At 43.1% G+C, this 288,358-nt stretch overlaps 3 protein-coding genes across 4 annotated transcripts in view; all 3 read left to right on the top strand.

The window, feature by feature from the left end:
* Positions 1-73,555: 73,555 nt before the first annotated feature.
* LOC117513790 (semaphorin-5B-like) lies at positions 73,556-218,683 on the top strand. The gene is given in 23 exon segments (XM_034174021.1): positions 73,556-73,777; positions 123,962-124,150; positions 128,747-128,846; positions 131,770-131,815; positions 132,503-132,565; positions 135,926-136,024; positions 168,767-168,980; positions 169,113-169,398; positions 172,385-172,520; positions 180,761-180,968; positions 181,152-181,196; positions 181,199-181,358; positions 183,424-183,541; positions 184,720-184,904; positions 193,922-194,065; positions 194,215-194,362; positions 197,653-197,878; positions 204,052-204,267; positions 205,144-205,314; positions 206,975-207,118; positions 208,506-208,541; positions 218,134-218,345; positions 218,496-218,683. Coding segments are annotated over 23 exon segments (3,330 nt in total). The 5' UTR covers positions 73,556-73,755; the 3' UTR covers positions 218,658-218,683.
* On the top strand, positions 151,308-155,559 carry LOC117513798 (semaphorin-5B-like). The gene is made up of 4 exons (XM_034174029.1): positions 151,308-151,691; positions 151,874-152,081; positions 154,143-154,259; positions 155,436-155,559. The coding sequence occupies exons 1-4, from the start codon at positions 151,562-151,564 to the stop codon at positions 155,437-155,439; spliced, it is 459 nt and encodes a 152-aa protein (XP_034029920.1). The 5' UTR covers positions 151,308-151,561; the 3' UTR covers positions 155,440-155,559.
* A 61,667-nt stretch (positions 218,684-280,350) lies between the features above and the next one.
* The window catches only part of LOC117513757 (voltage-dependent L-type calcium channel subunit beta-4-like), a 240,032-nt gene continuing 232,024 nt past the window's right edge, over positions 280,351-288,358 (top strand). The window contains exon 1 of one of the 2 annotated variants that reach the window (XM_034173992.1): positions 280,351-280,486. In XM_034173992.1, coding sequence (XP_034029883.1) covers positions 280,424-280,486 — 63 coding nt within the window. In that variant the 5' untranslated portion in view covers positions 280,351-280,423. The remainder of the gene's footprint in view (positions 280,487-288,358) is intronic. The other variant, XM_034174000.1, reaches the window with a different exon arrangement.

Below are 288,358 nucleotides of genomic sequence, written 5' to 3'. Positions count from 1 at the left end.
ACAGAGAGCTGGGCATGTCCCAACTTGTCCCCTGGCACTCTGAAACGGAGGTGTTCCTTTGTCTCGCTCGATCAGCGAATCGGTCCTGACTCGCGAAGCCTCCGCGCGGCTTTGACAAAATCTCTTGTTAAAAGTGAAATCTGCCAGAAAATGGCTGATGTCCAGCTCTTGTGATAACCAGAGAAATTGCTCACGACGGTCCCAGCTCCACATAGCCATCCGTTTAGAAATGATGTGGTGTTTTCTGCCTCTCGATGACGGCTCGGTGCGCGGCGTGCCATGCGCCATTGTGGGGCGTCCTTAAAGCGGTAGTAACAGTCCTTATTCTCTGTGAAGCCCGTAAAATTTTCACCGAAAGCCAGATAAATTTTTCGAATGGTTTCCAGCTGCTTGTCTCTAACAGTTTCTGAAAAAATTCTGATGGAAAAAAAGCCCAAATTATTCCGCCATTTCCTCGCAATGAATCAACGACGAGAGGGGTGGAGCAGTGCTCACTCAAAGCCTGCCCACAGGCAAATGACGCAACTGACAGGCGTGGAAAAACTCACGCATGCGCACGAAGGTTCAACGTCGCTTCAAATCGCAGAAGCTTCCTCAGCTAAAATTCTTGCTCTGGTAGTCTGACTTCTGTCTTGACTCTTGTAGAGAAGAACAAACAGAAGCCACAAAAGCTGGAGTTTTAAACCTAACCAGACCCCTCCTACAGACTGCTATTGGCGAGTGACTACAAATTGCTTTAATTAGCACCTATTGTGCTCTAGTTAGCACCCTTCTAATGACAGGGAAGCAGTCCCTCCTAACGATGGGACTGACAGCTCTCCTGACGGCTCTCCTAACGCGTCTCCTGATGACGTGAATGACTCATTACCATGAACAAAAGACTGAAACTGCTTGACCTGAGTACCCCATTGTAAACAGGGTGCAAAGCGTGTCTCAGACCCCCTCCCTGGTTAAGGCTGGGTTTCAACTGTTTCCCATACAATGCCTCCGTCACCCCTATCTCAAACCATTTCTTCTCTCTGGCTAAGATTTTAACTTCCTTGTCCTTATACGTGTGGTTGGTGTCTTTAAGGTGGAGATGAACTGCAGACTGAGGTCCACTGGCTCCCTCTCTGTGGTGCTGGTATAGCCTTTTGTGTAACGACTGCTTAGTCTCACCTATTTAGTATTCGTTACAGTTTCCCTGACATCTGATAGAATACACTACATTGCTCTGTTTGTAACTAGGGATCCTGTCCTTAGGGTGGACTAATTTCTCCTGTCTGTCTGGTCTCTTTGTTCTCTGGGACTTCTGCACTTTATCCAGGGACCATCGTGGGTACCCACATATTGTGATGGCTTTCCGGACAAGTTGTTGTTCTTTAGCCCGTCCCGCTGTAGTTGTGGGCACCTGTAGGGCTCTGTGTTGAAGAGTCCTGATCACCCCGAGCTTGTGTTCACGGGGGTGGTTTGAGCCAAAGAGCAGATATTGGTCAGTGTGAGTGGGTTTTCTGTAAACCCCTGTCTGGAGCTGCCTGTTCTCTCCAATCACAGTCCAAGAAGGCTAAATGGTTGTTTCTGGCATCCTCACGTGTGAACCTGATATTGGAGTCCACCTAGTTGATGTGCATGGAAAGTCCTCAACCTCCTGTTGCTTGATTTTAACCCCTTTGTCATCGACATATCTGAACCAGTGACTGGGAGAGATGCCTGTGAACGGCGTCAAGGCTCTCTTCTCCACTAGCTCCATGTACAGATAGGCCACAATGGGGGATACCGGAGACCCCATCATACAACCATGGATCTGCCTGTAGTAATTCCCCCTAAACAGGAAATACGTGGTGTTAAGGCAGATCTCCAAGAGTTGGCAGATGTGGTCTGGTGTGAGTTTGGTCCTTTCAAGTAGAGACGCATCCTCCAGCAGTCTCTGCCTCACAACTGAGACGGCCTCAGCGGTGGGGATGCATGTGAACAATGATGTCACATCAAATGACACCATAGTTTCATCTGCCTCCAGCTGAAGGTCCTTGATCTTGTTCACAAAATCTTGTGTGTTCTCCACATGGTAGTCTGAGTTACCCACTTCAGGAGCCAGAATCCACTTGAGGTGCTTTGCCAAATTGTACATGATGGTATCTGTGCTACATACAATAGGCCTGAGCGGCACATCCTGTTTGTGGACTTTGCGCAGTCCATAGATGCATGGAGTGGCATCCCCAGGGTACAGTCTGCAGTATGCCTGCCTGTCGACGAGTCCCTCTTTCTCCAGGGTTTTGGAGGTAGTTAATGATTTTCTTCTTATAGCCACTTGTGGGGTCTCTCTTCAGACGCTTGTATGTATTGGAGTCACTGAGCAAGTTGTTGATCTTGGCCTCGTAGTCTGATGTGTTCAGGATCAACGTCTTTTGTTCGTGGTAATGAGTCATTCACGTCATCAGGAGACGCGTTAGGAGAGTCATCAGGAGAGCCATCAGTCCCATCATTAGGAGGGACTGCTACCCTGTCATTAGGAGGGTGCTAACTAGAGCACAATAGGTGGTAATTAAAGCAATTTTTAGTCACTAGCCAATAGAAGTCTGCCTCTCGGTAGGAGGGGTCTGGTTAGGTTTAAAACTCCAGCTTTTGTGGCTTCTGTTTGTTCTTCTCTACAAGAGTCAAGACAGAAGTCAGACTACCAGAGCAAGAATTTTAGCTGAGGAAGCTTCTGCGATTTGAAGTGAAACGTCCTCGCGTCAAGCAACCCAGTCCAGTCGAAGATTCAAGCTTCTCTACTATGGAAACCATCTGGACAACTGAGAGCCTTCACAGAAACTTTGCTCTCGTGGTGTAGGGGCAGATATAACCCAATGGGTCATACTGACTGGCCAGTACTTTGTAGACATTATGCAGTGTGACAGTGTAGGCTACAGGTCAGTGCTTGTATCCCAGGACGTCAGTAGGGCAGTGCCAGCTGAGACCCAATGTCGACTCCTGTGGATCAAGGCTTTTAAAGTTAAGCCACAGTTCACAGCTGTCTGACCTGGCAGTGCTGGGCAGATGAGAAACCACGTTGGGAAGGTTCCTTGCCCACTGGTGTATCTCAAATCCACCTTGTAGGAGAAGATCTCTCATCCAGTCTATGAGTGACCTGGCCTCTTGTGGGTCACACAGGGACTGCAGGCAGTTGTCCCTATAGAAGGCGGTGTGGACAGAGTTGTAGATGTCCTGGTGGGTGTCTCTGTGCTTCTTCACGTGGCTCTGAAGTGCGAATATAGCACAGCAGGGGCTACATGTGGTCCCGAATGGCAGGACTCTCCACTCATAGACATCTGGGGGTCTCTCTGTTTCACCATCCCTCCATAGGAACCTTAACAGAGGACAGTCTTCAGGGAGCAGGTGAAACATGGCTTTTATGTCTCCGCTCACTCAGCGGAGTAATATGCCCAGCAGCGTAGGTCCCAGTGGAGGTCTTGGCAGGAGGTAGTGGTTGAGGACAGTCCCCTGGAACTCAAAGGAGCAGTTAAAGACCACTCGAGCTTTGTTGTTGTGATGTACAATGTGGTGTGGTACATACCAAGATTCAGTAGAGCTGTGAACCTCTTCTGGAGTCAGTTTCACCACATAACCAGAGTCCACCAACCTTTTAATCTCCTGGTTGTATGTTAGAGCCAGGTCAGGATTCTTCATTAACGTGCGTGCGCTCTGTGGATTGCAGAAGGCCTTTAACTACTCAGGTGAGACATGCATATTAGGAAAGTCCTTCTTCCTCAGTAGGGAAGTGGCATATCTCTTCACACCAACCACAAGAACTCTGAACATGGCTATGGCCTCTTTGTCCTCCTTAGAGCGTGTGACCTCCTTCTCACGTCTGTACAGGGGTGCATCTAATTGCCACAGATGGCGTACATCCTGGTGTAGGGCTTCCGCTGGAGAAAGGCATATGTTCAGACACTGTGCCTCCCCCTGCTGTGTAGGCATACTGCTGCTTGGACCCTGGATGGCCCATCCCAGCTTGGTGCAGACACCAACAGGCCCCTGGGCTGGGCTGCACAGGACGGATGGGAGTTATGAGGTGAGCATTATCAGAGCCAATTAACATTAAGGGCTGTATCTGACGGAATCCCTCAAGCTGGACTTGTTGCAGGTGGTTGTATTTCTCCTTTAAGAATCAGAATCAGAATCAGAAAAGTTTTATTGTCATATGAGTAAACAAGTTCACAACATTAGGAAATTGCTGCGGTACTTGGTGCTAACATAAAAAAATAGAGCAGTAAAACAAGTAATATATAATAAAACTTTACACTATAACAATGTTACAAAATGTACAGAATGTATGAGCTAAGATAAATAAATGGTGATGATAAATGGTGATAAATGGTGGTGATAGCAACAATGTAGAGTTCTAAAGGTTCTTGTTGAGGAGGCTAACAGCAGATGGGAAAAAACTGTTCTTATGGCGGGAGGTGCTGGTCCGAAGGGACCGTAGCCTCCTGCCTGAGGGGAGGAGGTCAAAAAGGTTATATCCACTGGACACAACTGTTCAGCTAGGCTGAGCTGTTGGGCGGTAAAGGCATGTACAATCTTGAAGCATGATTTTGGCCTGGCTTTTGGTGACACCTGAAATGAGACATAGCCCCCTTTTATCTGGATCACGTCCTGACAGATAGTGCGCAGAGATAAGGTTTCTTCTTCCTGTGATAAGCCTAGTGACTTAACTGCCGCTGGAAGTATAATGGTTTTCTCTGAGCTGTCATCAAGGAGCGCAAATGTATCTAGGGATTTCCTCTGGTGGTGTAACTGGATGGGTACAACCTTGAGCATTACACAGCCAGAGTGACTGAGAGAATCCAAGAATACTCTTCCTGTGCTCATCGGATTTTAGGGTTCCGCCTCTTAGCTTCAGCCAGGTCATGCAGCACTAATAAGTGCTGTTCTCCACAGGTGCTGCAAGGTTTCTTGAGAGTGCACTGCTCGGGAGTGTGTTTAAGGCTGCATGGCTTGCCTTGATAACTGCAGGACTTGGGACTTGCGCTCGAGCCATTCAGAGAGGTCATACATGGTGTATGTGTGGCTGTTGCCAGTGCGTATGATGCCACGTGTAATGCAGTGCTCAATAAAACTGTCCCTGTAGCTTGGTGGGAGCTTAGTGAGTAGCCTGTCCACATGGGTGGACTTTGCTGACTTGGTCTTCGGAGTGAGATTGCATCAGAATTTTGGCTCTCTGTTGGGACTGTTTACACAGAGACTGCTACCTGCTGCTTTGGACTTGAACTAACAGTCTTTTTCAAGACTTTTTTACTTTTTTACCTTTTTACTTTTTTTAACTTTTTTACTGTGCTCCAACGCCTAAGGAAGACCTCTAACGGTCGAAACATCGCGACGGAGCACTTTTATCAGCTAACTTTCATTAGCGTTGGCAAGCTAACTAGCTTGCTAACGCTTTCGTTTTTATTTTTTTATTTTTTTATTTTTATTTTATTTTAGCACCGTTGTCGTGCGTTCGCTGTTGTCGTGCGTTGCCTGTGCTGCTTCATGGCCTGTTTGGTGCCTTGATTGGGGCACTCCTTCTGCTGAATCACCTCTGGATTATTTGCACATTATTCACTTTGTGTGTTTTTGGGAATCCGCTAGCTTAACGCAGCTACTAGTTCTTAGCCGGTTTAGCATGGCGGCTTCTCCTGTCTCTCCCGTACTTTTCTGCTCTGGGTGTGAAATGTTTAGTTATTCCTCGGCCTCCTTTAGCAGTAACGGTACTTGTAATAAGTGCAGCTTATTCGTAGCTTTGGAGGCCAGGCTGGGCGAATTGGAGGCTCGGCTCCGCACCGTGGAAAATTCTACAGCTAGCCAGGCCCCTGTAGTCGGTGCGGACCAAGGTAGCTTAGCCGCCGTTAGTTCCCCCCTGGCAGATCCCGTGCAGTCGGGAAAGCAGGCTGACTGGGTGACTGTGAGGAGGAAGCGTAGCCCTAAACAGAAGCCCCGTGTACACCGTCAACCTGTTCACATCTCTAACCGTTTTTCCCCACTCGACGATACACTCGCCGAGGATCAAACTCTGGTTATTGGCGACTCTGTTTTGAGAAATGTGAAGTTAGCGACACCAGCAACCATTGTCAATTGTCTTCCGGGGGCCAGAGCAGGCGACATCGAAGGACATTTGAAATTGCTGGCTAAGGCTAAGCGTAAATTTGGTAAGATTGTAATTCACGTCGGCAGTAATGACACTCGGTTACGCCAATCGGAGGTCACTAAAATTAACATTAAATCGTTGTGTAACTTTGCAAAAACAATGTCGGACTCTGTTGTTTTCTCTGGGCCCCTCCCCAATCAGACCGGGAGTGACATGTTTAGCCGCATGTTCTCCTTGAATTGCTGGCTGTCTGAGTGGTGTCCAAAAAATGAGGTGGGCTTCATTGATAATTGGCAAAGCTTCTGGGGAAAACCTGGTCTTGTTAGGAGAGACGGCATCCATCCCACTTTAGAGGGAGCAGCTCTCATTTCTAGAAATCTGGCCAATTTTTTTGGATCCTCCAAACTGTGACTGTCTAGCGTTGGGACCAGGAGGCAGAGCTGTGGTCTTATACACCTCTCTGCAGCTTCTCTCCCCCTGCCATCCCCTCATTACCCCATCCCCGTAGAGACGGTGCCTGCTCCCAGACCACCAATAACCAGCAAAAATCTATTTAAGCATAAAAATTCAAAAAGAAAAAATAATATAGCACCTTCAATTGCACCACAGACTAAAACAGTTAAATGTGGTCTATTAAACATTAGGTCTCTCTCTTCTAAGTCCCTGTTGGTAAATGATATAATAATTGATCAACGTATTGATTTATTCTGCCTAACAGAAACCTGGTTACAGCAGGATGAATATGTTAGTTTAAATGAGTCAACACCCCCGAGTCACACTAACTGTCAGAATGCTCGTAGCACGGGCCGGGGCGGAGGATTAGCAGCAATCTTCCATTCCAGCTTATTAATTAATCAAAACCTAGACAGAGCTTTAATTCATTTGAAAGCTTGTATCTTAGTCTTGTCCATCCAAATTGGAAGTCCCAAAAACCAGTTTTATTTGTTATTATCTATCGTCCACCTGGTCGTTACTGTGAGTTTCTCTGTGAATTTTCAGACCTTTTGTCTGACTTAGTGCTTAGCTCAGATAAGATAATTATAGTGGGCGATTTTAACATCCACACAGATGCTGAGAATGACAGCCTCAACACTGCATTTAATCTATTATTAGACTCTATCGGCTTTGCTCAAAAAGTAAATGAGTCCACCCACCACTTTAATCATATTTTAGATCTTGTTCTGACTTATGGTATGGAAATAGAAGACTTAACAGTATTCCCTGAAAACTCCCTTCTGTCTGATCATTTTTTAATAACATTTACATTTACTCTGATGGACTACCCTGCAGTGGGGAATAAGTTTCATTACACTAGAAGTCTTTCAGAAAGCGCTGTAACTAGGTTTAAGGATATGATTCCTTCTTTATGTTCTCTAATGTCATATACCAACACAGAGCAGAGTAGCTACCTAAACTCTGTAAGGGAGTTAGAGTATCTCGTCAATAGTTTTACATCCTCATTGAAGACAACTTTGGATGCTGTAGCTCCTCTGAAAAAGAGAGCTTTAAATCAGAAGTGTCTGACTCCGTGGTATAACTCACAAACTCGTAGCTTAAAGCAGATAACCCGTAAGTTGGAGAGGAAATGGCGTCTCACTAATTTAGAAGATCTTCACTTAGCCTGGAAAAAGAGTTTGTTGCTCTATAAAAAAGCCCTCCGTAAAGCTAGGACATCTTTCTACTCATCACTAATTGAAGAAAATAAGAACAACCCCAGGTTTCTTTTCAGCACTGTAGCCAGGCTGACAAAGAGTCAGAGCTCTATTGAGCTGAGTATTCCATTAACTTTAACTAGTAATGACTTCATGACTTTCTTTGCTAACAAAATTTTGACTATTAGAGAAAAAATTACTCATAACCATCCCAAAGATGTATCGTTATCTTTGGCTGCTTTCAGTGATGCCGGTATTTGGTTAGACTCTTTCTCTCCGATTGTTCTGTCTGAGTTATTTTCATTAGTTACTTCATCCAAACCATCAACATGTTTATTAGACCCCATTCCTGCCAGGCTGCTCAAGGAAGTCCTACCATTATTTAATGCTTCAATCTTAAATATGATCAATCTATCTTTGTTAGTTGGTTATGTACCACAGGCCTTTAAGGTGGCAGTAATTAAACCATTACTTAAAAAGCCATCACTTGACCCAGCTATCTTAGCTAATTATAGGCCAATCTCCAACCTTCCTTTTCTCTCAAAAATTCTTGAAAGGGTAGTTGTAAAACAGCTAACTGATCATCTGCAGAGGAATGGTCTATTTGAAGAGTTTCAGTCAGGTTTTAGAATTAGAATTTATCTATCCATGAAGCCAGAGGATACACACCAATTAGCTAAACTGCAGGATTGTCTTACAGACATAAAGACATGGATGACCTCTGATTTCCTGCTTTTAAACTCAGATAAAACTGAAGTTATTGTACTTGGCCCCACAAATCTTAGAAGCATGGTGTCTAACCAGATTGTTACTCTGGATGGCATTTCCCTGATCTCTAGTAATACTGTGAGAAATCTTGGAGTCATTTTTGATCAGGATATGTCATTCAAAGCGCATATTAAACAAATATGTAGGACTGCCTTTTTGCATTTACGCAATATCTCTAAAATCAGAAAGGTCTTGTCTCAGAGTGATGCTGAAAAACTAATTCATGCATTTATTTCCTCTAGGCTGGACTATTGTAATTCATTATTATCAGGTTGTCCTAAAAGTTCCCTAAAAAGCCTTCAGTTGGTTCAGAATGCTGCAGCTAGAGTACTGACGGGGACTAGCAGGAGAGAGCATATCTCACCCGTGTTGGCCTCTCTTCATTGGCTTCCTGTTAATTCTAGAATAGAATTTAAAATTCTTCTTCTTACTTATAAGGTTTTGAATAATCAGGTCCCATCTTATCTTAGGGACCTCGTAGTACCATATTACCCCATTAGAGCGCTTCGCTCTCAGACTGCGGGCTTACTTGTAGTTCCTAGGGTTTGTAAGAGTAGAATGGGAGGCAGAGCCTTCAGCTTTCAGGCTCCTCTCCTGTGGAACCAGCTCCCAATTCAGATCAGGGAGACAGATACCCTCTCTACTTTTAAGATTAGGCTTAAAACTTTCCTTTTCGCTAAGGCTTATAGTTAGGGCTGGATCGGGTGACCCTGAACCATCCCTTGGTTATGTTGCTTTAGACGTAGACTGTGGGGGGGTTCCCATGATGCACTGTTTCTTTCTCTTTTTGCTCCGTATGCATCACTCTGCATTTAATCATTAGTGATCGATCTCTGCCCCCCTTCTCGGCATGTCTTTTTCCTGGTTCTTTCCCTCAGCCCCAACCAGTCTCAGCAGAAGACTGCCCCTCCCTGAGCCTGGTTCTGCTGGAGGTTTCTTCCTGTTAAAAGGGAGTTTTTCCTTCCCACTGTGGCCAAGTGCTTGCTCATAGGGGGTCGTTTTGACCGTTGGGGTTTTTCATAATTGTTGTATGGCCTTGCCTTACAATATGGAGCGCCTTGGGGCAACTGTTTGTTGTGATTTGGCGCTATATAAGAAAGGGGTTGATTGATTGATTGATGGGAACCACAATGGAGCTCACTAGTAGCTACATCATCCATAGTACTGAAGAGGCCTACCAGGCTGGACACGGCCAGGGAGAAATCTTCAAAGGCTTGGGAATTGCTGGCTTTAATGGGAGAGCAGTTAAGTATGGCACTGAGTTCACTCTGGACTAACTGCCGGGGCTGCCCATATCTCTGCTCCAGAGCCCGCATACCACTGGTATATGGAGTGCTGTCATGGATATAGCATCTGGCCACTTGTAAAGCACATGGATGCTCCAAATGATCCAACAGGATGTGATATTTATACTCCTCTGTGAGATGAGTATTGGGTCCGAGCAGGCTGTCTAATCCCTTCTTCAGTATTGCAAAGTCACTCTCTCTGCCTGACTTGAATGTCACCAACCTGGGCTTGGGGATGCTATAAGAGGAAGCCACAATCATCTCCATGAGGTTTGGCTTGGCTGTAGGAGGCATGGGCGCTGGTGCATGGTATGTGGCAGGCGGTGATCTGTAGGCAGCAGAGTGATGGCTAGGAGAATCAGGAGGTGGAGATGCATATGGCTGACTATAGCTCTGCTGGGCTGCTGCTCCCTCTGGTGGCTGATACTGCGATGTAACATATGCTGCAGAGAGCTCTTGAGGTTGTGCAGAGTACACCTGGTTGGAGCTGTTTGGAGGCTGCGGCCATTGGTATCTCTGACTGTGTAGAAACTCAGCCTGGTGTAGGTCAAGGCTCCCATATTGCACTGATTGTAGAGCAGGTTGAATCACATGACTCACTCTCAGGGGAGGAGCTGGTAGTGGCGCTGGCTGAGGCGCCAGCTGAATACCTAGATAAACTGGAAAGACTCCTGGCGGTGGCGCAGCCTGAGGAGTGAGCTGAGGCATTGAATGACCTACAGGCTGGAAGGCAGTACTCATCCTGGGTGGAGATAAAAACGGAGGTGTAGGAGCTGCGCCTGGCTGTAGCAATGACATTACAGCTGGCTGACTGTGAGGTGGAGGCTGGGTTACAGATGTTACTCTGGTTAAAGAGCCAGGCTGTATAGGTGAGAGTAAAGAGCTGGCCGTGGTTCTGATTGGACCATGGGGCTTACACTATGTGGTGATAAGGATGCAGCAGGTTCTAAAGGCCTCAGTAGGTTCACAGGTGTTCTGTTATCCTGTCTCACCCCTGGTGGCAGAGTGCTTAGTTGGTCTGTAGTATGGATGCTGCGCATGCCCACACTGCTAGGCTGTGGCATTTGAAGGAGTGCAGGAAGAGAATCCGCTCTATCATATTGTGCACCCCTGTAGGGTGAGAGTGGGCTACAGGACTTACATGCTCGCTCCAGTTGCTCTACATGCTTGGTTAGTGCACCACTGGTCTCTTTCATAGTGACATTCATCTCATTCATAGCTTTCATTATATCACCCCAAGCTGCTTCCATCTTATCCCTTCTGCCCTTTCCTTTCTTGTCGGATTCGTCTGAACTGCTGCTGGTTGAAGATTCTGACTCCTCTGGATCAGGTAGGTCATGTTCATACTGCGCCAGATGTCCCGGAAGCTTCCTGCTCCTGCATGGACGGGGACTGTGTTCTGGACTCTTCTCCTGAGTAGTTCCACCTTGTAAAGTCGCTATTTTGTCTCAGCCAATAAGCATCCGGCTCGAAGGACCAATTGTAAGAGAGCAATGTGCGTCTAACGTGTGCTGCTTGCTCATCAACTGAGACTTCCTCGGTCAGAAGGAACAGGCCAACTCCAAAGGTGTAGTTCAGAGGGCTTATTGATGGAAATGGAGATGCAGGTACATGGGCATGAGTGGTTTGAGTTTGGGGTATTCGTGTGTGTGTGATTGTGTGTTTGTGTGTGGTTATCTGAAACAGAAAACAATAAACATATGCATTAATAATCATGTAACTGAATCCCACGTAAATACAGTATAATTGCCTGCAGTACTGAGATAATCCCATAGAGGACACTCTAATGCCAGAAATAAGTGGGGAAGCAGCGTTACAATGAATATAAAAGATGAAGAAACACAGTAACAACAAAATATACATGAACTGTGGTATATAAAGATAAATAGGTAAACATTGACAACTTAGAGTGAAGTTTAAGTCTAGGATGGCTATTCTTAGAGCGCATATTCAGCGCAGCCATTATGTGCCCCTGCAGTAGCAGTGAAAAAAAACAACATGAGGTAAACTTAATACACTCAGGCTAACAACAATGAAATGCCCAAATTTTGTTAATGTTAATAACTATACTCATATCATATGGACACACACGGCACTTATACACACAAGATTAGGATTGGATTAATCTGGGATGCCATCATTGCTCTGAGGATGCTGCTCTCACATCGCCAGCCAGACAGGAGTGAAGTGATAAGCAACGGGAGTGAGAGGGACTACAAAGAACAGGTGCATTCTGGGTAACAAAGTTCTAACATTGGGCACGGACTTTTAACACTCTTGTCCCTTTCTGGAATCAGTATGACACCTATGCTCTAGGAGTTTGGTAAAATTAGTACTTACTCATGCAAAGCACCTTCAGGCAGCTTTGTTGTAATTTGGTGTTGTATGAATAAAACAAATTTAATTGAATTGAAACTGATAGACAATCTGGCAACAAAGGTACATTCTGACAGTTGTACTAAATATGGAAGTGCAGGGACACCTGAACCTGAAGGCCAGAAACAGGATGTAAAGTTACAAGGAGCAAACACAGAAGAGATGTCAAAGTAAAAGCACCAGAGACAGTCTGACATGGGAGAGAATCAACCGGATGTGCAGAGAATAATACCACAAACACAATAAAGTGGCGATCATAAATAAACTAAATGCTTAAAAAATGTTTTACTATCTTCTGTCTGTCCTTGGTGTACAACAGTTTAAACCATCCATCCATCCATCCATCCATCCATTTTCTTCCGCTTCATCTGGAATCGGGTCGCGGGGGCAGCAGCTCAAGCAAAGCCGCCCAGACCTCCCGATCCACACACACCTCCCCCAGCTCCTCTGGGGGAACCCCAAGGCGTTCCCAAGCCAGCCAAGAAATGTAGTCCCTCCAGCGTGTCCTGGGTCTTCCCTGGGGCCTCCTCCCAATGAGACGTGCCCGGAACACCTTTCCAGCGAGGCGTCCAGGGGACATCCGGAAAAGATGCCCGAGCCACCTCAAGTGACTCCTTTCGATGTGGAGGAGCAGAGGCTTGACTCCGAGCTCCTCCTGAGTGACCAAGCTCCTCACCCTATCTCTAAGGGAGCGCCCAGCCACCCTGCGGAGGAAACTCATCTCGGCTGCTTGGACTCGCGATCTCGTTCTTTCGGTCATGAGCCAAATCTCATGACCATAGGTGAGGATTGGAACGTAGATCGATCGGTAAATCGAGAGCTTTGCCCCCCTACTCCCTACTCAGCTCTCTCTTCACCACGACGGTCCGATACAGCGACCGCATCACTGCCGATGCTGCACCGATCCGTCTATTGATCTCACGCTCCATCCGTCCCTCACTCGTGAACAAGACCCCGAGATACTTAAACTACTCCACTTAAGGCAAGGACACTCCACCGACCTGAAGAGGGCAAAGCACCTTTTTCCGGTCGTGAACCATGGCCTCAGATTTGGAGGTGCTGATTTTCATCCCGGACGCTTCACAATCGGCTGCAAACCACCCCAGTGCACGCTGAAGGTCCTGATTTGACGAAGCCAACAGAACCACATCGTCCGCAAACAGCAGAGACGAGATTCTGTGGTTCCCAAACCAGACCCCTTCTACACTCTGGCTGTGCCTAGAAATTCTGTCCATAAAAATAATGAACAGAACCGATGACAAAGGGCAGCCCTGGTGGAGGCCAACGTCCACTGGAAACAGGTTTGACTTACTACCAGCAATGCGAACCAAGCTCCTGCTGCAGTCGTACAGGGACCGGATAGCCCTTAGCAAAGGACCCCGGACCCCGTACTCCCAGAGCACTCCCCACAGGGTGCCCCGAGGGACACGGTCGAATGCCTTCTCCAGATCCACAAAACACATGTGGACTGGTTGGGCGAACTCCCATGAACCCTCGAGCACCCGATGGAGCGTGTAGAGCTGGTCCAGTGTGCCGCGACCAGGAGGAAAACCACACTGCTCCTCCTGAATCCGAGGTTCGGCCATCGGTCAAATTCTCCTCTCCAGTACTCTGGAATAGACCTTACCGGGGAGGCTGAGGAGTGTGATCCCCTATAGTTGGAACACATCCTCCAGTCCCCCTTCTTAAACAGAGAGATCACCACCCCGGTCTGCCAATCCAGAGGCACTGTCCCTGATCGCCACGTGATGTTGCAGAGGCTTGTCAGCCAAGACAGTCCCACAACATCCATCCACAACATAGTTTAAAACAGTTCAAAATTAATTTATCTGTAGAATAGAAACAAACTAATTACACTCAACAAAAATATAAACGCAACACTTTTGGTTTTTCTCCCATTTTGTATGAGAGGAACTCAAAGATCTAAAACTTTTTCCACATACACAATATCACCATTTCCCTCAAATATTGTTCACAAACCAGTCTAAATCTGTGATAATGAGCACTTCTCCTTTGCTGAGATAATCCATCCCACCTCACAGGTGTGCCATATCAAGATGCTGATTAGACCCCATGATTGTGCCTTAGACTGCCCACAATAAAAGGCCACTCTGAAAGGTGCAGTTTTATCACACAGCACAATGCCACAGATGTTGCAAGATTTGAGGGAGCATGCAATTGGCATGCTGACAGCAGGAATGTCAACCAGAGCTGTTGCTCGTGTATTAAATGTTCATTTCTCTGCCATAAGCCGTCTCCAAAGGTGTTTCAGAGAATTTGGCAGTACATCCAACCAGCCTCACAACCGCAGACAACATGTAACCACACCAGCCCAGGACCTCCACATCCAGCATGTTCACCTCCAAGATCATCTGAGACCAGCCACTCGGACAGCTGCTGAAACAATCGGTTTGCATAACCAAAGAATTTCTGCACAAACTGTCAGAAACCGTCTCAGGGAAGCTCATCTGCATGCTTGTCGTCCTCATCGGGGTCTCGACCTGACTCCAGTTCGTCGTCGTAACCGACTTGAGTGGGCAAATGCTCACATTCGCTGGCGTTTGGCACGTTGGAGAGGTGTTCTCTTCACGGATGAATCCTGGTTCACACTGTTCAGGGCAGATGGCAGACAGCGTGTGTGGCGTCGTGTGGGTGAGCGGTTTTCTGATGTCAATGTTGTGGATCGAGTGGCCCATGCTGGCGGTGGGGTTATGGTATGGGCAGGCGTCTGTTATGGATGAAGAACACAGGTGCATTTTATTGATGGCATTTTGAATGCACAGAGATACCGTGACGAGATCCTGAGGCCCATTTTTGTGCCATACATCCAAGAACATCACCTCATGTTGCAGCAGGATAATGCACGGTCCCATGTTGCAAGGATCTGTACACAATTCTTGGAAGCTGAAAATGTCCCAGTTCTTGCATGGCCGGCATACTCACCGGACATGTCACCCATTGAGCATGTTTGGGATGCTCTGAACTGGCGTATACGACAGCGTGTACCAGTTCCTGCCAATATCCAGCAACTTCGCACAGCCATTGAAGAGGAGTGGACCAACATTCCACAGGCCACAATTGACAACCTGATCAACTCTATGCGAAGGAGATGTGTTGCACTGCATGAGGCAAATGGTGGTCACACCAGATACTGACTGGTATCCCCCCCAATAAAACAAAACTGCACCTTTCAGAGTTGCCTTTTATTGTGGACAGTCTAAGGCACACCTGTGCACTAATCATGGTGTCTAATCAGCATCTTGATATGGCACACCTGTGAGGTGGGATGGATTATCTCAGCAAAGGAGAAGTGCTCACTATCACAGATTTAGACCTGTTTGTGAACAGTATTTGAGGGAAATGGTGATATTGTGTATGTGGAAAAAGTTTTAGATCTTTGAGTTCATCTCATACAAAATGGGAGCAAAACCAAAAGTGTTGCATTTATATTTTTGTTGAGTGTAACATTTGAGAATCTGCAGAACAATGCTTGCCTCTTTTCTTGATAATTTATGTAAATAATCCAATTAGGCTATAATGGATTTTTTTTATGTTGCTTGATAAGTGATTAATCAGCTATCTGTTTCAGCATGAGTTGTTTTTATTGTATTTAATGGTGACAGACATTCCTGTAACACATTGCCACACTTGATGGAAACACCTCATAGAAAGACTGCAATGTTTTGCTGGTAATTTATATCTTTCCAAACGAAGTGACATTAAACTGTTAATGTAGACGCCTGAATTTGTTACCCCCAGACCACAGTCTCGATTTTCCACCCTCCACAGATTTACATGAGGTCAGACTGAAGTGGAAATAAAGTGAAAGATGGATGAGGAGAGAAAGAGCAAATGTAGTGCTGAGCGGCTGATGGACAGATCCAGACTTCAGGGGACACTTTGAGACTCTGTGAACATTTACCTCTTATTTATTCAAGGAAAGTTTTTAGTAAGCCATGCTACTTCTGGGAAAACCGAACAGAAAGCTACAGTCTCTTCACGCTGGCGCATGAGAGAGTCTAGTGGAGCAGTTTGATATCAAAAACTTTGCACATCTCTTGCAAATATGACTTCTGTAATTTCAGTTCAGGACTTTTCAATTATTGTGTGAGTGCACAGGCACTATTAGCTTTATATTCATGCACAACATTCATTGACTGTTTGTGAAGAAATAACTTTCACTGCCTCCAAAATAAAATAAGAGGCCCTATGTTGTGTGCTGCCTTGGTGTCTGCTGGCTCCTGCCTTTTTCCTCTCTCTCTGTCTCCAGGTGGTGTGCAGCGGAGGTGAGCAGCTCACCACACCTCCATCTCATCTGAACACCTGCATTTAAACCCCGGTTCAGCACTTCCATCTTCGCTGGAAACTTAGTTGTCGTAGCTGGGTAGCTAGCCTCTCTCAAGCTTGAGAGTTTACTCTGCATTCCTACGCAAATCATTTTGAGCTCTGCACGTTCCTACGCTTGAGCATCATGTTTTCGAGCATTTTTACGATCGCTATTCTGTGGGTGCATTTGGGCGTTCCCTTTCCTTCTGCTCCTCCCGAAGTGAAACTGTATCCTGTCAGCTCCATGGGCTTCCACCTGGCACCGGTCATCCATCCACCACATCATCCTCTGGCTACAAACGATTATCATCCTGGTCAGCAACCTCCTCCCTTCTGGCCCTGGTTCCGGTACACTGTAGCTCCCTGTTTCCACCACTGGGTCTCCACACACTAGGCCTTCTAACCATTATCCAAATTCTGTTGCACATTTGCAGTTTACTCAAGTGTTCCAATAAATCTGATTCATTTTTGCTACATTTCTGTTTCCTGCATCTTGTGTCCATCATTCAGTTTGGGTTCAGACTGCAACACCTTATCTCGACAATTTATAGATCATGGTTGAAAGCACAAATGGATTTCCTTGTTTCTTTTTAGATCTGTTATAAATAGGGCACTGGGCACAAAAGGGGTTGGATTTATCCTGTAACATTATTCATGGCCATGTGTTGAGCATAATGTGAAATAATTATTCAGCATGTCACCTGTCAAAGTGTTTGCAGTGTGCTAGGCACACACTGCTGTACTATTGTACTATTGAGAGAGTGAACTCAAGTGAAAGGGTTTCTTGTGGCCACCAAAGCTCCCTGAGATGAAGCAGTCATAAACTAAAGTTTTTTTTTTTTTAATGGTTGTTTTTCCCCGCAAGCCAATCCTGGATAAATAGTTGAAAATGAGTGAGTGTGGTTGTTTTTATTTCTGTTTTATTGTGTATATAAGCAGGGTGTATGTGAATTGTGAACCTGCTTACGTAAGGCACATCTGAGCATTACACCTTTTACATATCACGAATACATTGCGTTTTACTTTTGAGCAGGTTTTTGGTTGTTACTTTCTGCTTCCACATAATACCAACACTGTGCATTACCACAACTTTTAGACCAACATGCCCGGTGACGCACAGATGAGCTCAACTCTATGTCACTTTGAAGGATGTAGGCACTGCGTTGAGAAGAAACTTCAAATGATTTTTGCTTTGTGCTGTCTGCTCCTTTGTGTCAGGATGAAGATAGAGCCTAATATTTCAATTTCATGTTTTTACATTGAAATTACAAAGTGATTTTTATCTGAGGCCAAAATATGGGCATCGGGTATTGCGAACACTTTGCGTCTGTCTGTCTGTGCTTAGCATACGATCAGTCCTATTACTGCCAGGGTCTTCAACTTCACAGGGAACATTCTTGGAACTCAGACCTCGGGCAAGTTCAAAGATGGTTAACCTTGACCTGTTTTAAGGGGTCAAAAGGTCACATTCTTTTTCCTATTTTTATGGTCACGCAGGGGCTGAGGGTATTTTAGTACTGCGGCATATTTTTTTCATGTCAGAAACCACCTTGTTGTGTCCAAATCTGTGCCCATAGTTCTCTCTGTTTCAACAGCAGAGCTCAGCATAATTTTTCACTAGTTTGCCTAAATACTGTGGATGGAACAATAATTAAATGTCTGAAATAGGAGATTGTTTGTTTGTCTGTCATAGTCTCCGATATGTGCACCTATGTGTGGTCCAACTTTTAAGCATGGAGATATTCAAAAATAAATAAATAAATAAATAAAAAAGCATGTAAACCATTAACTCCGTAAATATGCCCAAAGTTTATGATGAATAATTTTTTGTTTTAAAATTGCAGGCAACAACTTCTTGACTACTAGAATGGCAGTTTGTCAAGCACAATAAGAATTCAAATATGCAAAATGCAGACACTATCAGCACCCACTAAATTTCCTTTAGACCTTGAAAAATCGTGTTGCATGTGCAAACCTCACCTATTTGCATGTTCCCTCTCACAGTTTTGTGCACTCAAGTGGACAAACCCCTAATTGCATATTTGTGAAGATAAATGTACTAAATACAGTGGGGAAAATAAGTATTTGATCCCCTGTCAGTTTTGCAGGTTTTCCCACCTACAAAGAATGGAGAGGTCTGTGATTTTTATCGTAGGTACACTTCAACTGTGAGAGACAGAATCTAAAAAAAAAAACAAAACAAAAAACAAAAAACAAATCCAGTAAATCACATTGTGATTTTTTTAAATAATTAATTTGGTTTTTATTGCATAAAATAAGTATTTGATCCCCTAGAAAAACAGAGCTTAACAATTGGTACACAAATATTTGTCTGCCATTACAGAGGTCAGACATTTCCTGTAGTTCTTGACCAAGTATTCACTCACTGCAACAGGGATTTTGGTCCACTCCTCCATACAGATCTTCTCCAAATCTTTCAGGTTTGGAGTTTCAGCTCCCTCCAAAGATTTTCTATTGAGTTCAGGTCTGGAGACTGGCTGTTGTGAAGGTGTAGGAACACGGACCCACAACAGGGGGCGTTAAATGAACGGACAATGGATAAGCCAAACAATTTGATGAACAATTTAATGTTGTGAAGTGCACAACAGAATACAGACAAACACAGTTTTGGTACCACAGACAATTATATGTAGCGTGACATGTGGGCAGGCTTGAGGATAGGAGACGTTCGTCCCGAACCGAGCCGGATCCCACACGGCCAATAGGACCCCCCCTCAACCGACCAGGCTTGTCCGGGTGACGGGTGTAGAAGTCGGCCAGGAGGCCCGGGTCCAGGATGAAGCTCCTCTTCACCAAGGAGCGCCATCAGGAGCTTCGGGAGGGCCATGAAGTGGGCCGCCTTGGAGAACCGGTCCACTATCGTGAGGATGGTAGTCTTGCCCTGGGATGGCGGGAGGCCCGTGACGAAGTCCAGGGCGATGTGAGACCAGGGGTGATGAGGAACGGGCAAAGGCTGGAGGAGGCCCTGGGTCTTTTGATGGTCCGCTTTGCCCCTGGCGCAGGTGGTGCTTCCAGAGACGCCCACCAGAAGCACTGCCGGACAACTGCCACGGTTCTTTGCACCCCTGGGTGGCAGGAGAGCTTGGAACCATGACAGAAGTCCAGGACGGCAGCTCTTGCTTCTGGTGGGATGTACAGTCTGTTCTTTGGGCCGGTCCCCGGGTCCGGGTTCTGTGTCAGGGCCTCCCGGACGGTCTTCTCCACGTCCCAGGTGAGGGTGGCCACGACAGTGGACTCGGGGATGATGATTTCGGTTGGGTCTGAAAGCTCTGTCCTGACCTCCTCTTCGTGCACCCGGGACAGGGCGTCAGATCGTTGGTTCTTCGTCCCGGGGCAGTATGTGATCCGAAAGTCAAAATGCCTGAAGAACAGTGACCAGCGGGCCTGCCTGGGGTTCAGACGCTTGGCAGTCTGAATGTACTCCAGATTCCGATGGTCAGTGAAAACTGTGAACGGTACCGAAGCTCCCTCCAACAGGTGTCTCCACTCTTTCAGAGCCTCCTTCACCACAAGAAGTTCCCGATTGCCGACGTCATAATTCCTTTCAGCCGGGGTCAACCTGCGGAAAAAATAGGCACATGGGTGGAGAACCTTGTCGGACTCCCTGCTCTGGAACAGCACGGCTCCTATCCCTGAGTCAGAGGCTTCCACTTCAACTATAAACTGGCGACTTGGATCGGGCTGCACCAGAACTGGTGCAGTCGAGAACCGGCGTTTCAACTCCCTAAACGCGGCTTCGCCCTGATCCGACCAGGTGAAGGGGCTGTTGTGGAGGTCAGGGCTGTCAGGGGACTAACCACCTGACTACAGCCCTTGATGAACCTCCGGTAAAAATGAGCAAAACCGAGGAACTGTTGTAGTTTCCTACGGTTTGTTGGTTGGGGCCAATCTCTCACCGCCGCTACCTTGGCCGGATCAGGGGCGACGGAGTTGGAGGAGATTATGAACCCCAGGAAGGACAAAGAAGTACGGTGGAAGTCGCACTACTCACCCTTCACAAACAGCTGGTTCTCCAACAACTGCTGCAGGACCTGACGTACATGCGTAACATGAGTCTCAGGATCCGGGGAAAAGATGAGTATATCGTCCAGATATACGAAGACAAACCGATGCAGGAAGTCCCACAAGACATCGTTTACCAAAGTTTGGAACGTCGCGGGGCGTTAGTGAGGCCGAACGGCATGACCAGGTACTCAAAGTGACCTAACGGGGTGTTAAATGCCGTCTTCCATTCGTCTCCCTTCCGGATCCGAACCAGGTGGTACGCATTCCTAAGATCCAGTTTTGTGAATATTTGGGCTCCATGCAGGGGCGTGAACACTGAATCTAACAGGGGCAGAGGGTATCGGTTGCGAACCGTGATTTCGTTCAGTCCCCTGTAATCAATGCATGGACGGAGTCCGCCGTCTTTCTTGCCCACAAAAAAGAAACCAGCACCCATCGGGGAGGTGGAATTCTGGATCAGCCCGGCAGCTAATGAGTCCCGGATGTAGGTCTCCATTGATTCTCGCTCAGGACGTGAGAGGTTGTACAGCCTGCTGGACGGGTACTCAACGCCCGGGATTAAATCAATGGCACAATCGTACGGACGGTGCGGAGGAAGGGTGAGCGCCAGATCTTTGCTGAAAACGTCAGCAAGATCATGGTACTCACTTGGCACCGCCGTCAGATTGGGGGGGACTTTAACCTCCTCACTAGCTGTCACACCAGGCGGAACCGAGGATCTGAGACATTCCCGGTGGCAGGTTTTGCTCCACTGAGCCACAACCCCAGACAGCCAATCAATCCGGGGATTGTGTTTTATCATCCAAGGATAACCCAATATCACACGGGAGGTAGAAGGTGTTACATAAAACACAATCTCCTCCCTGTGATTACCAGACACCACCAACGTCACTGGCTGTGTCTGGTGTGTGATTAATGGAAGAAGGGTGCCATCTAGTGCCCGTACCTTCAAAGAAGGTAGAACCACTAGAGGGAGCCCGACTTCCCTTGCCCATCTGCTGTCCAGCAGATTCCCCATCCGACCCCGTGTCCACCAGTGCTGGGGCGTGAAGGGTTAGATCCCCACTCAGGATCATGACTGGGATGTCTGCAGATTTTCGGGATCTCCCCATGTGGGTATTATGACCCACCCTTAGCCCAGTCTCTAAGGACGAGTGCTGCTGTATTGACCGTTTGGGGCATTTTTTCTGTGTGTGCTCGGTTGAGCTGCAGAGAAAACACTCCCCACGGACCAGCCTCCTTTGTCTCTGATCTGATCGCCTTTTGGTCCTGCTCGTTTCCATAGCAACGTCAGCAGGGGGAGCTGTCGTCACGTGGAGTGCCCTGGCTGTGGAGCGTGGGGAAGACGGCTCCTTTTCAGGAGGAAGAGGGATGGCTTGTGCCTGACCATGTCCTTCGTCTCGCTCCCGTTGGTGTTCTGTTAATCGGTTGTCTAACCGTATAACCAGGTTGATAAGCCCGTCTAAATCCCGCAGCTCGTCCTTCGCCACCAGGTGCTCCTTAAGGACCAGAGACAGTCCGTTTACAAAGGCGGCACGGAGCGCAACAGCATTCCAGCCGGCTCGCGCTGCCGCAATGCGGAAGTCGACTGCATACTTAGCTGCACTCCGACACCCCTGCCTGATTGACAGCAGCAAGTTTGAAGCAGATTCGCCTCTATGGGGGTGATGAAAAACCTGCTTGAACTCCCTCACAAACCCAGTATACGTCATTTGGAGCCGTGAATTCTGCTCCCAGAGCGCTGTAGCCCAGGCGCGTGCCTCTCCTCGAAGCAGATTTATTACGTAAGCCACCCGGCTAGCGTCTGACGCGTACATGACGGGACGCTGTGAAAAGACGAGCGAGCACTGCATTAAGAAGTCCGCGCACGTCTCGACACAACCTCCGTACGGCTCTGGAGGGCTTATGTATGCTTCAGGGGACGGTGGGGGGGTTCGTTGAATGACCAGCAGAATGTCTGTCTCAGGCCTCTGGTCAGCAGGAGGAGGTGCTGCAGCAGCGCCCTGAGCCTGCGCTTCCACCTTGGTGGTGAGAGCCTCCATCCTCCGATTGAGAATCACATTCTGCTTGGTGACTAAGTCCAGCCGAGCAGTGAAAGCGGTTAAGATTTGCTGCAGCTCACCTAACACACCTCCTGCTGACGCCTGTGCACCTCGCTCTTCCATTGGTTGTTCAAGCGATGGTTGACGCCCCTCGGGATCCATGACGCTGGCCGAGACATCCTGTTGTGATGGTGTAGGAACACGGACCCACAACAGGGGGCGTTAAATGAACGGACAATGGATAAGCCAAACAGTAACAATTTAATGTTGTGAAGTGCACAACGGAATACAGACAAACACAGTTTTGGTACCACAGACAATTATATGTAGCGTGACGTGTGGGCAGGCTTGAGGATAGGAGACGTCTGTCCCGAACTGAGCTGGATCCCACACGGCCTTTACCGCCAACGGATCTGAAGAACACCAGAGCCGCCAAGTCCTGGATCCCCAGGTGGCCACCGTCTCCGGCTGTCAGATCTGGTACTGCTGGCCGAGAACAGAAACAGTATTGATGAGTGTGAGTTCGCACACTCAGTAATCCCACAGTCTGTGTTCTTTTGGGAGGGAGCACCTCCACCTCCAATCACACACTCGTGCAGCTCCTGTCTAACCACTTATCTGGTTGGAGTGTGAAGCGAAGCCGTCGCTGATCACACCAAACGCCAATCCCTCAGATAAGGCACACCACAGGAAAACGGCTGCAAAGAAGTTCAGACTCTAAGTCAGAGTTAAGTGTAGCAGAGAAATTACCTCTCTAGTGGCTGATTTCTCGGCAGGGAGGTGGAGTTGTAGTCCGGCCTTTATGGTGGTGGTGATGAACTGTGGATGAGTGACAGCTGGTGCTGATGAGTGACAGCTGTCACTCCCGGTTGCTCCGACGCCCTCTTGTGCTTGAAGCCTGCACTTCAAGCAAGGCGCCACCTGGTGGTGGTGGGCCAGCAGTACCTCCTCTTCAGCGGCCCACACAACACTGGCCAGGCCACTCCAAGACCTTGAAATGCTTCTTACGGAGCCCCTCCTTAGTTGCCCTGGCTGTGTGTTTGGGTCATTGTCATGCTGGAAGACCCAGCCATGACCCATCTTCATTGCTCTTACTGAGTGAAGGAGGTTGTTTGCCAAAATCTCGCAATACATGGCCCCATCCATCCTACCTTCAATACGGTGCAGTCATCCTGTCCCCTTTGCAGAAGAGCACCCCCAGAGTATGTTGTTTCCACCCCCATGCTTCATGGTTGGGATGGTTTTCTTGGGGTTGTTCTCATCCTCTAAACATGGTAAGTGGAGTTGATTCCAAAAGCTCTATTTTGGTCTCATCTGACCACATGACCTTCTCCCATGCCTCCTCTGGATCATCCAGATGGTCACTGGTGAACGTCAAATGGGTCTGGACATGTGCTGGCTTGAGCAGGGGGACCTTGCTGCCCTGCAGGATTTTAAACAATGACAGCATCATATGTTACTAATGTAATCTTTGTGACTGTGGTCCCAGCTCTCTTCAGGTCATTGACCAGGTCCTCCTGTGTACGTAGTTCTGAGCTTTCTCAGAATCATCCTTACCCCACAAAGTGAGATCTTGCATGTAATCCAAGACCGAGGGAGGTTGACAGTCATCTTGTGTTTCTTCCACTTTCTAATAAATAATCATAACAGTTGTCTTCTATCAAGCTGCTTGCCTGTTGTCCTGTAGTCCATCCCAGCCTTGTGCAGGTCTACAGTTTTGTCCCTGGTGTCCTTAGACAGCTCTTTGGTCTTGGCTATGGTGGACAGGTTGTAGTGTGATTGACTGAGTGTGTGAACAGGTGTCTTTTAAACAGGTAACAAGTTCAAACACGTGCAGTTAATACAGGTAAAGAGTGCAGAATAAGAGGGCTTCTTAAAGAAAAATTAACAGGTCTGTGAGAGGCAGAATTCTTGCTGGTTGGTAGGGGGTCAAATACTTATTTTATGCAATAAAATGCAAATTAATTATTTAAAAATCATACAATGCGATTTTCTGGATTTTTCTTTTACTAGATTTTGTTTCTCACAGTTGAGGTGTACCTCCAATAAAAATTACAAACCTCTCCATTCTTTGTAGGTGGAAAAACGGATCAATTACTGCAGGAAATCGCAAAATCACTGCAAAAATTATTTTACTTTTCTTTGTTTTTCGCCGGGGTCACTACAGCCTGAGGATGTGAGCCGAGCAGCTGTTGCTTCTGTTGTCAAGCGTCCGGTCCCGCTGGGTGTGTCCCGCTCCGGGGACAGGGTCAGGTGAGGAGTTTAACTGGGATGGTCCACCTGTCAAACTCAGAGAGGACAGAAAGAGAAACGTTGTAGAAAAACAAACAACAGTAATTTCTAACCTCAGGAAGGTAGACAACGAGCTACAACCTTATTTTTATCCATACAAATGGTAAATGGACTGCATTTATATAATGTTTTTCCATCTGCATCAGACGCTCAAAGCGCTTTACAAATAATGCCTCACATTCATGTGAGAGTGTGAGGGTGACAGCTCATATGGACCCTCATATGTGAGGGTCCATATGAGCCGTTCTCTGAGCTGGAAAAATAATAATGACCTGAACAAGCAGACAGCGGAGAAACGGAAGCATAGGGACCGTCTACAAAGTGCAAAAACAAGACACCAGAAAAATTTCAATAAATTCAGGTGTGGCGTCACCAAGTTCACTGCACACATCAGTTGTCTCCTGCTCGTTATACTACAGCACTCAGTTTGGAAAAATACCATTGTGAAAAACTTTGTAGAATTTTTTTGTTTAAATTTTCAAGAGTGTCCATGTTATATGATGTAGTGACACAAAGTTTTCTGCACACATCAGTGGGGTCCTGCTGGTTATACTACAGCACTCAGTTTGGAAAAATGTGCAAAAATTAAATTTTAGTGAATTGGTGAATTTTATTGCTCATTTTATAACTTATTTTAAAAATACAAAATGATACAATATTATGTAAAAGCAAGTGAGAAATAAACACTTCTAAAACTGAACCCTGCTGTTTTTGTAACATGATAACATCTCTGGTGTCATTTATAAGACATTTTGTGGATGTTAGCTTGCATTTTCGCTAACTCAAAGCTTTCTATAGAGTTAAATTTGTCTTATTAATATTAATACCTGCAAATGCAGAGGGTGATCTACAAATATTCTTTGATTTGCACAATATGAACAAATCATGATTTTATTTGAACATGTACAAATTGTACGTAAGACAATAGGATCGTAATAGGATCGTCTTGCTTGCCTCTACTGGTGGTTGGCTCTCACTGCGGTATTGTATCACTTCCTGTTCCGGAGCACAGCAGTGTTTTTCTGTATCTGTTAGCTGTTTAATCTGCGCAGTTAGATTGATCTAGTTATCTAGATTACGATTTGTTTCCCAGTGTAATCTTTACGTGCCTTAACTAAAGCACTCCTTCTGCTGAATCACCTCTAAATTATTTACACATTATTCACTTTGCGTGTTTTTAGGAATCCGCTAGCTTAGCGTAGCTACTAGCTCTTAGCCGATTTAGCATGGCGGCTTCTCCTGTCTCTCCCACACTTTTCTGCTCTGGGTGTGAAATGTTTAGTTATTCCTCGGCCTCCTTTAGCAGTAACGGTACTTGTAATAAGTGTAGCTTATTCGTAGCTTTGGAGGCCAGGCTGGGCGAATTGGAGACTCGGCTCCGCACCGTGGAAAATTCTACAGCTAGCCAGGCCCCTGTAGTCGGTGCGGACCAAGGTAGCTTAGCCGCCGTTAGTTACCCTCTGGCAGATCCCGAGCAGCCGGGAAAGCAGGCTGACTGGGTGACTGTGAGGAGGAAGCGTAGCCCTAAACAGAAGCCCCGTGTACACTGCCAACCCGTTCACATCTCTGTTTTTCCCCACTCGACGACACACCCGCCGAGGATCAAACTCTGGTTATTGGCGACTCTGTTTTGCGAAATGTGAAGTTAGCGACACCAGCAACCATAGTCAATTGTCTTCCGGGGGCCAGAGCAGGCGACATTGAAGGAAATTTGAAACTGCTGGCTAAGGCTAAGCATAAATTTGGTAAGATTGTAATTCACGTCGGCAGTAATGACACCCGGTTACGCCAATCGGAGGTCACTAAAATTAACATTAAATCGGTGTGTAACTTTGCAAAAACAATGTCGGACTCTGTAGTTGTCTCTGGGCCCCTCCCCAATCGGACCGGGAGTGACATGTTTAGCCGCATGTTCTCCTTGAATTGCTGGCTGTCTGAGTGGTGTCCAAAAAATGAGGTGGGCTTCATAGATAATTGGCAAAGCTTCTGGGGAAAACCTGGTCTTGTTAGGAGAGACGGCATCCATCCCACTTTGGATGGAGCAGCTCTCATTTCTAGAAATCTGGCCAATTTTCTTAAATCCTCCAAACCGTGACTATCCAGGGTTGGGACCAGGAAGCAGAGTTGTAGTCTTACACACCTCTCTGCAGCTTCTCTCCCCCTGCCATCCCCTCATTACCCCATCCCCGTAGAGACGGTGCCTGCTCCCAGACTACCAATAACCAGCAAAAATCTATTTAAACATAAAAATTCAAAAAGAAAAAATAATATAGCACCTTCAACTGCACCACAGACTAAAACAGTTAAATGTGGTCTATTAAACATTAGGTCTCTCTCTTCTAAGTCCCTGTTGGTAAATGATATAATAATTGATCAACATATTGATTTATTCTGCCTTACAGAAACCTGGTTACAGCAGGATGAATATGTTAGTTTAAATGAGTCAACACCCCCGAGTCACACTAACTGTCAGAATGCTCGTAGCATGGGCCGGGGCGGAGGATTTGCAGCAATCTTCCATTCCAGCTTATTAATTAATCAAAACCCCAGACAGAGCTTTAATTCATTTGAAAGCTTGACTCTTAGTCTTGTCCACCCAAATTGGAAGTCCCAAAAACCAGTTTTATTTGTTATTATCTATCGTCCACCTGGTCGTTACTGTGAGTTTCTCTGTGAATTTTCAGACCTTTTGTCTGACTTAGTGCTTAGCTCAGATAAGATAATTATAGTGGGCAATTTTAACATCCACACAGATGCTGAGAATGACAGCCTCAACACTGCATTTAATCTATTATTAGACTCTATTTGCTTTGCTCAAAAAGTAAATGAGTCCACCCACCACTTTAATCATATCTTAGATCTTGTTCTGACTTATGGTATGGAAATAGAAGACTTAACAGTATTCCCTGAAAACTCCCTTCTGTCTGATCATTTCTTAATAACATTTACATTTAGTCTGATGGACTACCCAGCAGTGGGGAATAAGTTTCATTACACTAGAAGTCTTTCAGAAAGCGCTGTAACTAGGTTTAAGGATATGATTCCTTCTTTATGTTCTCTAATGCCATATACCAACACAGTGCAGAGTAGCTACCTAAACTCTGTAAGTGAGATAGAGTATCTCGTCAATAGTTTTACATCCTCATTGAAGACAACTTTGGATGCTGTAGCTCCTCTAAAAAAGAGAGCTTTAAATCAGAAGTGTCTGACTCCGTGGTATAACTCACAAACTCGTAGCTTAAAGCAGATAACCCGTAAGTTGGAGAGGAAATGGCATCTCACTAATTTAGAAGATCTTCACTTAGCCTGGAAAAAGAGTCTGTTGCTCTATAAAAAAGCCCTCCGTAAAGCTAGGACATCTTTCTACTCATCACTAATTGAAGAAAATAAGAACAACCCCAGGTTTCTTTTCAGCACTGTAGCCAGGCTGACAAAGAGTCAGAGCTCTATTGAGCTGAGTATTCCATTAACTTTAACTAGTAACGACTTCATGACTTTCTTTGCTAACAACATTTTAACTATTAGAGAAAAAATTACTCATAACCATCCCAAAGACGTATCGCTATCTTTGGCTGCTTTCAGTGATGCCGGTATTTGGTTAGACTCTTTCTCTCCGATTGTTCTGTCTGAGTTATTTTCATTAGTTACTTCATCCAAACCATCAACATGTTTATTAGACCCCATTCCTACCAGGCTGCTCAAGGAAGCCCTACCATTATTTAATGCTTCGATCTTAAATATGATCAATCTATCTTTGTTAGTTGGCTATGTACCACAGGCTTTTAAGGTGGCAGTAATTAAACCATTACTTAAAAAGCCATCACTTGACCCAGCTATCTTAGCTAATTATAGGCCAATCTCCAACCTTCCTTTTCTCTCAAAAATTCTTGAAAGGGTAGTTGTAAAACAGCTAACTGATCATCTGCAGAGGAATGGTCTATTTGAAGAGTTTCAGTCAGGTTTTAGAATTCATCATAGTACAGAAACAGCATTAGTGAAGGTTACAAATGATCTTCTTATGGCCTCGGACAGTGGACTCATCTCTGTGCTTGTTCTGTTAGACCTCAGTGCTGCTTTTGATACTGTTGACCATAAATTTTATTACAGAGATTAGAGCATGCCATAGGTATTAAAGGCACTGCGCTGCGGTGGTTTGAATCATATTTGTCTAATAGATTACAATTTGTTCATGTAAATGGGGAATCTTCTTCACAGACTAAAGTTAATTATGGAGTTCCACAAGGTTCTGTGCTAGGACCAATTTTATTCACTTTATACATGCTTTCCTTAGGCAGTATTATTAGACAGTATTGCTTAAATTTTCATTGTTACGCAGATGATACCCAGCTTTATCTATCCATGAAGCCAGAGGACACACACCAATTAGCTAAACTGCAGGATTGTCTTACAGACATAAAGACATGGATGACCTCTAATTTCCTGCTTTTAAACTCAGATAAAACTGAAGTTATTGTACTTGGCCCCACAAATCTTAGAAACATGGTGTCTAACCAGATCCTTACTCTGGATGGCATTACCCTGACCTCTAGTAATACTGTGAGAAATCTTGGAGTCATTTTTGATCATGATATGTCATTCAAAGCGCATATTAAACAAATATGTAGGACTGCTTTTTTGCATTTACGCAATATCTCTAAAATCAGAAAGGTCTTGTCTCAGAGTGATGCTGAAAAACTAATTCATGCATTTATTTCCTCTAGGCTGGACTATTGTAATTTATTATTATCAGGTTGTCCTAAAAGTTCCCTAAAAAGCCTTCAGTTAATTCAAAATGCTGCAGCTAGAGTACTGACGGGGACTAGAAGGAGAGAGCATATCTCACCCATATTGGCCTCTCTTCATTGGCTTCCTGTTAATTCTAGAATAGAATTTAAAATTCTTCTTCTTACTTATAAGGTTTTGAATAATCAGGTCCCATCTTATCTTAGGGACCTCGTAGTACCATATCACCCCAATAGAGCGCTTCGCTCTCAGACTGCAGGCTTACTTGTAGTTCCTAGGGTTTGTAAGAGTAGAATAGGAGGCAGAGCCTTCAGCTTTCAGGCTCCTCTCCTGTGGAACCAGCTCCCAATTCAGATCAGGGAGACAGACACCCTCTCTACTTTTAAGATTAGGCTTAAAACTTTCCTTTTTGCTAAAGCTTATAGTTAGGGCTGGATCAGGTGACCCTGAACCATCCCTTAGTTATGTTGCTATAGACGTAGACTGCTGGGGGGTTCCCATGATGCACTGTTTCTTTCTCTTTTTGCTCTGTATGCACCACTCTGCATTTAATCATTAGTGATCGATCTCTGCTCCCCTCCACAACATGTCTTTTTCCTGGTTCTCTCCCTCAGCCCCAACCAGTCCCAGCAGAAGACTGCCCCTCTCTGAGCCTGGTTCTGCTGGAGGTTTCTTCCTGTTAAAAGGGAGTTTTTCCTTCCCACTGTAGCCAAGTGCTTGCTCACAGGGGGTCGTTTTGACCGTTGGGGTTTTACATAATTATTGTATGGCCTTGCCTTACAATATAAAGCGCCTTGGGGCAACTGTTTGTTGTGATTTGGCACTATATAAAAAAATTGATTGATTGAAATTGATTGATTGAAACAACTGCAAATTATAAATAACACAATGCTTATATGGCCAAGGGTATTTTATATGTTATATTTATGTTAATGTTATTTTTTTTTTTATCTCCACAGCAGCAGCATGATGTGGTTCTACGCATTCCAGCTGGTTTTTATTTTTTTGTTTCCACAGCAGTAGCGCATTGTGGTTCCACACGCTCCAGCTGCTTGCACTATGTTCATGCATACGCACGAGCGTGCATGAACCCATCGCAGTAGAATCACTCATGCCTGTGTGTCCCTCCCAAGATTGGCTCGATGTTTTCTGGGTTCGCTCATTTGGACTGTTTCGCTGTGATTCGCCCTGATTCCTGTCATGCAAGACACGGTACGCGGCTAGGCAAAAAACAGGACTGAAAACAAGAGGATGGAATGTGTACAAATGACGACAAACTGGTAGAGGTGTGGTGGTAGGGAGGAGTTTAAATAGACTGGTGTTAACTAGGTCCACCTGCAGGTGAATGATCTAGAAAGGGGGCATGGCTGGAGGACAAAGGTTGTGCACTGTGCAAGATAGTGAGGTGGAGATAACACAGTGTGGAGTGATGAAAAGACAAAGACACATGAACAGGTGCCTAGAGCGTGAGTGAAGAGAAACACAAAGCAGAAAGAATCAGAGTGAGAGACGAGGACACAAGAGCTGGTAAAGAGACATGAAGTGATAACACAATCAGATATGAGTGAGGGACGAAGACACAATGGCAGGTGTAGTGGCGTGGAGTAAGAACAAACTAATGGAATGAAGACTAAAGAGAACACATAAATCAAAACCCGAGGACAGAATATAATACAACCATGAACAGGAATTAACCAGGCATGAATATGAGAACAGAAAGGTGAGCCAAAAGATAATATACATAGAAGATAAACTACATGAGCACTGATCAGAGAATAATAGGAAAATAAAGACTAAGACAAAACTACACTGGAACAGACTAAGAAATAAACTATAAAACAGAGACTAAGTGATAAACAAAACCTGACATTAAAACACTACCAAGAATAACAGAAATGAGAACAGCAAAAATAAGCAGATGATAAATGAGAAGACCTAAATAAACAAGTGATAAACTAATGATCAATAATGAAAATCCAAACTGATAGAACAAAACCAGAATGGAACTGAACAATGGCTAAAGAATAAAAGTAACAACGAAACAAAGTGACAAAGCAAGACAGAACAGAGAATAAACAAGTGACAAAAACAGCTAATAAATCAAAGCTGAGGCAAAGATGGATAAAAGAAAGGAGACATAATAAAACCAAAACCCCGATCAGGGCTGAGCATGACAGATTCCTACTTTTTCGTGCTATGTGTGAAGGGGCCCTAAAGTTTGTAAAGTCAGAATTTGTACACAAATCAGACGGAGAGTTGGGATTTATTTATTTATTTTTAGATAGGCATGATTTTCATTTTTCATTGCAGATTCGATTAAATGAGCCATGTGAGCTTTGTAGGTAGTTTTAGGCTTTTTTGCCCCATACCAGATTATGACTAATAACATCGAGTATTTTTCTTCAAGACCACAGAGCCTTTGGCAAAACAAACAAACAAACAAACAAACATACAAACAAACAAACAAAAACAGTATTTATCAGATGATGAACACACTGAGATGGCTTTCAATAATGTCATAGTAATATGATAGTGTCACAATAATGTACCATTAATATACATTCCTTTGTACTTCACAGGTGGCCTGAAGTACAGAATGATCATGAACAGCCATTGGTTTGTTGTTTCCCTGAAGGGCTATGTTGAAGAAAAAAAAAAATCAGTTCATCCCAACTTTTGTTTTAACCATCTAAAATAAAAACAAACAACAACGAAAACAGTCTGCTATTTTAGCAAAGGTTCTATGCAATACCTCCTCTAGTCAGCAGCCGGCTCTTACTTCATGTAGAGTGAAGTAAATGTTGTTTTGGTCTAAATATGAGCCAAGTGGCCCCTGTACATCAAACACTGGGCATAAAAAACAACCCAGCATATGCAGAATTGGTCAAATAAAGATAGTTTGTTAACTGTGCAGCACAGAGGCAACATTTTAGTGAATGTGCCCAGAGCTACATTCACCACACCAACGTCATTGTTCACAACAAAGTGTTGGAAAAACAATATGAATCCCAGTCACAGAGAATCACTCCAAGAAATGTTAATGCTGTGGTCACTGAGTCACATCACTCAGAATGACACAACCATTAAACTGAGCTAATGTGAGCTTTATGGAAAAAAAACAAACAAAACCCAAAAACAAAACAATAACAAAAAAAAGACAAGAAAGCAAATTATTAAATGGTATTAAATCCTTTACTGTATCATAAAACAGACTAAAAGAAAGTTTTCGAAACTACTATACTGCTATCTAATTGTAATCATTTAGAATAGAATAGAATAGAATAGAATAGAATAGAATAGGCTGAATCAGGCCTGCCTGAATTGTTTAGCTTTTTTTTTAATTGAATCATGAGATGAGAGGTGATATCTGTGCTGGATTTAAACTCTGTCTCCTTCACAGTAAGCACAAGATGAGTCTCATTAAATGTTGCACAAATCTCTTTATTTCAGAATGATAACCTCATCAACTGTTATCTTTTCAAAACAGACCATGAAACACCCGAAAACTTCACACAGTTAATGTCCACAGGTAGTTGTTGCAGTCATTGACTATCTATGAGTTAATTTCCCCAAACAATCAAACTGCACATTGAACTTAGTACAACTGATGAATAAATCACCATGACTTTGCCAAGTGGGTGAATCATTTAAAACTGCCACTGGCCCCCTGGATTTGTACTTACATACGGGTGTGTTTGAGACTCCTGTAAGCATAGTTTTACATGTTCTTGCAGAATGTAAACTTCAGTGACTCTGGAGCTTTAAAAAAAAAAAAAAAAAAATCAACACAGCCAAGCTTGTTGAAAAAGGAGGAAAGCTGAATGTTTGAAGTACTGAAAGTCAATATGTCTTTGTGGCTCACAGAGCTGTTCCACAGTGCAGTCCTATGTGCTGGACAGGGCACCGACTGAAGGCCACGGTGTGTAAGGTGGAGGGCTGGTTTTGGGAATCAAAATTTGTTGTGTTGGGTAACCAGTGTAATCCTGTGGATTTATAAACATTACGGATTAACTAGATGGGTATTCATTCAAGTGGATGCATCTGTTTATGCTAAAAGTATCCTGGTAACAACAGCTGGATTTATTCCAAACAAAATGATGAAAAGTGCAGGTCTTTATGTTTTGCTTTTAAGTTAATCTTATGGCCCGGTCACATGGCACTTAACAAAGAGCAACAAAACCCAAAAGAAACAGGAAATCTGGACTTTCCTTGACTTTTGTTGGCATTGTTTAACCTTCGCTCAGCTTCTTTCCTGCAGCTGGCGCTTCATCAGGATTTTAAACTGTGGAAAAATTTGAACAAATACCACCGAAAACCTCAATTTGTCCATATTTCGTTTTGCTGTCATTCTTGACTGTTTCTTACCATTAGTGTTTCGTTAGTGTTTCCTGTGCATTCATGTCACACATGCAGGTAAAAGGATCATTTCCTTCTCTGTTGCAGCAGCAACAGCGGTGCGATGAAACATGACCCCTTTTTCATTGGTGGAAAATGCACAAGCTAACCAATCACAAGTCACTAACTCCACATGTGTTTGATCACAGCCCATCCACCCCATGTGGTTTTGTGGGTGTGCACTTGACACATGGAGTTTCTTTCCTTTCTTCTTCCCCTTCTGCCTGAAGCAACACAAGTAAAAAACAAAACATGAATTCGTCTTTATCACTGGTGGAACATCCAATAACAATGATCCCCAAGCCACGTAATTTGGTAGCTGAGTGAAGAGATATTGTGGGTGATTTGGTGAGGAGAGAGAAAGATAGCGATTACAGTTTTGGGATTTGAGATATATTTGGCGTGTTTGGAGTGTGTATTATTTTTATGGAGTATTTAGTGTGTGTGGTTAGTGTGGTGGTGTTTTTTTGTTTGCTTTATTTTGTAGAAAAAAAATGAGGCATCTTATGAATGTTAAGTGCCTCAGTTTTTTTAATTGGAGCAAGACGGAGCGCACAGCACGTCATCAGTCTGAACCAGACAGTGAGGATTCTGATGATTGAGATGATCCCTCTTTTGTTCTGGACAAGGAACCAGAGCAGGTGAATCCACCGATGTGTGCACAGATCTCAGTGGATTGGATCGCGTGCTTCTGTTTACAGCTTCTCCAGCACTCATGCGCTACAGTCCTGGAATGCAGAGCAGGATTCAGCAGGCTGTGTACAGCTTTTATTGCTGCTCTGCAATAATATCTGCTCTATTGTCAGTCATGTGATCTTGAACGTTTTGTTTAAAGCATTGAGGTCAACGTTAGCTTCGGTTTTGTTTTTTCTTTCCTTTTGCGCTCTTGATTCACAGGCTGTTTGGTGATGGGAAAAGTGAAAGCTCAAAGACAAAAAAACTGAGATAAAGTGTGAAAAATAGGAACATAAGACAAAACCAAACAAGACAGGACCCTGACTTGACAGGACCACAACAGTACCCCCCCACATGGCTGGCCCCTGACAGCCCCAAAACAACCCACCCCACAAGAAAGACAGATCAACACAGAAAAAGCCAGGGACATGGAACAAACACAGGAAGACCACCCCCCAGAACCCAAAAAACATTGGGCGGGAGATGGACCCATGGAGGTAAGCCTGCACAGCCGGGAAAAACTGCCCAAACGGCTGGGGGATGGCAACCCAGCATTATCTTCAGGCAGGAAAGGCCCATCAAACAAACTTGACTGGGCCTGAAAACTGCGGAGTGGCCTGTTGCCAAGGCAGGAAAGGCCTACCTAACAGGGGCGACCCAGAATGAAAACTAGGAAACAAAGTGCTAGATTGCTGTCCAGGCAGGATAGGCCCACCTAACAGGGATGACCTGGGCTGAAAACTAGAACACACAAGACCAAATGACACCCTGGTAGGAGAGGCCCGCCAGACTAGCCTGTACTCCAGGGGGCAAACCAATTTTAACATGGCTTGGCTGGAAAGGCCCACACCAATTTGAAAACTAGGAGATGAACCAAATGAGTCACACCCCAGCCAAAAAGGCCAGCCAAATGGGGGCATACCAGTTTGAAAACCGGGACTGGTAAGGAGACCAGGGGACATAGGACTGGTCTGGAAACCAGGGGATGAAAACCCAGGAAGTGGAAGCACAGGACTGGTTTAGAATCCAGAAGACAAAAAACCAGGGGGCAGGAAATCAGAGAATGGAAAACCACGAGTACACCTGGCAGGAAAGGCCTGCCACATGGAGGTGCATTGGTCTGAAGACTGAGACCAGTCTGGAACCCGGGAGTAGTCTGGAAACCAGGGGGTAATAAACCAGGACTGGTCTGGAAACCAGGAGACAAAAAACTGGGACTGGTCTGAGAACTAGGAAACAAACACCCGGAACTGCTCTGGGAACCAGGGGACGTAAAACCCTTTCCACCTCTGGATCTGAAGGACCCATGAGACAGGGTTGGACTGGTCTGAAAATCTTGAGTTAAATTTACCTCATCATGACAATGGGGAGATAAGCCTGCATTGTTATCAAGACCCCAAGTTAAATTTACATTGTTAAGACAACCCTCAGACAAGTCAACATCATTCCACTGGTACCTAAACAACTGGGGATACTGCCCAGATCAGTGTCAAGTGATGGCTGGAAGCCCAACTGACTGGAGTCTCCAGTGGAGGAAGGAGGGTGAGCATTTGACTCCCCAGAGGTCTCCACTGGGGCTGAGACGGGGACATCCCGCTCCTCTTTACCACAGTCCTCGGAGGTGTTCAGCCCCATTTCACCAACACAGTCTGGTGCAGAGGCTGCCGTCTCCTGGGTCACATCCCTGGGAACTGAACTCTTAGACTCCTCAGGAATGCCTTCAGGACCCAGACAGACTGCCTCCTCAGTCCTACAACGAGAGGCACAGAAATGATCAAGTCCCACCCCACTTTTACCAGCATCATCCTTGTGTGTGGGAACATCTAGCCCCACTTCAGTGATGTTGCAAGGTGCCGCTGTCTCCTGAGCCCTGTTGTCGAGAGCAGAGACACTCGACCCCCTTATAATGTCATCTGGACTCAGCCGGACGGCCGCAGCTTTCTCAGACATGTAAGAAGTGACACAACCATTAAAGCCCTACCCCCAGCCTGCAGTCATACGACGACTCAACTGTAAGGACTGACAGCTCTTCCTGGAAGCTGTCTGGGGCAGGAAATGCCATTTCTTTGGAAATGACCTCTGAAGTTGAGGTAGGTAGCTCCTCTGTGGTGTCATCAGGGGCTGGAAGAGAGTCCTCCTCAGTGACATCAACAGGGCCCAAATTCCCCATGCTGCAGGGATCGTTATGCGACTTGAAAAACTTCTCAAAGTTGGTTAGTCTACCCCCCCACCCTGGAGAAGGAACAGATGAGAGATCAGGCAGTTCCTCCTTGCTGGTCATGGCTCGGCAACTGCTCCTCTTCTTCCTGGTTCCACCCAAGCTGCAGTTGGAGTCTAGGGGGTGAAACCCAGGGTGGATCAGCTGGGTGCATGCACTGTGGTCAGTCGGAGTCCACTGGTGGATGAAGAGGAGTGTAGTTCACCGATTGTGGAGGTGAGTGGTGGTGAATTGACAAGGGGTTTTAGGAGGCTGAACATTGTGCTGACCAAGGTAGATGAAAGCAGAAACAGTGGAAGGAGCTGGAGTCGTGAAGCAATCTGGAGCTGGAGTAATTGCTTCTGTAAAGCTGAGAGGTGGGTTCTCAGAGCAGCCAGATCTACTGACAAAAAGTTCTGGGCTAAAGATATGAAAGGCTGTAATTGGATGAGAGCCATAGGAGTAGGGGTGTCCTCAGGGAGGAGGTGGCTCACTCTCCCATCACCACTTCTGGGACTGGTCCTGGATGTACCCCTGAGATTTCAGTGGAACTGGAGTGAATGTTCCCTACCTCCTCGTTTGAACTATTAAGTTCTCTATCGACAGTCTTGGCACAATTCCTCTTCCCTTTCCGTGGGGCCCTGCTTGTGTCGCCGTTGGTGGCTGGTGCTGTCCACTGGGGACGGAGCTTGGTTGTGGTAAGAGGAGTCAAAGAGGCAATTGGTGTGGCGGGAGGCTCCTGAGGCATGGATGATGCCTGGAAACGTAGTCCAACGAAATACACCAGGGAGTCTTGTGCCCAGACTGGACGTTAATCACTGTGTAAGACCTCCTCTACTGAGGAAAGCTCTGGCAGGAGATCCACAGCCCATGGGTGGGCTTTGACCACATTCCAAGCCTTGACCAACCATTCCTTCTTTGTTCTCTTCTTCCAATATTCATGGAAGGAATTAAAACAAATACTAAATTGTTCACAAAAAGTCCTAAAAACAGTAGGACTGGGAAGGCTGCCTGTGAGGTTCTGCTGTGGCAGGTCCATTCTGTTATGTCGGGAGAAGGTGAACCAAGGGACAAGGGGAACCCCTAGATGCAGGACAGCCAAGGCAATGAGAGTGGCATTAAAGCACAGTTTTATTAGTGATAATGAAACTAGGCAAAGACAAAATGTGGCAACAAAACTCAGAGTTGAGAGTCCTCTTCCAAATCCTTGTGAGTGCCACGGAGGAATGCTACTCCGTAGCTGATGGGAAATGTTCATCAGAACCGGGGACTCTTTCCTAAGCCACAGATGACATTCAACAGAGATTGGGTGAAAGGAAGAATGTCCTTTCTTCCTAGGAGATGAGTCAAAACACAGACAACAGGTGGCAGGGAAAAACTGAAGATTATCTTCTTCTGAAAGTGTGATATCAATAGAGGACTTCTTCCTGTAAAGGGGAGTGCACCGAAACCTCTCTTCATAAAAAGGGTGAGTACCAAACAGATTAGGCAGAGCTAAGGAATGTCTTTGCTGCTTGGAGTGCATTTCCAAAATGAAACGTCTTTGCTGCTTGGAGTGCATTTCCAAAATGAAACACCGGATTCAACCAATAGTATTTTTTGTATACAAAATAAGGTTCAAACAGACAGTGTTCTTATTCAAAAGAGGGTTGAAACAAAAGTCATTCTTCTCATTCAAACAGGATTTTAACAAAAGCCTTTTTCGTTATTGAAACAGGATTCCAACAAAAGTCTTACTTGTTAAAGAGTGAATTAAACTCCAAAATGCAAAACCAACTTTTACTCACGCTCCAAACATGATACCAGGAGCCAGAGGACAGGAGGCACTCAGGCCGCAAAGTGCAAAACCAAACAAAGACAATGGCTCTGAAGATAAACCAGAGTCACTGTAAATAGCCTCTTTCATTAGATACAGGTGCAAACCAACCAAGGTGCAAGTGATAGTCTTATTACGTGTAGTGACAAAAACGAGCACTAGATGGAGGTAAAGCAAAGACAGAGACTAAGACCTGTGAGGACATAAAGAGGGAGGCAGAGAGTGCTTAATACGGAAATATTAAATACGGAAAGACTATTGAGGGCATATTGCTTGCCTCTACTAGTGGTTGGCTCTCACTGCGGTATTGTATCACTTCCTGTTCTGGAGCACAGCGGTGTTTTGCTGTATCTGTTAGCTGTTTAATCTGTGCAGTTAGATTGATCTACTTATCTAGATTCCCAGTGTAATCTTCACGTGCCTTAACTAAAGCACTCCTTCTGCTGAATCACCTCTAAATTATTTACACATTATTCACTTTGCGTGTTTTTAGGAATCCGCTAGCTTGGCCCAGCTACTAGCTCTTAGCCGGTTTAGCATGGCGGCTTCTCCTGTCTCTCCCACACTTTTCTGTTCTGGGTGTGAAATGTTTAGTTATTCCTCGGCCTCCTTTAGCAGTAACGGTACTTGTAATAAGTGTAGCTTATTCATAGCTTTGGAGGCCAGGCTGGGCGAATTGGAGACTTGGCTCCGCACCGTGGAAAATTCTACAGCTAGCCAGGCCCCTGTAGTCGGTGCGGACCAAGGTAGCTTAGCCACCGTTAGTTCCCCTCTGGCAGATCCCGAGCAGCCGGGAAAGCAGGCCGACTGGGTGACTGTGAGGAGGAAGCGTAGTTCTAAACAGAAGCCCCATGTACACCGCCAACCCGTTCACATTTCTAACCGTTTTTCCCCACTCGGCGACACACCCGCTGAGGATCAAACTCTGGTTATTGGCGACTCTGTTTTGAGAAATGTGAAGTTAGCGACACCAGCAACCATAGTCAATTGTCTTCCGGGGGCCAGAGCAGGCGACACTGAAGGAAATTTGAAACTGCTGGCTAAGGCTAAGCGTAAATTTGGTAAGATTGTAATTCACGTCGGCAGTAATGACACCCGGTTACGCCAATCGGAGGTCACTAAAATTAACATTAAATCGGTGTGTAACTTTGCAAAAACAATGTCGGACTCTGTAGTTTTCTCTGGGCCCCTCCCTAATCGGACCAGGAGTGACATGTTTAGCCACATGTTCTCCTTGAATTGCTGGCTGTCTGAGTGGTGTCCAAAAAATGAGGTGGGCTTCATAGATAATTGGCAAAGCTTCTGGGGAAAACTTGGTCTTCTTAGGAGAGACGGCATCCATCCCACTTCGGATGGAGCAGCTCTCATTTCTAGAAATCTGGCCAATTCTCTTAAATCCTCCAAACTGTGACTATCCAGGGTTGGGACCAGAAAGCAGAGTTGTAGTCTTACACACCTCTCTGCAGCTTCTCTCCCCCTGCCATCCCCTCATTACCCCATCCCCGTAGAGACGGTGTCTGCTCCCAGACCACCAATAACCAGCAAAAATCTATTTAAGCATAAAAATTCAAAAAGAAAAAATAATATAGCACCTTCAACTGCACCACAGACTAAAACAGTTAAACGTGGTCTATTAAACATTAGGTCTCTCTCTTCTAAGTCCCTGTTAGTAAATGATATAATAATTGATCAACATATTGATTTATTCTGCCTTACAGAAACCTGGTTACAGCAGGATGAATATGTTAGTTTAAATGAGTCAACACCCCCGAGTCACATTAACTGTCAGAATGCTCGTAGCACGGGCCGAGGTGGAGGATTAGCAGCAATCTTCCATTAAAGCTTATTAATTAATCAAAAACCCAGACAGAGCTTAATTCATAGGAAAGCTTGACTCTTAGTCTTGTCCATCCAAATTGGAAGTCCCAAAAACCAGTTTTATTTGTTATTATCTATCGTCCACCTGGTCGTTACTGTGAGTTTCTCTGTGAATTTTCAGACCTTTTGTCTGACTTAGTGCTTAGCTCAGATAAGATAATTATAGTGGGCGATTTTAACATCCACACAGATGCTGAGAATGACAGCCTCAACAGTGCATTTAATCTATTATTAGACTCTATTTGCTTTGCTCAAAATGTAAATGAGTCCACCCACCACTTTAATCATATCTTAGATCTTGTTCTGACTTATGGTATGGAAATAGAAGACTTAACAGTATTCCCTGAAAACTCCCTTCTGTCTGATCATTTCTTAATAACATTTACATTTACTCTGATGGACTAATTATAGGCCAATCTCCAACCTTCCTTTTCTCTCAAAAATTCTTGAAAGAGTAGTTGTAAAACAGCTAACTGATCATCTGCAGAGGAATGGTCTATTTGAAGAGTTTCAGTCAGGTTTTAGAATTCATCATAGTACAGAAACAGCATTAGTGAAGGTTACAAATGATCTTCTTATGGCCTCGGACAGTGGACTCATCTCTGTGCTTGTTCTGTTAGACCTCAGTGCTGCTTTTGATACTGTTGACCATAAAATTTTATTACAGAGATTAGAGCATGCCATAGGTATTAAAGGCACTGCGCTGCGGTGGTTTGAATCATATTTGTCTAATAGATTACAATTTGTTCATGTAAATGGGGAATCTTCTTCACAGACTAAAGTTAATTATGGAGTTCCACAAGGTTCTGTGCTAGGACCAATTTTATTCACTTTACATGCTTCCCTTAGGCAGTATTATTAGACGGTATTGCTTAAATTTTCATTGTTACGCAGATGATACCCAGCTTTATCTATCCATGAAGCTAGACACACACCAATTAGCTAAACTGCAGGATTGTCTTACAGACATAAAGACATGGATGACCTCTAATTTCCTGCTTTTAAACTCAGATAAAACTGAAGTTATTGTACTTGGCCCCACAAATCTTAGAAACATGGTGTCTAACCAGATCCTTACTCTGGATTGGCATTACCCTGACCTCTGGTAATACTGTGAGAAATCTTGGAGTCATTTTTGATCAGGATATGTCATTCAAAGCGCATATTAAACAAATACGAGGGCTGTCCGTAAAGTATAGGTCCTTTTTATTTTTTTCAAAAACTATATGGATTTCATTCATATGTTTTTACGTCAGACATGCTTGAACCCTCGTGCGCATGCGTGAGTTTTTCCACGCCTGTCGGTGACGTCATTCGCCTGTGAGCACTCCTTGTGGGAGGAGTCGTCCAGCCCCTCGTCTGAATTCCTTTGTCTGAGAAGTTGCTGAGAGACTGGTGCTTTGTTTGATCAAAATTTTTTCTAAACCTGTGAGACACATCGAAGTGGACATGGTTCGAAAAATTAAGCTGGTTTTCAGTGAAAATTTTAACAGCTGATGAGAGATTTTGAGGTGATTCTGTCGCTTTAAGGACTTTTCACGGTGCGAGACATCGCGCAGCGCTCTCAGGCAGCGTCGTCAGCCTGTTTCAAGCTTAAAACCTCCACATTTCAGGCTCTGTTGATCCAGGACGTCGTGAGAGAACAGAGAAGTTTCAGAAGAAGTCGGTTTCAGCATTTTATCCGGATATTCCACTGTTAAAGGAGATTTTTTTAATGAAAGACGTGCGGGCGGATTGCAGCGTCGGCTCGCAGCCGCCGCGACGCTCCGTCACAGGAAAAACACCTCTGCTGGAAGCCTTAAGGACAAGTTGGAACATCTCCAGCTGATAAACAATTTCTCATATACTCACTCCATTGAAAACCATCAAAAGCCAACTGGATTTTAACAAATGGTTATCAACACGGAGGTGTTTTTCCTGTGCCGCCGTGCCGCGTCGGCTGCGTCCCGACGCGCGGAACCGTCCGCACGTCTTTCATTACAAAAATCTCCTTTAACAGTGGAATATCCGGATAAAATGCTGAAACTGACTTCTTCTGAAACGTCTCTGTTCTCTCACGACGTCCTGGATCAATAGAGCCTGAAATGTGGAGGTTTTAAGCTTGAAACAGGCTGATGACGCCGCCTGAGAGCGCTGCGCGACGTCTCGCACCGTGAAAAGTCCTTAAAGCGACAGAATCACCTCAAAATCTCTCATCAGCTGTTAAAATTTTCACTGAAAACCAGCTTAATTTTTCGAACCATGTCCACTTCGATGTGTCTCACAGGTTTAGAAAAAATTTTGATCAAACAAAGCGCCAGTCTCTCAGCAACTTCTCAGACAAAGGAATTCCGATGAGGGGCTGGACGACTCCTCCCACAAGGAGTGCTCACAGGCGAATGACGTCACCGACAGGCGTGGAAAAACTCATGCATGCGCACGAGGGTTCAAGCATGTCTGACGTAAAAACATATGAATGAAATCCATATAGTTTTTGAAAAAAATAAAAAGGACCTATACTTTACGGACAGCCCTCGTATGTAGGACTGCTTTTTTGCATTTACGCAATATCTCTAAAATTAGAAAGGTCTTGTCTCAGAGTGATGCTGAAAAACTAATTCATGCATTTATTTCCTCTAGGCTGGACTATTGTAATTCATTATTATCAGGTTGTCCTAAACGTTCCCTAAAAAGCCTTCAGTTAATTCAAAATGCTGCAGCTAGAGTACTGACGGGGACTAGAAGGAGAGAGCATATCTCATCCATATTGGCCTCTCTTCATTGGCTTCCTGTTAATTCTAGAATAGAATTTAAAATTCTTCTTCTTACTTATAAGGTTTTGAATAATCAGGTCCCATCTTATCTTAGGGACCTCGTAGTACCATATCACCCCAATAGAGCGCTTCGCTCTCAGACTGCAGGCTTACTTGTAGTTCCTAGGGTTTGTAAGAGTAGAATGGGAGGCAGAGCCTTCAGCTTTCAGGCTCCTCTCCTGTGGAACCAGCTCCCAATTCAGATCAGGGAGACAGACACCCTCTCTACTTTTAAGATTAGTCTTAAAACTTTCCTTTTTGCTAAAGCTTATAGTTAGGGCTGGATCAGGTGACCCTGAACCATCCCTTAGTTATGCTGCTATAGACGTAGACTGCTGGGGGGTTCCCATGATGCACTGTTTCTTTCTCTTTTTGCTCTGTATGCACCACTCTGCATTTAATCATTAGTGATCGATCTCTGCTCCCCTCCACAGCATGTCTTTTTCCTGGTTCTCTCCCTCAGCCCCAACCAGTCCCAGCAGAAGACTGCCCCTCCCTGAGCCTGGTTCTGCTGGAGGTTTCTTCCTATTAAAAGGGAGTTTTTCCTTCCCACTGTAGCCAAGTGCTTGCTCACAGGGGGTCGTTTTGACCGTTGGGGTTTTACATAATTATTGTATGGCCTTGCCTTACAATATAAAGCGCCTTGGGGCAACTGTTTGTTGTGATTTGGCGCTATATAAAAAAAAAAAAAAATTGAATTGAAAAATTGAAATTGAATTGAAAGGTGATAAAGGGCAATTGCAGAGAATACTTTACAAGAAAAAGGGTGAAATAGGCAAGATGTGATATCAGAGCACATACCTGGGAGTGACTGTGAGAAAGAAATGACAAAGGACTACTGGGGCAGATAGAAAATAGAGGAATGAGAGAAAGGAAATGACTCAGACCAAAACTGGGGTAAAGTCTGAAAAACAGGAACAGAAGACAAAACCAACCAAGACAGGACCCTAACTCGACAGGACCACAACATAATGAGTTCTTTAATTTGGGATTTTTGTGCATTGTTGTAGCGTATTTTTTATTACTGGCATTTATTCTTTTATTACTGGAGTTAATTTTGTCTGTCCGTCCGTCCATCCGTCCATCCATGTACAGCAAAAGTCCATTTCTGTTCCTGCCACAGTCTTCAAATTCACAGCGAACATTCTTGGGACACAGACCTTGGACAAGTTCAAGATGGCTAACCTTGACATATTTTAAGAGGTTAAAATAGTCACATTCTATGTGAACCTGTTTTGTTTCTTCAAAACCGCTGTGTTTTGTGTGTAAATATATCCTCTTTGTCTCTTGTACTGTTAGTGAGAAATAAACACTTCTAAAACCAAAAACGCCATCTTTGGAACCTAATAACACCTCTGAACGTATTGTGCGGGCGTTAGCATGGTTACGTCACAGGCTGGGAGCTAACTGCAAAACTCTGTTTCGTTTGTGTGTAAATATATCCTCTTTGTCATATATTTATTAGGACTCATAGCGTGGAATGGACTGAATGCTGGACACATTGCAGACTTACAGACTCAGAGGGTGGAGTATAATAAGGCTTTATCTTGGAACACAGGTGAGGATACGGTACACAGGTGGTCAGTCAGCAATGCAGAAGTACAGGAAAGTACAAGGCAAAAAGGTGTGGTCAAACAGGCTGGATTTAGTGGCACGCTGAGACGGTGTAACACAGGTTGAGGCAAAAAGGCGAAGTAAAAAAAAAACAAGCGAGGCTGTAACCAGCAGAAGGCAATGATCAAGGACTACAAAATACACGGGCAGGAACAAAGACAAGAAGTGCGATGAATGAGCAAAGAGGGAGTGAACCAGGTGGCTTTAAATATAAGGTGTGGTGATCAAGGTAAGCGAGAAAAGGTGTATGGGAAAACTCAGGAAGGGGCGTGGAAGACAAAGATGAGTGAGGACAGGTGCAAGAGAGTGCAGCAACACAAAGCAGACAGACTCAGAGGGAAGAAGTGGTGCAAGATACTGCAGAGACAGACACACAAAGCAGAGTGGGGAGTGAAAACAGGATCAAAAAGACCGACAGAAGGCATACAGACATATAACCAAGAAATTAAAGGCTGGGGCAGAAACTAAACTGGAACAAAAGAACAATGACAAAAGAATAATAAACAGATAACAGCTAGTGGCAAAAATAGAAAATGCAAGGAAAACACAAAAATAAATAAAAGGCAGGGACTGAACTGACCAGATAAATACAACCGGTGACTAAAATCATGAAAAACAGAAAATCAAAGACAAATGGCTCACAGATAAAAAAAAAAAAAGGCAAAACAGGACATGAGCCCAGATCTAGGGCAAATCATTCAATTTTGATTCATTTTCAATTTATTTCATTTATATAGTGCCAAATCACAACAAGGTTGCCTCAAGTCCCTTCTCAGGGCCATCCAATCTCTGTACTCACAAAGCGAGAGCTGTGTTCGGGTGCGCGGCAGTAAGTCGGACTTGTTTCCGGTGGAGGTTGGCCTCCACTGCGCCTTGTCACACATCCTGTTTGTGATATTCATGGACAGGATATTGATGCGTAATCAGGGGGAGGAGGATTTCCGGTTTGGTGGGCTCAGGGTCTCATCACTGCTTTTTGCAGATGTGGTCCTGTTGGCTTCATCAGCCGGTGACCTCCAAGACTCACTGGAGCAGTTTGCAGCCGAGTGTGAAGCGGCTGGGATGAGGATCAGCACCTCTAAATCTGAGGCCATGGTTCTCAGCGGGAAACCGATGGATTGCCTACTCCGGGTAGGGAATATGGCCTTGCCCCAAGTGAAGGAGTTCAATTACCTCGGGGTCTTGTTCACGTGTGAGGGGATGATGGAGCATGAGATTGGCCGGAGAATCGGCGCAGCAGGGGTGGTATTGCATTCGCTCTATCGTACTGTTGTGTCGAAAAGGGAGCTGACCCAAAAGGTGAAGCTCTCAATCTACTGGTCAATCTTCGTTCCTACTCTCACCTATGGTCATGAGTGTTGGGTCATGACTGAAAGAACTAGATCACGGGTACAAGCAGCTGAAATGGGTTTTCTCAGGAGGGTGGCTGGTGTTTCCCTTAGAGATAGAGTGTGAAGTTTGGTCATCCGTGGGAGGCTTGGAGTAGAGTCACTGCTCCTTTGCATTGAAAGGAGCCAGCTGAGGTGGTTCGGGCATCTGGTAAGGATGCCTCCTGGCTGCCTCCCAAGGGATTTGTTCCAGGCACATCCATCTGGGAGGAGACCCCCGGGAAGACCCAGGACTAGTTGGAGAGATTATATCTCCACACTGGCCAGGGAACACATCGGGATCCCCCAGTCAGAGGTGGTCAATGTGGCATGGGAAAGGAAAGTCTGGGGTCCCCTGCTGGAGCTGTTGCCTCCGCGACCCGAACCCAGAAAAGCGGTTGAAGATGAGTGAGTATGAGTGATAATTGGCTTCAAAATTCATCACTAAGTTCAAATCAGATTTATTTACTTAATTCCTTAAGCTTTATTCCATTTCTTTCTTTCTACAACCCCAATTCCAATGAAGTTGGGACCCTGTGTGAAATATAAATGAAAACAGAATACAATGATTTGCAAATCCTCTTCAACCTATATTCAATTGAATACACCACAAACACAAAAATATTTCGGCTTTCAGTGGCTTACCAGTCGAGTGAGTATAACAGAAACTGTGGAGAGCTGGGCATGTCCCAACTTGTCCCCTGGCACTCTGAAACGGAGGTGTTCCTTTGTCTCGCTCGATCAGCGAATCGGTCCTGATGCACGAAGCCTCCACGCGGCTGATGTCCAGCTCTTGTGATAACCAGAGAAATTGCACACGATGGTCTCGGATCCATACAGCCATCCGTTTAGAAATGACGTGCGCCATTGTGGGCCGTCCTTAAAGCGGTAGTAACACTCCTTAATCTCTGTGAAGCCCATAAAATTTTCACCGAAAGCCAAATGAATTTTCCGAATGGTTTCCAGCTGCCTCTCTCTAACAGTTTCTGAAAAAATTCTGATGGAACAAAGCCCAAATCATTCCGCCGTTTCCTTGCAATGTAAAAAACGACGAGAGGGGTGGATCAGTGCTTACTCAAAGCCTGCCCACAGGCGAATGACGCAACTGACAGGCGTGAAAAAACTCACGCATGCGCACGAAGGTTCAAGCTTGGCTGACGTAAAAACATATGAATCAAATCTATATATTTTTTGCATAAAATAAAAAGGTCGGATAGTTTTCTCACAGACCTCATACATCAACAACATCCTAAACACCGCCACCTTGTCTGGGCCTGAGCTCATTTGAAATGGACAGACGCAAAGTGGAAAAGTATGCTGTGGTCTGATGAGTCCACATTTCAAATTGTTTTTGGAAATCATGGATGTCGTGTCCTCCGGACAAAAGAGGAAAAAGACCATCCAGATTGTTACCAGTGCAAAGTTCAAAAGCTAGCATCTGTGATGGTATGGGGGTGTGTTAGTGCCCATGGCATGGTCAACTTACACATCTGTGATGGCACCATCAATGCTGAAAAGTACATCCAGGTACCAACACATGCTGCCATCCAAGCAACGTCTTTTTCAGGGACGTCCCTGCTTATTTCAGCAAGACAATGCCAAGCCACATTCTGCACATGTTACAACAGTGTGGCTTCGTAGTAAAAGAGTGCAGGTCCTAGACTGGCCTGCCTGCAGTCCAGACCTGTTGGCAATTGAAAATGTGTGGCGCATTATGAAGCGCAAAATACGACAATGGAGACCCCGGACTGTTGAACAACTGAATTCATACATCAAGCAAGAATGGGAAAGAATTCCACCTACAAAGCTTCAACAATTAGTGTCCTCAGTTCCCAAAAGCTTATTGAGTGTTGTTAGAAGGAAAGGTAATATAACAGAGTGGTAAACATGCCACTGTCCCAGCTTTTTTGAAACATGTTGTGGCCATCCATGTCAAAATGAGCAAATATTTGCACAAAAACAATAAAGTTGATCAGTTTGAACATTAAATATCTTGTCTTTGTGGTGTATTTAATTGAATATAAGTTGAAGAGGATTTGCATATCATTGTATTCTGTTTTTATTTACATTTTACACAACGTCCCAACTTCATTGGAATTGGGGTTGTACGTCTCATGAGAAGCAAAATGTGTCAACAAATGAACTTATTTAATCACTGTCCTGACAAAATGCCAGCAAACTGTTCATTTTCTTGTGTATTTTTAAATAAAATGTAAATATTTCTGCTGTGGTTGATTTTGTGTTCAGATGGACACTCTTGGTCAGTTGTATTGTAGAATTTCTGACTTTCAGATTTGAGATTGATTAATTAATTTGAGACTGGTTAATTAATGTTTAAGTTTCTATATCTTAAATTATTGGTGGTGCTCCAGAGGTAATTAACTATCATTCTAATTAAATTTATTCCTAGTAATTATTAATGAATATTATCAAATGAGGTCCAGTTCAATTTAATGCAATTTAGGATTTTAATAATTCCATTCGCTACATATTATTGGCACCTCCGTGTGAGGAACCATTAATCTCAAATTATTAAATTAAGTGATTTAATTTCACTACATTCTGTGGATGAACAACACAGAGAAGAAGACGAGAAAGAGGAAGGATGACTCTACATCAAGCCCTGGTCACATGGCACTAATGAAGGACAACAAAGCCAAAACAAAACAAGAAATCTGGACTTACACTGAGTTTCAGAAGCATCATTTAACCATCATCCAGCTTCGTTCTCACAGCTGGCGCTTCATCAGAATTTTCAAACTGTTGAAAAATGTGAACGAATCCCATATTTTGTTTTGCTGTCTGTCTTGATGGTTCCTAATAATTTTTTCATAGTTTCCATAACACGAGCCTTCCGTTTGACAGTTGTCCAACTTCATCCAACCTCCCGACGTATTGCAGCTTCCTCCCACTTCCAAAGACAGGTGGGTTAGGTGACTTGGTGACTCTGAATTGACCCTAAGTGTGCATGCGAGTGTGTGTGTGAATGTGTTTCTTGGTTTATATGTGGCACTGCGGCACACTGGCATAATGTCCAGGGTGTACCCTGCCTTGCATCTTGTAGCCTATCCTTGCTGGGATAGGCTACACCCCCATGATCTTTGAGTGGAGTAAGCAGGTGTAGAAAAATGAATAAATTAATTTCACTTATACCTCAAAGCACTGAATTAAAGTGGAAAATTAAGAAGAAAAAAGTATTAGGGTATGAGTTGATGGATCTTGGTTCCAGCATCCAAAGTAGGACCACTGGACATGGTACTCCAATATGAAATAAATGCTTACTGAGGACAAAATAACAATGGTCACCACAATTTTTTTTGCATGGAGTTTTTCCATGGATTTTAGGTAATTTTGGGCCGAATCCTGTTAGTCTGCCAATCACATCACATTTTTTAGATATGAAAACATGTGTCTCGTATCAAGCATTGAAGAAAAAGCTGCAGTCTCACACATCTCTTCGGTGTCATAAACAACATTACGGCTCTGCTTTTCACATTTCTCAAACCTGGTTTAAAAACTGTGCTTTTGAAGCTGCTTTTGTGTGTGATTATGGATGTCAAAGTCAGGAGTGAAAGAGCAACTTTTGCATAATCCTTCAATAAGGAACATGCAGATTGCAAAAAAACATGATGTGACAGAGGAAAATCAGAGCTTAGATTCGGATTCAGGACCCCAAAATTACCCCAAATCAGTTCTCAAAGTCTCAAAGTTTTTTTTTTTTTTGACCAGTGTAATCTACTTCAATTGAAGATTTAAAAAAAGTTTGAAAAAAGTCTTTAAATAATTACGGAGTAGCAACTACATACAACAAACAAAAAACAATGGCCCACCATAATGTGTCATTATTTATACTTGATCATGATCAAATATCCAATTTGTATTTTATGTCAGAGCCTTCCTCAGAACCACTTTAGAATGGAGTTTAGAATAAGATTTACACTGCATGAATGCGGTATAAATCTTTTAATACAAACTTAAAATTAGTATAAAATAATCAGTGTTGCCACAGTTACTTTAAAAAAGTAATCCAATTGCTGATTACTGATTACTCCTTGAAAAAGCAACTTAGTTACTTTACTGACTACTCAGTTTTAAAAGTCACTAAGTTAGATTGCTAGTTACTTTATTATTTTCTTTCAGCAGCTGCTGACAACACCCGCTGCCACGTCAACATGAAAATGATAACCAGTTTGCCAAAACTCACTTTATAGTCACTGTTTCTTGACGTCAATTAACATAAATACTTGTTTTATAAAAAACAAAGGTAAATGGACTGCATTTATATAGCGCTTTTCCATTTGCATCAGACGCTCAAAGAAGTTTACAATAATGCCTCACATTCACCCCGATGTCAGGGTCAGTGATTTTCCAGTCAGGCTGGGATTTGAACAAAGGATCTTCTGGTCTCAAGCCCAACACGTTAACCACTAGACCATCACCTCCCCCAAATAAAATAAAGACATCTTTCTTGACGTCATGTTTAACTGTTGACAGCACTTTATGGGTAAAACTTACAATTCCTAACCTACAGTGTTTATAAATGTCACTATTAAATTCTTTCTAACATTTTTCTAACATTTATATTCTTTCTAAACATTTTAGTTGTTGAAATTATTCTTATTATTATTCTAAGTATTATTATTATTAGAACTATGAAAAATGCCATCAGAAGTGGACCTTTAAGAAAGTTTTATGGATGGATGGATAGCTTTATTATCATTGTCATTACAACAACGAGATTGCCACACTCACATTCCACAGACAAACAGCAATTAATCCACAATTATTACTTGTTTACCGTAATAATGGCACACATCAGAATTAAGACAACACATATACATTTGACATTGTTTATGTGCACTAAACTTGAAACAGTTTTGCAAATTGAGGCGATGTGAGTGTGTGGTAGCCACTGCAACTGGAGTCGCGCGGCCTGCCAGCTTGGGAAGAATGGGGGCCTGCCACAGGGGGTGGGGGGGCAGGAAGGGAGGTAAAAGGAAAAGCTGGAGCATGCTTCAGTCCATGTGTAAGTCAGTTTATTGTCTTTGTGGGTTGAGATAAGAATGGAGCCAAATAGTCTCACCAAGGCCTGAATAAATTCCTCTGGAGGTAAACAGTGGGCAATTTGTCCTTGAGGCTAGATAAGCCTGGAGTGTTGTCACTGAGCAGTGAATAACACTTTTTAACAGTTCTACTTGAACAACCAAATCCCAATTATGAATTAAGAATATTCCCATTTATGAATTAAGAATATTCACCGGCCTCCTAAACCTTCAGCTTCAACTGCAAGGCACGCATCAGCTCCAAGGTGTCATCCCATTTGTGTCTGGGTTCAAGAGTCAATGCAGTCTGAGAATGCACTGCCTTGCCAATCTTGTTAATCATGATGGACAAGCGAGGGCCTGTGGTTCTTGATGCCGCCGTCTTGCCAATTTTCTGGTAGATCAGGGCAGCACATAAGCCAAAAAGTACCAGACCAAAAATGAATAAATCCTTGACGTCCTCAATGGAGAAAGGCACCAAGCATGCAACAAGCCAAGACCCCCAGGAGTTGAGGACATAGCCCGCAGGATACGTTCCATCTGGGTAGGTAGGATCCCCCGGTCCTGATCTTCTTGTAGAAAAAATGATGTCAATAGCGTTCAGAGACCAGCTGATCAATTCCATGGTTAATCCAATAGTAGTCCAATAGATCCAGAGTCCAATATAGTTTTGAGGAATTCACAGTCTGGTGAAGTAGGGACTTGAAGGTTAAAGGCAGAGAGATAAGGGAGAGTGGAGGAGATGCGAACGCCCTCGTCGGAGTCCCAGGCTGTTTTTCAGTGTTTTTTTTTTTACGTCATGTCGCCCTCAGAAACAGACTTTAGCCACATTTGGGTGGAAAAACAAAGCATTAGTATTTGTTGTAAATGCATCTTGGATCAGCTGTTTTTAGTGAGGAGATACAGAGCGGCACAGAGTTTTTTTAAAGGGAAAAAAAACATAAATATCTTTGTAAAGCCACAGCTCTGAGCACTTTGAGAGACAACTGTATTTCAACTCGGAGCTGCTGCACAGCGTGGGAAAAGCTTGCAGCTTGTGTGAAATTACATTTCACACAACGTCCCAACTTCATTGGAATTGGGATTGTAGACCTGTCACATTTTCATCAGTGGTTCTGCTCATACTGGCTGAGCACTCTCGTGTGTCTGTATGTGCCTGTGATATTTCAGTCACTGCAGTGAAAGCAAACCTGAAGGTCATTCTGAAGTTTGCACAGGAATGAGCAAACTTCATCCACTGAAAAATGGTGGTGGTGGTTATGTGTGTTTTTGTGTGTATGTGTGTCGGGGGGTGGGTGGGAGAGTGGTCTTACAAAGTGTTATTTGTGTTATATGTTGCTAAAAGTCTTGTCTTTTTTCAGTGGATATGATTTATTTATACAATGACTTCCACTTTCACAACCACACTGGACCATTTCTGTTCCCTCCTCAGTGATAAGTGGTAGAAAAGTGATGAATGGATGGATTGTCTCCTCATGCAGAGAGCCAGGACCTAAACTTGTTTTATACTTTGTTTTTAAGATTATGGCATTGTTTTAGTTTTTTGCTCCCTGTCTGTATAGTTTACTCTTGAATATGGCTGATTTTTACTTTTGGGAACATTCTGATTGTGTTTTGGGGCCATATAGGGAACCTAAAAAGCTGGTGTTGTTTAAACGTGGTGGTAGTGATGGGGGGAGCGGTGTGTGTGTGTGTGTGTGTGTGTGGGGGGGGGGGGGGGGGTGCAAAGTGGTGGTCCTCGGTACCGTCTAATGTTTCTCAGCCTTGTAAGACTGTTTGTGCATCATATTAAATTGTGTTTTTCATCACCATGCATCTGAATGTCTGCATCTGCTTTCTCCACCTTCGAGAATGCAGCAAATTCAACCATCGCAGTGACGACACGGGAGCCTCAGTTCTTCAACATGTCCATGTTTGTGTTCAATATGCTTAAGTCAATAAGTGACAAACTTCTAACAACAAATACATCAAAATCCAAAAAACCTTTCAGGAAATGAATGTGTATTTGTGACTATATGCAGCAAGAATGGAGTGAGTCCTGAAACCCAGTCAGCATGGCTTTCATTAAACACCAAGCTTTGATTGAAGTATGGTTGAAACAGGAAGTCAAGACAGGTTAAACCCCCGTTCACACATAGGCTGGTTAAGGCCGAATGGCGTAAGGATTACACATCCGGCCACAGTGGGGAAGTGTTGAGGTGCGGTCTGAAGACGGACGGGCGATAGTCTATGAGCAGTCTATATATGTGGTCCCATTTGCTTGGCTGTCCTCCTCTTGGCACCGTCGAGATGGGACGCACATCTGACAGTGGTCTATGTACCATTTGTGTGCCATCTGATTGCAATCTCCATATTCTGATAGTGTCATAACAGCATTTGAAATGATCCGATCGTGATTGATTGAGCTCTGAGATGGATTGGTCACGGTCCTGCTTGTGCCACGTATGTCCACCTCCACTGGACCCTGGCCAGGGAGGGCGAAGGGAATATTGATATGTAATAACATGTATGTGGCATGTATTCATCATGTGCAGTGTATGTGAACAGCGTGCAAACCAAAAGCACCGTGTGCCTCTGTAGCTCAATGCGTCGCACAGCGCACGCCGCCACAGATCTGAACAGGCTGTTAAATCCATAATAGACCTTTACAGTACAGATACATTTCCATTCCTTCCCATGGGTGACAAAATCATGTAAAATATTGTGCCCATCATATCTGTGACACCACGGGCAGGTGCGCTCCACCGCTGTCTCATGTGCATTAATCAGGGTGCAGCTGAACGGATCAGGCTTGCAGCTGAACGGATCTCACTGCTGTTATTTACATATTATTATTTGATCACCATCTAATTCTGTAGGAGATCAGACATGGAGCTGTTTTCACAGCACATGACAACATTATTAAACATAAATCTAACTTCCGGCACGGAACCAGGAGCGTTTCACAGCGCAGGGCGGACAGGAGCCAGGTACCACAGTCTGTGGTGAAAACCCTCTCACCTACCTGTGCTGTGTGCTGGAAACAACCACAGCATTAATAAATTCCATGTGACATGTGGCGCACTGATCCAACTGGACATCGCAGTGTACAGAGTTGCATTTACTGCTCATGCTGAAGTGGGCAAAAAAGAGAAAAGAAATTAAAATTCACTGGAAAGGCTGCATCTGATGAATGCTGTGTACATGGGAAAGCTTCACCCACTGCCAGCAAAGTTTAGCAGCAAAAGGTGTCCAGTGGCTGACAGCAACACCCATGCACGCACATGCACCCCAGGCACATGTGTAGTGGCTTGTTCAGCCATTATGAACACACACACCCCACACACATACAGCTGAGTGATCATTTCAACATTTCATCACCTGATGTACTCACGCACACGCACGTGCAGTCTCCTGCTGTGAGGTCATTGAGCGCTAGGAAAGAGAGAACGAGTGAAGATGCGACTGCATGGGAGTGAGTGAGTGAGTGGCAACACCAAAGCCGGCTTTGACACATATGGTGTGTGTCTGGCCCATACGTTGGTTGTACTCTGATGTCCAGTACTGTCAGGTCCTGTGCAAAGGGAGGACACAGCTCTGGCTCCCACTCTGGTCCCGTGTTTGCCATCCAGACATTTGGACATTGGGCAGTCTTCAGGGCTTTTTATGGTCATCTGACAGCAGTCTGTGTTTGTCTAACTGTTGTCTACATACACTCTGGATGCGATTGTGCAGGTGTGGACGAGGCAGTCTGGATGGGATCCACCCACAGTCTACACTCCTCTTTCCCTCCCAACTACATCCGGATTTTGGCCATTTTTACCGTGTTGGCCTGGTTCCTGTGCATTCTTACGATGTGTGATGGGGGTCTTAGTTTTAAGTAGTGTTCACAGTCACCTGATAGGAGTAAACACACACAGTAGTCAAGTCCAAACAACTCAGTGTTTGTTGCCAGGACCATCTCAAACAAACTCATCCATCTGGAGTGGAAGGAGGAGGACGGATTCCAGGCTGCGGCGACTGCATGACAAATTTGACTTCCATCCATCATCCCCGAATCCGGAGCAGGATCTCAAACTTTGACCTTAGTGGTAAAAGGAGGACTGAGAGTAAAAAGAACACACACGTGTACTGAGAAAGCACAGCCTGTAACGGTTTGTTCTGCCTGCTACACACACACACACACACACACACACACACACACACACACACACACACACACACACACACACACACACACACACACACACTCACACACAAACTCTTCTCCCTGCATGCGCTCTGGTCAAGCTTGTTGACCAGAAACAAATTCTCTCTCTCTCTCTCTCTCTCTCTCTCTCTCTCTCTCTCTCTCTCTCTCTCTCTCTCTCTCTCATACCTTTCTCTCGCACCACGTGAGTCACTGAGCTCTGCACCGCTCTTTTGCCGCCTGAATCACTCTTTGGTCATTTTGAAGAAGTAAGTGTAAATCTTGTGTGTGTGTGTGTGTGTGTTTGTGTGTGCAGATCTTGACATTAGCTGTCTCAGCTGGATTATCATTCTTTTGTCTGTTCTCTCTTTGTGTCTGTTGTGCCTTCTTGTGTGCCTGCCTGCTTCTTTTTGTTAGTTTGTGTGCCAGTTTCCTGTCTGTGTGCTCCTTTCTCCTTCCATGCACTATACGGTGACCTCCACCTCTCCCTCCTCCCTGCTCCCCTACATTTACTTCATCCTATGTGGCGGGATCTTTGACTGTGCAGAGAACAGGGTTTTGTTGGCACTGGAGGGGGGGGGGGGGGGGGGTTGTCTGGTGGATAGTCCCTTTGTTCTGTCTGGGTGCTGAAACTGGCACCAGAACGTGGCAGGAAACAGAAAAGAAAAACCTGACAGGAGCAAGTTTCTGAGTTGTGGATTAGTCGACTCAGTGTGGACTGGCCTGGACTGTGAAATTATTTCTGAAGTGTTTTGCTTGTTTTAAACTCTGGGTTTTAGTTTTGCTCCTTTGTGCGGACAAGAGCCACGTGTTGGTCTTATTGTAAAAAGTGGCTTATTACTTGCAGTTTGATTTCTGGATTTATGAGATAATCTGGGTGAGGAAAGTGAAATACCAACAGGAACAGATCTGACTGTGCTTATACTTCACGTGTAGGTCTGTGTGTGTGTGTGTGTGTGTGTTCCAGGTCAGGTCTGGGAGCACGGTGCCGCCACCCCTCGTTGCATCCAACAAACGCTTACAGGATCCTCTTGGCTCCTGCAGGCAACCACCCAGGCAGACAACCCTCATGACTAATCTCTACTTGTCATTATTAACTGCTTCCAGTTTGCTCAAAGCCGCCACCGCCACATAATGTGGCTCAAGTTTTTTGTTTATTTTTACAGGCATGTGTAGCCATGGACTGAGGAGTTTCTGTTTTATGAGGTAAATGCACTAATTCCCTTAAGTTATGCTCCTTCTTTACTTAAAAGCAAGATTTTTATTTAGATGATTACTTCATAAAGATTTCTCTCTCTCTCTCTCTCTCTCTCTCTCTCTCTCTCTCTCTCTCTCTCTCTCTCTCTCTCTCTCTCTCTCTCTCTCTCTCTATATATATATATATACACACACACACACACACACACACACACACACACACACACACACACACACACACACACACACACACACACACACACACACACACACACACACAGTTGTATGTAAAGGTTTGGGAACCCTTGATGATTTCCATGATTTTCCTTTATAAATCATTGGTTCTTTGGATCAGCAATTTCAGTTAAATATATCACATAGCAGACAAACACAGTGATATTTGAGAAGTGAAATGAAGCTTAAAGGATTTATATAAAGTGTGCAATCATTCTTTAAACAAAATTAGGCAGGTGCATAAATTTGGGCACCCCAACAGAAAAAATACATCAATATTTAGTAGATCCTCCTTTTGCAGAAATAACAGCCTCTAAATGCTCCCTAGAGCTTCTAATAGAGTCTGGATTCTGGCTGAAGGTATTTTGGATCATTCTTCTTTACAAAACACCTCAGGTTTGTTGGTTTCTGAGCATGGACAGCCCGCTTAAAATCACACCACAGATTTTCAATAATATTCAGGTCTGGGGACTGAGATGGCCATTCCAGAATGTTGTACTTATTCCTCTGCATGAATGCCTTAGTAGATTTTGAGCAGTGTTTAGGGTCATTGTCTTGTTAAAAGATCCAGCCCTGGTGCAACTTCAGCTTTGTCACTGATTCATGAACATTGTTCTCAAGAATCTGCTGCTGATATTGACTGGAATCCATGTGACCCTCAAGTTTGACAAGATTCCCAGTACCTGCACTGGCCACACAGCCCCACAGCATGATGGAACCACCTCCAAATTTTACTGTAGGTAGCAAGTGGGTAGGTATTGGCGACTCTGTTTTGAGAAATGTGAAGTTAGCGACACCAGCAACCATTGTCAATTGTCTTCCGGGGGCCAGAGCAGGCGACATCGAAGGACATTTGAAATTGCTGGCTAAGGCTAAGCGTAAATTTGGTAAGATTGTAATTCACGTCGGCAGTAATGACACTCGGTTACGCCAATCGGAGGTCACTAAAATTAACATTAAATCGGTGTGTAACTTTGCAAAAACAATGTCGGACTCTGTTGTTTTCTCTGGGCCCCTCCCCAATCAGACCGGGAGTGACATGTTTAGCCGCATGTTCTCCTTGAATTGCTGGCTGTCTGAGTGGTGTCCAAAAAATGAGGTGGGCTTCATTGATAATTGGCAAAGCTTCTGGGGAAAACCTGGTGTTGTTAGGAGAGACGGCATCCATCCCACTTTAGAGGGAGCAGCTCTCATTTCTAGAAATCTGGCCAATTTTTTGGGATCCTCCAAACTGTGACTGTCTAGCGTTGGGACCAGGAGGCAGAGCTGTGGTCTTATACACCTCTCTGCAGCTTCTCTCCCCCTGCCATCCCCCTATTACCCCATCCCCGTAGAGACGGTGCCTGCTCCCAGACCACCAATAACTAGCAAAAATCTATTTAAGCATAAAAATTCAAAAAGAAAAAATAATATAGCACCTTCAATTGCACCACAGACTAAAACAGTTAAATGTGGTCTATTAAACATTAGGTCTCTTTCTTCTAAGTCCCTGTTGGTAAATGATATAATAATTGATCAACGTATTGATTTATTCTGCCTAACAGAAACTTGGTTACAGCAGGATGAATATGTTAGTTTAAATGAGTCAACACCCCCGAGTCACACTAACTGTCAGAATGCTCGTAGCACGGGCCGGGGCGGAGGATTAGCAGCAATCTTCCATTCCAGCTTATTAATTAATCAAAAACCTAGACAGAGCTTTAATTCATTTGAAAGCTTGTCTCTTAGTCTTGTCCATCCAAATTGGAAGTCCCAAAAACCAGTTTTATTTGTTATTATCTATCGTCCACCTGGTCGTTACTGTGAGTTTCTCTGTGAATTTTCAGACCTTTTGTCTGACTTAGTGCTTAGCTCAGATAAGATAATTATAGTGGGCGATTTTAACATCCACACAGATGCTGAGAATGACAGCCTCAACACTGCATTTAATCTATTATTAGACTCTATCGGCTTTGCTCAAAAAGTAAATGAGTCCACCCACCACTTTAATCATATTTTAGATCTTGTTCTGACTTATGGTATGGAAATAGAAGACTTAACAGTATTCCCTGAAAACTCCCTTTTGTCTGATCATTTTTTAATAACATTTACATTTACCCTGATGGACTACCCTGCAGTGGGGAATAAGTTTCATTACACTAGAAGTCTTTCAGAAAGCGCTGTAACTAGGTTTAAGGATATGATTCCTTCTTTATGTTCTCTAATGTCATATACCAACACAGAGCAGAGTAGCTACCTAAACTCTGTAAGGGAGTTAGAGTATCTTGTCAATAGTTTTACATCCTCATTGAAGACAACTTTGGATGCTGTAGCTCCTCTGAAAAAGAGAGCTTTAAATCAGAAGTGTCTGACTCCGTGGTATAACTCACAAACTCGTAGCTTAAAGCAGATAACCCGTAAGTTGGAGAGGAAATGGCGTCTCACTAATTTAGAAGATCTTCACTTAGCCTGGAAAAAGAGTTTGTTGCTCTATAAGAAAGCCCTTCGTGAAGCTAGGACATCTTTCTACTCATCACTAATTGAAGAAAATAAGAACAACCCCAGGTCTCTTTTCAGCACTGTAGCCAGGCTGACAAAGAGTCAGAGCTCTATTGAGCTGAGTATTCCATTAACTTTAACTAGTAATGACTTCATGACTTTCTTTGCTAACAAAATTTTGACTATTAGAGAAAAAATTACTCATAACCATCCCAAAGATGTATCGTTATCTTTGGCTGCTTTCAGTGATGCCGGTATTTGGTTAGACTCTTTCTCTCCGATTGTTCTGTCTGAGTTATTTTCATTAGTTACTTCATCCAAACCATCAACATGCTTATTAGACCCCATTCCTGCCAGGCTGCTCAAGGAAGTCCTACCATTATTTAATGCTTCAATCTTAAATATGATCAATCTATCTTTGTTAGTTGGTTATGTACCACAGGCCTTTAAGGTGGCAGTAATTAAACCATTACTTAAAAAGCCATCACTTGACCCAGCTATCTTAGCTAATTATAGGCCAATCTCCAACCTTCCTTTTCTCTCAAAGATTCTTGAGAGGGTAGTTGTAAAACAGCTAACTGATCACCTGCAGAGGAGTGGTCTATTTGAAGAGTTTCAGTCAGGTTTTAGAATTCATCATAGTACAGAAACAGCATTAGTGAAGGTTACAAATGATCTTCTTATGGCTTCGGACAGTGGACTTATCTCTGTGCTTGTTCTGTTGGACCTCAGTGCTGCTTTTGATACTGTTGACCATAAAATTTTATTACAGAGATTAGAGCATGTCATAGGTATTAAAGGCATTGCGCTGCGGTGGTTTGAATCATATTTGTCTAATAGATTACAGTTTGTTCATGTAAATGGGGAATCTTCTTCACAGACTAAAGTTAATTATGGAGTTCCACAAGGTTCTGTGCTAGGACCAATTTTATTCACTTTATACATGCTTCCCTTGGGCAGTATTATTAGGCGGTATTGCTTAAATTTTCATTGTTACGCAGATGATACCCAGCTTTATCTATCCATGAAGCCAGAGGATACGCACCAATTAGCTAAACTGCAGGATTGTCTTACAGACATAAAGACATGGATGACCTCTAATTTCCTGCTTTTAAACTCAGATAAAACTGAAGTTATTGTACTTGGCCCCACAAATCTTAGAAGCATGGTGTCTAACCAGATCGTTACTCTGGATGGCATTTCCCTGATCTCTAGTAATACTGTGAGAAATCTTGGAGTTATTTTTGATCAGGATATGTCATTCAAAGCGCATATTAAACAAATATGTAGGACTGCCTTTTTGCATTTACGCAATATCTCTAAAATCAGAAAGGTCTTGTCTCAGAGTGATGCTGAAAAACTAATTCATGCATTTGTTTCCTCTAGGCTGGACTATTGTAATTCATTATTATCAGGTTGTCCTAAAAGTTCCCTAAAAAGCCTTCAGTTGGTTCAGAATGCTGCAGCTAGAGTACTGACGGGGACTAGCAGGAGAGAGCATATCTCACCCGTGTTGGCCTCCCTTCATTGGCTTCCTGTTAATGCTAGAATAGAATTTAAAATTCTTCTTCTTACTTATAAGGTTTTGAATAATCAGGTCCCATCTTATCTTAGGGACCTCGTAGTACCATATTACCCCATTAGAGCGCTTCGCTCTCAGACTGCGGGCTTACTTGTAGTTCCTAGGGTTTGTAAGAGTAGAATGGGAGGCAGAGCCTTCAGCTTTCAGGCTCCTCTCCTGTGGAACCAGCTCCCAATTCAGATCAGGGAGACAGATACCCTCTCTACTTTTAAGATTAGGCTTAAAACTTTCCTTTTTGCTAAGGCTTATAGTTAGGGCTGGATCGGGTGACCCTGGACCATCCCTTGGTTATGTTGTTTTAGACGTAGACTGTGTTTCATAATTATTGTATGGCCTTGCCTTGCAATGTGGAGCGCCTTGGGGCAACTGTTTGTTGTGATTTGGCGCTATACAAGAAAAAAGTTGATTGATTGATTGAAGTGTTTTTCTTGGAATGCTGTGTTCTTTTTCAGCCATGCATACCGCCCCTTGTTATGTCCAAATAAATCAGTTTTAGTTTCATCAGTCCACAGCACCTTATTCCAAAATGAAGCTGGCTCATCCAAATATGCTTTAGCATACCTCAAGCAACTCTGTTTGTAGCGTGTACGCAGAAAAGACTTCCTCTGCATCATTACAGCATCATACGGTATCTCTTTGTGCAAAGTGTGCTGTATAGTTGAATGATGCACAGAGACACTATCTGCAGCAAGATCATGTTGTAGGTCTTTGGAGCAGGTCTGTGGGTTGACTGTGACTGTTCTCACCATCGTTTGCATCATCGTATCTGAGATTTTTCTTGGCCTGCAACTTTGGGCCTTAACTAGTACTGTGCCTGAGGTCTTCCATTTCCTCACTGTTCCTCACAGTGGAAACTGACAGCTGAAATCTCTGAGATAGATTTTGTATCCTTCCCCTAAAACCATGATTTGAGAGTTGTTTAGAGGCTCCCATGTTGCCACTCATTAGAAGAGATGCAAAGAGGGGAAACATTTGCAAATGGCCACCTTAAATACCATTTCTCGTGATTGGATTCACCTGTGTAAGGAGGTCAAGGGTCAATGAGCTTACCAAACTAATTTTGTGTTCCAATAATTAGTGATAAATGTATTCAAATCAATAAAATGACAAGGTGCCTATGTCATATACTGCAAGCAACAGTTGCCTTGGCTGCCAACAAACCTTGGATTATGAAATGGAAGAAACTTACAAGGTAATTTTAAGCTGTATGTAATGTTCAACCACACATATGTTGAGAGCAGAGGTGTCCAAATTCTTTCCTTTGAAGGGTCACATGTCAAAACCAAACACGGATGTTATGTGAATTACATATGATTACATTACAATTAAACATCAAAATAAACTTGGAAAAACCTTTTTTTAAGTAGGTTTGAAGTAGGGGAAAAAGATGCAGATTATATAAGCAGACTTGGCAACTCTGGTGCCGAGCTCTATGTTTGCTTTTCTTTTCTTTTATGGCTAAATTCACAAAAAATCCTTTCTGCTAGCTTGTACAGACGAATGACCATGTTATTTGAGTTTCAGAACGTTATCACTTTGAAACAATCACAAAATAATGGCTTACTTCACTGATTTATCACATTAGTGTGCAGAAACTGTTTCTGACTGAGCAGCACAGCAGCAGCTACCCCAATATCAATCAAACCAATTCACTAACCATCCAGCAGGTGGAGGACACATCTTTGGGATATTACATGGGCAAAAAGAAGTTAGGGTTTTCATTTGTTCTGGCACACTGTCAGGATTGGGTTTTGTTTGCTGTGCTTCTGGTCTTGGTTTGTTGGTTCTGCGATGTTTAGTCTCTTGTTGGGATTTTTCTGTTGGGTCTGTCTGTCTCTTTCTCTCTTGTCTGTCTCTACTGACTCTTGGTGGTGGGTGTTTTTCCCTCTCTCTGGCCACGCCCTCCTTCTGGTTCGTTCCATGCACACCTGTTCCTCATTGCACCTCATCACCGGGGTGTATTTACGCCTGTCTGATCCTCTTGTCATTTGCCAGATTGATGCACCTAGTGCCTTCTCTCCAGCTCTGTTTGTATTCTTGACCTGCTTGTCTCTTGTGTTTTTTCGACTACCTGCCTGTATCCTCGACCACACCTTAGCCTGATGTTCTTGGTTTTGTTATTCTTGTTGGACTGCTTTACTGTGTACCAAACCCATTTACTGTTTCAGTAAACTGCTTTTACTTACAGAGGTCGTTGTCTGAGTCCTGCATTTGTGACCAGCCGTTCCTGCTATCCAGATCTGATACACTCCAAAGTTCGGCAGATTTAAATGGAGTTTTTTCATTATATGTCCTTACAAAGATGGCATGGTGGATAGCACTGTTAACTCACAGCAAGAAGGTTGTGGGATCATTTTTCACCTGGTCCTTTCTAGGTGGAGTTTGTGTGGTTTACCTCTGGGTGCTCCAGCTTCCTTACTCTTCCAAAGACATGCAGGTTAGGTGAATTGATGACTCTAATTTGCCTGTAGGTGTGCGTGATGACTGAATGTGTATGTCCCCACCTTACACCCTATGACTGCTGGGATAGGTTCCAGCCCCTGTGACCCTTGATTGAAGTAACCGGGTATAGAAAATGGATGAAAGTTCTTATAATTTGGTGATTTACAACCCTAATTTCAATGAAGTTGGAACGTTGTGAAAATGTAAATAAAAACAGAATACAATAATTTTCAAATCCTCTTCAACCTATATTCAATGGATTACACCACAAAGACAAGATATTTAATGTTAAAACTGATAATCTTTATTGCTTTTGTGCAAATATTTGCTCATTTTGAAAGAGATGCCTGCAACACGTTTCAAAAAAGCTGGGACAGTGGTATGTTTACCACTGTGTTACATCACCTTTCCTTCTAACAACACTCAATAAGCATTTGGGAACTGAGGACACTAATAGTTGAAGTTTTGTAGGTGGAATTCTTTCCAATTCTTGCTTGATGTACGACTTCAGTTGTTCAACAGTCCGGGGTCTCCGTTGTCATATTTTGCGCTTCATAATGCGCCACACATTTTCAATGGATGACAGGTCTGGATTGCAGACAGGCCAGTTTAGTACCCACACTCATTTACTAAGAAGCCACGCTGGTGTAACATGTGCAGAATGTGGCTTGGCATTGTCTTGCTGAAATAAGCAGGCACGTCCCTGAAAAAGACCTTGCTTGGATGGCAGCATGTGTTGGTCCAAAATCTGGATGTACCTTAAACAATTGTTGGTGCCATCATAGATGTGTAAGTTGTTCATGTTATGGGCACTAACACACCCCCATACCATCTCAGATGCTACCTTTTGAACTTTGCGCTGGTAACAATCTGGACAGTGATTTTCTTCTTTTGTCCGGAGGACATAATGTCCATGATTTCCAAAAACAATTTGAAATGTGGACTCATCAGACCACAGCACACTTTTCCACTTTGTGTCTGTCCATTTCAAATGAGCTTGGGCCCAGAGAAGGCGACAGCGTTTCTGGATGTTGTTGATGTATGCTTTCGCTTTGCATGGTAGAGTTTTAGCTTGCAGTCGTAGATGTAGCGACAAACTGTGTTAACTGACAGTGGTTTTCTGAAGTGTTCCTGAGCCCACGTGGTAAGATCCTTTACACAATGATGTTGGTTTTTAATCCAGTGCCACCTGAGGGATCGAAGGTCATGGTCATTCAGTGTTTGTTTTCGGCCTTGCCGCTTATGCGTAGAAAGTTTTCCAGATTCTTTGAATCTTCTATGGACTGTAGATGATGAAATCCCTAAATTCCTTGCAATTGAACATTGAGAAACATTGTTCTTAAACTGCTGGACTATTTTTTCACACAGTTGTTCACAAAGTGGTGATCCTCACCCCGTATTTGCTTGTGAACAGCTGAGCCTTTTGAGGATGCTCCTTTTATACCCAATCATGACACTCACCTGTTTCCAATTAGGTGTTCTTTGAGCATTCATCAACTTTCCCAGTCTTTTGTTGCCCCATCCCAACTTTTTTGAAATGTGTTGCAGGCATACATTTCAAAATGAGCAAATATTTGCACAAAACAACAAAGTTTATCAGTTTGAACATTAAATATCTTGTCTTTGTGGTGTATTTGATTGAATATAGGTTGAAGAGGATTTGCAAATCATTGTATCCTGTTTTGATTTACATTTTACACAACGTCCCAACTTCATTGGAATTGGGGTTGTACTTGTACTTTAGGCTGAAAGTATCTGGAGATAAGCACCAGCACCAATAGGCCTCAGGATCCAAGGAGGATTAACTTATGCACCTTTTCTTCTTCTATAAATACCAACCATATAAATGATTATATGGTTGTAAGACTTGGACACCAGTGACCTAAGTCTTTGGTATTAGGTCTCGGTATTGGATGATTCTTGGGTACTATTGGAGTGGCTTTGGGTCAAACAAGTAATTTCTTTGGGAGATTCAGATAAGGAATACCAATTGCATTGTGGGGGAGCATCAGCTACTACTTTTTCACCATGTGACACACTTCTCTGGGCATGATCCAGCATGTAGGTGCTTCAATATTGAGAGCTCCAGCAGCTGGAGAAGGCAAGGGGATGCCCACATTTCATTTGACTGTGGCAGATAGATAGTTGGTTAAGGCATGGATGGATTGATTGTCTGAGTGTGTGGTTGCCTTCCATAACCCAGGGTAGTTCTGCGGTGTGGTGGATGTGGCAACACACACCAGTGCATGCTCCTAGATCTGACATGATTTGATAAAAACAGCATATACACCTACTTTTTACTGATTTGATAATATGCTGAGTCAGTTACATGAAAATTTCAAAAACGTTTTATTTTATTATATTTACATAAAACTGGCGATAAGGATGAAAAATTAAAATTTTTATAATGATCCAGATTTAAGGTGCAGGTATACATTTTTAAATATGGTACTTTCAAGTAGGCTTGGGTGATCTCCGCATCACTGGAAATTCTCAATATCTGCAGTAAAAGATTGCTGTGGACATTGAAATCAGGGGCATGGATGTGTGTGTGTGTGTGTGGGGGGGGGGGGGGGGTTTGCTTTAAATTCAATCATTAATAATGTATTTATTTGCTTTTACCTATTTACTACAACGGACTGACTAACATTGTATCTAAGCTGATTTTCCCAAGCAGCTGTCACCTGGTGACAACTGCAGTAACTGAGCCCTCTTCACAATTCAGCAAAATTCAGGAAAAGTATTTTTTTTTTCCAGTGTTGCACTTGAATAGCCACATAATTCCAGGCAGAAGAACTCTTCTTGCTATGTCAGATTATATTATATATATAATCTTATCAGCTATTCCTGCCGTGTGTGGTTTGTTAGAGCGCTCCGATCTGCTCAGAAGAACGTGAGAAGCTAAATGTGACATGCAGCCAATCAGAAAGCGAGGTCTGACCTGGGAATGTTCGTGTGTGAAATCTGTTTGTGTGTGTTGTTTTTACCATGTGGCTGACACCACACACTGTACAACTAAACCTGTCAGATCTATGATTTTTTTTTTTTTATCTCTACGTGTGTGGTATCTCAGGTTTTGGAAACCTACAGATAATTTTAAAATCCTGCGGTCGACAACACTGTGATTTAACTGGGCGCCAGTAGATGGCAGTGTTCTATGCATTTTGACATATCACATGGCCTGAATCACAATTTAACAGACTTTTCAGCTTTAGAGAAGCAACCTGGGCCTCTTCTGGCATTTTTACATAAAACAAACACAATAACAACGTCTATAAACCCAGAGAATATACGAGGTCTGTTAGAAAAGTATCCAACCTTTTTATTTTTTTCAAAAACCATATGGATTTGAATCACGTATGATTGCATCAGCCAAGCTTGAACCTTCGTGCTCATGAGTGAGTTTTTTCACGCCTGTCGGTTGCGTCATTCGCCTGTGAGCAGGATTTGAGTGAGCAGTGGTCCATCCCTCTCGTCTATTTTTTATTGCGAATAAATGTCTGAATGATTTGGAGCTTTGCTGCATCAATTTTTTTCCAGAAACTGTGAGAGACCTCCAGGTGGACACCGTTCGGAAAATTAATATGGCTTTCAGGGACGATTTTATGGGGATTACACAGATTAAGGAGTGATCCAGATGGTTTAAAGACCGCCCACAACTGCTGAGAGCGTGGCGCGCTCCCAGCCCCCATCGACAGGCTGACACCCCACTGGAACAACCAGATCATTTCCAACATGAAGGCTTTGTTGATCCGGGACCTCGTCTGACTTTCACAAAAAGGCTGAAGATGTGGACATCAGCACTTTTTCGGTACATTCCACTGTTACAGGAGTTTTTTTTCATGGAAAGAAAAGCGGAGGGACGCGCCACGGAGCCATACATTACACGGGACAAAACCACCTCGGTGTTGGTCTCACAGGACAGGTTAAAGGTGGATTTCAGACGGCTGTCGGTTGCTTTTCAGTCGTGTGATTATCCAATTGTGATTGTGCATGAGCTGGACCTGCCCCAACATGTCCTGGAAGGCTTCATCACGACGTTGCTTTGCGCCATGCAGCTCCACCGCGACGCGCGGAATTCCTCCGCACGTCTGTCTCAATGTGCCGAAAAAATGCTGATGTCCACTCTTTTCACATTTCCTGTGCTAGTCAGATGACATACCGGATCAAGACAGCGTCCAGTTTAGAAATGAATGGCACATTCCACTGCCGCGCTCTCAGCAGTTGTGGGCGGTCTTTAAACCGTCTGGATCACTCCTTAATCTGTGTAATCCCCATAAAATCGTCCCTGAAAGCCATATTAATTTTCCGAACGGTGTCCACCTGGAGGGCTCTCACAGTTTCTGGAAAGAAATTGATGCAGCAAAGCTCCAAATCGTTCAGACATTTATTCGCAATAAAAAATAGACGAGAGGGGTGGACCGCACCTCACTCAAAGCCTGCTCACAGGCGAATGACGCAACTGCATGTCCACACTAAAACATTCTTAGTGCATTACTTTAAAACTAAAACATATATTTGATATTTTCACTTTATAAAACTTCAGACGTGATGTTAATTTAAATAACATGTCTGAAATTAGTTTGGTTAAAATTTTAACCATAAGTTAAAACTACACTCAACAAAAATATAAACGCAACACTTTTGGTTTTGCTCCCATTTTGTATGAGATGAACTCAAAGATCTTAAACTTTTTCCACATACACAATATCACCATTTCCTTCAAATATTGTTCACAAACCAGTCTAAATCTGTGATAGTGAGCACTTCTCCTTTAATCCATCCCACCTCACAGGTGTGCCATATCAAGATGCTGATTAGACACCATGATTAGTGCACAGGTGTGCCTTAGACTACCCACAATAAAAGGCCACTCTAAAAGGTGCAGTTTTATCACACAGCACAATGCCACAGATGTCGCAAGATTTGAGGGAGCGTGCAATTGGCATGCTGACAGCAGGAATGTCAACCAGAGCTGTTGCTCGTGTATTGAATGTTCATTTCTCTACCATAAGCCGTCTCCAAAGACGTTTCAGAGAATTTGGCAGTACATCCAACCAGCCTCACAACCACAGACCACGTGTAACCACACCAGCCCAGGACCTCCACATCCAGCATGTTCACCTCCAAGATCGTCTGAGACCAGCCACTCGGACAGCTGCTGAAAATCGGTTTGCATAACCAAAGAATTTCTGCACTAACTGTCAGAAACCATCTCAGGGAAGCTCATCTGCATGCTCATCGGGGTCTCGACCTGACTCCAGTTCGTTGTTGTAACCGACTTGAGTGGGCAAATGCTCACATTCGCTGGCGTTTGGCATGTTGGAGAGGTGTTCTCTTCATGGATGAATCCCGGTTCACACTGTTCAGGGCAGATGGCAGACAGCGTGTGTGGCATCGTGTGGGTGAGCGGTTTTCTGATGTCAGTTTTGTGGATCGAGTGGCCCATTGTTGTGCCATACATCCAAGAACATCACCTCATGTTGCAGCAGGATAATGCACGGCCCCATGTTGCAAGGATCTGTACACAATTCTTGGAAGCTGAAAATGTCCCAGTTCTTGCATGGCCGGCATACTCACCGGACATGTCACCCATTGAGCATGTTTGGGATGCTCTGGACCGGCGTATACGACAGCGTGTACCAGTTCATGCCAATATCCAGCAACTTCGCACAGCCATTGAAGAGGAGTGGACCAACATTCCACAGGCCACAATTGACAACCTGATCAACTCTATGCGAAGGAGATGTGTTGCACTGCATGAGGCAAATGGTGGTCACACCAGATACTGACTGGTATCCCCCCCAATAAAACAAAACTGCACCTTTTAGAGTGGCCTTTTATTGTGGGCAGTCTAAGGCACACCTGTGCACTAATCATGGTGTCTAATCAGCATCTTGATATGGCACACCTGTGAGGTGGGATGGATTATCTCAGCAAAGGAGAAGTGCTCACTATCACAGATTTAGACTGGTTTGTGAACAATATTTGAGGGAAATGGTGATATTGTGTATGTGGAAAAAGTTTTAGATCTTTGAGTTCATCTCACACAAAATGGGAGCAAAACCAAAAGTGTTGCATTTATATTTTTGTTGAGTGTATGTGCCTCTGGATGACTTGGGTGCTATTGTCAGCATATTAGTATGGGGTCAAAAGAAATGAGCTTTTTTTCTTTTCTATGACCAGTTCTCCTTTACTTGGAAAGGATAGAGCAGTTTCTTCTGGAGCCAGCTCTTCTCTGTTTGTAGAGGATAAAGCTGCACATCTACTACAAAAAGCTACATCTGCAAAGCATTAGCAGTCTAATAATTATTAGTCCAAAATTTATCAGAAGATAATTTGGTCCAATGATGGTTTTCAAAGTTATTTGAAAAGCTAATCCGATAATGAAAACATTATCTTCGATGATTAGCAGAACTGTGCCCACCACTGTTCATCAGTGGTTATTTTGATCTCTGGGGAAATCTCTGGTGCAAACAAGCAAATATATTGCTATTGTAGCAGAAAGAACGGAAATGGGGTGTGTGCAGCAAGCTAGGGGTGTCGTATCACAGTGGTGGCTCTCCATCGTGAAGTTGCTTCACCATCAGCTATGGATGATGGAACTGATCAGCTACCCAACCTTACTTTCCGCAGTCCACATACTGAATGTGTTTCACAATAAAAGCAGTTTGTTGAAATACTATTAACATGCCTTTATTGTGGAACTGCAACAACTGAGAAGATCTTTTTAAAAATTTTTATCAAATATTTTGCAGATGATTTTTTTCAGGACATCAATCTGCACATCCGTAAATGTGTGAAAAAGCTGGATAAACAGGAGTAGGGTAGAAACATTTAATGGATATTTACCTTGAACAAGTGGCGCTGTGAAGCTTGGAGCCTCTTGGAGTACTTGGAGATACACTTTCAAGGGGTGGCCCAGTACATGTGATGTTGGGGCCACAGGTCTGTAGTTACTGTGTATTTGGGTTCTTCTTCTTCGGCACAGGAACCAGACATGAGGTTTTCCACTGATCCAAAGCAACCATCTGGCTCAGCCTCAAGTTGAAGATGTGCTCGAAAATCCCACACAGCTGGAAAGCACATCCCTTCAGAAATTTTGGGCTGAGGCCATCAGGATCCGCAGCCTTTCCTGGACACAGGCGACTAAATTCTCTTTTCAGGTCCTCAACAGTGATGGTGATGGGGGAGGATGGAGAGAGCCCTGGTTGAGATGGGGCAGGAGGGCTGAGGTTTCTGCGCAGGATCAAGTGGAGGTGTTGAGGAGAATGAGGGTGTAGGGGAGGGAGGGAAGTGGGATGGGTTGGTGGGAGGAGGGGGGTGGTATTGCACAGGGGAGGGGGAGCACTGAGAGAAGTTGGGGGAAAGGTGGGCAGAGTCCATGCATTCAAACCTGTTGAATAACAGGTTTAGCTCATTGGCCTCATGAAGGGCTCCTTTCATCACCTGGTCAACCTTTTTACCATGACCAGTGATGGTTCTCACCCCACTACACACCTCCCTCAAGTTGTTCTGTTGGAGCTTGGTCTCCAGCTTCCTCCTGTAACTGTCCTTCCCCTCTGTGATCTTCTCCCTCAGTTCTTGCTGCACCCTTTTCAGCTCCTCCCTATCTTCTTCCTGTTCAGTGCGGCCTTAATGTCTTTGGTCACCCACGGTTTGTTGTTGGGGTAATGGTGCACAGTCTTGATTGGGATGATATTGTCTGTACAGAAGTTGATATAATCTGTTATATAGTCCGTAATGATTTTGATGTCCTCCCCCTGCGCATCACAGAGCACAGCCCAGTCGGTCACCTCAAAACATCCCCAAAGACTTTCTTCTGCCTCCTGTGACCACCTCCGTACCACTCTGGTGATCACAGGTTGCCACCAAACTGCAGGAATGTACACTGGCTCTAAATAGACCAGGTTATGGCCTGCTTTGCATCCAGAAAGTATTCACAACGCATCGCTTTTCCCACATTTTATGTTACGATGTTATTTCAAAATGGAGTAAATTAATTTTTCCCTCAAAATTCTTTCCAGATCTCATTATTATGAGATCTTTTCTCGTAATTATAAGATAAGGTGTCAGTTTTTTTTCACTCTACACATATCATTTTTGTTTTACTAGGATCATTTCATGAACCAGTCGAATCATTCACAATTATTTTAGTAAAAATCAGATAAAGCACATTGTGTCTGTTATGTGTCGACGCGAGTTGAGGAGCGGACCTGCGTCAGACAGAACCCAGCGCTAAAAATAACCAGAAAGCGGTTCCAACAACAGAAACAATTTATTTTTCACCTGTGCATAATAATGTGTACAAAACTAAACGAACATCCTTCTGGTGGAGTGACTGTTGGCACGCTCTTAAGCACCCAAAAGGATAGAAGCCCGGCGTTCCTGGACCCAGTACCACCAGACAAACACCTCCCAGGTGGACACGACAAACTGACTCTCTGTGAAGCAAAGAAGAGGTGAGGTAAGTCAGCAGTTACAACAATATCTTTCAAAAGACACACGCTATCAGCAACACATTCAGGTCTGTATATTTTAACTTTATGCAAATGAGCAGCTTCTCACAACAAATGGAGGATCACTTATCCTGCACGCCACAGCAGTGAGAAGCAAACTGCACAATTCTCATCACAATTCCAGTATACTGCGTAACAAAACACCAAGTTACTATCAACAATTAGTCGAACACTTAATCACCTTTAATGTGTGCTGACAGCATGTGTCCTCACCCTTCCTTGCTTCACAGGCTCGATGTGTCAAACCCAGGCGCGGTCCTCAGCGTCTCACAAACGGACATCACAAGGTCGAGTTCCCGGCAGTTCTGCTTGAATCACACATGACTTAAATGCAGAACGCCATCCAATTATCTGCTTCAGCTGAAAGTCTTTAAGGTTGCATGTGAGCACCAGTCACAGGTGCTACACATGATGTTGATGAGGGTGAGGATTCTTCAGCCAGCACCTTCTCCACAGACAAATCAGTTCTCATGGCACCTGAAGAGCAAAGAAAAGAAAAGAACACCAAAACATCCAGCCACACCCCCCAACACACAACAGTGTCTATCAATATTAATATGAATCATCTATATTGGAAATTTGTACAAATTGTAATCATGGTAGCCCACCTTTTTTTTTCTGGTTGTGGGGTAACTTGACAGGCTCGTCCGTCCAGGGCGGTCCCAACTGACTCCGAGGGCGGGCAAGGCACCCTAAGGCCCGCCCCTGATGCCGGGTATGATGCTCCCTTGCCTTCTTTTGTGATAAACAATGTGTCTGTTCTTCCATTTCACAAAGATCAGGGTTCTCAAAGTTGTTAGCCTGCACTAGCAACCAGTGGACAGTGTATAGAGGAGCAACTGCTGGTTTCTGTTCTATTTTCTTCAGTCTTGCCGCCACACTGCACAGTGTGAAAGGGGAAGTAAGTATGCCCTTCTTGGGCTACCGTATCATCATGGCGGTGCAACATCATGGCCTCCGTGAGGGGGCCCACTCCCATGTAGATATGAAGGGATGATATTAAGCTCATAAAAACCCATCGATTCACTGTTGCAGGTAATGAACACATGGTTATGACACATTACATTTTTGCAAATAAACATCCCTACATCCACACACTGAAGCTTTCATATTCAAAATGTCACTGAGGGCATCTTGAAGCGATTATAAAATGCAAGAATTTGTTATGAAATATGGAATTTTAGGCTTGAGAAAAACTTGGTTGAGGTTATTCCGAGCTAGACTACAGATGCCCCATTGATACCCGTGTATTTGCTTTCCAGCAGTTTGTGGAAAAAGGAAAATCACTGAGATGTATTTGTGAAAGAAGAGTAGAACATTCAGAGACTTGATTCCTGACCATGTCAAATAATAAATCTAGTTGAGTTTAAGTTCACGGAGAGAGGTTGCAGAGAAAAAGATAGAAAGCAAGGAAGTGGTGCAGCTGTGTGCCTCTTTAGGATTCCTCCTCTCGACCTCCTCTGGCCGGAGCCAAAGCGACATCATTAGGATTGGCAATTTACCGAGCAGCCATTATGGTGCAGCCATGGCACGTTAGTGTTTCTTTTTAACTGTGGTGAAACTCAGTCTATTCACTTGTAAAAGAGAGCAGCTATTGGCAGATAGTTGGCAGGCTGCACAGAGAGGCCATTCTCCCCGGTAGGAAGGAGCTGAGAACACTGCCTCGGAAATGGTCCTCTCTGAATATTTTGATGGAGAGACGCTGGATGCCCTCTCAGTGGTCTTTTTCTCCAGTCAGTAGACTGGACTTATTTTGTAAATAAATGATATTGCTGACGTTAATAGGTAAGTGTTATCAGCAGCCATGACATACTTTAGGAACTGTATTTTGTGTGTTTTAAAAAATGTTTTTTCGATTGAGTCCGTCTTTGGAATCCTGGGTTTGGAAGTAGGTAGTTGTGGAGTCACTGCTTTCTTTAATCATATTTGGATGCTATCCAAGTAATCAGGAGGACAGAGTTGGAACAAGGGGGTGCTACATGAAGGTCACACACTGGACTCCTTCCTTTTATTTTGGGTGCCACTGAGGAATGAATTTGTGAGCTTCTAAATGACGAGATAATTACTTGTAATTATTTTGCGTGTCAGTTCAGTGAAGAGGATTTGGCTGGAGTTTAAAGAAGTTCACTTAGCATGTGTGTAATTCCACTTGAAGTGTTTTGAATAATTTTGAAGTTCTCTGCACGTCTCTGCGAGTCAGATCATGACACATAATTCATTACAATAGCTGTCTTGTCAGAAAATAATTTCACCTATTTCTTACTGCTGCTTTAATTGAGCCATTCATACAGTATCCAAGTGAGACACACACACAAACACACACACACACACACCATGGGAGGGCCGTCCCCTTACCTTCTTCGGCACCTTCAACAACGGCATGTTTGGGCCGGGCAACTGTAGCCATTAGGAGGTAAAAAGACACAGGAGGGCCAATATTTTTTAGAAAAAACTGAGAAATTCAGTTTTTTTTTTCCTCACAACTTTATTTAAAATTTTTTGGCTATTCTTTGAATTTATAAAGTCAGAAATTTGCAAGAAGAATAAACCCACCACAAATTTATGCTAAAAACTCACAGATTCGCTGACATTAAGGTCGATACAAGAAAAACTTGGATATTCTCTGAGATTCATTCATTCATTTTCTTCTGCTATCTTGATCTTTGTGGCAGCAGCTTGAGCACCTCGCGCCACACTTCCCTATCCTCAGCCAAGAAAGTTAAAGAGGGGATCCTGAGGCATTTCTGACCCAGCTAGGAGAGAGCCCTGCCTTCTGTTTCACAGGATCGCGGATGCAACACTGATCCATCTGAGATCTCCTCTTGGGCGTAGTACTCACAACACAGCTTTGATTTTGCATGCATGTGTGATTTAAAAGATTTTTATTTTTAAATCTTTACATTTAACTACAGTGAGCAGGGGTGGTGGCCAAGTGGTTAATGTGCTTGGTTTCAGTTCAGAAGGTTCCGGGTTCAAATCCCACCCCTGCCACATTTCTCCATGTAATGTGGAGTTGCGTCAGGAAGGGCATCCGGCGTAAAACTTGTGCCAATTCAACATGCAGATCCACCTTGGATTTGCTGTGGCGACCCCAAGTGCAAACAAGGGAGCAGCCGAAGGGACTTACTTTACATTTAACTACAGTAATTATGGTAAAACAATTCAGCCATTTTTACATGACAAAAACATGAATTATTTTGACATGTAATGTAAGAAAAATGTTCATACCCTACGGATTTACTCTGCAGGATTAGTGGTTCCACTGTCTCCTTGGAAATGCTGCTTTCCATGTGGAGGTCACTCTTGTTCTTGTGGTTTTCTTCCCGCCCAAAACACATAGGTCACATGACCTGTGGGCTGTGTTCCAAATCTCTTCATACATTGTTAAATCTGAGCTGTAGGAATGAATGAATGAATGGTTCAGCAAAACGCAGCTAAACATGAATGTTAAGCACCTTTTCCATGTGGAGCTAGTTACGTTTGCAGAAACCTCTCCAACATGCAGTGACAGCAGTTTCCCATTTCACTGAGGCTTGGAACTGCTATAATTTTATTTCTTACTATTAATGGTACTTGATCCCTTTCTATTTGTATTACGTATTCATTAAATATAGTACAACCGGCAAGTCATGATTCAGCAGCACGAAATATACATTAATCTGTTGGTTCATGATATTGTGACGAAAAGCGCCTCATTTTCATCACAGCAGCACAAATTGATTCAAATTCATTCCGTGATGGCTGCACGAAATTAAAAGTGAAGCAGGGGGGTGGGGTGGGGGTGGGGGGGTCAGGGTGGTTATGGTTAGGGTGGGGGGAAGGAGTAGGATTAGGTTATGGTTAAGGTTAGGGTTGGGGGTAGGAGTAGAGTTAGTAATCGTGAGTTAAAAAAGCCCAGTCATGAAAATTTGACTCATTTCATCATGGGAGCACGGAAAAAACAAACAAACAAACAAAAAAAAAAACAAAAACAAAAAAAAAAACGTGAGACTGGGCTGCTATTTTCTCCCAGAATGTAAATGTCTGCCAGCATTTCATTCTGAAACCATTTGCTTACTCTTGTACATAGGTGGGAAAAAGTTACACAGAGTACATTCAGTGTCCACAACAAGAACATAAATATAGCGCATGCCATCTGGTGGCAGCAGGCAATGCAGCCACTGTTTTCTTCTGCTTCTGCTTACATCTGTACAAATGCATAATGTAGCTGCCCTTACGTTAATCTGCATTTTGTAATTAAATTTACAATGCAAGCAAATTATGGTCATAGTGACAATGGAGGACCCATTCCATAGGCCATGTCATTTTTCTGAGTGGTTAAATCAATTATGTTTAGCCTGCTGAGAACCAATAAGGTCACTGCCTGTTGTATATTCTAAAACCAAATAAATCAAAGGCCTACATGCCCAGATTCTATTGTGTACTCATGCATTCTTTAGGGCCCCTTCACACATAGAGCGAAGTTTGGAGGAAGTGCATACTTAGTGCACATGACGCAGGAATCGTGTGCAATGTCGTCCCTGCCACCAACGCCTCGTACACCTGTTGCTACAACTATTTGCACTCGCAAAGTGCAAGCGCCTGAAAGACAACGTGTGTGCTGTGTGAACCCATTGCACCCTCTCAGGGCAGGTGCCGGCCAAATTCCCGGTGACATGCACAAACACTTAACACCGCTCACACTCTTGGCACGACAACAGACTGCAGACAATCACTGTCGTACTGCTGTGAAATTTGTCTAAGTTCCCCACGAGTGTGACTTTGCAAACACACACACTGACAGGAGGCGTGGCTTCCGACAGAAGCATCTGTGGTGATCTGTCATTCTGGACCTTCCAGCTACACAACACCTACTGTATTTGAACACTCATGGACTAACAACTGTCCACTGTAAGGTGCGTGTGTCTGATTGGTGTATTTGTGTGGACATACACTCAACAAAAATATAAATGCAACACTTTTGGTTTTGCTCCCATTTTGTATGAGATGAACTCAAAGATCTAAAACTTTTTCCACATACACAATATCACCATTTCCCTCAAATATTGTTCACAAACCAGTCTAAATCTGTGATAGTGAGCACTTCTCCTTTGCTGAGATAATCCATCCCACCTCACAGGTGTGCCATATCAAGATGCTGATTAGACACCATGATTAGTGCACAGGTGTGCCTTAGACTGCCCACAATAAAAGGCCACTCTGAAAGGTGCAGTTTTGTTTTATTGGGGGGGGGGGGGGGGGATACCAGTCAGTATCTGGTGTGACCACCATTTGCCTCATGCAGTGCAACACATCTCCTTCGCATAGAGTTGATCAGGTTGTCAATTGTGGCCTGTGGAATGTTGGTCCACTCCTCTTCAATGGCTGTGCGAAGTTGCTGGATATTGGCAGGAACTGGTACACGCTGTCGTATACGCCGGTCCAGAGCATCCCAAACATGCTCAATGGGTGACATATCCGGTGAGTATGCCGGCCATGCAAGAACTGGGACATTTTCAGCTTCCAAGAATTGTGTACAGATCCTTGCAACATGGGACCGTGCATTATCCTGCTGCAACATGAGGTGATGTTCTTGGATGTATGGCACAACAATGGGCCTCAGGATCTCGTCACGGTATCTCTGTGCATTCAAAATGCCATCAATAAAATGCACCTGTGTTCTTCGTCCATAACAGACGCCTGCCCATACCATAACCCCACCACCGCCATGGGCCACTCGATCCACAACACTGACATCAGAAAACCGCTCACCCACACGACGCCACACACACTGTCTGCCATCTGCCCTGGACAGTGTGAACCGGGATTCATCCGTGAAGAGAACACCTCTCCAACGTGCCAAACTCCAGCGAATGTGAGCATTTGCCCACTCAAGTGGTTTACGACGACGAACTGGAGTCAGGTCGAGACCCTGATGAGGATGACAAGCATGCAGATGAGCTTCCCTGAGATGGTTTCTGACAGTTTGTGCAGAAATTCTTTGGTTATGCAAACCGATTGTTTCAGCAGCTGTCCGAGTGGCTGGTCTCAGACGATCTTGGAGGTGAACATGCTGGATGTGGAGGTCCTGGGCTGGTGTGGTTACACGTAGTCTGTGGTTGTGAGGCTGGTTGGATGTACTGCCAAATTCTCTGAAACGCCTTTGGAGACGGCTTATGGTAGAGAAATGAACATTCAATACACGAGCAACAGCTCTGGTTGACATTCCTGCTGTCAGCATGCCAATTGCACTCTCCCTCAAATCTTGCGACATCTGTGGCATTGTGCTGTGTGATAAAACTGCACCTTTCAGAGTGGCCTTTTATTGTGGGCAGTCTAAGGCACACCTGTGCACTAATCATGGTGTCTAATCAGCATCTTGATATAGCACACCTGTGAGGTGGGATGGATTATCTCAGCAAAAGAGAAGTGCTCACTATCACAGATTTAGACTGGTTTATGAAGAATATTTGAGGGAAATGGTGATATTGTGTATGTGGAAAAAGTTTTAGATCTTTGAGTTCATCTCATACAAAATGGGAGCAAAACCAAAAGTGTTGCATTTATATTTTTGTTGAGTGTAAATAAAAACATATATCGCCGTGGTGGCGACAAGGTGCAGTAAGTGAGCGCGCACACGGAGCGGACACTGACAGCCCCCCAGGTTGAAACGGACCGTCAGATCAGAACACATTATGGGCGATCTGACCATCACATCACCCACGTGAGCTCTGTTCCACATGATGTGGTGTCTGTGCTGTGGTGCGCCATCCACAAGACACGCGTGTTGGGCAGAATACGTGCACGGCCGACTGGATGACCTGACCAGTAGATGTGGACATGATCAGAGCACACTGCTTCTCATTCATGTCATTTCATGACTGTATGTCAGTGACCATGGGTCATCACCAGAGGAACAGACGGATCATATTTGCATTGCTCGAGACATGTGGTGTTTTTATATGTTGTGTGATTTCATTTTTTTGTAATACTTCCATGTCCTTCCTGATATGAGGCAGCTTCCCACAGCTTTCAAAGAACAGCTCCGTAGCTCAGTGGTAGAGTCTCTGACTGGGAATCAGAGATTTTGAAAGGTGCAAGTTCCTTTTTTTAATTATTGCACATAAGCGGCACGATGGGGTTCCACACGTATGAGCTGGTTTTTATTTCTTCCACATAAGCGGTGACATGTGGTGCACCTGGCACTGTTCTGCTCGAAGGGCACCGGTGCATGCACGAACTCTTGCACCGGGTTTGTGCATACCTGCCTGTCGGCGCAGTTTTTTTCTGAGCGATGTTTCATGCGCTAATTTCAAACTGTTTCACACTGTTTTGCCGTTTTGTCCAAACGCTGTCCAAACTTTGTCACTATGTGTGAAGGGACCATTAACAGTGAAGTCTGAATGTTTATGCAGCTTCAGTTCTGTCCTCACCCTTACCAAAAAATAGTACTTATAAATATATAAAAAGTAAACTAGAAGTATACTTGAAACATACTTGCATATACTACTTTTTGGTAAGGGCAGTGCACAATGATGTCCATATTCTCCTCAAAGTGTTACGCAAGTTGGAATCAAATGCCTTCTTCACTTTCTTAACACTTGATCTTGGACTTTTCTGCTTTATTATAGAGCTTTCAGTTGGTCTTTTACAACCATTACCATCCATCTTTCTACTTCTTGTTTGCATGTTTTTGTGCATACACAAGATCATATCTCTGTTCATGTGGTATTGTGGGAAACAGACATATGTGGACTGTGTTTAGTAACACTAAAGCAAACCAATGTGAAGGGTTCAGCTCAAAATGGCAACAGTATATATAAGTCTATTTTAGAATTTCATGATGTTCTGACTGCTGATCAAAGTATTGCTAGGCTATATTTGAATGCCAAACCCACCATACTATTCTGAAAACAGACCATTTTACCCACCCACACTTGCTGCTTTATTAGGGATGACACAGTGGTTAGTGATTAGCCCTGTTGCCTCACAGCAAGAAGGTGCTGGTTCTCTTCCTGTATGATCCTTTTTGTGTGGAGTTTGCATGTTCTCCCATTGTCTTGTTTTCTCTGGGCACTCCAGCCGCCTCCCATAATCAAAAGTATGCTTATTTAGGGTTTGCTCCTGATCAAGGCAGTGGCTCTACATCTGGAGTTGGTCCCCGGCTGCCAGACTGTGGCTGCCCACTACTCCTAGTGATTGGATTGTGTCTAACGAGAGTTACGTATGTAACTACAGTTCTATGAATTCTGGATGACTGCTAGAGGGTGGTGTATAGCACCTGGATTATTCCAAGTGTGCATGCGCAGAGGTCGAGTCTTATACCAACAAAGTCATATTAGTAAGCATGACCTGAGTGATGTCAACCAACAGTATATGAGACCGTGTCACCCAGCATTAATTCCTTTTGGAATCTGCCGCCTAGACTCTGAGTGGCAACCAACTCTGGTGATCATCCGGAATTCATAAAACCATAGTTACATACATAACTCTTGTTCCATTTCATTCCTCCTGCCCACCAGAGGGCAGTGCTTAGCACCTGGATGACCTCATACCAACATGGTCACAAGGAATCTGCACTTACCGAACCTCAGTTGCAGTTCGAAGAGACCAATAATACAGCCATTGTCACAGGGTGAGCAGCAGCCACATTAACTCTGGAGAAGTGGGTGAACGTACAGGAGGAAGCCCACATTGTTGCAGCACAGATGTCGGTCAGTGGAACACCTCTCAGGGTAGCCCAGGAAGTGGCTATGCCCGGGATAAATGACATCTCACTGAAGGAGGTTGATGGTTGCCATTCCTGTAAGATTGCAATATAGCATCATTAATCCACTCTGACAGTCTTTGCTTGGACAATGCACAGCCCTTCCTGTGCCCCTATAGCAGACAAACAGAGCATCAGTTCTGAGAAACTCAACAGTCAATTCAATGTAATGTCTAAGTGCATGAACAGGACACAACAGAGTATAATTAGTCTCTGCACTAGACTGTGGGGCAAAGACAGCCAAGGTTGGTTAGTATGAAAAGCCAAACTCTCTTTGGTATAAAGGAAGGGTTAGGTCAGAGAGTAACCACTGACCCATCAGAATTCCAGTGCACACAGTTCTCAGGAATTGACAAGGCATGGAGCTCGCAACACGTTTTGTGGAGAAAATTGCAAGGAGGAATCCAGTCTTAACAGACAACTATCTGAGGTCACCACTACACTGTGGCTCAAATGGTGAAGAGCAGAAGCCCTCTAGGACCAATGGAAGATCTCAGGATGGTACATGTGCAAACCTCGGAAGCTGAAGCTAGAGAGCACCATTTAAAAAAAACATCATATCAAGGAGTGTGACCCTATTGAGCGATCATCAACCATAATGTGCCGAGCAGAGACAGCAGCAACATAATCCTTAATTGTAGAGACAGAAAGACTATTGTCAAACAATGTTTGAAGATAGATAAGCAGCACTGGCACAGAGCAACTCTCTGGGTCTACACCCTGTGTACTGCACCAGTGGTTAAAAAGCTTCCATCTATTGTCATATAATGTCCCAGTGGAGGACGGTCGGGCATACAGTATGGTCTGCACAACAGCTTGGTCACAAGAGTTCAGCATGGAGTCTGGCCTCTTCAGGGACCACACATACAGCTGAAGACATTCTGGATGACAGTGACAAAAGATCCCTCCTCTGAGGGAGAGGCCGTGACTCTCTGCTGAGGAGCATCAGAATCATGGGGAACCATGTCCTGCTCGGCCACAGTGTGGGGCTACCAGCAACACTGCGTGATTGCTCATGCATATCCTGTGTAGTGTCAGCATTTTCAACAGAAGAGGAGGAAATGCATACAGTAGACGGCCTGGCCAAGAGTGAGCCAGAGCATCTTGGCCCAAGGGGCTATCCGGTTCTGAGAAAGAGAACCACAGGCAACAGTGTATTGTGGTGTTTGAGGTAAACAGATCGACTTTCATCTTCCTATACTTTTCCCAGATCATTTGCACCACTACTAGCCCAGAGGCAGTTTCTGTTGTGAGAGCAAATCTGCAGCATAGTTCTGCATGGCCGGCAGATGCACAACTCTGAGACTCTGCAAGTGAAGCAAAGCCCACTGGAGGAGCTTCTGGGCTTCTCTAAGGAAATAAACAGACCTGGTTTATATGGTAGACCGTTGATGTGTTGTCAGACTGGACAAGCACTTTTCCCCTCTAGGCCAGGTGAGAAATGCCACAGAACTAGGCGGACAGCCTGCAGCTCTAGCACACTGATGTGCTGAGGCCTCTCGTTAGGGCTCCAGACACCCCTGACCATTCTGTGGTTCCACACTGCACCCCAGCCTGAAAGTGAGGCATGTGTTAGAATGACCTCTCGGTGAGAGGGCAGAGAGGCCAGAGGAACACCATGTGTCATGAACTCCCTGTCTCCCCAGGAGTGAAGATATTGAAGGCACTGGCGGGGAAGATGCTCAGTCCTGTTCTGATGCAGCATAGAGTTGAAGCCCAGGCTGTTGAAACAGATTTGTAAGGGGCACAAAGACAGGAGTCCCAGAGGTACAACTGTTTCCCAAACAGCTAGGGGAGCAGACCATAAGTCAGTCTTGCATTCCTGCAAACATGGGAGACCAGAGTGAGAATATAGTCCACTCTTTGAACAGATCGGCAAGCGCTCATCACCAGTGAGTCGAATGCAATGTCAATAAAACCTGTTGCCTTGGAGTAAAGGAGCTCTTTGTGAAATTCACAGACAGCCCGAGCTGCGACACGTGGTTCAGTAGAGTCATTTAGTGCTTTCTCCTATCTTGGAGTACACACAAGCCAGTCATCTAGATACAGAAGAATCTGTGTCCTTTGAAGGCAAACTGCCTGTGGTGAACTGACACCGGGATGTGGAAACAGGCATCCTTCAGGTCCACAGTGGTAAACCAGTCCCCCTGCCAAATTGCCTGGAGAATGTCCAATGTGCAGAGCATGTAAAAGTTGAGCACCTTCATGTACTAATTTAAATTTCTGAGGATGAAAACCGCCACCCTTTTTTGGAACTAGAAAATAAATCAAATAGAACCCCCTTAAGTGATCTGAACTGTTGACCCGTTCGATGGCTCCTTTCTTTAGGAGCTCTATAATTTCCTGCCTGAGAACAAGAGACCTCTCTGGGTCTATAACAACCATGATGTTTACATCATTGAAGTTGGGGAGACGATGACTGAACTGAATATTGTAGCCCCTGACCAGTGTGGAAATCATCCATTGGCCTGAGGTCTGAGACTTCCCCCGGTTGAGCTGTGTCTGGGGAAAAATGACCGGTGGCCTCATACCGGGTGTCAAATCTGACTGCTACAGCCCCTTGATGATTTCGAGGGGCGAGCATGACTGTCCTGTTGGTTTTACCGATCATTTCTGGGAGGTCTACCTATAGGTGGCTGAAAGGTGGACTGCTGGGAGGGCTGACGAGGCAGACCATGATCTGAGGGACCACATCCATTCGCAGGGTGGGAGTCACCTGCATGCATAGGTTGGTGCCTGGGAGTTCGCTGTAATTTAGCAAATTGCTGGCGAGACCTATTTGCTTGAACAGCATGCTCCACAGTCTATTGGGCCCCAGGCCCAAAAACCTGGACTGGAATGACAGGCAGGGTGCATAGTGATACCCTGCATGCCTCAGACAAGGCATGATTGGACCAGCCACGCTTTGCATGGGGCTATGGTCAGGGTGGGCATCAACCTGCCAAGCTCTCGTGACATGTAGGCGAAAGCTAAGAGGGAAGCATCACTCAGGCTCTGTGTGTCACTGTCAGCACCAGCATCTTGGAGAGACTGTGAGAGTGCAAGGGCAAGGTGAGACAGGTAGTTCCCTAGATGACCAATTTGAGCCACTGTGTCATACCTCTTGGTAAGGAGCTCATCAGTGACCCTACACTGAGGCCATGGACAACAAGGCTCTGGATGGGCAGCATTGGTGGGTGTGCCAACGAGGCTACTAAGAACACTGTCAACTGATGGCATGTGGTCTAAGCCAGGAGTGGGCAATCATGTTCCATGAAGGGCCAAGACACTGCAGTTTTTCCTTGCTACCAATCACATCAGCAGGTGATTTCATTGATGATCAGGTGTTTATGTTCAGGGGAGAAGCTCATCAGCAAACCCACCTGCTGAGGTGATTGGTTGTAAGGAAAGCCTGCACTGTCTTGGACCTCATTGCCTACCCCTGGTCTAAGCCATTCTGCATTACATCCGTCATTGCAAACAGTGCCCTGCAATCCTCTGGCAAATGGGAAAAGGACTTAGGATCAGACCAGCACCTCTGTAGCTCTTCAGTATATGGCAAGGAGGATGGGACACTGAACACTGGTTTCTGAGTGACCCTAAAAAGGGCACTAGAAGGAGCAGTCTCCATGGAAGGAGCAGTCTCTGTGGCAGGAGCAGTCTCTGTGGAAGGAGCGTTGATGCCAAGCTGTGACAAGGCCAGCTGAATGGCCTGCTTAACAATGAACAGGCCAGACTCAGACATCTGAGGAGAATCCATGTCTAAGGTGTGGGAGTGCATTACAGAAGGAAGAGGGGAACGGTCCCCCTGTTCTTGGCCTCCAAACTGATCTGCCTGGCCCACACTAAATCATGACTCAGATGCTGCAATAGACATAGCATCCTCATCATGTTGGCTGGTAGTGGGGGGAATGTCAGCTCCTCCTCACTGTATGCAGAAGCTGAAGAAGGGTGCAGACAATGGAGCAATGACTTCATCTGTGCAAATTCAGAGGCTAGCGTGTTGACCTAATCAGACAAGATCAGGTCATGGCTACTATTCCTTGCTGTACCAGTAAGGATTCAAGGATTCAAAGGATTCAAAAGAATTTTATTGTCATATGCACATAGGAACATGTTCCCTGCACAATGAAATGTGTTTACTGCATTTTACCCATCCTAATTGCCAGTTAGGAGCAGAGGTCGCCTTTATGGCGCCCGGGGACCAGCTCCAGATGTACATCCCTGCCTTAGGTCATGAGCAGGGCTGAGCAAACCTTGACCGGCCTCATGACAAACAGACAACACACACACAACACACACAACACATAAGCCGGCCCGGTACATGAACACATATAAAAGCACACACAAGGTAAAAATTGGGAAGAAAAACCTCCAGTGCTGCTGTGTTGGACCACGCAGCAGTCCTGAAGAAAAAAAAAACCCCATCGCACAGATAAACAGTGACAATCACACAAAAACAGATGACAGCCGAGACTTGAATGTGTCCAGTGTTCAGACAGACAGCCTGGAAGGCCGCCCTTGGTGCCATCAACAGCCTTATCTGTCCATCCTGGGGGGGAAGGGGGGCTCCCAGTCCTGAATCAGTCCACCAGAGTCTCAAGGTCCCACAGTCAACGTCTCAGGATTGGGAGGAGACTGAGAGGCAGGGAAGACAGGGAACTGAGGCAACAGAAGTGTTCTTCGGAGGAGGATTTTATCCCAGCAGCCTTGAAGAGCAGCTGGTGTTTGGGAACCAAATAGATATCCAGATTAGCAGACGCCTGAAAGATTCCACAGTCTGTAACACAATGGCTTCCAATACATCTGAATAGAGAAGAGGAGATGTGGTCATTACTGATGATCAAAGCGGTTTTCCAGTGCAGCCATTCTCCCGAGATGGATTCCAACGTGTGGTTAACACCCGCCGACTGAGCTGACACTGCCTTCCAATTCAATCAATCATGTGGGGCAGCCTGGACGGGCCAATTAGTGCTGCTTCCACCTTCTTAATTTTCCGGTAAACCAGTGCTATGGCTGCTCTACACAGTAGAAACCCGATCACCACAGCTCCAAATAAATAGACATCAACAACGTCCTCCACAGACAACGTGTACAGGCACATGACTTGCCACCTCTTCCAACTATCCATCACGTACCCTGCCACATGTGTCCCGGCAGGACAGGTTGGGTCCTCCGCTCCCGAGTATCTTGCAGAAAAAATAGTGTCAATTGCGCTCAGAGACCACTTGATCAGATCCATTTTTGCCGTTTTCCAGAAGAGCAGAGCTGGCAGCCTCACAGACAACACGCTACAGAAGCACGAAAGATAAGGAGGGAGGAGGGAGGAAAAATGCGACCGTCTCGACCGAGAGCAAGAAGGCAAAAAAAAAAAAAAAGGCGAAGCGTCTCCCCGTCGTCAGGATGACAATTTAGGTCATATTATGGAGTTCATTTTGAACAAAAGGAAAACGTGCACACATTTTATTAATTCAAGGGCTTAATTAAAGGAAAACGTGCACACGTTTTATTAGTTCGAGGGCCCAATTAAAGGAAAACGCGCGTGAATTATCACGGCCAGGAAAACGCGCGCTCATTTTATTAATTCAATTGAAGGAAAACATGCGCTCATTTTATTAATTCGAGGGCTCAATTAAAGGAAAACGTGTGCACGAATTATCATGGCCAGAAAAAAATATCACTTTATGTGACCTCTCCCAGGTTCCATAGGAGTCTCTGTTGTCATATTTTGTGCTTCATAATGTGTCACATTTTCAGTGGGCGACAGGTCTGGACTGCAGGCTGGCCAGTCTCGTACCCGCACTCTTTTACCACAAAGCCACGTTGTTGTAACACGTGCAGAATGTGGCTTGGCATAGTCTTGCTGAAATAAGCAGGGACATCCCTCAAAAAAGACATTGCTTGGATGGCAGCATGTGTTGCTCCAAAACCTGGATGTACCTTTTAGCATTGATGGTGCCATCACAGATGTGTAAGTTGCCCACGCCATGGGCACTAACATGACTCCATACCATCACAGATGCTGGCTTTTGAACTTAGCGCTGGTAACATTCTGGATGGTCTTTTTCCTCTTTTGTTCAGAGGACACAACGTCCATGATTTCCAAAAACAATTTGAAATGTGGACTCATCAGACCACAGCACACTTTTCCACTTTGTGTCTGTCTGTTTCAAATGAGCTCAGGCCCAGAGAAGGTGGCAGCGTTGCTGGATGTTGTTGATGTATGGCTTTCGCTTTGCATGGTAGAGTTTTAACTTGCACTTGGAGATGAACTGTGTTAACTGACAATGGTTTTCTGAAGTGCTCCTGAGCCCACACAGTAAGATCTTTTACACAATGATGTCAGTTTTTAATGCAGTGCCGCTTGAGGGATCAAAGGTCACGGGCATTCAATGTTGGTTTTTGGCCTTGCCGCTTACATGTAGAAGGTTCTCCAGATTCTCTGAATTTTCTGATTATATTATGGACTGTAGATGATGGAATGTGTTCCATTTCAAAATGAGCAAATATTTGCACAAAAACAATAAAGTTTATCAGTTTGAACATTAAATATCTTGTCTTTGTTGTGTAATTAATTGAATATAGGTTGAAGAGGATTTGCAAATTATTCTGTTCTGTTTTTGTTTACATTTTACACAATGTCCCAACTTCATTGGAATTGGGGTTGTAACTTTGGACTGGAAGAAAGGACTTGTTGTACCAGTCTAGAAAAGAAAAGATGACTTCGTGGATTGCAACTAAAACTTGGGGTGTTACACTGCTCTCTGTAACCAGGAAAGTGCTTACTTGGACTATTGTGGGCAGGATTCAGTTCCAGTTACTGGTTCCTCAATGACCAGAACAGTCTGACTTCACACCCAAGAAGGTGACCATTGACTGCATCGTAGCTCTGCAGGTACTCACTGAATGCAAGCACCTATATCAACAGTGCTTCTTTCCAGCTTAATTTCATTTTTGCAAAGTGCTTGGCTCAGTTGACTGGGCCACTCTATCGGACATCCTGAACATTTGTGCACCCCCAACAAGTTGTTGGACATCACAGGCAGCCCATCCACAGATAGACTGAATTTTACCAGCTGAAAACTGGTATTTGTCAGGGATGTGTTCTGGCTCATGTTCTGTTCAGTGTTTACTTGCATTGGGTTATGGACAGGGTTGTGGAAACGAGCTGTTTAGGCATCTTTTATAGCGAATGTAAGTTGACTGACCTTGCCTTTGTGGGTGATGCTGTAATTTTTGTATAATTAATGAATCTATGATCTATGGTATTAAAGGCACTGCACTGCGGTGGTTTGAATCATATTTATCTAATAGATTACAATTTGTTCATGTAAATGGGGAGTCTTCTTCACAGACTAAGGTTAATTATGGAGTTCCACAAGGTTCTGTGCTAGGACCAATTTTATTCACTTTATACATGCTTCCTTTAGGCAGTGTTATTAGAAAGCATTGCTTAAATTTTCATTGTTACGCAGATGATACCCAGCTTTATCTATCCATGAAGCCAGAGGACACACACCAATTAGTTAAACTGCAGGAATGTCTTACAGACATAAAGACATGGATGACCTCTAATTTCCTGCTTTTAAATTCAGATAAAACTGAAGTTATTGTACTTGGCCCCACAAATCTTAGAAACATGGTGTCTAACAAGATCCTTACTCTGGATGGCATTACCCTGACCTCTAGTAATACTGTGAGAAATCTTGGAGTCATTTTTGATCAGGATATGTCCTTCAATGCGCATATTAAGCAAATATGTCGGACTGCTTTTTTGCATTTGCGCAATATCTCTAAAATTAGAAGGGTCTTGTCTCAGAGTGATGCTGAAAAACTAATTCATGCATTTATTTCCTCTAGGCTGGACTACTGTAATTTATTATTATCAGGTTGTCCTAAAAGTTCCCTGAAAAGCCTTCAGTTAATTCAAAATGCTGCAGCTAGAGTACTGATGGGGACTAGAAGGAGAGAGCATATTTCACTCATATTGGCCTCTCTTCATTGGCTTCCTGTTAATTCTAGAATAGAATTTAAAATTCTTCTTCTTACTTATAAGGTTTTGAATAATCAGGTCCCATCTTACCTTAGGGACCTCTTAGTACCATATCACCCCAATAGAGCGCTTCGCTCTCAGACTGCAGGCTTACTTGTAGTTCCTAGGGTTTTTAAGAGTAGAATGGGAGGCAGAGCCTTCAGCTTTCAGGCTCCTCTCCTGTGGAACCAGCTCCCAATTCGGATCAGGGAGACAGACACCCTCTCTACTTTTAAGATTAGGCTTAAAACTTTCCTTTTTGCTAAAGCTTATAGTTAGGGCTGGATCAGGTGACCCTGAACCATCCCTTAGTTATGCTGCTATAGATGTAGACTGCTGGGGGGTTTCCCATGATGTACTGAGTGTTTCTTTCTCTTTTTGCTCTGTATGCACCACTCTGCATTTAATCATTAGTGATTGATCTCTGCTCTCTTCCATAGCATGTCTTTTTCCTGATTCTCTCCCCTCAGCCCCAACCAGTCCCAGCAGAAGACTGCCCCTCCCTGAGCCTGGTTCTGCTGGAGGTTTCTTCCTGTTGAAAGGGAGTTTTTCCTTCCCACTGTCGCCAAGTGCTTGCTCATAGGGGGTCTTTTTGACCGTTGGGGTTTTTCTGTAATTATTGTATGGCTTTTGCCTTGCAATATAAAGCGCCTTGGGGCAACTGTTGTTGTGATTTGGCGCTATATAAATAAAATTGATTTGATTTGATTTGATATCCTGATTGCAACAATAGATAGATAGATAGAAGCTTTATTGTCATTGCAGGCGCAGCATACAATCAAATTAGGCATGCTGCTGCACTTGTGCATCAATGCAAAACACTCAAACATTCACCCAAGGATACACTTCACCAAAAAAAGAGTACTACAAAATGTACAGTGTACTATGATAAATAGTTAAAAAAAATTAAATATGGTTAACATTTTGCTATGAATAATATTTGCCATGTATATTGCGCACTTAAGATTTTAATTGTTACAATCCTAAGGGTCCCTTCACACATAACACGATTTAAGTTGACTAGCGCACAAAGGAGAAATTGCATGCCAATCGTGAAAAATCAGAGCTGCCTCCAACGCCTCGTACACCTGTTGCTGCAACTATTTGCGCACACCAGGGGCTGAAAGAGAGAGGGTGCCCTGTGAGAGCCCATTCGATCCCTCTCGTGGCAGGTGTCGGCTAAGTTCCAAGTGACACACACGAACATCTAATACTGTTTGTTTTGCATTTAGAAAATGTGTGGTTATTCGCACTGTTAGCACGAAAACAGTCAGCACACGATTACTTTCGAGCTGGATTTGAAATTTGGCAACGTACCCCAAAGGGTGTGGCTTTGCAAAAAGCCACACACGTGGCCCGTGTGTGTATTGCACGTGTTGGACCCCCCAAAACACATGTTGCGTACGTGTAGTTCGCTCCCCCGCTCCCCCGAACACATGTGATGTGCCGGGGGGGCACACTTGCATAAAATATATATATATATATATATATATATATATATATATATATATATATATATATATATATATATATATATATGCTGCACAGACGTGATCACATGGGGGCCAGACAGGCAGGTCTGAGCGCACACAGCACAGCGAGGTCTCTGTCAGCTGCTGACCAGAGACTCACAATGACAGCTCACATAACACAGAAACATAGTGACAAATTGGTGTGTGCACTGGATGGACAGGGGGTCTAGCTGCTGACAGCCGCAGCTGTTGAGATCTCTGGTTCTGAACATCCCAGATGGAGAATATGTATTGTACAACCCCTGGCAATAATTATGGAATCACTGGCCTCGGAGGATGTTCATTCAGTTGTTTAATTTTGTAGAAAAAAAAAAACAGATCACAGACATGACATAAAACTAAAGTCATTTCAAATGGCAACTTTCTGGCTTTAAGAAACACTATAAGAAATCAGGAAAAATAATTGTGGCAGTCAGTAACGGTTACTTTTTTAGACCAAGCAGAGGGAAAAAATATGGACTCACTCAATTCTGAGGAATAAATTATGGAATCACCCTGTAAATTTTCATCCCCAAAACTAACACCTGCATCAAATCAGATCTGCTCGTTAGTCTGCATCTAAAAAGGAGTGATCACACCTTGGACAGCTGTTGCACCAAGTGGACTGACATGAATCATGGCTCCAACACGAGACATGTCAATTGAAACAAAGGAGAGGATTATCAAACTCTTAAAAGAGGGTAAATCATCACGCAATGTTGCAAAAGATGTTGGTTGTTCACAGTCAGCTGTGTCTAAACTCTGGACCAAATACAAACAACATGGGAAGGTTGTTAAAGGCAAACATACTGGTAGACCAAGGAAGACATCAAAGCGTCAAGACAGAAAAATTAAAGCAATATGTCTCAAAAATCGAAAATGCACAACAAAACAAATGAGGAACGAATGGGAGGAAACTGGAGTCAATGTCTGTGACCGAACTGTAAGAAACCGCCTAAAGGAAATGGGATTTACATACAGAAAAGCTAAATGAAAGCCATCATTAACACCTAAACAGAAAAAAAACAAGGTTACAATGGGCTAAGGAAAAGCAATCGTGGAAAGTGGATGACTGGATGAAAGTCATATTCAGTGATGAATCTCGAATCTGCATTGGGCAAGGTGATGATGCTGTAACTTTTGTTTGGTGCCGTTCTAATGAGATTTATAAAGATGACTGCCTGAAGAGAACATGTAAATTTCCACAGTCATTGATGATATGGGGCTGCATGTCAGGTAAAGGCACTGGGGAGATGGCTGTCATTACATCATCAATAAATGCACAAGTTTACGTTGATATTTTGGACACTTTTCTTAATCCATCAATTGAAAGGATGTTTGGGGATGATGAAATCATTTTTCAAGATGATAATGCATCTTGCCATAGAGCAAAAACTGTGAAAACATTCCTTGCAAAAAGACACATAGGGTCAATGTCATGGCCTGCAAATATTCCGGATCTTAATCCAATTGAAAATCTTTGGTGGAAGTTGAAGAAAATGGTCCATGACAAGGCTCCAACCTGCAAAGCTGATCTGGCAACAGCAATCAGAGAAAGTTGGAGCCAGATTGATGAAGAGTATTGTTTGTCACTCATTAAGTCCATGCCTCAGAGACTGCAAGCTGTTATAAAAGCCAGAGGTGGTGCAACAAAATACTAGTGATGTGTTGGAGCGTTCTTTTGTTTTTCATGATTCCATAATTTTTTCCTCAGAATTGAGTGATTCCATATTTTTTTTCCCTCTGCTTGGTCTAAAAAAGTAACTGTTACTGACTGCCACAATTTTTTTTTTCCTGATTTCTTATAGTGTTTCTTAAAGCCAGAAAGTTGCCATTTGAAATGACTTTAGTTTTGTGTCATGTCTGTGATCTGCTTTTTTTCTACAAAATTAAACAACTGAATGAACATCCTCCGAGGCCGGTGATTCCATAATTTTTGCCAGGGGTTGTATTTGGACAGACATGTTATTCATTCACCTTGAGGTTTCAGCCTCTCATCTGACCACATGACCTTCTCCCATGCCTCCTCTGGATCATCCAGATTGTCACTCATGAACTTCAAATGGGCCTGGACATGTGCTGGCTTGAGCAGGGGGACCTTGCTGCCCTGCAGGATTTTAAACCATAAAGGCATAGTGTGTTATTAATGTAATCTTTGTGACTGTGGTCCCAGCTCTCTTCAGGTCATCGACCAGGTCCTCCTGTGTAGTTCTGGGCTTAATCAGAACCATCCTTACCCCACATGGTGAGATCTTGCATGGACCCCAGACTGAGGAAGATTGACAGTCATCTTGTGTTTCTTCCATTTTCTAATAATTACACCAACAGTTGCTGCCTTCTCACCAAGCTGCTTGTCTGTTGTCCTGTAGCCCATCCCAGCCTTATGCAGGTCTACAATTCTGTCCCTGGTGTCCTTAGACAGCTCTTTGGCCATGCTGGATAGGTTGGAGTGTGATTGATTAAGTGTGTGGACAGGTGTCTTTTAATCAGGTAACACGTTCAAACAGGTGCAATTAATACAGGTAAAGAGTGCAGAATAGGAGGGCTTCTTAAAAAAAACTGACAGGCTTCTTGCTGGTTGGTAGTTGATGAAATACTTATTTGATGCAATAAAATGCAAATTAATTATTTAAAAATCATACAATATGATTTTCTGATTTTTTTTTAGATTCTGTTGCTCACAGTGTACCTACGATAAAAAGTCGGTGGGAAAACTTGCAAAACTGACAATGGATCAAAGACGTATTTGCCTCACTGTATGTGTATGCATATTACTCACATTTGTTGTGAAAGTGTAGGAACACGGACCCACAACAGGGGGCGCAATGAACGGACAATGGAGAAGGTAAATAACAAGGTTTACTATTGTGAAACGAGCACAATAAATACAACAATCACAATTTGGGGGTCGAATCCGCTGGTGTCGTGTGGGCAGGCTCGAAGGTAGGAGACGTCCGTCTCAGTCGAACCGGAACCACCCGAATCTCCTCTGCCACCGAACCCTGGAAATACTGGAGCCGCCAAGTCCCGAATTCCCAGGTGGCCACTGCCTCCGCTCGTCGGATCCGGTACTGCTGGCGGGAGAGAGCAACAACACACAGGTGTGGATGCGACCGCACCCAGTAACGGAGAGGGGAGAAGCCGCCTCCACCTCTTGTCAAAGTACAGCAGGAAGGTGAGTACTTATTCAAGCAATGAAGCTATCAGCAGTCAACAGTCCTGAAAAGGTTTAACAAGTTTAGCTGGTTGTTCAGAATATAAATGCAGAGAATATTACCTCAGTCGTAGGCGATATCTCGGCACTGAGGTGGAGACGCCGTCCTCCTGATATACCTCTGTGCTGAGTGGAACAGCTGTGTCTGGTGATGGGTGACAGCTGTCACCTAGGCTACTCCCATAAGGCGGCAGCGCCCTCTGGTGCCTGGAGCCCGCACTCCAGGCAGGGCGCCCTCTGGTGGTGGTGGGCCAGCAGTACCTCCTCTTCAGCGGCCCACACAACAACATTTACTTTTTTACAGTATAATGTAGACAAGATCACTAAAATAAATAACATAAATGATAACCTCCTCTTTCCTGACAGTATATTTCGGGAGAGCATCTTTTTGGTACTTAAAAATTAAGATCTGCAGCTCTGCAGTTACTACTGCCAGTAAAAAATCGAACTGACATCTGTTAAAATCTTTAGAAGATTGCCTTGCATCAGTGAGAAGCTGGATGTCTAGTAACTTCCTACTTTTGAACTCTGATAAGACTGAAATGATGGTTCTTTGTCCAGTGAGACATCAGCATCAATTTGACCAGCTAAAGCCCCATTTACACATCAATCAATCAATTTTTTTATATAGCGCCAAATCACAACAAACAGTTGCCCCAAGGCGCTTTATATTGTAAGGCAAGGCCATACAATAATTATGTAAAACCCCAACGGTCAAAACGACCCCCTGTGAGCAAGCACTTGGCTACAGTGGGAAGGAAAAACTCCCTTTTAACAGGAAGAAACCTCCAGCAGAACCAGGCTCAGGGAGGGGCTGGTTGGGGCTGAGGGAGAGAACCAGGAAAAAGACATGCTGTGGAGGGGAGCAGAGATCGATCACTAATGATTAAATGCAGAGTGGTGCATACAGAGCAAAAAGAGAAAGAAACTGTGCATCATGGGAACCCCCCAGCAGTCTACATCTATAGCAGCATAACTAAGGGATGGTTCAGGGTCACCTGATCCAGCCCTAACTATAAGCTTTAGCAAAAAGGAAAGTTTTAAGCCTAATCTTAAAAGTAGAGAGGGTGTCTGTCTCCCTGATCTGAATTGGGAGCTGGTTCCACAGGAGAGGAGCCTGAAAGCTGAAGGCTCTGCCTCCCATTCTACTCTTACAAACCCTAGGAACTACAAGTAAGCCTGCAGTCTGAGAGCGAAGCACTCTATTGGGGTGATATGATACTACGAGGTCCCTAAGATAAGATGGGACCTGATTATTCAAAACCTTATAAGTAAGAAGAAGAATTTTAAATTCTATTCTAGAATTAACAGGAAGCTAATGAAGAGAGGCCAATATGGGTGAGATATGCTCTCTCCTTCTAGTCCCCGTCAGTACTCTAGCTGCAGCATTTTGAATTAACTGAAGGCTTTTTAGGGAACTTTTCGGACAACCTGATAATAATGAATTACAATAGTCCAGCCTAGAGGAAATAAATGCATGAATTAGTTTTTCAGCATCACTCTGAGACAAGACCTTTCTGATTTTAGAGATATTGTGTAAATGCAAAAAAGCAGTCCTACATATTTGTTTAATATGCGCTTTGAATGACATATCCTGATCAAAAATGACTCCAAGATTTCTCACAGTATTACTAGAGGTCAGGGTAATGCCATCCAGAGTAAGGATCTGGTTAGACACCATGTTTCTAAGATTTGTGGGGCCAAGTACAATAACTTCAGTTTTATCTGAGTTTAAAAGCAGGAAATTAGAGGTCATCCATGTCTTTATGTCTGTAAGACAATCCTGCAGTTTAGCTAATTGGTGTGTGTCCTCTGGCTTCATGGATAGATAAAGCTGGGTATCATCTGCGTAACAATGAAAATTTAAGCAATACCGTCTAATAATACTGCCTAAGGGAAGCATGTATAAAGTGAATAAAATTGGTCCTAGCACAGAACCTTGTGGAACTCCATAATTAACTTTAGTCTGTGAAGAAGATTCCCCATTTACATGAACAAATTGTAATCTATTAGACAAATATGATTCAAACCACCGCAGCGCAGTGCCTTTAATACCTATGGCATGCTCTAATCTCTGTAATAAAATTTTATGGTCAACAGTATCAAAAGCAGCACTGAGGTCTAACAGAACAAGCACAGAGATGAGTCCACTGTCCGAGGCCATAAGAAGATCATTTGTAACCTTCACTAATGCGGTTTCTGTACTATGATGAATTCTAAAACCTGACTGAAACCCTTCAAATAGACCATTCCTCTGCAGATGATCAGTTAGCTGTTTTACAACTACCCTTTCAAGAATTTTTGAGAGAAAAGGAAGGTTGGAGATTGGCCTATAATTAGCTAAGATAGCTGGGTCAAGTGATGGCTTTTTAAGTAATGGTTTAATTACTGCCACCTTAAAAGCCTGTGGTACATAGCCAACTAACAAAGATAGATTGATCATATTTAAGATCGAAGCATTAAATAATGGTAGGGCTTCCTTGAGCAGCCTGGTAGGAATGGGGTCTAATAAACATGTTGATGGTTTGGATGAAGTAACTAATGAAAATAACTCAGACAGAACAATCGGAGAGAAAGAGTCTAACCAAATACCGGCATCACTGAAAGCAGCCAAAGATAACGATACGTCTTTGGGATGGTTATGAGTAATTTTTTCTCTAATAGTTAAAATTTTGTTAGCAAAAAAAGTCATGAAGTCATTACTAGTTAAAGTTAATGGAATACTCAGCTCAATAGAGCTCTGACTCTTTGTCAGCCTGGCTACAGTGCTGAAAAGAAACCTGGGGTTGTTCTTATTTTCTTCAATTAGTGATGAGTAGTAAGATGTCCTAGCTTTACGGAGGGCTTTTTTATAGAGCAACAGACTCTTTTTCCAGGCTAAGTGAAGATCTTCTAAATTAGTGAGACGCCATTTCCTCTCCAACTTACGGGTTATCTACTTTAAGCTACGAGTTTGTGAGTTATACCACAGAGTCAGGCACTTCTGATTTAAGGCTCTCTTTTTAGAGGAGCTACAGCATCCAAAGTTGTCTTCAATGAGGATGTAAAACTATTGACGAGATACTCTATCTCACTTACAGAGTTTAGGTAGCTACTCTGCACTGTGTTGGTATATGGCATTAGAGAGAGCACATAGACGGTAAGAGCTCCTGGAAGCGTCCCGGAAGAGTTTTTGGCCGTCTTAAGGATCAAACGCCGTTGTTAATGCTGGCACTAGGGGGCGTGGCTTAGTTCCAGCTTTACCGGGAATCATCGAAAAAATTATTCAACATGTCGAATAATTCCGGGAGCGCTCGACGACGCTCGACGACGCTCGACGACGGAGACAACGTGAACAATGACGTTTGATACTTTTTAATTGCTGTTTCATCCTGCCCCTTCCTGTAGTGCCGCAGTTTATACCACCGTAATTGGCGGCCGGCGTTGTATCCCTAATCAATGGCGTGTAAAACGGCGATAGAGTCCACATCGGCATCCTCAAGGGCGTTTTAACCGGCGACAGAGGCAGACAAAACGGTGATGCTAGCGGACAGTACGCCATTCTAAACACCACCTCCCGGTTATTAACGGTATTCCAAACGGCCGATAGGCGTCGGTCAGTATAAAAATGCTACAGCACTGCATGCAGGCCTCTCACTCGCGGCCAGCTCCAGATATTTTTTGCAGAGAAGCTCCAGTATGCCTCCTAAAAGAAAATTGGCAGCGGCAAGGACTTACCAAGAGGTCTGGTTCAGAAGCAGAGGGGAGGTGGAGATGGAGCAACATATTGAGGAGGTGGAAAAGGAAAGGAGAAAAAAAGGCTGAGGATGATCTCCCTCTCCCTGCAGTGACAGAGGCATATTTCCTGCTGCTTCAGCCTATTATACTCTGGGGGCGGTGCCTATATGCAAAAGTTCCTGGAGTAACGCAGGATTTGCCTGGATAAAACCAGCGGTACACAGGGCATTATCGGTGGCAGCAGAACACCGCCGTTCTCACGCGCGTCTTATCCTGCGATTGTAAAGGCTAGAACTGGGTATTAACCCCCGTTGCCTGACGTGTGCCGGATGCTACGGCGTCAAAACGCCGCTTTATTCAGCAGATTTAGCAGCGTTTTATCCGAGTATTTGCGGATAGTACGGCAGCCAAAATGCTGGCGAAATGCTCCGCCCCTTTCCACCGCGAAAACAGCCGGAACTACCGTGAACTTCGGTCTACGTACTGCCCTCCGACAAAACCGTCTATGTGTAAACTAGGCTTAACGCTTAGCCTAGGCTCGTGTGTCATACATCATCTGGACAAAGTGAGGAAACTCTGGGTCATTTTTGATCCAACTTTGTCCTTTGACCTCCACATTAGAGATATTACCAGGACTGCTTTCTTCCACCTGCGAAATATAGCGAAGATTTGTCCCATCCTGTCTATGGCTGATTCTGAAACCCTGATTCATGTGTTTGTTTCTTCTCGATTGGACTACTGCAATGTTCTATTTCCTGGTTTACTGCAGTCCAACATTAGGGGTCTCCAACTGGTTCAAAATGCTGCTGCTGGACTTTTGACACGAAGCAGAAAATTTGACCACGACACATATTTTGGCATCTCTTCACTGGCTTCCTGTCCCTGTGAATCAGATTTTAAGGTTCTGCTACTAGTCTATAAAATTGTTCACTGACTGGCACCTCCCTACTTAGCTGACCTAATTAAACCCTATGTACTGGTCCGGGTTCTGCGTTCTCAGGGTGCAGGACTACTTTGTGTCCCTAGGGTGAATAAAACGTCTGCGGGTCACAGAGCTTTCTCTTATCGTGCCCCTGTTCTGTGGAATGATCTCTCTTTATCAATAAACCAGGCAGATTCTGTAGAGACTTTCAAGTCCAGACTTAAGAAGCACTAATTTTCCCTTTTGTATGGCTAGTATACTGGCATGGTATGTTTCTATGCTTTTACCCTTTTAAATTCATTTTGTTAGGAAACAGAGCAGGCCGCGGCCTCAACTTTATCTAAATTCTGGGTCTTTTAGTGAAGCTTAGGGCTAGAAGCCGGCAATCACCTTAGTATTTCTTCTGTTTTTCTTGTTGCTTAACGCTGACAAATTATACTGTATTTGTTGTCTTTCTGATGCCTGACTGAGGTGTGGCTCCATCCAGAGATGGATGTGGTATCTGTTTCTGTAACCCTCCTGTCCTGTGCACCAGCAACATTTTCTGTATATTAATTTTGTGAATTGTTTTGTAAATTGTATGGTAGCATGGCCCAAGCAGAGGGTCACCTCTTTGAGCCTAGTCTGCTTGAGGTTTCTTCCTCAAATCATCAGAGGGAGTTTTTCCTTACCACTGTTGCCTGTGTGCTTGCTCTAGAGTCTAGGGGTTGGTAAGGTTAGACCTTACTTGTGTGAAGAGCCTTGAGGCAACTTTGTTGTGGTTTGGCGCTATATAAATGAAAAAAACTGAAATTGAAAAAAGTTGTTGGACCCCCCCCATGGTACTGAATAGACCAACCCCAGAACATTGCTGTTCTCACTGGCCAGCTTTGCAGAACGAGCAGAGCGCTGCCACATAACAAAAGAGAGGCCAGTGGTACAGGCTCTGTTCCTGTCGCTTCATTAAGCAGCAATGTTCGGCCCAGCAGGCTGAAAAACCTTTACCGTCACACTCAGTAGTCCTGGAGAGTAGCTGACACACATTCACAGCTTCCATTATCCAGCTCCCTTACTGGCTGTAAGCAACCTAGATTTCCCATTACAGAAAGTGGGATTATGACAACAGAAACAGAACTGCAGGAGTTTATGTGGAAATGATTGTTGTACAAAAGCTTCAGATATCTGTTGCTGAGACAGATGACGACTGGAGTGCAGTTTTAAGCAGAAACGAGGTGATAATCAGTGAATCGTTGCTGCTGACACTCCGAAATGATGCATGAGCAGTGAAGGCAAGGCAGGCCGTTTTTTTTAGGGGGGACTTTTTGGTCGGTGACACCAGATTAAACTTTGTCAGTCGATGAAGGATACCACCCTACATAATGCTCTCAAATACAAAAGAAATTTGGGTTTTTCTGATTATGAGTTATGACTTTTTGAAAATTCGTTCAAAGTTAAAGATAGGGATTTTTCCAGTTTTCCAAGACTTTTCCTGACTTTGTACTTTGACCTATGGCCTTGAAAATTGAATCAGTTCTTTCTTATTAGGCTATGAATCAGTAAAAATTCAAAACAATATATGAAAAATTATGGGCTCCAGGTTGTTCACAAACAAACAAATAAACAAACAGGGATGAAAATATAACAAAGTTGAAACAGTTGAAGACAAAGTTGAAAACAAAGTTGACTTGTGCCAACTTTGAGACAGTACCTATTCACAGCTGGATGGACAGGGATGATGCCTTTGAAGTGTCTCGTCTAACGATTCAGACAAATAGTCTGGAGTAGTCACCTGGAATCAGGCCCATATATTGGCCGTTGAACTCCTATCCCACTAAATCACGTAGGACCAAATTTGAAACATTGTGCACAGTGGAGACTCCCATAATGTGACAGACAAACACAGGATTGTGCAACTACCTGTTGTTTCCACAAATACTGTACATACGAGGTCTGTTAGAAAAGTATTGTACCTTTTTATTTTTTTCAAAAACTATATGGATTTGATTCATATGTTTTTACATCAGCCAAGCTTGAACCTTTGTGCGCATGCGTGAGTTTTCCACGCCTGTCGGTTGCGTCATTCGACTGTGAGCACGCCTTGTGGGAGGAGTGGTCCAGCCCCCTCGTCGGATTTTCATTGTCAGGAAATGGCGGAATGATTTGGGCTTTTTTTCCATCAGAATTTTTTCAGAAACTGTTAGAGACAAGCAGCTGGAAACCATTCGAAAAATTTATCTGGCTTTCGGTGAAAATTTTGTGGGCTTCACAGAGAATAAGGACTGTTACTACAGCTTTAAGGATGCCCCACAATTGCGCACGGTGTGCCGCGCTCCGATGCGCCATCGAGAGGCAGAAAACACCACATCATTTCTAAACGGATGGCTGTGTGGAGCCGGGACGGTCGTGAGCAATTTCTCTGGTTATCACAAGAGCTGGACATCAGCCATTTTCCGGCAGATTTCACTTTTAACAAGAGATTTGGTCATGGAAAGCCGCGCGGAGGCTTCGTGCGTCAGGACCGATTCGCTGATCGAGCGAGACAAAGGAACACCTCTGTTTCGGAGTGCCAGGGGACAAGTTGGGACATGCCCAGCTCTCCACAATTTCTCTTATACTCACTGGGCTGGTAGGCATTGAAAATGGAGATAGGCACAATTTGTGTTCGGGGTGAACTTCCACAGTAATTAAGCACCAAACTTGGTATGGTGACTGGGGGCACCGAGGGGGATGTCTTTGGGGCCCTTAAGTTGAAAGCGCACCTGCACACACACACACACACACACACATACACACACACACACAAACACACACACGCACACACACACACACACACCAGATTAAAGCATCATACACACACTAGATTAAATCATTAAATTATTGGTTGCCAGTAACCATAAAGAATTAAAGTGAAAGTTCTTTTTGTCTAAGATTAAAGCACAAGTGACATTGAATCATTAAAGTACAAAAGTGACATCAAATCATTAAAACACATAAGTGACAACTCATAAAAGCCCAGAAGTGACATTAAATCATTAAGGTACAGAAGTGGCATCAAATCATAAAGACACAGACGTGATTTCAAATCATTAAAGTAAAAAGTGACACACACAGTCGGCCTTAGCAGTAATAATTAAAGCTGAATTCTGTAATAGATAAATAGATAAGAGGATAAATTAAAGCATTAAATTATAAAGACAATAGATTAAAGGGGGACATCTTTGGGGCCTTTAAGTTGAAAGTGCACGTGCGCGAACACATGTAGGCACACATACTAGATTAAAGCATTAAATTATTAGTTGCCCAACAACCATAAAGAATTAAGGTGAAAGTTGTTTTTGTCTAGGATTGAAGCTGAATTCTGTAATAGATAAATAGATAAAGACAATAGATTAAAGCATTAAATTATAAAGAGAATAGAATAAAGCTTTAAATTATTGGAATTATTGGAATCTTGTTAAGAATTCTAGCAATAATAATTAAAGCTGAATTCTGTAATAGATAAATACAGTAGATAAAGAGAATAGATTAAAGCATTAAATTATAAATAGAATAGTTGAAAGCTTTAATTTATTGGAATTATTGGAATCTGTTTAAGAATTCTAGCAATAATCATTATAGCTGAATTCTGTAATAGATAAATAGATAAAGAGAATAGATTAAAGCATTAAATTATAAAGAGAATAAATTATAAAGATAATAGATTAAAGCTTTAAATTATTGGAATTACTGGAATCTGGTTAAGAATTCTAGAAATAATAATTAAAGCTGAATTCTGTAATAGATAAATAGATAAAGAGAATAGAATAAAGCATTAAATTATAAAGAGAATAGATTAAAGCTTTAAATGATTGGACTTATTGGAATCTGTTTAAGAATACCCCCCACACACTAGATTAAAGCATCACACACACACTATATGAAAACATCACACACACATTAAAGTTAAAGTTCTTTTTTCTAGCAATAATGATTAAAGCTGAATTCTGTAATAGATAAACAGATAAAGAGAAATTGATTTAAACATTAAATTATTGGTTGCCTAGACAAATTAAAGTGAAAGTTCTTTTTGTCTAGGAATTCTAGCAAAATGATTAAAGCTGAATTCTGTAAAAGTGAAAGTTCTATATAGACTAGCAGGTAGACCTGCTAGTCTGTATATATAAAAGGCAATGAATGTATGTGTCATGATTTGTGTTCGTGGTGAACTTCCACAACGATCAAGCGATCGACACTAGGGTTGAGCCAGATACTCATTTCAGATGAGTATCCTGCATGGATAAAGGATTTTTGATGAGTACAAGCATGATACGAGTAAAACTCATCAATATCTGTGCTCGTGCTGAAGGAAAATTCTCACTGACTAACTGACTGTCTTCATGCTCTGTGATTGGCCAGTCACACACAGCACCCACCCCTCCCTACACAGACATGTCTCTGCAGCCTCTGGCACACACCCACAGGATCTCTCTCTCTGTGCTTGGCGAGCTGAAGTTTTCTTCAGCTCACCTCTTTTTCGGTTTGTATGATATTTAAAGTTACTTGGTGAACTTGTTTCGTATCATACACGGTGCATTTGACAAGACAGAGCTGAAAATGGCTTGTGTCACATCGGTCACTGCTTCCACTCTGGGCGGGTTTATTTATTTATTTATTTATTTTTGAACCGTTTGCTTGCTTTCATTTGGTTCGGTGATATAAAGTCATTTGGAAAACTTTGCGCGTACTCATCGCTTTGCTTTTGAGAAGAATACGGTGAACAAGGCTGACATATTACAACCCCAATTCCAATGAAGTTGGGACATTGTGTAAAATGTAAATAAAAGCAGAATACAATGATTTGCAAATCCTCTTCAACCTATATTCAATTGAATACACCACAAAGACAAGATAGTCAGTGTTCAAACTAATAAAATTTATTGTTTTTGTGCAAATATTTGCTCATTTTGAAATGGATTCCTGCAACACATTTCAAAAAAGCTGGGACAGTGGTATGTTTACCACTGTGTTACATCACCTTTCCTTCTAACAACACTCAATAAACATTTGGGAACTGAGGACACTAATTGTTGAAGCTTTGTAGGTGGAATTCTTTCCTATTCTTGCTTGATGTACGACTTCAGTTGTTTAACAGTCTGGGGTCTCTGTTGTCGTATTTTGTGCTTCATAATGTGCCAGACATTTTCAATGGGAGACAGGTCTGGACTGCAGGAGGCCAGTCTAGTACCCGCACTCTTTTACTACGAAACCACACTGTTGTAACGTGCAGAATGTGGCTTGGCATTGTCTTGATGAAATAAACATGGACGTCCCTGAAAAAGACATTGCTTGGAAGGCAGCATGTGTTGCTCCAAAACATGGATGTACCTTTCAGCATTGATGGTGTCATCACAGATGTGTAAGCTGCCCATACCATGTGCACTAACACACCCCCATACCATCACAGATGCTGGCTTTTGAACTTTGCGCTGGTAACAATTTGGATGGTCTTTTTCCTCTTTTGTCCGGAGGACACAACGTCCATAATAAGTCCCTTCGGCTGCTCCCTTGTTTGCACTCGGGGTTGCCACAGCAAATCCAAGGTGGATCTGCATGTTGATTTGGCACAGGTTTTACGCCGGATGCCCTTCCTGACGCAACTCCACATTACATGGAGAAATGTGGCAGGGGTGGGATTTGAACCCAGAACCTTCCGAACTGGCATTAACCACTTGGCCACCACCCCTGCTTCAGGACACAACGTCCATGATTTCCAAAAACAGTTTGAAACGTGGACTCATCAGACCACAGCACATTTTTCCACTTTGCATCTGTCCATTTCAAATGAGCTCAGGCTGAGAGAAGAGAGCAGCGTTTCTGGATGTTGTTGATGTATGGCTTTTGCTTTACATCGTAGAGTTTTAACTTGCACTTGTACAACCCCTGGCAAAAATTATGGAATCACCGGCCTCGGAGGATGTTCATTCAGTTGTTTAATTTTGTAGAAAAAAAGCAGATCACAGACATGACACAAAACTAAAGTCATTTCAAATGGCAACTTTCTGGCTTTAAGAAACACTATAAGAAATCAGGAAAAAAAATTGTGGCAGTCAGTAACGGTTACTTTTTAGACCAAGCAGAGGGAAAAAAATATGGAATCACTCAGTTCTGAGGAAAAAATTATGGAATCATGAAAAACAAAAGAACGCTCCAACACATCACTAGTATTTTGTTGCACCACCTCTGGCTTTTATAACAGCTTGCAGTCTCTGAGGCATGGACTTAATGAGTGACAAACAGTACTCTTCATCAATCTGGCTCCAACTTTCTCTGATTGCTGTTGCCAGATCAGCTTTGCAGGTTGGAGCCTTGTCATGGACCATTTTCTTCAACTTCCACCAAAGATTTTCAATTGGATTAAGATCCGGACTATTTGCAGGCCATGACATTGACCCTATGTGTCTTTTTGCAAGGAATGTTTTCACAGTTTTTCCTCTATGGCAAGATGCATTATCATCTTGAAAAATGATTTCATCATCCCCAAACATCCCTTCAATTGATGGGATAAGAAAAGTGTCCAAAATATCAACGTAAACTTGTGCATTTATTGATGATGTAATGACAGCCATCTCCCCAGTGCCTTTACCTGACATGCATCCCCATATCATCAATGACTGTGGAAATTTACATGTTCTCTTCAGGCAGTCATCGTTATAAATCTCATTGGAATGGCACCAAACAAAAGTTCCAGCATCATCACCTTGCCCAATGCAGATTCGAGACTCATCACTGAATATGACTTTCATCCAGTCATTCACAGTCCACGATTGCTTTTCCTTAGCCCATTGTAACCTTGTTTTTTTCTGTTTAGGTGTTAATGATGGCTTTCGTTTAGCTTTTCTGTATGTAAATCCCATTTCCTTTAGGCGGTTTCTTACAGTTCGGTCACAGACGTTAACTCCAGTTTCCTCCCATTCGTTCCTCATTTGTTTTGTTGTGCATTTTCGTTTTTTGAGACATATTGCTTTAAGTTTTCTGTCTTGACGCTTTGATGTCTTCCTTGGTCTACCAGTATGTTTGCCTTTAACAACCTTCCCATGTTGTTTGTATTTGGTCCAGAGTTTAGACACAGCTGACTGTGAACAACCAACATCTTTTGCAACATTGCGTGATGATTTACCCTCTTTTAAGAGTTTGATAATCCTCTCCTTTGTTTCAATTGACATGTCTCGTGTTGGAGCCATGATTCATGTCAGTCCACTTGGTGCAACAGCTCTCCAAGGTGTGATCACTCCTTTTTAGATGCAGACTAACGAGCAGATCTGATTTGATGCAGGTGTTAGTTTTGGGGATGAGAATTTACAGGGTGATTCCATAATTTATTCCTCAGAATTGAGTGAGTCCATATTTTTTTTCCCTCTGCTTGGTCTAAAAAAGTAACCGTTACTGACTGCCACAATTATTTTGCCATTTGAAATTACTTTAGTTTTGTGTCATGTCTGTGATCTGCTTTTTTTCTACAAAATTAAACAACTGAATGAACATCCTCCGAGGCCGGTGATTCCATAATTATTGCCAGGGGTTGTAGATGTAGCGAAGAACTGTGTTAACTGACAATGGTTTTCTGAAGTGTTCCCGAGCCCACGTGGTAAGATCCTTTACACAGTGATGTTGGTTTTTAATGCAGTGCCGCCTGAGGGATTGAAGGTCACGTGCATTCAGTGTTGGTTTACGGCCTTGCCGCTTATGTGTAGAAAGTTCTCCAGAATCTCTGAATCTTCTGATTATATTATGGACTGTAGATGACGGAATCCCTATATTCCTTGCAATTGAACGTTGAGAAATATTGTTCTTAAACTGTTGGACTATTTCATGCAGTTGTTCACAAAGTGGTGATCCTCGCCCTATCTTTGCTTGTGAACAGCTGAGCCTTTTGGGGATGATCCTTTTATACCCATTCATGACACTCACCTGTTTCCAATTAGGTGTTCTTTGAGCATTCATCAACTTTCCCAGTGTTTTGTTGCCCTGTCCCAACTTTTTTAAAACATGTTGCAGGCATCCATTTCAAAATGAGCAAATATTTGTACAAAAACAATAAAGTTTATCAGTTTGAACATTAAATATCTTGTCTTTGTGGTGTATTCAATTGAATATAGGTTGAAGAGGATTTGCAAATCATTCTGTTTTGTTTTTATTTACATTTTACACACGTCCCTGTTGTGTGGGCCGCTGAAGAGGAGGTACTGCTGGCCCACCACCACAAGATGGCGCCCTGCTTGAAGTGCGGGCTTCAAGCACGAGAGGGCGTCGGAGCGACCAGGAGTGACAGCTGTCACTCATCATCCGTACCAGCTGTCACTCATCCACTACTCATCACCACCACCATAAAGGCCCGACTGCAACTCCACCTCCCCGCCGAGAAATCAACTACCAAATCAGGTAACTTTCTCTGCTGACTCAAAACATTGAGTAATAATCTGTACTTCTTTGCAGCCATTTTCCTGTGGTGTGTCCTTATCTGTGGGATTGGCGTTTGGTGTGATCAGCGACGGCTTCGCTTCACACTCCAACCAGATAAGTGGTTAGACAGGAGCTGCACGAGTGTGTGATTGGAGGTGGAGGTGCTCCCTCCTAATTAAACACTGACTGTGGGATTACTGAGTGTGCGACCTCACACTCATCTGGACTGTCTCTGTTCTCTGCCAGCAGTACCGGGTCTGACTACTGAAGACAGCGGCCACCTGGGGCGCAGGGCCAGCTCCGTTGGCGGTGGAAGCTGTGTGGATCCGGCTTTTCTCTCGCCAGGCGTCTTCTATCGTCGAGCCTGCCCACACGTCACCTGGTGTATGATTGACAGTCCACCATATTGTTATTGTCTGTACGTCGTTGTGTGATTCACAACATTAAATTGTTACTTTTTGGCTTATCCATTGTCCGTTCATTAATGCCCCTGTTGTGGGTCCGTGTCACAACACTTTCACAACAGGATTTCTCGGCCAGCGTCATGGATCCCGAGGGGCGTCAACCATCGCTTGAACAGCCAATGGGAGAGCGAGGTGCACAGGTGCCAGCAGGAGGCGTGTTGGGTGAGCTGCAGCACATCTTAACCGCCTTTACCGCTCGGTTGGACTTAATTACCGAGCAGAGCAGTGTTCTCAATCGTAGAATGGAGGCTCTCACCGCCCAGGTGGAAGCGCGTGCTCAGGGCGCTGCTGCAGCACCTCCTCCTGCTGACCGTGTGCCAGAAACAGACATTCCGCTGGTCGTTCAACGAACCCCCCCACCTTCCCCTGAAGCATACATAAGTCCTCCGGAGCCGTACGGAGGCTGTGTGGAGACGTGCGCGGACTTCTTGATGCAGTGCTCGCTCGTCTTTTCACAGCGTCCCGTCATGTACGCAGCAGACGCCAGCCGGGTAGCTTATGTGATCAATTTGCTTCGAGGAGAGGCACGCGCCTGGGCTACGGCGCTTTGGGAGCAGAATTCACGGCTCCTAACGGTTTATACTGAGTTTGTGAGGGAGTTCCGACAGGTGTTCGACCACCCTCATAGAGGCGAGACCGCTTCAAGTGTGCTGCTGTCGATACGGCAGGGGCGTTGGAGCGCAGCGAAGTATGCAGTCGACTTCCGCATCGCGGCAGCGCGAGCCGGCTGGAATGCTGTTGCGCTCCGCGCCGCCTTTGTAAACGGACTGTCTCTGGTCCTTAAGGAGCACCTGGTGGCGAAGGACGAGCCGCGGGATTTAGATGGGCTTATCGACCTGGTTATACCGTTAGACAACCGATTAACGGAACACCGACGGGAACGAGACGAGGGGCGTGGCCAGGCACAAGCCGTCCCTGTTCCTCCCGGGTCCGAAAGGAAGCCGACTTCCCCACGCTCCACTGCCAGGGCTCTCCACGTGACAACAGCTCCCCCTGCTGACGTTGCTATGGAAACGAGCAGGGCCAAAAAACGATCAGATCAGAGACAAAGGAGGCTGATCCGTGGAGAGTGTTTTCTCTGCAGCTCTACCGAGCACATACAGAGAGAATGCCCCAAACGGTCAAAACAACAGCACTCGTCCTTAGAGACTGGGCTAAGGGTGGGTCACAACACCCACGTGGGGAAACCCCGACGATCTGCACGAATCCCAGTCACGATCCTGAGTGGGGATCTAACCCTTCACGCCCCAGCACTGGTGGACACGGGGTCGGAGGGGAATCTGCTGGATAGCAGATGGGCAAAGGAGGTTGGGCTCCCTCTAGTGGCCTTACCGTCACCGTTGTCGGTGCGGGCACTAGATGGCACCCTTCTACCACTAATCACACACCAGACACTGCCAGTGACATTGGTGGTGTCTGGGAATCACAGGGAGGAGATTGTGTTTTATGTAACACCTTCTACCTCCCAAGTGATTTTGGGTTTTCCATGGGTGTTAAAACACAATCCCCGGATTGATTGGCTGTCTGGGGTTGTGGAGCGAAACCTGCCACCGGGAGTGTTTAGGATCCTCGGTTCCACCCGGTGTGACAGCTAAGGAGGAGGTTTTAGTCCCCCCCAATCAGGCGGCGGTACCAGCCGAGTACCACGACCTTGCTGACGTCTTCAGCAAGGATCTGGCACTCACGCTGCCCCCGCACCGTCCGTACGATTGTGCCATTGATTTGATACCGGGCGCTGAGTACTCGTCCAGCAGGCTGTACAACCTCTCACGTCCGGAACACGAATCAATGGAGACCTACATCCGGGACTTGTTAGCTGCCGGGTTGATCCAGAACTCCACCTCCCCGATGGGTGCTGGTTTCTTTTTTGTGGGCAAGAAGGACGGCGGACTCCGTCCATGCATTGATTACAGAGGGCTGAACGAGATCACGGTTCGCAACCGATACCCGTTACCTCTGTTGGAGTTAGTGTTCACGCCCCTGCATGGAGCCCAAATTTTCACGAAATTGGATCTTAGGAATGCTTATCACCTGGTTCGGATCCGGGAGGGAGACGAGTGGAAGACGGCATTTAACACCCCGTTAGGTCACTTTGAGTACCTGGTCATGCCGTTCGGCCTCACCAATGCGCCCGCGACGTTCCAAGCATTGGTTAATGACGTCTTGCGGGACTTCCTGCATCGGTTTGTCTTCGTATATCTAGACGATATACTTATCTTTTCTCCGGATCCTGAGACCCATGTCAAGCATGTACGTCAGGTCCTACAGCGGTTGTTGGAGAACCGGCTGTTTGTGAAGGGCGAGAAGTGTGAGTTCCACCGCACTTCTTTGTCCTTCTTGGGGTTCATCATCTCCTCCAACTCCGTCACCCCTGATCCAGCCAAGGTTGCGGTGGTGAGAGATTGGCCCCAACCAACGAACCGTAGGAAACTACAACAGTTCCTCGGTTTTGCAAATTTCTACCGGAGGTTCATCAAGGGCTACAGTCAGGTAGTTAGCCCCCTGACAGCCCTGACCTCCACAAAAGTCCCCTTCACCTGGTCGGATCGGTGCGAAGCCGCGTTTAGGGAGTTGAAACGCCGGTTCTCGACTGCACCGGTTCTGGTGCAGCCCGATCTCAAGCGCCAGTTTGTTGTTGAAGTGGATGCCTCTGACTCAGGGATAGGAGCCGTGCTGTCCCAGAGCGGGGAGTCCGACAAGGTTCTCCATCCATGTGCCTACTTTTCCCGCAGGTTGACCCCAGCTGAACGGAACTATGACGTCGGCAATCGGGAACTTCTTGCGGTGAAGGAGGCTCTTGAGGAGTGGAGACACCTGTTGGAGGGAGCATCGGTACCATTTATGGTTTTCACGGACCATCGGAACCTGGATTACATCCGGACCGCGAAGCGTCTGAACCCCAGGCAAGCCCACTGGTCGCTGTTCTTCGGGCGTTTTGACTTCCGGATCACCCACCGCCCCGGGACAAAGAACCAACAATCTGACGCCCTGTCCCGGGTGCACGAAGAGGAGTTCAAGACAGAGCTGTCAGACCCCCCTGAAACCATCATCCCCGAGTCCACTGTCGTGGCCGCCCTTACCTGGGACGTGGAGAAGACCGTCCGGGAGGCCCTGACACGGAGCCCGGACCCGGGGACAGGTCCGAAGAACAAACTGTACGTCCCACCAGAGGCCAGGGCTGCGGTCCTTGACTTCTGTCACGGTTCCAAGCTCTCCTGTCACCCAGGGGTGCGAAGGACCGTGGCAGTGGTCCGGCAGCGCTTCTGGTGGGCGTCTATGGAAGCCGATGTCCAGGAGTATGTCCAGGCCTGCACCACCTGTGCCAGGGGCAAAGCTGACCATCACAAGGCCCAAGGCCTCCTCCAGCCTCTGCCTGGGCCTCGTCGCCCCTGGTCTCATATCGGCCTGGACTTTGTCACGGGCCTCCCGCCGTCCCAGGGCAACACCACCATCTTAACGATAGTGGACCGGTTCTCCAAGGCGGCCCACTTCGTGGCCCTCCCGAAGCTCCCGACGGCCCAGGAGACTGCAGACCTCCTGGTCCACCACGTCGTGCGTCTGCATGGGATTCCATCAGACATTGTCTTGGATTGTGGTCCTCAGTTCTCCTCCCAGGTCTGGAGGAGTTTCTGCAGGGAACTGGGGGCCACCGTCAGTCTCTCGTCTGGGTACCACCCCCAGACGAATGGGCAGGCAGAGCGGACTAACCAGGAACTGGAGCAGGCCCTCCGCTGCGTGACCTCCACGCACCCGACGGCCTGGAGTGACCATCTGGCCTGGATCGAGTACGCTCATAATAGCCAAGTCTCATCTGCCACCGGCCTCTCCCCGTTTGAGGTGTGTTTGGGGTACCAGCCCCCATTGTTTCCACTGGTGGAGGGAGAGGTCGGGGTGCCCTCGGTCCAGGCCCATCTGAGGAAGTGCCGTCGGGTGTGGTGTACCGCCCGCTCTGCCCTGCTCAGAGCCCGGACGGCCCATGCAGACCGCCAGCGTTCCCCGGCCCCTGCATACCAGCCCGGGCAGGAGGTTTGGCTATCCACTAAGAACATCCCCCTGCAGGTGGAATCCCACAAACTTAAGGACAGGTACATCGGACCATTTCCCATCCTCAAAGTCCTCAGTCCGGCCGCAGTGAAGCTGGCAGCTTCAGCTTCACTGCGGATACACCCCGTGTTTCATGTGTCAAGACTCAAGCCCTGCCATACCTCACCACTGTGCGCCCCGGGACCAGCGCTGCCTCCTGTCCGGATCATTGGACGTCCGTCGAAAGGGCCAGGGGTTCCAGTATCTGGTGGACTGGGAGGGTTATGGCCCCGAAGAGCGCTCCTAGGTGAAAAGGAGCTTCATCCTGGACCCGGCCCTCCTGGCCGACTTCTACACCCGTCACCCGGACAAGCCTGGTCGGGCGCCAGGAGGCGCCCGTTGAGGGGGGGGGGTCCTGTTGTGTGGGCCGCTGAAGAGGAGGTACTGCTGGCCCACCACCACAAGATGGCGCCCTTCTTGAAGTGCGGGCTTCAAGCACGAGAGGGCGTCGGAGCGACCAGGAGTGACAGCTGTCACTCATCATCTGTACCAGCTGTCACTCATCCACTACTCATCACCACCACCATAAAGGCCGGACTGCAACTCCACCTCCCCGCCGAGAAATCAACTACCAAATCAGGTAACTTTCTCTGCTGACTCAAAACATTGAGTAATAATCTGTTCTTCTTTGCAGCCGTTTTCCTGTGGTGTGTCCTTATCTGTGGGATTGGCGTTTGGTGTGATCAGCGATGGCTTCGCTTCACACTCCAACCAGATAAGTGGTTAGACAGGAGCTGCACGAGTGTGTGATTGGAGGTGGAGGTGCTCCCTCCTAATTAAACACTGACTGTGGGATTACTGAGTGTGCGACCTCACACTCATCTGGACTGTCTCTGTTCTCTGCCAGCAGTACCGGGTCTGACTGCTGAAGACAGCGGCCACCTGGGGCGCAGGGCTTGGCGGCTCCGGTGTTCTTCAGCTCCGTTGGCGGTGGAAGCTGTGTGGATCCGGCTTTTCTCTCACCAGGCGTCTTCTATCATCGAGCCTGCCCACACGTCACCTGGTGTATGATTGACAGTCCACCATATTGTTATTGTCTGTACGTCGTTGTGTGATTCACAACATTAAATTGTTACTTTTTGGCTTATCCATTGTTCGTTCATTAACGCCCCCTGTTGTGGGTCCGTGTCATGACACTTTCACAACAGTCCCAACTTCATTGGAATTGGGGTTGTATTTCCCTGTTTGCCATCACTGGATGTGTGCTTGAATCACCAAGTTCACACAGATCATTAAAAAATAAAGTCTTACAGACCACTTACACACATACACACATATAGCTGAACACACAAACACACAAAGTAGCCTATATTAATGTTTTTATTTAATATCTCACACACACACACACACACACACACACACACACACACACACACACACACACACACACACACACACACACACACACACACACACACACACACACACACTTTTTTGATCAAAAATATTGATTTGAATCTCAATTTTGAGGCTGTTTTGTAAATAGTTTTCAAATAAACAAAAAATATAGCAATTTCTGATCAATCCATATCAATTTCAGACTTAAAATAATGTACTGATTTAAGCCCCAGCCATTTTGGGTTTAGATGCTTGAACAGATGCAGATACAGATACAGATGGTGGAGTACTCATTCATCCCTAATCGACACCAAACTCGGCATGGTGACTGGGGGCACCGAGGTGGATGTCTTTGGGGCATTTGTGTTCAAAGCATACGTGCGCAAACACACGTACATGTACACACACACACACACACACGCACGCACGCACACACACACACACACACACACACACACACACACACACACACACACACACACACACACACACTAGATTAAAGCATCAAACACGTTAGATTTAAGCATCACACACACATTAAAGTGAAAGTTCCTTCTGTCTAAGATTTCTGGCAATAATGATTAAAGCTGAATTCTGTAATAGATAAATAGATAAAGAGATTAGATTTGTCTAAGATTTCGAGCAATAATGATTAATGCTGAATTCTGGAATTAAATTGAAAGTACATTTTGTCAAAGATTTCTAGCAATAATGATTAAAGCTGAATTCTGTAATAGATAAATAAATAAAGAGAATAGATTTATCTGAAATTTCTAGAAATAATGATTAAAGCTGAATTCTGTAATAGATACGAGGTCTATTAGAAAAGTATCCGACCTTATTATTTTTTTCAAAAACCATATGGATTTGAATCATGTGTGATTGCGTCAGACAAGCTTGAACCTTCGTGCGCATCCGTGAGTTTTTCCACGCCTGTCGGTTGCATCATTCGCCTGTGAGCAGGCTTTGAGTGAGGCATGGCACAAAGCAACGCCGTGATGAAGCCTCATGGGACATGTTATGGCATGTCCAGGCACATCCATAATTTCTCGGATAATCACTCGATGGAAAAACGACCGACAGCTAACTGAACGCCATCTCAAAGTCGTCCTGTGAGACCAAAATGGAGGTGATTTTGTCTCGCTCCAGTAGCGAATCCATCATGGCGCGCGAAGCCTCTGCTCGGCTTTCCATGACAAAATCTCTTGTTAAAAGTTAAATCTGCCAGAAAATGGTTGATGTCCAGCTCTTGTGATAACCAGAGAAATGTCACACGATGGTCACGGATCCAGACAGCCATCCATTTAGAAATGAAATGGTCGTTCAGCCTGTCAATGGCGGCTTCGGAGCGCGGCGCGCCCCACAGCCGCTGGGGGCCTTTCTTAAAGCGACAGTAACACTCCTTATTATCTACCAAGCCCGTAACATTTTCACCGAAAGCCAGATAAATTTTTCTAATGGTTTCCAGCTGCCAGTCTCTAACAGTTTCTGAAAGAATTCTGATGGAAAAAAGCCCAAATCATTCCGCCATTTCCTGACAATGAAAATCCGACGAGGGAGCTGGACCACTCCTCACTCAAAGCCTGCTCACAGGCGAATGACGCAACCAACAGGCGTGGAAAAACTCACGCATGCGCACAAGGGTTCAAGCTTGTCTGACGCAATCACACGTGATTCATATCCATATGGTTTTTGACAAAAAATAATAAGGTCGGATACTTTTCTAATAGACCTTGTAAATAGATAAAGAGAATAGATTAAAGCATTAAATTATTGGTTGCCCAGTAACCATAAAAGATAAATAGATAAAGAGATGAGATCAAAGCATTAACCCAGTAACCATAAAGAAATAAAGTGAATGTTCTTTTTGTCTCGCAATAATGATTAAAGCTGAATTCTGTAATAGATCTATAGATTATTTCTAGCCATAATGATTAACGCTGTATTCTGTAATAGATAAAAGCATTAAATTATTGGCTGCCTAGTAACCATAAAAGATAAATCGATAAAGAGAATCGATTAAAGCATTAGCCCAGTAGCAATAGTGATTAAAGATGAATTCTGTAATAGATAACTAGATAAAGAGAATAGATTAAAGCATTAAATTATTGGTTGCCCATAACCACAAAGATAAATAGATAAAGGGAATAGATTAAAACATTAAATTATTGGTTGCCAGGTAACCATAAAAGATAAATAAAGAGAATAGATTTAAGCATTAGCCCAGTAACCATAAAGAATTAATGTGAAAGTTCTGTTTGTTTAAGATTTCTAGCAATAATGATTAAAGCTGAATTCTGTAATAGAAGCATTAAATTATTGGTTGGCCAGTAACCATAAAGAATTAAAGTGAAAGTTCTTAAGTACAGAAGTGACATCAAATCATTAAGGTACAGAAGTAACATCAGATCATAAAGGCAAAGAAGTAACTTCAAATCATTAAAGCATAGAAGTGACATCAAATCATTAATGTACAGAAATGACACACACAGTCGGCCTTATATAAATATACTTGCTTTTCATCGGGTACACCTGCTAGTGATTCATATTCTCTTCAAAATGGCCAAAACACCAAAAATTCTGCCAGGGTATGTAAGCTTTTGTGCACAGCTGTAAGCATACCAAACAGCAAATGTCAGCTCTCCCCAGTTTCTTCGTGATCGAAGCCACACACACACACACACACACACACACACACACACACACACACACACACACACACACACACACACACACACACACACACACACACACACACACACACACACACACACACACACACACACACAAAGGCCACTTGGCTTTTAATATATTGACACACAAAGAGTGGCTACTTAGCTATTATAATATAGATTCTGTTACACACTGAGATAATAGTTCTTTATGTCATGGTTATTCATTCCTTCACTTTCTATACCTCCTTATTATTCTAATCAAGGGACACAGGGGAGCTGGAGCCTATCCCAGTGGTCATTGGTTGAGATGTGTGATACACCCTGGACAGCACATCAGTTTCATTTCATGATTGGTCTGTCACTTAAATGATCTTCTATAACACATCAAAATAAAATGTTTGTAAACAGTAGTTTGTTTCTTTTTTCTGTCAATATGGATGCTGGATCTTCCAGCTCCTTCTGTGGGTATAGTCAGAGTGTTACTGTTTCCATAATTGATGATGCCACAGAGAGCTGTATCTCCAGTGATGCTGCCAGTGTGTCCAAAGCTGTGAATTCTGTTGTGCTCTGTTCTATTCAAGCACAAGTTATGTCACTGTGTGGCATGACATTATGTGGTACCAACTTTGAATTCAAACCATTTATTTAACTGGTGAATTTGGTAGGAGTCTTTATTCTCTGTCCTCTAAACACAAGTCAGTCTTTCCTCTGTGGCCTGCTGATCTCAGTGTTTTTCGCACAGACCTCGGTGGTGCGCGTTCCGTACTTACACCTGTGTCTGATATTCCCCCGTACAGACCTCGCAGTCGGTTAATAATCCTTTAGTATGAGCAGATTTGATGAACTTAAACAGAGTTCATGTGGCTGACAGTTCAAAGTTCACATCCTCTGCTGGGATCTCAACCGCGGTTTGTCTTTCAGTGGGTCTCCTCTGTGGTGTAGACCCTGTCAATACTGCTCCCTCTTTAAAAGTCAGCATGTGAAATGTGTGGCCTCTGGCCTTTTGAGATGAATTAGCCATGGCTGAGTCCTGCTGACACTCAGTGTCTAGATGGACAGAACCCACTGTGGTACCGCTGGGCCAGGAGACAGGAAAACTAAAGGCTAAAGGTCTAATGTCATAAATATTGCAATAGCTAACGAGCACCTGCTTTCATTAACAAAGTGTTGCTTCACGTTTTTTTCCCAGAGATTGTCTCTTGAATGATTATTGTGGTTATCTTTTGCCAAACTTGTGGGTGATGTGTGTGACTTGAATGGCATGTAATTCCTATTTCTGACTGTGTTGTTCTGCTCACAGTCCAAAAACATGCAAGAGTTTAGTATTTAGTTACTCCAAATTGACTGTAGAGTGCCCTCAAAAGCATTTGGCCCCTTGGTATTTCACACATTTGAATTTATTTATACCATTTCAAATATAAAAAGTAAATCAGGCTTCTCAATCTAAAAATTTCTAAAATTATTTTCTTTAAACTCAAACTCAAAGCAAATTTCGGCCACTTGATATAAATTAATTAAAAATGTAAAAGCCACGATGATGGGTTGCATAAGTAATGGGACCTTTTGTTATAATACCTGCAAATAATTCGTTTTGCTGCCAGTTTTCTTCTAACAAGTCAGGGGATGGATACATGAACTTTTCCAAGTCACTGAATATGTCTTGGACTTTACTTACATCATTTATGAATAAATACAAGCAGGTATGGTTATATCTGTGTGGAGTAGACAGTTCTCAAAAACTGAGTGACTGTGCAAGAAGGAGAAGAGTGAGGAAAGACACCCAGAAAACCCAGAAGAAGTTACAGGCTTCATTGGCTGTGATCAGAGAAATTGTGCACGTTTTGCATTTTGTATCCCCACTTATACAGCTTCATGATGAAGTGGTATAGAGGATGTTTTTTTAAAAAGAAGACGTGAAAGATCAGCTACAATTTGCCCGAAGATACATCTGAGATGTAAGCCTAGATTTGATGGTTTAGTGAAAGAAAATTCTTCTCTATTCCACTTCATCATGAAACTGCGTAACTGAGGATTCAAAATGCAAAACATGCACTATGCACAGCATTCCTCTGTGGAGAGAGGAGAACCTTCTAGAAGGAGCCATCTCTGCAGCAATTCACCAATCAGGCCTGTATGATACAGTGGCCAGACGGAAGCCACTCCTTAGGGCCCCTTCACACATAGCATGAATAAGTAGTAATCAGGGTGAAGCACGGCGAAACAGCCTGTGCAAAAACATCGAGCCGACGTTGGGAAGGACATGGTCGGGCAGAAACCATCGCAGCGGGAACATAGTGCAAGCAGCTGGAGCGTGTGGAACCACATCATGCAGCTGCTGTGGAAAAAAAAAATACATGCCAACCATAGGATTCAAATCTGCAATTTACAAAAGGTCTGACTGCCAGACAGAAACTTTACCACTGAGCTACCATCGCTGTCCTATAAAAGGTGGGTAAATTGCCTGGAAAAAAAAACATGGAGTTAAACGTATTTAAAAAAATAAAACCACACACCATACAAACCACCACATTTTATTGAATTCCTCTTATTGAGCGGTCAATACAAGTAGGAACCATCTGCTCCTCTGTAGATGACCCATGGTCATAGACATACAGTCATGAAATGACATGATTGAAGCACTGCGCTCTTATCATGGCCACAGTTTGGGACTCCAATGAGGGCGGTTGCATCTCCTCCTTTCCCCTCTATCTCTGCTCCAACCTTCAAAGTCCCTACTTCACCAGGCTGTGAATTCTTCAAACTACATTGGCTTAATCATGGAATTGATCAGCTGGTCTCTGAACGCTATTGACACTATTTTTTTACAAGAAGATCAAGGCCGGGGGACCCTGCGTGCCCGGATGGAACTTACCCTGCGGGCTATGTTCTCGACGCCTGGGAGACTTGGCGGGTCGCATGCTTTCCGCCTTTCTCTGTGGAGGACGTCAAGGATTTATTCATGTTTGGATTCATAGTAGGAGGGCTGGTACTTATTGGCTTATGTGCTGCCCTGACCTACCGGAAGACTGGCAAGATGGCTGCCGCCAAAACCACGACCCCTTGCTTGTTTGTCATGAATTAATGAATGGGGCAAGGCCATGCATTCTCAGACTGCGTTAACCCTTGAACCCAGTCGCAAATTGGACAACATCTCAGAGCAAATGCGTGCCTTGCAGGAGAAGATTTCAGAGGCCGGGGAATTTTTCATAATTGGGTTTTGGTTTTATTCATGTGAAGCTAGAAAAGTGTTTTCACTGCTCAAACACGACAGGCTTATCAGCCTGTCAAGGAGAAAATGCCATTGTTTATCCTCCAGAAGAACTTCTATGGCCTTGGGAAGATTGGCTGCCTTATCTTTCTTACTCCAGTACACAAGGACAGACAGACTCACACATGGACAAAAGACTGAAGCATGCTCCATTTTTCCTTTTACCTCACCTCCTGTCCCCCATCATATACCCGATCCCGGCCACCACTCACGTCACCCCTTCCCCTCTGGGGGCTACGCAGTTTTAGCTGTGGCAGGTCCCCATTCCCCCCAAGCTGGCGGCGGCGCGACTCCAGTTGCAGCGGCTACCACACACTCACATCGCCTCAATTTGGAAAACGGACTGTTTCAAGTTTAGTACACATAAACATTGTCAAATGTATATGTGTTGTGTTAATTCTGATGTGTGCCATTATTACGGTAAACAAGTAATAATTGTGGATAAATTGCTGTTTGTCAGTGGAAATGTGAGTGTGGACGTAATCTTGTTATTGTTGCACTTGTAATGACAATGACAATAAATCTCATCCATCCATCTGCTGGCCCAGTGTGTCCAGCCAGCCACTCGCATGTCCAGCCCGACATGTGTTTCCAGCCTGACACACATGTCCTGTGGACGGCGCTCCATAGGACAGACACCGTGTCATGTGGAACAGAGCTCACGTGGGTGACGTGACATTCAGATCGCTTTCACATGGGGCAGCCTGTCAATGTGTGCCGTGTGCTTGCCCGCTGTAGCCCATTGCAACAGCCATATACGTTTTTATGTATGTCCACGTGAGGACAGCAAGCAGACACATGCGTGTTACAGTGGACAGTTGTTAGGTCATGTCCGTCCAAACATGATACGTGTTCCCCAGCTGGGATGTCCAGAACCAGAGATCTCAACAGCTGCTGCTGTCAATGGACACACCCCCTGTCAGTTCAGCGCACACACCAACGTGTCACTCTCTTTTGTGTTATGTGATCATTTTTTAAATGTATTTGTTATGTAATTGTGTATGTAGGTAGTGTAGTACTTATTAATATACCTGTCCTGGCTGTGGTCTCTGTTTTTTTAATGTGACACGTCATGTGCACTGAGCTGACAGGCAGCTCTGACGTGGCTGTCTGCCCCACATGTGATCATGTCTGTACATACATATAAACATTTTATGCAAGTGTGCCCCCCGTGCCCCCCTACACATGTGGCGTGTGGCGACACATGTGCACACGTGCATGAAACATGCGTGTTGTTTTTTTTTGCAATGCTATACCCGTGGGGGGAACAAATTTCACATCCAACTCAAAAGTGATTGTCTGCTGACTGTTTTCATGCTCACAGAGCAAATGGCCACACTTTGTCTAAGTGTCAAGCAAGCGGTGTTAGATGTTTGTGTGTGTCAGCTGGAATTTGGCCGACATCTACCACGAGAGGGATCATATGGGCTCTCAGAGGTCTTACAGCCATTGGTGTGCATGAATAATTGTAGCAACACATGCGCTACTCGGCTTAAATTGTGTTATATGTGAAGTGGCCCTTAGTAAAAGGCACATGGCAGCCCACATGGAGTTTCCCAAAAGGCACCTGAAGGACTCTCAGACCATGAGAAACAAAATTCTCTTGTCTGATCAGACAAAGATTGAACTCTGGCATGAATGCCAGGCATCATGTTTGGAGGAAACCAGGCACCATCCCTACAGGGAAGCATGGTGGTGGCATCATCATGCAGGAGTTGGGAGTCTAGTCAGGATTGAGGGAAAATGAATTTCATCCATTTTGGAATAAGGCTGTAGCATAACAAAATGTGGAAAAAGTGAAGTGCTGAATACTTTCTGGATGCACCGTACATCTTCATCATAATACAATTTCAATGCTTTATATCTGTTTTTCAGTGTTGTATAGAAAAGAAGCCAAACATTAGCAACTAGTGGTTATCATTTGCTTCAGCTCAGTGTTATAGCATTTTATTGGTTTAGTATTATGTCAGTTAAATTCTGTTAGCAGACAAGTAGTTGTGTGAGTGCGTGTGTATGGCCTTGAACATGGACAAACAGGGGGACAAACAGGGGGAGATGACATTTGCCATTTGGTATGCTTATGTACGAGGTCTGTGAGAAAAGTATCGTACCTTTTTATTTTTTTCAAAAACTATATGGATTTGATTCATATGTTTTTATGTCAGCCAAGCTTGAACCTTCGTGCGCATGCGTGAGTTTTTCCACACCTGTCGGTTGCGTCATTCGCCTGTGGGCAGGCTTTGAGTGAGCACTGGTCCACCCCTCTCGTCGTTGTTTCATTGCGAGGAAATGGCTGAATGATTTGGGCTTTTTTTCCATCAGAATTTTTTCAGAAACTGTTAGAGACAAGCAGCTGGAAGCTGTTGTGTGGCTGGGGGGGCCTGGCTGCCTTTTGTTTCTGTTTTCTGTCCTGTCTTTTGTTTTTCCTTCCAGGTGGCTTGCATTTGGGACTGAGTGGCTGTGTAGCTGAGTTTATCAGGACCTCACCCTGATCACCTGAGGCTGATCACCTCCGGCTCATCAGGACTCACAGCTGTGGTGCATCTACATGGATTGGAACATGGTGGCATTTAAGACTGGAGTACACAGTGTGTATTTGCCAGAGACTCGACCTTGTGACCAGACGGGTGAGATCGTCGTCTCGGGAGCCATCTCATCATCAGTGGATGCAGAGAACGTCCAGGTTTGATGCATGGTCTGTGAAAGAGGAGAGGGTGAGGTCTCACGCTCGTCAGCACACTTCCTGAGGTACGTTAGATTTTGTGACTAACATTTATACAGTCAGTAAATGTGGTGTCCCTCACACCTTATTATATTGAGCTGTATGTTGGTCGTTTAAATCAGCTTCCACTGCAGTGGAGTTTTGTGAACAGGGTGTTCTACGCCTGCAGGGTGGGAAGCTGATTTGCAATTAAGCCAGGAAGTGTTTGCTGTTTGTACACCTTTGAGCGTTCTCTCTGTGTGTTGAGTGTGGACTCATATAATGATTCCTTCTTTCACAGACTCGGTTTGTCGCGGCCACCTGGGGGGTGTCGGCGGGGTCCTTGGGTCCGAATTGGTTCTGGCTCCGGACCGTTGGCGCTGCTGGGAGCGCACCGCAAAAACCACCACGCCAGACCGCGCACTTTTATATTTTTTCACATCACTGTTATGTTTATTAAACTCTGTTATCCTTTGTACCGTGCTCTGCTTACTTTATACTGGGTCCTTCAAACGCTGGTCGGTTCTCCAGGCTGCGTCCGACACATAACAGGAAACCATTTGAAAAATTTATCTGGCTTTCGGTGAAAATTTTACGGGCTTCACAGAGAATAAGGACTGTTACTACAGCTTTAAGGACGCCCCTCAATGGCGCACGGCGCGCCGCGCTCCGAGTCGCCATCGAGAGGCAGAAACCACCACATCATTTCTAAACGGATGGCTGTGTGGAGCCGGGACCCTCGTGTGCAATTTCTCTGGTTATCACAAGAGCCATTTTCCGGCAGATGTCACTTTTAACAAGAGATTTTGTCATGGAAAGCCGCACGGAGGCTTTGCGCATCAGGACCGATTCGCTGATCGAGTGCCAGGGGACAAGTTGAGACATGCCCAGCTCTCCACAATTTCTCTTATACTCACTGGGCTGGTAAGCATTGAAAGCTGAGATAGGCATGTCCCAACTTGTCCCCTGGCACGCCTTGTGGGGCGTCTTTAAAGCTGTAGTAACAGTCCTTATTCTCTGTGAAGCCCATAAAATTTTCACCGAAAGCCAGATAAATTTTTCGAATGGTTTCCAGCTGCTTGTCTCTAACAGCTTCTCAAAAAATTCTGATGGAAAAAAAGCCCAAATCATTCCGCCATTTCCTCGCAATGAAACAACGACGAGAGGGCTGGACCACTCCTCCCACAAGACATGCTCACAGGCGAATGATGCAACCAACAGGCGTGGAAAAACTCACACATGCGCACGAAGGTTCAAGCTTGGCTGACGTAAAAACATATGAATCAAATCCATATAGTTTTTGAAAAAAATAAAAAGGTCCATTACTTTTCTCACAGACCTCGTATTTTAGGTCAGGATGAATGCTGCCAAAATGGAATGTTGATAGGACTAATATTTTTTGGAGAAACTATGGATATTAGCTAACAACAGTGAGCAATAGATGTTGATAATTAAATTCTGCACTCACACGCCATTCTATCAGGGGGCCGTAAATCATTTATAAATGTCAGAGTTGTTCATAGTTGGACCTGAAAAAGAACAACTTAGTTAACACAGAAAATAATCATGCAGGAGACACTGAATTTCTTTCCCTGAATCAGGAGACAGCAAAACGAGCGTGACCCCTCGTCACCGACCGTCTCGTCAGCTCTGAAGGGCCCCGCCCACTTGCTTCCTGTATTTATTAGAAGAATTTGCATCCAGACATATGGGAAAGACAAAATACCAAACAAGTAGTGCCACAAAGTCTATTCTCACATCGATATGAAATTGTTATGGCTTTAAAACCTCCAGTCTCACGGGTCTTTTCATAACAGCCTGCAACCCTGAACTGGCGTGCATGTCACATCACTCTCTTATTAAGGCTGGACTGTTAATTAAAATGTACCTCTGTGCTCAGCAAAAACATGGTCTTTAGCAAAACTGTCTACACTTTCACACCTGCCATGTGAGCCAAAGTTCATCTGTTCATCTTCCCGTGTGAGCAGTTTAATGATTACTCAAACAGTTCAGTGAATATAATGAATATGTATGTATCAATGTCGTGAATATAACTACTTTAGCAATTCAGTGATTAACAAAGAGAGTAATATTAAATGAAACACATTATATAAATGAAACACGTGTATGTGTATATATGTGTATATAATGAGATCAAAGACAAAATCAAAGACAGCAAGTCAAAGTAAAGACATAATTGATAATATATTGAAAATTCCTGTCAATATATTAAAAGCCAAGTGGCCTCTCTGTGTGTGTGTGTGTGTGTGTGTGTGTGTGTGTGTGTGTGTGTGTGTGTGTGTGTGTGTGTGTGTGTGTGTGTGTGTGTGTGTGTGTGTGTGTAAAACTTCGATCACGGAGAAACTGGGGAGCGCTGACATTTGCTGTTTGGTATGCTTATGCATTTTGGGTCAAGTATGAATGCTGTGAAAATGGAAAGTTGATTGGTCTAATATTTTAGGAGAAATTAGGGACATTATGTAACAACATTAATCAGTCCCTGGTAAGCAGACAAGCTATAAACAAAGGAAATATCTCAACCTTGCCAGTTATAAAACATGACATCAACTAAATGTGCCAGATAATAAATACAATTATTCACAAAACGTTCTAATTTTAATTTCTAGCACTTTCAGTAACAATCATTGTAGAAACTTTGGATTATTTATTACCAACCTTGAAAAATGTCAGCTACCTATTTTATAAACACTACCCAATCTAGGGCCGTAGATCCCCACAGGCAACATGATAGTACCCACATACCTTGTCCCTCTGCCAGTGTAACTCCACAGTCATCACATGGCCTAATTGTGTATAGATAATGTATGAATGGATTCTCTGTGGGATTAACAATATCTGGGCATGTTCTCTGAATGACAAAAATCTTGTCTGTTCCAACAGGTGTTTCTGGAGGACATGCTAAGAGACTTGATGTGGTTATAACTATGGTTACGTCTGGGCGGGGGACCTGGGTCCTCTCTCCTTATGTCCTTGTGCTGGTCATCTGTTCCTCTGTCTGTCTGTCCCAGCAGCCTCATACAAATTCGACGGACTGCAGTCGAGAGGAACATCCTCTAATCTCTTACCAAGGTGAGTCCACTTCTGCTGAAGTTAGCCATTCTGAATGGAAGCCAACAAAGGAAAAACAAACAAACAAACAAACAAAAACAAGTACACTAAATAAAAAAACCAAAAAATAATTTTTCTTTTCATGTAATGTCCATTCAGCTTTGAAAAATGTTCCTTCATCATCAAAAATAACAAAAATGGACAGTCTATTAAAAGAAGGTGTTGTGTGGGCCGCCTGAAGAGGAGGTACTGCTGGCCAACGCCAGAGGGCGCCCTGCCTGTAGTCGGGTTTCAGGCACCAGAGGGCGCAGTCACTACCCAGGAGCCAGGACTGACAGCTGTCAGCAATCACCATCATCACCACTATAAAAGCCTGGAGGAGACACCACATCTCTGCCGAGATATCAGTTTACCACTCAGGTAATTCTCTCAGCCGTTTTTCTGTGCCGTACGCACATACCTTGTTTGTTCTGAACCTTTTGCAGGAGTACCTGGAACTCTACTTGCAGCTGGAGCTGGGTTTGTGGACGGTGGGGAAGTGACGATCTTCACTCCTTATTCCACTTACGATAAGTAGTAGTTCAGACTCTGCCGTTAACTTGTTCCAGAGTTGGAGGTGGAGGTGTTCCCTCCAAGTGGATAAACATTGTGAGTTGCTGACTGCTTACTGGGTGTCCACACACCCACCATTAACCTGTTTTTGTTCCTGCCAGCAGTACCGAATCTGACAGCCAAAGCAGAGGCCATCTGGGGACTCGGGACTTGGCGGCTTCAGTGTTCTGCAGGTCTTCGTTGGCGGCGGAACCTTGTGGGCCCTGGCTCTTCTCTGGATAGGCACCTCCTCGGGCCTGCCCACATGTCACCTGTTGTATTTTGTAATTGACTGTCTAAAAGCAGTATTCGACCTGTTGTGCACATTTGCCACAATAAATTGTATTTATTGGATTATCTATTGACCGTTCATTTGCGCCCCCTGTTGTGGGTCCGTGCATTACACTTTCCCCAACAGAAGGTTATTGTGAAATAATGAAAAAAATATCACTCCAAAAGTTGATGTGAATGAAGCATTAGTCCAGTAACCATAAAGAATAAAAGTAAAAGTTCTTTTTGTCTAAGGGGGGTGTAATTAAAATTCTGACCACTTTACTCAGGCTTTCTTGATGACATCTTCTGGATTGGGGGGGGAGTGGAATTAGAATTCTGACCGTTTTATACTTTTTGTACTCAGGATTTCTTGATGACATCCTCAGGATGGGGGGGGGGGGTCTATTTATCTTTTATGGCCTTGTTTGCCCAGTAATTCCATGTTTAAAGGTCTATAGATATATAGATCTATAGACCTGGGCAACCAGGGCAGCTTGACCTGGTTGTCCAGTAATTCCATAAAAGATAAATAGATATAGAGAATAGATTAAAGCATTCATTTTTTTTGGTTACGTTCAACTTTTTAAAAAATAGTACCAGTTTGTTCCCCATGTCATGAAGATTCAGAATATATATAGTTTTTAGGGCTACATATTATAGTTTTGGAGTTTATCGCGGACACACAGACAGACAGACAGACGGGGGAATCTATTTATCTTTTATGGCCCTGGTTGCCCAGTAATTCCATGATTAATGTTCTATAGATCTGTAGACCTGGGCAACCAGAGCAGCTTGACCCGGTTGCCCAGTAATTCCATAAAAGATAAATAGATGAAGAGTAATAGATTAAAGAAGTAATTTTTTGGTTACATTCAACTTTTAAAAAAGACAGACAGACAGAGAGACAGACAGAATGAGCCATTTATGTATATAGATGTGTTAATTTCGTCAGTGATTTCCTCCAGAACTATCTGCCAAGCTAGAAAACTGCTGCATCCTAGTAAGAGCAGAATACTACTAGAATGAATTTGAATAAGTAAAATTGGGGGGGGGGGGGGGGGGGGGTTTCTCACCAAAATGGATGCTGCACTCAGTGCAGTTTATTGTCTGGAATAGTCCCAGATTGCATTTCAGAGCTTCTAGAATTCAAACATTTTCGTGCGGGTGGTGTTGGAGGATAATTTTGGGTTTCAGCTTTTTTTGTTTTTCACCACTTTTATCTCTGAATATGTCAATCATGAGTCACTTTTGTGCGGATTAAAGTCACTTACTGGGACTCCTGTCTTGTTGCAAGAAAGAAATGAGAATCGTCCTCCGTTCTGTTCACACAGCTCCAAATGTTGCACGGCTCTCTGCCAAGTCAAGTTAGAACAATAGAGTCTAGTCGGAATTAATAACTTCAAAGCAAAATGCCGTTTGAATCAAATGACACCTCTTTCCAAATGTTGTAATACAAACAAACTGTAATCTATCAAAACATTTTTTTCCTCCCAAAATGAGATGTCCTGCACTGATGTGCAGCAGTCGGCTGAGCTAAGCTCAGAGGTACGGAGAGACATTCATGCCAAAATGTCTGAAAGGAAATGATTTTGACAAAAACTACAAATTTTGTTTGTTTTTATTTATGTCCAGAGATCAAGGATACAGTGACCAATTTCATATTTATTTAATTTAAGACTTAATGAAATGCATACAAAACCTGTAAAGCCTACTTTTAGTGCACAGAAAATTCACAAGAGGTATCAATAAGGGAATGGATAAGGAATCGGATCGATAAGCAGAATCGATAATGGCATCGATATCTATACCATTATCGATATCCATCCCTATGTGGGAGCATGCACTGGCACTGCACCTCAACGCATGCACCACAGTACAAAACCAAAAGGTCCAGGATGGCAATCATCCAGGCACACAACTGACCCATTCCCACCTCTCAAAAGTAACAATCTGTCTGTTGTGGCCAGGTGAAACGTGAGCATCCTCTTGATCTTAGCCGCTGTCGTCCTCAACACTGATGCACATATGTGCTAAATCATGCTCAGAGAAATGTGCCACATAGTTAAAATTTCATTGCTGATCCCCCCAACCGCTCACAATGCAAGTGATACTCTTCTTCTGAGTCTCCCTAAATTATGGCTCATTTGATGAAAAGTCATTCATTCCAGCAGTACCCAAGGATCTTCTGAAGAGACATCCAGTCATTGCCTGAGTTCACTGGTTAACATCCAAGTCTCACAAACATACAAGAAAACAGGAAGCACCAGGACCTAAAAACTTAGAGCTTCATTCTTCTGCAAAGATATCAGCATCACTAAACAGCTCTTCCCATTGACCTCATGACTTCATGAGCTTTTACCAGACATCTCCTGATCTCAGAGACGGAGGGCCCAGAGACATAAATGTCACTCTGAGAGAGCTTCTACAAGTTCAACACTTAATAGAGATACACTTATAATGGCCAGCCAAGCACAAGAACTCATTCAAAGCCTGGATTTTATGGTGTACACACACTAGACCTATTACATTCTGCATAGGTGTGCTGTGGTGTATTCTCCTTGTTCAGAGAAGGTGGTCTGAAAATTTTTCATCCAGGCACACAATAAACATGCTTTATTCTTGCTTTGGATTTTACTTTTTTTTTACCTGCGTACCAAACTGTGGTCTTGCAGGACATGCAGGTCACATCAAAGCAGGTGACCCAAAGGTGTATAGTGTGTTTTCCAAGGGATTAATATAATGAGTGAATATAAAACTGTCCCTTCTGAATGAATTATGCTAAAAGGGGTTCAGCAATCAATCATACATGTCAACATTTTTCTGGTGGCAACAGATGATGGGGAAATATTTTGCAGCTTTACTTGACAGTCATTCATCAATGAGGTGAGAAACCAGACCCATTTTAAATCCAAATATTGTTAAATGAATTGAATGCTGTATTATCCACGTAGTAGTAACAGTAATAGTAGTAATTGTTATATTGAACAGTTGTGCCACTGATGTCTGAGTTATATGCTTTGTTCCATCAGAAACACTCTCTAGGGATTTTATATATATATATATATATATATATATATATATATATATATATATATATATATATATATGGTGTGGTGGAAATTACATTTACAAGGCCAATAGTGCCCGTAGTTAAAGAATCACCCATATATAGTTTTGTATGGCTGTGTCTCAGTCTATCTGGTCCATGTCCCAGAGTACCTCTGCATCATTGTCGCTGAGCTTCCCAAGTGCTTGAATCAGGGTATCCAGTGATTCCACAAAGATCACAACATTGTCTGTGAAATCAAGTTCAGTAAACATTTCCTCGCCAACAAAGTCAGCTTGCTGGTTTCCACAGCCTTAGTCATGGAGATGAATCAAATAACCTCTTATTAGCACCCAATAATTTTCTGCCTTTCCTTATATTTAATCAAACTTGGATTTTCTTCCTTTCTCATTTATTCCTCTCCTCTCGGTACCATCTTACTGTTCTTTAAAGATCACATTTTTTGTCTTCCCCTTCTGGTCTTTCCACTAGTTCTTCTATCAGGAGAATTTCTATTCTTCCTTCTCTTTTTCTCTTCCTTTTCTTTCTCACCTCACATTTCTTGTTCATGTCATTATCACAGTTATTTGTCTTTCCTCTTGTCTTGTCTTCTCCTCCTCTTCAGTGTTGGTTTCCTGCCGTTTTCACCCTGATCGGAAACCTCTCATTTTCTGTTGATGTTCATCTCCCTGTTCTTTTTCCTCCAGCACTGAGACCATGGATGTCAGAGTTCTTCCATCCAGGAGTAAAGGATTTTTCCCAGCTGGCCATGGACTTGAGCAGGAACAACCTCATAGTAGGAGCAAGGTGATGATAACAACTGTAAAGCCTGATTTATGGTTTCCGTCTCTGCAGCTCCATAGTGATGCAGAGGCCTAGTGAAAATGACGGAGACTGCAAGGGCTGTGATTGCTCACTTTTCCAGTTTCACTCTTTCCTCTCCTGTCAGATTTAAAAGTATTTTACAGTGCACATGCCAAATGTATTTTGATCATTCACTGTTTCACAGTGTGATCTCGCACCATCTCTCAGTCCATGACTCACACGAGAGGTCGGTTTCCGCAGAGTTCCTGTTCAGGGCACAATGTAAACACACCTACTGAAGTATGGACAACAAGACAACATCTTCAGGATTGGGGGTGTGGTGGGGGGGGGGGGTGTAATTAGAATTCTGACCGCTTTATACTTTTTGTACTCAGGCTTTCTTGATGATATCCTCAGGATGGGGGCGGGGGGGGGGGGAGTTTATTTATGTTTTATGGCCCTGGTTGCCCAGTAACCCCATGATTAAAGGTCTGTAGATCTACAGACCTGGGCAACCAGAGCAGTTTGACCCGGTTGCCCAGTAATTCCATAAAATATAAACAGATGAAGAGAATAGATTAAAGAAGTAATTTTTTTGGTTACGTTCAACTTTTTAAAAAATGGTACCAGTTTGTTCCCCATGTCATGAGGATTCAGAATATATATAGTTTTTAGGGCTACATATTATAGTTTGGGAGTTTATCCTGGACAGACAGACAGAATGAGCCCTTTATATATATATATATATATATATATATACAACTCCTGGCAAAAATGATGGAATCACCGACCTCGGAGGATGTTCATTCAGTTGTTTAATTTTGTATGAAAAAAGCAGATCACAGACATGACACAAAACTAAAGTCATTTCAAATGGCAACTTTCTGGCTTTAAGAAACACTATAAGAAAACAGGGAAAAAAATTGTGGCAGTCAGTAACGGTTACTTTTTTAGACCAAGCAGAGGGAAAAAATATGGACTCACTCAATTCTGAGGAAAAACTTATGGAATCACCCTGTAAATTTTCATCCCCAAAACTAACAACTGCATCAAATCAGATCTGCTCGTTAGTCGGCTGCATGTCAGGTAAAGGCACTGGGGAGATGGCTGTCATTACATCATCAATAAATGCACAAGTCTACGTTGATATTTTGGACACTTTTCTTATCCCATCAATTGAAAGGATGTTTGGGGATGATGAAATCATTTTTCAAGATGATAATGCATCTTGCCATAGAGCAAAAACTGTGAAAACATTCCTTGCAAAAAGACACATAGGGTCAATATCATCGCCTGCAAATAGTCCGGATCTTAATCCAACTGGAAATCTTTGGTGGAAGTTGAAGAAAATGGTCCATGACAAGGCTCCAACCTGCAAAGCTGATCTGGCAACAGCAATCAGAGAAAGTTGGAGCCAGATTGATGAAGAGTACTGTTTGTCACTCATTAAGTCCATGCCTCAGAGACTGCAAGCTGTTATAAAAGCCAGAGGTGGTGCAACAAAATACTAGTGATGTGTTGGAGCGTTCTTTTGTTTTTCATGATTCCATAATTTTTTCCTCAGAATTGAGTGAGTCCATATTTTTTCCCTCTGCTTGGTCTAAAAACGTAACCATTACTGACTGCCACAATTTTTTTTCCTGATTTCTTATAGTGTTTCTTAAAGCCAGAAAGTTGCCTTTTGAAATGACTTTAGTTTTGTGTCGTGTCTGTGATCTGCTTTTTCAACTGAATGAACATCCTTCGAGGCTGGTGATTCCATAATTTTTGCCAGGGGTTGTATATATATATATATATAATCATAATAACAGGAAATAAAAGGGTTGAGTTCTTCTTCAAAAAACTGTTAAGGTCTAAGGTTCCAAAAACCTTCTGGACTCACACTCCATTCCAATTCATTATAGAAACTTTGCACAATTGCACAAAATGTCAGCTACACTACCCAATCTAGAGCATGTGGATCCCCATGGGCAACATGCTAGTGTGTTTTTATCCTTTTAAACATTATTTATGACCTACGCATAACATAAAATGCCATGACATATAACAGACATATGAAATATGGGTCATATTTAAGTTAAATTGGCTCAAGGTGTGTTTTTTTAACAGTGGATTACAAACACTACACATCTTGAATTAATTTAATTTATTCTGCTCACTGATGTGTCTGAAGGGCCCATCAATCAGTGGCCCTTGACTTCAGGCATTTAGGGGCTGTTAGCCCATACCACTCTTTTAAAATATGAATTGCTGTTTTTTCATTCGTAGCAAAGTCCCGCCCACAGCACTACTTGATGTGTTAGACATCATAAGTTCAGCCTGTCACTGCTGAACGTTGCCGTCCCACAGACTGGCACAGAAGAAGATATCAGCTGTATTTATTTATTTGTTCAACTTCATAATAATGTTATTTATAGCTCCTTGTACGTTTTGTATGAAGGTCATGTTGAAAGGTTCTGTGAATTAAAAATTTGCTGAAAAACATTTAAAGAATGTTTTGTGTTAAGAGTGTATTATGCTAAATTTTGACACCTTTTCGATACATTTTTGCTGTAGGCAAATATCGGCCTCAAATATTGGTTTTGGCCTCCAAACCTTTTTGATAATCGTATCAGCCCTTAAAAATCCATATCTGTCGACCCCTAGTAGACACCACTTTATAGGGTTTAATGGGAGGATGCGAAGTTTCATTTGGTCTACCATAATTAAAACGTGAAAAATTCCATTGTTCGTGCCTTGAATGCCTTGAGAGCATGTTGAAATGTGCTTTCAGGATCCAATAACCTCGTATCAGAACAGGAAGCAAGAACAGAAAAAACTTATTCTCATCTTGCTGCTTCATAGCATATGCACGGAATTAATCATTTTCCTGTTTTCAAAGTTCCATTTTGACAAAGTTCTCCAACATGAAAACTCTGTTTTACAGAAATTTTCTCTTCAAACTGAGTTTGAGCAACGCATCCCTAATACAGGTAGGTCTACTGAAGATGAGACAAAAATTTGATAGTCAGAAGATATGTTGCACATTTAACTTCATTTTGTCTCTCTTTTATCTTGGATTATCAGCTTTTTAATGACTTGCACAGATCCTGGAAGGTGACGGTTATGAAAAAAAAATATGTGTGGCTATGCATTATTAATGCTCGGCCACTAGCTCTATATTGAGTGTGATCAAGATAATATTTGGTGAGAACAAGACATCCCAAGTTACTATTTCACGGGAAACGTGAAGCACTGTTTATTGACTTGGCAAACACCCCAGCAAATATTGTAGACAAAGAGCAAATTATGGCATATGAAGATGTTAATTTAGCTAAAGACTTTCCATCCTGCTATGCGCACAGGAACATGTGTGATCATTAAAAAATAAAGTCTTACAGACCACTTACACACATACACACATATAGCTGAACACACAAAGTAGCCTATATTAATGTTTTTATTTAATATCACACACACACACACACACACACACACACACACACACACACACACACACACACACACACACACACACACACACCACACACACACACACACACACACACACACACACACACACACACACACACACACACACATACATAATGTTGTGCTGGTTTTATTTCTTGGCAAATGAATGTCCCCAATCACAATCACAATTATTTTTACCTTCCAAGGCGTCGGAATGGGCACCTGATGAAGAAACAAGACGTTCATGTCAGAGCAAGGGCAAAACCGAGGTAATAAACAAATTCTCATCTGAGGAACAGACATCAGATCTATTCAGCATTGCACACAACTGAACATGTAACTTATTGGGTAATCAGCTGAATCAGCTCATCAGATTTTAGCGATACTCTGTGTAGGACTTAGGGATATTTATTAAGCAGAAGTGGAAAATAGCATTCATAACTATCTGGTCGTTAGTGAATTAACACTGGCAACAATGAGTCAATGTGATTTCATAAGCTTGTAATGAGCCCTTCATATGTACTTGGGAGCAGGCGCCCTGATGGAGGATGCCATGTTGCAGCTTCATGTTGATACAGTGGCCCAAAAGGGGCATACCTATGCTGCCTTTTGCATTTTGCAGTGTGACTGGAAGGCTGAAGAAAAGCAAATCACTCTCAAGTCATGAATCAGCAAGTCCCAAGTCAAGTCTCAAGTCATAATGACCACCAATTGTTTGCAAGCTGACTTGGGACTTGATTTGGGACTTGCAGATTGATGACTTGAGAATGACTTGAGAGTGACTTAGTCCCACCTCTGCAGGCTAGAACTCTTATTTTTGTGAAGTGGAACAGAGGGAACAGAAACTGTCGATGGCATACTGCATTCTGCAGCCTCACCACTAACCATTATATATGACTTTCCAGGAATTAAACCACTAAACAAACAAACAAACAAAAAAAAAAACTCCAGTAACAAAAGAATACGAGGGCTGTCAATAAAGTATAGGTCCTTTTTATTTTTTTCAAAAACTATATGGATTTCATTCATATGTTTTTACGTCAGACATGCTTGAACCCTCGTGCGCATGCGTGAGTTTTTCCACGCCTGTCGGTGACGTCATTCGCCTGTGAGCACTCCTTGTGGGAGGAGTCGTCCAGCTCCTCGTCAGAATTCCTTGTCTGAGAAGTTGCTGAGAGACTGGCGCTTTGTTGATCAAAATTTTTTCTAAACCTGTGAGGACACATCGAAGTGGACATGGTTCGAAAAATTAAGCTGGTTTTCAGTGAAAATTTTAATGGCTGATGAGAGATTTTGAGGTGATACTGTCGCTTTAAGGACCTCCCACGGAGCGAGACGTCGCACAGCGCTCTCAGGCGCCGTCGTCAACCTGTTTCAAGCTGAAACCTCCACATTTCAGGCTCTGTTGATCCAGGACGTCGTGAGAGAACACAGAAGTTTCAGAAGAAGTCGGTTTCAGCATTTTATCCGGATATTCCACTGTTAAAGGAGATTTTTTTTAATGAAAGACGTGCGGACGGATTGCAGCGTCGGCTCGCAGCCACCGCAACGCTCCGTCACAGGAAAAACACCTCCGTTGGAAGCCTTAAGGACAAGTTGGAACATGTCCAGCTGTTAAACAATTTCTCATATACTCACTCCACTGAAAGCCATCAAAAGTCGCCTGGATTTTACAAATGGTTATCAACACGGAGGTGTTTTTCCTATGCCGCCGCACCGCGCCGGCTGCATCCCGATGCGCGGACCCGTCCGCACGTCTTTCATTAAAAAAATCTCCTTTAACAGTGGAATATCCGGATAAAATGCTGAAACCGACTTCTTCTGGAACTTCTCTGTTCTCTCATGACGTCCTGGATCAATAGAGCCTGAAATGTGGAGGTTTTCAGCTTGAAACAGGCTGACGACGGCGCCTGAGAGCGCTGCGCGACGTCCCGCTCCGTGGGAAGTCCTTAAAGCAACAGTATCACCTCAAAATCTCTCATCAGCCATTAAAATTTTCACCGAAAACCAGCTTAATTTTTTGAACCGTGTCCACTTCGATGTGTCTCACAGGTTTAGAAAAAATTTTGATCAAACAAAGCGCCAGTCTCTCAGCAACTTCTCAGACCAAAGGAATTCTGACGAGGGGCTGGACGACTCCTCCCACAAGGAGTGCTCACAGGCGAATGACGTCACCGACAGGCGTGGAAAAACTTACGCATGCGCACGAGGGTTCAAGCATGTCTGACGTAAAAACATATGAATGAAATCCATATAGTTTTTGAAAAAAATAAAAAGGACCTATACTTTATTGACAGCCCTCGTATATGCCAGTAATAAAAAGTACACTGCAACAATGCACATAGATGAAGACAACATTAGAAGCCCCCTAGGAAATTTTATGTATTTTTTTTCCAAAATTTTCCCAAGTGCTTTTTAAACAGAGCAAGGAATTTTCAAACACAGCATTCTTAAACATTCTAGTTTTGTTTTGGATGCTTACATTTATTTTACTTTGCGCACAGAACAAAATTATTTCACAAAACAAGTCATGACGAGTCTCCTGAGGAATCTCAGCCCAGTCTTCTTTAGAAAATCTCTCAAGCTCCTCCAGATTTGATGGGCTTCTGGCATGGACCTTGGTCTTCAGTTCACCCCACAGATTTTCAATGGATTCAAGTCAGGACTTTTTGCAGGCCAGTCAGTAGCATTCACTTTGGTCTTCTGGAGGTATTTCTTCATCAGGAGTGAGTGTATGTTTTGGGTCTTTGTCGTGTTGGAAGACAGAGCCACAACACGGACCCAGTTTTGTTGCTGACTGTTTGAGGTTTTCTTTCAGAATCTTTCTTCATGATTCCACCTTGAGGAGATTTGCAGTTCCAGATGCACTGAAGCATCCCAACAGTATAATACACCCGCTGTCATGTTTCACTGTGGGGACGGTGTTCTTTGACTTATACGCCTCCATATGTCTTTCTTCAAACATATGCACCATCTGGCCAAAGAGTTCTATAGTTTTGTGTCATCTGATCAAAGGGCATGCTTCCAGTATGCATAATCTTTCTCCAGGTTGTCCTGAGCATACTTCAGTCTGGATTTTAGGTGTAGCTTCTGCAGAAGTTTTTCTTGGTCTGCAACCTCAGAATCCTTTCCTGTCCAGAGATCTAGTGATTATCTTCTTTGAGACTACAATTCCTGACTTAAGTCATTCACTAGTGTCTTGGCAGTTGTTCTGGGGTCTGTAGACACATTTCTCACTAGTTTTCTTTCTGCAGTTTTTGAAATCTTTCTTCCTACCTCTGCAGGCTTGTCTGTACTGTGTGCCTGGACACGCAATTGAGTATTAGCATCAGGCGAGCCAATAATTTTGACCCTGGAAGTTTTTGTAAAATAATTTGGTTAAATAAAATAATGTAAGCATCCAAAACAAAACTAGGATATTAGGAATGCTGTGTTGAAAAGTCCTTGCTCTGTTTAAAAAACACTTGTGAAAATTTTAAAGAAAATGGTAAATTTCATAGGGCAGCAAATAATGGTGTCCTCATTCTCTTCAAGAGGCATTTATTGACAGTGCGACTTATACTCTGGAAAATAAGGTACTCCTGTGAAACAATATATAGAAAGATGCCATGTGATTGCTATGTCGGCAGGAGGAGTGTTTAAACTACGTCCGGGTTTTGTTGATGAGTGAGGAAACACTCTTCACATGTGGGACTAATGCCTTCACACCGGTCTGCACCAGTAGGCAGGTTAGTATACATCACCAACAACAATACATAAAATGTGGGAAAATAGTAAGTCATAATGAGATTGATGTGATTGTTTTTCCTATTTAAAAATAACGCACTTCTTTGCAAAAGATATTCTAATTTGTCATTGTGTTCGCATCATGGAAAGCCTGTTGCAATCAACAAGGGAATCAAAGGTATGATACAGACCCCAGAGATTGAATCAGTGATAAAGCTTTCCTATGTATTGCTGAGGTGGGCTACAGTTAAGATCAGTGAAGGCAGAGAGTTGATAGTGGTGAGTGGTTTCCCATCCAGGCATTGCTCCGGGTGACATAGGTTGTAAGAGTGGTGATCACAGAACCAGGAGACTGTTAAATGCTGTCAAGGTGAACAGAGTTGAAATTGAAGGACGAGTTGTGGGGTGTGGTAGGATAGATCATGAAAAGGAGACAAGCAGTGAAGCAGGAAGGTACAGACAGAGGTTAGGGAATTTTGGAAGGTGGAAGACTGAGGGGCGGGACTGTGAGTGTGGCCTGTAGGACCTGATCTGGCTGTTGGTGAGGGAGGAGGACACACACTGACAATACAGAAAAAGACAGACAGATAATAGAGACAGGAGACATAAGGCCCCAATCTCAATTCTCTTTTGTACCCCTTCCCCTTCCCCTTGGCCCTACGCCTACCCCTTAAACAAGGGGGTAAGGTAAAGGGGTATGCTTTAGCCCTATGAATTGAGACACCACTCCGCCTTTTGGGTGGGGGGGGGGGGGGGGGGGGGACTGCCAGGCTCAAACTGCGTCTTCACTGTTTGTCAACATGGCAACCAAAGCACAAACTTGCTCTTTTTAGGCCTGTTTGCGCTTTTTATTTTCTCGCCTTTCTGCATAAATGCAAAGAAATAGAAGAAGTTGCAGATTTCTTCAACACATCGCAATCACGTCAGAGAATTTTGTGGTATTATAACTTAATTTAATTAATTCATAATTTATAATATAATAATAATAATAACTTAATAGTATTAATAATTAAGTAAGTAGTAATTAATCAATGTTACTAATACAAATAATAATTAATCATTAATAATAGTAATAATTAATATTGTTAATTGATTAATCATTAATTGACTGATTGGTCATTATTAATTAGTAATTAAAATAATAAACAACTTGAAATATATCAATCTGTGTGGAATGAATGTATAAGTGTCACTTTTTGAATGGAATTACTGAAATAAATCAACTTTTTCATGATATTCTAATTATATGATCAGCACCTGTATGTATGTTTTGGGCTGCATCTAGTTCTGTTAACCTTATATTTCTTTTTCGAATTCTCCCATTTTTTGCATCCAGCCCTATTTCCTTTAGAAATTTCCTTGATAAATAATAGCAGTCTATTATGATATCAGGTTATGTGTTACACATATACATGTGTGTGTAACACACATTAGGAGCCGAGTGTGCTCAGGGCTCCCTGATTGTTCACAAAATACACACGCGTTACAGACCTTGAAATCCAACAGAAGGGGTTGCTATTATCCAAAGATTTATGAACATACAAATTAACGTGCTATCTTTTATCATGATTTTCTCCATTGTGAGGAAATAAAAGTGTCTTATCGTAGCGTTTGTGTGTATCTGCATTATAACGCCTCAGCGCATGAGTGAAGTTGCGATATTCCTCAGAACGACAATATACGCAACATGCATCCAGCAGCATACACGTTGCTGTCAAAGGCAATTGCCTGTAAAGTTTTTGGCAAGTTATAAGTTTCTAAACAGTGTAGTTTGTAATGAAAGCCGCTTCATTTGTGCGGCTCTTTCGGCTCCATGTTTGTTTCTTTGGAGACAGCGGTAAGCTCCTCCTACTCCTCTAAATGGAGTGTGCATCCAGATTCACTCTGTTTGAAGGGGTTTGTAGCCCTCTGCCTACCCCTCCATCTCGCACCAAAAAGAGAATTGAGACACCCCTCTGTCTCTCGTGCCCACGCAAAACAGAGGGGAAGGGGTAAGGGAAGGGCCAAGGGGTAGAATTGAGATTCAGCATAAGAAATAATTTGGAGCACAGCCAGAACCGTGACACAACCTCTCCCACCCCATCCGACCCCATCCCCAAAAAATGAACCCTGACAGCACAAAAACAAAAGAACAAGCATGAAAGGTGGTGGAGCTGGAAGGGGACCAGAGTAGCAGCAGATGGGAGGCCAGCTACGCCAGGGTGGAGGAGTCAAAACACTGGCTATGGGACTCAGGCAGTGGGGAGAATTTGTGAGGCTCGGCACTGGGACAGGAGCAGACAGCGGCCTTTCAGATGACACTTACAAGGCTGGAGTTTGTGATGATGCTTCACCACCATACCAGAGATTAAATGCACCTGCCACAGCAAGACGAGGTACCAATGGACGTTTCCACTGCCGTTAGGGCTTGGGGTGGCAGGTGAAGAGCTGGATACGGTGCAGGCAGAGTCTGTCAACAGTCTGGGTAAGGAACATGATGAAATGAGGCAGACTGATCCAGCTGGTCAGGAGGAGCAGGAGGAGTGGCACCTGGCACAGCCCCGCCCCTAAAAATTGGTCCGCCCTGCCTCCACTGCGCATGCATCAGCAGCCCGTCTGAGACGGAGTCTCTTCACCCAAAGCGATCAAATGGATTAATGTGATTATTAACCATCAGATGACAAAGTAAAACCTCTTAATCACTCAAGTCAGTTTTAAGCACAAACAAGGCTGTTTTAAGCAGAAACGAGGTAAGGGGGGGGGGGCGTTCAGTCTGTGACACCAGCTAACTACAGATTAGCTTAGTTGTCACTGTGTGGGTTAAAGTCAAATAGCTGAGGGAGAAGAAGGAGGATGTTTTTCATGGATTGTAACATCAGACATGTCGTGGTGGTGTTGCTGGTGACCAGACCTAGCTTTGGAAAACAGTGATTCTTAAAGACAAGCTTATTTCAAGCTACACCTCACTCCAAAACCAGGCATATATGAGAGAGAGAGAGAGAGGTGTCTGTTTCAGCTATATTCCTACAAAATCCTTTCTGCAGGGTTGTGTGGAGCTGTGACAATTGTTTTTATTTTAGTTTTTAAAATCAGAACATTTCATCTTTCTAATGAAGTACGCCTCTGAGAAGAAACACTGTCTGTCTCATTGATCCCTTCCAGTGTGTATCTGTCCCGACCATCTCTCATGCTTTCTATTTTTCTTTGCTAAATACGTCCAAAATCCTTTCTATGCCATTGCCAACCACTCACAAAGCAATGCTTATTTCTCTGATTTAAAAGTTTTTTTTTTTTTGTCTAGAAATTGAAGGGTCTAACTCACAACTAAATCTTCTCCTAATTATGCACGGGTCCAGCTTTGACTAACTATGCAGCAGGTGGCAAACACATGTAAAACAAGTTGCTCGATCTGGTGCATCTACGTTGGAGTTATAGCACATCCTTCCTTTGTTATGAATTCTCTGTCTTCTGTCAGATTGCTGACATCAGTCGGGTGGTGGACACAGTAAATGGTGTTGCCGATGTCCCTATGACCACGGCACAATTCCACCGCCATGGTAACAAAGAAAGGCGAGTTGTATGCCGCCACGGTTATTGACTTCTCGGGACGTGACCCTGTGATCTACAGGAGTCTGGGGAACATGCCGCCACTGCGCACCGCGCAGTACAACTCAAAGTGGCTAAATGGTAGTGTCAACATGTTGATTTGTTCTTACAGTCATCTGGCTGGCTTTTATAAACTTCTGTTTTTTGAGAGACCTTCATATCATAATTAATTATCTTCATGTCGTCCACTTCTTATCTTCTCTTTCTCTAGAGCCTCATTTTGTGTCCGTTTATGAGATTGGTCGATTTGTGTACTTCTTCCTGAGGGAAACTGCTGTTGAAATGACTGTGGGAAATGGTGTTCTCACGTGTGGCGCGAGTTTGTAAGAACGACATGGGCGGACGTTCCTTTTAGAGGACACCTGGACCACCTTCATGAAGGCCAGGCTCAACTGCTCACGCTCTGGAGAAATCCCCTTTTACTACCATGAGCTACAAAGTACTTCTACCTACCAGAGCAGGACCTGATCTACGGGATCTTCACCACCAATGTGTGAGTGATGTTAATTAACTACAATACAGGTCACTTCTTGTTTGTGTCTTGCCTCAACCCGTAAAGGTACACAAAGATATTTTTATAAACAATTATTATTATCTGTTGTTTAGTAAATTACACTCAACAAAATATAAACGCAACACTTTTGGTTTTGCTCCCATTTTGTATGAGATGAACTCAAAGATCTAAAACTTTTTCCATATACACAATATCACCATTTCCCTCAAATATTGTTCACAAACCAGTCTAAATCTGTGATAGTGAGCACTTCTCCTTTGCTGAGATAATCCATCCCACCTCACAGGTGTGCCATACCAAGATGCTGATTAGACACCATGATTAGTGCACAGGTGTGCCTTAGACTGTCCACAATAAAAGGCCACTCTGAAAGGTGCAGTTTTATCACACAGCACAATGCCACAGATGCTGCAAGATTTGAGGGAGCGTGCAATTGGCATGCTGACAGCAGGAATGTCAACCAGAGCTGTTGCTCGTGTATTGAATGTTCATTTCTCTACCATAAGCCGTCTCCAAAGGCGTTTCAGAGAATTTTGCAGTACATCCAACCAGCCTCACAACTGCAGACCACGGGTTGGTTAGGACACAAATACAAGGCTCACACAAACAGCTCTGGTTGAAAGACTTTAGTGGTGAGGTTAGCAATGGTCAGTACACGGAAGGGAGTCCAAACAGCACAGCAGCAGTACAACAATCATCAGGCTTAAACAAGGTCAGAATAAACGGGCAGGAGGTCAAAAACACGATGAGGCAGGCAGGACTATGGAATACAAAACCAAGAGCTGGAAAGAAGGTACAGGGTGCATTAATCTGGTGAAGAAACAGAGCAAAATTGGCAGTATATATACGCCCAAGTAGTGAGCTGCAATTTGAAAGCAGGTGAGCTTGGAAAGCACCAGAAGGAGGGCATGACCAGGGAGAGAGAGAGAGAGAGAGAGGAAAAAAAACCTCCACCACCAAGAGAGACAGAAAGACTCAAGCAGGAAAAAGTCCAACAAGAAAATAAACAAACAGGAAAGCAACCAAACAGACAAAACAGATCAAGCAAAGAAATAAAAGCAGAGCAAAGACACCCCCTGACAGTACCCCCCCCGGCTACGGCGACCCCCAGACGGCCCAGGAGAACCAGGGGCATAAAAGTCGCAATAAGGCTGAGATACAAAATAAAGCAGGAGGGGACCCACGATCGCTCCTTGAGGCCATAACCCTCCCAGTCAACCAAATATTGACAATTGCGACCGCAACGGTGAGAGGCCAGGAGCCGGTGCATGGTGAAACCGGGCCACCATCCACACACCGGGCGGACAGCGGTGGAATGGCAGGAGGGCACAAATGCTTGACTGAAACAGGTTTGATATTACTAACATGAAAAGTTGGGTGGGCACGCATGGATCAAGGGAGACGGAGATGAACAGAAACAGGATTAATGACCTTGGAGACTGGAAGGGGCCGACAAACCTGGGAGCCAATTTTCTGGGCATGCCCATAAGAGCCAAGTGGTGTGTCGAGAGCCACACCTTCTGACCCTTCTGACCACACCTTCTACGGTCAATGGCAGCTTTATAAGACATCATGGAACACGACAAAATCTTCTGTGCCTGCTCCCAGGTTTATTGGCAATGAAGAATCAGACTGAGATCCGAGGAGACCGGGGGGTTGAGATCAACTGAGGGAAAAAGCGCAAGCTGGTGACCAAAACATGTGAAATGGAAAATAACGGTGGAAGGTGAGGGAAAACTGTTATGGGCAATTTCAATCTAAGGAAGTTGTTCTGACCAGGATGTGGGGTGCTGTGATGCAAGCAACCAGAGGTCCTTTTCTAATTCCCAATTTAACCATTCCACCCTGCCCATTGGCCTGTGGATGGTAGCCTGAGGTTAAGCTGGATGTGACCCAGAGGAGACGGCAAAACTCTTGCCAAAATGAGACACAAACTGCGGCCCATGGTCAGAAACTATATCCTGAGGAAGTCTCGTGCAGTTTAAAAACCTGGTTAACATGACCACTGCAGTTTCCTTAATTGACGGTAGCTTATTCAGAGGAATGAAATGAACCATCTTAAAGAGGCGATCTACCACAGGTCAAAACAACAGTATGTCCCTTACAGGGCAGAAAACCAGTCACAAAATCCATTTGTAATGTGGGACCAGGGGTGAGTCAGGACAGGTAACGGCAACAAGGGACCCGCAGCGTGGGCGATTAGAAGACTTATGCATTGCGCATACATGACAGCTGGACACATATTTGGTGACATCCTTAACTACCCCTGGCTACCAAACCTTTGATGAACAATAAACAAAGTTTTCTTGATACCAGGATGACAGAACATTCGGCTGTCATGACACCATCAGATCGGTTTCACCCCTGAGGGCAGAAGGAACAAAAGTTTTCCCCCGCGGACACCCAGTGGGAATGGGCGCATCCCCAACTGCCAATTTAATTCTGGACTTAATGTCCCAGGTTAGGGTCGACACAAAACATGAAGAGGGTAAAATTGTCCCCAGATCAACAGCGCGTCCAACCGGGTCCCCCATTCGAGATAAAGCGTCAGATTTACCATTTTTAGTGCCCGGGCGGTAGGATAGCGTGAAATTAAATCGACTGAAAAATATTGCCCATTGGGCCTGGCGGGAGTTAAGAAAATTGGTAGTGTGGAGATATTCGAGATTCTTGTGATCGGTGTAGACGATGAACGGGAATTATGCCCCCTCCAGCCAGTGCCGCCACTCTTCCAAAGCCACTTAACTGCTAACAGCTCGCGGTCGCCGATGCCATAATTACGTTCTGCTGAGGTTAGTTGCTGAGGGCTCATTGTGCCAGTAGTTATTCTGACATTTTCATGAGGTAACTTGTGGATGATAAAGCAGCAGAAAACAAGGAAGAGCTATCAGGTGAGTTTTCTTTCCTGTGCTCTTTCACATTGAATTTTCACAGTGATGACTCCCTCTGTCTCCTGTAGGAACAGTATATCAGCTTCTGCTGTGTGCGCCTTCAATCTCAGCTCCATTACTCAGGCCTTCAATGGACCGTTCCGCTACCAGGAGAATCCCCGCACTGCCTGGCTAGCCACCCCAAACCCAATAGCCCAACTTTCAGGTATCGCTCATACAGTTAGTTGCATAAGTACCAGTAGTTGTTTTTGTGACACAGTTTTTGCAATTTTTCCTCAATGGAGTTGAAGTAAAATGATGATGTACTTATAGTGTCCAAGATTCAGCTTTAATATTTAGGTTTAATACATATTTTGCACGAACTGTTAGGAATTACTGCAGTTTTACCTGCGCTGGTAACAGCACAAGTTTTGGGGAGCAAAAATGTAGATGATGTTGTATGGCTGGGGGGCCTGGCTGCCTTTTTTGTTTCTGTCTTGTTTTTCCTTCCAGGTGGCTTGCATTTGGGATCTGAGTGGCTGTGTTGCTGAGGTTATCAGGACCTCACCCTGATCACCTGCGGCTCGTCAGGACTCACAGCTGAGGTGCATCTATATGGATTGGAACATGGTGGCATTTAAGACTGGAGTATACAGTGTGTATTTGCCAGAGACTCGACCTTGTGACCAGACGGGTGAGATCGTCGTCTCGGGAGCCATCTCATCATCAGTGGATGCAGAGAAGTCCAGGGTTTGATGCACGGTCTGTGAAAGAGGAGGGGGTGAGGTCTCACGCTCGTCAGCACACTTCCTGAGTACGTTAGATTTTGTGACTACGTTTATACAGTCAGTACATGTGGTGTCCCTCACACCTTATATATTGAGCCGTACGTTAGTCATGTATCGGCTTCCACTGCAGTGGAGTTTTGTGAACTGGATGTTCCATGCCTGCAGGTTGGGAAGCTGATTAGTAATTAAGCCAGGAAGTGTTTGCTGTTTATGTACACCTTTGAGTGGTCTCTCTGTGTGTAGAGTGTGGACTCACATAATGGTTCCTTCTTTCACAGACTCGGTTTGTTGCGGCCACCTGGGGGGTGTCGGCGGGGGGTCCTTGGGTCCGAACGGCTTCTGGCTCCGGACCGTTAGCGCTGCTGGGAGCGCACCGTATCACCACCACGCCAGACCGCACACTCTTTTGTTGTTTTGTATCACATCACTGTTATGTATTAAATTCAGTGAGCCTTTGTACCGTGCTCTGCTTATTTCATACTGGGTCCTTCAAACGCTGGTCGGTTCTCCGAGCTGCGTCCGAACATAACAGTAGTCTCTGGCCAAACATCACGGACCCAGCGGTTAGCAGAGACGGTAACGCGCGGGAAGGCGGGCAGCAGACGTTCAGTAGTTATCCGGATCAGTTGCGGGTGCTCTCCGCCGGATGGTGCGGTTGTTTGAGACCCATTGCTGAATACTGATTTGTGCTCTCTTGCAGCCGTGTTCCTGTGTTGTGCCTTATCCGTGGGTCGTGGTGGAGTGTGACTGGCGACGGCTTGCGTCACGCTCCGACCGGATAAGAGGTTTAACGGGAGCTGCAGGAGTGTGTCTGTAATGGGTGCACGCGCACGGCGGAGCTCTGTGGCACGGGTCGCTGAGCTTCCTGTGTTACAGTTGCAGCCCCGTTTCCCCGGATAAAGATAACTACTGCGTCTGTTGTATCAGCTCGGCGTTATTTAGTGAGCACATTTTGGTTGTGTGTTGCAACCAGCTGCGCACGGAGATGCAGCTCGTTTGTTTTCTGTCACCAAAGGGGTTTTTTTCATTTTTAGCACTTTGGCTCCCTCTTTTGGTGACTTAGTTACAATTACGTTAAGCTCTTAAGTTAGAACAGGTGTGTTCGATTTGTTTGAGCTTAACGGTATACGTCACTGATTTGTTTTGTGTTAGTTCATTTCGTGTGGGTGTTTTTTGAGTTGGTTTTTGTGTGGGATTTATTTATTTTTTTTTTTTTCCACTGTTTGTGTCTGGGGTTGTGACCCTGCAGCCTGTCTAAGAAGAAAAAAAAAAAAAAAACGGACCAAACAACTGTATGTTGGTCTGTTAGTCTTTCTTTTTATTTCTTTTGTTTCACCTCCCCAGGGTTTGATGGGACGGTCCCCTGGGGGTGATGGGGTGGTACTTGGGTTTTTTTTCTTTTTTTTTTGTTTGTTTTGTTATGCCCTCTCTTCCTCCTCTGACTCCAGCCGGGTGAGCCGTAGTGTCGGCGTTGCTGGAGGGGTGCCGTTTGGTTGTGCTGGGCATTTCCCAGGTAGTCTCTGCACCCGGGGAGGGGGGGGGGGGTTTGGGGTATTTTCTTTTTCTTCCCTCTCTTCTCCTCTGGCTCCAGCCGGGTGAGCCGTTAGTGTCGGCATTGCTGGAGTGGTGCAGTTTGGTTATACTGGGCGTTCCCGGGTAACCTCTGCACCTGGGGGGGGGTGCTTTTGATTCCCTGTTCCACCTCCGGCTTCAGCACGCCTTTGGCAGTCTGCCATCGGCGTGGCTGAGGTTTGGGGCAGTGGGATATACCCGCAGCTAGGGCTGGTGTAGAAGTCGGAGGAGTGGCGCCGTTTTGTGCCGTTTGCCATAACCGCTGTTCCACTCCTCCCGGTTGGCTTCTGGGGTATAGTCCCGGTTGGTGACACTGGACGTGCTTCCAGTTTCCACTGCGCCAAGGGGGTGGGGTTGGGGTTGTTTGTTTGTATGTTTTTTTTTTCTCTCTTGTTTTTTCCCCCCAGTTTCCGCCCTCAGGGTTTGACTGTGGTGTCCTCTGGGGGGGGAAAGGGCTGTGGGTCCATATAGCCATAGACGGCCGGGGCTGGGTCCGTTGGTCATGAGGGGAGGCGTCTCCTGGGGTTGACGAGTGGTCCTCTGGGAGGCGCTGGGAGTCCCCGTGGGTGACGTTGGATTCCCAGAGGGGACCTCGGCTGTGGTTATTACTCCTGGAGCTGGCGGGAAGTCCTCCGGGGGGTGTTGGTCCCTACATGTCGTTTGGGGGGGGGGGGGGGGTGTTTTAGCACTTTTATTTGTAAGCTTAAGTTTGGGGTTTTCTTTTCTCCTCTTCCGGGGTTTGATAGGACGGTCCCCTGGGAGTGGGGGTGGTTTTGGTTGTTTGTGTTTGTCTTTTTTGTTTTATGACTAAAGACCGAACATGGTTGGATAAAGGCTGACCGCACAGGTTTAAGAACTCCTGGCCACACCTGTGCTAAGTGACTGACTGAAACAAAGGCAAGGATGCAGCCAGAGGAGAGGACATCAAACCATTCTGTTGGAAGACGAATGCAGATGCGGTTTCCAGCCATGGTCCCTGGAGGGGGGTGTTTATCCTGGGCCAGGTTTGTGTGGTCGCCAGGAGGCTTCCCGTGAGGGTGGGGTACTGTTGTATGGCTGGGGGGCCTGGCTGCCTTTTGTTTCTGTCTTTTGTTTTTCCTCAGGTGGCTTGCATTTGGGACTGAGTGGCTGTGTTGCTGAGGTTATCAGGACCTCACCCGATCACCTGCGGCTCGTCAGGACTACCAGCTGAGGTGCCTCTATATGGAATTGGAACATGGTGGCATTTAAGAATGGAGTATACAGTGTGTATTTGCCAGAGACTCGACCTTGTGACCGACGGGTGAGATCGTCGTCTCGGGAGCCATCTCATCATCAGTGGATGCAGAGAACGTCCAGGGTTTGATGCACGGTCTGTGAAAGAGGAGGGGGTGAGGTCATCACGTGTCAGCACACTTCCTGAGGTAGTTAGATTTTGTGACTAACGTTTATACAGTCAGTAAATGTGGTGTCCCTCACACCTTATTATATTGAGCTGTACGTTAGTCATGTATCGGCTTCCACTGCAGTGGAGTTTTGTGAACTGGATGTTCCATGCCTGCAGGTTGGGAAGCTGATTAGTAATTAAGCCAGGAAGTGTTTGCTGTTTATGTACACCTTTGAGTGGTCTCTCTGTGGTGTAGAGTGTGGACTCACATAATGGTTCCTTCTTTCACAGACTCGGTTTGTTGCGGCCACCTGGGGGGTGTCGGCGGGGTCCTTGGGTCCGAACGGCTTCTGGCTCCGGACCGTTAGCGCTGCTGGAAGCGCACCGTATCACCACCATGCCAGACCGCACACTCTTTTGTTGTTTTGTATCACATCACTGTTATGTATTAAATTCAGTTAGCCTTTGTACCGTGCTCTGCTTATTTCATACTGGGTCCTTCAAACGCTGGCCGGTTCTCCGAGCTGCGTCCGACACATAACAGATGAAGTGGTGATTTCATGTGGTGTTGGTGATAACTCCAAAACAATAAATCCGGTGACTTTGTAAAGTCTGGGCATACACTGTGTGAGTTTGGCAATGTTTTTGTTCAATTCCTACTCGAACTGTTTGAGTAATTCATTTGTAATGTGAAGCTAAATCTCGTGTTTTATGTGGTTACACTGTATGGTCCGACGGTCAGCTGCAAGCTGAATGCTCACACTACAGGTGTGGAATACATGCATGAAACTGTGTGTGTATTTCATAGGAGAAAAATGCCTTGGCCATTTGTGGCATTTTGTGTGCAGAATATTCAAAATAAATAAATAAACAACAGACAAACAAATGATAATAAAATGGGTGCCATCATATGTACCCTCAGAAGAAAATTAGAAGGTTCTTGGGAGTATGACTACCCAGTCTACATGTGTTTTGTGGATGTGGAAAAGGCGTAAGACCGGGTCCCTCAAGATGTCCTGTGGGGGGTGCTGTGGGGGTATGGGGTACAGGAACTGCTGTAATGTACAATCCAGGATCATGCTGTGTCCACATTCTCTAAATTACATCAGACCTGATCCTGGTGGGTGTTGGACTACACCAGGGCTGCCACTTGTCACAGTCCAGTTCCTAATCTTCATGGGCAGCATTTCAAGGTGTAGTCAGGGTGTCCAGTTTGGTGACATCAGAATTGCATCTCTGCTTTTTGTAGATGATGTGATTCTGTTGGCTTCATGAAGTAGTGACCTCTGATGTGCATTGAGCAGGTTTGAGGCCGAGTGTGAAGGGACTGGGATGAAAATCAGCACATCCAAATCTGTGACCACAGTTGTCTGTCAGAAAAGGGTGGATAGGGAACCGTAGTCTCATTTGAGGGTGGGCGCTAAAAGGCTTAAATGAAAGAGCATAATTCTACCTCTGGGGACAGCCCTCGTCTGTCCCCATCAGAAAAATGTCAATTTCTCTGAGTTTTGGGGCAAATTACACAGCAAACAAAGTGAAAATGCAAAGAAAAAGTGAAGATGTGGTGGAAAGTGGACGTGTTGTGGTTTGTTTATGACCCCTTAAACATGTCGAGGATGTTGTGCAGGCAAGAGAACACAGCTACTCAGTTAAGGTGTGTAGGCTAAAACGTACTGACAGAACCTTTCCTATTTGCTTTGTCTTCCCTTCTCCACTTGGAACTGAAAAAACTGCACTTTTCATGACTGCTTCGGTGATTGCAGCCGAAAACAAAATAGTACACCATTTTTCCGTGAGAAGTGATGCTGTGTTTGTGCAGGCTGTCCCCAGAAGTGGTCAAATCTCACAATATTATGCAGGGGTTCAAACAAGACTGCGGTTCCCTGTAGACCCCTTTGGGTCAGGGTTATTGCCCTAAGTGGAGGAGTTGAAGTATCTTGAGGTCTTTTTCAATACTGGGGAAAGCTTGACCATGAGATCAATACATGGGGGCTGTGTCTGACATTTTATGGATGCTTTACTGGGCCATTCTGGTGAACAAAAGTGTTGAGCCAGAAGGCAAGACTCGTGAAAGAACAAGGTCATGGATACAAGCAGCACAAATGAGATTCCTCTGTTGGGTATTTGGGCTTACATTCCGGAAAAAGTTGAGAAGTGTGAATATCCACTCCTTTGCATCAAAAGGAGCCAGCTGAGGTGGTTTGGGCATCTGGTGGGGATGTGTCCTGGTCATTTCCCTAAGGAGGTATTGACTCTTGTAGGTATGTCTGAGCCCGGAGACACATTGGAGAGATTAGAGAGGACAGGGAAGTGTGGGAGGAGCTGCTTGGTCTACCACCACCGCGATCTCGGCATGAATAAGCGGCAGAAGATAAATGAATGAATGAACACCAGGCCACTGTAGCTCAGTGGCTATTTTCCCACAGCTTTTTTCTCTCGCCTTCGTGTCATGATAGGTGGAGGAGGACACGCTGAAGAGGCTTACTTGTTGCAGCCACTGGTCAATCAGTGCTTTTGTCCAAGCAAGCCACACACCATGTCACCATGTTTCTAATCCTCTTGATGTTGCATCGGCGGAGTGAGGCAAAAAACACACTGAGTTCAGGGACATCGGTTTGTGGCTCTGCTTCAATTCTTCAAAACGCCCACAAGTGGCAACCAAATTCTGACATGTCTGGAGTCCATCCACCTGTCTGATTACCAGTTGGGAGGGGTTAATCACCTCTTGTTGCACCCAGTACACTCCACAACAAATGACGCATGACAAAGCTGAAATTCTGCCTAACTAAAATAAAAGAATTCAGCCCACATCCAGACTCACAGTGCACAGTGAATGCCCACTTTAACTCTCCCAGAGGTGGAAAACCCAGCTTCAGGAAGTTAATGTCCCATCATACAACCCCAATTCCAATGAAGATGGGATGTTGTGTGAAATGTAAATAAAAACAGAATACAATGATTTGCAAATCATCTTGGGGCAACTGTTGTTGTGATTTGGCGCTATATAAGAAAAAAGTTGATTGATTGATTGATCTTCAACCTATATTCAATTGAATACACCACAAAGACAAGATATTTAATGTTCAACTGATAAACTTTATTGTTTTTGTGCAAATTTACTCATTTTGGAATGGATGTCTGCAGCACATTTCAAAAAAACTGGGACGGGGTAACAAAAGAGTGGGAAAGTTGATGATTTCTCAAAGAACACCTGTTTGGAACATTCCACAGGTGAACAGGTTAATTGGAAACAGGTGAGTGTCATGATTGGGTATAAAAGGCGCATCCCCAAAAGTCTCAGCCGTTCACAAGCAAAGATGGGGCAAGGATCACCACTTTGTGAACAACTGCATGAAAAAAAGAGTCCAACAGTTTAAGAACAATGTTTCTCAATGTTCAATTGCAAGGAATTTAGGGATTCCATCATCTACAGTCCATAATATAATCAGAAGATTCAGATAATCTGGAGAACTTTCTACACGTAAGCGGAAAGGCCGAAAACCTTCGAACCCTCAGGCGGCACTGCATTAAAAACCGACATTGTTGTGTAAAGGTTCTTACAGCGTGGGCCCAGGAACACTTCAGAAAATGTGTTAGTGCCCATGTCATGGGCACTAACACACTAACACATCTGTGATGGCACCATCAATGCTGAAAGGTACATCCACGTTTTGGAGCAACACATGCTGCCATCCAAGCAACGTCTTTTTCAGGGACGTCCCTGCTTATTTCAACAAGACAATGCCAAGCCACATTCTGCACATGTTACAACAGCGTGGCTTTGTAGTAAAAGAGACTGCCTGCATTCCAGACCTGTCGCCCATCGAAAATGTGTGGCACATTATGAAGCGCAAAATACAGACTGTTGAACAACTGAAGTCGTACATCAACCAAGAATGGGAAAGAATTCCACCTCCAAAGCTTCAACAATTAGTGTCCTCAGTTCCCAAACGCTTATTGAGTGTTGTTAGAAGGAAAGGTGATGTAACACAGTGGTAAACATACCACCAACTTTTTTGAAATGTGTTGCAGGCATCCATTTCAAAATGAGCAAATGTTTACACAAAAACAATGAAGTTTATCAGTTTGAACATTCAATATCTTGTCTTTGTGGTGTATTAAATTGAATATAAGTTGAAGAGGATTTGCAAATCATTGTATTCTGTTTTTATTTACATTTTACACAACGTCCCAACTTCATTGGAATTAGGGTTGTAGATTGCTTCTGACTGTGCACCTAATAAAATTGATTTTGCTACTCAGCTCATCAACCTGCCTGAAGAGTGGAAGTCTGTAGAATCAGCTGGTTTCGTGGGTGGATGAAGGAAATATGGAGCAGGACGTTTACTCACTGAAGTAAGGGTTTTCCACCGCTGAGCTCACCAAATTAAAAACATCCAGTTTGCTGTTCCACAAAGGTTGCTGTAAAAATGAATCCATCATCTGTTTTAACAAATGAAAGATCTGGGTTCCCACCAGTAGATCGGAAAATGGATCTACGTATCAGGTACAGGAACAAGCTGTGTTATAGGCCATGGCTCAGGACTTGACTTGCAGTGCCAATATTTGACAGTAAATTGTTGTTTACATGTGGCCATTAACTGCTGAGTGACTTCCTGCAAGTCAAAAGTGAGAAAGCTCTGTTTGGAATTCCAGGTTGTGCTAGTTAGTGAGATTAGCCACTGGAGTGCTTTACTATCCAACAAAGTCTGCAATGACATGTTTTACATTTGCATTGTTAACATCAACATCTACGGAATTATCAGTGTGGTACACTGGAGGAGGGCGGGCCCAGCGGGAACCTGACAGAGCGCAGTCTACAGGATGCTCAGCGGCTCTTCCTGATGAATGATGTGGTCCAGCCAGTAACCATCAACCCCCTGCTGATCCAGGACAACCTACGATTGTCCAAGATGGTGGTGGACATCGTGCAGGGCCGTGACATGCTCTATCATGTCATGTACATCGGAACAGGTGAGAGGGAAAGGTTATAGTCAACTTTGGCCTTAAAATGTTATCAGTTTGTTGATTGGTTTGTGGGATTGTTTTGTTATTTTTAGTTAACGTCCGTTGGTGTTATGGTAAAAAAAAACCAAAAAGGTGTGAATTAAAGCACACAGTACAAACTACTTATTTTCTTTGTCTTCTTCACTCAGAATATGGCACCATCCTCAAGGCTCTCGCCACAACCAATAAAAGTCTTTATGGTTGTTACCTGGAGGAGCTTAGGATCCTCCCTGATGGGGCACGACGACCAATCAGGAGCATGCAAATCCTGCACAGTGATAGGTCTCTATTTGTGGGACTTGATGACAGATTGGTGAAGATTCCATTAGAGCGCTGCACTAGCTATTCAACAGAATGGTAAGATCTTATAAATCTCAAGACTCCAATGTCAGTTCTTGGATTCCCAAACAGAAAATGGGTCCAACATTCTATGTATTCACCCATACTACTTATATTTACCGACATGAACCAACGTAGGGGTTGCACTATTATTCATTCATTTTCTTTATTCACTGATTTCAATCAAGAGTGGGGATGGGGGGAGGAGGGCTGTCCTAGCAGTCATCGGACAAAAGGCATGGTCCACCCTGGACAGGATGTCAGTCAGACAAACTCAGTCACATACTGTCAAATTAATGTGTCCAGTTCACCTAAGCTGCATGTCTATGGAAGTGGGAGGATGTCAGCGCACCCGGAGGGAACCCATGTGACCATGTGGAGAGCATGCAAACCCAACACAGAAAGGACCAGGCGGGAAGCGATCCCAGGACCTTCTTGTTGTGTGGGAACCGTGCTAACCGCTAACCGCTAAGCCCACGTTTAATTATACTGCCTTATTTTGTCCAAATTTGGAGTCAGATGTACATCTATGCAGTGATCAGAAAGCAAGTGTTAACACATGTACAAACATAGTGGATATTCATTTCTGCAATTTAGGGGACACATTTTGCACAAACTAAGTAATAAATACATAAATTGTAACAACTGCGTCCTACTGAATTTACTTCTCTTGAAGTTGCACACAGCAGCTGCATAGAAAATCATACTGATGCTCAAAAGAGTTCATCATGATGGTCAGTTAACATCTGGTAACCAATGTCATCAGCCATAGAAGTTTTCCGCAGGAACGCAGATTTTTGCTTTTTTAAAATTTCCCTCCAAAATCAGATTTTTGTGTGTATCACGTGGATTTGTGGATTGCTTTGCGGCTCCACCACAAATGACTGCCTTCGCAGTCTTCATCAGCCAACACGGTCCACTTCAATAATGCGTTGTTGTGACCTCTTATGCGTCCAAAGCAGTATCAACACATTAACATTTAAATCAGTCCTGTGAACTGTGGATTAATTGCAAAGATTCCATAATTGTGATTTTGTCTCACAGTGACTTGATTTTAAGGTTGACAAAAAATCACGGTATGTTCGGAAGAAATGCAACAATTCTGCAGCAGATTTGTTTGTTCACGAGATTTTTCACAATAAAAGTATAACACTTTGGTCCTGGTCCGGTGCAAGCAGTTGGATGAGATTTTGATGCACCTAAAACATTTAAATCAGGCGTTTGGAGATACATTGGCTTTCTTAAAAAAGATGGGAAACTTGACAAGATGCAGGTCATTTGGAAAGAATGGCATAGCCACTGCTGCTCCCCCTAACTCGAATACTTCTGAGGCAGATTGTAAACCGATCTCCAGCAAAAGTGGTGAGAAAATATTTCAAATTACTTTTGTCAAGGCAGTACTCTGTCAATGAGTGACTCAATTTAAGTAACTCATTGAGAGTAATGATGTCTTACTGTTTACTGTTTGAGTTCTGACAGTGTGATTAAACAAGTTCCACATATGACGAAACCAATTCCTGTTCCTTAATGTTGAATCTGGTAAATTTGCTGCTTATAAGGAGTAAAACAAATCCTCTGCCTCTAGTAGAATCAGAAGAAGAATACCATAGTACCATACTGAATTGCAGCTTCTTATTTTCTATTTAAAGTTTTGGTATAATTTCTTTGCATCATGTTGAATTGCGTCGTATCACATTGTGAGGAATTGAATCACCATCAAATACATATCAAATCACATTGAACAGCGGCGAATTGTATCGTCAGTACTGCTATATATATCATATCACTGGTAGTGTATCGAGGTGTGTATCGAATCGTTGTCAGTGATGAGATTCACATGCCTACTGTGGAGCATGACTCCCTATATTGTCTAACAAAGCACAAGACATAGCATTTGAGTGTGCTGTAGTTGAAAGTTTTTAGTTAAAACCATTCAGTCAAACCATTCATGCTTACATGAAATTCATCTTACATGTGAAAATCGAGCAGTCAACTGTTTTGAATGTGGAGTGAATGAGAAATTAAGAAATGTTCTAGATTATTTTGGATGTGAGTGTACTGTCTGAACTCATGTTGTAGGCACTGCCTCGACGCACGGGACCCCTATTGTGGTTGGGATCTGAAAAAGAAACGCTGCACCACCATCGAACACAGTTCCAACATGAACCAGTGGACCCAAACATCACGCAGTGCCCAGTAGGATATACACACACACACACCTATCTTGGAGTATCAAATTTGATGGTTTAACTTTAAAGTTTGGGATTCTTAAAATGTGGTAATGAAGGTAAACTTGGAGATATTTCACGTTATCTTGTTTTGACACTAATGCTCCTAATGTCTGCCTCTTGAGGTTAAGGACTAAAGACACCATACATCCTTTTATTCCTATTGTTTGAAGTTACTGAGGTCAGGTTGAAGAGCTTATGTTGGTGTTGCATGTCGCTGTATTCACTATGGAACCATTGAGATTGGGTCCTGATGACAACCACCCAAGCAGAGAACTAGCACATCACTACCTCTCAAACTAACCCCATCTCTCCATCTCCATCTTTTGCATTCTGAGAAACCAGCATTTCTCAACATTGCACCTAGTGAGTCCAAATTTTCCACATTCTCCAGAATGTTGGTTTGTCAGAATGCAAAGGATGGAGAACCACACCTCTAGTGGAGCCAGGTGAAACATAGTCATTCCCTTGACCTCCTTCATCCACTGAGGTCCTCCATACTGTGGCATCTGCATGCTAGATGTGCAGAGAAATGCGCCTCATGGCCAAAATGTCATAGTAACATTCCCTTATAATGCAAATGATACTTCTTATCTAAGTCTCCTGAAGTAACTGTTTCTTTGAAACAAAGTCATGCCAGTGGTATCCAGTGGACATCCAATGGTGACTTTAGTGCACTGATTAGCGTCCAAGTGTCATAACCATGGCATACAACAGGAAGCACCAGGACGCTAAGTACTTGGCTAAGTACTCTTCTGCAAAGTTACTGGCACCACCTTTGTCAAACAACTTCATAACTCTGGGCTAAGATGTTCTCAGATATCCCTTGATCTCAAAGTCTGAGGAATGAGAGACATGTCACTGCCAGGTCATGTGAATGTCTCAACAAATTCTACGCTTTCACTGATACAGATAATTAGTTCTTATCATTATACCCTAAATGTTATGTTGATACTTTTATGATGAGTGGCTGTTGATGCGTTGTCATTTTTTCATATTTTTTTGTTTGTGTGATTGCTTGTTTTGGGTTTCCTGCACCGTAGGTGTACTTCTGACAACACTGTATGCTGAGGGACATGCTCAAAACTGAATGATTTATATGTGTTTGGTGTGACCTTTGATATCAAATCAAATTTTTCTGGAGGTGAGGAATATGACACAGGATGGTGGCTTTGGCCCTTGGACACCTTGGCAACCCTGTAACCATGGTGATGGTGAAGGCTCTATCAGCAGCTGTGTGTGTCGATCCCGCTCATGTGATGGACCCGTTGCTCAGTGTGGTGGAGTTGAATGTAGCGGTCCAACCATCCAGGTGGCAAACTGTTCCAGGTACATTCTCTTCCACAACATTCAAAATGTTGCTGCCAGAATTTTGACTAGAAGCAGAAAGTTTACCATATTGCACTAAATTTGGCCTCCCTTCATTGGCTTCCTGTCTCTGTGAGGTCCAATTTTAAGTTTCTGCTAATAACTTTTATCTCCCTGCAAAGATAAAACAGTCAGATTCCGTAGAAACATTTAAGTCCAGACTAAAGATGCTATATCTATTCTCCCTCTCGTACGGCTAGCATACCAGTGTAGTATGGAACTATGCTTCCTCTCCTTTTAATTTACATTATTAGCAACAGAACAGGTCTCTGTCTCACGACAACTAAATTCTGGGTCTGTTATAGTGAAGCACAGGTCTAGCTGCCAGTGACCACCTTAGCCGTATCTTTGCTTTCCTGTTGATTTACTGCTGGTGAATTACGCCTCAGGTGCAGTTATTTCTGGCCGACTAGTTCTGCTCTTTTTCTATCTGTCTGAGGCACTGACAACACTAATGATGGATCTTGGCCCTGCATACCAGGGTGCTGGACTGACCTCGGTATGCTATGCCTGTTGCACCACTGACTGGAGGTTGTGCCCTGCAGCCTACTGGTGCTAGACGTGGATGCCTATATATCAGAGACCCATCGGGATGGACTCTACTTTATTTTCAGTTAAGGAGTTTGTTTTTGTTGCTCTTCTGTTTTTTCTGTTTGTAAGGAAACTCTTGTACAATCTGTAAAAACCTTGTAATTGTTAGAATGGCCTAAGCAGTGGGTCACCCCTCTGGGTCTGGCCTGCCTGAGGTTTCTTCCTCATTATCACCAGAGGGAGTTTTTGCACTGTCACCTGTGTGCTTGCTCGGGGGATGAAAGGTTAGACCTTAAGGCGGGCTTACACTGTGCGAGTTTTGGCCCTTTTTCAGCCGATTTTTCATTTGTGCGAGAATTTTTTGGATTGCGCCGAGTTACAACTTAATCGTGCGTCCTGCATCGTGCAGTCTACATGGAGTAACGAGCTGCGTTTAACATCTCACGACCACCTCCCGATTGGGAATCGTATGGTCGGATGAAAATCAAACCTGCTTGATATTTTGGTCGGCCGTCGTGACTCATGAGGGTTCAGCGCTGTTGAAGCACTACAAGTGTCTACGCGCTGATTACCTCACGCAATGTCCATGAGCAAACACCGGAGAGAGCAAACAGTGATCTCATGTAAAGTTTTAGACTTAGACTTAGACAACTTTATTCATCCCACCAGGAGCAATTAGTTTCAGCAGCTTGCGTACTGGCACACAAAACACAATAACCACCCAGTACAGAAAAACACATAGAAAATAAGTATAATAAGTATAAAAGTTTTTTTTTTTTTTTTTTTGCGTTCCCTCGCAATAACCTAATAACATATTAAAGCTCATGCCTATCAACGTGCACAGTGAGTGGAATCAGGTGGGGGAGACTTGAACGTATATGCGCGCGCGCACACACACAGCAGACAACAGGATTTACGACAGATGAGGGAGTAAGTTGCTACACCTTGCACAGCTGTATGACTCCGTATGAAATATAGTTTATTTATACAACAGTGTAAGTAGCAACACCTGTTATGAATGTTTGTTTTCTTTTTTACCGTCCTCTCATGAATCATGTTGCTGTCTGCTGTGTGCGCGCGCGCATATGCGCTCAGTCTCCGCCCACTCATTGTGCGCGCTGATAGGCATGAAATATTTTTTTTTTTAAAGAAAAAAAGCTTCTGACGTGTGGTTTTTGAACGTACAATGTGAGCAGTCAGCTCGCATCAGAGCATCGGGCCGTACAGTGTGAGAACATGAATCGTGCGCTCTGAACTTTTAACCCCTGCGGTTTTGTTGCACAGTTTGAGCTGGAGCCAAGTACAACGATTGAAAATATTGTACAGTGTATGCCCAGCTTTAGTCATGTGAAGTGCCTTGAGGCAGCTTTGTTGTGATTTGGCGCTATACAAATCGAAATGAATTCAGTAAATTGGTATGATAATTTCAGTTCTGTTTTTTTCACTTAGTCTTCAGAAAAATAAAATTTACAGTTTAAAGATATATAACTTTGAATCTTTGGTGTTATGATAACTTTATCCAGGCAATATTCTTAAAAGAACTGTGGTAATACATTCACGATACTTCCAACTTATCAAACTGCATAAATTGTCAATAACATATAAATAAATATTGACCTTTACTTAAATACAGATAGAAAAAGATGGCGTTTGTTTCTGTTCGATTACGTGATGTTTCCAAGTTTGTCCTGAGGACAACCAAACTAGATTTATTCTTCAGGTCATGACGAATAGTGTGACCTACTCAGCCTCCCTGGTAAAGTCTACTCCAGGGTGCTGGAAAGGAGGGTTCGGCCAATAGTTGAACCTCTGATTGAAGAGGAACAACGCTCTTTACACTCACAAGGATCCTGGATGGTGTCTGAGAGTATGCCCACCCAGTCTACATGTGTTTTGTGGACTTGGAGAAGGCATATGATCAGGTACCCCAGGAGATACTGTGGGAGGTGCTGCGGGAGTATGGAGTGAGGGGGTCCCTTCTCAGGGCCATCCAAACTCTGTACTCACAAAACGAGAGCTGTTCGGGTGCTCGGCAGTAAGTCGGACTCGTTTCCGGTGGAGGTTGGCCTCCGCCAGGGCTGCGCCTTGTCACCAATCCTGTTTGTGATATTCATGGACAGGATGTCAAGGCATAGTCGGGGGAGGAGGGTTTCCGGTTTGGTGGGCAGATGATGTGGTCTTGTTGGCTTCATCGGCCGGTGACCTCCAAAACCACTTGCATTGACCAGACGGCGTCACCACCGAACGGTCCTCCGTCAGCCCTGCCTTCATTGCGCTTACGTCATCAGCCACGGTTCACTGATTATCACCTCGTTTCTGCTTCAAACTGAACTCCAGTCATCATCTATCTCAACGAAAGATATCTGAAGCTTTTGTACAACAATCCTGTCCACATAAATTCAGCGTTATTCCATAATAACAGACAGAGAAAGCGATCAAATTGTTAGCTGATGCACTCACTGCATGTCGGACATTTCAATGCATCACCGTTTAAAGCCTCGTTTATGCTTAAAACTGACTTTAGAATGATTTAAGAGGTTTTACCTTGTCATCTGACAGTTAATAATCCCATTAATCCATCTGATCACTTTGGGTGGAGAGACTCTGTGTTACTCGGGTTGCTGGACTACAGAATGACACATGCACAGTGGCGGACCAGTGTTTAGGATGGGGGGGGGGCCTTTCAGTCTGCGACACCTGGTGAGCTGATTCACTCTATTTAGACTGGAATCAAATGCTATTCCAGCAGAGTAAATTTGATTCAGCAAAGTTTCCTGTGTGGAAACTATAGGTGCTCCTCCAGCTCGTGGGTAACCATTTTTGGAGTTTGGCAGCAGGATGAGCACTTCAGACTCCATAAAAATACCTAGCAAATCTAAAACCTCTTAAAGAAAGATTCCTGTTTCAGCTCTGCGTGTGTGTAACTTTGCAACTGTCTTTCATTGTAAAGTAGCGCATACTATGAAGCAGTTGTGGGAAAGCTGTCTGGAGTCTCATCTCCAAGAACAAGGGTTTTAAGGGTTTTATTTTTGGAGGATGGCAGCTGGTATGGTGTTGACAGGTTGATCACACAGAACAACATTCATGGCTCCGTCACACATAACACAACTGAGGCCGAATGGCGCATGGAGGACAATTCGAATGCCACTCTTGAAATATCGGAGCTGCCTCGAACGCCTCATACAGCAGTAGCCACATCACTTCAGACACAGCACATGCACTCTACATTTGCATGTTGCTTGCACTAGAAACCCATTTGTACAGCAGGCAAGATGAGGTCGCATTGCCATCTGATCTTGCTCACATTTGCACGGCATGTCAAATGCAGGTCAGCCATATTGTGCCGCAGACGAGGGGCTGCATGAAATCATCAGCCATGTCGAACCCTGGCCGAATGATGTGATCAAGGCAGCCTTCCCACCAGCAGCCAAATGACGGCAAATGGTGTAAGAGTGCCCATTCGACCCATTCTTGACTGGAGTTGGCCGGAGTCCAGGTGGCACCCACGAACATCCAACACCACTCGCAGGACACGTAGAAAATGCAGAGCCATTCGCACAGCCAGCACAAAAGTAGAGAGCAGGCAACCACTTTCAAGCTGGCTGCCCTGCATTTTTTAAGTGCCCCGCGAGTGTGCTGTTTTCCCCCAAGGAACACAAATGGTATGCAAGTGTGTGTCTCCTCGAATGTGTCTTACCCCAGCTAGCTTCAAATGGTGCCCGAGTGTGCCGCTGCTCCCCCAGCAACACAAATGCTGCATGAGTGTGCAGTGTGCCCCCTCCCAACAACAGCAATGGCATGCAAGTGTGTCATCGCTCCCCCCACACCACGAGCTGACATTGTTGATGTGGCTGAGGTGGCAAAGGCTCGAACGGCGGCTAGAGTGCAGTGCCATTGCTGTCAGTGCAGCATGCACATTTGGACGGCTGTCGCGTAAATATGGAACAGCTGGCAGCTGTGGAACACTCATAATGGCATATCCAGCATGTCCCGTTGGAGGTTGAATCACCAGCCAGGAGCATGGCCACACCACCACACAGAGATAAAAATAAAAACCCTGCTGCTCCAACTGCATGTCCCAGCACCACCGCAACATCCGATTGGATAGGCACGTCACGTGACACGCGATTGCAACGTTCACACGATCTGTCATCATGTGACAGCCTGACTGACAGATCAGGTGCATCCTGGAGCCATGAGCCCATTCATGTGACTGCGTTGCTACTCTGGACAGCACGTCAGTGATGTGATGTCCATACTGACATGATCACATGCACTCACACCCATTACAGTTATGTGTTTGTCAGGGGTCCATGGTTGACATGTGATCACATCATGCGTTGGATGTCATTCAAAATCAAGCAGGGAGGGAACTGACCACGACCCACGGCCAGTGACTGCATTTCTGCAGCATGCGCCACACCACATCCCAGCCGCCACGTCTGCAATGCAAAGTTGAGGAACAGATATTGTCACGTGCTCCACATGTGTGTCACATGGTGGTGCACATCTGCAAGCAATGATGAAATAGAGAAAAAAACATACTCGATCAACTTTGGATTGCCCCCAACTAGTCTCAATGTGCACGCCGATGACCATTCAGTCACAGCTGCACCTGACCACTGTGTCATCACTTCTCACAGCTGCAGGACACATATTGTGCCATGAAGAACATCACCTCTCAACACGCCACCACAATACACATGTGTGGGCAGGCTCTCATGACATCGTAAAAATGACGAGGGGCGATTGAGATGTTTTGAGCCTGACTAATTAGAGCGTGGTTCTCTATCTTTTGTATTCTGAGAACCACCATTTCTCAACATTGCACCCAGTGAGTCCAAATTTCACACATTCTCAAGAATGCTGGTTTCTCAGAATGCAAAGGATGGAGAACCACGCCCTACTTTTTGGGCCAGGCTCAAACTTCCCAATCACCCCTCATACCCGCAGTGGGTCCCTTGGATGTACTATGCCATTACCTGGAGCTTGGGTTGAGACAAGAAATAAAGACTCCCTTTTGGAAGAGATGATATTGGAAGTTGATTATACAGTTGTATGATGGATGAGGTGGGGAGCCATATTTAGACTCTTACTGAATACTTCTTTTTACATCTAGATATACCATAGGCACCCCAGTAAAGTCAAGTCAGGGGGTTGCCAGCTGCTGGTGGCTTGAACTTACAGATCAAACATGACTGATTATGCAAATAGATTTGCAATGCGTTAAGTTAATGCAGTTAATAAGGTTAATAAGTGGACCATTCAATTAATGGCGTATGGAGTCAAAGCCAGGGATAACCAAAAACTAATGGATTCAAAGGAGGGTGTATTTTATGAAATTATAGATGCTCTTTGTGATAACCTCTCATAAGACTTTGAACTGGAACAGTCGGCGATCCAGTGCATTAGACTCCAGGTATTCACTTGAGCCAGATTTCAATCCATCACATCCTCATCTGTTCTGGAATCATTGGTTCCACCCAGCTTGAGGGACCAGAAGAGATAACCAGGGTGGCTAGAGTAATAGGATCAATGGTGGAGGACCTTGTAGTTGAGCGGCTCACCAGACATCCTTTGTCTATAGGTGAGCCTTGCCTTTTCACGGGTGCCCAACGATGTAATGGCACAAGGCCGCACAGTTTATGCAAAGGCCCATTTTCATCCCCGCTCCATCTACCCATTCCTCAGGTGACGGCAAGGATGGTCCGACCTACTTGGGTTACTCAGGAGATAACGTAGACACCGGAGCTTGGTGGGTTATGTGTCAGAAGATGGAGACGATTTATTTTGATGGCCAAACCCAACAGGTACAGCGTATCCGGCAAGTATTCACAGCCCTTCCCTTTTTCCACATTTTGTTAGATTGCAGCCTTATTCCAAAATGGATGAAAATCATTTTTTCCTCAATTTTACACACAATGTCCTATAATGACATTTGAAAAAAGTTTTTTTTTATTAAAAATAACTAAGAAATCACATGTACATAAGTATTTACAGCCTTTGCCATGAAGATCAAAATTGAGCTCAGTTGCATCCTGTTTCCACTGATCATCCTTGAGATGTTTCTACAGCTTAATTGGAGTTCACCTGGGGTAAATTCAATTGACTGGACATGATTTGGAAAGGCACACACCTGTCTATATATAAAGTTTCACAGTTGACAGTGCACGTCAGAGCACAAACCAAGCATAAAGTCAAAGGAATTGTCTGTAGATGAGAGGGGATTGTCTCGAGGCACAAACCTGGGGAAGGGTACAGAAACATTTCTACTGCTTTGAAGGTTGCAACGAGCACAATATGGCCTCCATCATCCGTAAATGGAAAAGTTCAGATCCACTAGGAATCTTCCTAGTGAACAGGGGGAAGCGCCTGAGTCAGGGATGTGACTAAGAACCTGACAGTCCCTCTATCAGGGCTCCAGCATTCCTCTGTGGAGAGAGGAGTACCTTCCAGAAGGACAGCCTCCTCTGCAGCAATTCACCAATCAGGCCTGTATCAGGTTTGACTGGCCAGACGGAAGCCACTCCTTAGTAAAAGGCACAATGCAGCCTTCCTGGAGTTTGCCAAAAGGCACCTGAAGGACTCTCAGACCATGAGAAACAAAATTATCTGGTCTAATGAGACAAAGATTGAACTTCTTGGCGTGAATGTCAGGCATCATGTTTGGAGGAAACCAGGCACCATCCCTACAGTGAAGCATGGTAGTGGCAGCATCATGCTGTGGAGATGTTTTTCAGTGACAGGAACTGGGAGACTAGTCAGGATTGAGGGAAAGATGAATGCAGAAATTTACAGAGCCATCCTGGATGAAAACCTGCTCCAGAGCACTCTTGACCTCAGACTGGGGCAACGTTTTATCTTTCATCAGGACAATAACCTTAAGCACACATCCAAGATATCAAAGGAGTGGCTTCAGGACAACTTTGCGAATGTCCTTGAGTGGCCCAGCCAAAGCCCAGACCTGAATGTGATTGAACATCTCTGGAGAGATCTGAAAATGGCTGTGCACCGACGCACCCCATCCAACCTGATGGAGCTTGAGAGGTGCTGCAAAGAGGAATGGACAAAATTGCAAAAGATAGGTGCACCAAGCTTGTGGCATCATATTCAAGAAGACTTGAGGCTGTAATTGCTGCCAAATGTGCATCAACAAAGTACTGAGCAAAGGGTGTGAATACTTATGTACATGAGATTTCTTAGTTTTTTATTTTTAATAAATTTGCTAAATTTTCAAAAAAAAAAAACCTGCTTTGTGTTATCATTATGGGGTCTTGTGAGTAGAATTTTGAGGGGAAAAACTAATTTTCTCCATTTTAGAATAAAGATGTAACATAACAAAATGTGGAAAAAGTGAAGAGCTGTGAATACTTTCCAGGTGCACTGTAAATGCAGCTTCGGGCAGCTCAAATAGTGACAGGTGATCTTTGATATGCGCTACCAGTTCATGAAGGAATGTGTTTTGGGGAGTGGCCAGAGTCCGAAACTGGATAGCATTGTCTCGGATCCTGCCAAAACCTTGGTGCAAAGTCAGCAGGCCCCTGACTACCTCCTCTTCCTGTAGGAGCACCATATTGAAAGATCCTCCTCATTGCCTCTGATTGTGCTGACTGGCAGCCACCGCATACTCCCGAGCACAGACCATGAGGTGTGTCATTGATGGTCACCTTAGAGGCATCTGTAGGGTATGGACTGGGCTGGAGGCTAAATGTCATGGCACAGAGGAACAAGAAGGACCTCCAGGTAGTTGGATTGCCATCATTTTACACAATGGGTGGTAATTGTGGCCCATTCCATACAGTGGGGAGAGACCCTCTGGGATTGCCCACTGAGTAGCCTATATGCTACTGCATGTTCTTGTGTAGCTACCAGGTGGTGTGTATGCTGGCCAGTCAGCAGTCTGAGCTGATTTGCTATATCTTCTCGTGAGTAAATGAATGATTTAGAAGAGAGAACTCCATCACCATGGCCTGAACGGCTATCAAGAAAAAACAAAAACAAAAAAACTATTACTCCCAAACTAAAAATAAAAAAGTGGACAAATGTTCAGAGTTGATCACAGGACAAACTCTGAGATTTTTTTTTCTCTTTCCAATTTTGGATGGTTTCCATTTATGTTTCCTTTTTTGTTCTGAGTAAAAACAAACAAAAATTTCTAGGTGGGATAAAACAGTCAGAGGTATATTATTAAATGCACCAGAAGTAATATTTTCTTATTTATCCAGTCTTTATGGACACCTTTAAAAAAACTTTCCTGAATTAAGTGGATTCAGATCATATGAGCATTAACAGTTGTTAGTTAGTGTGCACTTCAAGTATTCCCTAAGAAAAGATTATATGAGTGGGGTCATTTTGTATGAATTTTGTAAGTCAGTACCATGTCTTTTCTGCTGTGATGGTGTTGTCCATCAGGAATGGTGGCTGGACTCCCTGGTCCACTTGGAGCCAGTGCAGCAGCAGTTGTGGTATTGGATTTGAAGTGAGGGATCGATCCTGCAACAATCCTTCACCTCGGCACAGTGGTCGAGTCTGTGTTGGCCACGATCGAGAGACAAGGTGAGGACGAAATGTGCCTACGCCATTTCAGAAGGGTAGAATTTTTGTGTGAGATCAGATAAGCAAGAATTTACTCATGGGGTGAAAGTGCACTTGTGATCAGCTCTGCTTTGCAGTAAAAGTGTGAACACTGTCACCTCTCTTTTTAGGATGTGTAACAAGAAGATGCCATGTCCTCTGCCAGTATTATGGACAGTGTGGGGTCCCTGGGCTAAATGCAGTGCTGAATGTGGAGGTGGGGTCCAATCCAGGACGCGGACCTGTGAGAATGGCAACAGTTGTCCTGGATGTGCCATGGTACTCTAGTGCATATATCAAGGATTCATTAGTTTACAGCTTTAATCCACTCAGAAAGTGGGCACAAACAACAAACAAACAAAACCCCACACTTTGTTTCATAATCCTTGAATGAGTGAATCTGAATTGTGCAAAACTTTTCTTTCACTGTCTGAAATGCTTAAAAAACAAAAACCCTGTTACAGAAATGCAGCAAAAATGCTTCTTCTCAGTCTAACAGCTGTGAACACTCAAGCTATTGACTTCATATAATTTGTTAAATTTGATGTTGAGATTATATAAATTTGCAAATACACTTGCTGCATGTATTTCCTTGCAGACAGACAGAACTCACAAGACCTGCTTCTCTACAGGACTTGCCATTGACAATAATGTGTGTCAGAGTGGTGCGCTAGGTCTGCCGGCTTTAGATTTAGGTGATACATGCACCGAAGCAAGTGAAGTGTACAAGGGAATCAAAGGTATGATACAGACCCAGAGATTGAATCAGTGATAAAACTTTCCTATGATTGCTGAGGTGGGCTACAGTTAAGATCAGTGAAGGCAGAGAGTTGATAGTGGTGAGTGGTTTCCCATCCAGGCATTGCTCGTGGCACATAGGTTAGTAAGAGTGGTGATCACAGAACCAGGAGACTGTTAATGCTGTCAAGGCTGAACAGAGTTGAAATGAAGACCGAGTTGTGGGTGTGGTAGGATAGATCATTGAAAAGGAGACAAGCAGTGAAGCAGGAAGGTACAGACAGAGTGTTTAGGGAATTTTGGAAGGTGGAAGACTGAGGGGCGGGACTGTGAGTGTGGCTGTAGGACTGACTGGCTGTTGGTGAGGGAGGAGGACACACACTGACAATACAGAAACAAGACAGACAGATAATAGAGCACAGGAGACACTAAGGCCCAATCTCAATTCTCTTTTGTACCCCTTCCCCTTCCCCTTGGCCCTACGCCTACCCCTTTAAAACAAGGGGTAAGGTAAAGGGGTATGCCTTTAGCCCTATGAATTGAGACACCACTCCGCCTTTTGGGTGGGGGGGGGGGGGGGGGGGACTGCCAGGCTCAAACTGCTGTCTTCACTGTTTGTCAACATGGCAACCAAAGCACAACTTGCTCTTTTTAGCCTGTTTGCTCTTTTTATTTTCTCGCCTTTCTGCATAAATGCAAAGAAATAGAAGAAGTTGCAGATTTCTTCAACACATCGCAATCACGTCAGAGAATTTTGTGGTATTAATAATTAATTTAATTAATTCATAATTTATAATAATAATAATAATAATAATTAATAGTATTAATAATTAAGTAATTAGTAATTAATCAATGTTACTAATACAAATAATAATTAATCATTAATAATAGTAATAATTAATATTGTTAATTGATTAATCATTAATTGACTGATTGGTCATTAATTAATTAGTAATTAAAATAAATAAACACTTGAAATATCAATCTGTGTGGAATGAATGTATAAGTGTCACTTTTTGAATGGAATTACTGAAATAAATCAACTTTTTCATGATATTCTAATTATATGATCAGCACCTGTATGTATGTTTGGGCTGCATCTAGTTCTGTTAACCTTATATTTCTTTTTCGAATTCTCCCATTTTTTGCATCCAGCCCTATTTCCTTTAGAAATTTCCTTGATAAATAATAGCAGTCTATTATGATATCAGGTTATGTGTTACACATATACATGTGTGTGTAACACACATTAGGAGCCGAGTGTGCTCAGGGCTCCCTGATTGTTCACAAAATACACACGCGTTACAGACCTTGAAATCCAACAGAAGGGGTTGCTATTATCCAAAGATTTATGAACATACAAATTAACGTGCTTATCTTTTATCATGATTTTCTCCATTGTGAGAAATAAAAGTGTCTTATCGTAGCGTTTGTGTGTATCTGCATTATAACGCCTCAGCGCATGAGTGAAGTTGCGATATTCCTCAGAACGACATATACGCAACATGCATCCAGCAGCATACACGTTGCTGTCAAAGGCAATTGCCTGTAAAGTTTTTGGCAAGTTATAAGTTTCTAAACAGTGTAGTTTGTAATGAAAGCCGCTTCATTTGTGCGGCTCTTTCGGCTCCATGTTTGTTTCTTTGGAGACAGCGGTAAGCTCCTCCTACTCCTCTAAATGGAGTGTGCATCCAGATTCACTCTGTTTGAAGGGGTTTGTAGCCCTCTGCCTACCCTCCATCTCGCACCAAAAAGAGAATTGAGACACCCCTCTGTCTCTCGTGCCCACGCAAAACAGAGGGGAAGGGGTAAGGGGAAGGGCCAAGGGGTAGAATTGAGATTCAGCCTAAGAAATAATTTGGAGGCACAGCCAGAACCGTGACACAACCTCTCCCCCCCATCCGACCCCATCCCCAAAAATGAACCCTGACAGCACAAAAACAAAAGAACAAGCATGAAAGGTGGTGGAGCTGGAAGGGGACCAGAGTAGCAGCAGATGGGAGGCCAGCTACGCCAGGGTGGAGGAGTCAAAACACTGGCTATGGGACTCAGGCAGTGGGGAGAATTTGTGAGGCTCGGCACTGGGACAGGAGCAGACAGCGGCCTTTCAGATGACACTTACAAGGCTGGAGTTTGTGATGATGCTTCACCACCATACCAGAGATTAAATGCACCTGCACAGCAAGACGAGGTACAATGGACGTTTCCACTGCCGTTAGGGCTTGGGGTGGCAGGTGAAGAGCTGGATACGGTGCAGCAGAGTCTGTCAACAGTCTGGGTAAGGAACATGATGAAATGAGGCAGACTGATCCAGCTGGTCAGGAGGAGCAGGAGGAGTGGCACCTGGCACAGCCCCGCCCCTAAAAATTGGTCCGCCCTGCCTCCACTGCGCATGCATCAGCAGCCCGTCTGAGACGGAGTCTCTTCACCCAAAGCGATCAAATGGATTAATGTGATTATTAACCATCAGATGACAAAGTAAAACCTCTTAAATCACTAAAGTCAGTTTTAAGCACAAACAAGGCTGTTTTAAGCAGAAACGAGGTAAGGGGGGGGGCGTTCAGTCTGTGACACCAGCTAACTACAGATTAGCTTAGTTGTCACTGTGTGGGTTAAAGTCAAATAGCTGAGGGAGAAGGAGGATGTTTTTCATGGATTGTAACATCAGACATGTCGTGGTGGTGTTGGTGGTCACCAGACCTAGCTTTTGGAAAACAGTGATTCTTAAAGACAAGCTTATTTCAAGCTACACCTCACTCCAAAACCAGGCATATATGAGAGAGAGAGAGAGAGGTGTCTGTTTCAGCTATATTCCTACAAAATCCTTTCTGCAGGGTTGTGTGGAGCTGTGACATTGTTTTTATTTTAGTTTTAAAATCAGAACATTTCATCTTTCTAATGAAGTACGCCTCTGAGAAGAAACACTGTCTGTCTCATTGATCCCTTCCAGTGTGTATCTGTCCCGACCATCTCTCATGCTTTCTATTTTTCTTTGCTAAATACGTCCAAAATCCTTTCTATGCCATTGCCAACCACTCACAAAGCAATGCTTATTTCTCTGATTTAAAAGTTTTTTTTTTTTGTCTAGAAATTGAAGGGTCTAACTCACAACTAAATCTTCTCCTAATTATGCACGGGTCCAGCTTTGACTAACTATGCAGCAGGTGGCAAACACATGTAAAACAAAGTTGCTCGATCTGGTGCATCTACGTTGGAGTTATAGCACATCCTTCCTTTGTTGTGAATTCTCTGTCTTTCTGTCAGATTGCTGACATCAGTCGGGTGGTGGACACAGTAAATGGTGTTGCTCGATGTCCCTATGACCCACGGCACAATTCCACCGCCATGGTAACAAAGAAAGGCGAGTTGTATGCCGCCACGGTTATTGACTTCTCGGGACGTGACCCTGTGATCTACAGGAGTCTGGGGAACATGCCGCCACTGCGCACCGCGCAGTACAACTCAAAGTGGCTAAATGGTAGTGTCAACATGTTGATTTGTTCTTACAGTCATCTGGCTGGCTTTTATAAACTTCTGTTTTTTGAGAGACCTTCATATCATAATTATATTATCTTCATGTCGTCCACTTCTTATCTTCTCTTTCTCCTAGAGCCTCATTTTGTGTCCGTTTATGAGATTGGTCGATTTGTGTACTTCTTCCTGAGGGAAACTGCTGTTGAAAATGACTGTGGGAAAATGGTGTTCTCACGTGTGGCGCGAGTTTGTAAGAACGACATGGGCGGACGTTTCCTTTTAGAGGACACCTGGACCACCTTCATGAAGGCCAGGCTCAACTGCTCACGCTCTGGAGAAATCCCCTTTTACTACCATGAGCTACAAAGTACCTTCTACCTACCAGAGCAGGACCTGATCTACGGGATCTTCACCACCAATGTGTGAGTGATGTTAATTAACTACAATACAGGTCACTTCTTTGTTTGTGTCTTGCCTCAACCCGTAAAGGTACACAAAGATATTTTTATAAACAATTATTATTATCTGTTGTTTAGTAAATTACACTCAACAAAAATATAAACGCAACACTTTTGGTTTTGCTCCCATTTTGTATGAGATGAACTCAAAGATCTAAAACTTTTTCCATATACACAATATCACCATTTCCCTCAAATATTGTTCACAAACCAGTCTAAATCTGTGATAGTGAGCACTTCTCCTTTGCTGAGATAATCCATCCCACCTCACAGGTGTGCCATACCAAGATGCTGATTAGACACCATGATTAGTGCACAGGTGTGCCTTAGACTGTCCACAATAAAAGGCCACTCTGAAAGGTGCAGTTTTTCACACAGCACAATGCCACAGATGCTGCAAGATTTGAGGGAGCGTGCAATTGGCATGCTGACAGCAGGAATGTCAACCAGCTGTTGCTCGTGTATTGAATGTTCATTTCTCTACCATAAGCCGTCTCCAAAGGCGTTTCAGAGAATTTTGCAGTACATCCAACCAGCCTCACAACTGCAGACCACGGGTTGGTTAGGACACAAATACAAGGCTCACACAAACAGCTCTGGTTGAAAGACTTTAGTGGTGAGGTTAGCAATGGTCAGTACACGGGAAGGGAGTCCAAACAGCACAGCAGCAGTACAACAATCATCAGGCTTAAACAAGGTCAGAATAAACGGGCAGGAGGTCAAAAACACGATGAGGCAGGCAGGACTATGGAATACAAAACCAAGAGCTGGAAAGAAGGTACAGGGTGCATTAATCTGGTGAAGAAACAGAGCAAAATTAGCAGTATATATACGCCCAAGTAGTGAGCTGCAATTTGAAAGCAGGTGAGCTTGGAAAGCACCAGAAGGAGGGCATGACCAGGGAGAGAGAGAGAGAGAGAGGAAAAAAAACCTCCACCACCAAGAGAGACAGAAAGACTCAAGCAGGAAAAAGTCCAACAAGAAAATAAACAAACAGGAAAGCAACCAAACAGACAAAAACAGATCAAAGCAAAGAAATAAAAGCAGAGCAAAGACACCCCCTGACAGTACCCCCCCCCGGCTACGGCCGACCCCAGACGGCCCAGGAGAACCAGGGGCATAAAAGTCGCAAATAAGGCTGAGATACAAAATAAAGCAGGAGGGGACCCACGATCGCTCCTTGAGGCCATAACCCTCCCAGTCAACCAAATATTGACAATTGCGACCGCAACGGTGAGAGGCCAGGAGCCGGTGCATGGTGAAAACCGGGCCACCATCCACACACCGGGCGGACAGCGGTGGAATGGCAGGAGGGCACAAAATGCTTGACTGAACAGGTTTGATATTACTAACATGAAAAGTTGGGTGGGCACGCATGGATCAAGGGAGACGGAGATGAACAGAAACAGGATTAATGACCTTGGAGACTGGAAGGGGCCGACAAACCTGGGAGCCAATTTTCTGGGCATGCCCATAAGAGCCAAGTGGTGTGTCGAGAGCCACACCTTCTGACCCTTCTGACCACACCTTCTACGGTCAATGGCAGCTTTATAAGACATCATGGAACACGACAAAATCTTCTGTGCCTGCTCCCAGGTTTATTGGCAATGAAGAATCAGACTGAGATCCGAGGAGACCGGGGGGTTGAGATCAACTGAGGGAAAAAGCGCAAGCTGGTGACCAAAAACCATGTGAAATGGAAAATAACCGGTGGAAGGTGAGGGAAAACTGTTATGGGCAATTTCAATCTAAGGAAGTTGTTCTGACCAGGATGTGGGGTGCTGTGATGCAAGCAACCAGAGGTCCTTTTCTAATTCCCAATTTAACCATTCCACCCTGCCCATTGGCCTGTGGATGGTAGCCTGAGGTTAAGCTGGATGTGACCCAGAGGAGACGGCAAAACTCTTGCCAAAAATGAGACACAAACTGCGGCCCATGGTCAGAAACTATATCCTGAGGAAGTCCGTGCAGTTTAAAAACCTGGTTTAACATGACCACTGCAGTTTCCTTAATTGACGGTAGCTTATTCAGAGGAATGAAATGAACCATCTTAAAGAGGCGATCTACCACAGTCAAAACAACAGTATGTCCCTTACAGGGCAGAAAACCAGTCACAAAATCCATTGTAATGTGGGACCAGGGGTGAGTCAGGACAGGTAACGGCAACAAGGGACCCGCAGGTGGGCGATTAGAAGACTTATGCATTGCGCATACCTGACAGCTGGACACATATTTGGTGACATCCTTAACTACCCCTGGCTACCAAAACCTTTGATGAACAATAAACAAAGTTTTCTTGATACCAGGATGACAGAACATTCGGCTGTCATGACACCATCAGATCGTTTCACCCCTGAGGGCAGAAGGAACAAAAAGTTTTCCCCCGCGGACACCCAGTGGGAATGGGCGCATCCCCAACTGCCAATTTAATTCTGGACTTAATGTCCCAGGTTAGGGTCGACACAAAACATGAAGAGGGTAAAATTGTCCCCAGATCAACAGCGCGTCCAACCGGGTCCCCCATTCGAGATAAAGCATCAGATTTACCATTTTTAGTGCCCGGGCGGTAGGATAGCGTGAAATTAAATCGACTGAAAAATATTGCCCATTGGGCCTGGCGGGAGTTAAGAAAATTGGTAGTGTGGAGATATTCGAGATTCTTGTGATCGGTGTAGACGATGAACGGGAATTATGCCCCCTCCAGCCAGTGCCGCCACTCTTCCAAAGCCACTTAACTGCTAACAGCTCGCGGTCGCCGATGCCATAATTACGTTCTGCTGAGGTTAGTTGCTGAGGGCTCATTGTGCCAGTAGTTATTCTGACATTTTCATGAGGTAACTTGTGGATGATAAAGCAGCAGACAAACAAGGAAGAGCTATCAGGTGAGTTTTCTTTCCTGTGCTCTTTCACATTGAATTTTCACAGTGATGACTCCCTCTGTCTCCTGTAGGAACAGTATATCAGCTTCTGCTGTGTGCGCCTTCAATCTCAGCTCCATTACTCAGGCCTTCAATGGACCGTTCCGCTACCAGGAGAATCCCCGCACTGCCTGGCTAGCCACCCCAAACCCAATAGCCAACTTTCAGGTATCGCTCATACAGTTAGTTGCATAAGTACCAGTAGTTGGTTTGTGACACAGTTTTTGCAATTTTTCCTCAATGGAGTTGAAGTAAAATGATGATGTACTTGTAGTGTCAAGATTCAGCTTTAATATTTAGGTTTAATACATATTTTGCACGAACTGTTAGGAATTACTGCAGTTTTACCTGCGCTGGTAACAGCACAAGTTTTGGGGAGCAAAAATGTAGATGATGTTGTATGGCTGGGGGGCCTGGCTGCCTTTTTGTTTCTGTCTTTTGTTTTTCCTTCCAGGTGGCTTGCATTTGGGACTGAGTGGCTGTGTTGCTGAGGTTATCAGGACCTCACCCTGATCACCTGCGGCTCGTCAGGACTCCCAGCTGAGGTGCATCTATATGGATTGGAACATGGTGGCATTTAAGACTGGAGTATACAGTGTGTATTTGCCAGAGACTCGACCTTGTGACCAGACGGGTGAGATCGTCGTCTCGGGAGCCATCTCATCATCAGTGGATGCAGAGAACGTCCAGGGTTTGATGCACGGTCTGTGAAAGAGGAGGGGGTGAGGTCTCACGCTCGTCAGCACACTTCCTGAGGTACGTTAGATTTTGTGACTAACGTTTATACAGTCAGTAAATGTGGTGTCCCTCACACCTTATTATTTGAGCTGTACGTTAGTCATGTATCGGCTTCCACTGCAGTGGAGTTTTGTGAACTGGATGTTCCATGCCTGCAGGTTGGGAAGCTGATTAGTAATTAAGCCAGGAAGTGTTTGCTGTTTATGTACACCTTTGAGTGGTCTCTCTGTGTGAGTGTGGACTCACATAATGGTTCCTTCTTTCACAGACTCGGTTTGTTGCGGCCACCTGGGGGGTGTCGGCGGGGTCCTTGGGTCCGAACGGCTTCTGGCTCCGGACCGTTAGCGCTGCTGGGAGCGCACCGTATCACCACCACGCCAGACCGCACACTCTTTTGTTGTTTTGTATCACATCACTGTTATGTATTAAATTCAGTGAGCCTTTGTACCGTGCTCTGCTTATTTCATACTGGGTCCTTCAAACGCTGGTCGGTTCTCCGAGCTGCGTCCGACACATAACAGTAGTCTCTGGCCAAACATCACGGACCCAGCGGTAGCAGAGACGGTAACGCGCCGGGAAGGCGGCAGCAGACGTTCAGTAGTTATCCGGATCAGTTGCGGGTGCTCTCCGCCCGGATGGTGCGTGTTTGAGACCCATTGCTGAATACTGATTTGTGCTCTCTTGCAGCCGTGTTCCTGTGTTGTGCCTTATCCGTGGGTCGTGGTGGAGTGTGACTGGCGACGGCTTCGCGTCACGCTCCGACCGGATAAGAGGTTTAAACGGGAGCTGCAAGAGTGTCTGTAATGGGTGCACGCGCACGGCGGAGCTCTGTGGCACGGGTCGCTGAGCTTCCTGTGTTACAGTTGTAGCCCCGTTTCCCCGGATAAAGATAACTACTGCGTCTGTTGTATCAGCTCCGGCGTTATTTAGTTGAGCACATTTTGGTTGTGTGTTGCACACAGCTGCGCACGGAGATGCAGCTCGTTTGTTTTCTGTCACCAAAGGGGTTTTTTTTCATTTTAGCACTTTGGCTCCCTCTTTTGGTGACTTAGTCACATTACCGTTAAGCTCTTAAGTTAGAACAGGTGTGTTCGATTTGTTTGAGCTTAACGGTATACGTCACTGATTTGTTTTGTGTTAGTTCATTTCGTGTGGGTGTTTTTTGAGTTGGTTTTTGTGTGGGATTTATTTATTTTTTTTTTTTCCACTGTTTGTGTCTGGGGTTGTGACCCTGCAGCCTGTCTAAGAAGAAAAAAAAAAAAAAAAAAAGGACCCAAACAACTGTATGTTGGTCTGTTAGTCTTTCTTTTTATTTCTTTTTGTTTCACCTCCCCAGGGTTTGATGGGACGGTCCCCTGGGGGGTGATGGGGTGGTACTTGGGTTTTTTTTCTTTTTTTTTTTTGTTTTGTTATGCCCTCTCTTCTCCTCTGACTCCAGCCGGGTGAGCCGTAGTGTCGGCGTTGCTGGAGGGGTGCAGTTTGGTTGTGCTGGGCATTTCCCAGGTAGTCTCTGCACCCGGGAGGGGGGGGGGGTTTGGGGTATTTTCTTTTTCTTCCCTCTCTTCTCCTCTGGCTCCAGCCGGGTGAGCCGTAGTGTCGGCATTGCTGGAGTGGTGCAGTTTGGTTATACTGGGCGTTTCCCGGGTAACCTCTGCACCTGGGGGGGGGGTGCTTTTTGATTCCCTGTTCCACCTCCGGCTTCAGCACGCCTTTGGCCGTCTGCCATCGGCGTGGCTGAGGTTTGGGGCAGTGGGATATACCCGCAGCTAGTGGCTGGTGTAGAAGTCGGAGGAGTGGCGCCGTTTTGTGCCGTTTGCCATAACCGCTGTTCCACTCCTCCCGGTTGGCTTCTGGGGTATAGTCACGGTTGGTGACACTGGACGTGCTTCCAGTTTCCACTGCGCCAAGGGGGTGGGGTTGGGGTTGTTTTGTTTGTATGTTTTTTTTTTCTCTCTGTTTTTCCCCTTTCCGCCCTCAGGGTTTGACTGTGGTGTCCTCTGGGGGGGAAAGGGCTGTGGGTCCATCTAGCCATAGACGGCCGGGGCTGGGTCCGTTGGTCATGAGGGGAGGCGTCTCCTGGGGTTGACGAGTGGTCCTCTGGGAGGCGCTGGGAGTCCCCGTGGGTGACGTTGGATCCCAGAGGGACCTCGGCTGTGGTTATTACTCCTGGAGCTGGCGGGAAGTCCTCTGGGGGTGTTGGTCCCTACATGTCGTTTGGGGGGGGGGGTGTTTTTAGCACTTTTATTTGTAAGCTTAAGTTTGGGGTTTTTCTTTTCTCCTCTTCCCGGGGTTTGATGGACGGTCCCCTGGGGAGTGGGGGTGTTTTGGTTGTTGTGTTTGTCTTTTTTGTTTTATGACTAAAGACCGAACATGGTTGGATAAAGGCTGACCGCACAGGTTTAAGAACTCCTGGCCACACCTGTGCTAAGTGACTGACTGAAACAAAGGCAAGGATGCAGCCAGAGGAGAGGACATCAACCATTCTGTTGGAAGACGAATGCAGATGCGGTTTCCAGCCATGGTCCCTGGAGGGGGGTGTTTCTCCTGGGCCAGGTTTGTGTGGTCGCCAGGAGGCTTCCCGTGAGGGTGGGGTACTGTTGTATGGCTGGGGGGCCTGGCTGCCTTTTGTTTCTGTCTTTTGTTTTTCCTTCCAGGTGGCTTGCATTTGGGACTGAGTGGCTGTGTTGCTGAGGTTATCAGGACCTCACCCTGATCACCTGCGGCTCGTCAGGACTCACAGCTGAGGTGCATCTATATGGATTGGAACATGGTGGCATTTAAGACTGGAGTAACAGTGTGTATTTGCCAGAGACTCGACCTTGTGACCAGACGGGTGAGATCGTCGTCTCGGGAGCCATCTCATCATCAGTGGATGCAGAGAACGTCCAGGGTTTGATGCACGGTCTGTGAAAGAGGAGGGGGTGAGGTCTCACGCTCGTCAGCACACTTCCTGAGGTACGTTAGATTTTGTGACTAACGTTTATACAGTCCTAAATGTGGTGTCCCTCACACCTTATATATTGAGCTGTACGTTAGTCATGTATCGGCTTCCACTGCATGGGAGTTTTGTGAACGGATGTTCCATGCCTGCATGTTGGGAAGCTGATTAGTAAGTAAGCCAGGAAGTGTTTGCTGTTTATGTACAACCTTTGAGTGGTCTCTCTGTGTGTAGAGTGTGGACTCACATAATGGTTCCTTTCTTCACAGACTCGTTTGTTGCGGCCACCGGGGGGGTGTCGTGCGGGGTCCTTGGTCCGAACGGCTTCTGGCTCCGGACCGTTAGCGCTGCTGGAAGCGCACCGTATCACCACCATGCCAGACCGCACACTCTTTTGTTGTTTTGTATCACATCACTGTTATGTATTAAATTCAGTTAGCCTTTGTACCGTGCTCTGCTTATTTCATACTGGGTCCTTCAAACGCTGGCCGTTCTTCTCCGAGCTGCGTCCGACACATAACAGATGAAGTGGTGATTTCATGTGGTGTTGGTGATAACTCCAAAACAATAAATCCGGTGACTTTGTAAAGTCTGGGCATACACTGTGTGAGTTTGGCAATGTTTTTGTTCAATTCCTACTCGAACTGTTTGAGTAATTCATTTGTAATGTGAAGCTAAATCTCGTGTTTTATGTGGTTACACTGTATGGTCCGACGGTCAGCTGCAAGCTGAATGCTCACACTACAGGTGTGGAATACATGCATGAAACTGTGTGTGTATTTCATAGGAGAAAAATGCCTTGGCCATTTGTGGCATTTTGTGTGCAGAATATTCAAAATAAATAAATAAACAAACAGACAAACAAATGATAATAAAATGGGTGCCATCATATGTACCCTCAGAAGAAAATTAGAAGGTTCTTGGGAGTATGACTACCCAGTCTGGATGTGTTTGTGGATGTGGACAAGGAGTAAGACCGGGTCCCTCAAGATGTCCTGTGGGGGGTGCTGTGGGGTATGGGGTACAGGAACTGCTGTAATGTTACAATCCAGGATCATGCTGTGTCCACATTCTCTAAATTACATCAGACCTGATCCTGGTGGGTGTTGGACTACACCAGGGCTGCCACTTGTCACAGTCCAGTTCCTAATCTTCATGGGCAGCATTCAAGGTGTAGTCAGGGTGTCCAGTTTGGTGACATCAGAATTGCATCTCTGCTTTTTGTAGATGATGTGATTCTGTTGGCTTCATGAAGTAGTGACCTCTGATGTGCATTGAGCAGGTTTGAGGCCGAGTGTGAAGGGACTGGGATGAAAATCAGCACATCCAAATCTGTGACCACAGTTGTCTGTCAGAAAAGGGTGGATAGGGAACCGTAGTCTCATTTGAGGGTGGGCGCTAAAAGGCTTAAATGAAAGAGCATAATTACTACCTCTGGGGACAGCCCTCGTCTGTCCCCATCAGAAAAATGTCAATTTCTCTGAGTTTTGGTGGCAAATTACACAGCAAACAAAGTGAAAATGCAAAGAAAAAGTGAAGATGTGGTGGAAAGTGGACGTGTTGTGGTTTGTTTATGACCCCTTAAACATGTCGAGGATGTTGTGCAGGCAAGAGAACACAGCTACTCAGTTAAGGTGTGTAGGCTAAAAACGTACTGACAGAACCTTTCCTATTTGCTTTGTCTTCCCTCTCCACTTGGAACTGAAAAAAACTGCACTTTCATGACTGCTTCGGTGATTGCAGCCGAAACAAATAGTACAAACCATTTTTTCCGTGAGAAGTGATGCTGTGTTGTGCAGGCTGTCCCCAGAAGTGGTCAAATCTCACAATATTATGCAGGGGTTCAAACAAGACTGCGGTTCCCTGTAGACCCCTTGGGTCAGGGTTATTGCCCTAAGTGGAGGAGTTGAAGTATCTTGAGGTCTTTTTCAATACTGGGGAAAGCTTGACCATGAGATCAATACATGGGGGCTGTGTCTGACATTTATGGATGCTTTACTGGGCCTTCTGGTGAACAAAAGTGTTGAGCCAGAAGGCAAGACTCGTGAAAGAACAAGGTCATGGATACAAGCAGCACAAATGAGATTCCTCTGTTGGGTATTTGGGCTTACATTCCGGAAAAAAGTTGAGAAGTGTGAATATCCACTCCTTTGCATCAAAAGGAGCCAGCTGAGGTGGTTTGGGCATCTGGTGGGGATGTGTCCTGGTCATTTCCCTAAGGAGGTATTGACTCTTGTAGGTATGTCTGAGCCCGAGACACATTGGAGAGATTAGAGAGGACAGGGAAGTGTGGGAGGAGCTGCTTGGTCTACCACCACCCGCGATCTCGGCATGAATAAGCGGCAGAAGATAAATGAATGAATGAACACCAGGCCACTGTAGCTCAGTGGCTATTTTCCCACAGCTTTTTTTCTCTCGCCTTCGTGTCATGATAGGTGGAGGAGGACACGCTGAAGAGGCTTACTTGTTGCAGCCACTGGTCAATCAGTGCTTTTGTCCAAGCAGCCACACACCATGTCACCATGTTTCTAATCCTCTTGATGTTGCATCGGCGGAGTGAGGCAAAAAACACACTGAGTTCAGGGACATCGGTTTGTGGCTCTGCTTCAATTCTTCAAAACGCCCACAAGTGGCAAACCAAATTCTGACATGTCTGGAGTCCTCCACCTGTCTGATTACCAGTTGGGAGGGGTTAATCACCTCTGTTGCACCCAGTACACTCCACAACAAATGACGCATGACAAAGCTGAAATTCTGCCTAACTAAATAAAAGAATTCAGCCCACATCCAGACTCACAGGCACAGTGAATGCCCACTTTAACTCTCCCAGAGGTGGAAAACCCAGCTTCAGGAAGTTAATGTCCCATCATACAACCCCAATTCCAATGAAGATGGGATGTTGTGTGAAATGTAAATAAAAACAGAATACAATGATTTGCAAATCATCTTGGGGCAACTGTTTGTTGTGATTTGGCGCTATATAAGAAAAAAGTTGATTGATTGATTGATCTTCAACCTATATTCAATTGAATACACCACAAAGACAAGATATTTAATGTTCAAAACTGATAAACTTTATTGTTTTGTGCAAATATTTACTCATTTTGGAATGGATGTCTGCAGCACATTTCAAAAAAACTGGGACGGGGTAACAAAAGAGTGGGAAAGTTGATGATTTCTCAAAGAACACCTGTTTGGAACATTCCACAGTGAACAGGTTATTGGAAACAGGTGAGTGTCATGATTGGTATAAAAGGCGCATCCCCAAAAGGCTCAGCCGTTCACAAGCAAAGATGGGGCAAGGATCACCACTTTGTGAACAACTGCATGAAAAAAAGAGTCCAACAGTTTAAGAACAATGTTTCTCAATGTTCAATTGCAAGGAATTTAGGGGATTCCATCATCTACAGTCCATAATATAATCAGAAGATTCAGATAATCTGGAGAACTTTCTACACGGAAGCGGAAAGGCCGAAACCTTCGACCCTCAGGCGGCACTGCATTAAAAACCGACATTGTTGTGTAAAGGTTCTTACAGCGTGGGCCCAGGAACACTTCAGAAATGTGTTAGTGCCCATGTCATGGGCACTAACACACTAACACATCTGTGATGGCACCATCAATGCTGAAAGGTACATCCACGTTTTGGAGCAACACATGCTGCCATCCAAGCAACGTCTTTTTCAGGGACGTCCCTGCTTATTTCCAACAAGACAATGCCAAGCCACATTCTGCACATGTTACAACAGCGTGCTTTGTAGTAAAAGAGACTGCCTGCATTCCAGACCTGTCGCCCATCGAAAATGTGTGGCACATTATGAAGCGCAAAATACAGACTGTTGAACAACTGAAGTCGTACAATCAACCAAGAATGGGAAAGAATTCCACCTCCAAAGCTTCAACAATTAGTGTCCTCAGTTCCCAAACGCTTATTGAGTGTTGTTAGAAGGACAGGTGATGTACACAGTGGTAAACATACCACCAACTTTTTGAAATGTGTTGCAGGCATCCATTTCAAATGGCAAATGTTTACACAAAAACAATGAAGTTTATCAGTTTGAACATTCAATATCTTGTCTTTGTGGTGTATTAAATTGAATATAAGTTGAAGAGGATTTGCAAATCATTGTATTCTGTTTTTATTTACATTTTACACAACGTCCCAACTTCATTGGAATTAGGGTTGTAGATTGCTTCTGACTGTGCACCTAATAAAATTGATTTTGCTACTCAGCTCATCACCTGCCTGAAGAGTGGAAGTCTGTAGAATCAGCTGGTTCGTGGGTGGATGAAGGAAATATGGAGCAGGACGTTTACTCACTGAAGTAAGGGTTTTCCACCGCTGAGCTCACCAAATTAAAAAACATCCAGTTTGCTGTTCCACAAAGGTTGCTGTAAAAAGAATCCATCATCTGTTTAACAATGAAAAGATCTGGGTTCCCACCAGTAGATCGGAAAATGGATCTACGTATCAGGTACAGGACAAGCTGTGTTATAGGCCATGGCTCAGGGACTTGACTTGCAGTGCCAATATTTGACAGTAAATTGTTGTTTACATGTGGCCATTAACTGCTGAGTGACTTCCTGCAAGTCAAAAGTGAGAAAGCTCTGTTTGGAATTCCAGGTTGTGCTAGTTAGTGAGATTAGCCACTGGAGTGCTTACTATCCAACAAAGTCTGCAATGACATGTTTTACATTGCATTGTTAACATCAACATCTACGGAATTATCAGTGTGGTACACTGGAGGAGGGCGGGCCCAGCGGGAACCTGACAGAGCGCAGTCTACAGGATGCTCAGCGGCTCTTCCTGATGAATGATGTGGTCCAGCCAGTAACCATCAACCCCCTGCTGATCCAGGACAACCTACGATTGTCCAAGATGGTGGTGGACATCGTGCAGGGCCGTGACATGCTCTATCATGTCATGTACATCGGAACAGGTGAGAGGGAAAGGTTATAGTCAACTTTGGCCTTAAAATGTTATCAGTTTGTTGATTGGTTTGTGGGATTGTTTTGTTATTTTTAGTTAACGTCCGTTGGTGTTATGGTACAAAAAAACCAAAAAAGGTGTGAATTAAAGCACACAGTACAAACTACTTATTTTCTTTGTCTTCTTCACTCAGAATATGGCACCATCCTCAAGGCTCTCGCCACAACCAATAAAGTCTTTATGGTTGTTACCTGGAGGAGCTTAGGATCCTCCCTGATGGGGCACGACGACCAATCAGGAGCATGCAAATCCTGCACAGTGATAGGTCTCTATTTGTGGGACTTGATGACAGATTGGTGAAGATTCCATTAGAGCGCTGCACTAGCTATTCAACAGAATGGTAAGATCTTATAAATCTCAAGACTCCAATGTCAGTTCTTGGATTCCCAAACAGAAAATGGGTCCAACATTCTATGTATTCACCCATACTACTTATTTTACCGACATGAACCAACGTAGGGGTTGCACTATTATTCATTCATTTTCTTTATTCACTGATTTCAATCAAGAGTGGGGAGGGGGGGAGGAGGGCTTGTCCTAGCAGTCATCGGACAAAAGGCATGGTCCACCCTGGACAGGATGTCAGTCAGACAAACTCAGTCACATACTGTCAAATTAATGTGTCCAGTTCACCTAAAGCTGCATGTCTATGGAAGTGGGAGGATGTCAGCGCACCCGGAGGGAACCCATGTGACCATGTGGAGAGCATGCAAACCCAACACAGAAAGGACCAGGCGGGGAAGCGATTCCCAGGACCTTCTTGTTGTGTGGGAACCGTGCTAACCGCTAACCGCTAAGCCCACGTTTAATTATACTGCCTTATTTGTCCAAATTTGGAGTCAGATGTACATCTATGCAGTGATCAGAAAGCAAGTGTTAACACATGTACAAACATAGTGATATTCATTTCTGCAATTTAGGGGACACATTTTGCACAAACTAAGTAATAAATACATAAATTGTAACAACTGCGTCCTACTGAATTTACTTCTCTTGAAGTTGCACACAGCAGCTGCATAGAAAATCATACTGATGCTCAAAAGAGTTCATCATGATGGTCAGTTAACATCTGGTAACCAATGTCATCAGCCATAGAAGTTTTCCGCAGGAACGCAGATTTTTGCTTTTTTAAAATTTTCCCTCCAAAATCAGATTTTTGTGTGTATCACGTGGATTTGTGGATTGCTTTGCGGCTCCACCACAAATGACTGCCTTCGCAGTCTTCATCAGCCAACACGGTCCACTTCAATAATGCGTTGTTGTGACCTCTTATGCGTCCAAAAGCAGTATCAACACATTAACATTTAAATCAGTCCTGTGAACTGTGGATTAATTGCAAAGATTCCATAATTGTGATTTTGTCTCACAGTGACTTGATTTTAAGGTTGACAAAAAATCACGGTATGTTCGGAAGAAATGCAACAATTCTGCAGCAGATTTGTTTGTTCACGAGATTTTTCACAATAAAAGTATAACACTTTGGTCCTGGTCCGGTGCAAGCAGTTGGATGAGATGTTGATGCACCTAAAACATTTAAATCAGGCGTTTGGAGATACATTGCTTTCTTAAAAAAGATGGAAACTTGACAAGATGCAGGTCATTTGGAAAGAATGGCATAGCCACTGCTGCTCCCCCTAACTCGAATATTCTTCTGAGGCAGATTGTAAACCGATCTCCAGCAAAAGTGGTGAGAAAAATATTTCAAATTACTTTTGTCAAGGCAGTACTCTGTCAATGAGTGACTCAATTTAAGTAACTCATTGAGAGGTAATGATGTCTTACTGTTTACTGTTTGAGTTCTGACAGTGTGATTAAACAAGTTCCACATATGACGAAACCAATTCCTGTTCTTAATGTTGAATCTGGTAAATTTGCTGCTTATAAGGAGTAAAACAAATCCTCTGCCTCTAGTAGAATCAGAAGAGAATACCATAGTAACCATACTGAATTGCAGCTTCTTATTTTCTATTTAAAGTTTTGGGTATAATTTCTTTGCATCATGTTGAATTGCGTCGTATCACATTGTGAGGAATTGAATCACCATCAAAATACATATCAATCACATTGAACAGCGGCGAATTGTATCGTCAGTACTGCTATATATATCATATCACTGGTAGTGTATCGAGGTGTGTATCGATCGTTGTCAGTGATGAGATTCACATGCCTACTGTGGAGCATGACTCCCTATATTGTCTAACAAAGCACAAGACATAGCATTTGAGTGTGCTGTAGTTGAAAGTTTTTAGTTAAAACCATTCAGTCAAACCATTCATGCTTACATGAAATTCATCTTACATGTGAAAATCGAGCAGTCAACTGTTTTGAATGTGGAGTGAATGAGAAATTAAGAAATGTTCTAGATTATTTTGGATGTGAGTGTACTGTCTGAACTCATGTTGTAGGCACTGCCTCGACGCACGGGACCCCTATTGTGGTTGGGATCTGAAAAAGAAACGCTGCACCACCATCGAACACAGTTCCAACATGAACCAGTGGACCCAAAACATCACGCAGTGCCCAGTAGGATATACACACACACACACACCTATCTTGGAGTATCAAATTTGATGGTTTAACTTTAAAGTTTGGGATTCTTAAAATGTGGTAATGAAGGTAAACTTGGAGATATTTCACATTATCTTGTTTTGACACTAATGCTCCTAATGTCTGCCTCTTGAGGTTAAGGACTAAAGACACCATACATCCTTTTATTCCTATTGTTTGAAGTTACTGAGGTCAGGTTGAAGAGCTTATGTTGGTGTTGCATGTCGCTGTATTCACTATGGAACCATTGAGATTGGGTCCTGATGACAACCACCCAAGCAGAGAACTAGCACATCACTACCTCTCAAAACTAACCCCATCTCTCCATCTCCATCTTTTGCATTCTGAGAAACCAGCATTTCTCAACATTGCACCTAGTGAGTCCAAATTTTCCACATTCTCCAGAATGTTGGTTTGTCAGAATGCAAAGGATGGAGAAACCACACCTCTAGTGGAGCCAGGTGAAACATAGTCATTCCCTTGACCTCCTTCATCCACTGAGGTCCTCCATACTGTGGCATCTGCATGCTAGATGTGCAGAGAAATGCGCCTCATGGCCAAAATGTCATAGTAACATTCCCTTATAATGCAAATGATACTTCTTATCTAAGTCTCCTGAAGTAACTGTTCTTTGAAACAAAGTCATGCCAGTGGTATCCAGTGGACATCCAATGGTGACTTTAGTGCACTGATTAGCGTCCAAGTGTCATAACCATGGCATACAACAGAAGCACCAGGATGCTAAGTACTTGGCTAAGTACTCTTCTGCAAAGTTACTGGCACCACCTTTGTCAAACAACTTCATAACTCTGGGCTAAGATGTTCTCAGATATCCCTTGATCTCAAAGTCTGAGGAATGAGAGACATGTCACTGCCAGGTCATGTGAATGTCTCAACAAATTCTACGCTTTCACTGATACAGATAATTAGTTCTTATCATTATACCCTAAATGTTATGTTGATACTTTTATGATGAGTGGCTGTTGATGCGTTGTCATTTTTTCATATTTTTTTGTTTGTGTGATTGCTTGTTTTGGGTTTCCTGCACCGTAGGTGTACTTCTGACAACACTGTAGCTGAGGGACATGCTCAAAACTGAATGATTTATATGTGTTTGGGTGTGACCTTTGATATCAAATCAAATTTTTCTGGAGGTGAGGAATATGACACAGGATGGTGGCTTTGGCCCTTGGACACCTTGGCAACCCTGTAACCATGGTGATGGTGAAGGCTCTATCAGCAGCTGTGTGTGTCGATCCCGCTCATGTGATGGACCCGTTGCTCAGTGTGGTGGAGTTGAATGTAGCGGTCCAACCATCCAGGTGGCAAACTGTTCCAGGTACATTCTCTTCCACAACATTCAAAATGTTGCTGCCAGAATTTTGACTAGAAGCAGAAAGTTTACCATATTGCACTAAATTTGGCCTCCCTTCATTGGCTTCCTGTCTCTGTGAGGTCCAATTTTAAGTTTCTGCTAATAACTTTTATCTCCCTGCAAAGATAAAACAGTCAGATTCCGTAGAAACATTTAAGTCCAGACTAAAGATGCTATATCTATTCTCCCTCTCGTACGGCTAGCATACCAGTGTAGTATGGAACTATGCTTCCTCTCCTTTTAATTTACATTATTAGCAACAGAACAGGTCTCTGTCTCACGACAACTAAATTCTGGGTCTGTTATAGTGAAGCACAGGTCTAGCTGCCAGTGACCACCTTAGCCGTATCTTTGCTTTCCTGTTGATTTACTGCTGGTGAATTAACGCCTCAGGTGCAGTTATTTCTGGCCGACTAGTTCTGCTCTTTTTCTATCTGTCTGAGGCACTGACAACACTAATGATGGATCTTGGCCCTGCATACCAGGGTGCTGGACTGACCTCGGTATGCTATGCCTGTTGCACCACTGACTGGAGGTTGTGCCCTGCAGCCTACTGGTGCTAGACGTGGATGCCTATATATCAGAGACCCATCGGGATGGACTCTACTTTATTTTCAGTTAAGGAGTTGTTTTTGTTGCTCTTCTGTTTTTTCTGTTTGTAAGGAAAACTCTTGTACAATCTGTAAAAACCTTGTAATTGTTAGAATGGCCTAAGCAGTGGGTCACCCCTCTGGGTCTGGCCTGCCTGAGGTTTCTTCCTCATTATCACCAGAGGGAGTTTTTGCACTGTCACCTGTGTGCTTGCTCGGGGGATGAAAGGTTAGACCTTAAGGCGGGCTTACACTGTGCGAGTTTTGGCCCTTTTTCAGCCGATTTTTCATTTGTGCGAGAATTTTTTGGATTGCGCCGAGTTACAACTTAATCGTGCGTCCTGCATCGTGCAGTCTACATGGAGTAACGAGCTGCGTTTAACATCTCACGACCACCTCCCGATTGGGAATCGTATGGTCGGATGAAAATCAAACCTGCTTGATATTTTGGTCGGCCGTCGTGACTCATGAGGGTTCAGCGCTGTTGAAGCACTACAAGTGTCTACGCGCTGATTACCTCACGCAATGTCCATGAGCAAACACCGGAGAGAGCAAACAGTGATCTCATGTAAAGTTTTAGACTTAGACTTAGACAACTTTATTCATCCCACCAGGAGCAATTAGTTTCAGCAGCTTGCGTACTGGCACACAAAACACAATAACCACCCAGTACAGAAAAACACATAGAAAATAAGTAAAGTAAATAAGTAATATAAAGTTTTTTTTTTTTTTTTTTTGCGTTCCCTCGCAATAACCTAATAACATATTAAAGCTCATGCCTATCAACGTGCACAGTGAGTGGAATCAGGTGGGGGAGACTTGAACGTATATGCGCGCGCGCACACACACACAGCAGACAACAGGATTTACGACAGATGAGGGAGTAAGTTGCTACACCTTGCACAGCTGTATGACTCCGTATGAAATATAGTTTATTTATACAACAGTGTAAGTAGCAACACCTGTTATGAATGTTTGTTTTCTTTTTTACCGTCCTCTCATGAATCATGTTGCTGTCTGCTGTGTGCGCGCGCGCATATGCGCTCAGTCTCCGCCCACTCATTGTGCGCGCTGATAGGCATGAAATATTTTTTTTTTTAAAAGAAAAAAAAGCTTCTGACGTGTGGTTTTTGAACGTACAATGTGAGCAGTCAGCTCGCATCAGAGCATCGGGCCGTACAGTGTGAGAACATGAATCGTGCGCTCTGAACTTTTAACCCCTGCAGTTTTGTCGCACAGTTTGAGCTGGAGCCAAGTACAACGATTGAAAATATTGTACAGTGTATGCCCAGCTTTAGTCATGTGAAGTGCCTTGAGGCAGCTTTGTTGTGATTTGGCGCTATACAAATCGAAATGAATTCAGTAAATTGGTATGATAATTTCAGTTCTGTTTTTTTCACTTAGTCTTCAGAAAAATAAAATTTACAGTTTAAAGATATATAACTTTGAATCTTTGGTGTTATGATAACTTATCCAGGCAATATTCTTAAAAGAACTGTGTAATACATTCACGATACTTCCAACTTATCAAACTGCATAAATTGTCAATAACATATAAATAAATATTGACCTTTACTTAAATACAGATAGAAAAAGATGGCGTTTGTTTCTGTTCGATTACGTGATGTTTCCAAGTTTGTCCTGAGGACAACCAAACTAGATTTATTCTTCAGGTCATGACGAATAGTGTGACCTACTCAGCCTCCCTGGTAAAGTCTACTCCAGGGTGCTGGAAAGGAGGGTTCGGCCAATAGTTGAACCTCTGATTGAAGAGGAACAACGCTCTTTACACTCACAAGGATCCTGGATGGTGTCTGAGAGTATGCCCACCCAGTCTACATGTGTTTTGTGGACTTGGAGAAGGCATATGATCAGGTACCCCAGGAGATACTGTGGGAGGTGCTGCGGGAGTATGGAGTGAGGGGGGTCCCTTCTCAGGGCCATCCAAACTCTGTACTCACAAAACGAGAGCTGTTCGGGTGCTCGGCAGTAAGTCGGACTCGTTTCCGGTGGAGGTTGGCCTCCGCCAGGGCTGCGCCTTGTCACCAATCCTGTTTGTGATATTCATGGACAGGATGTCAAGGCATAGTCGGGGGAGGAGGGTTTCCGGTTTGGTGGGCAGATGATGTGGTCTTGTTGGCTTCATCGGCCGGTGACCTCCAAAACCACTTGCATTGACCAGACGGCGTCACCGACCGAACGGTCCTCCGTCAGCCCTGCCTTCATTGCGCTTACGTCATCAGCCACGGTTCACTGATTATCACCTCGTTTCTGCTTCAAACTGAACTCCAGTCATCATCTATCTCAACGAAAGATATCTGAAGCTTTTGTACAACAATCCTGTCCACATAAATTCAGCGTTATTCCATAATAACAGACAGAGAAAGCGATCAAATTGTTAGCTGATGCACTCACTGCATGTCGGACATTTCAATGCATCACCGTTTAAAGCCTCGTTTATGCTTAAAACTGACTTTAGAATGATTTAAGAGGTTTTACCTTGTCATCTGACAGTTAATAATCCCATTAATCCATCTGATCACTTTGGGTGGAGAGACTCTGTGTTACTCGGGTTGCTGGACTACAGAATGACACATGCACAGTGGCGGACCAGTGTTTAGGATGGGGGGGGGGGCCTTTCAGTCTGCGACACCTGGTGAGCTGATTCACTCTATTTAGACTGGAATCAAATGCTATTCCAGCAGAGTAAATTTGATTCAGCAAAGTTTCCTGTGTGGAAACTATAGGTGCTCCTCCAGCTCGTGGGTAACCATTTTTGGAGTTTGGCAGCAGGATGAGCACTTCAGACTCCATAAAAATACCTAGCAAATCTAAAACCTCTTAAAGAAAGATTCCTGTTTCAGCTCTGCGTGTGTGTAACTTTGCAACTGTCTTTCATTGTAAAGTAGCGCATACTATGAAGCAGTTGTGGGAAAGCTGTCTGGAGTCTCATCTCCAAGAACAAGGGTTTTAAGGGTTTTATTTTTGGAGGATGGCAGCTGGTATGGTGTTGACAGGTTGATCACACAGAACAACATTCATGGCTCCGTCACACATAACACAACTGAGGCCGAATGGCGCATGGAGGACAATTCGAATGCCACTCTTGAAATATCGGAGCTGCCTCGAACGCCTCATACAGCAGTAGCCACATCACTTCAGACACAGCACATGCACTCTACATTTGCATGTTGCTTGCACTAGAAACCCATTTGTACAGCAGGCAAGATGAGGTCGCATTGCCATCTGATCTTGCTCACATTTGCACGGCATGTCAAATGCAGGTCAGCCATATTGTGCCGCAGACGAGGGGCTGCATGAAATCATCAGCCATGTCGAACCCTGGCCGAATGATGTGATCAAGGCAGCCTTCCCACCAGCAGCCAAATGACGGCAAATGGTGTAAGAGTGCCCATTCGACCCATTCTTGACTGGAGTTGGCCGGAGTCCAGGTGGCACCCACGAACATCCAACACCACTCGCAGGACACGTAGAAAATGCAGAGCCATTCGCACAGCCAGCACAAAAGTAGAGAGCAGGCAACCACTTTCAAGCTGGCTGCCCTGCATTTTTTAAGTGCCCCGCGAGTGTGCTGTTTTCCCCCAAGGAACACAAATGGTATGCAAGTGTGTGGTGTCTCCTCGAATGTGTCTTACCCCAGCTAGCTTCAAATGGTGCCCGAGTGTGCCGCTGCTCCCCCAGCAACACAAATGCTGCATGAGTGTGCAGTGTGCCCCCTCCCAACAACAGCAATGGCATGCAAGTGTGTCATCGCTCCCCCCACACCACGAGCTGACATTGTTGAGGTGTGGCTGAGGTGGCAAAGGCTCGAACGGCGGCTAGAGTGCAGTGCCATTGCTGTCAGTGCAGCATGCACATTTGGACGGCTGTCGCGTAAATAATGGAACAGCTGGCAGCTGTGGAACACTCATAATGGCATATCCAGCATGTCCCGTTGGAGGTTGAATCACCAGCCAGGAGCATGGCCACACCACCACAACAGAGATAAAAATAAAAACCCTGCTGCTCCAACTGCATGTCCCAGCACCACCGCAACATCCGATTGGATAGGCACGTCACGTGACACGCGATTGCAACGTTCACACGATCTGTCATCATGTGACAGCCTGACTGACAGATCAGGTGCATCCTGGAGCCATGAGCCCATTCATGTGACTGCGTTGCTACTCTGGACAGCACGTCAGTGATGTGATGTCCATACTGACATGATCACATGCACTCACACCCATTACAGTTATGTGTTTGTCAGGGGTCCATGGTTGACATGTGATCACATCATGCGTTGGATGTCATTCAAAATCAAGCAGGGAGGGAACTGACCACGACCCACGGCCAGTGACTGCATTTCTGCAGCATGCGCCACACCACATCCCAGCCGCCACGTCTGCAATGCAAAGTTGAGGAACAGATATTGTCACGTGCTCCACATGTGTGTCACATGGTGGTGCACATCTGCAAGCAATGATGAAATAGAGAAAAAAACATACTCGATCAACTTTGGATTGCCCCCAACTACGTCTCAATGTGCACGCCGATGACCATTCAGTCACAGCTGCACCTGACCACTGTGTCATCACTTCTCACAGCTGCAGGACACATATTGTGCCATGAAGAACATCACCTCTCAACACGCCACCACAATACACATGTGTGGGCAGGCTCTCATGACATCGTAAAAATGACGAGGGGCGATTGAGATGTTTTGAGCCTGACTAATTAGAGCGTGGTTCTCTATCTTTTGTATTCTGAGAAACCACCATTTCTCAACATTGCACCCAGTGAGTCCAAATTTCACACATTCTCAAGAATGCTGGTTTCTCAGAATGCAAAGGATGGAGAACCACGCCCTACTTTTTATGGGCCAGGCTCAAAACTTCCCAATCACCCCTCATACCCGCAGTGGGCCTCCCTTGGATGTACTATGCCATTACCTGGAGCTTGGGTTGAGACAAGAAATAAAGACTCCCTTTTGGAAGAGATGATATTGGAAGTTGATTATACAGTTGTATGATGGATGAGGTGGGGAGCCATATTTAGACTCTTACTGAATACTTCTTTTTACATCTAGATATACCATAGGCACCCCAGTAAAGTCAAGTCAGGGGGTTGCCAGCTGCTGGTGGCTTGAACTTACAGATCAAACATGACTGATTATGCAAATAGATTTGCAATGCGTTAATAAGTTAATGCAGTTAATAAGGTTAATAAGTGGACCATTCAATTAATGGCGTATGGAGTCAAAGCCAGGGATAACCAAAAACTAATGGATTCAAAGGAGGGTGTATTTTATGAAATTATAGATGCTCTTTGTGATAACCTCTCATAAGACTTTGAACTGGAACAGTCGGCGATCCAGTGCATTAGACTCCAGGTATTCACTTGAGCCAGATTTCAATCCATCACATCCTCATCTGTTCTGGAATCATTGGTTCCACCCAGCTTGAGGGACCAGAAGAGATAACCAGGGTGGCTAGAGTAATAGGATCAATGGTGGAGGACCTTGTAGTTGAGCGGCTCACCAGACATCCTTTGTCTATAGGTGAGCCTTGCCTTTTCACGGGTGCCCAACGATGTAATGGCACAAGGCCGCACAGTTTATGCAAAGGCCCATTTTCATCCGCCGCTCCATCTACCCATTCCTCAGGTGACGGCAAGGATGGTCCGACCTACTTGGGTTACTCAGGAGATAACGTAGACACCGGAGCTTGGTGGGTTATGTGTCAGAAGATGGAGACGATTTATTTTGATGGCCAAACCCAACAGGTACAGCGTATCCGGCAAGTATTCACAGCCCTTCCCTTTTTCCACATTTTGTTAGATTGCAGCCTTATTCCAAAATGGATGAAAATCATTTTTTCCTCAATTTTACACACAATGTCCTATAATGACATTTGAAAAAAGTTTTTTTTTATTAAAAATAACTAAGAAATCACATGTACATAAGTATTTACAGCCTTTGCCATGAAGATCAAAATTGAGCTCAGTTGCATCCTGTTTCCACTGATCATCCTTGAGATGTTTCTACAGCTTAATTGGAGTTCACCTGGGGTAAATTCAATTGACTGGACATGATTTGGAAAGGCACACACCTGTCTATATATAAAGTTTCACAGTTGACAGTGCACGTCAGAGCACAAACCAAGCATAAAGTCAAAGGAATTGTCTGTAGATGAGAGGGGATTGTCTCGAGGCACAAACCTGGGGAAGGGTACAGAAACATTTCTACTGCTTTGAAGGTTGCAACGAGCACAATATGGCCTCCATCATCCGTAAATGGAAGAAGTTCAGATCCACTAGGAATCTTCCTAGTGAACAGGGGGAAGCGCCTGAGTCAGGGATGTGACTAAGAACCTGACAGTCCCTCTATCAGGGCTCCAGCATTCCTCTGTGGAGAGAGGAGTACCTTCCAGAAGGACAGCCTCCTCTGCAGCAATTCACCAATCAGGCCTGTATCAGGTTTGACTGGCCAGACGGAAGCCACTCCTTAGTAAAAGGCACAATGCAGCCTTCCTGGAGTTTGCCAAAAGGCACCTGAAGGACTCTCAGACCATGAGAAACAAAATTATCTGGTCTAATGAGACAAAGATTGAACTTCTTGGCGTGAATGTCAGGCATCATGTTTGGAGGAAACCAGGCACCATCCCTACAGTGAAGCATGGTAGTGGCAGCATCATGCTGTGGAGATGTTTTTCAGTGACAGGAACTGGGAGACTAGTCAGGATTGAGGGAAAGATGAATGCAGAAATTTACAGAGCCATCCTGGATGAAAACCTGCTCCAGAGCACTCTTGACCTCAGACTGGGGCAACGTTTTATCTTTCATCAGGACAATAACCTTAAGCACACATCCAAGATATCAAAGGAGTGGCTTCAGGACAACTTTGCGAATGTCCTTGAGTGGCCCAGCCAAAGCCCAGACCTGAATGTGATTGAACATCTCTGGAGAGATCTGAAAATGGCTGTGCACCGACGCACCCCATCCAACCTGATGGAGCTTGAGAGGTGCTGCAAAGAGGAATGGACAAAATTGCAAAAAGATAGGTGCACCAAGCTTGTGGCATCATATTCAAGAAGACTTGAGGCTGTAATTGCTGCCAAATGTGCATCAACAAAGTACTGAGCAAAGGGTGTGAATACTTATGTACATGAGATTTCTTAGTTTTTTATTTTTAATAAATTTGCTAAATTTTCAAAAAAAAAAAAACCTGCTTTGTGTTATCATTATGGGGTCTTGTGAGTAGAATTTTGAGGGGAAAAACAATAATTTTCTCCATTTTAGAATAAAGATGTAACATAACAAAATGTGGAAAAAGTGAAGAGCTGTGAATACTTTCCAGGTGCACTGTAAATGCAGCTTCGGGCAGCTCAAATAGTGACAGGTGATCTTTGATATGCGCTACCAGTTCATGAAGGAATGTGTTTTGGGGAGTGGCCAGAGTCCGAAACTGGATAGCATTGTCTCGGATCCTGCCAAAACCTTGGTGCAAAGTCAGCAGGCCCCTGACTACCTCCTCTTCCTGTAGGAGCACCATATTGAAAGATCCTCCTCATTGCCTCTGATTGTGCTGACTGGCAGCCACCGCATACTCCCGAGCACAGACCATGAGGTGTGTCATTGATGGTCACCTTAGAGGCATCTGTAGGGTATGGACTGGGCTGGAGGCTAAATGTCATGGCACAGAGGAACAAGAAGGACCTCCAGGTAGTTGGATTGCCATCATTTTACACAATGGGTGGTAATTGTGGCCCATTCCATACAGTGGGGAGAGACCCTCTGGGATTGCCCACTGAGTAGCCTATATGCTACTGCATGTTCTTGTGTAGCTACCAGGTGGTGTGTATGCTGGCCAGTCAGCAGTCTGAGCTGATTTGCTATATCTTCTCGTGAGTAAATGAATGATTTAGAAGAGAGAACTCCATCACCATGGCCTGAACGGCTATCAAGAAAAAACAAAAACAAAAAAACTATTACTCCAAACTAAAAATAAAAAAGTGGACAAATGTTCAGAGTTGATCACAGGACAAACTCTGAGATTTTTTTTTCTCTTTCCAATTTTGGATGGTTTCCATTTATGTTTCCTTTTTTGTTCTGAGTAAAAACAAACAAAAAATTTCTAGGTGGGATAAAACAGTCAGAGGTATATTATTAAATGCACCAGAAGTAATATTTTCTTATTTATCCAGTCTTTATGGACACCTTTAAAAAAACTTTCCTGAATTAAGTGGATTCAGATCATATGAGCATTAACAGTTGTTAGTTAGTGTGCACTTCAAGTATTCCCTAAGAAAAGATTATATGAGTGGGGTCATTTTGTATGAATTTTGTAAGTCAGTACCATGTCTTTTCTGCTGTGATGGTGTTGTCCATCAGGAATGGTGGCTGGACTCCCTGGTCCACTTGGAGCCAGTGCAGCAGCAGTTGTGGTATTGGATTTGAAGTGAGGGATCGATCCTGCAACAATCCTTCACCTCGGCACAGTGGTCGAGTCTGTGTTGGCCACGATCGAGAGACAAGGTGAGGACGAAATGTGCCTACGCCATTTCAGAAGGGTAGAATTTTTGTGTGAGATCAGATAAGCAAGAATTTACTCATGGGGTGAAAGTGCACTTGTGATCAGCTCTGCTTTGCAGTAAAAGTGTGAACACTGTCACCTCTCTTTTTAGGATGTGTAACAAGAAGATGCCATGTCCTCTGCCAGTATTATGGACAGTGTGGGGTCCCTGGGCTAAATGCAGTGCTGAATGTGGAGGTGGGGTCCAATCCAGGACGCGGACCTGTGAGAATGGCAACAGTTGTCCTGGATGTGCCATGGTACTCTAGTGCATATATCAAGGATTCATTAGTTTACAGCTTTAATCCACTCAGAAAGTGGGCACAAAACAACAAACAAACAAAACCCCACACTTTGTTTCATAATCCTTGAATGAGTGAATCTGAATTGTGCAAAACTTTTCTTTCACTGTCTGAAATGCTTAAAAAACAAAAACCCTGCTTACAGAAATGCAGCAAAAATGCTTCTTCTCAGTCTAACAGCTGTGAACACTCAAGCTATTGACTTCATATAATTTGTTAAATTTGATGTTGAGATTATATAAATTTGCAAATACACTTGCTGCATGTATTTCCTTGCAGACAGACAGAACTCACAAGACCTGCTTCTCTACAGGACTTGCCATTGACAATAATGTGTGTCAGAGTGGTGCGCTAGGTCTGCCGGCTTTAGATTTAGGTGATACATGCACCGAAGCAAGTGAAGTGTATTAAACGGTGACATTCTGTCTGATACAGTCATTGAAGCTGAACAAGGTAAACAACATGATACTTATGAGTGGCAACTAAGATGTTTGAGCCTAACCCAGAAAACCTATGGCATAGTTCTTCATTTTTTGCATTGTGAGAAACAAATATTTCCCCAACATTGGAACCAGTGAGTCAAAACATCACACATTCTTGAGAACACCAGTGATAGTGTGTTGTTGTCGTATGCCAGCAGTATGATGCAGTTACACCATGCTTTTATACACAATATAGTGCGTTGAAATTAAAGCTAAAATTCAACAAACAAAACTAAACAAAAACGTCACCTTGCTGCTTCAAAGTTTCACCCCAGGGAACTTTGGTGGCCACTGTCTACTGAGACGCTGGCAGGATGGCATAGAACCATTAAGTTGACAGAAAATCTGTTACTTTTTTCTTCTTTCTCAAAAGCAGTGTGCTGGGTGCCTGGAACACTCCAACTCTTAAATTGGATGACAGGTGACACTCTGACTGTTATTTTTTCATGTTATACCCAGTGGTGGGCACAGTTCCGCTAATCCGCTAATTATTGAAGATAATGTTTTCATTATCGGATTAGCTTTTCAGATAACTTTGAAAACCACCATCAGATCAATTATCTTCCGATAAGTTTTGGTCTGATAAACCGCTAACATTTTTGTAGACGTAGCTTTTTGTAGTAGATGCACAGTTCTATCCTCTACAAACAGAAAAGAGCTGATTCTAGAAGAAACTGCTCTATCCTCTGCAGGCAAAGGAAAACTGGCCATAGAAAAGAAAAAATCTAATTTCTTCTGACCCTATATTACAACATGCTGGCAATAGCACCCAAGTTATCCAGAGGCAAACAGTTCTAACTTATGGTTAAAATTTTAATCAAACTAATTTTGGACAAGTTATTTAAATTAATGTCACGTCTGAAGTTTTATGAAGTGAAAATATCAGATATATGGTTTAGTTTTAAAGTATTGGACTAATTGTAAAGGTTTTAGTGTGGACATGGTGTGTGTGCAGTGCATTCTGGCTAAAAGTTCACAACAGGAGAAATGCATTTGAGATGCTCTGATCAGGCTCCACACGGACAACAGCATTAAACTCTTTGTATATTGTGCCTAAAACTCTCATGAATATATTCTCTGGGTTTATAGACGTTGTTATTGTGTTTGTTTTATGTAAAAATGCCAGAAGAAGCTCAGGTTGCTTCCTCCAAAAGCCGAAAAGTCTGTTAAATTGTGACTCAGGCCGTGTGATATAACCAGCGTCAGAATGCATAGAACACTGCCATCTACTGGCGACCGGTTATATCACAGTGTTGTCGACTGCAGGATTTTAAAATTATCTGTAGGTTTCCAAAACCAGAGAGACCACACGTGGAGATTTAAAAAAAAAAAATCATAGATCTGACAGGTTTAGTTGTACAGTGTAGAGTGTCAGCCACATGGTAAAAACAACACACACAAACAGATTTCACACACGAACATTCCCAGGTCAAACACCTTGCTTTCTGATTAGCTGCATGTCACATTTAGCTCCTCGCGTCCTTCTTAACACACCACACATGGCAGGAATATCTGATAAGATTATATTTAGTATCATCACAATTGTCGGGGCGTCCTTAAGATTGCCATGTGAACCAGGCTTGATGTTATGATACCGTACGGAGTGACTGATTGATCTGTTATAACACCGCACCGAGCCGCTAACCGATCGGATGTTATGACGCCTCATTGGAGTGACTGATTGATGACACCGCACCGAACATGTTTTCACTATTATTTGATTTTTTTGTGCGACTGACATCGTTATTCAAGCATTCAAATGGCAATTCCTATCACCACACAATTCCAACCACACGCGAGAAAGTTTTTTTGACAGTTCTTGTTATTGAAAGAAACCTTGTCTCCCTAACTGGATAGAGTTATGATGTCATCATGCATGCGCTTAGGTGCTGTCTAGTGGGATCTTTTATACAAATGAAAAAAATGGTATATTTTACAAAAGCACATTTATTTGTAAACACCAACACATGTTACATTGATTCATTTGTGTTGGTTTTTACATAGAATGAATGAATCAACCAATCAGTATGAGCGGAGGCTTAGTATAGCCATAATCCTTTTGGGCTTCTGTGTGTTAATGTTCAAACCTTCAGAATTAGTGCATTATTTTAAAATTAACAGATATGTGTTATATATCACTTTGTACATTTTAAGAGTTTACATTAATGTAGTTATTCTATCCGGAATAATTTTATTTATAAAGCAAAACCATAACTCAAACCTGCTTTCCATTTCAAGACCTCTGCCTCATCGCTGGGCCACTGTATCCTGTAAATGTTGCTTTCCTACAGCAGGGGGCAGAGCGCACAAAGACAGAAGCACTGGCTTATTGACTGTTTGGATTTGTGATCACCGTTGGTTCTGTTAGAAGCTTTGGCGGTGTTTAAATTCAAAACCAGCTTCTTAGTAGCTGAGAGCATATTTCAGGCAAATTTGAAAGTTATCGGTTATCTGTAGCTTCCGATAAGTTTTTAGGCAGTTTATCGGTTTAGCGTTAAAAAAGATAACTTTTCAGTTAACTGATTACCGGTTATCAAAGCTAAATTCTTGGTTATCTGTGCCCACCACTGGTTATACCCGAAGCATGCCTGTGATTAATTCCGAGCTTTAACATAACCTCTTTGCACCCTGCAACCTGCTTTGTGTTCATATTAAATAAAAAACAGTGGACTTGTAGATGACCCAAATGAACTTGTGATGCCACTCTGCCATAGATTGCCACAACAGCATCATGTGTATTAAGATTTTCTTTATCTTACCTTTCAGGAGTATGAGGTCTGTAATTTAGAGGCGTGCCCTGAGGTACGCCGTAACACCCCCTGGACACCTTGGATGCCAGTCAATGTCAGTCAAGATGGGTCACGACAAGAACAGCGACTCCGTTATACATGCCGGGCGCTGCTACCTGACCCACAGCAGCTCCAGCTGAGCAAGAAGAAGCTGGAAACCCGGTTCTGCCCCAATGATGGGTCTGGAACCTGTCACACTGACTGTGAGTACTCACAATGAGAACTGGTGGGAAGAAATACAGTGGGGCAAAAAAGTATTTAGTCAGTCCCTGATTGTGCAAGTTCTCCTACTTAGAAAGATGAGAGAGGTCTGTAATTTTCATCATAGGTACACTTCAACTATGAGAGACAAAATGAGAAAAAAAAATCCAGGAAATCACATTGTAGGATTTTTAAAGAATTTATTTGTAAATTATGGTGGAAAATAAGTATTTGGTCACCCACAAACAAGCAAGATTTCTGGCTCTCACAGACCTGTAACTTCTTCTTTAAGAAGCTCTTCTGTCCTCCACCTGTTACCTGTATTAATGGTATCTGTTGGAACTCGTTATCTGTATAAAAGACACCTATCCACAGCCTCAAACAGTCAGACTCCAAACTGAATCATGCCCAAGACCAAAGAGCTGTTGAAGGACAGCAGGAAGAAAATTGTAGACTTGCACCAGGCTGGGAAGAGTGAATCTACAATAGTCAAGCAGGTTGGTGTGAATAAATCAACTGTGGGAGCAATTGTAAGAAAATGGAAGACATACAAGACCATTGATAATCTCCCTCGATCTGGGGTTCCACATAAGATGGCATCCCATGGGATCAAAATGATCATGAGAACGGTGAACAAAAATCCCAGAACTACACAGAGGGACCTGATGAATGACCTGCAGAGAGCTGGGACCGAAGTAACAAAGGCTACACACTACACACAGAGGGACTCAAATGCTGCAGTGCCAGGCATGTTCCCCTGCTTAAGCCAGTATGTGTCCATGCCCATCTAAAGTATGCCAGAGAGCATATGGATGATCCAAAAGAGGATTCTGAGAATATCATGTGGTCAGATGAAACCAAAATAGAACTTTTTAGTAAAAACTCAACTCATTGTCTTTGGAGAAAGAAGAATGCTGAGTTGCATTCCAAGGACACCACAACTACTGTGAAGCATGGGGGTGGAAACATCATGCTTTGGGGCTGTTTTTCTGCAAAGGGGACAGGACGACTGATCTGTGTTAAGGGAGGAATGAACAGGGCCATGTATCGTGAGATTTTAAGCCAAAACCTCCTTCCATCAGTGACAGCACTGAAGATGCAACGTGGCTGGGTCTTACAGCATGACAGTGATCCCAAACACACCGCTAGGGCAACGAAGGAGTGGCTCCGTAAAAAGCATTTCAAGATCCTGGAGTGGCCAAGCCAGTCTCCAGACCTCAACCCCATAGACAATTTGTTGAGGGAGTTGAAAGTCCGTGTTGCCCAGCGACAACCCCAAAACATCACTGCTCTAGAGATCTGCATGGAGGAATGGGCCAAAATACCAGCTACAGTGTGTGCAAACCTGGTGAAGACTTACAGGAAATGTTTGACCTCTGTCATTTCCAACAAAGATTATGTTACAAAGCATTGAGCTGAACTTTTGTTATTGACCAAATACTTATTTTCCACCATAATTTACAAATAAATTCTTTAAATATCCTACCCTGTGATTTCCTGGATTTTTTTTTTCTCATTTTGTCTCTCACAGTTGAAGTTTACCTATATTGAAAATTACAGACCTCTGTCATCTTTATAAGTAGGAGAACTTGTACAATCACGGACTGACTAAATACTTTTTTACCCCACTGTAACAGATGCACCACATGACATCAAATATTATTGCTGTAGAAGCTACTGATTGAGATTTTTTTTAAACTCTAGAAGTCCTTCGTAGTGATATTCAGCTGAACACCAGCAACTGAGAGAAGAGAGTGTTCAAAGCAATATTAAAGCTTGAAATTGGTGTCCCTTCCATCCATGCGTAGAGCAAGACCTTCCACGTCCTAAAATTCAACTGAAAAACTCTCAAAATCAAAATTGGTATACATTAATACTGGGAGGTCAAAGCTCTTCCTGTCAAAAAATCATGCATTTCTGACATTTATAAATGCCTTTGTGTCACTGAATTTTAGGTTTTAAGTAGAAAATGTAACCAAAGCCCTGAAATGCTCTCATTGCCCGCTAGATGGCAACAAAGGTTCATATGTTTAGCGAAGTCTCGACTGTTTATTCATTTAAGAAGTTAACTTTTGGCAAAAATAAGATGGTCTGAAAGCCAAAAATTTACTTACAGTTGCGTCCCTTGTCATGTATTAGCAAACATTTCAAAAAATATCCACAGTACTGACACTATGTATTACAATGCCACACAACAATATGAGTGCACAGATGTCTGGAGGCTATAGAGGCTTTGCAGTCATGTGACCTGGCCACTTCCCAGCCACTCCTTTTTGCCATGCTGACATCATGCTCAGGGCTTCCAGGATTATTTACACTAGAAACAATGTACATACTGCAAAGTGTGGGACAAGGTTAGAGATAAACTCATCATGTCTGAACCTGATAGTGGAGTAAGGGAACATACCAGGCAACTTTCTGGCACTCAATTAATGTGGTACAAGGAGAAAATTACTGTTTTTGGGCACTTGTACATAGCAATTGACTGGACCTGGAGTGACATTGTTATCACCGCACGTGTAAGTACACTCAGGACTTAAATGAGGATTGCTGACTTGCATATTTAGGGCTCGAGTAGGATAAAGTCCTACGAGGACCCTATTGTAATTGCGCTGTTTATTTTTATTCTTATTCTTTACACTTTTCGAGCCCCAATTTTGGCCTTTTCTCATGTTCAAAAACTCACCAAACTTTGCAACTCGGATCCGAAATGTGATATTTTGGGGGTTGAGCACATGCTTGCAGCAAAATGGCAAAATGGTGCTTCTACAAATTTTCAAAAAACCCTCCCCATTGTTTTTTTTTTTTTTTTTTTGTCATAGCCTCACGAAATTGGCCATTTTGATTTTAAGTTTCGATTTTGAGGTAGTTTTGGCCATTTCCATTACTTACATTTGAATGAACTCGTCTTAGGGATTTCATCCAATCGTCTTCAAATTTGGTACACATCATCATGACACCATGCTGATCAAAAGTTATCAAAGGAATTCCTCAAAAGGCGTGGCTGCTAGGATTCGTCAAACTTTGGCGAGTGTTTCGGCGCACGCCGTTTCATTTTGAACGGTTGTGTCACGTCCACATACTTCATTGTACATCCTTCAAACCTGCTGGACATGATGAGGACTCCGCCATGAACATCTGCATATATTAAGTTCCTACCTACATTATAGCGCCCCCCGGTGGTAACAGGAAATGTCCTATTACTACCTTAACAGGTACTGATGTCACATAGTTAACCCCATCAACTTCATTCCATTTATAAAACATGCACAACAAGTTGGTGAATGTACATAATGATTGCCATGAAGCTACGAGTAATGGCGTCTGTGTGGCAGTGTGCCGAATGTCAATCCTTCGCCATGAAATTACAACCCCAATTCCAATGAAGTTGGGACATTGTGTAAAATATAAATAAAAACAGAATACAATAATTTGCAAAGTATATTCGAGTATATTCATTTGAATACACCATAAAGACAAGATATTTAATGTTCAAACTGAGACTTTTTTGTTTTTGTGCAAATATTTGCTCATTCTGAAATGGATGCCTGCAACACATTTCAAAAAAGCTGGGACAGGGGGAACAAAAGACTGGGAAAGCTGATGAATGCTCAAAGAACACCTGTTTGGGACATTCCATAGGTAAACAGGTTAATTGGAAACAGGTGAGTGCTATGATTGGATACAAAAAAGGAGCATCCCCAAAGTCTCAGCTGTTCACAAGCAAAGATGGGGTGAGGATCACCACTTTGTGAACAACTGCATGAAAAAATAGTCCAACAGTTTAAAAGCAATATTTCTCAGCGTTCAATTGCAAGGAATTTAGGGATTCCATCATCTACAGTCCATAATATAATCAGAAGATTCAGAGAATCTGGAGCACTTTCTACACGTAAGTGGAAAGGACGAGAACTAACATTGAATGCCCATGACCTTCGATCCCTCAGACAGCACTGCATTAAAAACTCACATCATTGTGTAAAGGATCTTACTGCGTGGGCTCAGGAACACTGCAGAAAACCATTGTCAGTTAACACAGTTCGTCGCTACATCTACAGGTGCAAATTAAAACTCTACCATGCAAAGCGAAAGCCATACATCAACAACATCCAGAAAGGCTGCCGCCTTCTCTGGGCCCAGACTCATTTGAAATGGACAGATGCAAAGTGGAAAAGTGTGCTGTGGCCTGATGAGTCCACATTTCAAATTTCAAAGTTCAAAAGCCAGCATCTGTGATGGTATGGGGGTGTGTTTCGCTCATTTTCTTCATTCATCAGCTCTTCAAAATATTCCCTCCACCTTCTCAGCACACAATCCTCACTTGTCAGCACATTACCATGTGCATCTTTTACCACCCTAACCTGCTGCACATCCTTTCCAGCTCTGTCCCTTTGTCTGGCCAATCGGTACAAGTCCTTTTATCCTTCCTTACTATTCAACTTCTTGTACAGCTCACAATATGCCTTTTCCTTCGCTTTTGCCACTTCTCTTTTTGCCTTACGCCGCATCTCCTTGTACTCCTGTCTACTTTCTTCATGTCTCCGACTATCCCAAAATTTTTTCGCCAACCTCTTTCTCCTTATGCTTTCCTGGACCTCTTCATTCCACCACCAAGTCTCCTTGTCTTCCTTCCACTGTCCAGATGTCATACCCAGTACTGTCCTAGCTGTCTCCCTCACCACATCTGCAGTACTTTTCCAGTTGCCCAAAACTGCTTCCCCTCCAACCAGTGCTTCTCTCACCTGCTTGCTAAATTTCACATAACAGTTTTCCTCTTTCAGCTTCCACCATCTGATCCTTTGTTGAGCTCTCACTCTCTTCTTCTTCTTTACCTCTAAAGTCATCCTACAAACAACCATCCTATGCTGTCTAACAACACTCTCTCTTGCCACCACCTTACAGCCTCTGATTTCTTTTAGCTTGCATCTCCTATAAAGAATGTAGTCCACCTGTATGCACCTTCCTCCACTCTTATATGTTACCACGTGCCCCCACTTTTTCTTAAAGTAGGTATTCATCACAGCCATTTCCATCCTTTTTGCAAAATGAACTACCATCTGTCCTTCCCCATTCCTATCCTTGATACCATATCTACCCATTACTTCCTCATCACCTCTGTTCCCTTCACCAATATGCCCATTGAAGTCCGCTCCTATCACCACTCTTTCATGCTTGGGCACACTCTCCACCACCTCATCTAACACACTCCAGAAATCTTCTTTCTCCTTCATCTCACAACCTACCTGTGGGGCATATGCACTGATGATATTCATCATCTCCCCTTCAATTTCCAACTTCACACTCATCACCCTGTCAGACACTCGTTTAACCTCCAACACACTTTTAACATGCTCTTCCTTTAAAATGACCCCAACACCATTTCCTCTTCCTGTCCTCACCATGGTACAACAACTTGTCCCCACCGCTGATGCTCCTGCTCTTACTTCTCTTCCACTTGGTCTCTTGCACGCACAATATGTCTACCTTTCTCCTCTCCATCATATCAGCCAGCTCTCTCCCTTTACCAGTCATACTTCCAACATTCAAAGTCCCCACTCTCATTTCCACCTTTCTAGTTTTCTTCTTCTCCCACTGTTTGTGGAAACATTCTCCTCCTCTTCTTCATCGTCTTCGCCCAGCAGTAGCCCAATTTCCACCGGCACCCTGTTGGGCAACAGCACCGCTGGCGATGTTGTTAACCTGGGCCTCGACCGATCCAGTATGGAAATTTGATTCTTAGTCTGCATAGTTCAGTTGGCTTGTTTTACGCCGGATGCCCTTCCTGACGCAACACTCCTCATTTATCCGGGCTTGGGACTGGCACTCAGAATGTACTGGCTGCACACCCCATGTGGCTGAGTTAGCAGTCATAGGGTGGAAGTCGATGATCATTCAAAAGCAAAACATGTGCATGCACGCTGTCCTCCTCAGAGCTCATGTCTGCGTTGATCCACCTCTATTCAGGTCTAATCCTTTTTGAATGTGGTTTCTTCCTCAAATCATCAGAGAGAGTTTTTCATTACCACTATTACCTGTGTGCTTGCTCTGGGGGTTGGTACGGTTAGACCTTACTTGTGTGGAGCACCTTGAGGAAGCTTAGTTGTGATTTGGCGTTATATAAATGAAAATAACTGAAAATGGAATTGAAACTGAATGTGTTTTCTGTGTTGTCCAGCTCTTGTTGAAAACTTGGTGAAGGCAAGTGGACAAACCCAGTCCCAAGGTGCACGCTGGGGACCTTGGGAAATGTGGTCCAGCTGTTCCCAGCAGTGTTTGAGAGGATTAAGAACACGAAAGCGTGGCTGCTTCACACACGAGGGCAGGACCAATCCCAGTGCCTGTGTCGGATCACCGGTGGAGTATCAGGACTGCAACCTTCATCCCTGCCCAGGTTACATGAAAATTGGAGCACCTTTTGTTACTGTTGCTGTCAGAGGAAATGCTATTTCAGGTATAAATGCTATTGTTTCTAATCCAAGGTACAAAACAACGATATCTTGAATACACTCTCCATTTTTTCCATGGGCCAACATTATTTTCATAAAAAAAAAAAAAAAAAAAAAAAATAGGACCAAGGACCCAGAGATGTTGATGTCTCTGAGTCTTTGGCCTTTAGGGTTGAGAGACACCTCTGGAGATCTTATGGAGTCATGAGGTCCCTGGAGAGAATTATTTTAGGATGTAAATACCTTTGCAAGAGAACAAAGAGTAGTCAGTGTGGTCCTGATGCTTCATATCTTACAGTATGTTTGTGAGACTTGGATGCTAATCAGTGACCTAAGGTGATGAATGGATGTCAGTGGTACTTGGTCTCTTTGAAGGGTCCTTGGGTAATACTGAAATGACTCTCTGCCAAATCCATAGGGAGACTTAGATGAGGTGTACCACTCACATAACTATGGAAAGTTAGCTATGACATTTTCACCATGTGGTGTGTGTTTGTGGGCATGATCCAGTGCACAGGTGCCTCAGTTTTAAGGATCCCAGTGGCTGGAGAAGACTAAGAGGACACTCATGTTTCAGCTGTCTGTAGCAGATAGCTGGTTACATTCGAGACGTGGGGATGGACAGTTGTTTGCAAGGGTGGTTGTTATTCAGGGTAGAAGGCAGTTTCATACTATGGTCGATGCAACAGCACATGCTATCACATCTGTGATCTGGTAGTCAGCCAAGCCAGAAAAGCTGAATAATGTATCTGCTGACTGATGGTTTTGAGCTAATTACAGTACAGCAATATTTTTCTAATCTACTGTTGTGTCTGTTCCAGTCAGTGGATCCTGGTCCTGCTGGTCTTCATGGTCCCAGTGCTCAGCTAGTTGTGGGAGTGGACACTACCAGCGGACTCGAATGTGCAATAGTCCACCCCCTTCCAATGGGGGAGACATCTGTATAGGACTGCACACTGAGGAGGCCCTCTGCAACATACACATCTGTGACGGTATTACATCATGTACAGTACAATATTAGTGGCAAATCAATCAGTTTGTGTTATCATGATTTCAAGTCAGTGAAATGTTATTATCAGGATACTACCATAATGGAGCCTGAATTACCTCATGATTAACAAAGGAATTTGGGATAACTTTCAAGTCAAACATACTGTAAACAACTGACTTGTGGTTACAAAGAGGACTCCATCAGTCATCACAGTTCTAGTGAACACCTTTTGTGGCTACACCTGATAGCGTTTGATATCAGCATCGGGTGATCATTAAGTCATATTTTGGGGGACTGCGCAGTAGTTCTCCTTATGATTTGCTTTGGTGTGGACATTAAAAGTTATGAGCTGCTTATTTTGTAAGAAATCATGCATTAAGTGGACCTCACGGACTGACGCACTAACACGTTAGCGTGCAACATTAAATCTCACAAGAATACCACAGTGCGAATATTACAGCAGAAATGTCTTAGATGAGCCATTAGGACATTTCACCTTGTGTGGCAAAAGCCTTATTATTCCAGGTGTTTGTAATAACACATTCCACACAAAGAGACACAGCCCTCCACAGCCGCTAGCGCTAGCAGCCACATTCAACAGACTATGAGTTACGGTCAGACGGTACGAGAGATGGAGAAGGTGGGCTCAGTCACTGTCACTCAAAGTGACCACGCCCACAGATATACAGAACTTTGTGGCAGTGGCGGCTCCTGAAAAATTTCTCAGGAGGGGCAATTTTTCTGATAATGATTAAGGTGGCCCAATCAGTAAATACATTAAGCAAGACAACTGCATCAATTTATTGTTAGTTGATTAATGCATACAGCAATACTTCCACTGGATGGCAGCATTCAACAGAAAGATTTTCCTTCTCACTACTTAAATTCCAGGTGGAAAGCTACGGACGAAAGTTTCATCCAGGAATGTTCACAAGCAAAATATTAATCAAAATGAAGTGGCTGACAGAAGAAAAGAGGCGCCATGGTGACTTCTGCCTAACGTTGGCAAGTGAGCGCTCACCTAAAAATAAAAAAATAATAAAATAAAATAAAATTTTAAACTAAGAAAGGAAAAAACTTGCCTCTCATTTCATTCCAGTTCCGGAGGTAAGAAATGCCACCAATTACAGAATTATATTTGTTACTGGTGTCAGACAATGCATCTGACACCTGGCGTCTCATGCCTGACATTTGCATTAATTACTCCAATTATCTGATAACTTGCTGGAATAAAGTGGTGAGCACTGTAGTGAGTGAGACAGCTCCAGTTCCCAAGACTCACCCATGTGCAAGTCAGGTTTTAGTCCTTTGTTACACAAACAATAAATCACAGTTGGACTACATCACATTCACGTGCGAGATTGTGAGAGCAAAGCTTTTACTTGAGGAATAATGGCAGCCTTCATAAGGGCTTAATTGAAATTAATTATTGCTTAATTTTATGATAATGAAGAGCAAAAAACATTTTTTAGTAAAATCGGGTTTTCTATTGGTAACCCATATGAAAAACATTTTCCTGGGTGGAAAACAAAACACTTTCCCCAAAAATGTTCCTTCAGTGTTAAAGGCTCAGAAGAGAGAACACTGATGACTCATATCTCACTCTCATATCATATCAGCTACATTTTCTTTATTTGTCTCGGCTCTGCACTCGTCACCAGGTTGGGCTGAGTGGACAGAGTGGGGAGATTGCGATGATCAGCGACTACAGCATCGCATTCGGCACTGTGCTGCAGATGAGGAGGCCAGGCTGTGCCAGGGTAACATCACCCAGTCCAGGCCATGCCAGCCCCATGAGGTGTCAGGTAAATCCATCTTTTCTCTCCAGTGTATACACATACTGTAACATCTACATTAAAAAAAAGGTTGTCCTGGTAATCACCTTCAAACTTTGTAAAGATTTTTGTGTAGACCAGGGGTGGCCAAGTTCGGTCCTCGAGAGCCACCTTCCTGACACTCTTAGTTGTCTCCCTGCTCCAACACACTCTTAGTTGTCTCCCTGCTCCAACACACCTGTGTGTTGGAGCAGGGAGACAACTAAGAGTGTCAGGAAGGTGGCTCTCGAGGACCGAACTTGGCCACCCCTGGTGTAGAGGTTAGAGAAATGACTTTCGCTTTGGTTGACCATCATTCAAGCAGTGGTGGTTCAGGTTGTGGTTAAATGTGGTTGTCACAGTTCTGATGCCGTCAACTCCATCAATTCCTTTTTTGTGATCATGAGGTTCGGGTGGAACTTTAGAATGCTGGTTTGTTTTTTTAAGTTGTGGATGTAATCATGGCGTCAGTGATGTAAAGTCTTAAGGTTCCAAGCTTTTTATATATCTACATAATAGACTGTTCATGGTACCATGAAACCTTTGTGGCTGGATCCTAAAGAGAACCTGATATCCAAAATTATGTTGCCAAGGCTGTGGTTTAATTCTTTAGGTTCCCCCCAAGAAGGCACTGGTTTTACAGGTAGACTTTTAAATACAAACTTACACCAAACAGTCATCCAGCAGCTTTTACAAGTAATATCATCAGTTTCTGGAATCTTCTGGACTCTTCTCTGCTGTTCGAAGTGGGAGACACTTTGGTGTATATAAACCACTGACCCACTGAAAACATGACACATTGAAGAAAACCTGAAATAAATCTAAATTATAAGTATTATTTATAAAATAACTGAATGAAGTAGACACTCTAACAGACTTCTCTTTGATACAGTCAGGTGTGATATGTTGTTCCATCCATATTTCATTTACATTTAAGCAGATAAAAGGTCTACAGTTGATTGCTTGCTTCACTGCAAGTGATAAAAGTAACCATTAGACTGAAAAAAGAAGCAAACCTTATCAGTGAGACGTCAAAAACATGGTGTAGTCAAGTCAAAGATTTCATACCTTCTTAGAACAACAACTAAAGTATATACTGATCAGCAAAATATTTGTGACTGATTGCGATTATCAATGGCATCACACAGAAGTCATAGGATAAAGTCACGAATAGTCATAAACACCATTACAGACATATCTACATAAACTTGCACATTTATATTGTAGTATGTAGAGCACCAAGGGTACATCCTGGCAGTACCCTGTGTGCTCTCTGGGTCAGTCCTCTGATGGCTTCAATGTTGTTTGATCTTTTGGAAGTGTAATAATTATATTTCTCTGTCTGCCTCTCCCTTTGTCTGTATATGTGATTCCGCAGTCATTTTACCTGGACAGGAGGACCAGACTTGTGGAAGTAAGTAACTCCTCGATCGTCCCACTTTTTACCACTCACGTGATGCACAGAAAAGCATCTTACTGCATGTAATGCTTCACTGTAGCTGCATCCAAACCAAATCTGTGCTACTGAAATTAATCACAAGCTGTGGTTGGTACTCCAGGGAGCACTCAAAGGGCGACAGTCTGGTGGCAGAGCTCACCTTGGTTTTGTGGGCGTACTCCACCCACAGCAACTGGGCACTCAACGTGGCCAGGTGGGAGGACATCACACACCGGTGGGTGGATTCTGGTTCTCAGTTGGCCCGTTCCGCCTGGCCGTTGGTCTGTAGGTGGAAGCTGGACGAGAGGCTGACCGAGGCATCAAGTGGCGCACAGAAAGTCTTCCAAACTTGACAGGTGAATTGGAGGCATGATGTCCAAAGGAATGCCATGCAGCCAGAACACATGGTGGACTAGGAGATCGGTGGTCTCCTGGGCGGATGGTAGTGTTGGCAGGGCCACAAAGTGCGCTTCCTTGGAGAAGCGATCCATGATGGTGAGAATGACATTGTGTTGATTGGAGGGAGGAAGTCCAGTTGTGAAGTCCAGGCAGATGTGCGACCAGGGGTGACCCAGCATGGGCAGAGGCTGGAGGAGACCAGCTGGAGGCTGGTGTGAGGGTTTGCCCCTGGTGCAGATGGTACATGCCTTAATGAAGTCCCTAACATCTGCCTGGACTGTGCACCACCAAAAGTGTCTGTTGAGTTTGCCCAGTGTGTGGTGGAATCTAGGATGGCAGGTGATCTTGGATGAGTGTACAAACTGAGGGTGGCACAAAGAGTCGACTGGGAGGCCCTCCTCCAGAATCAGGGCAGTGCTGTTGTGTCTCCTGGATGACCCTTTCAATGCTCCATGTTAAGCATTCCACTACCACGTTAGCTGGCAGGATTGGATCAGCTGAGGGTAGGGTTGGGTATCGAGAACCGGTTCTTTTTGGGTATCGATAAGAAATGATTTGATCCACTGATATCAATAGCCTTTTTGCTTAACGAGTCCTTCAGAGCAGCCGTTGTTTTTGAGGGGATTTGTCGGGGAAATGATCATTCCTCTACACTGACTGCAGACCCTGCAGTGGGTCTGTAATCAACTGTTTCTGCAGCGCGGCTCTGCTTTGAACCTTGAACCAATGAAGCACTGCTTTGATCTGCTACTTCGCTGGTTCATTGCTTTGCTCCTCTTCAGAAGCTGCAACTCCACCTCTTAATCATCTCAAAGCCATTAAAATACAGTATGTCAATTTTGAGTCACTTTCGTGCAGATTAAAGTCACTAACTGCGACTCCTGTCTTGTTGCAAGAAAGAAACAAGAATCATCCTCCATTCCATTGCTCCAAATGCTGTGCTGCTCTCTACAGAGTCTAGAGTCTGGTCGGAATTAATAACTTCGAAGCGAATCGCCCTGTAAATGAAATGACACCTCTTCCCAAATGTTGTAATACAAACAATAAACTGCAATCGATCAAAATGTATTTTTACTCCCAAAATGAGATGTCCTGCGCTGACTTGCAACAGCCCAAGACTGTATGGCTGCAGACCTGCAGACTCCAGCAGCCGTCTGAGTTAAGCTCAGATGTATGGAGAGACTTTCATGCCAATAATGTCTGAAAGGAACTGCTTTTGACAAAAACTACAGATTTTATTTTTATTCATGTCCAGAGATCAAGGATCCAGTGACCAATTTCATATTTATTTACTTTAAGACTCAATAAAATGTTGCTGACATCGAAAACCTATAAAGCCTACTTGTATTACACAGAAAATTCACAGGAGGTGCGATAAAGGAAAGCAGAATCAATAATGGTATTGATATAAATAAAAACTTATCAATACACATCCCTAGTTGAGGGTTGGTGCAGTGTGCAGAACTATCAGGAGACAGCATCAGTTTTGGTGTTTTTTGATCTGGAGCGGTGATAGTGAAATTTAATCATCCAAAAAACAGTGACTACCTGGCCTGTCTAGAATTGAGTATCTTGGCTTACTGGATATAAGCTAAATTCTTGTGATCTGTCTAAACAATGAATGGAACAGTAGTATCATCCAGCCACTGTCTCCATTCCTCCAGTGCCTCTTTTAACACCAGGTTCCAGGTTACCCACATCGTAATTGCGCTCAGCAGGAGTCAGGTAAGTCCCTTCGGCTGCTCCCTTGTTTGCACTCGGGGTCACCACAGCAAATCCAAGGTGGATCTGCATGTTGAATTGGCACAGGTTTTATGCCGGATGCCCTTCCTGACGTAACTCCACATTACATGGAGAAATGTGGCAGGGGTGGGATTTGATCCCGGAACCTTCTGCACTGAAAGCAAGCGCATTAACCACTTGGCCACTACCAGACACTGAGAAAAGAATGCAAATGGGTGGAGATGTTGATTGACCTCAGCCCACTGGGGCAAGATGGCCCCGATCCAGATGTCAGAGGCATTGACATCCACGATGAACTGGCGGTCGGGGTCTGGCTGGATAAGAATGATTGCAATGGAAAAAAGTAATTGAAAAGCATGATCTGCTTCAGAGGGCCACAGGGATTTTGTGTTAGGGGAGGTGAGTTTGGTGAGTGGGGCAGAGACCTGGCTGAAATTACGGATGAAATGGCAGTAGAAGTTGGCAAATCCTAAAAACTGAAAGATAAACTTGAGAAAAGAGATGGATTTGTGGTGAAAAGCACATTTTTGAGCTTTAATGTGGAGGAGGTTTTATAGAAGTCGGTGAAGGACTGGGCAGACATGACGGATGTGTTCAGTGGGTCATCTGCCCGTTGATCGGATTATTGAAGACCATGCTAAAACCTGAATGAAGGCAGACTATGACTCTAAAATGGGGGAGTGCTGGCCCCAGAGGGCCATCAACTAGGCTAATACTTCCCCCCGGAGCAAACTCAAGAGGTAATCGATTTTACTTTGATCCGTGGAATAAGTGGATGGGCATTGGGAAAAAAATTAAAGAGCACTGTAACAAAAAGACTGCACATGTATTAATGGATTCGGAATACAGTTCTGGGTTGCAGATGACCGGTTCAGGGACTACCGGAGACTGTGAGAGAACTAGTGGTGTGGGTGGTGGTGGTGATGGAGGTGATGCGGTGGTGATTTGAGCTAACTGTTTAGTGAGTGCTGACAGTTGCGTGCAGAGCTGTGATACCTGTACTGACAAAATCTGTTGTTGGTTGGTGAGGGTCTGGATTTGTTGCTGCTGATGTCCTAACGGCGTCCCCTGGGAGCCGAGGGCCTTGTGAACCAGATCTGCTCCCGTTGAGTTCATGATGTGGCCAGAAACCCCTGTTACGTGTTTGCCGAGAAATTATCTGGACCCAAATGTAGGAAGCTGTGGTGAAAACACGATGACAGTTTATTATCAAAGATGAATGGAATATGCTTATGACTTGAAGAGTCACCAGAGCACACTGCCATGAACACTGCCATCTACTGGATGGGAGAGTAAATTCCAGTTGCCACACATTTGCTATATGTGCTGCTGAATCACTTAAACAGAATTTTCAGTTTTCAAATGGCCTTTTTTTTACAAATGAAAAAAATGACATATTTACAAATACAGATTTATTTGTAAAAACAAACACACGTTACAGGAACCTGTGTGTTGATTTTTATAAACCGACCAACCACTGATGACAGGAAGCTCCATTTTCCCATAATGCCTTTTGGCATGTGTGTTTCGAAATGCTAAAACCTTCAAAATTAGTGCATTACTTTAAAACTAAAATATATCGCTGATATTTTCACTTGGAATTAGTTTGTTTAAACAATAAGTCAAAACTGCGTTGCTGTGCATGACTCCTCTGACACATCTGCACAACCGTATGGCTGTGAAAGTAAATGAGCTTTTTTCTTCTCTTCTTTTGTCTCTGGTAGCCATCTTACATCAATTACAAAGAAATACAAACAGTATGACACTCTATGGTAAATCTGCATGGAGTAGAGAGTTCTCAAAAACTGAGTGACTGTGCGAGAAGGAGAAGAGTGAGGAAAGCCACCAACACACCCATACAACACAGAAGACGTTACAGGCTTATGTGTCTGTTATTAGAGAAATTGTGCAAGTTGCAAGCTTTGCATTTTGTATCACCAGTTATGCAGCTTCATGATGAAGAAGTGGTACAGTAGTGTTCAGAATAATAGTAGTGCTATGTCACTAAAAAGATTAATCCAGGTTTTGAGTATATTTCTTATTGTTACATGGGAAACAAGGTACCAGTAGATTCAGCAGATTCTCACAAATCCAACAAGACAAAGCATTCATGATATGCACACTTTTAAGGCTATGAAATTGGGCTATTAGTAAATAAAAAGTAGAAAAGGGGGTGTTCTCAATAATAGTAGCGTGGCATTCAGTCAGTGAGTTCATCAATTTTGTGGAACAAACAGGTGTGACTCAGGTGTCCCCTATTTAAGGATGAAGCCAGCACCTGTTGAACATGCTTTTCTCTTTGAAAGCCTGAGAAAAATAGGATGTTCAAGACATTGTTCAGAAGAACAGCGTAGTTTGATTAAAAAGTTGATTGGAGAGGGGAAAACTTATACGCAGGTGCAAAAAAATTATAGGCTGTTCATCTCCAATGATCTCCAATGCTTTAAAATGGACAAAAAAAAAAAAAAAACAGATGCGTTGAAGAAAACGGAAAACAACCATCAAAATGGATAGAAGAATAACCAGAATGGCAAAGGCTCACCAATTGATCAGCTCCAGGATGATCAAACACAGTCTGGAGTTACCTGTAAGTGCTGTGACAGTTAGAAGACGCCTGTGTGAAGCTAATTTATTTTCCCCCGCAAAGTCCCTCTGTTAAATAAAAGACATGTGCAGAAGAGGTTACAATTTGCCAAAGAACACATCAACTGGCCTAAAGAGAAATGGAGGAATATTTTTGTGGACTGATGAGAGTAAAATTGTTCTTTTTGGGTCCAAGGGCCGCAGACAGTTTGTGAGATGACCCCCAAACTCTGAATTCAAGCCACAGTTCACAGTGAAGACAGTGAAGCATGGTGGTGCAAGCATCATGATATGGGCATGTTTCTCCTACTATGGTGTTGGGCCTATATATCACATACCAGGTATCATGGATCAGTTTGGATATGTCAAAATACTTGAAGAGGTCATGTTGCCTTATGCTGAAGAGGACATGCCCTTGAAATGGGTGTTTCAACAAGACAATGACCCCAAGCACACTAGTAAGCAAGCAAAATCTTGGTTCCAACCCAACAAAATTAATGCCTCGCAGATGTGAAGAAATCATGAAAAATTGTGGTTATACAACTACGAGGTCTGTTAGAAAAGTATCCGACCTTTTTATTTTTTTTCAAAAACCTGATGGATTTGAATCACGTGTGCTTGCATGAGCAAACCTTGAACCTTCATGCGCATGCATGAGTTTTTTCATGCCTGTTGATTGCATCATTTGCTTGTAAGCAGCCTTTGTGTGAGGACGGGTCTCTCGTCGTTTTTTCTTTGCAAGGAAATGGCGGAACGACTGGAGCAGCGCGACTGCATCAAATTTTGCCAGAAACTGAGCGACAGCCAAGTGGAAACCATTCGGATTATTCAGACGGGTTTGACGATGCTATGGGCATCACACAGATTAAGGAGCAGTACAACCGGTTTAAAGACGGCTGCACAAAGGTGGAGAGCGCGCCACGCTCTGGTCAGCCATCAACATGCTGAAATAACCAGATCATTTCCAAAGTGAACTCTGTGGTGATGATGCGGGATGTCCTGTGAGGCTTCAACACGGAGGCGCTTTTGCTGCGCCATCAGCTTCGTACTGAAGCCATCAGCATGAATTTTGCTGCAACTCTTTTCATGGCAAAATCTTCTGTCACAGTGGAATGTGCTGAAAAAGTGCTGATGTCCACCTCTTCCACAATTTCTCGGATAGTCACACGACGGTCCCATATCACCACAGAGTTCACTACTTTTTTTTACTAACTACCCAACTTCATAGCCTTAAGAGTGTGCATATCATGAATGGTTGGTCTTGTTGGATTTGTGAGAATCTACTGAATCTACTGGTACCTTGTTTCCCATGTAACAATAAGAAATATACTCAAAACCTGGATTAATCTTTTTAGTCACATAGCACTACTATTATTCTGAACACTACTATATAGAGGAGGATTTTCTTAAAAAGAAGACCTGAATGTTTGGCTACAAATTCCAAGAAGATACATCTGAGATGCAAGTCAAGATTTGATCTGTTCTGGTGAAAGAATATCCTTCTCCACTCGACTCCACTGTAAATTTACAAGTTTAGCTGTTGATGTGAAACGGAGATTAGTCAGCTAATGTTGGGCAACTGACCTTAGTCGACTTAGTTTAGTAGACTAAAAGACCTATTAGACCGTTTTATGAAACCTGGCTCTGGTGTACTGCTTGGTCATCCAGTAGCTGGTGCTTTTGGAACTTTAACTAAAATGGATGCAAATACTTTTGTATTTTTACTTAAAGCCTGGTTCACATGGCAAGATAATTAGGCTAATATTGGACCCGATCTGCCCCTTCCGACAATCTTAAGGACGCCCCGACAAACATGATGACGCTAAAGATAATCTTATCAGATATTCCTGTTGTGTGTGGTTTGTTAAGAGTGCCCTGATCTGTTCCGAAGGACATCTGGGGCGCTCCGATCGCAAATCAGGGATATTCGACATGTTGGATTGTCTTGGCCTGATATCGCAGCGTGTGTTGTGTCCTCCAACCACAAACGAGCACACAGCCTGCTTAATGTGACATGCAGCCAATCAGAAAGCGAGGTGACGGACGTACGGAGCGAAATCTAAAATCAAAACAGCTGTTCTGACTTACCAGAAAGTCCGGTGGTCGCGCTGTCTCCACTCCTTTAAAGAGCACCTTTTCTTTATCTTTTGTGTTGTTCCCCCCCCCCCCCTCTGTTTTAAATAGTCCACAAACAGTCCCTCTGTTTACTCTGAAGTCACATTTAATCTCGAGAGAATTTTGCGAGATTTCCTGTCTGACCTGGGAATGTCCGTATGTGAAATCTGTTGGTGTGTGGTGTGTTGACTTCACCATGTGGCTGAACACCACACACTGGATGACCAAACCTGTTAGAGCTATGATTTTTTTTTTTATATATCTCCACATGTGTGGTCTCTCAGGTTTTGGAAATCTACAGATCATTTTTAAATCCTGCCATGTGAACCAAGCCTTAGTAGCATTTTCAATGCAAAACTTTACATGTAGCATAGTATATATTTCTACAGTGTGGTATTACTAATTTTACTTAATGGTGCAGTAAATGACATTTTAAACATTTTTGCAACAGTCATCAAGGATTTTCTATTTGTGTTTTCTATTTCTATTTATGTCTGTCTGAAATTTGCTATTTTTATTGTTATTTATATAATCAGAAATACCCTTTGGTTATAATACATAATGTGAACATATTATTTGAGTAACACAATTAATTGTTTGAAAAAGACTGTAAATACTGGCTGTGGGTGCTGTAATTTTTTGTGTGGGAAAACAAGGGTTGTTTCCATCATTTCTCAATGTACTGACTTTCTGTTGCTTGCGGTCGATAGATGGAGTTAATCCACCAATGGCGGCTGCTGGTCTTTCTAAGAGGAGAAGCGCATTGTTGGCTTACATCATAAAATTTCTCAGTATATTTATTTGTAAATTCTGCTCTCTGTTCCTTTTCAAGAAAATGGTCTGTGACCCTGTCGTACCAAGTAGGCGTCTGTTCCAGGGGCGTTGTCATAACAGCTAACTGTTATACCAGGAGAGCTGAGAAGACCTGTTACTTTCCCCAACTTTTTGCCCAAAATCAATCTTAGGGCCCTGTCCCACTGGCGTTTAGGAGGATTTGCGGATGGAATGCGCACAAAAGTGGCCCACATCCGCCAAGCAACCGCAATAACTGTGTAACATTCCTGTATGAGTCGGCCACCATCCGAACATGTCAGTGATCATCTGCAGAGGCATGCATGTCCGCAGCCAGGATTTTTGAGCGGCTCAAAAATCCTGCTGTGGATGAGATCCGCATCACTGCCTGAACACATACTTAAGACATACGCAGGACATACACAACCAACACGCCGCATATCCCCTGTCATCCGCTGATATCCACAACCGATGGGTTGGCGTGGCTTGGCGGCGGACCGGGACAGCGTGCAAAACAGATATGACGCATGCCCAGCACGGCCACATTACGGTCGCAAATGGTATGTCGCACATGCAGACAGAGTGGGCACGGATGAAGCGAGTGCATCACGGCCGCTGTGCCCCTCATGGGGGTGCCTCCGCTGTCACCTTCGCTTCTGTTCCCTGTTATATCCGCTTTTCTTCCTCATGTATTCGCTGATCCACCCCGGGACATTTGTCATTTCCGCCCACCTTTGTTGCGGACGCTCAGCTTTTGTCTCCTCATTTCATGCGCAAATCCTCCTAAACGCCAGTGGGACAGGGCCCTAAAGTGTTGATCTGTCCTGTTGTTTAAGTCTAAGTTTCTCCTCATAAGGAAGACTATCAAATGGGTTTGACAAAATCAGGTCGACAATACTAACGTTGTCTACCATCATGTGTGCACCTTGTTAGCTGCTTAGTTTACTCTGACCTAACCAACAGTATGAATGATTGATTGAACAAACAAATGAAACATTAAACTAAAAAAAAAACAAAATGTTGAAGTTATTGTATCAGATGAGTGGGTTTTATAACAGTAAGTCAGACTGAGAAATAACCTCAGTTGAATGGTTGTTCTGGTGCCCCACAACACAATACAGAGACCACACCCCTTATCATTAAACACTGACATTGCAGGCATGCTAATGGAATGTCATTAGCTGTGATAACACTCACACTCATGGTGTGGCAAAAGAAATACTTCAGGTTACAACGGTAACTCAGAAGACTGCATAAAAGAAATAAAGAACAGAAACAGCAATCAATGTAAACCACATAACATGTCAGAAACAGCATTAACTGGTAGCTTTATTAGCAAATATGCTAACCAGTGCATGCAGGGAAAATCCCAACTTCCACTACTAATATGAGTGTTCTATTTACACTGTAAGAATTGAACACTGGAAATGGTCAAGTAATTTCACCAAACAAATACCAGGAAATGGATTGCAGTTTGTCTTTTGACTTCACTTACAAAATCGTTCAAAATGGGATTCAGCCTTTACACTGATGCTCCAATCATTGTGCAGAAGCTCAGCGTCCAGGCCCACCTACAGCTCCACTCACCTCCAGAGATGCTGAGTGTCCGGGGGCGGGACAAAATCATGGCATTTATCCAGTGACCGTCAAGTTTCGAAGCAATGAAAAAAAACCTGTTCCATGCAGTCCCATTGAAGTGTACAAACACTCAACTTCTATGGGCAAATGCATTGACCACAGAACGTATAAGAAAACCATTTCTTGAAATCTATGACACTGAGGCTGCGGGAATGTATGAGAAGTTAACCAAATCAAGTTAGTCGAATTGTGATAAGTAGTCAGTGTCCAGTACCCACCCCACATACAGGAAACATGTACTGTACATTTCTTATTGATACTTCTTTACAGTTTTGCTTTTCTCTTCACTTGTCTCCAGCCTTTACTTTATTCCAGTTAGTGGCAGTGGGGTTAGCCAGTTTTTTTGCCACTGCATTACTTTCGGCACTGGCCTACACTTACTGCCACCACCTGAACCGACCCTCAGCAGAGTCGGCAGTCATCCATCCCAGCACACCCAACCATCTCACCTACAACAAACCTGCTAACGCTACACCAAAGAACGAGAAGTACATCCCCATGGAGTTTAAGGTGGGGAGCCATGTTGGTGATAGCACCTGTACTGGTTTTTGATAACATTTTCTGGTTTTGTATACTTAATACAAATGGTGTGATCTATCATCTGATGTTGATGGAATGTCCTTACTTTCATCTTTCCTTCTTTGTTTCTCCAACATACAGACACTAAACAAGAACAATCTGCATGTGAACGATGAGACATGCAACCACTTCACCTCCTCACTGCCATCCAGCAATATGTACTCCACCACCTACTACCCCTCCAGCCTGAGCAAGTATGACTTCCATCCTGACTCCCCCTGCAGGAACTACATGCACAGCTGAGATCAGGCCATAGCAAAACCATGACATAAAAAAATAGACACCATCACCTCAATGGGTGACTTCTTTCAAAGAGTACACAGAGATTATCCATTTGCTTATAACAGTTATTCTCTTGTTGATGTGGACATTTTTTCTTGTTATTTCACTGTTTCACCTTTTTCTGCAAACTTTGCAAAAAATTATGTAACAAGGTGAAGTCCAGATTGAAAAGATGTTCCTACAAATTTGACAAGTGGAGAATGCCCTTTTGGCTGATCTGGTATTGCATTGGTCTCCAGTGAGAGGTCTGATGTTCAAACCTCACCATGGCCACAAAGATATGTCACATAGTCACCTTACCTATTAACCCAACTAACTGGAAGACCAAAAAAAAAAAAAAATTTCAAATTTGGAGTAACTAGTGACCAGTATTCGGACCATTTGTCTGACTGTAAGTGCTTCCATGGACATTTTGTCAGATCTTATGAATTTCTGGTTACATTTTGGCCATGTTGCACATTATTCTCAGCATGATCCAACCAGTGTATTCCCATGATGCATTTCATATTATGCTATCCACAGTGTTAAGTGCAATACTTTGTGCATATTCCTATGGATTTCTATGCACATGCACCATTCTGAATGTTGAATGTGAAAAATGCCTTGAGGCCCGGTCACACGGCACTTAACCATGGGCAACAAAGCCCAAACGAAACAAGAAATCTGGACTTCCATTTACTTTCATTGCCATTGCTTAACTTTCGTGTAGCTTCTTTCCTGCAGCTGGCACTTCGTCAGGGTTTTTAAACTGTTGAAAAATTTGAACGAATGCCACCGTCAACCTCAATTTGTCCATATTTCATTGTGCTGTTGTTTTTGATGGTTTCTTATTGTTTGCTTAATTTTTGTAATGTTAGCGGTTAGTTCGACTTCGTTCGACCAGCTGAACTTTTTCATAGAGTTCAGAAGCCGGTTTGTGAGCACTGCTGTGGAGGAGAGATGCAGTTCCTCCACGGGCTTTTGCTGGTGTGTGGTCTGGGGCTTCTGCCGCTGCGTGTGATGGGGCAGGTGCGGCTGCTGTAAAAAAGGCAGAGAGAGACAGCGCTATCTCTGTCTCTCTTTCTCCCCCCCCCCTCTCCCTTTGTCTCACTCTCAATGCTGACACAAGAATCTTTATGTTGGCTTGTGAGTTTAAATTGTTATGGTCTGGACGCAGATTGAGGAGCGGTCCAGCGTCTGACTGAACCCAGTGCTAAATAACCAGAAGCAGTTCCAAAAGAAACATTTTTTTTTCCCACTGTGCAATACAAAATAAATAAGTCTGGTGGGGTGAAGAGGTGCCGCGCTCTCCCAGCGCCTCAACGGATCGGAGCCCGAACGTTCTGGACTCAGGAGCTCCGCTGACACCCCCCCAGGTGGCTTTTCCCAAGACTGTACTCTGCGAAGGAGGAACAGAGGTAAGGTTATTCAGTACTTTTAGCAAAACTATTTAGAGGCACACTTATCAGCAACACGTTCAGGTCTGATTTCGGACTTAATTCAGAAGAACAGCTGCTCACAGCTTGTGGAGGATTATCAATCCGCACGCCACAGCCGCGAGGAGCAAACGAGACAATTTTCTTCAATACTTAAATTTAGCTGCGCGATAACGCCACATTATATTCACAGATAAGCTTTTAAGGGATAATCACCTCTGACGTGTGCTGACAGCGCTTGCCTCTCACGCTCGTCCTCCTTCACAGATGCAATGTCAGATGCTGGAGCGGCCCTCAGCGTCCTCAAATGGTCATCACACGGTCGTATTCTCCAGCAATTAAGCCCAGATCACTGCTGGCTTAAATGCAGTTCTTCATCTCTTCACTGGTACCAGCTGAGAGTCCTCAGAACTGCACGTGAATGTCACAGGTGTCATAGATCGTCCTGATTAGAGAATCGCACGTGAGTGCAACAGGTGCAGCAGATCACCGTGAGAGAGGTGAGAGATTCTTCTGCAGCACATTCTCCCCAGAGATCAGCCCCAAACCACCTGGGAAGGAAAACAAACACAAAAACCACAAAACAGTGTCCAGCCAAGCCCCCCAACACACAACATAAATGGCAATATGTTCTACTTTTTGGGGGGCATAGAAGGACTCTGAACTTTGCGATCTGATTTTCCCAGCCCTGAGAAGGAAGCAGTGTGTCTCACTGTACATCTGGAAATGTGTCATTTGCTTTACTGCATGTCCACTGTGAGAGACATAAGCTAAAAAATATCCGGAAATCACAATGTATGATTTTTTAATAATTTATTTGTATGTTACTGCTGCAAATAAGTATTTGAACACCTACCAACCAGCAAGAATTCTGGCTTACACAGACCTGTTAATTTTTCTTTAAGAAGCCCTCTTATTCTGCACTCTTTACCTGTATTAATTGCACCTGTTTGAACTTGTTACCTGTATAAAAGACACCTGTTCACACACTCAATCAATCGCACTCCAACCTGTCCACCATAGCCAAGACCAAAGAGCTGTCTAAGGACACCAGGGACAAAACTGTAGACCTGCACAAGGCTGGGACGGACTACAGGACAACAGGCAAGCAGCTTGATAGAAGACAACAACTGTTATGATTATTTATTAGAAAGTGAAAGAAACACAAGATGACTGTTAATCTCCCTTGGTCTGGGATTCCATCAAAATGGATAGAAGAATAACCAGAAAGGCAAAGTCTCACCCATTGATCAGCTCCAGGATGATCAAAGATCTCACTTTGTGGGGTAAGGATGATTTTGAGAAAGCTCAGAACTACACAGGAGGACCTGGTCAATGACCTGAAGAGAGCTGGGACCACAGTCACAAAGATCACATTAGTAACATATGATGCTGTCATGCTTTAAAATCCTGCAGGGCAGCAAGGTCCCCCTGCTCAAGCCAGCACATGTCCAGGCCAGTTTGAAGTTCACCAGTGACCATCTGGATGATCCAGAGGAGGCATGGGAGAAGGTCATGTGGTCAGATGAGACCAGAATAGAGCTTTTTGGAATCAACTCCACTTATCATGTCTCAAGGATGAGAACAATCCCAAGAAAACCATCCCAACCGTGAAGCACTGGGGTGGAAACATCATACTCTGGGGGTGCTCTTCTGTAAAGGGGACAGGATGACTGCACCGTATTGAAGGGAGGATGGATGGGGTCATGTATTGCGAGGTTTTGGCAAACAACCTCCTTCCCTAAGTAAGAGCATTGAATATGGGTCATGGCTGGGTTTTCCAGCATGACAATGACCCCAAACACACAGCCAGGGCAACTAAGGAGGAGCTCCGTAAGAAGCATTTCAAGGTCCTGGAGTGGCCTGGCCAATCTCCAGACCTGAACTCAATAGAAAATCTTTGGAGGGAGCTGAAACTCCAAACCTGAAAGATTTGGAGAAGATCTGTATGGAGGAGTGGACCAAAATCCCTGCTGCAGTGTGTGAAAACCTGGTGAAAAGCTACAGGAAACGTTCGAACTCTGTAATTGCAAACAAAGGCTTCTGTACCAAATATTAACATTGATTTTCACAGGTGTTCAAATACTTATTTGCAGCAGTAACATACAAATAAATTATTAAAAAATCATGCATTGTGATTTCTGGATTTTTTTTTTAGATTATGTCTCTCACAGTGGACATGCACCTAAGATGAAAATTTCAGACCCCTCCATGATTTCTAAGTGAGAGAACTTGCAAAATCGCAGGGTGTTCAAATACTTATTTTCCTCACTGTGTATATATATATATATATATATATATATATATATATATATATATATATATATATATATATATATATATATATATATATATACAGTAGTGTTCAGAATAATAGTAGTGCTATGTGACTAAAAAGATTAATCCAGGTTTTGAGTATATTTCTTATTGTTGCATGGGAAACAAGGTACCAGTAGATTCAGTAGATTCTCACAAGGCCAACAAGACCAAGCATTCATGATATGCACACTCTTAAGGCTATGAAATTGGGCTATTAGTAAAAAAAGTAGAAAAGGGGGTGTTCACAATAGTAGTGTGGCATTCAGTCAGTGAGTTCGTCAATTTTGTGGAACAAAAAGGTGTGAATTAGGTGTCCCCTATTTAAGGATGAAGCCAGCACCTGTTGAACATGCTTTTCTCTTTGAAAGCCTGAGGAAAATGGAACGTTCAAGACACTGTTTAGAAGAACAGCGTAGTTTCATTAAAAAGTTGATTGGAGAGGGGAAAACTTATACGCAGGTGCAAAAACTTATAGGCTGTTCATCTACAATGATCTCCAGTGCTTTAAAATGGACAAAAAAACCAGAGATGCGTGGAAGAAAATGGAAAACAACCATCAAAATGGATAGAAGAATAACCAGAAAGGCAAAGGCTCACCCATTGATCAGCTCCAGGATGATCAAAGACCATCTGGAGTTACCTGTAAGTGCTGTGACAGTTAGAAGACGCCTGTGTGAAGCTAATTTATTTGCAAGAATCCCCCGCAAAGTCCCTCTGTTAAATGAAAGACATGTGCAGAAGAGGTTACAATTTGCCAAAGAACACATCAACTGGTCTAAAGAGAAATGGAGGAGTATTTTGTGGACTGATGAGAGTGAAATTGTTCTTTTTGGGTCCAAGTGTCCAATTTAGTGATTCACAGGATTGCTAAAAAAGCAGTTTGAACATAATAGTTTTGAGTTTGTAGCGTCAACAGCAGATGCTACTATTATTGTGAACACCCCCTTTTCTACTTTTTTTTACTAATAGCCCAATTTCATAGCCTTAAGAGTGTGCATATCATGAATGCTTGGTCTTGTTGGATTTGTGAGAATCTACTGAATTTACTGGTACCTTGTTTCCCATGTAACAATAAGAAATATACTCAAAACCTGGATTAATCTTTTTAGTCACATAGCACTACTATTATTCTGAACACTACTGATATATATATATATGGAGTGTGTATTATTTTGGTGGAGTATTTAGCATGTGTGGTTAGTGTGGTGATCTTTTTTTGCTTTGCTTTTGTTTTGTAAAAATGAAGCATCTTATGAATGTTGAGCAAGCACTTTTTTTTAAGTGGAGCAAGACGGAGAGCGCAGTGCGTCGTCAGAGTCTGAACCAGACAGTGAGGATTCTGATGATGAAGGAGATGATCCCTCTTTTGTTCTGGATGAGCAACCAGAGCAAGTAGATCCACTGACGTGCACACAGATCTCCACAGTGGATCAGATCACACGCAAAGGCTGTATACACCACGGTGGTGTGAATAATGCCACGACAAGGAGGGCAGAGCGCATTTGGTTTTTTTTTATTTCTCCTCCCCTTTCTGTGACAACCAATCACAGCTCTGAGAGGACTGTGTCATACGTAGTAACTGGGTCAACCCCGCCTCCTCACAAAGATAGTAGTTTCTGTCACCTCCTTGCTCAGACTTGCTCTCTGACACCTGCTGTCTCACTCTTAGGCTAGGATTCCTTGCCAGGAAATATTAGGCTAAGTTACGAGCTCTTTGAGAGGGTTTTGACTTGCTCTGCGTATGCGGGCCCAGTAATTTAGGGGGAGACTTGCCTCCTTTGCTGTTTCAATCAACTGTTTTCTGGGTTCACAACTTTCGTAATGAGACTTTTTTGTACTTGTCCTTCCTCCCTGTGAATGGGGTGGGTGGATGAACATGGGTGGATTCGGTTTTTGCAAGTGGTTTGGATTTGAAGCATTGGTTGTAATAAAAACATAGACTGCTGCTAGTGCATGTTTAATATGCATAACAACCCATGTTGAGTTTTTTAAAAATTAACATGAATCACACACACATAACACAACTATTATATATATATATATATATATATATATATATATATATATATATATATATATATATATATATATATATATATATATATATATATATATACATAAACAAACATGTAAACTTACAGTATTGCCTGAATATGAAAGCTGCTAACGGGTTGTAGTCATTCCTGTTCGCTTCACCTCCATGAACAACTTGCTAACAGGTGGTCCCGGTCATTAGCTGGTAAGCTTTCAATCTGTGTGTTTTTTTCCAATGCTGTTTAGATATTTATGGAGTATGTTTATGTCTGACTTGATTTTTTAATCGTATTTTTTGCTTCCTGGTTTGTAACGAATGTACATGTTGCAGACCCATTGTCATGGTAACCGGTCCAGATATGGGAAAGTATCCAACTGGTAATCAGCAAATCAGAGCACGCGTAGCATGGCAACCATATAATAATAATAATACAATAATAGGCTTTTGGAGGGCAGAATGCTCCATCCATGCCCAGTCGCCCAAAATGACAGATATTTGCCCTCGTCTAACTCGGGCGAATTTTGGTAATTTTGGGCAACTCTGCATGGACGGAGGGACTCTGAAAATGCATACCGCATGACAACTTCAAGTTATTTGCATTATTATCACTTACTGAGATACACAACACGTGGAATCACATTAACAATATTTAATGTCATTTCAAAATGCACGACACCCAGCAAATGCATACATGAAAAGGTGGCTCACTTTAACTTTTGTCGTGTTGGCTGGTACCGCACTGCTCTCCAAATTCGCCAGGGCTTTCTCATCAAGCTGGCTGCTTTGGCTGCTGTTCATTGTCAGACTATCCATGAGAAAATTGTCCGGAATATCCATATTGGGACCAACACACACTTCTCGTCTTTTCATGTTATCGTCTGCAGACAGTTCTTGGGTTGCGCGTGCTATGATGTCATCACTTTATGCACAGCGGGCGGGTATTGGGATACCCGCCTGCTACTGCGGGCAGGTACGGACAGGTAACGTAAATGTAAATCTATGCTACTGGTCCAGCAACGCCTCAGTAAGTGATAGTAATATAAAATATTGGTCAGTCACGTACAGTACAATCTGACTGATAAATGAATGGCTGATATGCGCCTCTTTATTTACACACGGTGTAATCTGAGCGTAAAGTAAGTTGCAAGGTGAGCCACTTCATTAGGCATGGCTGTTTTTAGGGTATAACATGAAATAAACCAATGAGAGACATCTATCATTACCTTTAAGAGCATTGTGTACCTGCAGTTGGTGCATTGCTGTTTAGATGGCAAGCTCCAAAATGAGAGGCTTTTCTGCTGAGGAAAGGGTTCTGCACACAGTCACTGAGCGCAAATGGAAGTAGTCGTCATCCCCCACAGCTCCCAGAGGTGAAGTATTATATCACCTCCTCATTACACGCTGATCATACTGTAACAAAAAACACCAACAAACACCTGAGTCCAGTAAATGTAACTGAATGATGAATAACTACACCATCCATCCATTTTTTTTACCTGCTTACTCCAATTAAGGTTGGTGGGTGGAGCCTATCCCAGCAGTCATAGGGCGTGAGGCAGGGTGACCACCCACACCCACTCATTTATATTCCACTTCAGTCAGCCCTCTTTTTGTATGATACAACCTTGATATTTACCATAAATAAACATCTTCACACAGTCCCACAGGACCTAAAGCTGTGTTAGCTTTGTTAAAATGGGGACCTTTATTTTAAACTGTTGAATTTATGTGACTTTTTGAATCTTTGAATTTATTTTCAGAACAGTACTTTTTGTTTTGATGGTGGAAATACAAGCTTTTCTTGCAATCTCTTTTCAAGGTGGCCCTAAGATTATTTTCAATAAAGATGTACTGTATGTTTAAAGCTACAGTGTGTAGGAGTTAGTGGCATCTAGTGGTGAGATTGCAGATTACATTACGCCGTTGCCGGTCACAAATTTGTTTCCACAAACTTGTTAGTTTGAACAAGCAACCAGCTGACAGTGTACGGGGGGGGGGGGGCAACACTGATTCCTCTTCTATTGCCCTCAGTCTTCCGGCTGTGATGGTGTAAGAATGCCTTTTTTGGGCTCCGGAATGAACATGGTGGTGCAACATGCAGTCTACTCTGATGTAGATATGAAGGCTTCACTTGAATTATACACTAATGAACAGATGGTTATGTATTTCATATTACATTTCTGCTAATAAACACCATTAAATGCCACACACTGTAGCTTTAAAATATTTCCTATCTATTTTTACTGTAACTGACAGTGTTGGAATTATTTAAACAAAACCATCAATATTTTATGTGTTGGTGTTTTTTAAATTGTACTTTGTAAATAGTGAGAAATGAATTAATGTGTACATTATCACATTTCGGTGCTGAATTTTCCACTGACATTTCGAATTTACATGTCTAAACTGTGCAAAAATGTGTTTGAACACACTTTGAAAGAGGCTTTTTCACACTGCTCTGTGACAAAAATGTTGTGTTATTGTGTTATTATAATCTGACACACTCCATATATTTGTGTAACTTTTTTCTGGGTAAGTGACTGGATTTTCTCACAGAATGTTGCTGATGAAGATGATTGCTATGAATATGGTGAAACAGTATATTTTGGAAACTGTGAACATTTGATATTCTTTGTTTTAAATAATTTACACTGTACAAAAAAAATTGAGATAATAAATCAGTTTTTTGTGCCAATTTTTTTAGCTCCATATTTGAAAGGTTGATCTTTAATTTGAATCAAAATCACAATGGTGGTATCAATTTGGATATGAAGGACCTCACCCATTGCGCAGCAACAACCTCAAAAATTAAGCCAATGCAAAAGTGTCAAAACTTGCATTTTCCTTGAAAAGCCACTTGAGGCGTGTTCCAAAAGTCAAGGGACTGCAGATGTAAATTAGCTTTAAGATAACTCTGGTATAATGCATCAAACGGAAACATTTATGTTCTTTATTGTACATGGTCCCTTAACAAATAAACAAATAAAATAAATAAATAATATTATACATGTTTTCGAACTGTGACTAATGAGAGTAAAACACAGTACCCTACTTCTCAATGTTTCATTAATTGCTGTTTACAAGAATTATCCAGTAGAGGGAGCTCTAAAAATAGTCTGACCTGCAGCAGCTTTTGGTCATCCACTATTCTCTGCAGTAAAACTTGTTGGTGCAGATTTGATTGCTGCAAGAAATGTATGAACAGTTCATACATGTCAACCCCTTTGAGGGTCCACCTGTATAACCAAGTGACAAAATCCATAAAATCAACACCAAATCCTTATAACCTCCAAATCGCACCAAAATCAGTTTTAGTACAGTACACACATCCGCATAGCGGTGTCACATAACTGGGTTTTTTCCACAAATTATGAGTTACTGCAATGACATTAAAGTCAGGATCATTAGTATTTCCTCCACAGTTGAATTTCAAACAATAGCAGTCTAGTATTCATGCGTCAAGCTGAATTTTATCGAACTGAATGTGTCAAATTTAGTTATTTTTTACAGAAACAAGAACTGTCTGTCACTAATGGAAATACATTAATAAAATCATGAAAAATAAATTGAATAAAGTAAATAAATATGAAATTGGTCACTGGATCCTTAAACTTTGGACATAATAAACTCTTCATGGTGGATCCTTGATCTCTGGACATAAATAGGAATAAACAAAATCTGTAGTTTTTGTCAAAAGCATTTTCTTTCAGACATTATTAGCATGAATGTTTCCATACGTCTGAGCTCGCTGTGCTTCACATCAGCATCAGTTTAATTCATATATAATGCAGGACGTTTCATTTTGGGAAGAAAAAAACCTTTTAGTCAATTGTAGTTTTGTGTCTGTAATACGACGTTTTAAAGAGGTGTCATTTTATTTAAAGCGACAATTTGTTTTGAAGTTATTAATTCCGACCAGACTCTTGTCTCAGCAGACAACGGAATGGAGGACGATTCTCACTTCTTGACTACAACAAGACAAGAGTCCCAGTTAGTGACTTTAATCCACACAAAAGTGACTCACGATATTTTAATGGCTTTGAGAGGAGTTAAGAAGCAGACTTGCCATTTCTGAAGAGCAGTGAATCAAAGAACCAACGAACTAGTGGATCGAAGCACTGCTTCATTTGGTTCACGCATCAAAGTGGAGTCGTGCTGCAGAAATGGTTGATTACAGAGCAGCTGCAGACCAAACCCTGAATATCCGTAAGACTTTATTTGTATGCCCGTATGACACTGAAACTCGGGAAAATCTGTATAATTTATGGACAATCTGTATAGGTTGACATGTATGACAGTTTTTCCTCAATACTCAACAATGAACATGTGATGGTTTTTTATTAAATGCATTTATACGAGCACTATGTTTATTAATCCTCATTATTAAGCAAGCTAGCTAGCTAACATATTTGGCTAACATCAGTAATCTAGCAAGTATTTATGAAGGGGCTGTATGTACATATGCAGCATATTTCAAACTGATTTGAAAATGTTATTTAATTGGTTAAAACGTCAGTATTCAGTTGGTTTGGGTCCAATGCTGATCTCAATTTTTGGGACTAATCTGTATGTACATTTGTATGTTTTTAGCTGACCGTGACTGGCCTGTTGCAGCTAAAGGTGACCTGACACGTGCACAACTTTGATCCACGCACTTGCACGCACTTCCACCTGCTCTGGTCCCAGCTGGAGGCCACGCTTTGTTCCGCTGGACGCTGCACTTTAGCACGCTGGACACTGTTTATATAAAATAATTATTTCATGGTGGATTAATCATTTTCTGTCAGAAATGGCTGTTGAAAATGTCTCTTATTGCTTCAGGAATCACAGCTGGACCTTTTTTCTCTCTCTCACTCTCATCTGATCCATGAGGTGGAGAACATATTGAAACCTTCTAAAAGGTATTTGTAATATTTATATTGTAATGGCTTGGTAAAACAGTTGCATGTTCCTTCCTTCTTATGAGTAGCTGTAAAATTATGTTTATGATAGATTTAACATCTTGTTATAATCGTTCAGATAAGCTGCTCTGTGTGCACTGAAGCAATCACTCACACTCACATGCAGTGTTTTTTAATTGCTTGCGCAATTTTCACTTTATTGATGCGTGATGGAGATTTTGAACATTTCAAAATTTTCTTTGCGCACTTGCATGAAGCCATGCACAGTTTACAATGGTTTACAACGAGTTTGAGACGAGTTTACTCTTCTGCATGGCAGAGTGCGTGCAAGTGCACGGATCAGAGTCATACAAGTGTCAGAGGACTTAACTGTACTCTTCCATGTGACTGTGCTGGCAACTGACAAACCTTCCTGGTGGTTTCAGCTGATGCTGGATTGTTGATTCTAGAGCTAGTACATACTGTTCTTTAAGTAGCATAGTGAATTGTGAGACAATGGCCAAACTATTGAACTTAGTGGACCCTACTGAGCCTGGAATGTCAGATACACAGTGCCTGACCACAGACTGGAATAAATGTGTTCTGTGTCAGGAAGATAGAGATAAGATACTGAAATGTCCAGGTAATTCAACATGTGGCAGAGATGGGGAAGGATACAAGACCATAGCTGAACTTCTTGTATCACCAGAAGCTACCAGGCCCTGTCATGAACTCCTCTGCTGTAGATGCAAGAAGGGATGCAGTGGAAAGTGTAAACGTTTCAAGGCAGAGCTTAAGTGCACTGCATTTGCCACTGTGGTGGCTTGTGTTTTCAGAACTAATGTTGCATTTAATAAGTTTCTTTTTTGTTGTCACTATGCCACTGCAGTTGTGTTTTCAGAGCTAGCATTGCATTTCAGCATTCACTGTAACTGTGACCTCTTTTTTGTTGTCATTAAAAAAAAAACAAAACATTAGATTTCATTGATGTAGATGAAAGCTTTTAAAGATACAGTAATCCTAATTCAAACATTTGACCTAATGGTGGCACTAGAGGGAAGGTCCTAGGATCACCAAAATCAATAGACTTTATCCTCGGGGGGCCATGAATGTTTCCAGATCATTTGAAAGAATCGAATGAAAGAATGATCGAATGAAACATAATATCCCTCCCTGACTCATTGTTTGGGGATATAAATAGCACCACTGCATTCCTCATCCTTAAAAATGTAGGATTAGGCACCGGGATCAAGACCCTTGGTGGTCTAGAGCCTGAGTTACTAATAAAGCAACAATGCATGGGGGCCATCTTGGAAAATGGCTGCCTCTGCGATGCCCCTATAGCCAGAAATGGTCTTCAGAGTATGCTTGAATACTGTGCCAAATTTCATGCTTTTATCATCAAAGTCATGATTCATCCACATATCTGCATATATTAAATAAGTTGTTACTTTGAGCTATTTTAAACCAGATTATGAATAATTAGGGGTGTAGTTACTACACTGGACAAAATGCAACACTTGTTTTTGCTCCCATTTTTCATGAGCTGAACTCAAAAATCTAAAACATTTTCTATATACACAAAAGACCTATTTCTCGCCAATATTGTTCACAAATCTGTCTAAATCTGTTAGTGATCATGTCTGCTTTGCCAAAATAATCTGTCCCACCTCATAGGTGTGGCAAATCAAGATGTTGATTAGAAGATCGTCTGAGACCAGCCATCCGGACAGTTGCTGCAACACTCGGTTTTCAGAACCAAAGAATTTCTGCACAAACTGTCAGAAACTATCTCAGGGCAGCTCATCTGCATGCTCCTCATCCTCATCGGCGTGTCAACCAAACTGCAGCTCATTGTCGTAATCGACTTGAGTGGCCAAATGCTCACATTCGATGGCGTCTGGTACACTGGAGAGGTGTTGTCTTTATGGATGAATTCTGGTCTTCACTGTTCAGGGGAGATAGCAGACAACGTGTGTGGCGTTGTGTGGATGTTTGCTGATTGTGAACATTGTGGATCGGGTGGCCCACAGTGGCGATGGGGTTATGGTATGGTATGTTATGGACAATGAACACAGGTGCATTTATTGATGGCATTTTGAATGCGCAGAGATACAGTCACAAGATCCTGAGGCTCATTGTTGTCCCATTCATCCATGACCATACACCTCATTGCTGCAGCATCATAATGCACGGCCCCATGTTGCAAGGATCTGTACACAATTCCTGGAAGCCGAAAACATCCCAGTTCTTGCATGGTCAGCACACTTACCGGACATGTCACCCATTGAGCATGTTTGGGATGCTCTGGATCAGCGTATATGACAGCATGTTTCAGTTAACTGTATGAGTGGACCATCTAAGAGATCTGTGCTCCAGTTTCTATGCCAAGTGAAATGCATTATTATTATTGAATTCATAAGTTAACAATGTTGGCACTAATTAGCAAAAGTTGGTCATTTTTTTTAGATGAATTACACTGACGGTGCTATGGAGTGATATACAGTATATGCTGGTCAGAATTTTTAATACCTGCACGCAAGCCACCATTTATGGAAACCACTGCTCAGTCAGCAAAAATATATTGAAGGGCTCTAGAAAAAAGAAGGCGATAAAGGAAAGCTTAGGAAGAAAGGAACCAAGAAGAAAATCCCAGTTGGCAGCTTTGAGTAGAGCGATGTTCCCATCACACTGAATGACTCTTCTGAGGATGAGAGCTCTGAGAATGACAGACGGAAACCAGACAACTCTGATCTGTCAGTTGGTGACATGGTCATTGGCAGCTTTGAGCCAGGCCGTGTGCGTAATGACACGCAGTGTTTGCGAATAGGTTGCACAATGTTCGTGATTAGTTCACGCAAGTCGCACAAAATTTATGTGTGCCAGAAACGCAGCCTTGCACAGTTCATGCACAGCAAACACACAGTTTACAACAGTTTGTGACGGGTTTACTCACTGGCATGCAAGATTGTGTGCCAGTGAGGGTACGACTGGGGCATCAAAAATTCATGGAAGTGTCAAGGTAGCTTAATGTGTTGCAATCTATGTATGTGTCAACGGGAGCAAATAAGCTGCCTGCATGCAAATTTTGAGCTGCCGGGAGTTTGTAACAGCAGTGATAACTGTGGCCACAGAAACATTAATAGGTTTATATATACAAGATTTAAAATAATTGTGTAAAGTTTCTTTTTTCATTTTAGTAGCTTAAGGTTGATACAGTTCAATTTCAGTTTATTTTATCTGCACCAAATCATGAGAATGCTCCCTGAAGGTGTGTCACACGAGTAAGGTCTAACCTTACAAGGCCCCCTGAGCAAGCACACAGGTGACAGTGGTAAGGAAATACTCCCTCAGATGATGTTGAGGTGGAAACCTCAAGCAGACTAGACTCAGAGGGGTGACCCACTGATTAGGTCATTCAAACAGTTAAAGGGTTTTTACAGATTTGACAAGAATTTCTTTTTAATTTTTTATACAATTGGACATTGGACACATTGGAACTTTCAAACATGGATTTAAAAAATATATGACATGAATGTGCTGTGCATATAATTTTTATCTGTGAGAATAAACCTAAAAATACTTAAAAGTCACTCCTACATAGTAACTATATGCAAAGCAGCACCTAATCTCATAGAGTTCAGTTTGGCATTGTTTTTGGTTTTCAAATTGGACTGTTACTTCTTTTGGTAGTGTCGCTTTTAATAGCATAGTTTGGTGGTTGTGTTTTGATGGTGTAACAAACAATTTGAGTTTAAAAATTTGTTTTGCATTGCAGTGGAAGGAAGACCTTTTGGTCACATTTCCAATAAGAGATCATCCATCCAACAAACAAATAAAATATAACAAAAATTACAAAATGTTGTAGGAGGGGAATGGACTATACGAGGTCTGTTAGAAAACTATCCGACCTTTTTATTTTTTGCAAAAACCATATGGATTTGAATCACGTGTGATTGCATCAGCCAAGCTTGAACCTTCGTGCACATGCATGAGTTTTTTCACGCCTGTCAGTTGCGTCATTCGCCTGTGAGCAGGCTTTGTGTGAGCAGTGGTCCACCTCTCTCGTCTGATTTTTGCGAATAAAATGTCTGAACGATTTGGAGCTTTGCTGCATCAAATTTTTCCAGAAACTGTGAGAGACCTCCAGGTGGACACCATTTGGAAAATTCAGATGGCTTTCAGGGACGATTTTATGGGGATTACACAGATTAAGGAGTGCTCCAGCCAGTTTAAAGACCGCCCACAGCGGCTGAGAGCGCGGCGCACTCCGAGCGCGGCGCACTCCGAGCGCCGATCGACAGGCTGAAACCCCGCTGAAACAACCAGATCTGTTGGGAAAGTGTAGTGACACGGACCCACAACAGGGGGCGTAAATGAACGGACAATGGATAAGCCAAAAATATAACAATTTAATGTTGTGGAATGTGCACAACGGAAAACAAACAAATGCAGATTTAGAACACCAAAACCAAAACAAAACACTCCCAAACAGCCCCAAAAGAGTCCCAACACAATCCAACATGAAAACAAAAACACAGAAAAAAAACCCCAACATACCCCCCCAGATAACAGTACAAACACACCCCAGGGAAGCATACCGGGGAAAACACAAGATAAAAACACAACACCCACCCCAACACCCCCCCCAGAGGACTGTCCCATCAAACCCCAGGGAGAAACAAAAACATACAATCCCAAAAACCCAACAAAGCCCCAATAACTCAATATAACACAAGCTGCAGCAAGAAAATAACAAACACCCTCCCTCCAACACGCAGAGCACAACACCCCCCAGAGGACATTACCACCAGCTCCATGAGTGAAAACCATGGCCGGGGCCATCCAGAAATCCCCAGGCATACACGGGAGTCGTAACGCCCCCCAGAAGACCATCCCATCAACCCCAGGAGGTGGAAAACAGGAGGAAACATAAATTACATAAAGATCCCAAACCCCCAGGGGATCCCAAAAACTACCCCGGGGGCAAATAAAAACAAAAGGAAGCCCTGTTGACCCCCCAGCACCCCAAAAGACCCTGGAACACCCCCAGAGTCCATCAGCAGTCACGTCGTGGCAATCTGCTCAGGACTACTGAGCCGGGGGAGACAACAGGAAAACTTAACCCAGCTCCACCCCCAAGCGCAGAGGAAAACCGAAGTATGTCCGGTGTCATCACTCCGACTATACTCCAGCCTACCAGGGTAGGGGTGGACAGCGGAAAAGGTGTACGGCTCAGATCGGCCCCACCGCTCCGACTGAAGCATATTCCCACTGCAGTACACCTCAGCAACGCCAATGGCGAAGTGGTCAGAGGCTCACTGAGGCTGGAGTGGAACCGGGAATCAACTAAACCTAAATAAGGGACCATGAACCCCCCCCAGGTGCAGAGGTTTTCTCGGAGACGCCAGCGTAACCAACCTGTACCACCCCACAATGCTAAAGACGAACGGTCAGAAGTGTGTGAGGTTGGGGTTAGGGGACAGGGAAATAAAAATCAACAAACAAAACGACCCACTCCACTAACAAAACTAAACAACTACAAATAATAAAAACTCACGCTTACCTGAGTCCAAGCGAACTCCGATCTGCCAGCCTGTTCACTCCACCAGAACTGCCTCAAGTGCTGTAATTCACAAAATCAGTCTGTGGTTTTTGTCTCTTCTAAGACAACCCAACGTTCAACAAGAAAAACAAACAAAAAAAAACAGACCAAAAAATAAAACAGAAACATGTGGTCTGTTTTTTGTTTTTTTTTTCTTACTACGCGATACACAAAAATTTCCCCATTTATGTCGTACTTAATTTCCAAAAACACCTGGAGCTACGTCACTGTCCTGTTTCCTGACGCTCATTTGACCGGGGCAATATGGTTGTTCTAACCCTATCCGAGTGCATTGGCTCATCCATTAGAGGAGCTAGAAGTCCCGTTGGAGGAGTCTCAGTGGAGCGAAGAAGAGGCGGTCCGGACTTGGGTCGGGGAAAGCCCCGAAACACAAAACCCCGCTCGGACGTTCGCCCTATCTCCGTCCATGCTCCTTAATCCGATCGTCTAGACGAATAACCAATGATATCAACTCATCTACATCATTCGGTTCGTCATGGACTGCTAGCTCGTCTTTCAGGGACTCATTCAACCCATCTACAAACACCCCCCTCAAAGCGGCAGCATTCCAGCCGGACTGTGCGGAAAAGATTCGAAAATCCACAGAATAATCGGCTGCGCTTCGCCGCCCCTGTCGGAGGTTCAGCAACCGTTGAGCCACGGTATTGTTTACTTAATTTGGATCGAAAGGTGCTGTACCTGCTCCCAAATCATCTCCAGGTGTTTTGGACTTTTCCTGAAAAGGAACTGCTTCTGCTGCTGGGTCATACTGGTTTGGCCGGAGAATTCTGTTATGTGTAGGACGCTGGTGAAAACCGATCGTTAAATAACCAGAAGCAGTTCCAAAAAAAACAAATTTATTTTCTTTCCCCCTGTGCTGTACACAAAATACTAAATAAGAATCTGGTGAGGTGAAGAGGCGGCGCGCTCTCTCAGTGTCACAACGGATCGGAGCCCGAACCGTTCTGGACTCAGGAATCCCGCCAACACCCCCAGGTGGCTTTTCCCAGGACTGTACTCTGCGAAGGAGGAACAGAGGTGAGGTTATTCAACACTGTTACCAAGAAATACTATTTAGAGGCACACTTATCAGCAACACGTTCAGGTCTGACATCGGACTTAATTTACCTGCGCGGTGAGAGCCTCCATCCTACGATTGAATATGACATTCTGCTTGGTCACTAAATCCAACCGAGCAGTGAAGGCGGTTAGGATTTGCTGCAACTCACCTAACACGCCTCCTGCTGGCGCCTGTGCACCTTGCTCTTCCATTGGTTGTTCATGCGATGGTTGATGCCCCTCGGAATCCATGACGCTGGCCGAGATATCCTGTTGGAAAAATGTAGTGACATGGACCCACAACAGGGGGCGTAAATGAACGGACAATAGATAAGCCAAAAATATAACAATTTAATGTTGTGGAATGTGCACAATGGAAAACAGACAAATGCAGATTTATAACAAAGTCAATAATACGAAGGTGACGTGTGGGCAGGCTCGAGGATAGAAGACGTCTGTCCAGAGAAGAGTCGGGTCCCACATGATTCCATTGCCAACGGAATCGACGCACACCGGAGCACCAAGTCCCGAGCCCCAGATGGCCACTGTCTCCGGCTGTCAGATCTGGTACTGCTGGCAGGAAGCACAAACAGGGTACGGTGGATGTGTGCACACCCAGCAAACAGTCAGCAAACAGTTCAGTTCCTTCCTGAGGGAAAACTCTCCACCTCCACACAGGACACAGTTTGCTGCAGTGCCTTATGTCAATACTTATCAAGTCTGGAGTGAGGCATGAAGAACGTCAACCTCCTCCACTAACCACAAACTCAGCTACCAGCTGCAAGTATACAAGGTAAAGACTGCAAAGGTTCAGAGCAAAACTAACCGTAGCGTATGGCACAAAACGCTGGAGCAGTTACCTGATGAGAAGACTGATATCTCGGCAGGGAGGTGAGTTGCTGCCCGGCTTTATGGAGGTGGTGATGAGACGTTGATGAGTGACAGCTGTCACTCCCGGCTGCTCCCGTGAGACGGCTGCGCCCTCTCGTGCCTGAAGCCCGCCATTCAGGCAGGACACCCTCTGGTAGTGGGCCAGCAGTACCTCCTCTTCAGCGACCCACACAACAAGATCATTTCCAAAGTGAAGGCTTTGTTGATCCGGGACGTCGTCTGACTTCCACAGAAATGGCAGAAGACGTGGACATCAGCACTTTTTCGGCACATTCCACTGTTACAGGAGTTTTTGTCATGGAAAGAGAATCGGAGGGATGCGCACCGGAGCCGCTCATGGCACGGGACAAAAGCACCTCTGTGTTGGTCTCACAGGACGGCTTTCAGATGGCTTTCGGTGGCTTTTCAGTCGTGTGACTATCCGAGAAATTGTGGATGAGCTGGACATGCCAGAAAATGTCCTGTGAGGCTTCATCACGGCGTTGCTTTGCACCATGCGGCTCCGTCCCGACACGTGAATTTCTCCGCACATCTGTCTCAATGTGCCGAAAAAGTGCTGATGTCCACGTCTTCTGCAATTTCTGTGGTAGTCAGACAATGTCCCGGATCAACACAGCGTTCAGTTTGGAATTGAACGGCACATTCCACTGTTACAGGAGTTTTTGTCATGGAAAGAGGAGCGGAGAAATTCGCGCAGCAAAAAATTTGATGCAGCAAAGCTTCAAATCGTTCAGACATTTTATTCACAATAAAAATCCGACGAGAGGGGTTGACCACTGCTCACACAAAGCCTGCTCACAGGCGAATGACGCAACCGACAGGCGTGAAAAAACTCATGCATGTGAACCTTCGTCTAACAGACCTCGTACATGATGCAGAAACAGGACTGCTAACAATCAATAAAGGCACTTTTTGAAACTGGACTGTCAGTACATACAACACCAAATAAAATGTTGACATCTAGAGATATTATTTTTCACTTTTAAATTTAGTTTTAAAATATAGATTTCTTCAATAGTTCTTTTGGTACTGATGTATGAGCAAGAGGACAGAAGTTACATGTTTTTCCAACTTTAGTGATTTCACCAGCGTCTCCTTTGTCATCAATAATTGACATTTTTGGAGAGCAGTCAGGTGGACTTCAGCATTGACCTTTCAACCCTACAATGACATAACTGTGTTTCTATTTTTTGAACAGGTAAAGGTTCTTAACTGTTGAATAATAGAAGCAGTGATGGGCAATTTTAGAGCTTCCTTCAAATGTAACTTGAAAACTTCAGCTTACTGGTCTTTTTAATTTACATAGAAGTATGAAAATAAACAAATGCAAATTCAAATTTAAAAAAATAACTTATTACAATGTATGTAGTACAATACAGTATAATGTATTCACAATAAAGAAAAAAAAGCTAAATTATTTAATATTACTTGTTAAATTAATCACATTTAATCGCATGCATGATTTTCACCCCTCAAATCACAAAACCTGTATAGAGGCTTTCAAACAACAATGAAGAAAAAAACCTGTCAAAAGCAATTACAGAAATATTCAATTCAATTTCTAATTATTTTATTTGTACAGCGCCATATCATAACAAATCTGCCTCAAGGCACTTAACATGAGTAAGGTCTAACCTTACCAACCCCCCTGAGCAGGCAGACATGTGATAGTGATGATAGTGAGTAAGAAACCTTAAGCAGACCAGACCCAGAGGGGTGACCCACTGCTTAGGCCATTCTAAAAGTTACAAGGTTATTACAAATTTTACAAACATTTGTTCACAACCAAGTGAAACAGAAGAGCAATAAAACCAGAGTTCTTAATTGAAAATACAGTAGTGTCCATTATGTATAGATGTCATCACTGGTAGCACTGGTACCAGCACTGGTAGGCTGCAGGCCAGGACCTCCAGTCAGTGGTGGAATAGGCGTTGCATCCCGGGGTCAGTCCGGTGCTTTGAGGTGTAGGGACAGGATCAGTCATTGGTATTGTCAGTGCCTCAGACAGAGAGAAAAAGAAAATAATTGCACCAGAGGCATACATTCACCAACAGAAAATCAACAGGGAAGCAAAGAGATTGCTAAAGTGGTTGCCGGCAGCTAGCCCTGTGCTTCACAAACAGACCCAGAATTTAGTTGTAGTGAGGCAGAGACCTGTTTCGTTGCTAATAATATTAATTAAAAAGAGAGGAAGCATAGTTCCATACTACACCAGTATGCTCGGCATACAAGAGGGAGAACAGGAGCACCGTTAGCGGCCTCTGTGGCCTGCTGACTTTTTTAACCTCACAAAGTAGTCCTGTGCCCTGAGAATGCGGAGCATGGGCCAGTACTAGGGTGTATTTAGGTCAGATAGGTAGGGAGGTGCTAATCCATGAATCATTTTTCTTAGCAAACCCTTAAAATCAGACCTCACAGAGACAGGAAGCCAATGAAGGGAGGCTAAAATTGTTGTAATATGGTCAAACTTTCTGCTTCCTCTCAAGATTCTGGCAGCAGCATTTTGAACCAACTGGAGACCCCTAATGGGGCAGTGCAGTCTGGTTTGAACCGCTGCGTGATATCATGGGATTTTGCCACCTCCGGGGACAGCCTGCACAAACACAGCACCATTTCTAACAACAACATGGTTTACTCTTTTGTTTTCGGCTGCAATCACCAAAGCAGTCATGAAAAGTGTAGTTTTTTCAGTTCCCAGTGGAAAAGAAAAGACAAGGCAAATGGGAGATGTTGTGTCCTTAAGTTTTAGCCTACACACTTTGGCAGAGTAGTTACGTTCTCTCGCCTGCACAACCACCTCAACATGTTTGAGCTCTGGGTCATAAACACATTTCCACCTTCTACCGCATCTTCACTTTCTCTTTGGATTTTCACCTTGCAGTGTAATTTGCCCAAGAACTCAGAGAAAGTGGCATATTTCTATTTTGTCTCACATGCCTGGAAAGTCCTCACCATGTAATTTAGGGCCTTCACAGTTGGCCCCCCAGACCCCTCTAACTACAGACCTCTGAACCCCTGGCCACTTTAAGCATTTTTTTTTTTTGTATTTGTCTCTCACATGCCTAGAAAGTCCTCACCATCTCATTTAGGTTGCTCAGACTTTGTTTTCAGTAAAGGCCCCTTCACACAGTACGAATGTGGCTGAACTGCACATGAAGCAGGAATCATATGCAATATGTGTAAAATCACAGCTGCCTCCAATGTCTTGTACACCTGTTGCTAAAACTATTTGCACACACCAGTGGCTGAACGACAGAGTGTGCACTGTGACAGCCCATCGAACCCTCTCGCGGCAGGTGTCGCCCAAATTCCAGGTGACACACATGAACATCTAACACCACTCCCTGGGCACTTAGAAAATGTGTGGCCATTTGCGCTGTTAGCATGAAAACAGTCAGCAGACAATCACTTTCCAACTGGCAGTGAAATTTGTATAAGTGCCCCCACGACTGTGAAGTTGCCAAGTACCAGAAGTGTCAAATCCAGCTTCAGAAAGTAAAAACCCTCCCATGTGTTACTTCTACCTGTGCAAAACAGGTGATCTCAATAATTAGCTCATCCACCTGCCTGCAGAGCTGAACTAATTACAATCAGCTGGTTTATTGAGAAGATGGAACAATATGTGGCTGAACTTTACTTCTGAAGCTGGATTTGACACCTCTGCCAAGTACACATGTGCCGGACCAGAATGTCGGCAACACGTGTGCGTGTGTTTCGCACACAGTAGCAGCTGTTGACATCTCTGGTCCTGGACGTCACAGCTGCAGAACATGTACCATGTTGACAGACACGTGTGTGTGCTTTTTGTCCTCATGTGGAAATACATGAAAACATATAGCGCTTTTGCGACGGGCTTTTGTGACACGCACATTGACAGGTTGTCCCAGCTGAAACGAGCTGTCAGTTCATGTGGACATGCAGCAAGTAATCTGAATATCACATCTGTCTGACAGGACACGCATGTCAGGCCGGACATACGCACGACATGCGTGTCCTGTGCAGCGGGATCGTTCACGCCTGCCCACCGGCTAAGTGTTTTGTGGTTCGCTCATACGAGCTGTTTCCGCCGTGATTCACCCTGATTTGTACTTATTCGTACTATGTGTGAAGGGGTACTAAATCCTTCATGGGGGGCATTAACATGGCTAAAAGCTGAACACTAACCCCCCTAACTACAGCCCTCTTAACCCCCTGCCACTTTAAGCATGTTTTAATGGTAGATGTAAATTAATATTAACACTTTTCAGCTAGTTGACAGTAGGGGCTGCACAATAAGGCCACATTATTGTATCTCAATATTGACGCAAATATTATATCTCTATTGATATGATATACAGTTTGGGCACAGCTAACCAAAACATTAGCTCCGATAACACTTAATCTGCTAACTGAAAAGTTAGCTTTCATAAGCTAAACCGATAAACCCCTAAAAAATTTAGCGGAAGTTACAGCTAAAAGCTAAACCAATACTTTTAGTATTGACTCCAGTACACTGGCAGCTACTGACACAACAAGGAGTCAAAGAAAAGCTGTTACTCAAACAATGCTTGAAACGTGTGCACAATATAATAAAAAGAGCGCCCAATATAACAAAATGAGCGCACAATATAATAAAACATGTGCACAATAAAATAAACGTAAGCACAATATATAAAACGTGCACACAATATAATAAACCAAGTGCACAATATAATAAAACGTGTGCACGTTCTCTCCACATGCAAAACATTTTGTGATGACACTTCCAGGGCTCCGTAAATAACTAAACTAACTGACTTTACTTATCAATAAAAGGCACAACTTCGAGATGGCTTGTCCCGTTGAATGTAACAGCTGTATTCACCGGTTTTCACTCACCGCTTTCACAAACACAACAGTACTGTGGTGAAGTCCAGAGCTTTTACAGTGGGATAAAAAAGTATTTAGTCAGTCCCTGGTTGTGCAAGTTCTCCTACTTAGAAAGATGAGAGAGGTCTGTAATTTTCAACATAGGTACAATTCAACTATGAGAGACAAAATGAGAAAAAAAAAAAAAAAACAGGAAATCACATTGTAGGATTTTTTTTAATGAATTATTTGTAAATTATGGTGGAAAATAAGTATTTGGTCAATAACAAAAATTCAACTCAATACTTTGTAACATAATCTTTGTTAGCAATGACAGAGGTCAAACATTTCCTTTAAGTCTTCACCAGGTTTGCACACACTGTAGCTGGTATTTTGGCCCATTCCTTCATGCAGATCTCCTCCAGAGCAGTGATGTTTTGGGGTTGTCGCTGGGCAATATGGACTTTCAACTCCCTCAATAAATTGTCTATGGGGTTGATGTCTGGATACTGGCTTGGCCACGCCAGGACCTTGAAATGCTTTTTACGGAGCCACTCCTTCGTTGCCCGAGCGGTGTGTTTTGGGATCATTGTCATGCTGGAAGACCCAGCCATGTTGCATCTTCAATGCTCTCACTGATGGAAGGAGGTTTTGGCTTAAAATCTCACGATACATGGCCCTGTTCATTCTTCCCTTAACATGGATCTGTCGTCCTGTCCCCTTTGCAGAAAAACAGCCCCAAAGCATGATGTTTCCACCCCCATTCTTCACAGTAGATATGGTGTTCTTGGGATGCAACTCAGCATTCTTCTTCCTCCAAACACGACGAGCTGAGTTTTTACCAAAATGTTCTATTTTGGTTTCATCTGACCACATGATATTCTCCCAATCTTCTGGATCATCCATATGCTCTCTGGCAAACTTCAGACGGGCATGGACACATACTGGATTAAGCAGGGGGACACGCCTGGCACTGCAGGATTTGTGTCCCTGTGTGTGTAGTGTGTAGCCTTTGTTACTTTTGTCCCAGCTCTCTGCAGGTCATTCATCAGGTCCCTCCGTGTAGTTCTGGGATTTTTGTTCACCGTTCTCATGATCATTTTGATCCCACGGGATGAGATCTTGCGTGGAGCCCCAGATAGAGTGAGATTATCAGTGGTCTTGTATGTCCTCCATTTTCTTACAACTGAACAGAACAGTTGATTTATTCACACCAACCTGCTTGACCATTGTAGATTCACTCTTCCCAGCCTGGTGCACATCTACAATGTTCTTCCTGGTGTCCTTCGACAGCTCTTTGGTCTTGGCCATGGTTTGAGTTTGGAGTCTGATTGTTTGAGGCTGTGGACAGGTGTCTTTTATACAGATAACGAGTTCCAACAGATGCCATTAATACGGGTAACAGGGGTGACAGAAGAGCTTCTTAAAGAAGAAGTTACAGCTCTGTGAGAGCCAGAAATCTTGCTTGTTTGGTGGGTGACCAAATACTTATTTTCCACCATAATTTACAAATAAATTATTTTAAAATCCTACTATATGAATTTCTAGATTTTTTTTCTCATTTTGTCTCTCATAATTGAAGTGTACCCATGTTGAAAATTACAGGCCTCTCTTATCTTTCTAAGTTGGAGAACTTGCACAATCAGGGTCTGAGTAATTACTTTTTGCCCCACTGTATACAGGATAGACAGAGGAGGAGTAAAGTAGCTCTATTTCACTCATCCCAGCATCTTACATCTCATATAAGCCAACAGAACATGAATCAGATGGTTGTCTGCTAGTTTATTAATCTAAATCACTGGAGAAACACGTGTATATATAATACAACCTGAATTAAAGGAGAAATGTCGCTTTTAACAACCTGGACCTCATTTCTGGCATACAATACGGCCATTTACTCACTGATATAACTTTGGTATATGTGTTCAGGTTCAAATCTGACTTGAAGATTTTTCTTCTTCTACTAAGGGATTAGAACTTTAGTAGTACACAGCACCAACTACTGTACAGGAGCAACCTAACAGTCATTATGTGTCACCAATTTCAAAATGCACCTGTCTCTTTTCAACCAAACATGCAGTGCCATGACATGTCAATCATCTGGGGTGGCACCTGGGCTGTCCAATCAGGTTTCAGGGGAGTCCAGTGCCACCCTGGTCTCCTCTCTAGCTCCACCCATGCCAGGAAGTGTTCAACATTTGACATTTCTTGTTTCACTGTGGACTAAAAATTCAGAACTTCCTGTTTGTGACACAGTGTACCATGAGCGAGCTTCGTGCTGCTGCACGACAGTTTGCTCATATTACAGGTCATATTACATTTTAACATAGTCCAGAGGAGGAAGAACTACAGTTAGTGGGACAACAATTGTGACAGAAAGGAGATTCGATGTTGATCTCTCTATATACACATACGCATACACAGACACACAGCTGAATGATAATTTCAGCCCCACAAACACACACGCGCGCTGTGCACTGGCATGCAGCACTCCTCCACTCCGGTCCTGTGTTTGCCACCCAGACTTGTGGACATCAGGCAGTCTTCAGCGCCTTTTATGGCCATCTGACAGCTGTCTGTGTCATCTAACTATTGTCTTGTACTTTGGATGGCATTGTGCAGGTGTGGATGAGGTAAACCTGGATGCGTTCTGACACTGCTGACCACGCCTCTTTTCTCCCAACTGTGTTGGATTATGGCAATATTTTGTCAAGCATGGTTCCTGCACATTCTTGCTATGTGTGACGGGAGCTTTACTGGTAAGATAGTGAAGAAATGTTCTGCCGGTCAACAAACTGTTCCTGCCACAGAGGTTCTGATTTCTGATTGATTTCTGAAGACACAGCTGCAAGCCGATCTTTCTGTTATTCTGTTTTCAACTGTTTTCTGCGAAATCATGTCTTTAACCATTCTGTGAAACTGGTGACACTGAGCTCCAAGAAGCATAATGTTACTCCCTGGGCTTAAATGTGCTGACAGAGAGGGAGGGGTGCTTCACCTTAGTGTGCCTAGATGACAGAGTGGTGACATGATGAGTTGAAAAACAAAAACAGTCATGTGACTCATGGTGCCATCTTGGGTTCAAAATAGCATTCACTGTTCATCTAACTGCATGTAAATCCAGCTATTTTTTTATTTACTCCTTGAAAATGATGAGTTGCTGCGCATTTGGATACACAAATAGACACAACAACGGCTTCAAGATGTACAGATTCCCTTCAGATCCGAACAGAGGAAAAAAATTGGGAAAATAAGTCAGCCGTGTGGAATGAAGCTGACATCATCATCAAAGCTTTGAGAGGTAAATTTATTGTTCAGTCCTATATACAGTAAAACTCACCTAAACTGTCATCGTATAAACCAAATATTCGCAGTCACCGGACAAAAAAAAGTCCAAAGTTTTTGTATTGTTTCCAGGTAATACACATTGTATATATTGGATTTTTCACTCACATCGGATGTCCTGTCTGATCGCAATGTATTTCCATTAAACCCCTCGCATGTGGAACCGGAGTCATTGTCATGTTTATTTTTTCAAACCGTGCTCAGACTCGGAGCTGCAGCCTGACGTGCACCTGTTAAAACAGACACAAAAGGCTGTGATTTGACACTTTTCTGCTTTCAGTCCTTCGTCTACATCATACTATAATTGTTTTTACAATGCACACGCTGATAAATGGATCAGAAAAGTCCGCACATTTACAGCACAAAGTCGGTAAAAGAGGAAAATGTACAGCTTACAGTTTGATTTGGAGGTGATGATTGTAGAAAGAGTTGAGGGTCAAATTAGTCCAGAATAAAGCATAGTCCAGTGACAAGAGAATGTTTAAAACTGTCACTCACGTCATTGTGTGACACCGAGTTACAGAAGCTGCAGGCTTGAAATTCATAAATAATCATCATAAATGGTAAATTTGACGTTTAACTACTGTTATATTTATTTTGATAGCACCTGTACCTGGATGTGTTGTTGTATGTGGTTAAATGATTTTAAAAAAATGTTGAAAACATTAAAGGTTCATTCAGTAGTTCAGCGCAGTTGCAACTAAAATGGCGCCATGTTCTGAGTTGACGCCACTCCTCTCTATCTAGACACACTAGCTTCACCTCCCACAGACCTTCATGTTCTTGCGATGTGTATGCCTTTCAAGATCTTGAAATAAATTAATAAAAGACCATAGATAGACTTAAAGTGTTAAGACTTAAGGCAGGGGAGACAATTTCCCCTCCCGACAAATGTGACTGGAAGTGTCCCGTAACATAGAGAACATCCCTGTGGAGGTAAATGTGCAAATGTGTGTCAAATGTTTAATAATAAAATGAATTTAAAAGGGTAGAAAGCATCGTACCATACTATCACAGTACGCTAGCCATACGACAGGGAAAATAAGTGCTTCTTAAGTCTGGACTTGAAAGTCACTATGACCTGTAGACTTCTTATTCACCCTCGGGACACAAAGTAGTCCTGCACCCTGAGAATGCAGAGCTTGATCCGGTACGTATGGTTTAAGTAGGTCATCTAAGTAGGGAGGTGCCAGTTCATGAACAATTTTATAGGTTAGTAACAGAACCTTAAAATCTGATCTTACTGGGACAGGAAGCCAGTGAAGAGATGCTAAAATAGGTGTAATGTGGTCAAACTTTCTGCTTCCTATCAAAAGTCGCAACAGCATTTTGAACCAATTGGAGACCCCTAATGCTGGTCTGCAGTAAACCAGAAAATAGAACATTGCAGCAGCCCAGTCAAGAATAAACAAATGCATGATTCCATGCATCAAATGCAAATGCATGAGCCGGGTGTCAGCATCAGCCATAGACAGGATAGGACGAATCTTCACTATATTTAGCAGGTGGAAGAAAGCAGTCCATGTAATATCTCTAATGTGGAGGTCAAAAGACAATGTAGGATCAAAAATTACCCCAAGGTTCCTCACCTTGTCAATGTCAATGTGATGTATGGCACATGAGCCTAGGCTAAGCGTTAGCTGGTCAAATTGATGCTGATGTCTCACTGGACCAATAATCATCATTTCAGTCTTGTCAGGATTTAAAAATAGGAAAATGCTAGACATCCAGCTTCTCACTGATGCAAGGCAATCTTCTAAGGATTTTATGTGGATGAGATTACCAGCAGTTATCGGCATGTATAACTGAGTATCATTAGCGTAGCAATGAAAGGTAATCCCAAAACACTGCAATATGTGCCCAAGGGGTGCTATATAAAGGGAGAAAAGCAGGGGGCCTAAGACAGACCCCTGTGGAACCCCAAATTTCATGTCATTAAGGTTAGAGGTATTGTACAAAACACAGTGAGAATGACTGGTCAGGTAATAAATAATAATAATAATAAATTAAATTTATAATGCACTTTACATTTACAATAAATCTCAAAATACTACAGCAATTAAAAGGAAAGATTGATAAAAAACAGAAACAAAAGTAGGCAGATTATTAAAATAATAGGTGAAGCAAAAATTCAAAAATCAATTAAAACATTGGGTAAAAAGAAAACTTTTAAGGCCCTTTTAAAAAGATTCCATGGTCTGCGGCGCCCTCAGGTGAGGAGGCAGACAGTTGAGGGGCTGCTTGGAAGAAGGTGCAGGATCGAAAGGAGTGAGAAGAAGGTGGGTGTTGGAGGAGAAGAGAACGTGCAGGACAGTGATGGGTGACGAGTTCTGTGAGGTACAGTAGTGTTCACAATAATAGTAGTGCTGTTGTGTGGGCCGCCCGAAGAGGAGGTACTGCTGGCCAACGCCAGAGGGCGCCCTGCCTGTTGTTGGGTTTCAGGCAACAGAGGGCGCAGTTGCCATCCAGGAGCCAGGACTGACAGCTGTCAGCAATCACCATCAGCATCACCATAAAAGCCTGGAGGAGACATTACATCTTTGCCGAGATATCAGCTTACCTCACAGGTAATCTCTCAGCCGTTTCTGTGCCATTCGCACATTATTTGCTACTGAGTTTGCAGTCGTAACCTTTGTATGCTCGCAGCTTGGAGCTGGGTTTGTGGAGGTTGGAGGGAGCTGGCGTTTCCCACTCCTCACTTTCCTGAACTTTAAGTATACGAGGTCTGTCCATAAAGTATCGTACCTTTTTATTTTTTTTAAACTATATGGATTTGATGCATATCTTTTCACGTCAGACAAGCTTGAACCTTCGTGCGCATACGTGAGTTTTTCCACGCCTGTCTGTGACGTCATTCGCCTGTGAGCACGCCTTGTGGAAGGAGTGGTCCCGCCCCGTTGTCGGATTTTCATTGTCTGGAAATGGCGGAATGATTTGGGTTTTTTTTCCATCAGAATTTTTTCAGAAGCTGTTAGAGACTGGCAGCTGGAAACTATTCGAAAAATGTATCTGGCTTTTGGCGAAAATTTTACGGGCTTCACAGAGAATAAGGTCTGGTAGTACAGCTTTAAGGACTCCTTTAAGGACGCTCAGCGCGCCTCGCTCCGAGCTGCAACGACACGGCACAAGCCACCAGACCATTTCATCACAAGAGCTGGACATCAGCCATTTTCCAGCAGATTTCACTTTTAACAAGAGATTTTGTCATGGAAAGCCACGCGGAGGCTTCGCGCGTCACATCCGATTCGCTTTGGAAGTGAGACAAAGGAACACCTCCATTTCGGCGTGTCAGAGGACAGGTTTGGACATGTCCAGCTCTCCACAATTTCACTGATACTTACTGGACTGGTAAGCACTGAAAGCCGAGATAGACATGTCCAAACTTGTCCTCTGACATGCCGAAACGGAGGTATTCCTTTGTCTCGCTTCCAAAGTGAATCGGTCTTTACGCACAAAGCCTCCGCGCGGCTTTCCATGACAAAATCTCTTGTTAAAAGTGAAATCTGCTGGAAAATGGCTGATGTCCAGCTCTTGTGATAACCAGAGAAAGAGCACACGACGGTCTCGTATCCACAGAGCCATCAGCTCAGAAATGGTCCGGTGGCTTGTGCCGTGTCGTCGCAGCTCGGAGTGCGGCGCACTGAGCGTCCTTAAAGGTGTCCTTAAAGCTGTCCTTAAAGCTGTACTACCAGACTTTATTCTCTGTGAAGCCCGTAAAATTTTCACCGAAAGCCAGATACATTTTTCGAATAGTTTCCAGCTGCCAGTCTCTAACAGCTTCTGAAAAAATTCTGATGGAAAAAACCCCCAAATCATTCCGCCATTTCCAGACAATGAAAATCCGACGACGGGGCGGGACCACTCCTTCCACAAGGCGTGCTCACAGGCGAATGATGTCACCGACAGGCGTGGAAAAACTCACGCATGCGCACAAGGGTTCAAGCTTGTCTGACGTGAAAACATATGAATCAAATCCATATAGTTTAAAAAAAAATAAAAAGGTACAATACTTTATGGACAGACCTCGTACTATTGGTACTGCACATTCTCAGCGTTCCTGTTTCTGGGAGTGGTGGATTTTCCCTCAGGAAGGAACTGTTATTTTTTGCTGACTGCTTACTGGGTGTCCACACACCCACCATTAACCTGTTTTTGTTCCTGCCAGCAGTACCGGATCTGACAGCTGGAAGCAGAGGCCACCTGGGGACTCAGGACTTGGCGGCTTCGGAGTACTGCAGGTCTCCGTTGGCGGTGGAACCTTGTGGGCCCCGGCTCTTCTCTGGATAGGCGTCTCCTACTCTCAGGCCTGCCCACACGTCACCTGTTGTATTTTGTGATTGACTGTCTAACAGCAGTATTTGACCTGTTGTGCACATTTGCTGCAATAAATTGTATTTATTGGTTTATCTATTGACCGTTCATTTACGCCCCCTGTTGTGGGTCCATGCATTACACTTTCCCCAACAAGTGCTATGTGATTAGAAAGATTAATCCAGGTTTTGACTATATTTCTTATTGTTACATGGGAAACAAGGTACCAGTAGATTCAGTAGATTCTCACAAATCCAACAAGACCAAGCATTCATGATATGCACACTCCTGCGTATAAGTTTTCCCCTCTCCAATCAACTTTTTAACCAAACTACACTGTTCTTCTGAACAATGTCTTGAACGTCCCATTTTCCTCAGGCTTTCAAAGAGAAAAGCATGTTCAACAGGTGCTGGCTTCATCCTTACATAGGGGACACCTGATTCACACCTGTTTGTTCCACAAAATTGACGAACTCACTGACTGAATGCCACACTACTATTATTGTGAACACCCCCTTTTCTACTTTTTTTTTTTTTTTTACTAATAGCCCAATTTCATAGCCTTAAGAGTGTGCATATCATGAATGTTTGGTCTTGGATTTGTGAGAATCTACTGAATCTACTGCTACCTTGTTTCCCATGTAACAATAAGAAATATACTCAAAACCTGGATTAATCTTTTTAGTCACATAGCGCTACTATTATTCTGAACACTACTGTATATTCAATTGAATACACCACAAAGACAAGATATTTAATGTTCAAACTGATAAACTTTATTGTTTTTGTGCAAATATTTGATCATTTTGAAATGGATGCCTGCAGCATGTTTCAAAAAAGCTGGGACAGTGGTATGTTTACCACTGTGTTACATCACCTTTCCTTCTAACAACACTCAATAAACATTTGGGAACTGAGGACACTAACCCAATCATGACACTACCCAATCATGACACTTGTGAGTGTCATGATTGGGTATAAAATGAGCATCCCCAAAAGGCTCAGCCATTCACAAGCAAAGATGAGGTGAGGATCACCACTTTGTGAACAACTGCGTGAAAAAATAGTACAACAGTTTAAGAACAATGTTTCTCAACATTCAATCGCAAGGAATTTAGGGATTCCATCATCTACAGTCCATAATATAATCAGATGATTCAGTGAATCTGGAGAACTTTCTACACGTAAGCTGCATGCCAAAAACCAACACTGAATGCCCGTGACCTTCGATCCCTCAGGTGGCACTACATTTAAAACCAACATCATTGTGTAAAGGATATTACTGCGTGGGCTCAGGAACACTTCAGAAAACCATTGTTAGTTAACACAGTTCGTTGCTACATCTACAAGTGCAAGTTAAAACTCTACCATGCAAAGCGAAAGCCATACATCAACAACATCCAGAAATGCTGCCGCCTTCTCTGGGCCCGAGCTCATTTGAAATGGACAGACGCAAAGTGGAAAAATGTGCTGTGGTCTGATGAGTCTGATTTCAAATTGTTTTTGGAAATCATGGACATCATATCCTTTGGACAAAAGAGAAAAAAGACCATCCAGATTGTTACCAGTGCAAAGTTCAAAAGCCAGCATCTGTGTTGGTATGGGTGTGCGTTAGTGCCCCCATACCAATTTACACATCTGTGATGGCACCATCAATGCTGAAAGGTACATCCAGGTTTAGGAGCCTGAAGACCAACAAAATTAAAATTTTTATCACTGGTGGGCGGGGCTTTTTTAGACTTTTTGTCAGTCCATTAAATGCATCACTGTGAGGGAAATGTTGGGATTTTGGCCTGTGGTGTGACGTCATTAGGAAACATGCAATTTCACGAAACACAAATAATGAAAAAAGAAACAATAATGTGCTGTATTTCAGGTCATGCATTCCCAGAGAATTACAGCAAAAGCCCTCAATCCATGGGCTATCATCGAGATGGATGGGCGTGTCCTTGTTTCAAACTGTAACTCTGTGGTGTTTAGACACATACAAACCCTTATTAAAACAGGCCCCAAATGTATAAAGAAAGTTAAACTCATATACAGAAAGGCACAAAATTTGATATATAAAAAAAAATGACTTGTATCAACTTTGATTCAGAGTCACTTTGACAATGCATGTTAATGTTGGTATAGTGGATTTACAAGAAGATCTCAGTCCAGATTACAGGTAACACAGAATAAAGCCATTTCATTCAGTCATGTTTGAATGTAAGAATTCTAAAAGGTAAATAAACAGTAACAACAAGGTTTTTTTTGTTTAAGCATACAAACCTTTGTCGCTATTTCCATATCACATTTCTACCAGCATTAACGCTAATACTCAAAAGTTTGGGATAATATTAGACCTGGTGATTCCCAGTGTCCTAATTTCATCCTTCTTATTGAGACAACCAAGGCTTTGTGTCATGATTGGGGTTTTGTTTGTTGGTATGTTCTATTTTATCTAAAATTCAGTTCTTGTGTGGTTTTCTTTTCTGGTTTGTGTTTCTTTGAGTGCACTCTCTTGCCTTTCGGTGTAGGCTTTGGTTTGGGGTGTGTCTGTTCCCTTTGTTTGCCATGCCCTTGCCCTGCTTGTCTCCTGCACCTGTGTTTGATTTGCTGTAATCATTACCTCTGTTTAAGTCTTGTTGTTTCAGTCCTCCAACGGCCAAATGTTGTGCCTAACCGCCTTCGCTTCCAGCCTTCCTTCTGAGTTTTTTGTCCAAGTCCTAGTTCTGATTGCCTACTGTGTTTTTGACCACCTGCCTGTTTTTTGGACAACGCCCTGCTTAATGTACTTGTTACCGTTGCTGATCTTTGACTGTCTTCTTGAATCCTGCCTGTGACCAGAGTAAACCCTTTTGAATGCCAAATGCCTTTGTCAGAGTCAAGCATTTGAGTCCAGCCTCCTCTGGTTCCTGAGCCTGATACTTAGTGCACATGTGCAAAACACAAAATGTCATTTTTCAGCAAAGAGTATTAATTATTTTCTACTTTGTTAAAGTTAATACTTGATTTCAAATCATTGAATTTACTTATTGTTCGTGGTTTGTTTTGTGATTGAGATTCTCTGTATTAGTATACTTGTGTAAGCATGATAGTTTTGTGGACTCTGTGCATTTGGTGTTGCCAATAAAGTTCTGTTTAGATTAATCCTGCATTCCAGTTTCGCTGGTTTTAAGTAAGTCAGATATTGGCTAAATGGCTAAATTTCTAACTACTGTATGCCACTTGACAGATGTGATTCAAGGTACGCTGGGATGTTTCAACAAAGTAGGATGGTTCCTCAGAACATTGGTGTCAGGGGCTCAGCACTGTCCTGGACTGAGTGATCCTCTATGTTAGTCTGCGCATGCGCGAACCCAGTGTTACAGCCTGATCTGTCCCCCTGCCTTCACTGTGCATGTGTCATTTTGGAGCATCAGCAGCGCTTTGGTGATTTTATCACCTCATTTTTGTTTAAAACAGTCTTCAGAATGATTTAAGAGGTTTTACTTTGTTATCTGATGGTTAGTAATCACATTATTCCCTTTGATCAGTAGAGAGTCTGACTCAGAGAGTCAGTCTCTGACACGCTGGTGTCAAGCTCTGATCGGTCCTCTGTCTGTTATTATGAAATAATGGTGTATTTATGTAGAAATGATTGTTGTACAATAGCTTGAGAGATCTATTGCTGAGATAGATGATGAGTGCAGTTTTAAGCAGAAATGAGGTGATAATCGGTGAATTGCTTCTGATGCTCCAAAATTATGCATGCACAGTGAAGGCAGGGGCTGATCAGAAGGGGGAGTGCAGATCCTTTTCACACCGGGTTCAACAATTGTAAAAATATATATAAAATATATATATAAAATATATAAAAGTAATTTTATATATAGTATTTTATATATATATATATAAATATATATATATATATATATATATATATATATATATATATATATATATATATATATACAGTGATGCCGGTAACGCGTAACGCGTTACTCTAATCTGACCACTTTTTTTAGTAACGAGTAATCTAACGCGTTAATCTTTCCAAATCAGTAATCAGATTAAAGTTACTTCTCCAAGTCACTGTGCGTTACTATTATTTTTCATTGTGGGTCAATAGCAGCATTAAACTTGGTCTGTGGGCAGGAGGTCGGGGTTCGACTGAACGTCCCACTTTCAGTGAGCTGTGAGCTTTTCATCCGCGGTTTTTTGCAGCTGCTCGACTCGTCCTCACCTCTTAAAGCGCGGTGATCAGCACACTTGCACTGAGCTTTACAAAGACATTTTTATACTTTTTTCCTCCTTTATTTAGAGCTGAGCCGCTCCGTATCTGCACGTTAAAACATCTGATCCTCCGCGACGCGTCAACAACTAACACTATTTTCCACTCAAATGCACCTAAACTCTCTTTCTGAGGACCACATGATGTGAAAACACAATAAAACTTTCTTACCTGTAAATCTGGTCACGTTTTCTGCGTAAATAAATGTTATCCATTCTTTGTGCTCAAACGCCAAAGTAGGGGCGAATCCAGATGGAATGGGGGCGTGGGGGAGGGATGTGCCCCCCTCACAACACCCCTAGATTAAAGGTCCAGTTTTGAAGCCTTTTTTTTACTACAACTACTAATACTACTTAAAATAATATTAATTTCTACAAGTAAAATATTTAGAGAGAATTTAAATGTTAGAAAAATGCTAGAATGAATTTAATAGTTACATTTATAAACAATGTAGGTTCGAAATTGCAAGTTTTACTGTTACAGTGCTGTCAACAGTTAAATATGAGGTCAAGAAAGAGGTCTTTATTTTACTTTTTATAAAACAAGTATTTATTTTCATTGAAGTCAAGAAAGGGTGACTATAAAGTAAGTTTTGGCAAAACAGGTATCATTGTCATGTTGAGGTGGCAGAGTGTTGTTGTCGGCAGCTGGGAAAAGTAACTAAAAAAAGTAACTAGTAATCTAACTTAGTTACTTTTACAATTGAGTAATCAGTAAAGTAACTAAGTTACTTTTTCAAGGAGTAATCAGTAATCAGTAATTGGATTACTTTTTCAAAGTAACTGTGGCAACACTGTGTATATATATATATATATATATATATATATATATATATATATATATATATATATATATATATATATATATATATATATATATATATATATATATATATATATATATATATATATATATATATATATATATATGTCTCCAGCATCACTCAGTACCACAATGGAAATAGGTTTTAGGTTTTCTTGTGTTATCCCCTGAAATTTTTGTTTCATGTATATTTAATGTGTTTCTTTTATCAACATCTATCCGTTTTTTTGTTTTTTTCACCACTTATCCAGAGTTGCGTCATGGTGGCAGAAGGTTTAGTGTAGGCCTAGTTCAGACACCCATAAAAATATTATTTTAAATTCAAGCAAAATTAGCATCCATTATTTTATTGTTTCATACATTTCTATTTTATTATTAATTGGTCAACTTTTCAGCTATTCAATCATTTTTGCAGTTAGATGTAGTTATTTTCTGAAACGCCCCCCTCCCGGTTCAGACAGTAGTTCCGCCCGTCACGAGGAGCATCTGCTTTTGACTGGCACGAGCTGTGTGAGTGACGGACTTGCCAGCGCGCGCAGCAGCGCGTGTCTCGTGGAGGTTGTTGGCAGCAGGAGTAGCACGAGAGAGTGCGCGTGTGAAGCTGGAGCACGCGGCACGGAACCCACCCCCCCTCCGCTGGGCCGGACCAGAGCAGCCGGCGCTCTGGACCGATGTCCTGGCAGAAATGTCCCGCCATATCTACATACGGAACAAGATCGGCGAGGGCATCCAAGCGCCCATCTTTCAGGTAGGTCACCGAAATAAGCAGTCTGCTGCTTTGTGTGCTGTTCCGACATGCAGTAAAAGCTTCAGCAGTTGGGGAGACCTGGGCTGCTTGGCCCCAAACCCTTTGTTGCAATTTCCACATCACAGTTCGTCCAGAATTAATACTCAAAAGTTTGGGATACAAACTGCTGAACTGTCTTGCAATTAAAACTGCATTCATGTCAAACTGTAGCAGGTCAAAAATGACAAAGTGAGAATTTAATTTATCTGTGAGGTGATACCTGAAAATACTTGTCCCATAGAAGAAAGGACTTGTCCCATTTAAGCGACCACTGGCAGCGTGGCATCCTTTGGGGGTCCTTGATCATGCCCCCCGGGAAAATGTTTTAAGTCAGTGAATTCTAGTTTGAGATTGAGAATGAGGCCCCATGAAAAATAATACACTATTGAATATGGAGTCTTCTTATAGAAAATCCTCCTTCAAGTAATTGATTATGGGTGATGTGTAACTTTTTAATTTAAACTGTATTCGCTTAAACAGAATTTGATGGTGGACATAAAGCATGTTTTAAATTTATAATTTTTTAATGTGCATGTATCCACAAGCATCCATGATGAAAAAGTCATCTTGCAATTACTGTCAAAATATTGAGATTGTGACTGATATGATGAATGTATGGCCTCTTTCCGCTTAAGTCTAGTCCATAAGTATGTGGACAACAATGGCTTCATGGAGGGGTTTTCAAAGTGTGGGAGAGTAAGAGAACACATGAATAGCTGCTCCCTCCCCCCAACACACAAACACACAATTACAACATCTTTGTGTGTTTCTTTTTGTTCTTTTACACATTTTTAAAAGTATTTGTGCATTTTTAATGAACTGTCTGTGCATTTACACATTTTACAGCCTTTGTAAACATTTTAAACATGCTTTTAAAGAACTTTCTATTCTTTCACACATTTTACACCCTTTTCAAACATTTTTAACACGTGATTTTAAATAACTTTCTATTTTTACCTTTTGTCATATTTTAAACATTGTTTTTAAAAACATTTATACATGTCTGTGTGTTTTAAAATGCCTTTGGCATAACTAACACCTTTTAACATAGGGATGGGTATTGATTTTATCCATCGATGCCATTAGCGATTCCACATCGATCTGATTCCTTATAGTTTTTCTATAAGGAATCAGATTGATTTTTCTGTGTACTAAAAATGTTCTGATTCCTTTTCTATAAGGAATCAGATCGAATTTTCTGTGTACTAAAAGTGGGCTTTACAGGTTTTCTATGTCAACAACATTTTATTGAGTCTTAAAGTAAATAAATATGAAACTGGTCATTGGATCCTTCATCTCTGGACATAAATAAAAATAAACAAAATCTGTAGTTTTTCTCAAAAGCATTTCCTTTCAGACATTAATGATATGAATGTCACCCAATACCTCTGAGCTCAGCTCAGCCGGCTGCGCTGCATATCAGCATCAGTGTAATTCATAAAGAACGCAGGATGTCTCATTTTGGGAGGAAAAAACATTTTGTTCTGTTGTAGTTTGTTGTCTGTGTAACAACGTTTGGAAAGAGTTGTCATTTCATTTAAAACGGTGATTCACTTTGAACTTATTAATTCTGGCCGGACTCTAACGTGACTTGGCAGAGAGCGATGTTTGGAGCTGTGCGAATGGAACGGAGGACGAGTCTCCTTTCTTGCCTGCAACAAGACAAGAGTCCCAGTTAGTGACTTTAATCCGCACAAAAGTGACTCACAATTGACATTTTTAAATGGCTTTGAGAGGGGTTAAGAAGCAGACTTGTCACTTCTGAAAAGCAGTGAAGCAATGAACCAACAAAGCAGTGGGTCAGAGCACTGCTTCGTTCCTTCAAGCTTCAAAAACAGCCACTGCAGAATCAGTTGACTACAGACCCGCTGCAGGGTCTGCATTCAACGTAAAGAAATGATGATTTTCCCAATAAAACATCCTCAGTTTAAAAACCACTGGCTTAGTGGTTAGCACTGTTGCCTCACAGTAAGAAGGTTGTGGGATCGCTTCCCGCCCTTCGTGTGTGGAGTTTGCATGTTCTCCCTGGATCTGCGTGGGTTTTCTCAGGGTACTCTGGTTTCCTCCCACAGTCAAACATATGCTTATTTAGGGTCTGCTCCTTTCTCTGCCCCTGACCAAGGCAGCATCTCTACATCTGGAGTTGGTCCCCGGGCACCGGACTGTGGCTGCCCACTGCTCCTAGTTGTTGGATTGTGTCTAACTATAATTTGGATGGGTTAAATGCGGAGGACAAATTTCATTGTATGTTTGTATGGATATATGCACAATAACAATAACGGCTCTTCTTCTTCTTCCTTTTTTTTTTGCCTCTGGAGACCAGAACAATGGAGCCCTAAAGAAAACATAAAAATTGCATTAACCATTTAGGAATTACAGTCATTTTTATACACAATGCCTTCATTTTCAGAGGCCACAATAATTGGACAAACTAAATATCGTGTAAATTTTGTTGCTTCCATACCAGCTTCATGGTGGAGTATCAGAGAGAAGTATTTTGTTAAAAAGAAGACATGAAACTTCAGCTACAGTGTGGCAGAAAAAAAAAAAATATTTGATTGATTTGTAATAACAATAATCCTTAGATTTAGTTATTAATTTATGGTATAAACTGTATAAAATGGCTTGTCATATCTAAATAGTTAATGTGATATTTTTTTTTTAAAAACTCAGTAAATTAAAGCTAAAAGTATTCACTACAAGAATACATTAATTGTTGCATTTAAGCTCCATTGTGGTGGTTAACAGAGGAAAATTATAAATATCCAAATACTTATGGAACTGGCTGTAATTTGAAAATTGTAGAGGGCAATGAATTCGGAGTACAGAATACCTCAGGTCACTATCAACTATATATGTCACTTCAGTTTAATTGATCTTTGGAGGTGCTTTTAATAGAAAGCTATTTACTGACTTTACTATTTATAACTGGCACAGCTCGAGGCCTTTGGCTGTTAGTTTAGTATTGAGACACAGGAGAGAGATGGTGACCCACATTAATGACCTTATTTTATAAATTCAGGGAAGTCAGCTCAGACTTCTTAATGGTCACATTGCCCTTCACTTTGGAGATTTTGTTAGAAATAGGTCGAATCAAAGGCAGATAATTAATTTTGCTCTCTGGAGAGTAGCACTGCTGGTATATTTAGACTCTATGGAAGATTCTTCCTGATGGAAATCACAGGCAACATAGTCCTTTTACACCGACAGTATCATCTGGATACAACAGACTTCAGCCTTTATATTTGGATCATTACCTCCAACTGTATTATTTGTTCTTATGTTGTCAAACTCTTTTAAATCAATATTGAAATGAGAATGGCCAGCATAGTGGAACAGTGACCTTCCCATGTTGCATACACTTCATTTTAACAAACAATATGCATACCAAGTAAATTAGTAACCTACTTTTTTCTGTACATAGGGATATTAAAAGTTAGCTACAAGATTTATTTTAGAATACATACTTGCATAGTGATGCAGCTTTTTTTTCAGTTTTGTCTCTGTAAGCACAACAATGGATTTGGAATGAAGAAATCAAGATGTGCTTGTAATGTAGACTTTCTGCTTTGACTCAAGGGATTTATCAAAATATCAAAAACATTTAGGAATTTTAGCCATTTTAATACACAACATTTTACATTTTACTACTCCATTTTTGGAGGCCTCACATAATTGGACTATTGATGGACAAGCAGTTTTATGGCCAAGTGTGACCTGTTCCCTCATTACATGGAAAATTAAACAGATAAAAGGTCAAGAGTTGATCTGAGGTGCTAAATTTTCATTTGCTAGTTATTCATTGGACCTCTCAATAGACCGTTTTTCATCGGGTCCTGAATTACTCACAAACCCCACAGCCGCAGTAACTTTGAAATTTACTTTATTAGTTACTTATACAGTTACATTGTGTAGTTACTTTATACAGTTTAGCAGCTGTGGACAACATGTTGGCAGCTGCTGAATGTAACTAATAAAGTAACTAGTAATCTAACTTGGTTATTTAAGATTGAGTATACAGCAAAGTAACTAATAGTTACAGCAAAGTAACTATTAGTTACTTTGCTGTATACTCAATCTTAAGAGTAACCAAGTTAGATTACTAGTTACATTATTAGTTACATTACTTATTAGTTGCAAGTTGTTGGCAGCTGCTAATGGAGGTATCTGTATAAAGTAACTGTATAAAGTAACTAATAAAGTAACTTTTCAAAGTAACTGTGGCAACACTGGCAGTCAGCCATCTTAGTGAGCAAGCCTTTATTGTTATTAGTCAGCAAAGTGAGACACAATGCGAGAACAGCTCAGTACATCTTGAATTTGAATCATTGACACGTGGGAAAATCTCAGACAAATTATCAAGAATCTCTAGAAGGGATTTCTTCAGGGCATCTTGACAAGTTGAAGGCAATTAGAGATGGAGATCCCTGCAAAATCGCTGAAAGAGAGTGGACTAGGGGCATGGTGTCTCTCTCTCTCTCTTTCTCTTTCTCTCTCTTGCTGTCTTGATATAAAAGACCGCTGTGTACAAATTGTATGACAACTTAACCTCAGTGGGCTGCCCAGTGAGGAGGAGACGCGGTCAGTTTAGCAACAGGTAGTATCCCACCTCCAAGAGAAGGGGATAGAGATGGACCTGCAGCACATTGAGGCTTGTCACCCGCTGCCCTCCAGGAACAATGAAAAATCACCTGTCATCCTGAGGTTTGTCAATTGAAAAAATAAAATGGCTCTGTTAAAACAAGGTCATGAACTGAAAGGAACTAATGTCTTATTAATGAGCACTTAACCAAAGGACTGTTGTGTGTTGGGTGGTTTGGCTGGACATTTTGGTGTTGTTTTCTTTTCTTTGCTCTCCAGGTGGTATGCAAACTGGTTTTTGTCTGTGGAGAAGGTGCTGGCAGAAGAGTCCTTCACCCTTATCAGCATCATTGGCTGCACTTGTGGAGGATGTTCACGTGCAGGCCTAATGACTTGCAGCACCTGTGGATGATGCTCACGTGCAAACTTAAAGACTTTCAGCTGAAGCAGATAATGAGATGGCGGTATTAATGGTATTTCAATGGTATTATTAAACAGGGATCAACAAGAGTATCCCAGTTATTTTGATGATATAAATGGTGACAATCACAATATGAACAATATAGTTAACAACTTCAATCATTTTTTTTTTGTGAATATTGGCCCAGTTGTCTGCTGAAATTCCTGACCAATCCAAAGGTCTGTGTAATGAATTAATGACAAAGAATCCTTATTCAATGTTTCTCTCTGCAAACAATGAACAAGAAGTTAAAGAGGTTCTTAACTGTAAAAGTAAAAATTCTACTGACTGTCATGATATTGACATGTCACTAGTTAAGAGAATTGTTGACAATATTTTAATTCCACTCACTTATGTTTGTAATTTATCATTCCAGTCCGGCTGTTTTCAAGTCAAATGAAAATAGCAAAAGTGGCACCACTATTCAAAAGTGGGAATAAACATAGTTTCACTAATTACATTACATAATTTCACTGCTGTCTCAGTTTTCAAAAATCTTGGAAAAATTATTCTCATCTTGACTTGAAAACTTCTTGACTTGAAATTATAAGCAAAAGCCAATATGGCTTCAGATCCGGGAGAACCACTTCCATGGCAATAACTGAGGCAGTAGAAGAAATAACAAATGCTCTGGACCAAAATAAGTATGCTGTTGGTATCTATTGATTTTAAAAAAAGCATTTGACACAATCAGTCATTCAATTTTGATATGTAAACTTGAAAATTATGGAATCGGGATTAGCTGGGAGCTGGATAAGAAATTACTTGACTGGAAGAGTACAGTATGCTAAAATGGGAGAATATTCATCTGAACATCTTGGCATTGCCTATGGTGTTCCTCAGGGGTCAGTATTGGGTCCAGTTCTGTTCAGTCTTTATATAAAAAGTAAGTCCCTTCGGCTGCTCCCTTGTTTGCACTTGGGGTCGCCACAGCAAATCCAAGGTGGATCTGCATGTTGAATTGGTCTTTATATAAATGATGCATTTAATGTATCTCACTCATTAAAACTAATTCTCTTTGCTGGTGACACCAACATTTTTTACAGTAGCTCAGATTACAATGTGCTAATGAATATTGTGAATGTGGAAATGAACAAATTAAAAAATGGTTGGATACAAACAGATTACTCTTAAATTTTAATAAAACAAAAGTAATGACTTTTGGTGACTGCAAAAGCATTCCAGATTTTCAGATTATCATTGATGGTGTACCAGTTAAAAATGTATCTGAGAATAAGTTTTTAGGTATTATTATGGACAGTAAATTATCTTGGAAAGCCCACATCAGGCATATGAAAACTAAAATAGCTAAGAGCCTCTCAATTATAAATAAAGGTAAACAATATCTTGATTATAATGCACTTTGTATTTCATATTGTTCATTGATTCTCCCCATTTCACATATTATGTTGAAGTATGGGAAATAACTTAAATGTTCAACAAACCCATTATTTTTACAGCAAAAAAGGGTGGTGCAGATCTTTTACAAAGTTGGCTTCTTAATCATACTCGCAATCTTTTCATTCAGTCCAAATTATTAAATTTCATGACCTGGTAAAATATTATACAGTAATTACATTATTCAAAGCGTTTAATAATCAACTACCTAAAACATGCAAAACGTTTTTACTCGTAAAGAGAACATTTATGATTTGAGAGGGTATGGAAATTTTATATTACGTAATGTTCGAACTATTCGTAAAAGTTTGTGTGTGACAGTATGTGGGGTTAAAATGTGGAATGCTCTGGATTTACAGCAGAAGCTATGCCAAAATATTCACAAATTTAAGTTCTTATGTAAAGATGCTGTCTGTGGTGGGCACACTTCCAATAATCTGATAATCAAAGAAAGTTTTCATTATCGGATTAGCTTTTCAGATAACTTTGAAAACCATTATCGGAAAGTACTGTTATTAGTTTATAAAATCGTTCATGGACTTGCACCTCCCTATCTGGCTGACCTGGTAAGCCCTTATGTACCAGCTCGGGCCCTGCGTTCTCAGGGTGCAGGACTTCTGTGTGTTCCCAGGGTGAATAAAAAGTCTGCCGGTCACAGAGCTTTCTCCTACCGTGCCCCAGCTCTGTGGAACGATCTCCCAGCACACATTCGGCAGTCGGATACTGTGGAGATTTTTAAGTCACGTTTAAAGACTCATTTGTCATTTTTCAAACTTAATTTACAAAACCTCTTGATGGGAGACATCAAAGTTTAAAAAAACAAAAAACAAAAAACAAAAAAAAACATTACAAGACAGGTCTGCGGTGTTTGCACAGGCACAAGAATATCAAACAGGTGTGATTTTCAACTGATCATATGATTGCCAATCAGGAGGTGGTCGTGAGCTCGTTACTCCATATATACTAAACGATGCAGGATGCGTGATTAACCTATAACTCGGTGTGATCTGAAAAATTCTCACACGAATGAAAAATAAGCTGAAAAAGGGCCAAAACTTGCACTGGCACCAGTAGTTGGCAGTGTTCTATTTATTTTGACACCGGTTATATTAGACGGTTATCTAATTACAATTTGGCTTTTTTTTTTTTTTTTTTTACAATAAAAATTGGTATATTTTACAAAAGCACATTTATCTGTAAACACCAACACATGACACACCTCACATTAATGTGTTGGTTTACATAGAATTAATCAACCAATCAGTGTAGCGGAGGCATATTTTACCAGAATGCCATCTGTCTGTGTTTGTTACAAAACTTCAGAATAGTGCATTATTCAACCTTAAAATATATACACTCAACAAAATATAAACGCAACACTTTTGGTTTTGCTCCCATTTGTATGAGATGAACTCAAAGATCTAAACCTTTTTCCACATACACAATATCACCATTTCCCTCAAATATGTTCACAAACCAGTCTAAATCCGTGATAGTGAGCACTTCTCCCTTGCTGAGATAATCCATCCCACCTCACAGGTGTGCCATATCAAGATGCTGATTAGACACCATGATTAGTGCACAGGTGTGCCTTAGACGGCCCACAATAAAAGGCCACTCTGAAAGGTGCAGTTTTATCACACAGCACAATGCCACAGATGTCGCAAGATTTGAGGGAGCGTTGCAATTGGCATGCTGACAGCAGGAATGTCAACCAGAGCTGTTGCTCGTGTATTGAATGTTCATTTCTCTACCATAAGCCGTCTCCAAGGCGTTTCAGAGAATTTGGCAGTACATCCAACCAGCCTCACAACCGCAGACCACGTGTAACCACACCAGCCCAGAACCTCCACATCCAGCATGTTCACCTCCAAGATCATCTGAGACCAGCCACTCGGACAGCTGCTGAAACAATTGGTTTGCATAACCAAAGAATTTCTGCACAGACTGTCAGAAACCGTCTTAGGGAAGCTCATCTGCATGCTCGTCGTCCTCATCGGGATCTCGACCTGACTCCAGTTCGTCATCGTAACCGACTTGAGTGGGCAAATGCTCACATTCGCTGCCGTTTGGCACATTGGAGAAGTGTTCTCTTCACGGATGATGCGAAGGAGATGTGTTGCACTGCATGAGGCAAATGGTGGTCACACCAGATACTGACTGGTATCCCCCCCCCAATAAAACAAAACTGCACCTTTCAGAGTGGCCTTTTATTGTGGGCAGTCTAAGGCACACCTGTGCACTAATCATAGTGTCTAATCAGCATCTTGATATGGCACACCTGTGAGGTGGGATGGATTATCTCAGCAAAGGAAAAGTGCTCACTATCACAATTTAGACTGGTTTGTGAACAATATTTTAGGGTAATGGTGATGTTGTGTATGTGGAAAAAGTTTTAGATCTTTGAGTTCATCTCATACAAAATGGGAGCAAAACCAAAGTGTTGCGTTTATATTTTTGTTAAGTGTACTTTGTAGAAATTGTGGGAAATTCGTCATTTTTAGCAAAAAACAAGTCAAATTACAAATTATTTTAAGTTAAGTCAACTTGGGATTTTTTCTTTTTTTTTTTTTACAGCATGTATCAAAGGCTTACTCTTAACTGCAGCTGTCAGGGTTCGAATCTGACACAAATCCTGTGTTGAGAAAGGCCATCTTCAACTACTTTGTTTGAAAACAATAGGCTACCAAGTAGAGCATAAAGTAAAACCAATTAATTTCTGAAACAGTTTATTCAGTAAACATTCATTTCAAGTTATTCTTAAAACATCTTTTTAAATCATTAACATAACTAAAAACAGAACATAATGACAGATTGTCTCTTACCACGTGTCAGTGTGTGGGTTGAGGATACACAGAGAGGGACCATCACAAGTAGCAAGAGCACTTGACTGCCATTCATTCTAAATGGACACTGGCATTATAGAGCACCTTGGCGCCCAGCGCCCTACTATGCCAGCATCCATTGAGAATGAATGGCAGCCAACTGCTCTTGCTGCTCATTACGGTCCCTGTCTGCATGTACAGTTACTGAGGCTGTGTGTGTGCCTGTAACTCCAGCATAAAACAAAACTTTGCACAAAACTAAAACTTTTCTTTCACATTCCTTGTAATTCTTTGAAAAAGTACTGGAAACAGGTATGGCTTAACTAATGTGGAAATAGGTGGCTACTTTGTTGTGCAGAACATCCGTGTCATATGTGTAAACAGGACACTGAAAACATTCAACAAATAGTGTTAGAATACAAATGACAGGGCAGAACATCTGTACACTATGTGCTGAAGCAATTTGTTGCGCAGTCCATGAGCCCGAGCAGAGCAGATGCTTCCCCCAATGTCCATGATTACCTTCTGAATGACCTTGAAGGTGTACTTCAGTCCCTTAGGATAATCAATGTTGACACAGTAAAGTAGTCCAATCAGCATCGCAAAGCCGTTTGGTACATCTTGCAACTCGCGCAAAACAATACGCTCCTCCAGGATTACTGCAAATCCACAATGTTCTGGGCTGTCGTCTCCGCATTTTGCTCTGTGATGATCAGTAGGCCAACATCCACTCCTTTTATCACTGCTGGTGCCTCCATGGAGTCAGTGGTCTGAAGTGTAGCAGAACACAATGTGTAATGTTGTATTATGCGTTCAAAAGGATTCCATTTGTTGATGGTGTAGTTCTGCGGAGTGCAGAGATAAAATTCTCTCCTTTAATCCACCATGAGGCAAAGAAAATTCGCAATGCTGGATTATGGCAGTGGATGCATGGAGTGGATGCAGGCACGGGTTGACAAAGGGGACTGTGCAGGGGCGGTGTTCTGAGCATGTGCGAACCTGCCAACTTATTGGACAAGTTGGCCAATCACATATTTCTGAGTTGACTGTACTATTTCACTTGTTGAATGGATCAAAACTTAACATTTCTAGTTGTCTCAAGTTTTTGGGAAAATTTAGTTGACCTGAATAAAAAAAATAAGTTAAAGGAACTAAAAGCAAAAAAAAAGTTTTTACAGTGCACTTTCTAATAAATAATCATAACAGTTGTTGTCTTGTACCAAGCTGCTTGCTTGTTGTCCTGTAGTCCATCCCAGCCTTGTGCAGGTCTACAGTTTTGTCCCTGGTGTTCTTCGACAGCTCTTTGTCTTGGCTATGGTGGACAGGTTGGAGTGTGATGATTGAGTGTGTGAACATGTGTCTTTATACAGGTAACCAGTTCAAACAGGTGCAATTAATACAGATAAAGAGTGCAGAATAAGAGGGCTTCTTAAAGAAAAATTAACAGGTCTGTGTGAGGCCAGAATTCTTGCTGGTTGGCAGGGGGTCAAATACTTATTTGCAGCAGTAACATACAAATAAATTATAAAAAATCATACATTGTGTTTTCTTGTATTTTTTTTTTTTTTTTAGATTGTCTCTCACGGTGGACATGCACCTAAGATGAAAATTTCAGACCCCTCCATCATTTCTAAGTGGGAGAACTTCGCAGGGTGTCAAATACTTATTTTTCCTAACTGTAGGTTGAAGAGGATTTGCAAATCATTTGTATTCTGTTTTTATTTACATTTTACACAACGTCCCAACTTCATTGGAATTGGGGGTTGCATGACATTTCGGGTTGAAATGCCCTTCCTCAGATAAGGAAGGAACAAAAAAATCAACATTTCTCACTAATTGTTGTGATGTCCAAATAACATGGGTGCCAGTAACAGTAAAACTGAACACATTTTATATTCTGTGGCCATTATACGAGGTCTGTTAGAAAAGTATCCGACCTTTTTATTTTTTTCAAAAACTATATGGATTGAATCATGTGCGCTTGCATCAGACAAGCTTGAACCTTCGTGCGCATGTGTGAGTTTTTTCACGCCTGTCGGTTGCGTCATTCGCCTGTGGGGCAGGCTTTGAGTGAGCATGGTCCACCCCCCTCGTCGGAATTTTTTATTGTCAGGGAAATGGCTGAGAGGCTGCCGCTTTGCTCAATGAAATTTTTTTTCAGAAACTGTTGGAGACAGCCAGTTGGAAACCATTCGAAAGATTCAGATAGATTTCAGTGAAGATGGTATCACACGGATTAAGGACCATTAAAACTGGATTAAAAAGGTCCCACGGCGGCGGAGGGTGCACCGCGCCCCGAGTGGCCATCGACAGGCTGGAACGAGCAGATCACTTCCAGATTTAAGGCTCTGTTGATGCAGGACGTCGTGTGACTAGCAGAGACGTTTCAGAAGAGGTCGGATCAGGACTTTATCGGCACATTCCACTGTTTAAGGAGATTTTGTAATGAAAGACGTGCGGACGGATTCGTGGGACGGACTTCCGCGCGTCGCGACGCAGCAGCTCACAGCCGCTGGACAAACAACACCTCCGTGTTGGAAGTCTCACAGGACAAGTTGGAACATACCCAGCTGTTAAACAATTTCTCGGATAATCACTTGACTGAAAAGCCACCGAAAGCCGTCTGAATCTTACGAATGGTTTCCAACACGGAGGTGTTGTTTGTCCCGCACCATGAGCGGCTGCGTCCGACGCGTGAATCCGTCCGCATGTCTTTCATTACAAAATCTCCTTTAACAATGGAATGTGCCGATAAAGTGCTGATCCCGACCCTCTTCTGAAACTTCTCTGCTAGTCACACGTACGTCCTGCATAACAGATCCTTAAATTTGGAAGTGATCTGCTCATTCCAGCCTGTCGATGGGCCGCTCGGGGCGTGGTGCGCCCTCCGCCACCGTGGGCCGTTTTTAATCCAGTTTTAATGGTCCCTTAATCCATGAGATTACCGATAGAATCTTCACCAAATCCATCTGAATCTTTCGAATGGTTTCCAACTGGCTGTCTCTAACAGTTTCTGAAAAAAATTTCATGGAGCAAAGCAGCAGCCCTCTCAGCCATTTCCCTGACAATAAAAATCTGACGAGGGGGGTGGACCAGTGCTCACTCAAAGCCTGCCCACAGGTGTATGACGCAACGACAGGCGTGAAAAAACTCACGCATGCACACGAAGGTTCAAGCTGTCTGATGCAAGCGCACATGATTCAAAATCCATATAGTTTTTGAAAAAAATAAAAAGATCGGATACTTTTCTCACAGACCTTGTATAACTCATATACAGTCGCATCAATAACCAAAATTTATGATTTTCTCCAGATCTAGTTTGTATCCTAAGCACTCTTCATGTAAGAAGTAACAAAAAGGTGTTCCTGCAAATAATATGTTGGAATAGAAGAGCTACATGTAAATATTTAACAAGTGGCAGTTTTGAAAGATAGGAATATTATGCAAGTATACATTTATCTGAATCTGAAGCTTGTTGTTTCCTCCAAAATGTTAAAAGAAACACACATGTAATGTCCATTCATTCTTAACTCTCTTAAAATAAAAATGATAAGCTTTAACAAGTTATATACATGTCACAATATACATTCTACCGCAACAATATGTGTCCTATATTCATCTGCTCTGCATATCTCTTTCACAAGCACATAATTGGTGCACAGTCACCGTATTTCGCTTGCACTTACACAACCCTTGACCAAGCTTGAGTTGCCTGAAAAGTGAGCACTCATTATATTCATGCTGGATCAAAAAAACTGAATAATTCTCTAAACTATGTATGGGACCATTCTTCACTGATTCTGACCACTGCCTCTGACATCAAGACAGTGCAGTATTATGTGTTATGCATTCAATATTATCTCTTCAACATCTGGCAAACAAACTGGCCAATTAACCAGATTATTAACGGTATTATCGCAACGCTTTCCATACTTATGCAATTCATCATCTTGGCTTTATATTTTAATTATTTTACATCAAGTTGTAGAGATTTGTTTTCAGTTAGAGTTTAAGGAAGACAATATTACAATTATTTATTTTTGTATTTTTTTGTATTTGAAATGGCATAAACAAATTAAAATGTGTGAAATACCAAATGGTTCCAATACTTTTGGAGGGCACTGTATGCTCAGTTTTGTGGAACATTCTGGTGATGAATGCATTTCTCCATGCAGTACAGGCATGTTTCTGGTGGTTGAAATACATTTCTTGCCTTTAGGTAAATCGAGGGACTTATTCCAGGAGGAGTCGACTGAAGAGATCTGACGGCAGCACCACATCCACCAGTTTCATCCTCAGACAGGTACTGAGCTGCAGAGGAACGTCTGCCTGAGAAATTGAATATCATTGAAATTCTAGGCCCTAGGGTTGTGTCATCTCTCCAGTTCTTTTCACACCTCTATACAGAATCACCCAGGAATTTTGTTTTTAAATTTTCAGATGTTACAGCTATGCTCAGCCTACTGCACAATGACGCGTGCACATCAGCCTATTTCCTATGTTCTATTAGAAATGTTGCAATGGTGCAATGCTATCATCTCTTTTTAAATTTTGACAAGACCAAGGAGATGGCCCGGGACCTCAATATTCCTGTGGTCAATCATGACACACATCAGTCAAGTTTGCTCATTCAAGTACCTTGGGATCTGCCTTGGATAACACAATTTTGCTGGAAGGTCCATCTTGACCAGGTGTGCCCAAACTTGTTTGAAACCGAGATCTACTTTTAAACTTTTAAAGACTGGCCTCTACTGGTGGTGGCTCTCACTGCGGTATTGTATCACTTCCTGTTCCGGAGCACAGCGGTGTTTTGCTGTATCTGTTAGCTGTTTAATCTGCGTAGTAGATTGATCTAGATAACTAGATAATGATTTGTTTCACAATGTAATCTTCACGTGCCTTAACTAAAGCACTCCCTCTGCTGAATCACCTCTAAATATTTACACATTATTCACTTTGTGTGTTTTTAGGAATCCGCTAGCTTAGCGCAGCTAATTAGTTCTTAGCAGTTTCGCATGGCAGCTTCTCCTGGCTCTCCCCCACCTTTTCTGCACTGGGTGTGAAATGTTAGTTATTCCTCGGCCTCTTTAGCAGTCATGGTACCTTGTAATAAGTGTAGCTTGTTCGTAGCTTGGAGGCCAGACTGGGCGAATTGGAGAGTCGGCTCCGCACCTTGGAAAATCCTACAGCTAGCCAAGGCCCCTGTAGTTGGTGCGGACCAAGGTTAGCTTAGCCGCATTAGCTGTCCCCCCAGCAGATCCCGAGCAGCCAGGGAAAGCAGGCTGGCTGGGTGACTGTGAGGAGAAGCATAGTTCTAAACAGAAGCCCCCTGTACACCACCAACCTGTTCACAATCTCTAACCGTTTTTCCCCACTCTGCGACACACCCGCCGATGATCAAACTCTGGTTATTGGTGGACTCTGTTCTGAGAAATGTGAAGTTAGCGACACCAGCAAACCATAGTCAAATGTCTTCCGGGGGCCAGAGCAGACGACATGAAGGAAATTTGAAACTGCTGGCTAAGGCTACGCGTATATTGGTAAGATTGTAATTCACGTTGGAAGTAATGACACCGGTTACGCCAATCGGAGGTCACTAAAATTAATATTGAATCGGTGTTGTCACTTTGCAAAAACAATGTCGGACTCTGTAGTTTTCTCTGGGCCCCTCCCCAGTCGGACCGGGAGTGACATGTTTCGCCGCATGTTCTCCTTGAATTGCTGCTGTATGAGTGGTGTCCAAAAATGAAGGTGGGCTTCATAGATAATTGGCAACGTTTCTGGGGAAACCTGGTCTTGTTAAGAGAGACGGCCATCATCCCAATTTGGATGGAGCAGCTCTCATCTCTAGAACTCTGGCCCCAAATTTATTAAATCCTCCAAATCGTGACTATCCAGGGTTGGGACCAGGAAGCAGTGTTGTAGTCTTACAACACCTCTCTGCAGCTTCTCTCCCCCTGCCACTCCCCCACTACCCCATCCCTGTAGAGACGGTGCCTGCTCCTAGAACCACCACATAACCAGTAAAATCTATTAAGCATACAAATTAAAAAAGAAAAAATAATATAGCACCTTCAACTACACCACAGACTAAAACAGCTAAAGTGGTCTATTAACATTAGGTCTCTCTCTTTCTAAGTCCCTCTTCTAAGTTAGTAAATGATATAATAATTGATCAAACATATTGATTTATTCTGCCTTACAGAAACCTGGTTACATCAGGATGATTATGTTAGTTTAAATGAGTCAACACCCCAGGTCACACCAACTGTCAGAATGCTCGAAGCACGGGTCGAGAAGGAGGATTAGCAGCAATCTTCCACTCCAGCTTATTAATTAATCAGAGACCCAGACAGAGCTTAATTCATTTGAAAGCTTGACTCTTAGTCTTGTCATCCAAATTGGAAGTCCCAAAACCAGTTTTATTTGTTGTTATCATTGTCCACTGGTCATTACTGTGAGTTTCTCTGTGAATTTTGGACCTTTTGTCTGACTTAGTGCTTAGCTCAGATAATTATAGTGGTGATTTTAACATCCACATAGATGCTGAGAATGACAGCCTCAACACTGCATTTAATCTATTATTAGATTCAATTGGCTCTGGTCAAAATGTACATGAGCCCACCCACCCTTTTAACTGCACTTTAGATCTGTTCTGAATATGGCATGAAATTGAAGACTTAACAGTATCCCCGAAAACCCCCTGTTGTCTGATTTCTTAATAACATTTACATTTACTTTAATGGATACCCAGAGTGGGGAATAAGTTTCATTACTGTAGAAGTCTTTTGAAAGCGCCGTAACTAGGTTTAAGGATATGATTCCTTCTTTGTTATGTTCTTCAATGGCATATACCAACACAGTGCAGAGTAGCTACCTAAACTATGTGAGTGAGATAGATTATCTCGTCAATAGCTTTACATCTCATTGAGCAAACTTTGGATGCTGTAGCTCCTCTGAAAAAGAGAGCCTTAAATCAGAAATGCTTGACTCCGTGGTATAACCCACAAACTCACAGCTTAAAGCAGATATCCCGTAAGCTGGAGAGGAAATGGCGTCTCACTAATTTAGAAGATCTTCATTTAGCCTGGAAAAGAGTCTGTTGCTCTATAAAAAAAGCCCTCCGTAAAGCTAGGACATCTTACTATTCATCACTAATTGAGAAAATAAGAACAACCCCAGGTTTCTTTTCAGCAACTGTAGCCAGGCCGACAAAGAGTCAGAGCTCTATTGATCTGAGTATTCCTTTAACTCTAATAGTAATGACTTCATGACTTTCTTTGCAAATAAATTGTTAACTATTAGAGAAAAAAATATTCATAACCATCCAAAGACATATCTTTATGTTCGGCTGCCTTCAATAATGCTGGTATTTGGCTAGACTCTTTCTCCCGATTGTTCTGTCTGAGTTATTTTCATTAGTTACTTCCTCCAAACCATCAACTGTCTATTAGACCCCATTCCTACCAGGCTGCTCAAGGAAGCCCTACCTTTAGTTAATGCTTCGATCTTAAACATGATCAATCTATCTTTTAGTTGGCTATGTACCGCAGGCTTTTAAGGTGGCAGTAATTAAACCATTACTTAAAAAGCCATCACTTGACCCAGCTATCTTAGCTAATTATAGGCCAATCTCCAACCTTCCTTTTCTCTCAAAAATTCTTGAAAGGGTAGTTGTAAAACAGCTAACTGATCATCTGCAGAGATCGGAATGATCTATTTGAAGAGTTTCACTCAGGTTTCAGAATTCATCATAGTACAGAAACAGCATTAGTGAAGGTTACAAATGATCTTCTTATGGCCTCAGACAGTGGACTCATCTCTGGCTTGTCCTGTTAGACCTCAGTGCAGCTTTTGATACTGTTGACCATAAAAATTTATTACAGAGATTAGAGCATGCCATAGGTATTAAAGGCACTGCGCTGCAGTGGTTTGAATCTATTTATCTAATAGATTACAATTTGTTCATGTAAATGGGGAGTTTTCTTCACAGAATAAGATTAATTATGGAGTTCCACAGGTTCTGTGCTAGGACCAATTTTATTCACTTTATACATGCTTCCTTAGGCAGTGTTATTAGAAAGCATTGCTTAAATTTTCATGTTACGCAGATGATACCCAGCTTTATCTATCCATGAAGCCAGAGGACACACACCAATTAGTTAAACTGCAGGAATGTCTTTCAGACATAAAGACATGGATGACCTCTAATTTCCTGCTTTTAAATTCAGATAAAACTGAAGTTATTGTACTTGGCTCCACAAATCTTAGAAACATGGTGTCTAACCAGATCCTTACTCTGGATGGCATTACCCTGACCTCCAGTAATACTGTGAAAAATCCTGGAGTCATTTTTGATCATTATATGTCCTTCAGTGCGCATATTAAGCAAATATGTAGGACTGCTTTTGCATTTGTGCAATTATTCTAAAATTAGAAAGGTCTTGTCTCAGAGTGATGCTGAAAAGCTAATTTCATGCATTTTTCTTCTAGGCTGGACTACTGTAATTCATTATTATCAGGTTGTCCTAAAAGTTCCCTGAAAAGCTTCAGTTAATTCAAAATGCTGCAGCTAGAGTGCTGACAGGGACTACAAGGAGAGAGCATATTTCACCCATATTGGCCTCTCTTCATTGGCTCTCTGTTATTCCAGAATAGAATTTAAAATTCTTCTTACTTATAAGGTTTTGAATAATCAGGTCCCATTTTATCTTAGGGACCTCTTAGTACCATATCACCCCAATAGAGCGCTTCGCTCAGACTGCAGGCTACTTGTAGTTCCTAGGGTTTGTAAGAGTAGAATGTGAGGCAGAGCCTTCAGCTTTCAGGCTCCTCCAGTGGATCCAGCTCCCAATTCAGATTAGGGAGACAGACACCCTCTACTTTTAAGATTAGACTTAAAACTTTCCTTTTTGAAAATAATAGTTAGGGTTGGATCAGGTGACCCTGAACCATCCCTTAGTTATGGCTATAGATTTAGACTGCTGGGGGGTTTCCATGAGCATCCCAGTGTTTCTTTTTATTCACCTCTTTTGCTCTGTATGCACCACTCTGCTTTTAATCATTGGTGATTGATCTCTGCCTCTTCCACAGCATGTTTTTTCCTGATTCTCTCCCTCAGCCCAACCAGTCCCAGCAGAAGACTGCCCCTCCCTGAGCTGGTTCTGCTGGAGTTTCTTCCTGTTAAAAGGGAGTTTTTCCTTCCCACTGTCGCCAAGTGCTGCTCATAGGGGTCGTTTGACCGTTGGGTTTTTCTGTAATTATTGTATGGTTTTGCCTTACAATATAAGCGCCTTGGGGCAACTGTTTGTTGTGATTTGGCGCTATAAATAAAATTGATTGATGATTGATTCAAAATTTGACAGTGTATCGAGATCTACCAAACCATATTGAATGCTATAGGACCTTGGACCTTGCCCACGAATGACTTTCTCCCTCTTCACTCTCTCACTGGAGAGTCAACTGTTGCTTGGGAAGTGAAGAACGGGAAAGGAATACAGGAAAGCAGGAATCATAACATGGAGCAAGGTGCACAGTAATGAGACAAACCAGAGTAATCCAGCAAAGAAAAGAGAACTGTGGCAAACTTATATAGTGACACATAATGAGCAGCTGAGCGACAGATGTGCTTATTCAAGTATGAATCAGCTGTGCTTGACAACAAGTGGCATGCTCACAAAGAGGAGATGACAAGTAAGGAAGTTCCTTTAGCTTTCCTTTGTTTCATCATGGTCACCCACAATAGATCTGAGGTGGTCTGCATGTTGATTGAGCAAGGTTTTTTTTTTTTTTTTTTTGCACCAATGCTCTTATTGCCTGATGCAATTCCACATTACATGGAGAATGGTCAGGGTGGCTTTGAACCAGGAAGCTTTCACATCAACACCCACAGAGGGAACTGCTGGGGTTGGGGTGTGCTGTCCCATGGGTCGCAGTGAATGTCGAGGGCCTCGATGGACCAGACCCGGGCCGCAGAGGCTAGCTCTGGGATGTGGAATGTCACCTCGCTGTGGGGGAAGGAGCTAGAGCTTGTGCGGGAGTTGGAGCGTTACCAGTTCAATTTGTGGGCCTCGCCTCCATGCTCTGCCTCTGCTTCTGAACCACTCCTTGATATTGATTGGACCTTATTCTTCTCTGGAGTTGCCCAGGGTGGTGAGGCGGCAGGCATGTGTGGGGATACTCATGAGTACTTAGTGTGCTGCTGTGTTGGAGTTTACCCCATTACAGAAGAGGGTCAACTCCCTGCACCTTTGGGTGGCGGGGGGGGGGTGGGGTTGGGGGAGTCTGACAGTTTTTTGTGTATGCACCAAACACAGTTTGGTGTATTCGGCCTTCTTAGAGTCCCTGAATGGAGTCCTGTATGGGGCTATGGTGGGGGCTCCATTATTCGCTGGGGGACTTCAACACACGTGGGTAATGACAGAGACCTGCAGAGGTGTGATTGGGAGGAATGGCCTCCCTAATCTAAATCCGAGTGGTGTGTTTGTTACGGACTTCTGTGTTGTTGTGGACTGTCCATAACGAACACCATGTTTGAACATAAGGATGCTCATAAGTGTACATGGTACCAGAGCACCTTAGGCCGAAAGTCCTTGATCGATTGATATGATGATTCGGTTTGTATATTATAATGACCAACCGCTAAGTTTAGTATTGACTGGTCGCGGCTACAAACCTCAGTTCCAATGAAGTTGGGACGTTGTGTACAATGTAAATTAAAACAGAATACAATGATTTGCAAATCCTCTTCACCTATATTCCATTGAATACACCACAAAGACAAGATATTTAATGTTCAAACTGATAAACTTTATTGTTTATTCAAATATTTGCTCATTTTGAAATGGATGCCTGCAACACGTTTCAAAAAAGTTGGGACAGTGGTATGTTTACCACTGTGTTGCATCATCTTTCCTTCTAACAACACTCAATAAGTGTTTGGGAACTGAGGACACTCATGATTGGCTATAAAAGGAGCATCCCCCAAAGTCTCAGCTGTTCACAAGCAAAGATGGGGCAAGGATCACCACTTTGTGAACAACTGTGTGAAAAAATAGTCCAACAGTTTAAGAACAATGTTTCTCAACAATCAGTTGCAAGGAATTTAGGTATTCCATCATCTACAGTTCATAATATAATCAGAAAATCTGAAGAATTTTCTACAGGTATGTGGCAAGACTGAAAACTAACATTGAATGCCCGTGACCTTCGATCCCTCAGGCAGCACTGCATTAAAAACCAACACCATTGTGTAAAGGATATTACTGTGTGAGCTCCACAACACTTCAGAAAACCATTGTCAGTTAACACAGTTCGTTGCTACGTCTACAAGTGCAAGTTAAACCTCTACCATGCAAAGCGAAAGCCATACATCAACAACATCCAGAAATGCCGCTGTCTTCTCTGGGCCCGAGCTCATTTGAAGTGGACAGACTGTTGTGGGCCGGTGAAGAGGAGGTACTGCGGGCCCCCCACCACCAGAGGGCGCCCTGCCTGGAGTGCGGGCTCCAGGCACCAGAGGGCGTCGCCACCTGAGATGAGCAGCCAGGGTGACAGCTGTCACCCATTATTGGACACAGCTGTTTCTACTCGGCACCAAGGTATATCAGGAGGACGGCGTCTCCACCTCAGTGCCGAGATATCGCCTAAGACTGAGGTAGTATCTCTGCATTCTTATTCTGATTAACCAGCTAATCATTTGTTAAACCTTTTCAGGATTGTTGACTGCTAAAAGATATTGCTTGGATAAGTACTCACCTTCCTGTTGTGCATTGACAAGAGGTGGAGGCGGCTTCTCCCTCTTCGTTACTGGGTGCTGTCGCATCACACCTGTGTGTTGTTGCTCTCTCCTGCCAGCAGTACGGATCCGACGAGCGGAGGCAGTGGCCACCTGGGAATTCGGGACTTGGCGGTTCCAGTATTTCCAGGGTTCGGTGGCAGAGGAGATCGGGGTGGTTCCGGTTCGACTGAGACGGGCGTCTCCTACCTTCGAGCCTGCCCACACGACACCAGCAAATTCGACCCCAAATTGTGATTGTTGTACTTATTGTGCTTGTTTCACAATAGTAAACCTTGTTATTTATCTTCCTCCATGTCCGTTCATTGCGCCCCCTGTTGTGGGTCCGTGTTCCTACACTTTCACAACACAGACGCAAAGTGGAAAAGTGTGCTGTGGTCTGATGAGTCCACATTTCAAATTATTTTTGGAAATCATGGATGTTGAATGTACACATCTGTGATGGCACCATCAATGCTGAAAGGTACATCCAGGTTTTGGAGCAACACATGCTGCCATCCAAGCAACATCTTTTGCAGTGACGTCCGTGCTTATTTCAGCAAGACAATGCCAAGCCACATTCTGCATGTGTTACAAACGCTGGCTTCACAGTAAAAGAGTGCGGGTACTAGACTGGCCTGCCTTCAGTCCAGACCTGTCATCCATTGAAAATGTGTGGTGCATTATGAAGCGCAAAATATGACAATGGAGACCCCGGACTGTTCAACAACTGAAGTCATACATGAAGCAAGAATGTGAAAGAATTCCACCTACAAAGCTTCAACAATTAGTGTCCTCAGTTCCCAAACAATTATTGAGCGTTGTTAGAAGGAAAGGTGATGTAACACAGTGGTAAACAGACCACTGTCGCAGCTTTTTTGAAATGTGTTGCAGGCATCCATTTTAAAATGAGCAAATATTTGCACAAAAACAATAAAGTTTATCAGTTTGAACATTAAATATCTTGTCTTTGTGGTGTATTCAATTGAATATAGGTTGAAGAGGATTTGCAAATCATTGTATTCTGCTTTTATTTACATTTTATACAATGTCCCAACTTCATTGGAATTGGGGTTGTAGTTTAACAGTATTGATAGTGTTATTGATGTACTGTGTTTTGTAGTTCAATTGATTTAGTCTCTTTAGTTAAGTGTTATATTGGTGTTACTATGAGTGAACTAAGTGTCGTGCTTCTGGTACCATAAGTGAAAAGTCTAGTGCTTTTAATGTCTTCCGCCACATCTCTGTTTGTCAAATTAAAAACACCTGCTTACAGCAGATTGCAGAAAAGACAAAACGCTGTTTGTGCATGCGTGCAATTTTGATCAAGCACAAACTGTGGAGAGCTGACATTTGCCATTTTATATGTTTATGTATTTGGGGTCAAGGATGAATGGCGCCAAAACCAAACGTTGATAGGACTAATATTTTTAGAGAAGCTACATATATTAGCTAACAACACTAAACAATGGACATTGATATTTACATTGTGGAGTGACACGCCAATCCAGCAGGGGGCGGTAAATCATCTGTAAATTAAAAGAGCAATTGCATGTGTGATTTTATTTAATACGTTTAATGTAAGTACATAATATAATTGTAAATATGTTAAAACATGGATGACACAAGAAAGTGAAAACACTTAATTCCATTGTGGTCCATTTAAAAATCAAATGAGAAAATAGAAGTCAAAATAAAATAATAAAAATAATATTGACAATAATAATAATAATACTAATTCTGATAATAATAATTATAATAATGATAATCATAATAGTGTGCATATCATAACAAGAACTTCATTTATAAATACATTAAGACAGTAAATTAACATTAAAAAGTACTTAATTAACAGGAAATAAAAGGGTTGAGTTCTTCAAAGAAGTCTGAGGTTCTAAAAACATTCTGGACTCACACACCATTCCAACTCATTATAGAAACTTTGCACAATTTATTATCACCTTTGAAAAATGTCAGCTACCTATTTTGTAAACACTACCCAATCTAGAGCCCATGGATCCCAATGGGCACCACACTACTTCATTTAACCTTTAGTTTGATCATAATTACTGATAAAATAAGATCCATTTGTAAATCTTTATAGAGCTAACCCTATAACATCCATCCATCCATCCATCCATTTTCTTCCGCTTTATCCGGAGTCGGGTCACGGGGGCAGTAGCTCAAGCAAAGCCGCCCAGACCTCCCGATCCACACACACCTCCCCCAGCTCCTCCGGGGGAGGCATTCCCAAGACAGCCGAGAGATGTAATCCCTCCAGCGTGTCCTGGGTCTTCCCCGGGGCCTCCTCCCAGTGGGACGTGTCCGGAACACCTCTCCAGCGAGGCGTCCAGGGGGCATCCGGAAAAGATGCCCGAGCCACCTCAACTGACTCCTTTCGATGTGGAGGAGCAGCGGCTCGACTCTGAGCTCCTCCCGAGTGACTGAGCTCCTCACCCTATCTCTAAGGGAGCGCCCAGCCACCCTGCGGAGGAAACTCATCTCGGCCGCTTGTACTCGCGATCTCGTTCTTTTGGTCATGAGCCAAATCTCATGACCATAGGTGAGGATTGGAACGTAGATCGATCGGTACATCGAGAGCTTTGCCCCCCTACTCAGTTCTCTCTTCACCACGATGGTCTGATACAGCGACCGCATCACTGCAGATGCTGCACCGATCCGTCTATCGATCTCACGCGCCATCCATCCCACACTCGTGAACAAGACCCCGAGATACTTAAACTCCTCCACTTGAGGCAAGGACACTCCACCGACCTGAAGAGGACAAAGCACCTTTTTCCGGTCGAGAACCATGGCCTCGGTTTTAGAGGTGCTGATTGTCATCCCGGACGCTTCACACTCAGCTGCAAACCGCCCCAGTGCACGCTGAATGTGAAACACAATAAAACTTTCTTACCTGTAAATCTGGTCACGTTTTCTGCGTAAATAAATGTTATCCATTCTTTGTGCTCAAACGCCAAAGTAGGGGCGAATCCAGATGGAATGGGGGCGTGGGGGAGGGATGTGCCCCCCTCACAACACCCCTAGATTAAAGGTCCAGTTTTGAAGCCTTTTTTTACTACAACTACTAATACTACTTAAAATAATATTAATTTCTACAAGTAAAAATTTAGAGAGAATTTAAATGTTAGAAAAATGCTAGAATGAATTTAATAGTTACATTTATAAACAATGTAGGTTCGAAATTGCAAGTTTTACTGTTACAGTGCTGTCAACAGTTAAATATGAGGTCAAGAAAGAGGTTTATTTTACTTTTTAAAAACAAGTATTTATTTTCATTGAAGTCAAGAAAGGGTGACTATAAAGTAAGTTTTGGCAAACAGGTATCATTGTCATGTTGAGGTGGCAGAGTGTTGTTGTCGGCAGCTGGGAAAAGTAACTAAAAAAGTAACTAGTAATCTAACTTAGTTACTTTTACAATTGAGTAATCAGTAAAGTAACTAAGTTACTTTTTCAAGGAGTATCAGTAATCAGTAATTGGATTACTTTTTCAAAGTAACTGTGGCAACACTGTGTATATATATAATATATATATATATGTCTCCAGCATCACTCAGTACCACAATGGAAATAGGTTTTAGGTTTTCTTGTGTTATCCCCTGAAATTTTTGTTTCATGTATATTTAATGTGTTTCTTTTATCAACATCTATCCGTTTTTTTGTTTTTTTCACCACTTATCCAGAGTTGCGTCATGGTGGCAGAAGGTTTAGTGTAGGCCTAGTTCAGACACCCATAAAAATATTATTTTAAATTCAAGCAAAATTAGCATCCATTATTTTATTGTTTCATACATTTCTATTTTTATATAATTGGTCAACTTTTCAGCTATTCAATCATTTTTGCAGTTAGATGTAGTTATTTTCTGAAACGCCCCCCTCCCGGTTCAGACAGTAGTTCCGCCCGTCACGAGGAGCATCTGCTTTTGACTGGCACGAGCTGTGTGAGTGACGGACTTGCCAGCGCGCGCAGCAGCGCGTGTCTCGTGGAGGTTGTTGGCAGCAGGAGTAGCACGAGAGAGTGCGCGTGTGAAGCTGGAGCACGCGGCACGGAACCCACCCCCCTCCGCTGGGCCGGACCAGAGCAGCCGGCGCTCTGGACCGATGTCCTGGCAGAAATGTCCCGCCATATCTACATACGGAACAAGATCGGCGAGGGCATCCAAGCGCCCATCTTTCAGGTAGGTCACCGAAATAAGCAGTCTGCTGCTTTGTGTGCTGTTCCGACATGCAGTAAAAGCTTCAGCAGTTGGGGAGACCTGGGCTGCTTGGCCCCAAACCCTTTGTTGCAATTTCCACATCACAGTTCGTCCAGAATTAATACTCAAAAGTTTGGGATACAAACTGCTGAACTGTCTTGCAATTAAAACTGCATTCATGTCAAACTGTAGCAGGTCAAAAATGACAAAGTGAGAATTTAATTTATCTGTGAGGTGATACCTGAAAATACTTGTCCCATAGAAGAAAGGACTTGTCCCATTTAAGCGACCACTGGCAGCGTGGCATCCTTTGGGGGTCCTTGATCATGCCCCCCGGGAAAATGTTTTAAGTCAGTGAATTCTAGTTTGAGATTGAGAATGAGGCCCCATGAAAAATACACTATTGAATATGGAGTCTTCTTATAGAAAATCCTCCTTCAAGTAATTGATTATGGGTGATGTGTAACTTTTTAATTTAAACTGTATTCGCTTAAACAGAATTTGATGGTGGACATAAAGCATGTTTTAAATTTATTTAATTTTTAATGCATGTATCCACAAGCATCCATGATGAAAAAGTCATCTTGCAATTACTGTCAAAATATTGAGATTGTGACTGATATGATGATGTATGGCCTCTTTCCGCTTAAGTCTAGTCCATAAGTATGTGGACAACAATGGCTTCATGGAGGGGTTTTCAAAGTGTGGGAGAGTAAGAGAACACATGAATAGCTGCTCCCTCCCCCCAACACACATACACACAATTACAACATCTTTGTGTGTTTCTTTTTGTTCTTTTACACATTTTTAAAAGTATTTGTGTATTTTTAAGGAACTGTCTATGCATTTACACATTTTACAGCCTTTGTAAACATTTTAAACATGCTTTTAAAGAACTTTCTATTCTTTCACGCATTTTTCACCCTCTTCAAACATTTTAAATGTTTTTAAAGAACTTTCTATTCTTCTGTTTTTATCTTTTGTCATATTTAAACATTGTTTTTAAAAACATTTATACATGTCTGTGTGTTTTAAAATGCCTTTGGCATAACTAACACCTTTTCATAGGGATGGGTATTGATTTTATCCATCGATGCCATTAGCGATTCCACATCGATCTGATTCCTTATAGTTTTTCTATAAGGAATCAGATTGATTTTTCTGTGTACTAAAAATGTTCTGATTCCTTTTCTATAAGGAATCAGATCGAATTTTCTGTGTACTAAAAGTGGGCTTTACAGGTTTTCTATGTCAACAACATTTTATTGAGTCTTAAAGTAAATAATATGAAACTGGTCATTGGATCCTTCATCTCTGGACATAAATAAAAAAAACAAAATCTGTAGTTTTTCTCAAAAGCATTTCCTTTCAGACATTAATGATATGAATGTCACCCAATACCTCTGAGCTCAGCTCAGCCGGCTGCGCTGCATATCAGCATCAGTGTAATTCATAAAGAACGCAGGATGTCTCATTTTGGGAGGAAAAAACATTTTTTCTGTTGTAGTTTTTGTCTGTGTAACAACGTTTGGAAAGAGTTGTCATTTCATTTAAAACGGTGATTCACTTTGAACTTATTAATTCTGGCCGGACTCTAACGTGACTTGGCAGAGAGCGATGTTTGGAGTTGTGCGAACGGAACGAAGGACGATTCTTGTTTCTTGCCCGCAACAAGAAAAGAGTCCCAGTTAGTGACTTTAATTCTCACAAAAGTGACTCACGATTGACATTTTTAAATGGCTTTGAGAGGTGTTAAGAAGCAGACTTGTCGCTTATGAAAAGCAGTGAAGCAATGAACCAACAAAGCAGTGGGTCAGAGCACTGCTTGTTCCTTCAAGCTTCAAAAACAGCCACTGCAGAATCAGTTGACTACAGACCCGCTGCAGGGTCTGCATTCAACGTAAAGAAATGATGATTTCCCAATAAAACATCCTCAGTTTAAAAACCACTGGCTTAGTGGTTAGCACTGTTGCCTCACAGTAAGAAGGTTGTGGGATCGCTTCCCGCCCTTCGTGTGTGGAGTTTGCATGTTCTCCCTGGATCTGCGTGGGTTTTCTCAGGGTACTCTGGTTTCCTCCCACAGTCAAACATATGCTTATTTAGGGTCTGCTCCTTTCTCTGCCCTGACCAAGGCAGCATCTCTACATCTGGAGTTGGTCCCCGGGCACCGGACTGTGGCTGCCCACTGCTCCTAGTTGTTGGATTGTGTCTAACTATAATTTGGATGGGTTAAATGCGGAGGACAAATTTCATTGTATGTTGTATGGATATATGCACAATAACAATAACGGCTCTTCTTCTTCTTCCTTTTTTTTTTGCCTCTGGAGACCAGAACAATGGAGCCCTAAAGAAAACATAAAAATTGCATTAACCATTTAGGAATTACAGTCATTTTTATACACAATGCCTTCATTTTCAGAGGCCACAATAATTGGACAAACTAAATATCGTGTAAATTTTGTTGCTTCCATACCAGCTTCATGGTGGAGTATCAGAGAGAAGTATTTTGTTAAAAAGAAGACATGAAACTTCAGCTACAGTGTGCAGAAAAAAAAAAAATTTGATTGATTTGTAATAACAATAATCCTTAGATTTAGTTATTAATTTATGGTATAAACTGTATAAAATGGCTTGTCATATCTAAATAGTTAATGTGATATTTTTTTTTTAAAAACTCAGTAAATTAAAGCTAAAAGTATTCACTACAAGAATACATTAATTGTTGCATTTAAGCTCCATTGTGGTGGTTAACAGAGGAAAATTATAAATATCCAAATACTTATGGAACTGGCTGTAATTTGAAAATTGTAGAGGGCAATGAATTCGGAGTACAGAATACCTCAGGTCACTATCAACTATATATGTCACTTCAGTTTAATTGATCTTTGGAGGTGCTTTTAATAGAAAGCTATTTACTGACTTTACTATTTATAACTGGCACAGCTCGAGGCCTTTGGCTGTTAGTTTAGTATTGAGACACAGGAGAGAGATGGTGACCCATTAATGACCTTATTTATAAATTCAGGGAAGTCAGCTCAGACTTCTTAATGGTCACATTGCCCTTCACTTTGGAGATTTTGTTAGAAATAGGTCGAATCAAAGGCAGATAATTAATTTTGCTCTCTGGAGAGTAGCACTGCTGGTATATTTAGACTCTATGGAAGATTCTTCCTGATGGAAATCACAGGCAACATAGTCCTTTTACACCGACAGTATCATCTGGATACAACAGACTTCAGCCTTTATATTTGGATCATTACCTCCAACTGTATTATTTGTTCTTATGTTGTCAAACTCTTTTAAATCAATATTGAAATGAGAATGGCCAGCATAGTGGAACAGTGACCTTCCCATGTTGCATACACTTCATTTTAACAAACAATATGCATACCAAGTAAATTAGTAACCTACTTTTTTCTGTACATAGGGATATTAAAAGTTAGCTACAAGATTTATTTTAGAATACATACTTGCATAGTGATGCAGCTTTTTTTCAGTTTTCTCTGTAAGCACAACAATGGATTTGGAATGAAGAAATCAAGATGTGCTTGTAATGTAGACTTTCTGCTTTGACTCAAGGGATTTATCAAAATATCAAAAACATTTAGGAATTTTAGCCATTTTAATACACAACATTTTACATTTTACTACTCCATTTTTGGAGGCCTCACATAATTGGACTATTGATGGACAAGCAGTTTTATGGCCAAGTGTGACCTGTTCCCTCATTACATGGAAAATTAAACAGATAAAAGGTCAAGAGTTGATCTGAGGTGCTAAATTTTCATTTGCTAGTTATTCATTGGACCTCTCAATAGACCGTTTTTCATCGGGTCCTGAATTACTCACAAACCCCACAGCCGCAGTAACTTTGAAAATTTACTTTATTAGTTACTTATACAGTTACATTGTGTAGTTACTTTATACAGTTTAGCAGCTGTGGACAACATGTTGGCAGCTGCTGAATGTAACTAATAAAGTAACTAGTAATCTAACTTGGTTATTTAAGATTGAGTATACAGCAAAGTAACTAATAGTTACAGCAAAGTAACTATTAGTTACTTTGCTGTATACTCAATCTTAAGAGTAACCAAGTTAGATTACTAGTTACATTATTAGTTACATTACTTATTAGTTGCAAGTTGTTGGCAGCTGCTAATGGAGGTATCTGTATAAAGTAACTGTATAAAGTAACTAATAAAGTAACTTTTCAAAGTAACTGTGGCAACACTGGCAGTCAGCCATCTTAGTGAGCAAGCCTTTATTGTTATTAGTCAGCAAAGTGAGACACAATGCGAGAACAGCTCAGTACATCTTGAATTTGAATCATTGACACGTGGGAAAATCTCAGACAAATTATCAAGAATCTCTAGAAGGGATTTCTTCAGGGCATCTTGACAAGTTGAAGGCAATTAGAGATGGAGATCCCTGCAAAATCGCTGAAAGAGAGTGGACTAGGGGCATGGTGTCTCTCTCTCTCTCTTTCTCTTTCTCTCTCTTGCTGTCTTGATATAAAAGACCGCTGTGTACAAATTGTATGACAACTTAACCTCAGTGGGCTGCCCAGTGAGGAGGAGACGCGGTCAGTTTAGCAACAGGTAGTATCCCACCTCCAAGAGAAGGGGATAGAGATGGACCTGCAGCACATTGAGGCTTGTCACCCGCTGCCCTCCAGGAACAATGAAAAATCACCTGTCATCCTGAGGTTTGTCAATTGAAAAAATAAAATGGCTCTGTTAAAACAAGGTCATGAACTGAAAGGAACTAATGTCTTTATTAATGAGCACTTAACCAAAAGGACTGTTGTGTGTTGGGTGGTTTGGCTGGACATTTTGGTGTTGTTTTCTTTTCTTTGCTCTCCAGGTGGTATGCAAACTGGTTTTTTGTCTGTGGAGAAGGTGCTGGCAGAAGAGTCCTTCACCCTTATCAGCATCATTGGCTGCACTTGTGGAGGATGTTCACGTGCAGGCCTAATGACTTGCAGCACCTGTGGATGATGCTCACGTGCAAACTTAAAGACTTTCAGCTGAAGCAGATAATGAGATGGCGGTATTAATGGTATTTCAATGGTATTATTAAACAGGGATCAACAAGAGTATCCCAGTTATTTTGATGATATAAATGGTGACAATCACAATATGAACAATATAGTTAACAACTTCAATCATTTTTTTTTTGTGAATATTGGCCCAGTTGTCTGCTGAAATTCCTGACCAATCCAAAGGTCTGTGTAATGAATTAATGACAAAGAATCCTTATTCAATGTTTCTCTCTGCAAACAATGAACAAGAAGTTAAAGAGGTTCTTAACTGTAAAAGTAAAAATTCTACTGACTGTCATGATATTGACATGTCACTAGTTAAGAGAATTGTTGACAATATTTTAATTCCACTCACTTATGTTTGTAATTTATCATTCCAGTCCGGCTGTTTTCAAGTCAAATGAAAATAGCAAAAGTGGCACCACTATTCAAAAGTGGGAATAAACATAGTTTCACTAATTACATTACATAATTTCACTGCTGTCTCAGTTTTCAAAAATCTTGGAAAAATTATTCTCATCTTGACTTGAAAACTTCTTGACTTGAAATTATAAGCAAAAGCCAATATGGCTTCAGATCCGGGAGAACCACTTCCATGGCAATAACTGAGGCAGTAGAAGAAATAACAAATGCTCTGGACCAAAATAAGTATGCTGTTGGTATCTATTGATTTTAAAAAAAGCATTTGACACAATCATCATTCAATTTTGATATGTAAACTTGAAAATTATGGAATCGGGATTAGCTGGGAGCTGGATAAGAAATTACTTGACTGGAAGAGTACAGTATGCTAAAATGGGAGAATATTCATCTGAACATCTTGGCATTGCCTATGGTGTTCCTCAGGGGTCAGTATTGGGTCCAGTTCTGTTCAGTCTTTATATAAAAAGTAAGTCCCTTCGGCTGCTCCCTTGTTTGCACTTGGGGTCGCCACAGCAAATCCAAGGTGGATCTGCATGTTGAATTGGTCTTTATTAAATGATGCATTTAATGTATCTCACTCATTAAAACTAATTCTCTTTGCTGGTGACACCAACATTTTTTACAGTAGCTCAGATTACAATGTGCTAATGAATATTGTGAATGTGGAAATGAACAAATTAAAAAATGGTTGGATACAAACAGATTACTCTTAAATTTTAATAAAACAAAAGTAATGACTTTTGGTGACTGCAAAAGCATTCCAGATTTTCAGATTATCATTGATGGTGTACCAGTTAAAAATGTATCTGAGAATAAGTTTTTAGGTATTATTATGGACAGTAAATTATCTTGGAAAGCCCACATCAGGCATATGAAAACTAAAATAGCTAAGAGCCTCTCAATTATAAATAAAGGTAAACAATATCTTGATTATAATGCACTTTGTATTTCATATTGTTCATTGATTCTCCCCCATTTCACATATTATGTTGAAGTATGGGAAAATAACTTTAAATGTTCAACAAACCCATTATTTTTACAGCAAAAAAGGGTGGTGCAGATCTTTTACAAAGTTGGCTTCTTAAATCATACTCGCAATCTTTTCATTCAGTCCAAATTATTAAAATTTCATGACCTGGTAAAATATTATACAGTAATTACATTATTCAAAGCGTTTAATAATCAACTACCTAAAAACATGCAAAACGTTTTTACTCGTAAAGAGAACATTTATGATTTGAGAGGGTATGGAAATTTTATATTACGTAATGTTCGAACTATTCGTAAAAGTTTGTGTGTGACAGTATGTGGGGTTAAAATGTGGAATGCTCTGGATTTACAGCAGAAGCTATGCCAAAATATTCACAAATTTAAGTTCTTATGTAAAGATGCTGTCTGTGGTGGGCACACTTCCAATAATCTGATAATCAAAGAAAGTTTTCATTATCGGATTAGCTTTTCAGATAACTTTGAAAACCATTATCGGAAAGTACTGTTATTAGTTTATAAAATCGTTCATGGACTTGCACCTCCCTATCTGGCTGACCTGGTAAGCCCTTATGTACCAGCTCGGGCCCTGCGTTCTCAGGGTGCAGGACTTCTGTGTGTTCCCAGGGTGAATAAAAAGTCTGCCGGTCACAGAGCTTTCTCCTACCGTGCCCCAGCTCTGTGGAACGATCTCCCAGCACACATTCGGCAGTCGGATACTGTGGAGATTTTTAAGTCACGTTTAAAGACTCATTTGTCATTTTTCAAACTTAATTTACAAAACCTCTTGATGGGAGACATCAAAGTTTAAAAAAACAAAAAACAAAAAACAAAAAAAACATTACAAGACAGGTCTGCGGTGTTTGCACAGGCACAAGAATATCAAACAGGTGTGATTTTCAACTGATCATATGATTGCCAATCAGGAGGTGGTCGTGAGCTCGTTACTCCTATATACTAAACGATGCAGGATGCGTGATTAACCTATAACTCGGTGTGATCTGAAAAATTCTCACACGAATGAAAAATAAGCTGAAAAAGGGCCAAAACTTGCACTGGCACCAGTAGTTGGCAGTGTTCTATTTATTTTGACACCGGTTATATTAGACGGTTATCTAATTACAATTTGGCTTTTTTTTTTTTTTTTTTTTACAAATAAAAATTGGTATATTTTACAAAAGCACATTTATCTGTAAACACCAACACATGACACACCTCACATTAATGTGTTGGTTTACATAGAATTAATCAACCAATCAGTGTAGCGGAGGCATATTTTACCAGAATGCCATCTGTCTGTGTTTGTTACAAAACTTCAGAATTAGTGCATTATTCAACATTAAAATATATACACTCAACAAAAATATAAACGCAACACTTTTGGTTTTGCTCCCATTTTGTAT

Source organism: Thalassophryne amazonica, chromosome 1 (assembly GCF_902500255.1).
Source record: "Thalassophryne amazonica chromosome 1, fThaAma1.1, whole genome shotgun sequence".
NCBI classification, from domain to species: Eukaryota; Metazoa; Chordata; class Actinopteri; order Batrachoidiformes; family Batrachoididae; genus Thalassophryne; species Thalassophryne amazonica.
The sequence above is the reverse complement of the archived record's forward strand: the minus strand, read 5'-3'. Positions and strand labels throughout refer to the sequence as shown.

What these genes read in the sequence shown, in the direction of transcription:
- LOC117513798 (XM_034174029.1), top strand. Translation starts at nt 151,562, where the DNA reads ATGAATGATGTGGTCCAGCCAGTAACCATCAACCCCCTGCTGATCCAG. An exon ending in TGTCATGTACATCGGAACAG is followed by an intron (nt 151,692 to 151,873) that starts GTGAGAGGGAAA and finishes TTCTTCACTCAG; the next exon opens with AATATGGCACCATCCTCAAG. An exon ending in ACTAGCTATTCAACAGAATG is followed by an intron (nt 152,082 to 154,142) that starts GTAAGATCTTAT and finishes CTCATGTTGTAG; the next exon opens with GCACTGCCTCGACGCACGGG.